The 283691-nt window shown below is 49.9% G+C and overlaps 4 protein-coding genes across 4 annotated transcripts; 3 read left to right on the top strand and 1 right to left on the bottom strand.

Moving 5' to 3' along the window:
• Nucleotides 1-9881: 9881 nt before the first annotated feature.
• LOC311203546 (tetraspanin-36-like) lies at nt 9882-33813 on the bottom strand (the record flags this gene model as incomplete). The annotated part of the gene is made up of 7 exons (XM_084278281.1): nt 9882-9968; nt 11154-11237; nt 12829-12981; nt 13417-13512; nt 14623-14697; nt 16319-16510; nt 33754-33813. The coding sequence occupies 7 exons, from the start codon at nt 33811-33813 to the stop codon at nt 9882-9884; spliced, it is 747 nt and encodes a 248-aa protein (XP_084134407.1).
• A 14994-nt stretch (nt 33814-48807) lies between these two features.
• On the top strand, nt 48808-70412 carry CFAP53 (cilia and flagella associated protein 53; the record flags this gene model as incomplete). The annotated part of the gene is made up of 8 exons (XM_084278218.1): nt 48808-48873; nt 50970-51199; nt 52491-52664; nt 59703-60006; nt 65761-65979; nt 67588-67804; nt 68291-68393; nt 70111-70412. 8 exons carry the CDS (start codon nt 48808-48810, stop codon nt 70349-70351), a joined length of 1554 nt encoding a protein of 517 aa, XP_084134344.1. The 3' UTR covers nt 70352-70412.
• Nucleotides 70413-75005: 4593 nt separating this feature from the next.
• MYO5B (myosin VB) lies at nt 75006-246592 on the top strand (the record flags this gene model as incomplete). The annotated part of the gene is made up of 39 exons (XM_084278155.1): nt 75006-75032; nt 108503-108613; nt 112195-112366; nt 116135-116279; nt 135379-135535; nt 137669-137812; nt 138774-138855; nt 143130-143237; nt 145895-146004; nt 147609-147874; nt 154811-154892; nt 156463-156603; nt 165257-165379; nt 167072-167155; nt 175399-175545; nt 176173-176270; nt 179070-179156; nt 190863-190974; nt 192129-192340; nt 195466-195622; nt 198697-198936; nt 202272-202511; nt 208200-208284; nt 209666-209814; nt 210576-210683; nt 211565-211702; nt 214152-214211; nt 220936-221175; nt 221969-222057; nt 232234-232432; nt 235544-235652; nt 236607-236735; nt 237792-237943; nt 238282-238371; nt 240247-240397; nt 242068-242353; nt 243448-243622; nt 244923-245003; nt 245717-246592. 39 exons carry the CDS (start codon nt 75006-75008, stop codon nt 245867-245869), a joined length of 5439 nt encoding a protein of 1812 aa, XP_084134281.1. The 3' UTR covers nt 245870-246592.
• A 9710-nt stretch (nt 246593-256302) lies between these two features.
• On the top strand, nt 256303-278398 carry ACAA2 (acetyl-CoA acyltransferase 2). The gene is made up of 10 exons (XM_084278679.1): nt 256303-256344; nt 262663-262829; nt 265240-265368; nt 268694-268810; nt 270239-270386; nt 271704-271879; nt 272826-272955; nt 275180-275250; nt 276670-276824; nt 277745-278398. The coding sequence occupies exons 1-10, from the start codon at nt 256329-256331 to the stop codon at nt 277827-277829; spliced, it is 1194 nt and encodes a 397-aa protein (XP_084134805.1). The 5' UTR covers nt 256303-256328; the 3' UTR covers nt 277830-278398.
• The last annotated feature ends 5293 nt before the right edge of the window (nt 278399-283691 follow it).

Raw genomic sequence — 283691 nt, 5'->3', positions numbered from 1 at the left:
CAACAGCAAAGCAATGGCAGCCCAGGCAGTGACAGCATTCAGCAGGCCTTGGAGGAGGGAGCCGGCAGCCGAGGAGCTGCGTGACACCACCAGGCAAACGGGTTACTGCAATGACCAGCTGAACACTCCTACTGAAGGGCGCTGAACACCGAAACTGCCATTTCACATCACCCCCAAGGGAACCTCCCCAGATCAAGGCACAACTTTATTTCTGTTTCATGTCCGTAAGATATTCAGCTAGAAGGTGATAAACTGCCCCTCAGCAGTCACCTTTACAAGTCTATTTGATCATCAGGAAGCAAAAGAAAAGTGATCTTCGCGTCGTGTTAAGCAAACGCCCCTGAGTAAAGAGGCTGATACCCACTGTCTTCTCTTCTGCAGGTAAGCACGCAAATACTCACCATGCCAAAGAACTGGAAGAGAGAGAGAACACACAAGAGGTTTAATTTGCTGTATTTTTTGTTTCAGTCAAATTAATTAGGCTTAAGGACATTCATATTAAAAGCCACTTAGGAAATACATCAGCTGAAAGTGATCTTTTTTCCATATCAACTTCCAATCATAGTTTGAGCTTAATTTTTTCCTCCCATTACTTCATACATTGACATGAATTCCTATTTATCTTACTGTGTAAAAACCAAAATAATCAGCGAAAGCATGAGATTACTTTGGACTGAAAATGAGTTCTGCAAAATATTCCCACGTGGAAACTATACAAATCAAGCTAGTGCAGAATATGTTAAGGCAATCTTTAGAGAGAGTCACAGGAGAAATACAGGTGGGAGGCCTCATCACCAATAGTAACAGGACATGCCATGGGAATGTCGAACTCCTCCCTTTTAAATCTGTCAGCAGCCCCGCTGGTTTAATGCAATTGATCTGAGGGTATAGAATCACGATTATATATATGTAGTGTAGTATAGGAATTGATCCGAGGGTATAGAATCACGATTATATATGTAGTGTGTAGTATAATTATGGAGAGCAACTCTTGCTCAGCTAGATATGTGGAATGGCTTGTGAAGGAGAAGGGGAGTCCTTGTTTTTCCTTTCCATAGCAAAGGGATTACTCCTGAAGGCCTCGTACTATCTCGAGGAGAAGATAAAAGAGCGAGAACTCGAGGATGGAATAATGTCCATCCCGTTACCTCCTTATTAAAGAAAACAGGTGGCTGATAAAGGACAGGAATTGTGTTCCTAGACCTCCTTACTGGAGGAAAACGGATAGTTAACAAGGCCATAAATCAGTTTAGACTGATAAAAACACTGCAAGCTTGCAAGATCAGCACATTCCAGGCGAGAGGTGAAAAGTACATGGTGAGGAGGACTCGGGGCCTTCCTCCCAAGGACCAGCGAAGACCCTTGCCCACAGTTTTTGGAAGAAACTGTGCAATGGCAAAGGACTGATAAGCTAATTAGCATAAGAAGCCAGAGTAGGCGGGGTCGGGTAATGAATATGTATAGATGTTAATTGAATATTCACTGTTTCATTGTATAAATATGGGACGGTTTTGTTACTCCAGGTGTGCAGGTCTGTGGTGGAGCGATGCCCCGTGCAACTGCGCGCAATAAACACACCTACTGTATAACTGTCGAGTTAGAGAGTCTATTTCCCTACGTCACTATAGTCATGATCTGAGTTCATTTTCAGCCCAGGTCTTTAAGCACAGGACTATTCACTGGACTCTATATCTAAAACCAAAATTCAGTAAGCAGGTTTTTTAAATCCCAGTTAAATATATCAAAGCTGGTGATTGTAATAAAGAATTCTAGATCCAGGGCTTTTGGCATGCCCAGCTTTTTCTACTTCCCACCAAATGACCAAGATGGATTATCTATTGGCCTACCATTCCAAATCCCCCACTAGCTTTCTGGATAACTCTCTTTAACATCAGGCAGGTGAAATGGAAAAAGTTGTAAGGAAAGAAGGATCAGAGGACTGATCCCCTACAGCCCCTCCCCCCAACCACCCCGTCCCTACAGTCCCTCCCCAACCCACCCCCCAGTCCCTACAACACCCCCCATCCCCAACCCCCCCGTCCCTACAACGCCCCCCACAACTCCTCCGTCCCCACAACCCCCGTGCCTACAACCTGCCCCCCAGATCCCCCCAACCCTTCAACCCCCCCGTCTGTACAACCCCCCCAGTCCCCACAACCCCCCCACCAATCCCTACAACCCCCCGTCCCTACAACCCACACTCCCAGTCCCTACAAACCCGCCATTCCCTACAACCCCCTTTACCCCCGTCCTTAAAACCCCCCTGTCCCCAACCCCCCGTCCATACAACGCGCCCCCAACAACCCCCCTGTCCCCAACACCCCCCTTCCCTACAACCCATCCCCAGTCCCTACACCCCCCCAGTCCCTACAACACCCCCATCCCTACAAACCCGTCCCCAACCCCCCCCGTGCCTACAAGCCCCCCGCCATCCTCCCCAGTCCCTACAAGCCCCCGTCCCCAACTCCTCCCCGTCCCCAACCCCCCCAATCCCTACAACCCCCACCCAGTCCCTAGAACCTAACCCCCCCTTCCCTACAACGCCCCCCACAACTCCCTCATCCCCACAACCCCCGTGCCTACAACCTGCCCCCCAGATCCCCCCAACCCTACAAGCCCCCCGTCTATACAACCCCCCCAGTCCCCACAACCCCCCCGTCTCCAAATCCTCCCCAGTCCCTACACCCCCGCAGTCCCCTCCCCCCCATCCTCCACAACTCCCCCTGTCCCCACAAACCCCCAGTAACCCACAACCCCCCCGTCCCCAACCCCCCCAGTCCCTACAGCCCCCCAGTCCCCAACCCACCCTATCCCCACAACCCCCCTGTCCCAAACCACCCCATCCCCACAAGCCCCCCAATCCCTACAACCCCCCCAATCCCTACAACCCCCCTGTCCCTACAACCCCTGTCCCCAACACCCCGTCTCCAAACCCTCCCCAGTCCCTACACCCCTCCACAGTGCCCACAAAGCCCCATCCATAACCCCTCGATCCCCACAAACCCCGTCCCCAACCCCCCCAGTCCCTACAAGCCCCCATCCCCAACTCCTCCCCGTCCCCACGCCCCCCCAGTCCCTACAGCCCCCCCAGTCCCTACAACCCCCTGTCCCCAACCCCCAGTCCCTACAACCCCACCATCCCTACAAACACGTCCCCAACCTCCCTGTCCCTACAACCCACCCCCACATTCCCTACAAACCCCCCGTCCCCAACACACACCGTCCCTACAACCCCCCTGTCACAACAACCCCTCCCGTCCCCAACCCCTGCTCCAGTCCATACAAGCCCCCCCAGTCCCTAAAAACCCCCGTCCCCAACTCCTCCCCATCCCCAACACCCCCCAGTCAGTACAACCCTCCCCGTCCCCAAACCCCCGCAATCCCTACACCCCCCCAGTCCCTACAACCCCGTCTCCAACCAACACCCAGTCCCTACAACCCACCCCCCCAGTCCCCACAACCCCCCCGTCCCCACAACCCCCCCCGTCCCCACAACCCCTCAGTCCCAACAACCCCCCCAGTCCCCAACCCCCCCGTCCTTACAACGCCTCTCCAACAACACCCCCTACAACCCCCCCGTCCCTACAACCCCAATCCCCCCACACACACCCCCTCACCAAGGCGAGTCCTTCCGTCCCCTCAGCGCCCCGCTCACCGCCGCCAGGGTCCGGGCTGAGGCGTCTGAACACAACTCCCACGCTCGGGCAGCCGTTAGGCAGTGCAGGCGCATGCGCGGCACCGCCCGGGGAAGGCGGGAAGCGGTAAGGGGAGACGCCTCCCCCTCCCTCACCCCACCCTCGCCCGCCCAGCTGCGCGCCCCAGAGCATGCGCCGTGAAGCGGGAGGCCGCCGCCATTAAGAGAGGGCTCCACCCCCGCCATTGAGAGAGGGGCACACGCCGCTTCTTTGTCGCTTAAACATGTTTATTTCGGCCTTCGACAGAACACAAAGCCCACAGTAAAAATGAAATCACTTTGACATATATATACACACACACAGACTCATGCTGATGTGTCCCCCTCACAACATTATCGCCCTCCACCCCTTTTTCCTCAGCTTGGGGGTGGGGAGTAGTAGTAAGGGAGGTAAATAAACAGCTTCAAACTCCTTTCTACACTGGCTTCAAAATCCTTTCTACACTTAACTTCAAACTCTTTAGCTACAACTACTTGGCTTATTGCTAAGGATAGGATGCTCATCTCTCCAGAGAAAAAAAAATAAAAGCAAATATGCTGTGGCTGTTCCCCAATTCCCTCATGAAGAAGAGCTCACAGTTTGATCCCCAACTCTAAAGCAGCCAAAAAAATTAAAGAAAACCCTAAAGAACTGAGAAATGTTAGCATTCCAACGAATTCAACAGCAAAGCAATGGCAGCCCAGGCAGTGACAGCATTCAGCAGGCCTTGGAGGAGGGAGCTGGCAGCCGAGGAGCTGCGTGACACCACCAGGCAAACGGGTTACTGCAATGACCAGCTGAACATTCCTACTGAAGGGCGCTGAACACCGAAACTGCCATTTCACATCACCCCCAAGGGAACCTCCCCAGATCAAGGCACAACTTTATTTCTGTTTCATGTCCGTAAGATATTCAGCTAGAAGGTGATAAACTGCCCCTCAGCAGTCACCTTTACAAGTCTATTTGATCATCAGGAAGCAAAAGAAAAGTGATCTTCGCGTCGTGTTAAGCAAACGCCCCCGAGTAAAGAGGCTGATACCCACTGTCTTCTCTTCTGCAGGTAAGCACGCAAATACTCACCATGCCAAAGAACTGGAAGAGAGAGAGAACACACAAGAGGTTTAATTTTGCTGTATTTTTTGTTTCTGTCAAATTAATTAGGCTTAAGGACATTCATATTAAAAGCCACTTAGGAAATACATCAGCTGAAAGTGATTTTTTTTCCATGTCAACTTCCAATCATAGTTTGAGCTTAATTTTTTCCTCCCGTTACTTTATACATTGACATGAATTCCTATTTATCTTACTGTGTAAAAACCAAAATAATCAGCGAAAGCATGAGATTACTTTGGACTTAAAATGAGTTCTGCAAAATATTCCCACGTGGAAACTATACAAATCAAGCTAGTGCAGAATATGTTAAGGCAATCTTTAGAGAGTCACAGGAGAAATACAGGTGGGAGGCCTCATCACCAATAGTAACAGGACATGCCATGGGAATGTCGAACTCCTCCCTTTTAAATCTGTCAGCAGCCCCGCTGGTTTAATGCAATTGATCCGAGGGTATAGAATCACGATTATATATGTGTAGTGTAGTATAGGAATTGATCTGAGGGTATAGAATCACGATTATATATGTAGTGTGTAGTATAATTATGGAGAGCAACTCTTGCTCAGCTAGATAATTATGTGCAACGGCTTGTGAAGGAGAAGGGGAGTCTTTGTTTTTCCTTTCCATAGCAAAGGGATTACTCCTGAAGGCCTTGTACTATCTCGAGGAGAAGATAAAAGAGCGAGAACTGGAGGATGGAATAATGTCCATCCCGTTACCTCCTTATTAAAGAAAACAGGTGGCTGATAAAGGACAGGAATTGTGTTCCTAGACCTCCTTACTGGAGGAAAACGGATAGTTAACAAGGCCATAAATCAGTTTAGACTGATAAAAACACTGCAAGCTTGCAAGATCAGCACATTCCAGGCGAGAGGTGAAAAGTACATGGTGAGGAGGACTCGGGGCCTTCCTCCCAAGGAGCACCGAAGACCCTTGCCCACAGTTTTTGGAAGAAACTGTGCAATCGCAAAGGATTGATAAGCTAATTAGCATAAGAAGCCAGAGTAGGCGGGGTCGGGTAATGAATATGTATAGATGTTAATTGAATATTCACTGTTTCATTGTATAAATATGGGACGGTTTTGTTACTCCAGGTGTGCAGGTCTGTGGTGGAGCGATGCCCCGTGCAACTGCGCGCAATAAACACACCTACTGTATAACTGTCGAGTTAGAGAGTCTATTTCCCTACGTCACTATAGTCATGATTTGAGTTCATTTTCAGCCCAGGTCTTTAAGCACAGGACTGTTCACTGGACTCTATATCTAAAACCAAAATTCAGTAAGCAGGTTTTTTAAATCCCAGTTAAATATATCAAAGCTGGTGATTGTAATAAAGAATTCTAGATCCAGGGCTTTTGGCATGCCCAGCTTTTTCTACTTCCCACCAAATGACCAAGATGGATTATCTATTGGCCTACCATTCCAAATCCCCCACTAGCTTTCTGGATAACTCTCTAACATCAGGCAGGTGAAATGGAAAAAGTTGGAAGGAAAGAAGGATCAGAGGACTGATCCCCTACAGCCCCTCCCCCCAACCACCCCGTCCCTACAGTCCCTCCCCAACCCACCCCCCAGTCCCTACAACACCCCCCATCCCCAATCCCCCCCGTCCCTACAACGCCCCCCACAACTCCCCCGTCCCCACAACCCCCGTGCCTACAACCTGCCCCCCAGATCCCCCCAACCCTACAACCCCCCCGTCTGTACAACCCCCCCAGTCCCCACAACCCCCCCACCAATCCCTACAACCCCCCGTCCCTACAACCCACACCCCTAGTCCCTACAAACCCGCCATTCCCTACAACCCCCCCCACCCCCGTCCTTAAAACCCCCCTGTCCCCAACCCCTCGTCCATACAACGCGCCCCCAACAACCCCCCTGTCCCAAACACCCCCCTTCCCTACAACCCCCCATCCCCAGTCCCTACACCCCCCCAGTCCCTACAACACCCTCATCCCTACAAACCCGTCCCCAACCCCCCCGTGCCTACAACCCACCCAATTACCTGCAACCTCCCATGTCCCCAACCCCCCTGTCCCGAAGACGCCATCCCTACAACCCTCCCGTCCACACAACCCCCCGTCCCCAACCCCTCCCGTCCCTACAAGCCCCCCGCCATCCCCCCCAGTCCCTACAAGCCCCCGTCCCCAACTCCTCCCCGTCCCCAACCCCCCCCAATCCCTACAACCCCCACCCAGTCCCTAGAACCTAACCCCCCCGTCCCTACAACGCCCCCCACAACTCCCCCGTCCCCACAACCCCCGTGCCTACAACCTGCCCCCCAGATACCCCCAACCCTACAAGCCCCCCGTCTCTACAACCCCCCCAGTCCCCACAACCCCTCCGTCCCTACACCCCCCCGGCTCCAAACCCTCCCCAGTCCCTACACCCCCGCAGTCCCCTCCCCCCCATCCTCCACAACTCCCCCTGTCCCCACAAACCCCCAGTAACCCACAACCCCCCTGTCCCCAACCCCCCCAGTCCCTACAAGCCCCTGTCCCCAACTCCTCCCGTCCCCAAACCCCCAGTCCCTACAGCCCCCCAGTCCCTACAGCCCCCCCCAGTCCCTACAGCCCCATCCCCACTGCCCCCGTCCCCAACTCCTCCCAGTCCCCACACAACCCCCAGTCCCTACAACCCAACCCCCCCAGTCCCTACACCCCCCGTCCCCATCCCCCAGTCTCTACAACCCCCCTGTCCCCAACCCACCCTATCCCCACAACCCCCCTGTCCCCACAAGCCCCCCAATCCCTACAACCCCCCCAATCCCTACAACACCCCTGTCCCTACAACCCCCCCGTCCATACAACCCCTGTCCCCAACACCCCATCTCCAAACCCTCCCCAGTCCCTACACCCCTCCACAGTGCCCACAAACCCCCGTCCATAACCCCTCCATCCCCACAAACCCCCGTCCCCAACAGCCCCCATCCCCAACAACTTCCCGTCCCCACGCCCCCCCAGTCCCTACAACCCCGTCCCCAACCCCCAGTCCCTACAACCCCACCATCCCTACAAACACGTCCCCAACCTCCCTGTCCCTACAACCCACCCCCCCATTCCCTACAACCCCCCCGTCCCCAACACACCCCATCCCTACAACCCCCCTGTCACAACAACCCCTCCCGTCCCCAACCCCTGCTCCAGTCCCTACAAGCCCGCGTCCCCAAGCCCCCCCAGTCCCTAAAAACCCCCGTCCCCAACTCCTCCCCATCCCCAACACCCCCAGTCAGTACAACCCTCCCCGTCCCCAAACCCCCGCAATCCCTACACCCCCCCAGTCCCTACAACCCCGTCTCCAACCAACACCCAGTCCCTACAACCCACCCTCCCAGTCCCTACAACCCCCCCGTCCCCAACCCCCCGTCCCTACAACCCCCCCAGTCCCGACAACCCCCCCGTCCCCCCCCCAGTCCCGACAACCCCCCCGTCCCCCCCCAGTCCCGACAACCCCCCCTGTCCCGTCCCCCCCCAGTCCCGACAACCCACCCCCCCAGTCCCGACAACCCGCCCGTCCCCACCACCCCCCCAGTCCCGACAACCCCCCCGTCCCTACAACCCCCCCCCAGTCCCTACAACCCCCCCCAGTCCCTACAACCCCCCCCAGTCCCTACAACCCCCCCCCCAGTCCCTACAACCCCCCCCCCAGTCCCTACAACCCCCCCCCCAGTCCCTACAACCCCCCCCCCAGTCCCTACAACCCCCCCCGTCCCCACCCTCCCCAGTCCCGACGACCCCCCCCAGTCGTCCCTACGACCCCCCCCAGTCGTCCCTACGACCCCCCCCCAGTCGTCCCTACGACCCCCCCCGTCGTCCCTACGACCCCCCCCGTCGTCCCTACGACCCCCCCCGTCGTCCCTACGACCCCCCCCGTCCCCACAACCCTCCCCGTCCCCACAACCCCCTGTCCCCAACCCCCCCGTCCTTACAACGCCTCTCCAACAACACCCCCTACAACCCCCCCGTCCCTACAACCCCAATCCCCACACACACTCCCCCGTCCCTACAACCCCAATCCCCACACACACTCCCCCACCGAGGCGAGTCCTTCCGTCCCCTCAGCGCCCCGCTCACCGCCGCCATGGTCCGGGCTGAGGCGGCTGAACACAACTCCCGCGCTCGGGCAGCCGTTAGGCAGTGCAGGCGCATGCGCGGCAACGCCCGGGGAAGGCGGGAAGCGCTGAAGGGAGACGCCTCCCCCTCCCTCACCCCACCCTCGCCCGCCCAGCTGCGCGCCCCAGAGCATGCGCCGTGAAGCGGGAGGCCGCCGCCATTAAGAGAGGGCACCACCCCCGCCATTGAGAGAGGGGCACACGCCGCTTCTTTGTCGCTTAAACATGTTTATTTCGGCCTTCGACAGAACACAAAGCCCACAGTAAAAATGAAATCACTTTGACATATATATACACACACACAGACTCATGCTGATGTGTCCCCCTCACAACATTATCGCCCTCCACCCCCTTTTCCTCAGCTTGGGGGTGGGGAGTAGTAGTAAGGGAGGTAAATAAACAGCTTCAAACTCCTTTCTACACTGGCTTCAAAATCCTTTCTACACTTAACTTCAAACTCTTTAGCTACAACTACTTGGCTTATTGCTAAGGATAGGATGCTCATCTCTCCAGAGAAAAAAAATAAAAGCAAACATGCTGTGGCTGTTCCCCAATTCCCTCATGAAGAAGAGCTCACAGTTTGATCCCCAACTCTAAAGCAGCCAAAAAAATTAAAGAAAACCCTAAAGAACTGAGAAATGTTAGCATTCCAACGAATTCAACAGCAAAGCGATGGCAGCCCAGGCAGTGACGGCATTCAGCAGGCCTTGGAGGAGGGAGCCGGCAGCCGAGGAGCTGCGTGACACCACCAGGCAAACGGGTTACTGCAATGACCAGCTGAACATTCCTACTGAAGGGCGCTGAACACCGAAACTGCCATTTCACATCACCCCCAAGGGAACCTCCCCAGATCAAGGCACAACTTTATTTCTGTTTCATGTCCGTAAGATATTCAGCTAGAAGGTGATAAACTGCCCCTCAGCAGTCACCTTTACAAGTCTATTTGATCATCAGAAAGCAAAAGAAAAGTGATCTTCGCGTTGTATTAAGCAAACGCCCCCGAGTAAAGAGGCTGATACCCACTGTCTTCTCTTCTGCAGGTAAGCACGCAAATACTCACCATGCCAAAGAACTGAAAGAGAGAGAGAACACACAAGAGGTTTAATTTTGCTGTATTTTTTGTTTCAGTCAAATTAATTAGGCTTAAGGACATTCATATTAAAATCCACTTAGGAAATACATCAGCTGAAAGTGATCTTTTTTCCATATCAACTTCCAATCATAGTTTGAGCTTAATTTTTTCCTCCCATTACTTTATACATTGACATGAATTCCCAGTTATCTTACTGTGTAAAAACCAAAATAATCAGCGAAAGCATGAGATTACTTTGGACTGAAAATGAGTTCTGCAAAATATTCCCACGTGGAAACTATACAAATCAAGCTAGTGCAGAATATGTTAAGGCAATCTTTAGAGAGAGTCACAGGAGAAATACAGGTGGGAGGCCTCATCACCAATAGTAACAGGACATGCCATGGGAATGTCGAACTCCTCCCTTTTAAATCTGTCAGCAGCCCCGCTGGTTTAATGCAATTGATCCGAGGGTATAGAATCACGATTATATATATGTAGTGTGTAGTATAGGAATTGATCCGAGGGTATAGAATCACGATTATATATATGTAGTGTGTAGTATAGGAATTGATCCGAGGGTATAGAATCACGATTATATATATGTAGTGTGTAGTATAGGAATTGATCCGAGGGTATAGAATCACGATTATATATGTAGTGTGTAGTATAATTATGGAGAGCAACTGTTGCTCAGCTAGATATGTGGAATGGCTTGTGAAGGAGAAGGGGAGTCTTTGTTTTTCCTTTCCATAGCAAAGGGATTACTCCTGAAGGCCTTGTACTATCTCGAGGAGAAGATAAAAGAGCGAGAACTCGAGGATGGAATAATGTCCATCCCGTTACCTCCTTATTAAAGAAAACAGGTGGCTGATAAAGGACAGGAATTGTGTTCCTAGACCTCCTTACTGGAGGAAAATGGATAGTTAACAAGGCCATAAATTAGTTTAGACTGATAAGAACACTGCAAGCTTGCAAGATCAGCACATTCCAGGCAAGAGGTGAAACTCTTCAACATCAGGCAGGTGAAATGGAAAAAGTTGGAAGGAAAGAAGGATCAGAGGACTGTGTCTACTTCAGCGCCAGGAAAGGGCTGTAGGCCAACAGGACAGGGTAGAAGAAAAAGCCTCAGGATCGAAGTACAAACAATACTACTTTCCATAAGGGAAGAGATAAAATGTTTACCTTGACAATGGCAAAACCCAAGATTACAAGCATAGCATAGCTGAAAACACTCCGCAGCCCAGACTCCAGCTTCTCTGCACAGCCCTGTCACAAAAGAGATGGGTGAAAACAAATCAAAACCTGTAATTAAAGCTGGATCTTTTCAGTTGTGTTTTTATTTCCTGACCCTTCAAAGAGAGCAGGATCTTGCAGGGCCTAGCCAAGCACTGCAGACCATGAAGGCTTCAGTTCTTGTCTTCCAAACCTGGTGTCTTGTTCACAGAATCACAGAACCATAGGGGTTGGAAGGGACCTCCAGAGATCATCAGGTCCAACCCCCTGCCAAAGCAGGGTCCCTAGGACAGGTCACACAGGGAGACATCCAGATGGGGCTGGAATCTCTCCAGAGAAGGAGACTACACAGTGCCTTGAGCAGCCTGTCCCAGGGCTCTGTTCACCTCCTCCTTGGGGAGAAGCACTGACAATCTGCAACTCACCAACATTTGCTGCTTTTCAGAATCCTCTCTGGCTCATGTCACTTAGAGAACTGCCCAAAACTCAGAGCCAGGAAGACCAGCAATGGTACTTATAAAAGTCATCTTATGGGCTGGTGCTGCAGACTGAAGAACCAGAATTCTCCAGATTCACAGTCAATCCTAGAAAACTCCCTTCCCCTATCCCAGATCTGTTTGAACAGCTGTGTGCTTACAGCTAGCACTCCATCCTTGTCACACTGCTTTTGTAGCACCATGAAATGGAGGATTGTCACCAGCAGACAGACGAGAATGGTGCCTGCAGTGACAACTGGATTTCCTCCTTTAGGGCACAGAATCACAGTCACAAGGTTGGAAAAGCCCTTTAGGATCATGGAGTCCAACCATTCCCATCCTGAGCTAAACCAGATCCCTGAGCACCTCATCTCCCCTCTGTTAAACACACCCAGGGGTGGGGACTCAGCCCCCTCCCTGGGCAGCCTGTTCCAGCCCTGACAACTCTGCCAGGAAGAACTTTGCCCTCCCAGCTGGGCTGACCCTGCCCTGGGGCAGCTTGAGCCCATTGCCCCTTGTCCCATCTCCTGTCCCCTGGCTGCAGAGACCATCGCCCACCTCTCTGCACCCTCCTGGCAGGGCAGGGGAGGTGGGGAGAAGGTCTCCCCTCAGCCTCCTCTTCTCCAGGCTCAACACCCCCAGCTCCCTCAGCTGCTCCTCATAGGATTTGCCTTCCAGCCCCTTCCCCAGCCTGGTTGTCCTTCTCTGCACTCACTCCAGGACCTCAATGTCCTTCTGATGCTGAGGAGCCCAGAACTGGACCCAGCACTCCAGCTGCAGCCTCCCCAGTGCCCAGTCCAGGGGCACAATCCCCTCCCCAGCCCTACTGGCCACACTGTGTCTGACACAAGCCAGGATGCCATCGGCCTTCCTGGCCACGCTGCTGGCTCATGGTCAGTGTGGGGTCACCCAACACCCCCAGGTCCTTCTCTGCCTGACAGCCATCAGCTGCTTTTGCATCACCTAGGAGCTTTTATAGAATTACACGAGAAGAAAAACCATGGGGAGGAAAGAATTTGGAGAAAACACTGCTGGAAAATACAGTCTGAAATCATCCCTAAATCCCACCTGGAGTGCTTTCCTCACTGTTTTCTGGCTGGTTAAGAATGATCATGACCCAGCTATGAAACCATGCCCGTTCTTCTCACCCGTGAATTGAGCTCCTCTGGCTGGTCCAGGCGCCCTGTGCAGTTCTTCATGTCTCGCCTGCAGCAGCTCATAGGGACACTGTTGTTACCAGTGGAATTAAACCACTGTGTGGTTGTCCAGTCAGTGTAGTTCTTTACCCCGCAACAACGAAGCTGCCAAACACAGAACAGTTACAGGGATATACTAATATCTGAACACAAATGAGTTACACCTCTTAGGCACACTGGGCAACGGCCACCCTCAGCGTGCAGCAGATTTACAAGGTGTAGATCTAATAGATCACACCTAATTGCCTCCTTACTGGTATATTCTCATTGAAAGCTCTAGTATTAAAGTGACAGGTCGCAGGATAGACTCTTCTGTCATCTTTCTATCTCATGATACAGGATTCTCTGCTGCAGCCTGAATGGCCAGCTCTGCAAAGTAAGGAGCACCATCCTTGGAGAACTGGATGCTAAACGCTGCTGCAGAGCCAGGTTCCAGCATACTACCATACTCTTTCCCTCCTTTCCCAGCCTAAATTCCTGGCTCATGACCAAGTTGCTCTTTCCTAAATAATTCTCAGGACAATGTAAATATTCTCTTACCTTTTCCTGCAAGTAATCCACAAGGGTAGACACTGAGTTTTTCCCATTGTACTTCTGAAAGACTGACCGCATCGAGCGTTGCACATCAGTTTTCACCTATTTGGAGAGGAAAAAAAAAACCAGCTTACATATCCTTTTAAAGATGAGAGCTAAAACTTCTACTTACTGGAAACTGCAAAAGATCCCTACCCCAACTAAGCCAGGAGGAATTAAAAAAAGAAAGAATAAAGCAACCAAAATAAAAATCAGGTGATGTCCTAGATAAAGTGGAGGCAGCACTTGGCCAGCATCATATTCCTGGACAGAAGCTTGCCTCTCCCCTGGTGGAAAAGCCCACTTTTCTGAGCATCAACAACTGTTTGTAATGCACTGTAGAGGTTGTTCTGATGCCTGCTGGGTACTTCAGGTATTCACACCTTCCTGACAAGGACCGACTGACTGTACTGGATGGTTACACCCCCATTCCCACTTGTACTGCAGGCTGGAGGAGAGGGGCTGCAGTGCAAGAGCACTGGGTGTATTGGAATGCTGTAACAATTCAAGATCTACTCTTTACTTTTAGGTTACTACAGAGATGTGTCATGGTTTTGCCCCAGCTGAGAGCCAAGCACCACGAGCTGTTCTTTAAAAGGGAGTGTGGGGGTGGGGAAGTTGAAGGAGGGGGAAGAGGGAAGGGAAAGGGGAAAAAAAAAACCCAAACCAAGGAATTAAAACCTTGTGGGCTGGGAGAAGGATAGTTTAGTGGAATAGCAGAAAGATGGGTATAACAATAACAACAGGACTCTATAGCCAAATAGACAAAACTGGTGATACATGATGCAGTTTCTCACTGAACCACACACAGCTCAGGCTGCACAGCTCAGAGCTGTCCCCAAAACCAGACCACCCCCAAAACTGTGCATCCTGGAGCTGCCTCCTCCTCCCCCCTCAGCCCCCCTTTTGTACTGAGGATGACATAACTGGCACGGAATACCCCCTTTAGCCAGTTTGGGTTACCTGTCCTGGCTGTGTCCCCTCCCTTCTTGTTAGCAGGGAAATATGAACAATTGAAGTAGTCCTTGATTGCTTGGGAACAACTAGTAACATCAGGGTGGTATCAGCACTGCTCCCATCCCAACTCCCAAACGCAGCATTCTATCCACTATTAGAAAAGAAATTCACTCCATCCTAACCAAAACCAGGACAAGATACTAATTCTTTGCTTACCTTTTCCCTATAAACAAATCCCAGGATAAAAGCGATTACTTCTGCAATAAAGATAAGCAGGATAATGCCCAAGAACTGAAATGAAAGGAGAGAGACTGTGAGGAAGAATTCCATAGCATCTGAATTCGTTTGCACATTAATTTGTAACGGTGAGTCACTGTTATTTGTTAATGCCTCTCCAATCAAAACAGTTTCCAGACCACACATCAGAGTAGGTGATGGGAGGAGTGGCTGACAGGCAGGAACACTGCGCTGCCATCCAGAGAGACCTGGCCAGGCTGGAGAGCTGGGCAGGGAGAAACCAGGTGAGGGTCAACAAAAGCAAGTGGAGAGTCTGGCACCTGGGAAGGAATAACTGCTGGGATCAGGACAGGCTGGGGGTGACCTGCTGGAGAGGAGCTCTGAGGAGAAGGACCTGGGGGTGCTGGTGGGTGACAGGGTGGCCATGAGCCAGCAGTGTGCCCTGGGGGCTGAGAGAGACAATGGGATCCTGGGGGCATCAGGAGGAGTGTGGGCAGCAGGTGAGAGGAGGGGATCCTCCCCCTCTGCTCTGCCCTGCTCAGGCCCCACCTGGAGTGTTGTGGCCAGTTCTGGGCTCCCTGGGATCAACCAGCCAGGGATCTCCTGGAGAGAGTCCAGAGGAGGGACAGAGATGCTTGAAGGGCCTGTAGCATCTCCCCTGGGAGGAAAGGCTGAGTGAGCTGGGGCTGTTCAGTCTTGAGAAGACTAAGGGGGGGAATCTAATTAATGTCTATAAGTATCTGAAGCATGGAATGCAGGGGGAATTAGCCAGCCCCTTCTCAGTGTCTGTGGGGACAGGACAAGGGGTGATGGGCTCAAGTTGGAGCACAGGGAGTTCTGCACCAACATGCAGAAGAACTTCTTCCCAGTGAGGGAGCCCTGGGCCAGGCTGCCCAGGGGGTGTGGAGTCTCCTTCTCTGGAGAGATTCCAGCCCCATCTGGATGTCTCCCTGTGTGCCCTGTCCTAGGGACCCTGCTTTGGCAGGGGGGTTGGACCTGATGATCCCTGGAGCTCCCTTCCAACCCCTACAGCTCTGTGATTCTGTGATTAATATGCATGGCTGGGACTGTGACTGCAGTTCCACAGGACCTGTGGCCAATGCAGACAGTCTCCTGAACGCTGCCGTGATGGCAACTGCATGAAGGGCCTATGAAACACTTCTTACAGAGGCCATGCACCAGGAGACTGCAGCAGCTGAGCTCACATCATCTGAGGCACGAGTTGGGTGCCCCAAGTTGCTCAGTGTAAAACCCTTCTGGCTTTTCAAATCGTTCTGGGAGCCTAAGTGTACTTCCAGGATTCAGAGAACCAAATTCAGCAGGAAAAAGAAATAATATTAAAATATCTTGTTTTGCTTGCTTGGGAAATTCACATCTCCTCCTGTTGCCTCAGCATCACCTTGCTTCTCAAAACCTGCTGCTCTCTGCACACAACTCCCAACAAGCCAGGTGGATGAATCTCCCCGCGACTGCAGCCTGTGGAAGGCAGCACAACTCACCCTTCAGCATGCACCTCGCTCAGGATGGGCCAGGGCTTCACAGCAGAACCCGCCCCCCACAAAGGAGGAGTGCTTCCCGCAGTGTTATTTCTGTCCCCCGCATCCCGTGAAGGTCTGGAGCAGCACCTCCCAGGCCGTGCAACAGGGGGAGAAAGAGGACAGGCGAAGAAACTCACCAGCCGCAGGCCGAATCGAGACTCTCGGTAGGTGGAACAGCAGCCGATCAACCCGACGACGAACATTACCACAGCAACAGAAATAATGACGGCAGCTGGCAGGAGAGCGTACTTGTCCTGCACGAAGCTGTCATAGCTCTTGTAGGTCTTAATGATGCAGCCCCCAACGTAGCCGAGACCTGCTGCTGCCGCCTGAAACGCAATTAGCAGTTACTCGTTAAGCATCTGCCCGTGAAAGTAAATGTATGTAACAGTGGAATTGAGTTTTCAAATTCATAAGCAATGACTACAACGTGGAAAGATCCAGAAGAAAAAAAAAAAAGGTGCTGCACCTGAAACTAGCTACCTATTCCAGCTTCAGAGGAGTGAAGAATTCACCTCCCGTGAATCACTGCTCCTCACTGCAGCCTGCCAGTGCCTGAAGGGACCCCAGGAACAGGAGGGGAATCAGCTTGTTAAAGGGCAGAGACTGGCAGGACAAGGGGGCTGGAGTGAAGCTGGAGGAGGGAGGGGGGAGATGAGAGATTGGGGGGGAAGTTCTTTGTAGAGAGAGTGGTGAGGGGCTGGAAGGGGCTGCCCAGAGAGGTGGTGGGTGCCCCATCCCTGGGGGTGTTCAAGGCCAGGTTGGCTGGGGTCCTGGGCAACCTTGTGTAGCTCCAGGCCTGGAGGTTGGTGTCCCTGCCTGTGGCAGGGGGGTTGGAGCTCTGGGACCCTTGGGGTCCCTTCCAACCCAGCCCAGTCTGGGATTCTATGATATGATTCTAATGAAGCATCACTTTTAGCTGAGCTAAAGTAGTGGAACCTGTTGACGTGCATCAGCCAGTGTCTCTGCAGAAGACCCAAGTTCACACTGCCTACCCACGATCACCTACACCCTACCCAGTGCTGCATTTGCAAGGCACAACTTTTAAAGTTGATCACCACAGGGCTGGGTTGCTGGTTTTAGGGTTTTTTGTTTTGAAAACAGCTCATCCTTTCCACCATAGCAACAGCATTAGCCAAGAAGACAGGGACACACATTCCTAATGACAGAAAAACACACCCCTACTTTTCCTGGAGGACACAGATTTCTGCATCCTCTAAAATAAACTCTCCTCCAAAGAAATGTTTTGCCAGTTGAGGCCAGCATACAATGCGCTATGGACAGCTGCCCAACTAGCATCCCTGTAGACCTAAGGCTGCAGAACTGGGTACAGCCCTGGAACCATCACTGAAAGGCTGAACAACGGCAGAAAAAACATGTTCTCTCTCAAGTTACAGTGGCTCATCCACCCTGTGTAATTCCACAGCACAAGATGCTGCCTGTAAAACACAGCACCACCTGTACTCACTCCAGAAACTCGAGGAAAACCAGTCTGTCTGTTTTCAGCAGGCAACAGCTAGGTTTCATCATGCTGTTTCTGAGCAGTTCATTACTTCCCCCAGTGCTGTATGTTTTAATTAAACCAGTCACTCCTCACACTCGAGCTAGGGCTTGCTAATTCATTCACCTTGTTTGCCTCCTTCCCTCCAAGAAAACCTTCCAGGTCTGGTGCCTGCCCTTCAATTACCTCCAAGTGCAGAGGAGGTAATTCATTTCAGACAGCTCTCATCCCTCTGGCATTCCTGGCCTGTTCCTCAAATCTGCCAGGGTCAGATGCATCGAGTGATGAAACGGGGACCAAACTAAGAGACATTCAGCACATGTTGGGCAAGATCCTGCTGTGTTTGTGCTCAGGTATGGCAGGTCCTCTACAAGATGGGACAGAGTCTGGCTGGAGGTCTGTACCTGGTGGAGTCCCTCAGGGGTCGGTACTGGGACCAGTACTGTTCAATATATTCATCACAGACCTGGATGAGAGAACTGAGCACACTGTCAGCAAGTTGCTGAGGACACAACCCTGGGAGGGGTGTCTGACACCCCAGGGGGCTGTGCTGCCATCCAGGAAGATCTGGACAGGCTGGAGAGCTGGGCAGGGAGGAATTTAATGAAATAGAACAGGGGCAGGTGTAGGGTCTGGCATCTGGGGAAGAACAACCCCAGGTACCAGTGTAGGTTGGGGATGGACCTGTTGGAGAGCAGTGTAGGGGAGAGGGACCTGGGGGTCCTGGGGGACAGCAGGGCGACTATGACCAGCACTGTCCTTCTGTGGCTAAGAAAGACAATGGTATCTTGGGGTGTATTAGAAGGGATGGTTAGTAGGTCAAAAGAGGCCCATCTCCCCCTCTACTCTGCCCTGGGCAGACCCCACCTGGAATACTGGGTCCAGTTCTAGGCCCCTCAGCTCAAGAAGGACATAGAATTCCTTGAAAGAGCCCAGCACAGGGACACCAAGGTGATGGAGGGAGTGGAACCCTTTCCTTGTGAGGAGAGGCTGAGGGAGCTGGGCCTCTTTAGCCTGGAGAAGAGACTGAGGGGTGAGCTCATCACTGTCTATAAAGATGTAAAGGGTGAATGCCAGGAGGACAGAGCCAGGCTCTGCTCAGTTAATTCCAGTGATAGGACAAGGGGCAGAGGGTGCAAGCTGGAGCATAGAAGGTTGCCAGAGAGATTGTGCAGTCTCCTCTGGAGACATTTGGAAGACACCTGGACATGTTCCTGCACAAGCTACTCTAGGTGATCCTGCTCTGGCAGGGGGTTGGACTGGTTGATCCTTTGGGGTCCCTTCCAACCCCTAACGTTCAGTGATTCTGTGAAAGTGAGATATCAGGAAAAGAACAGGCTCACCAACTGCAGGGTTTTTTCCTTCTCCACAAGCATTGGACTTTCAGGTGGTACTAATCACAGGATCACAGGGGTTGGAAGGGACCTCCAGAGCCCATCAGGTCCAACCCCCCTGCCAAACAAGGGTCCCTAGGACAGGCCACACAGGGACACATCCAGATGGGGCTGGAATCTCTCCAGAGAAGGAGACTCCACACCCCCTGGGCAGCCTGGCCCAGGGCTCCCTCACCCTCACTGGGAAGAAATTCTTCCCCAGATTGGTGTGGAACTCCCTGTGCTCCAACTCTCAGCCATCACCCCTTGTCCTGTCCCCCCAGCCCACTGACAAGGGGCTGCCCATTTCCCCCTGTGTCCCATACTTAAGATATTTATAAACATTAATAAGGTCCCCCCTTAGTGATTAAAGGTATTCCTAAAACTTCCTTAAACTTTTCCTCTCATTAAGGAAAAGCTCTTATTTCCCTGTCTGTAGGTGTACAGTGACCAGGGCTTCTTCCTCCCACCCCCTTTTTAGGGTGGCAGGGAAAGGATGACACCACTACCTCAGCTCATGGAATGCCACTGCCTTCTCACTTTGCCTGTTCTTCCTGTGACACAGCAGCCTTGCACTGAAAGTGGGACAGGAAATATCCCTGGAGGTGTAACACCACCAGAGGTGGAGCTGGGAACACTGAGCCTTTCCCTCAGCTGCACAAACAGAAGGACTCTAAACATGCATCCCATATTTCTGGGCTGGAGAGCTGGATGTGTGTGGCCTGTACCCCTACCCTCCATTCTGGAACAGCAGCATCTGGGTCAGGGCAGATATGGAGAAGGAAGCAATGCTCCCAGGCTAACTGTTCTTCAAGGAGAAAACAGGATGATGGGATTTGCTCAACAAATCCACTATTTTTAGTATTTTCTAGGATTACTCAGCACTGTGATTGGCCACGTTGGCCCCCAAATGCAGCAAAAACAACACAGATTCAAAACAGGGGGTGCACAAACCACCTAGCCACAGAAATGCTCTGTTCAGCTGAGCCAGGACCCGCTCAGAAAGGTCATTCAGCTCCTCAGAGGACTCTTAGTTTGGCCTCTGCTCCCACGGAAGCTGCAGAAGACACCCAAGTGACTACAGCAGGAACAGCATGATGCTCTGGGCTGACTTAAAAACTCCTCTCTACTTGCACATGACAAAGTGTATCACATGAGTAATGCCACAGGTGCTCTTACAGTCACCCCATCCTGACTGTCGCCCCTGACTGTGTTGTTGCTGGGTTTGGGAACTTCTCTGGTAAACGTGGGTGTGGGATTCTGGTTTCTTATTGATTTGGGGAAATTTCAGCTGGTCACTGGCAACACAAAGCTTCCCCCTCATGCACATTTAAACCAGGTGCTTGAACCTGGCCTGAGAAGGACTTGGGGTACTTGTGGGTGAAAAGCCGGATATGAGACACCAGTGTGCATCTGCCAACCGCATCCTGGGCTGCATCACCAGGAGTGTGGCCAGCAGATCAAGAGAGGGGATTCTGCCCCTTTGCTCTGCTGAGACCTCACCAGGAATACTGTGTCCAGCTTTGGAGGCCTCAGAAGACATGGACCTCCTGGAGCACATCCAGAGGCTACAAAAATGGTCCAAGGGCTCCAGCCCTTGGTTCTTCTCCTATGAAGACACGCTAAGGGAGTTGGGCTTGTTCAGCCTGAAGAGAAGGCTGCAGGGGGACCTCATGGCATCCTTCCAATCCCTGAAAGGTGCCTATAGGAAAGCTGGGAAGAACTGTTCCCAAGGGCATCGAGTGACAAGACAAGGGGTGATGGTTTTAAACTAGAAAAGGGGAGATTTAGCTTGGATATGAGGAAAAGTCTTCATTCTGAGGGTGGTGAGACACTGGCACAGGTTGCCCAGAGACACAATGGAGACATCTCTGGAGACATTCAAGGTCAGGCCTGATGGGGCTCTGAGCAACCTGCTCTAGTGAAGATGTCCCTGATCACTGGAGGGGGTGGGACTGGATCGTCTCTAAAGGTCCTTTCCAACCTAATGCAGCCTGTGAATCTACTGTGCCCAATGAGAACATTTCTCCTGAGGCCAGCCACCTTTGGGATGACTCAGCACTCAGATTGGGATGTCCCACCAGAGTTGCCACCAAGTGCTGAGTCCCCACAGCAAACCAGGACTGCAAACAGGACCCTCAGAAAGGCTGATGGAGGCAGGCAGTCCCTGGGGAAATAGAGCACAGGTGACTTTACCACGGGAAAGGCAGCACAGACTAAACAGCCAGGGTACAAAAAGGCATAAAACATGCTTTTGGCAAGTAAATGAGGCCTCCACATTGAGCTGTGAGGTCAACCTGCACAATGAGAACACCTCGTGACTCAGCTGATGTGTAAAAGTTAACGAGCAAAGTTAATCATTGGTCACAGTCAGAGAGCGTGGAGCCCTGCTCTGCTGCCTGCCTCTAGCCCCAGCCCTTGTAAGCAGTTCTATACTTCTATGGACAGTCTACAGACCAGCTACATCAGGATTTAATCTTCCTATAGGATGTTTTGCACTAAAGAACACCCCTCCCCAATATTTTTATTCTACATCTGCAAGCGATTTAGACAAGAGACACGTGTTTCATCTCCCCTCTACACTTCACACCCAATTTTTTTACCTATTTTCAGCATGCTCAAGACAGTGCAAAGGAAGCACACACAGGAAATGCTAAGAAAAACCTTTGCTGCTGCCACAGAGTCAAAAATACACCATGAAGCCACTTCACAGAAGTCCTTTAAAGGTGGGACTAGCAAAGCTCCACGACAGTAAGCCAACATCTGAGATTCCAGTACTGGGTTCAAGGAGGACCCTGTCCAAACTTTATCAATGCAAATACAGACTGGTAGTACCACAGCAGGTTTTAATGCAACATTTAGGATTGTCTGGCTTGTGATCAGAGTCAAAACATGACCTGCAAAAGGTCCATTTACAGTTTCCAGACTTCTCCTTCCAAGCAGAAAAGGGGAAGCATAACGTGGTTAAAAATGAAGGACTTTGAGTAAAAAAACCTTACTTAAAGGAAGTTCAGATTTCCCCAACGAACTGAAAACCAGCCACAACTTCACCCATAGATTTTAACTCAGAGTGAAAATTCTGAAACCTGAAGAGCAGGGTCACTGAGGAGCAGAAGACATTTCAGGTAACTGCCTGTCCCCCGTTTTATTTTTGCAGGTAAGTCCCAGAGCTGAACTTAAAAGGTGGGAAGTAAAAAAAAAATCTCTCAGAACATAAATCCCCCGAGTTCTCCCCTTACTCCTTCCTAGTACTTCAGGCAAGTTTAGAATCTGGTGGAGACATCCCCCCTCCCCCCCTCCGCCCCCCAACACTGAAAAATCTTCAGCCCACACCTAGATCTGAGACTTCTCTAGAAGAAGAAATGGTCCTTGTACTGGTGAAGACAGACCTGAAGCACAAAGCATGGCTGGTGAAACAGGTTTCTGTTGGGTCTCGTGGGAAAGAGACAAAACACCTTTCACAAAGGCCAATTACTTTGGGGAGAAAGGAAGCAAATACTTCCTTCTTCGTGATTAGTTGAACACCTTCTCTAACACAACTATGCCAGGTTGCCAGGAGGGTTCCAAGAAATTCACACTAGAAATTGCTACTGTTCTCTAAGACTTATTTTACTCCAGGTCCCAGAAGAATTCAGTGAGAACAGGATCACACGATGCACGGAGGAGGACTGGCCCAGCACAGCTGGCACAGACCCTGCTGCAGGCAGCCAAGCCGTGATCCAAGGCTGCCATGGGAGAACCAGTTCACCTGGACCACAGGAAGGCTCTGCTGCAGTCTGCCAGCAACAACATCCCAACCTGACTCCTTTCCCTCCTGCAAACATCCCTGGCTGACTCCCCAGTTCTCCAGGAAACACCACTGGTATCCCTTTACAATGCTGACAAGGCAAACTGAAGAGATGAGGTAAGTGGAAATTTTGCAAGAAAGCCCCTTTTCACAGCTGAGCAACAAAGCTGCAGCCTTCCCTGCTGCCTCACCCACCACAGCTCATGTTGATCAAGGACCTAAGGCCAGAATAAATTGCTTTTTCATGTCATAGAATCACAGAAACACAAACTGGCCTGGGTTGGGAGGGACCCCAAGGGTCACATGGCTCCAACCCCCCTGCCACAGGCAGGGCCACCAACCTCCAGGCCTGGAGCTACACAAGGTTGCCCAGGGCCCCAGCCAACCTGGCCTTGAACACCCCCAGGGATGGGGAGGTGTTCAACTGTGCCTCTGACAGAGAGCAGAGATCTTACACGATTTGAATGTGAACAACAAACTCCTTGTTGGTGTTCAGTGAAAAGCAAGCAAGGCTGTAACAACCAGGTTTCCCTGGGCTGATGTTTTGGCAGGACCTGGGCAGGGTTACTCACCTCTCCCATACTTATCCCAGCTGGTTGAGCTGGTGAGGCAGGTATACAGTAGTGCTGGAGCATATATAATGAGCTGGAACTCTCTCCAGCCACATAATGCATGCACAGCACCATGAACATTCAATCTCACCCATGAAACAGAAGGGGATGGACTAGATCATAGAATCCCAGGATCTCCTGAGCTGGAAGGGACCCATCAGGACCACTGAGCCCAACTCCTGGCTCCACACAGGCCCAGCACTGAGAGCATCATCCAGATGCTTCTTGCCCTCAGCCCAGCTCGGGGCTGTGACCCCTTCCCTGGGGAGCCTGTGCCAGGACCCAACCCCCCTCTCAGCACAGAACCTCTCCCTAACTGTGATGGCTCTGAGGAGCCCAGGCTGCCTGACTGATGCAGGACAGCTGGCAGAAGACAGTAGCTGTATGTATTTCTTTTAAAAATACAGCAAGATTTTAACCATGTGTCCCACCATCAAAAGAGGAATTCTCTTTCTGCTGATGACCATAAGCCCTATGCTTCTGCAGAGGCTTCTGGCCATTCAAATGCTTTACAACACTTCACAGCCACAGAAAGGGCCCCCTCAAACTTCCCTCTACACAAATGCTCTGCAAAAGAAAATGAAAAAAAACCCAAAAAATTTGCATCTGCCAATCAATCAGAATAGACATTTTTGTACCTTCCATTCTTTGTGTTAATAATTTGACCTTACAAGATGGTTGGGAACAGAGGTTTGTGTTTGCATATATCAGCATAGGCTTCTCTTCTCTTCCTGGCAGACCTAGAGAGAATACAGTAAAGGAGCCAAGATACTGGCTAGGAAATTAACTTCTGTTGTTTGAAGGTTTTGTGGTTTTCTTTGGGGTTTGGTTTGGGGTTTTGTTTTTTGGTAGTTTCTCAGCATCTGCCAATTTCACACCGTTGATGTGATAATTTGATCTGTTAATGTGGAACAGAGTGGGATTGTGTGAGAAGTTAATTTACCAGAAGGCTGGTCAGTTAAATGTGGATTAACAAAGCTCTGAGAACAGGTGCTGTGGATTTGCATGTCTGGGGTCTGGGGGAGGAGGGGGCTGCAGGGGTGGCTTCTGCAAGGAGCAGCCAGGAGCTGCCCCCAGGCCCCACAGAGCAAACCCCAGCCGGCTCCAGGACGGAGTCGCTGCTGACCAAGTCTGAGCCCACCAGAGGCCCCAGGCTGGAGCAGGGGGAGACGCACAGGAGATGCTGGGACCCACCTTGGAGCAAGACCCTGTCAGCCTTGTGACCCTGTGTGGGACCAGGCTGGAGCAGTCTGGGGCTGAGGGGCTGCACCCCATGGAAGGACCCACCCTGGGGCAGCTGGGGAAGAGCTGAAGCCCCGTGGGAAAGGCCTCAGGTTGGAGAAGTTGGTGGAGGACTGTCTGCTGTGGGTGGGACCCCACGGTGCAGCAGGGGAAGGGGGTGAGGAATGGCCCCCCCATCCCAGCTAAGAAGGAAACAACTCCTGAGGAACTGACCTCACCCCAGTCCCCATGCAACAGTGGGGGGGAAGAAGGGAGCAGAATCCTGGGTAAAGTTGAGCCTGGGTAGAAGGGAGAGGTGGGGGAAGGGGCTTTAAGCTCTGGCCACACTTCCCATCACCCGACTCTGGTGTCACTGGGGGTGCAGGGCAGGGCCATCAGTCAGAGAGTTTTCTGTCCTTTATTCCATGCTGAGCCTGTTGTGCCCGTGACACTGACTGTGGAATGATCTCTCCCTGTCCTTATCTCCACTCCTGAGCCTCTCAGTATCTATCTGCTGCCCTGTCCAGGGAGACCTGTTTTTAGGAGACCTAAAACCAGACATTTCTCCCACACCAGACAGAGCTCTCCTAAGGCCAGCACTAATGTCTACCACAGCACCAAACTTGATTCAACTTTGTCCCTTGCTTTTAACTTTTTAACAGAAGGAATATATGGTAAATAATGTTTATCTTGCAAGCTTGCTGCAGAAAACAAACACTCTACCATAAATACTACCACTACCCATAGAAGTGTGTTTTGAGGTGTTCCCATCTTGTTCTTCATTAGACAATCAGCTCAACAAGGTGCTCTAGTTAATTTTAAGGCTTGAAAACAACTTTTATTTTCCACTGGTGTCTTGGCACAGCAGCACTGGTCTCAATATTGCTCCATACCCCCTCCTTAACACAGAAGACACTCCTCTTCCCTTTTTTAATTAAAAAGGGGGTTTTATTTACTTTGACTAAATCCATGGCTTAAGAGGTCTTGCACACCATTTCCTCCATCAATAATTTCATTTATTGCCCACCAGCCAGCATGCATAGCAAGGGGAATTACTCTTTCAGACTCTCTCATTGCTTTACTGTACTACCAGTTTTGTTCTTCCCCTTTGCCAGCAGATTCTCAACTCCTCCCCAGCTGCTTCATTACTCTATTTCCATGGAGTCAACAGGTTTCCCAGTGACTCCAGGGGCAAACAGAGGCACTGGACATTTCCACAAAAGCCACCTCCATTTCATGCTCCCTTTAACAACTTCACAATTCCTGTTTAAAGCTCCACACAGACCCTGCAGCTCCCCAGGCCAGCTCCACAGTCTCCCTTGGCCTGAGGAAGAGCTGGCTCTCCCCAGCAATCAGGGCAACCCGAGCCCAGCACTACACATCCTGCTTGCACAGATTCCTCCCCATTCTCCTGCCCAGGTTTAAAACTCATGCCTGGATGGCTTTGCTAAGGATGGATACTCCCCACTCTCTTCTGGGCAGCCTGTGGCAGTGCTCAGTCACCCTCACAAGGATAAAACACTTCCTCATGTTCAGAGAGAACTGCCTGTGTTTCAGTCTGTGCCCACTGCTGTTGGTCCTGTCACTGGGCACCACTGAGAAGAGCCTGGTTCCACCATCTAGTCACCCTCCCTTCATGCACATCAGTATGACTCCCCCAAGCCTTCTCCAGGGTTAATAGTCCCAGCTCTCCCAGCCTTTCCTCACGGGAGAGATGTTCTGGTCCTACCATCATCTTCATCCCTCTCTCTCTCTCCAGTATATTGGTCTTTATCCTACTGGGTAGGCAGTACTGGATCCAGCGCTCCAGACATGGCCTCAGCAGCACTGAGGAAAGGGGAAGGACCAGCTCCCTCCATCTTCTTGTGTCAGGGGCACATTGCTGGCTCATGGTCAGCTTGGTGCCCACCAGGACACCCAGGGCCTTTTCTGCCAGGCTGCTTTCCAGGACACACATGGATCTGCTCTGCTCCTTGGTACCATACAGCTCCTTAAGCCCTCCAGACCTTGGAAGCCCATCACTTCCAGTCTTTCCCTGCTTTACTTGTGGTAGGAAAAAAGCATTTTAAAAAGCTAGCACATACACTCCCTGTGTTCCCTCAGGCTCTCCAGGTCTAAAAGCAATGATTTCATAGAATCATAGGACCACAGACTGGTCTGGGTCGGAAGGGACCCCAAGGGTCACACAGCTCCATCACCCTGCCACAGGCAGGGACACCAACCTCCAGGCCTGGAGCTACACCAGGTTGCCCAGGGCCCCAGACAACCTGGCCTTGAACACCTCCAGGGATGGGGCACCCACCCCCTCTCTGGGCAGCCCCTTCCAGCCCCTCACCACTCTCTCTAAAAAACACTGAACTCAGCACATTGGCTTTGGATTGGAGCAAAACCCACCAAAGCTGTGAGCCCCTCCCAAGCCATCCTTGACTGCCAGCAGCACCCACACCCTCAGGAGAGCCCCACCACTGATCTCCTGCCAGTTGTTGTCAGCCACAGGTTCAAAACCTCCACACCAGCCTCCCCATTTGAGGTACAGAGGTGGGACCCAGCTGACTGAACTGTCCTGAGCCTACTTAAACAATTCCATGGGAGACTCTTACATCTGAATACTCAGCCAGGATGTGCAGCTACAGGCCATGTTTCAGCTTGCCTTCAAAGCACCGTGGGGCTGCTCACTGGCTATGGTGGGAAGAGTTTGCTTCTTCCTTTTCTTCCTCAAAAAGAAAGCAGTAGCCACAAGGCTTTGAAAACATGTGGCTCCCTTTCAGAGAAAAAAAACCCCACACCCAACCAAACCCAAACCAAACCCCATCCACTTCCAGTACATACATGCTGAAAACCCACCTGCTGAAGAGAGCAGCATGGATTTTAATGAGTTTGATGGGTTTGCTTTCAAGTTAAATCAAAATGAGTGCCCTCCTTAGAGGTGTCCGAGCATGCCTCCTGCTCCCCAAGCCTATCTTTGGGGTTCTTTCCCCTGCCACCCTAAAAGCCTGGAATCCATCCTATGAGGATTAATCAGTGGGATGTCCTTGTGGACTCGCCAGGAAAGGCTTTGCAGAGCAGTGAAAGGAATCCTGCCCCAAATCCCCTGCCTCATGAAACAGAAACACCTGCCTCAGGGTCAGCATGCTCCTGCTAATCCCACACCTCTGAGGGCACCGTGAGGACTGCTGTGAGGGGAAAGCAGCAGCACCCTTTCTGCTCTTATTCTCCCCAAACGCAGACACAAGCTGCAGGGCAAGCACTTGCCACGTGTACAGCTTCAGGTGAGCGTGGATGGATTGATCAGCCACTGTGGAGCTATTTCAGGCACAGAAGACTCTCTAGGTCAGTGTTTGCTTTCAGAATGACCCAGGCTGCTGGTCCTGGCTCAGCCAGCAGATCCTGCAACATCCATCTCACAGGTTACCAGCTGAACCAGCAAAGTGCACCTGAACTGCAGTGGAGCTAACCCTAAAACCTGGGGCAGCTTCTCAAAGCTGGTAGCCAGGCAGACGCCTCTATAACCTGTCCTGAAATGCTGCTAGCCACCAGCTGCAAGGGGCAACATGAGCAGTGGGGGCACGTGGCTGCTCTGTGCCTGTTCCTGTGAGGAAAAGCACAGGTTGGGATTCCTCTGCTGCAGAGGGATCCTGCCAGCTCCACAGGGAACCAAACACAGCTTGGCAGCACATTGCCTTTGGGGAGAAAGGAGGAAACACCCAGCTCACACACACAAGAGCTGCTTTCTGTCCCCCCTCCCCCAGGACAGTGTCCTCAAGCTCTGAAGTTCTTGCAGGAGGGTAGGTGGGGGCCCCTGAACAGCTGTTATCACCTGAGGCATCTTGCCATCATCACACCTGTGGTTTCAAACTGTGAGAGCCACCAAAGTGCATTCACATCCAGGCCCACCCTGTGCATCCAGCAGCTGGTGCCTGTTCACAGCCTGAGGGGCTGCCAGGGGATGGTTCTTCCCCAGCAGCAGGAGGGAAGGGGTGACGTTTCTTGCAGTGTGAGCGCTTCCCCTTTCCCGCCCACACAGCACCCAACATCTCAGTGCTAATTGTGTCTGTGCAGCAAAGCACGTGCTCCTGGAAGCCAGCTACCCTTCTGCTCCCTGATGTGGGGGCTGAGTGGGTTAAAATAGGGAAGAGCTCTGCCCTTCCAAGGCGTGCTACAAGTGGATCACAGCCCAAACGCAGCACGAAGCCCTGGCACGGCTCTCTAGAGGGTGACAGCTCTGGCTCACGTGGCTGTTTCCCCCCTCAACACACACACACACACGTTCAGTTAACAAGTTCACAGCGCAACAGCTCTGGGCCACATGGCTGTTTCCTCCCCAACACACACACACACACGCTCAGTTCAGTTCACAGCTCAGTGAGAAACAAACCCACGGCTTCCGCTTCACACCCAGAGCTCCTCACGCGGGGCCAGTGTCCCACCACTGAGACATGAGCAGAAACCACCCCCAGCAACAACCCAAAGCTCCTGCTGAAGCAGCTTGTCCCACCGTGGGACACCGTGAGTCAGGCTGACCCCACAGCCCACCAGCATCACCCCCCTGACCCGGGAAGGAGAGCTTCCACAGCTCTTCCATCCTGCTGTCGAGCATCATGTACAGCGTTAAAACCCAGGGGAGCTGCCTGTCCTCCCCCCATCATGCACAGCAGGCAGCTACAGGCAGAACTAAGGATCTGTTAACCAATGGGGGAGAGGTGAGAAACAGGTCTCAGGGCTCCTGACACTCACCAGATCTGATGACTCTTTGGAGGATGCCTCCATCCTTAAAAGCAGACGTGTTTCTGTCATCAGAAATAACCTCCAGAATAACCTCTGCTATATTTTCTCCCCTGCCCAGCTGAAAAGGGCAGTGATAGACCAACTTTGGTGTCTGGCCTCCAGCCAGGGTCAAACCACCACAGCTTACATCCATGAGTTAAAACTCCCTCTAATTGGGGTTTTTAATTTATTTTAAGCACCTGATTTCTCTTTGAAGACTTCCCAAACCACCCAGCAGCAGCGTGAGAGGCTCCAAACCATTCACAGATGCAGGACTATCCTTTCTTTTTTTCTTTTTCCCCTTTTGTCTTTTTTTTTTCTTTATGGATACATTTATCCCTCCCAAATATTCAAAATTGTTTAAAAGTGATACCACAGCAACACTGTGATTGCTTGAGCTTCCAACACACCCTCACACATCACACTGCTGTTAAGACTAAAACCATGTAGATTTGGTCTTGAATGTACCAAGGGCACTGGCCAAACAGTTACTCCAGTATGCTCTGACCAGCACAAGGATCTCCTTAATAAAGCTCCTATAATCAGTTAAAACTCATCCTGAGCATGTGGGGTCACAGAGGGAGCCAGGGATCGGTTGGGAAAACCTGATCCTGGCTTCATCTCTCACAGGTAGAGCACACCTTGCCAGGGACCGGCACCGGGATCACTCTCCTGGGCTTCCTGGACAGTCACGTTGCTCCCAACAGATTCTGCTCTTTCAAATCCATTGGTCATGCTAAAAACCATCCAGGGAATAATTTATCTTTATTCTGTTGGTGAAGCAAGGTGAGGCAGTGGATGTACCCACCTCTGAGAAAAACAAGTGGGAAACCAAGGCAAAGAGGATTTTCACTGCAGCTTTTCCTGGTGAAGGGACCAGGAGAGCTGGTAGATGCCAAACCCTCTGGAGAAGGGCAGGTCTCTTCAGTGAGAAGCTGAAGGAGAAGGTGAATGGGGGCAAAGGGCTGATGGCTGAATTTAGCAGGACAGCTCTGGGATTAAAGAAGGGGGGTTAGAAGAAAGCCAGCCTGGGAGGGTGTTATACAGAAACACCAGAGCACGGAACTTCCAGCTGGTTTTAAGATTCCCAGTTTCTCCCCTGTGACCAGCAGATGAACCCCAGCACTACTCCTCTGGCCCCTCCAGGAGCATCGTCACATCCCACCCAGCCATGTCCCCTCATAAAGTTAGCACTAGAGTCTCTTCCAATCCTTCCTCTCCCTCTTCTAGGTTACCAACATCCCATCTTCACCTAGAAGAGGCCAACACCCATTTGCCAAGCTAACCACAGCTTGGACCTAATTACTAGGTGCTAAAAAGCTTAATTGGAGGTGGGCAGATGACCCACAGCTTGAAGCACCACCCTTGGTAACCACCTCGTTAAAATGCCTTGTTTTTGGGGCTTACACACAGGTACACCCTCCCCACCCCCAGTCCCACTCCCCCACCCCCAGCTGAGTGACCTGCAGATAAGATGCTGAGCTCGGTGGGTAAGAGCAAAGCTGCTTTTTCACCTTATTTAGGAACCCCCTGTTTGGCACTCTGGAAGAATCTGTCTTTACTCCTGCACAATTATGACCACCAGAGGTCTAAAAAAGGATTTGCTTCCTTTTTAGGACATGTCAAAGCCCTGACCTCTGTCAGAGCACCAGTACTGCCCCAGCTGCTGAACGTGCAGGTGGTGAATTGTTTTCCATTAATCACAGCCAAGCTGGGCAAGACTTGCAGGGTGTGATGCCCCAGCACGATCTGCCCTGCAGATACAGGAATCTAACGCTCCTTGTGAGCCTGATGTCTTGATAATGGTCTGGAGCCTTGTACTTGTGGAGCCCCAACTGTCAGAAGCCTTCTGAAGGAACACAAAGGAGTAAGTTCTTCCTTCCCCCACCCATCTCAAACCTGAATTCCAGGTTCTGCTGCAGGAGTGTGATTACCACTGATGCCTCAAAGCCAGAATCCAGACTCCCTGGCCTTGGTGCCCCTGAAGCAGGGATCCTTTATTGCAGCTCTGGGCACACAGGGGATCCATCTCTCCATATGTGTGTGCCCATTAGAGCCAAACTTCTCCTACTGATACAGATTAACCCTACAGATTCATTATCATTCCCAAGAAAAGGCTGGGCTATGCCAATGATTTCTGAGAAGTCACTGATGTGAATCCCCCACGTGCTCAGTGACACCCAGGGGTCTCTCGGTGACCCCCAGGGATGAAGGCTGAACGCCCTCCTCACGCTCCCCACGGCTCCTCTCCATGCTTATCTGGGCTCCCAACACCTGCACCAACTAGTCAGATTTTGCTGAACACAAGATACACTCTGTGTCTTCATTGGTCCTCAGTCTCATTGTTTATCACTCCCCTGTCTCCTGCCTCCTCCAGCTTCAAGGCTGTTACACTGGTATGGCTGAGTTTGGAGCTGCTTTCATCAAACAGCTCCTGTGATTACAGCCAGACTCTGCTAACATCCCAAACTAATCTGTTCCTAAAAACACACCAATTCTCACTTCTTTATCTTCAAAACTAATTATTCCTAAAAACACACCAATTCTCACTTTACCTTCAAAGCTGTTTCCTTTGCATTGTTATGGTGCAGTTCTGCAGCTGCTCTCACAAGCAGTTTACACAGTTACAGCTCTTTTCTCCTGAACTAATCTGTTCTTAAAACCATGAAAATTCTTATATTAAAGTTACTTTAATTGTCTCTTAAGCTGCACCTACATCAGTCTATGCAGCATGATGACATTTCATTGAATCACCACACCAGAACACAGAGGCAGCATCTAAATGCCACGGGCTTTGGGACAGCACTGCTCTTCCTGGATGGAAAAAAAACCTCAACCAACAAAGGGGTGGGTCTGGATCACCCCAAATTCAGAGGCTACAGACAGCAAGAAGGGTTGCAGTCCCATTGCCCATGGATCTGGATGCTTCAGACACGATTACAGGGCTCCCCTACAGCACAAGCAGAGTTACCAGAGACACTTCTGGGATGGCATAGGGCTGTTACTTGAGTTTTTTTAAAAGCCAAGACATGATGCTATTATGAGGCACAGCTGAGCCAAAGCTCAGGGAGTTTCCCCATGCCAACAGCAGCGTGCTCCAATGTTTCTCTGCATGTATTTAGGAAAAGAAATAATCACAGAAGAAGTGTGCAGGGTGAGGTCAGGTTGCTGGATGTGCAGCAGTGAACACAACCTCCTGTGCTGCTCAGGCTGCTGGCACGAGCAGCAAGAAGTGGTGCTGAGCCCCACACAGGAGGCAGGGGACTGAAGCAGGATGAGCTCCTTGCTACAACCCCCAGCAAGTCACATATGTGCAAAACAGGGTGCAGCACCCCATGAGACCTCAGTGTTTGATTCAAGCAGTATTTCCTGGGGTATTTTTAACATGTTTCCTCCACACAGAGGCTTCAAAGACAACGTGAACACCCCAGCCACGCTACTGACACAAGTGAGGTTTAACTGGGTCCCTTCTCCAGGGGCAGCACTCAAGATCCTAGCCCATGATGATGATGATGGGCGTTACACAAACTTCCCCACACAGGGGAAAACCTCAAGACTGGTTACCAGAACAAGCACAGTCTCTTCCCAGCACCTACTCCCTGCCCCACTGTCACGAGGCAGCCAAGCCCACCAACCCCAGAAGGGGTTAAGGCTAAAAAGTCCACAACCCCACCCTCAATTTCTGATTGCCTGGAAGTAATTATTGAGGAAGTAATTTGGGAAGGTGTGATTGTAGCCAGGCATAATTGAAGCAAAGTTCTCAGCTGTTTTCCTTCCCCAAATACTCCTCACACCAGACTGTGAGGGCAGCACTGGCACCATGTTCCCTCCAACCCCCACCACCCCCACCCCATCCACTGCTGCCAAACAGCTCCATGTGTTTCCAGACACAAAATTAACTTGTAGATGGCTTTAACGACGTTTCTTTAAAAAAACAACATTAAAGCCCCCTACGACATTAAAAACACACTTTTAAAAAACCCAAAACAAACAAAACACCCACCTTTCCCTCCCCCCACCCCCCCAGAAGCTTAACCCCCACCCCACAAATCCCCCTGTCCCTTGAGGCTCCATGTCAGGGTTTCCCACAGAAGCACATGAGCGACTTGCACTGAGGTAAACTAACTTAGCAACGAGCTCATGAAACCCCCATTAACCATGACACGGTCACATACCGCAGCACCACCTCCCTCTGCCAGCGCCTTCCATCCCCCCCAACACCACAACCCCCCTACGTGAGACGCAGGGGGCCCGAAACCACATCCCCCCTTCCATCCCATTCCCTCCCCTGCGTCCCAGTATCCCGTCACAGTACCCAGAAGCCGAGGCTCAGCAGCAGCAGCACGGTTTTGGAGGTGATCACGCCGCAGTCCATGATGCAAGGCTCAGAAGACAGCGACAGGATGGATGAGCAGCGACGGGGTTTAAGTACCAAATGGGGCCGCCCCCGGGCCCGCCCCGTCCCGCCCAATCTGCCTGTCCCATCCCATCCTGGGAGGCAGGCAGCGCTCCCCTGTAGCTCGTAAAATCACAGCATCACCAGGTTGGAAAAGACCTTTAAGCTCATCGAGTCCAACCGTTCCTGTCCTGAGCTAAACCAGATCCCTGAGCACCTCATCTCCCCTCTGTTAAACACACCCAGGGTAGATGTGTTTTCCAAGTAATTTCTGAAACAGGGGAGGAAGGGGGTGAGGAGCACCCCGGGAAAAGTTACAGCAAATAAGTGTTGCATTCCATGTGGGTTTTTGCTTGTTTATTTTTCTACTGCTGGGACTTTTAAGGTGGGACTTGACGAAGAACTGGGGCTGAAAGGCTTCCATCGCGTGTGTCTGCATGCCAGGGTGATAGCTCAGGGCTGAGTGTCTCTGTTCATCCAGTGCTGCCCTGGATTTTGGGTTTGGCACCACGTCCAGGCCATGAATAATGGGAATGCAGCTCCCAGGTGGGTTTGGAGAGGCAGCAGCGTGCCTGAACCCCTGAAATGCGAGGCCCGAGCAGCCGCAGGGAGGGCAAAGTGAATTTGGTGACAGCACAGGCCATGAAAACATGTCTCTGTTCCCATCAGCAGAGCCTTGTGCTTCTGAAAACCAGCTAAAGGTGCAGGGAAGGCAGGCAGGGATTTGTGTGGTGAAGAGAGCCTGGACTGGGCTGAACCCGGCTCTGCACTGGGTTGCAGAATGTGGCGATAACAACTTTCCTGTTGGTTGTCCCATCCTGGCAAAAACAGACCTGATCCAGTTTGCTGTTGGATTTCAGAGGGGCTGTGCTGAGCTCGGTCTCCGGTGGGGTCATGGAAAGGAAGATCACAGGATCACAGAACCACAGAATGATTTGAGTTAGAAGAAACAGGATCACTTCAATTAGGTCACACAGGACAGTGTCCAGGTGGGTTTGAATGTCTCCAGAGAAGGAGACTCCACAATCCCTCTGGGCAGCCTGTACCAGCTTCTCTGTCACCCTGTCGTGGTGGTGTTCTGCTGGAGGAGGGGGCTGCAGGGGCGGCTTCTGCAAGGAGCAGCCAGGAGCTGCCCCCAGGCCCCACAGAGCAAACCCCAGCCGGCTCCAGGCCGCAGTCGCTGCTGACCAAGGCCCAGCCCATCAGCGACGGTCACAGCGCCTCTGGGAGTCACCCTGAGGAGAAACAACCGCAAGCGGCCGCTCTGTGCCCCAGAGAAGGGAGGGAGAAGGGGGGAGAGACTGTGCAGGCCCCAGGGGCAGGGAAGGGGGGAAAGAAAGATGCCCCTGAGCCCCTGGAGAAACCCATGGTGGAGCGGGTGTCCCCCCACAGCCCATGGGAAAGGCCCAGACCCCCCCTGCAGCCCGTGGAGAGGCCCCAGGCTGGAGCAGGGGGAGACATGCAGGAGATGCTGGGACCCACCTTGGAGCAAGACCCTGGCAGGACCTGCAGCCCATGGGGAGAGAGACAGAGATGAGTGAGGGAGAGAGGCCCCACGCTGGAGCACGTTTGCTGGGGGGCTTGTGACCCTGTGTGGGACCAGACTGGAGCAGTCTGGGGCTGAGGGGCTGCACCCCATGGAAGGACCCACCCTGGGGCAGCTGGGGAAGAGCTGAAGCCCCATGGGAAAGGACTCAGGTTGGAGAAGTTGGTGGAGAACTGTCTGCTGTGGGTGGGACCCCATGGTGCAGCAGGGGAAGGGGGTGAGGAATGGCCCCCCTCACCTAAGAAGGAAACCAAGTCATGAGGAACTGGCTGGAAACCCCATCCCTGTCTCCCCCTGTGACACCTGGAGGGGAAGAAGGGAGAGAAACCCTGGGTAAAATGAAGTCTGGGAAGAAGGGAGGGGTGGGGGAAGGTGCTTTAAGATTCAGTTTTACTTCTCACTGTCTGACTCTGGTGTCACTGTGTGTGTGCAGGGTCATAACTTAGATGGGGTTTTTTATTCCAAGCTGAGCCTGTTGTGCCCGTGACACTGACTGTGGAATGATCTCTCCCTGTCCTTATCTCCACTCCTGAGCCTCTCAAGATCTATTTTCTCCCCTGCCCAGCTGAAAAGGGCAGTGACAGAGCAGCTTTGGTGGGCGTCTGGCCTCCAGCCAGGGTCAAATCACCACACACCCTCCTAGTGAAAAAGTTTTTCCATATGGAAAAAGCTCCTTATGGAACTTCTTGTGACAGAGCTTGTACCCACTGCCCCTTGTCCTATCGCTGCCATCCCTGAGCAGAGCCTGGCTCCATCCTCCTGACTCTCACCCTTTACATCTTTATAAACATTAGTAAGGTCACCCCTCAGTCTCCTCCAAGCTAAAGAGGCCCAGCTCCCTCAGCCCCTCCTCACAAGGAAGGGGTTCCACTCCCTCCATCACCTTGGTGTCCCTGTGCTGGGCTCTTCCAGGAGTTCCATGTCCTTCTTGAACTGAGCGGCCCAGAACTGGACCCAATATTCCAGGTGTTGGTCTCACCAGGGCAGAGCAGAGGAGGAGAAGGACCTCTCTTGACCTACTAACCACCCCCCTTCCAACTCATCCCAGGATGCCATTGGCCTTCTTGGCCATGAGGACACACTGCTGGTCATGGTCACCCTGCTGTCCCCCCAGGTCCCTCTCCCCTACGCTGCTCTCCAACAGGCCAGTCCCCAACCCACAGGCCGGTCTTCGGGTGAGTGAGGTGTTACCACCGTGTGTGTATTGTGCCACGGGCTCTGCTGTTGTTCCCCTCTCGCTGTGCTGTGTCAGTGACCCCTCAAAACAAACTGGGGGGCTTTGTTTCTCCTCTCCTGGCTGGGGTGAGCGTGGGGGTCCTGGTGCTCAGGCGCTGCCTGGGGCTGAACCAGCACAGTAACACAGCTGGAGTGTTTAAAGAGGAACTGAAAACCAGCTTTAGCTTTTCAAACCTCACTTTTCCATACTGTTGCCATCTCCATAAAAGATCATTTCAGTCTTTTTAGCTAAAAAAACCCCTCTCTCTGATGGCTATAACCCTTCCTTCCTGTTGGTTTTACATGAGCATTTTCAAGAAATCCAAACCATTCTGAGAAAGGCTGGCACGCTCTGTAGTGTGGAAGGTTCTTCTGCGTCATGCTCACACCCCGGTCACAGGAGAATGACTTTTTTTTGTCCCCACTGCACCCGCTGCACGCCAGAACATCCAGTGCAGCCCACAGCTGGCACAGTGGGAGGAGAGTCAAGGGGGAGAAAGGGCAGATTACACAGAGGTTTTATAAACCAGTGGTTCCCACGTTGGTTTGGTACGATGGACACCGTCCCAGAGGATTTGGGATTCCAGCCACCGCTGTTTGCAGAGGGTTTGGGGAGGGAGGTGAGGTGCTGACAGGCTGAGAAAAGGGGAATAAAGGCTTTATTTCATATATATATATATTTTGTAAGTGGAAGGGCTTGGAAATTACAAGCCAATTAACCTCAGCTCCTACAAAACAACATCAAAGAGACTATGGGATAAGTAATTGGGAAATCATTCATATGCAACCAAGAAGAAAACATGGAGAGGGGCAACAACCAAGCTGGATTTGTCAAGGATGAATGGTTTCCACTTTAATGCAGTTTCATGTTAATGTAATTTCCTTCTGTGGAAGGCCTTGTGGGGAAACAAGCGATAAATAGAATATGATAAGGCTTTTAGTGCCTCCCATGGGGAGCAATCCCTGGCCTGGGGACTGTCACCCACAGTCTGCTGTCAACTGGGCTTCTGCACCCACCTTTTTGTGGGTAATAACCTGAAGGAGAGAAGAGATCATTTAAATCTGGAGACCAAGTTTAAATGTGGAGACCAGACCTCTGGAGGTGGAGAGGGCTGGGGTAGGGGCAGAGCTTCTGAATGGCCTGGAGGATTTGGAGGAAAAAATTAGATGTGACGCAGAAGGGGCGAGGGCAGAGTCACCAAGCCCAGCAGGAATGATCAGATGGGGAACAGCTCGCTCAGAAGTGGTTCCTCTGGCAGAAATAGCTCTGAAGCAACGGTTGGTCACAGGCTGGGGGTGAGTCAGCAATGTCATGGAGCTGCAGAAGAAGCTGGAGGGCTCCAGCACCCTCATCGGCACAGCTGGACCCCTCAGGGGTTGACGAAAAACTGAGAGTCTGTGGGAGAGGATCCAGTCTGGAAAACACCTGAACCAACAGGTTGTTCAGTCTAGTGGGGAGAAAACTCAACAGGGTGTTTTCAGACACTTGCTCTGCTGCAGAGAAGGGAGGTTTTGTCTTTACATCGTTGATGCTCGGCGGAAAGTAAGGAACCTTTTCCTACCAAATGTTGTGACTTCCAGTGGAACCACCGACTCTGCACGTTGCAAAACATGGAATAAGTAAGAGGGTGGGAAACCTGTTGTTTTCCCAGCGTGTTTATTGAAGCCAATTCAGACTTAAATCCAACCAACACAACCAATTCATCCTGGGCAAAAGGTCCTGCAGCAAAGAGCAGCTCTGGAATCCAACCCTCATTTTAGGCTTGCTCTTGTCACGTTAGATACTTTTCATTTCCTTTTCCCTTTCTAAAGTTGACTCTGAAATTTCCAGCTTGCTGCTTTCCTAAAATCCCACGTCCAACAGGAATATCTTGATTCTTAAGGCTAATTTGCTGGGGAACAGTGCAGAGTATCATGCCCAGGGCTGCCTGCAGCGGTTGGTATACGTGTCCACAGGCACATCCTTGTCCTGGCAAGATACATTAATTAAAAAATCAGCCATTGTTGATTTTAATAACATCTTGCTGTGAAAGAAACAACATACCAGTGGTAACATTCTGTTAACAACTCCATTTCACTCTCGTTGTGAAACTTTTATTTTTAAATAGGGAACTGATGAGCAACAGAAACACAATTCTGATAGTTCACTGGCAAGGTGGTTTCTCCAGTGGGGTTTTTTTATCATTATTCCTTTACATTTCACTCCAAATGAAACTTAAGGGTTTCCCCATTCATTCTCCTTCAAAGCTTTTTCCCCAGCTCATCAGTCATCCCTACAAAATCCAGAAGATAAATGGTTTTCAGGGGATCTCCTTTTATTAACACCTTGGCCTGTCACGGTGTAAGGAAAAGTGAAAATGCTGTGGGTTATGTTTTTTTTTTAAAGAAATCACCCAAAATTATGCACTCTGACAGTTTTTATTGCTGTAATAGAAAATATCACAGCAAAGATGGGTTGCTGGCAGGAGAAGCTGTGTCGGCACTGGCGCCAAGGTCTGACTTTGTGCTGGTCTTTACTCTTAAAGGAACTTCATTTTGGAGATCGGCTTCACCCCACTTTCTCCATGGGGTTTCTGTGATGTCAGCAGCCAGCACGGGCCTTTCTGCCATCTTCCTATGCAGCAGCAGCCTTGCCAGGCTGAAAATTTGTGGGCTGTGGGCAGAGATCGTCTGTGATCCTGGCCAAGAAGGTGGTGTTTTAGAAAGGGTGTGGTTAGTAGGTCAAGAGAGGTTCTTCTCCCCCTCTGCTCTGCCCTGGTGAGACCACATCTGGAATATTGGGCCCAGTTCTGGGTCCCTCAGCTCAAGAAGGACATGGAACTCCTTGAAAGAGCCCCATGGGGATGACACTCTGGCCTCCAGCTGGATTTGGTTCAATTCACCACCACCCTTTGGGCCCGTCCATCCATCCAGTTTGTAACCCAGCTGAGGGTCCCCCTGTCCAGGCCAGTGGCAGCCAGATTCTCAGTCAGAATGCCGGGAGAAACCGTGTCAAAGGCTTTCATGAAGTCCAGGGAGACACATCCACAGCCTTTCCCTTGTCCATTCAGTGGGTCACCTTGTCACAGAAGGTGATCAGGTCAGTTTGACTGGATCTACCCTTTTCCAGCCTCTGCTCCATTGCTTCTGATTTGCTGGGAAGTGAATTTTGTCCACACCGTTATTCTTACACCCTTACTGATTCAGTGATGGAGCACAGGGAGGTAGGATGGTTGGAGTAGATAATCTTGCAGGTCTTTTCCAACCTTAATGGCTCTATGATGTTGGCAGTAAAACCCTGAGGGATGCCTGGTAAGCTTTTCTGTCATGTTTTGTTGTGGTTAAAGTATACACCTAAAGCACCTCAGAGATGTACTGGTCTCTGGATCCCAGTGGCAGCAGTGAAAAGTGGACACCTACAACCAGGTGAGGCTCTGAGGCTGTGTCCAGCACAGGATATAAACCAGAAGCTCTAGAGGAACAGGAATGCTGGCAGCACTGAGCACCATCAAGCTGAGGATGGAGGAGAGAGTATTCTCAGTGAAACCTGAAGCTTGACATGAGATGACGTGTGCTTGCTGCCCTTCAGGCCAACCATATCCTGGGCAGCATCAAAAGGAGCGTGGCCAGCAGGTTGAGGGAGGGGATTCTTCACCTCTGCTCCACTCTCCTGAGACTTCACCTGGAGTTCTGGGTCCAGTTCCGGAGTACCCCAACATGAGAAGGACGTGGAACTGTTGGAACGGGTCCAGAGGAGGGACACAAGTGTGACTGGAGGGCTGGAGCACCTCTCCTGTGAGGACAGGCTGAGAGAGTTGGGTGGTTCAGCCTGGAGATGGCTGTGGGGAGAGCTTACAGCAGCCTTCCAGTAACTGGAGGGGCCTACAAGAAATCTGGGGAGGGGCTTTTTAGGAGGGCCTGGCGTGACAGGACGAGGGGGAATGGAAGGGGGGAGAGTTAGATTGGATATTAGGAAGAAATTCTTCATTCTGAGGGTGGTGAGGCCCTGGCACAGGGTGCCCAGGGAGGTTGTGGCTGCCCCATGATCCCTGAAAATGTTCAAGGCTGGGTGGGATGGGGCCTTGAGCAGCCCGGTGCAGCAAGAGGTGTCCCTGCCCAGGGCAGGGCATTGGAACCTGATGATCTTTGAGGTCCCTTCCAGCCCTGACCTGTCCATGATTCTATGATTCAGGAAGAAGTTGGCTGGGGAAAGCACTGGGAGGGCAGCTCTTGGTCTGGGGAAGGACCACAGGCCTAGTTTTAATGGCTTGATACAGTGAATCATATAACTCACTGGTGGGGCAGCCCTAAGATACACTGTCACTGTGATGATCTTCTTAGGCTGGGATTATTTGTCCCTCCTTCACACTGTGTTGCCTTTTCCTGGCTGCTCTTTGCTCTCGCAAGGCTAAGAGAAAGAGTAACATCTCCGCTGGCCTGTGGGTGTGGAGAATGGAGAACAACTGACCTTCTCTTCCACTCCTTTCCCCTGTGTGGGCCAGGGGCAAGACAGAGCATTTGTCTGGTGGTGTCTGTCTCAGACGTGGCTGGGGAAGAGCTCTGGCCTTTGCACTTCTACATTTAACCCACAGCGAACAAGAAATCACTGACCTGTCCCACCAGCTGCCTCCTTTATTCACCCAGAGAGCTTGCAGGTCTCTTCTTGGCTCGCTGTGTTTGAAAACTGACCAGCTAACCCTGGGCTCCAGCTCAAAATTTCTCAGCCCTCACACGAAGCTCAGAGCTGACTTAACAACTCTTCATCTCCAGCTCATGTGCCAGCACTGGAAGGTTGCATCCTGCTGCCTTGCCATTCCTCTGGGAGGCAAACGGGGCTGCAAGAGACGTGTGTTTTATTACAGATAACCCTGAAGAATGCCACTTGTGAATGCTGCTTAACACCTGCACGACAGACCCTCTGCAGTCTGCTAGGCTGTGGAATTTATTAACAGCACCACTTCAAATTAATCATGAAGGTGAGAGATGAGAGCCAAGATGTGAGGCCGTTTTCTCGTGGGAAACCAGGGAGTCCTGCTGCAGCTGGGACTGCACCAAGACACAAGGTGCTGGCTGGCAGGTACTGGCTGTGACACACAGCTGAACTGGTATTGTTAATGTACTGTTAGTGCAAGTTCTGAGCTCGGCTAGGCATGCAGAGCATGTCAGTGGAGGTGTATGGGGTGACACTCCTGCCCCCATTCCTGACTCAGCCAGTCATGCAGATCATAGAATCAGAATCCCAGACTGGTCTGGGTTGGAAGGGACCCCAAGGATCACAGAGCTCCAACCCCCAGCCACAGGCAGGGACACCAACCTCCAGGCCTGGAGCTACACAAGGATGCCCAGGGACCCATCCAACCTGGCCTTGAACACCCCCAGGGATGGGGCACCCACCCCCTCTCTGGGCAGCCCCTTCCAGCCCCTCAGAACTTCCCCCTAAGATCTCATCTCCCCCTTCCCTCCTCCAGCTGCACTCCAGCCCCCTTGTCCTGCCAGTCTCTGCCCTTGAACAAGCTGATTCCCCTCCTGTTCCTGGGGTCCCTTCAGGGACTGGGAGGCTGCAGTGAGGTCCCCCCACAGCCTTCTCTTCTCCAGGCTGAGCCAGCCCAGCTCCCTCAGCCTCTCTTCATAGGGAAGGTGCTCCAGCCCTCTAATCCAACTTTCCCACCTTGATGATTCTGATTCTATGCACAGAAGACCCCCCACACACCAACCTGAGCACACCTGGGTTGTTTTCAGGCCAGCCTTGGGGTGAACAGCCTTTAGCCAGCTCAGAGCAGTACCAGCACAGAAAAGCCCAGCTTCATCAGATCTCAGCATCCTCCTGCTTTTTGAGAGGCAGCCTCATCTCAACACAAGCCACATTCTTCCCACCAGAGTGATTTCCCGACTCCTTTTTAATTCAGTTACTTTAATCCAACTTCCTCAAAACCTTTGGCTTCGTGGCCCCAGCTGGTTTCCCACCTGGACGTGCCCCAAGCCAGCCCTTGCCAGGAGCTGGGCACTCACCGCAGTAGGTGTAGATGTGGTTGGACTCCAGGAACCTGACCTTGAGGTTGTGCAGCACGGCAGGCTCGTGCAGGTAGCTCAGGGCTGTCAGGTCGTTCTCTCCCACCAGGATGTCGGGGTTGCGCAGGAACGGCAGCTCGTTTCCTCGGGGGCCAACAGGGTACTCGCAGAGCTGGAGGGACACACAGGAGGGGTGTGAGAGCACAAGGAGCAACAGCTCCCTTGGTGCCCTGTAACCCAGGGACAACTGCAGGTTGGTACAGCCAGTACCTGCACCTCCTGCTGTAACTGGCACGAAAGCCCTTTACGCTGGATGCTCCAGGGACTTGGGTGGTCCTGCTGTCCCAGGCTGCCAGGAGGCAGGACATGCCCCTGGTAAATGGCTTGGGGCCAGCCAAGAGGTAGACCTGGAGGATGAGGGGACAGGCTGCACCCCTCGTAGCCTTGCAGACTGCACTAAGCTGGGTGGAGGGGTCGATCTGCCTGAGGGTGGGGAGGCTCTGCAGAAGGGCCTGGGCAGGCTGGATCAATGGGGCCAAGCCAACAACATGTGAGTCCAACAAGGCCAAGTGCTGGGTCCTGCACTTCAGCCACAGCAACCCCGGCAGCGATCCAGGGCTGGGGCAGAGCGGCTGGGGAGCTGCCCAGCAGAGAGGGACCTGGGGGTGCTCACTGACACCCAGCTCAGCACGAGCCAGCAGTGTGCCTGGGTGGCCAAGGAGGCCAGTGGCATCCTGGCCTGGATCAAGAACAGGGACCAGCAGGACCAGGGAGGTGATCTGACCCCCAGATTCAGCCCGGGTGAGGATCCACCTCAAGTGTAGTGTTGGGTGTGGGAAGGACATGAGGAGGGTGCAGAGAAGGGCAACTGACCTGATTAGGGGTCTGGAGGACAGGTCATATGAGGAGAGGCTGAGGGAGCTGGGGGTGTCCAGCCTGCAGAAGAGGAGGCTGAAGGGCAAACCTCATCACTCTGCAGCTACCTGAAAGGATCGTGTAGTGAGGTGGGTGTTGGCCTCTTCTCTCTAACAACTAGTGACAGGACAAGAAGGAACAGGTTCAAGTTGCACCAGGGGAGATTCATACTGGGTATTAGGAAAAATTTCTTCACCCAAAGAGTGGTGAAGGATCAGAAGGGGCTGCCCAGGGAGGTGGTGGAGTCTCTGTCTCTGGGGGTGTTCAAAAAGTGTGTAGATGAGGCGCTTTCAGGAGATGGTTTAGTGGTTCAGTGGTGTAGAGTTAACAGTTGGAGCTGATGATCTTCAAGGTCTTTTCATAGAATCATAGAAGGGTCAGGGTTGGAAGGGATCATGGAGTTCCAACCCCCTGCCACAGGCAGGGACATCAACCTTCAGCGCTGGAGCTACACAAGGTTGCCCAGGGCCCCAGCCAACCTGGCCTTGAACACCCCCAGGGATGGGGCACCCACCCCCTCTCTGGGCAGCCCCTTCCAGCCCCTCACCACTCTCTCTGGACAGAACTTCCCTCTAAGATCTCCTCTCCCCCTTCCCTCCTCCAGCTTCACTCCAGCCCCTTGTCCTGCCAGTCTCTGCCCTTGAACAAGCTGATTCCCCTCCTGTTCCTCTGCTCCCTTCAGGGACTGGGAGGCTGCAGAGAGGTCCCCCCACAGCCTTCTCTTCTCCAGGCTGACCCAGCCCAGCTCCCTCAGCCTCTCTCCATGGGGAGCTGCTCCAGCCCTCTGAGCATCCCCGGGGCTCCTCTGACCCCTCTCCACCAGCCCCACATCTTCCTTGTGTTGGGGGCCCCAGCTCTGGGCACAGGACTCCAGCTGGGGCCTGATGATGTTATCTGAGCAAATGCCTTAAAAAAAAGAAAAAAAAAAAAGAAAAAACAAGTAAATAATAGAAGTACACATAAAGACATAAACTCAGTAGCCATGATTTCCCTAAGCAAGTCTCCTGCAAACAGCCTCAGGGCACTGTTAGGATTAGAGGGGAGCAGGACCAGAGGAATCTGAGATGTTCTGCTGTGTGACTGGTGAGGAAATGCTGGGGAAATTCAGAACCAAAGAGGAACTGGCAACTTCTCAGGGCCCTGGCCTGGGAATCCCAGGGTGTCTTCTGTGACACAAAGCCTTTTGATGCCTTTAGAAGGATGGGGCCTCATGCAGCCACCAGGACTCCACACAAAAGGAATAGGCAGCCACTGCAGGAAGGTTTTGGTTTTTATAAGGGGTGTGGATGACGGTGGTTCCCTTAAATTGAGTTTATTTTTCTTCTGGAAGAAGTAAATGTTTTCTTTTGTACAAAGGGAAGGGGGAATTGTTCATTGTTTGATACCAATCAACTTCTTACACTTCCTCAAAGACCAGAGAGTCCCTACTGACCTTGCTGCATTTTCCCACTGCAGGTTTTGTTCTTGAAAGATGTCTCTGTTTTTCCAAGCTGCTTTAACTCATCGTGTGGTCTTGTCCTTCCTCACGCCAGCCTTCGTGTTCTTGCAGCTCAGCCAAGGCAGACGCAGCCTGTGGAGCCAAGTTCATTCCATTATTGGGGTTTAGCTACATGAGCTGTATCTCTGTGCTGATCTGTCTGAGCAGGGAGAGAAGGGAGAGGTGTTCTCTCTTCTTTTTTTGTGGCTGGCTGCACGCTGCTTAAAGTGGTTTGAAACCTCTGTCCACATCTAAAGCGCTGACTTTTGCACAGTTGTTCATGCCTGAGTGTCAGGTGGTGTTTCTTCCTGTTCTCTTCCTTAGAGAGAGAGGTTTTAGGAAGATGAATTCAAGCCAGAAAACCCAGGACAGACCATATTCTGTATATATCCTATACATTCCCCCAGCGAGGCAGCCCTGGAGAACAGCGCTGCGACCAGGGTCCCCTTTGGTATGGAAGTTCCAGAGAATGTGGAGGTTTTTTTATCCAATGTTAATGTAAAATAAAGTCACAACCCATCTGTAATGCCTCTGGACTGAAATGAGCTTTTTCAGGAGTAAATATTGTCAAAGCAGAAGGGGGGGGGGACTTCACACAAAACCCCCCCACATTAATAGGGGACTAGAAGATCCACTCACCCCCTATTTTATTTTCTTTCAGATTTCAAACAGGTGGAAGTGCTGCACATCTCTACACTGCCTCTGTTTATTTATTACACCTAAAACTGATCTATGATTTTTGAAGGAGTCTCAGGTGGGCCGCAAATGTCTGTTACTACTTCAGCTCCAACCGTGTCTCCTCCCCTCCAGCTAAGGAGGTCTTTGAGGAGATCGTGGTGTTGGTGCAGCCTCTGCTGGGCAGCTGTCACATCTGCCTCTTTGCCTACAGACAGACAGACAGACAGCAGCAAGGTGTACACCATGGAGGGGCTGGCCTACACCGACCCCCCACTCTGACCCCCCCTGCTGCCAGCATCATCCTATGAGTCGTGCATCAGGTCTTCAAGGAGCTCCAGAATGGGTGCAAAAAGGTCGGGAATACAATTTTACTGCTACTTTTTCAGGAGATCTGTAACAAATCCCTGTGGGATTTATTGCCCCGTTGAGTGGAATGCAGAGCCAGCCTGGGAGTCTGGCAGGAGAGTTCACTCAGTGATGGCCTTCCCATCCCCAACCTTCACCACATCCCCGTGGCGTGTGAGGAGTGGGTTTTGGGGTTGTTGTGGATGGCAGCTGCCAGCTGTGTGGTGCCCAGGATGGCTCTGAAGGATCATCTGTCCCACCCTCACAGCATCTTCCAGCTCCAGGGTGCCAGCGCCCGGCAGGATCTGTGCTGCACCCCTGTTCTGAGCCTGGAGAACTTGGTGGGCAGTGAACAGCTGGACATGTCCCTGCCCAGGGGATAACCAGCTGCAGGAGACCCACCCTGCCCTGGGTCTTGTCACCATGGTCCTCTCCAACAAGAATGCCCATGTCCCATGTTGCAACAGCAAGCTGCAGAAGGGTTCCCCTAAGATGCTGACACTGATCAAGCACTGCCCATGCCACCCAGAAGTACCTCCTTCCCAAGTCTGGCCTCCTCTACTGCTTTTAGCAAAAGCCAATAAAGATACCCCCGTGGCTGGGGCTGATTAGTTAAAAAAAAAAAAACAAAAACAAAACAACAAAAAAGCCAAAAAAAAAAAAAAAAAACAGAAAAAGGGAAAAAGAAAAATTAAAAGAATAAAATGTCCCTGACCATGGCAGGGGAGTTGGAAGTAGATGAACTTAAAGGTCCCTTCCAGCCCTAACTGATTTATGATTCTGAGTGTAAATATTAGGACTAAGGCAGCATGTCCCATTAAACACTCCATAAAACACTAGTCAAAGCTATACTATGCCAAGAAATTCACCCACCCAACACTTAAATACAAGAGTTTTCATGGGAAGCAGACACAGTTCCCTGCTGGGCAGCTGTTTCCCTCTCTGAAAGATCTCACAGACCAAGTCAGAACAGGGTGACAGTGTAAGTCTCTACTCAGATAAAGATTCGAGTTCAAGCACCACCAAAGTGGTGTAACATATACTCCAGTGAGTAAATGCTGTGTATTTAGACAGCTTGCTTTGATCAAGCAAGAATCCCACCGCTGCTGCCTTAAGTATTGGCAGTTAAGACTTCAGATGGGTAACAGCAAGGTTTACAGTCAGCTCTAAGCATTCAGCTTTCTTCCTCTGGACAATTTTTTCAACTTATCAGCCAAGTTCTTATTATCTGCAGAAAGAAAAATTCTTGGCAGTATGTGTGTTCCTGGGCTTAAAAGCTTCAGGAACGGCTTTTTCCTGTGACTTCCTTGGGGGCAATAAACCTGAAGCAATCACTGACCTGCAGCCAAGGTTTTATTTAAGGGACTGTAGAGCAAACCTTATGAGGAGCAGCTGAGGGAGCTGGGGGTGTTGAGCCTGGAGAAGAGGAGGCTGAGGGGAGACCTTCTCACCCCTCCACTGCCCTGCCAGGAGGGTGCAGAGAGGTGGGCGATGGTCTCTGCAGCCAGGGGACAGGAGATGGGACAAGGGGCAATGGGCTCAAGCTGCCCCAGGGCAGGGTCAGCTCAGCTGGGAGGGCACATTTCTTCCCCTGGAAGAGCTATCAGGGCTTGGAACAGGCTGCTCAGGGAGGGGGCTGAGTCCCCACCCCTGGGTGTATTTAGGAGATGGGGAGATGAGGTGCTCAGGGATCTGGTTTAGCACAGCACAGGGATGGTTGGGCTCGATGATCTTAAAGGACTTTTCCAACCTGCTGATTCTGGGATTGTGTGACTCCCATTTCCCTCCTTTGGCAGGACCCACGCCACTGGAGGCCTTAACAAGGGGCCAGGCCACCCTGAAGCGGGGACCCCACACTATGATGGTTCATACCATCAACCTGCAGCTGCAGAGAACCCACTCTCGCCACCAAACTTGGTTCTTCCTCTCATGTCCTTATTCACTCAAAACCTTCCATTCTTGTCCCTGCCAGTACCAGCCCCTGTTCCCAATAGCCGCCACAGGCACCTCACTGCGTGGTAACGTTACCCCAGCGGGGGCTGCCTGGGCCTGTGGGGCACTCACTGATGTGCACCTGTGTCTGCCCCACACAGCCATGGCCAAGGAGGGAGGGTGATGAAGGGGCTGGAGCACAAGGCCTGTGAGGAGCGGCTGAGGGAGCTGGGGTGTTTATTCTGGAGAAGAGGAGGCTGAGGGGAGAGCTCATCGCTCTCTGCAGCTCCCTGCAAGGCGGGTGCAGAGATGTCAGGTCGGTCTCTTCTCTCAGGTGACAAGTGACAGGACCAGAGGAAATGGCTTAAAATGGCCCCAGGGGAGATTTAGGTCAGAGAGCAGAAGAATTTCTGCACTGAAAGGGCTGTCAGGGGTTGGGACAGGCTGCCCAGGGAGGCGGAGGGGTCACCATCCCTGGAGGAGTCTGATGTGGTGCTTGGGGACGTGGCGTGGAGGGGGCGATGGCGACTCAGGCTGCAGCCGGGCGCGGCCAGCTGGACGCTCCCGCCGAGCCCCGGCGGCCTCTGTCACATCCAACCCAGCCCCCAGCGGCCTCCCGCCTCCCGCCTCCCGCCTCCCGCCTCCCGCCTCCCGCCTCCCGCCTCCCGCCTCCCGCCTCCCGCCTCCCGCCTCCCGCCTCCCGCCTCCCGCCTCCCGCCTCCCGCCTCGGCACTGCGCATGCGCAGCACTCCCCCCCCCCCCATTCCCCCCGCTGCGCTTTGTGCCGCTCTCCCCCCCCGCGCGCGTCTCCGGCGCCGTGAGGTCACTTCCGCCGGTGCGCATTGCCATGGCAACGCTTGCCGGCGGCCCGGCGGTTATGGAGGTTCCCCGGCCGCCGCGGTGCCGGGAGGTGACCGGGCCCTTCCCGGGCTCGGTGGCTTTGGTGAGAGGCGGCTCCCGGGTCATGCGAGCTCCTTGGGGCGGGCACCCTAAGCCGCTGCCCGGGGCAGAGCCCTGTCGGAGACCAGGGAGAGTCGCGGCCCGGGGCTGCCGGGCCCTGGGGGGCACCTGCGGCCCCCGCTGACGGGTCCTTTGGTGTCCGGACCCCGCGCGGGGCGGTTTGTGAGCGCCGCCTGTGAGCGGTGGGGCGCGGCGGCGTGTGAGGCCCCGGGGAGACCCGCGGGGGGCGGCAGGCAGCCGGAGGTTGCCCCTGATGCATGCGGTTGAACGTGAGCCAGCAGTGTGGCCAGGAAGGCCAATGGCATCCTGGCTTGTGTCAGACCCAGTGTGGCCAGTAGGGCTGGGGAGGGGATTGTGCCCCTGGACTGGGCACTGGTGAGGCTGCACCTGGAGTGCTGGGTCCAGTTCTGGGCTCCTCACAATCAGAAGGTCCTGGAGTGAGTCCAGAGAAGGGCAACCAGGCTGGGGAAGGGGCTGGAGGGCAAATCATATGAGGAGCAGCTGAGGGAGCTGGGGGTGTTGAGCCTGGAGAAGAGGAGGCTGAGGGGAGCCCTTCTCCCCACCTCCCCTGCCCTGCCCTGCCAGGAGGGTGCAGAGAGGTGGGCGATGGTCTCTGCAGCCAGGGGCCAGGAGATGGGACAAGGGGCAATGGGCTCAAGCTGCCCCAGGGCAGGGTCAGCTCAGCTGGGAGGGCAAAGTTCTTCCCTGGCAGAGTTGTCAGGGCCTGGCACAGGCTGCCCAGGGAGGGGGCTGAGTCCCCACCCCTGGGTGTGTTTAACAGAGGGGAGATGAGGTGCTCAGGGATCTGATTAGTAGAGGATGGTATGGTTTGAGTTCATGATCCTAAAGGTCTTTTCCAACTTTGTGATTCCTTGTAAATAAGACTGCAGCTGCCCCCAGGGATGCACAGGGTCAGGTTTCAGCTGTGGCCTGGGCGACAGGCAGGTGCTGAGTCTCGAGGCCATTTTGCGCTGCTGTCCTGGTGATGTGCTCCTCAAGGCAAAGCTTGTTGGGGTTTATACCTAATTATCCAGAACTCTGACCAGTCGGTGTTGTTCTTTTTTCACAGAATCACAGAATCACAGGGGTTGGAAGGGACCTCAAGAGATCATTGGGTCCAACCCCCTTGCCAGAGAAGAGTCCCTAGCACATATTGCACAGATAGGAGTCCAGGCAGGTCTTGAATATCTCCAGAGAAGGAGACTCCACACCCCCTGGGCAGCCTGGCCCAGGGCTCCCTCACCCTCACTGGGAAGAGGTTCTTCCACATGTTGGTGCAGAACTCCCTGTGCTCCAACTTGAGCCCATCACCCCTTGTCCTGTCCCCACAGACACTGAGAAGGGGCTGGCTAATTCCCCCTGCATTCCATGCTTAAGATACTTATAGACATTAATTAGATTCCCCCCCCTTAGTCTTCTCTTCTCAAGACTGAACAGCCACAGTTTATTCAGCCTTTCCTCCCAGGGGAGATGCTCCAGGCCCTTCAGCATCTCTGTCCCTCCTCTGGACTCTCTCCAGGAGATCCCTGGCTGGTTGATCCCAGGGAGCCCAGCACTGGCCACAAGACTCCAAGTGGGGCCTGAGCAGGGCAGAGCAGAGGGGGAGGATCCCCTCCTGTCACCTGCTGCCCACACTCCTCCTGATGCCCCCCAGGATCCCATTGTCTCTCTCAGCCCCCAGGGCACACTGCTGGCTCATGGCCACCCTGTCACCCACCAGCACCCCCAGGTCCTTCTCCTCAGAGCTCCTCTCCAGCAGGTCACCCCCAGCCTGTCCTGATCCCAGCAGTTATTCCTCCCCAGGTGCCAGACTCTCCACTTGCTTTTGTTGAACCTCATCTGGTCTCTCCCTGCCCAGCTCTCCAGCCTGTCCAGGTCTCTCTGGATGGCAGCTCAGTGTCCTGTGTGTCACCCACTCCTTCCAGCTCTGGATCATCAGCACTTGCTGAGGGTGGATGCTGTTCCCTCATCAAGGTCGTCAATGACCATGAACTCACCATGAATTCCTCTGTAAAAACCCAAACCAATCCCAGAAGAGCCGATTATATTCTTGCCGCTGACATACACTTTCTCTTACAGAGAGCCAAGCCTCCTGCAGAACAAAGATCCACACAACTGGGCTTGGCCCACAGGCAGAAAGAGAAGGAATTCCTGGAAAACTCCGAGCTCCTAAAGCTTTACAGCCGGTGCCGCAGCGTCTGCGAGTGGCAGCGGCGCAGCGAGCAGAGGCGGCTCCACAGCGCTGTGCAGAGGAAGGTGGATGTGGCCATGCAGGAGTACCTGTCAGGGGTGGATGAGAGGAGAGAGAGGTACCAAACAAGCTGTTCCATGCCATTGTCTGTCCTACTGCCTTCGGCTTAAGTGGAAGCTTAGAGGAGGGATTACAGGGGAGGGGACAATGCCTCGGGCTCCGTGCCTCGCACTGTGCACTGGTGTTATCACAACAGAAAACACTGGCCTGCTTAATTTGTGGTCAAACAGCAACACAGAGTGGACAGCAGCCTTTGTGCTGCCATCACTAGTACTGTCATCGCTAGAGATACGTGTTCAAACACAATGACTAGCACAGTTTAAGTGCTGGTCTCCTAAATGCAAGATATAAGTGTTATTATAGCAATTTTATTGCTTGATTTACTTTTAAGGGCAGTGAAGAGTACTGTGGTAGAAGTGTGAGAAGCTCTCCTTGTTGTGTGCAGCTGAGGGTTTTGTTGCAACCTCGTTAAATTCACGTTTAGGTCCCACAAGTAATACTTTGTAGCCCAGGCAGCTGAAAGAAATGAAAACTTGTCAGAAGTCCTGTCAAAGATAATAAGGGTGAGGGGATGTCACTGTCATGTATTGTGTGCCTTCACAGGACCAGTTGCACAGAGCATGGAGGTTGAAAGGTACCCCCTGCTATCAATTAGTTCAAGTCACAGAATCACAAGGTTGGAAGAGACCTTTGAAGATCATCAGGTCCAACCATTCCCATCCTGTGCTAAACCAGATTCCTGAGCACCTCATCTCCCCTTTTTTTGAACACACCCAGGGAAGGTGACTCAGCCCCCTCCCTGGGCAGCCTGTGCCAGGCCCTGACAACTCTGCCAGGGAAGAACTTTGCCCTCCCAGCTGAGCTGCCCCTGCCCTGGGGCAGCTTGAGCCCATTGCCCCTTGTCCCATCTCCTGTCCCCTGGCTGAAGACCATCGCCCACCTCTCTACAACCTCCCTTCAGGTTGTTGTAGGTGGTTATGAGGTCTCCCCTCAGCCTCCTCTTCTCCAAGCTAAACAGCCTCAGCTCCCTCAGCCGCTCCTCATAGGAGGAGTCCTTTGATCGAGCAGGGTCAGCGGGAGCAGGTTACTCGCCGAATCTCTTTATCTCCACATGTGGAGACTTCACCACTGGGGTGCGCAATGTGCGCAAGGATTTGGCCACTTTCACTGCCCGGGAAGGGGATCTTGCAGCACAACAGGAGTTAAAATTTGCTGTCCTCTTCCTTGGCGTTTACTAGAAGTGTTTAAAGGACCACAAATGCCTGTTCTACACTCACATCAAATAAACTGAAACTTCACCTTTCAAGGGAAGGGCTGTTTTGACTTTTATTTACCTGGTTTCACGACAGGCTTCGTGAGCTGCTGGAGGCAGAGGAAAGCAGCTTCTTAGATGAGATGGAGTCCCGTGAAGAAACAGTGGTGGAGAAACAAGCAAAAATGAGGGAACGAGTAAAATTACTGAGAGAGAAGAGGGAGGAAGAAAGACAACAACTGGTGGCTGAAAAACAAGAGCAGCAGTTCAGGTATTGCCATAAAAATCCCTTGTAAAAGAGAGTTTGCCTGAAGTAAAAAAGGCAATTTAAGAAGGAGGTGACAATAATAAGGGGAGGGAGGAAAGATGAACTGGTTGAAATGATAAACAAATGGGTGGTTTGGGTAGAGGTTTGCTAGAGGTTGAAAGGCCATGTTGCAGAAGGTGGAGCAGAGTAAGGGGTGCAGCCTCTCCAGAGCAGGGATGCAAACTTGTGATGCTGCAGTGCTCAATAAAGTGTGTGAGAAACAATTTCTTTAATAGAGGTGAAGGCAGCAGGTGCAGAGAACTGTCCTGTCTCCAATATTTGATGTGTTGAGATACTGTGCAAATATTCTTGCTACTGCAGTGCTGGAAGCCTTATCCCATGTGAGCATCCCTGTGCTTTCTCCTCTCAAATCAGCCAGTTCTGTGATTCCTTGTTCTGGAGCATAGTTCTATTTGGTTCTCTGTCACTGGATTGAAAAGGGTTCATGGCAGGTTAAGTTGGCCTAAATCATGCTTATTAACTTAACACATGGAAGGCCCTTGAAAAGTTAAGATTGTCCAAAAAGACTTTTTATTTACTGCATGGTTTTCAGGAATACTTGAGGGAGATGAGGTTTTAATGCAGCCTGAAGTTCTGTGCCAAACCCTCCTGAATGTGGGTTAGGTCATTAAGACTTGCAGGTGATTATCAGGCCCTCAGGCCTTGGTGTGAAGCCTGGCTTGTTCAGTTCTTGGAAATCTGGTTTTCTGAGGAAGGGCTGAAAATAATATGAATGCAATTTAATCATAATCACTTGGAAGTGTCTCTTCTGAGGCTCCTGCAGTGCTATGGAAATCCAGACCACCTGCCTTTCAGTGTGCAGAGGCTGGGGGTAGAACACAACACTTGCTTTCACTTGTGCAAAAATGCTAGTTAACTAATTACACAGATAAACATCAGCTTCTTAAATGTGCAATTTAGTGACCAAGCCAGGTTTTAAGGCAGTGTGTGCACTTTCTAAATTCACCTGCTGGCTTCAAAGTCTGTCCCTTGCAATTTACAGTTCCTAGTTTGTTCTCTACCCATCATACAAAGTGGTTGAAATTCATGTTTACAGTTATTTGGAGGAGATGCTGCTGGGGTGCCTTTCATTTTGTACTTGTAGATGGTTTGTCTTTTATGTGTGTGACTTAGACACTTAAATGTAGGTGTCAGAGTGTTGGTGTCTTTATATTCACTGGGAATCTGAAATAGTCCTGTAATCAGCAGGTCTTCAGACACTTAAAGGAACCTTGTGCCATCCTAAAGTAGGCATGTTCTGGGCTGCCATCTGAACTACAACCTGGCCTGCTCTGATTGCATTGATTAGGCTCCCACTGATTAGCATGGGAATGTGGCTCACATGTAGACCTCTGTTTCAGGCACCTAATTTCAGGTGTTTTGATTGTGAAGTGAATCCCACCAGTGAATTTTGCCCTCTGGTGACACAGGCTTGGACTGCTATGCTGCAGTTAATGACTCAGGTGCCAGTACAACCCTATTGATACATGGTTCACTCAGTCTGATGGGATCAATCCCATCATCCTTCTACCTTTCCCAGTCTGCTCTTGCATTCCAGCAATATTCATGCCACATGGTATCCCACTGAAAATTGTTGCTGCTGGTGTGCTAGCTCTGTGGTATTTCAGATGATTCAGAGGTGGTGAAATCCTCTTTCTTAACAGCTTTGCGTACCTTTCCACATGAATCTTCATTCTACAGTGCACAGAGCCCTTCTCTTTGACTGTCCTGATGGGTCAGAGACATATTTCCATAGTCAGTTCCTCTCTATGCTCCCTTTCTCCTTTTAAATTAAGGACTGATCCAAAACAAACTGCAGCTTCAGTAACACCAGCTGACAAGAGCTCAGCTCTCTATTGCTCTCTCCTTCAGAAAGATGCCAGATACCTTTCTTCCTGCATATGCTTTATAATGGGCAGTGGTCTCCAAACCTTTTTGATTACCCACCCTAAAAAATTAATGTAGCAGCCCCAAAATGTTTACCTATTTATAAAATAGAAGCTTGTACTACTGTATTAGTGTTTTTCATGCATTGTAAAACATATGCAAAAATAAGGGTGAGGTAAAGATGAGAAAAATTGCTATTTTTCTTTGTGATGTTATTTATTAATGGTACAACACATCTTCTTCCCACACCCCAGTGGATTGTCTTGCAGAGCCTACTTTGGAGACCACTGTTCCAGGGCACACCCAGAGGTGCCCCAGGAGGTCACTTCAGTGTCAGGTGTATGTTATATACACGTGGTTTTCTGTTTCCCTTTGTGAACTTAACTGTTTTTAACATCCTTCTGAAACCTAATACATACTTCCCAGAGACACCAGAGTGTCTCTGCTGTACAGTGTTCCCAATCATTACTCCAGAGAACTAAAAAGGCAGCTTTTCTGTCAGTCAGGTGGATGGGTTTGGAGCTGTAGCTTGAGGGTACAGATTTAATAGTAGTGATGTTAGCTGAGAAGAGTCCTTTGTGTCTTGTGACAAAGGGCACAGTCCTTGGACCAGCTTTGTCTCACTGGAATTCGTTTTCAGAGTTGTGAAGGGCTGCAGCTTGTGTGGAAAGATACTCAGCCAGTTTTAGCCTGGGGGGTATCTTTAAAGAAGATTGCAATGTCTTAAAATTTACCTAAAACACATATTGCATCCTCTTTTTTCTGATAGCATCAGAAGCATCCATACAGGGGATGCTGTTACCACAGCAAGTTGTGCTGTAGCCATAAAATGAATAAATAACTGGGAGGTAGGGGAAGAAATGCAGTTTCTGCCTGTGGGAAGTGGCTACATACAGGCACAATTTTAATGTTAAGAAGCTTAGGATAGCAAAGTGAGGAAGAAAAACAGCCATCTGGGCGAGCAGATGTTTATAGGTTGCTCTAAAAGCTGCTTTGAAGGAATTATTTTGATGAAATCAAGCAATTACATGGTTATATTCTATTAAAATTCTAACCATGAGGAACTTTTATTTAACTTCTCTTCCCCTCTGAGAATTCAATTACATTCAGATGACTTTTTAATCATGGGAAAGAGTAACTAATTCCTTACTCCTTCACTGCTGAGAGAACTTTGAACCCCTTTGTGTTAAGGTAACAGAGCTGTTTCCAATGGTGTAAGATTTAATGGCAATTTTCATTAACACCAATTAGCCCTGTAGTCTGTAATCACCACCAACTCTGACCCAGGAGTGGGAAGATGGATCCCAGTGTTAAAGAAACCCAGCAGTGACATAGTCTGCTTGACCTGCTCCAAGGCAGGGTCACCTCTTGGGGTGTGCTGTGGCTCACAGTGCTGCTCTGCTGCTCTCTGCTTTCCTTGCAGGAACAGCCAGTGAATGAGCAGTCAGAAGGTTCCAGCCTCACACAAGGTGGTTAAAGAGCTGTTCCTCTTTTCACAGGCCTGCTCTGGCATCTGCTCCTCCCTTCCTCTGTTTCCTCACCCTTCTCTCCTGGAGCTCAGCAAACAATGCTTCCTCACTCCAGGGACAGCTTCTCCTTTTGAGGATACAACCCAAACTCTGGCAAGAAGCCACTGATCTGTGAGATAACTTGATGTGTTCTAGGACTGAGGGAGAAAAATGCTCAGTGTAGGAGGCTTTATGGTACAGAAACCTGCTGTTGATGAAAGGGGACTTGGCCAACCACCGTTCCTTCTCAGTAAGGAACAGTTAAGAGGTCAGAAATACCTTTTAGATACCATGCAGCATGAGGCTTGTTTTCATGGCACTGCTTTGCCTTTCACTGTTTGTGGGTAGTGCTTGGCACCTTTCACCACGGCCTCCCTGGCGTTAGGTGCTTTACAAACAGAGGTTGAAGGGAGATACCCTTCACCTCAGAAGCTGAGACAAGGCAGCAAACAGTGAATGCCAACAGGAGGCATGTGTGGCTCTGCTTCTGCATGAAATCACAGGTTAAGCACTGTGCTCTTTGTGCCTGGCTCCTGCAGCACCAAGGGACAGCCAGCTGCAGCAGCCTTTCTCCTCTGCACTCAGACCTCTGATTTTTGCCCCCCTCCACTGTAAGCCTGACTGGTTGGGCAGCTCTTGCTGTGGCACTGGAGAACAGGGTCAGGCTGGCTTTTGGCACTGTTGCTTTTTCTGTCTGTCAGCAGCCTGTTTGTCTGGTTCTGAACCAGAGGAGGGCTATTCAGGGAAGTGTTCTTTGCAGTCTGTAAGCCAGGAGTAATTCTTGTTAGGCTCAGCTTAGCATGGGGCTTTATTGGTAAAGCTTTGAAAGATCTTGTAAGCCAACACATAATTGTTACATGCTGGTAGTTGCCTCAGCCACATATTAATGATGCCAGGAGCTATGTTCACTCTGTGCTTGTTAGTGGGAGGTGATGAAGGAGCAGTGTCAAATTAAGAAGCCATTGTTTTTGAGCATAATCTCACTAGTTTTGGGGTAGAAATGAGTTATAGACTACCAGTTGCATCCTGTATTGCTAAACTCTCCCTGCTTACTCCATTGCCAGTGGATCCACAGATTGCAATTAGAAGTTTCCTCCTTCAGTAAGGTAGTTAGACACAATCAGATGGCCTTAGATCTGCTACTGGCCAAAGAAGGAGGTGTGTGCATGGCAATAAATCAGAGCTGTTGTGCACACACAAATCAGGAACAAGAAATTGGAAGAGATTTAAATAAGATGTGGAAGCCAACAAAGATTCTTCACCAAGTAGCTCCTGCTGATCCATGGTGGGGATTTAAAGAAGTTTGGAATCAGCTTTATTCCTGGCTCCCAAACTTTGCCTGGCTCAAACAACTTTTCACCTCTCTTATTTTGAGAAGTATTTTACTTGTAATTTCTGGTGTGGGGATTCAGTGTCCTTTGTGGTGTTATAGACAGACCTGTGTAACATACGGGGATGGGAGGAGAAATAAAAGAAGACATCAAGTAGGAACAGGTGAATCCTTGAAGCATTGCAATAGAGTAGTGTGACTTGAAATGACAAAAGAATTTGTGAGGATAATGAAAAGGGGGGAATGATTCAATGAAATCTAGTCATGCTGCATAGACTGATGTAGGTGCAGCTTAAGAGACAATCAATGTCACTTTAATATCAGAATTTTCATGGTTTTAAGAACAGATTAGTTCAGGAGCAAAGAGCTGTAACTGTGTAAGCTGCTTGTGAGAGCAGCTGCAAAACTGCACCATAACAATGCAAAGGAAACAGCTTTGAAGGTAAAGAAGTGAGAATTGGTGTGTTTTCAGGAATAATTAGTTTTGAAGATAAAGTGAGAATTGGTGTGTTTTTAGGAATAATTAGTTTTGAAGATAAAGTGAGAATTGGTGTGTTTTCAGGAGTAGATTAGTTTGGGATGTTAGCAGAGTCTGGCTGTAATCACAGGAGCTGTTTGATGAAAGCAGCTCCAAACTCAGCCATACCAGTGTAACAGCCTTGAAACTGGAGGAGGCAGGAGACAGGGGAGTCATAAACAATGAGACTGAGGACCAATGAAGACACAGAGTGTATCTTGTTTTCAGCAAAAACTGACTAGTTGGTGCAGGTGTTGGGAGCCCAGATAAGCATGGAGAGGAGCCGTGGGGAGCGTGAGGAGGGCGTTCAGCCTTCATCCCTGGGGGTCACCGAGAGACCCCTGGGTGTCACTGAGCATGTGGGGGATTCACATCAGTGACTTCTCAGGAATCATTGGCATAGCCCAGCCTTTTCTTAGGAATGATAATGAATCTGTAGGGTTAATCTGTATCAGTAGGAGAAGTGTGGCTCTAATGGGCACACACATAGGGTGGAGAGATCTATCTCCTGTGTGCCCAGAGCTGCAATAAAGGATCCCTGCTTCAGGGGCACCAAGGCCAGGGAGTCTGGATTCTGGCTCTCTGAGGCATCACTTTAAAGTGAAAAGAAAAAACAACACAACCCCAAAACAAAACCACAAACCCAACAACTTACACAATGGAATTAATGCAGGTTTGGTTTCATTGCTGTAGTGAGGAAAATTAAAAATCTCTCCTCATGTGGAGACTGATGGTGCCAGAAATCAGCTACTTGATGAGGATTTAATATTTTTGCTAAGCAAGACTGCCAGCTGACTGTTGTATGAAGTGAGAGTGTTTTGCATTGTACAGGTAAATGCTGCTGTCTTGCAGCAGTTCAGGATTCAGTCAGTGGTAAGTGCTATGAATCCCAAAGTAGCATTACAGTCACCTGTAGAGGGTGGTTTCATTCAGCATGAAATTGTGAGATATCTTTTTACTTCACAGCGTTCACGTGTGTCTACCACACACATCCTTAAGAGCAGCCTTAACACACACAGATCTTCAGCACTGCCTGCTAGTGTTGGTGTGATGAAAGTCTGCATCTTGGTTATAGAACAGAATTAAAGTGCTTCTATATTGTTTTTTTAAAACTACATGGTGTTAGACCTATCAAATCTATCTCAGTAGTTTGCAAAAATAAAAGCAGAGGCTTAAATAGTTGAGTGTTCTTAGCTGAGGATAAATACCTGTTCACACACAACTCAGCTGCAGTGAGTAAAGGAAAATTGAAAACTGCACTACTTGTTTGACTTCCTGGTTTCTCCAGACTTTTATTGCACAAAACCTGATATTAAAAAAAAAAAATAGTAAATTTCTAGTGGTTTCTGTTTAGCTGTATAAACTAAATTCCTGCTCTCCAAGTGCTTTCTGGATATGAACGAGCTGTCAAGTAATAAACCTATTGTAAGTCTTTGCATGTCTTAAGAGCAGCCTGCATGTTTGAACATAGTGTGCATGTGTTTTATGTGTTAAAGTACAGACACACAATGCATGTTCCACCTACACATGTGTGGATATAGGGGTTTTTTTCACAGAATATGGGACCTGCTCTTCAGCTCATTAATATCAGCATCTCCTTCGGCTCTGTCTGTCTGCGCTTCCTTGGGCATCACAAGGAGTCAGTGTCAGACCAGGGGTAGAATTTCTCAAGGGGTGAGGAGCTGGGAGCCTCCATCCCACGCCTCAGAGTTCTTGATTATACTGAAACTCCATTTTTCACACCCAATTTTGCCTTTCAGGGAACAATGCGAGGAGCTTCGCCTGCAGCAGATGAAGAGGCACCGGAAGGAGTTGTGCGAAGACTGGCTGGCCCAGCTCTCTCTGAAGGAGGAACTGAAACAGCAGCAGAGGAAAGAGGAGCAGATGTTTGCAGAGCTCTGGGAAGAGGATAGGCTGGCGAAGGAGAAGCGAGAGGCGGCGGCCATGCAGAAGGGAGCAGAACGTCACCAGGAGGTCCTGGGTGCTCTCAGCGCCCAGGCAGCGCGGCTCAGCGCTCACAAACAGGAGGCAAAGCGGCTGAAGGAGGAGGAGGCTCAGCTGATGGTAATGTCCTCATGGTTCTCAGTTCAGGCTTGTGTTTAAGGCTTGCTAGACATTGAGATTCATCAGTGCCTTATTTGTATCTTCACTGATTCCATTACTACCTGAGACTGTCATAGAATCACAGAATCCCAGACTGGTCCGTGTTGGAAGGGACCCCAAGGATCATAGAGCTCCAACCCCCTGCCACAGGCAGGGACACCAACCTCCAGGCCTGGAGCTACACAAGGATGCCCAGGGCCCCATCCAACCTGGCCTTGAACACCCCCAGGGATGGGGCACCCACCCCCTCTCTGGGCAGCCTGTTCCAGCCCCTCACCACTCTCTCTGTAAAAAACTTTCCCCTAATATCTAACCTAACCCTTCCCTCCTTTAGTTTTAACCCATTTCCCCTTGTCCTGACATTGTCTATCCTTTTAAAAAGTTGAATCCTCTCCTGCTTATAAGCTCTCTTCAGGGACTGGAAGGTTGCAGTGAGGTCCCCCCACAGCCTTCTCTTCTCCAGGCTGAACAATCACAGAATCACAGAGCTGTAGGGGTTGGAAGGGACCTCGAGAGCTCATCGGGTCCAATTCCCCTGCCAGAGCAGGGTCCCTAGGACATATTGCACAGATAGGAGTCCAGGCAGGTCTTGAATCTCTCCAGAGAAGGAGACTCCACACCCCCTGGGCAGCCTGGCCCAGGGCTCCCTCACCCTCACTGGGAAGAAGTTCTTCTGCATGTTGGTGTGGAACTTCCTGTGCTCCAACTTGAGCCCATCGCCCCTTGTCCTGTCCCCACAGACACTGAGAAGGGGCTGGCTGATTCCCCCTGCATCCCCTGCTTAAGATACTTATAGACATTAATTAGACCCCCCCCCTTAGTCTTGTCTTCTCAAGACTGAACAGCCCCAGGTCCCTCAGCCTTTCCTCCCAGGGGAGATGCTCCAGGCCCTTCAGCATCTCTGTCCCTCCTCTGGACTCTCTCCAGGAGATCCCTGGCTGGTTGATCCCAGGGAGCCCAGAACTGGCCACAACACTCCAGGTGGGGCCTGAGCAGGGCAGAGCAGAGGGGGAGGATCCCCCCCTGTCACCTGCTGCCCACACTCCTCCTGATGCCCCCCAGGATCCCATTGTCTCTCTCAGCCCCCAGGGCACACTGCTGGCTCATGGCCACCCTGCCACCCACCAGGACCCCCAGGTCCTTCTCCACAGAGCTCCTCTCCAGCAGCTCACCCCCAGCCTGTCCTGAAATGAATGGTTATTCCTTCCCAGATGCCAGACTTTACACTTGCTTTTATTGAACCTCATCTGGTTTCTCCCTGCCCAGCTCTCCAGCCTGTCCAGGTCCCTCAGCCTCTCTCCATAGGGGGGCTGCTCCAGCCCTCTGAGCATCCCCGGGGCTCCTCTGACCCCTCTCCACCAGCCCCACATCTTCCTTGTGTTGGGCCCCAGCTCTGGGCACAGGACTCCAGCTGGGGCCTCAGGAGGGCAGAGCAGAGAGGGACAATCCCCTCCCTGTCCCTGCTGCCACCCCTCTGCTGCTGGAGCCCAGGATCCCATTGCCCTTCCCAGCTGCCAGAGCCACTGCTGGCTCAGGGGAGGTTCCTCCTCCCCCATCACCCCCAGGTCCTTCTCAGCAGGGCTGCTCTCCAGGAGCTCTTCTCCCAGCCTGGATCTGGGGCTGGGATTCCTCCAGCCCAAGTGCAACACTTGACACTTGGCAGTGTTGAACCTGATCAGGTTCACCCAGTCCCATCTTTCCAGCCTGTCAAGATCCCTCTGGATGGCTTCCTTTCCTTCTAGAGTGTCGACCACACCTGTTCTGTTATGCAAAGCCTCTTTTCCAGAGCTGTGGCAAATGCATTCCTGTTTGCAGAGGGAAATGCATCTTTTGCAACTTAGCATTGTAAAAGATGCTGGCATTCAAAGCCTCTCAGAGCCTGTGGGAAATGAGAGTGCCTTTCAGCTTTTGCCAGATGCTGCTGCAGTTTTCTGATTTCTGGTTTCATGTGGGATAGCTGTAGAGTCTGGAGTCCCAGCTGTAATGTGTAACCATCTCAGACCTTGTTACATGTGATTAATCATCACTGGGAGGAAGCAACAAGAGCGTGCTGCTCACAGAAGGGAAGGTGAGCCAGGAGCCAGGGGTGACAGCAAGGCAGGTGAGTACACTATCCCCCTGAGAAGATTGCCACAGTGCCCAGAGGAACAGAGCAGAGCAGGTCTGCTGATGGTAGCTGAGGTGATTTATTAGTTCAAACTGCTGTAGTGAAGAGACCAAGGTGAAGCCAGCAGCTCTGGGTCAGGATTGACCTCAGGTGCAGGTGTGCCTGCAGTGTAGCTCATGCAGGGACTGAGGGTGAGAGGCTGAGCCTAACTGCAGCTCCCAAGCGACTGCCCCCTGCCCCTTCTCACACCCCTCTCTCCCTGCTCCCTGATCCCAGGCTCATACCAGGCCTGGCTGGGAGCACAAGCAGCCAGCCCCTGCAGAGAGGTGGCAGAGCCTGTTGGTGTGCTCAGGACCCTGATACATACACAAGGAGACATTTGGATGAAAAACCCCAACTGCTTATGCTCCAGATGGCAGCATTTCAGAATCTACTTTTTATTTACCTACTTATTTAAACAAATTAGCCAGCAGTGCCCAAGGGCTTTCACTTGTTGGTGCTGGCTGCTGTTGTGTGTCACACATTTGGCTACTCTGGCCCAAGTGTTTGGCCACTACCCTCTTTATTTCCCTCCTCTCTCCCCAGTGTAGGCTTGCTGTAGTGGTTCTGCCTTTAATGGGCCTTGATAGCTCAAAGTCTTCTGTGTTGACTCAGAGTTATGGGAAACTGTTTAGTTCAGGCTCAGTCTTTGTTTTGCAGCTCTTCATACCCAGCAGTGGAACCATCACTCAGGGTACTTGGAAAGGCACTGGAAAGATAGTCCACCAACTTGTAAAAAATAAGGACAGTAATTAATCTAAAGCTCTGACAATCCTGACTGTAAGAGAGTCCTTATTCCAAGCTCAACTGTTTCTGATATTTAAAAACATGCAGAATAAACTTATTTTCTTGTAACAACTTTTAAGGCATTGCCAAGCCTTCCAGGCAGAGAACACTTCTCTTCCCTGGCCCTTTCAGCAAAATACTATTAGAATAGAAGGCTTTGTAGCTCCCCCTGAAAACACCTGCCTTGGGCTTCATCAAGGCAGCACATTTCTGGTCAAGTGGTTTAGTCTCTGACAAAAAAAGCTTTCTTCAAAGAGTCCATAGAGGAGAGCTTCTTTATGGAACATAGGGTGTAACCCTTTGTCAGCAGAAGAGGCATGTGGCAGATGGCCTCATTACCAACAAGAGTTGATAGCCTCTGATAATCAGAGGCTGCATCTGGATGAAGGACGTGCTATGGACAGCTAGATGTCTCTGGGCATAATGGTTTTGTCTGGTTTTTTTTTGCAGTGAAATCAGCTATTTAGGAACATGAGACTGCCCTTTGTGTCCACCAAGATATCCCAGCCTCTCTGACAGAACAGAGACAGCAAGTTTTGTGTTAATACATTATCTACATGAGCTGCCTGCCTCCCACTGTCCTTTTCTCCCCATGGAAGAGCTGTGAGGTCTTGAGAAGGTGTTTGAGTCACCTTGATCTGGCTGTAGTCTCACAAGTGGTCAACACGTAGCTTGCAGATGGAGGGCTGGTAACAGTTTCTTTGTACATTTGCAGTGTTGTGTTACCCTCTCATACAAAGTCCCACAGAATAAGCACCCTGGATCCCACCCATTCTCAGCTACTCTCATGCAGCCTCCCTGACAGCAGAATTCAGCCTCAGACATGTGCCAGCTTGCCCAGTACACTGTGCTGTTTGTGCTTCCTTTCCATCTTTGCTGCTTAGGAGTTTTTTGGGCTACTTTGTGTCTCAGATAACATACACTGGGTTTCAGAGCTGTTTTACCAGCTTCAGGAAATAAATTTGCCCATCCAGGAATCATCTGTTTTGTCTCTGGCACAGCACAGGAATCAGGGGGTGCTTTATGTCCAGCATAAAGCTCCATTCCTTAGGGGGTGTAGCTCGTACTTCTCTGTGGGGAAAACTAGATCTGTTGTCCATGGCAAACATGCCAGTGCATGTTTAGACTATTGACTGACATTACAAAAGAGGCATTTAAATCCAAACCAGGTTAACAAATCTCTGTACCTTTAAGACAGCTGAGGCTGTTCCTGAGACCTGCAGGTAAGTTAGTGATGGCCACACGTGGTTTTATGGCTGTGCCTGAGTGCATATGCACTTACTGCAGATGCTGCATGTTCAAGAATTTACTGGTGCTGCTTTGGCTTTATTTCTAAATAATCTTGATTATACATTATACCTGTTTGATCTTGACAGGCTGGAAAGGTGGCCCTGGGTGAAGCTGATGTGAAGTGTCAGGTGTTGCACTTGGGCTGGAGGAATCCCAGCCCCAGCTCCAGGCTGGGAGAAGAGCTCCTGGAGAGCAGCCCTGCTGAGAAGGACCTGGAGGTCATAGGGGAGGAGGAACTTCCCCCTGAGCCAGCAGTGGCTCTGGCAGCTGGGAAGGGCGATGGGATCCTGGGCTCCATCAGCAGAGGGGTGGCAGCAGGGACAGGGACAGGGAGGGGATTGTCCCTCTCTGCTCTGCCCTCCTGAGGCCCCAGCTGGAGTCCTGTGCCCAGAGCTGGGGCCCAGCACAAGGAAGATGTGGGGCTGGTGGAGAGGGGTCAGAGGAGCCCCGGGGATGCTCAGAGGGCTGGAGCAGCTCCCCTATGGAGAGAGGCTGAGGGAGCTGGGCTGGGTCAGCCTGGAGAAGAGAAGCTGTGGGGGGACCTCATTGCAGCCTCCCAGTCCCTGAAGGGAGCAGAGGAACAGGAGGGGAATCAGCTTGTTAAAGGGCAGAGACTGGCAGGACAAGGGGGCTGGAGTGAAGCTGGAGGAGGGAAGGGGGAGAGGAGATCTCAGGGGGAAGTTCTGAGGGGCTGGAAGGGGCTGCCCAGAGAGGGGGTGGGTGCCCCATCCCTGGGGGTGTTCAAGGCCAGGTTGGATGGGTCCCTGGGCATCCTTGTGTAGCTCCAGGCCTGGAGGTTGGTGTCCCTGCCTGTGGCAGGGGGTTGGAGCTTTGTGATCCTTGGGGTCCCTTCCAACCCAGACCAGTCTGGGATTCTGTGATCTTAAATATATTTTTTCATAGTTTCTTTGTTAAGAACTCAATTTTACTCTTTTCTTTCTGGACTTTACTGCCCATTTTTCTAAATGGAATAGTTTGAAGCCATGTAAATTCAGTAACTGCCCCTCAGAATGTATGAATCCAATTCCTTTGTTCAACTTTACAGCCAGTAGAGATGCAGAACATCCAGCACAGACACAGAGTGGTTAACACATGCAGAAACAGGAGGAACACCTGGCTCAGTTGTTGGTTAGTGGCTATGGCTGCTTGTGGAGGCTTGGATGTAGATGATATGTGCTGCAGTGATACCCATTTCTCTGAAGAGGAGGGACTGTGTATCCATTTTAAGTATTTGGAGTATATCAAATGTTCCACTGCTTTTGTCTTGAGGTGCATGTGCTAATTAAAGAGAAAATCCTGAATTCTAATGAAGAAAATGCTAAAATGCTCATTCTTTAACAGGTCTAATGGATGACACTGATTCTCTACTGTCAGCAAGAAAAGCTTTAAATATTTATCTTTCCTCTTCAGTGTTCCACCTAAACTAATTCTAGCCATCACTTAGTTTGAAGTTATGCAATGATTTTACAAGCTGGCTATTTTTACCATCACAGGAGGAAAAGCAGCAACTGCTGAAGCTGGAAAATGAACAAGTTCAGGTGGAGAAGCTACAGAAGCAGAAGCAGTACAGAGACACGTTGCTCCGTGCAGCACAGGACAAGCAGAAGCGTCTTCATGAAGAAAAACAAGGTGAACTTGCCCTAGAGATGAAGATCTTAGAGAAATGTCTTCAGGAACCCAGTGAGGAGAGTGAGGAGAAAGCAAAGAGAAAAGTAAGGGCTGGAGATGTTGGCTGTGGCTTTGTGGGGTGTTACCTCATCCAGACTAGTGTTGTGGCCCTTAGTGAGCTGCACAGTATAAATGAGACCAGACTCAAGCCCTCGCCTCTCAACAGGTTGTTTCTTTCATTGTTGTTGTGGTTTTGACCCACCTCCCCCTTCCTGAGGAGGGGAAGGGAAGGGAAAACCAAGACCCAAGCCTCTCAAGTTGGGATAAGAAGAGTTTACTGGGACAGCAAAGGGAGGGAGAAATAACACTGATGGTACCTTACAGCAAAACACACAAACTGGAGACACATGATGCAGTTTCCCACTGAACTGCTCAACTCAGCCTGTGAAGCACAGAGCTGGCCCAGAGCTGGACCATTCCCAAACCACACATCCTGGAGCCATGCACTCACCCCCTGCCAGCCTCTCTTTATGCTGAGCATGGTGTAATTGACATGGAATACCCTCTTTGTCCAGTTTGAGTCCACCTGCCCTGTCCCTTCCCAGCTTCCTGGGTGCCCCCTGACTTCTTGTGGGCAGCCTGAGAGGCTGAAAAGCTTGTGACTGCTTGGCTGCAACTAACCATCAGTGTGTTATCAGCACCACTCTCATCCCAGCCCCCAAACACCAGCTACTGGCAAGAAAATCAACTTTTATCCCTGCTTGAAACCCAGACAGTTGTGTAGCCTCTGCTTCTTTGAAGAAGCCCATTATCTGTTAAAAACAGTGAGTACTTTAAACAGTGCTTTGAAATCAGCAAGGCTACCAGGTTAGGTAAAAGAAGGGGGTGCTTGGGAAATCCCAAAACCTTGTCCCTCCGTGCTGGTTTCATGGTATATAAATCCCATCCTTTCCTATTCCATCCTTAAACTTCATGGATGCTGTGGAAGTTAGAAAAATACATCTTGTTTCACAGGCCTGATTTATTAAATAAATCAGAAACGGTGGAGGAAAATAAATATTTAACTTAATCTGATCCATTAATGCTAAAAAATTGTTTTACATCTTTAATAGCTGTATATTTATAGATGTGAGATCTTGGGAATGCCTTGAAACCATGGATATGTCTGTCACTTCCCAAATTTAAAACAGTAGATTGTCCAACTTCAGGGTAAGAATGGGTCTCAAGGCAACTCTGAGAGAGAGCAAGGAGCTGCATTGCTACCCTGTCCAGGATGCTTAGCAGCTCATGCAGGTTAGGGAGTTGCACAAACTCACTGTTAAACCTTGACACAAAATCAGAGGAGGTAATACTTACTAACTACTGTATCTATGGATCCCAAGACTTCTGTGGCAGGTGAGGCTGAAGTAACCTTGTCAGCTATGGAAAGTTTGTACAGTGTTGTAGGCAGCTGAGCTGCTTTGGGGGAAGAGAACAGTCTGTTTTTATGCATACATACAGACCAGTCTGTATTTATTCTGCTCCTACCCTGTTGTCCAGGCACCACTGACTGTCCAGGAAGAAGATTCTGCACAGCTTTCCCCTACCAGTGCTGGGGATTGAGCTCCAGGCTCCCCAGTTCCCACACTGGTCACAAACCACCCCTTCACTTTCTTGAAACGCTTCTGTCTCAACTCCTTTGCTCAGCTCTGCACCTGTCTGTGTGTTTGCAGCAAGAGCTGCTCAAGGAGCAACAGACCTACCTGGCACACCTGGCCCAACAGCTGGAGGAGGAGAAACAGCAGGAAGAAGCAGCAGACAAGCTCTTCAGAGAAGAGGAAGCAAAGGTGTTGGCCAAGAAGGCTGAGGATAAGCGATTGGAGAAGGAGGCTAGGAAGCAGCTACTGAAAGAGGTCCTGGATACAAGACGACTGCAGGTGGAGGAGAAATGTAAGTAAGAACAGCTCACTGCCTACACCACACCTACAGCATGAACATGAGCCTTGGCAAAGGCAGAGGGAGGGCAACACACTGATTTGGGGAAGACCACCTGGCCCAGGACCCACAGGCTGTGTGGCTGAGTGGGCAACTATGCTACTGCCCCTGGACCTGCTTCTGAAACGTTGCTCCTGCAGGCATTGCTGAACTCTCATTTCCTATTGCTGTCACCAGAGAGCAAAGCCTAGCAAAGGAAGGGCTGCATGAGCAATCAATCATTGTTATTAATCATGTTATTGTTATGAAGTTCTGAGTGTGAAATCTCTGCTGGCTGGATGGAAAAACAAGCTGAGAATACTTGCCATTGTTTGTGTGCCTTTTGAGAAGCAGCAAAGCACAGGCTTGCTGTTTAGTCTGCTTGGCCTGAGCACAGTCAAAATAGCTTATCAGTGCTGTTATTACAGGAAAGGTTTGGTTTGATATGTACTTCTTTTGTAGTGCAGAGAAAGGCAAAGGACCAGGAAGAACTCGCTCAAGAGAGAAAGTTGTTAGCTGAAGCAATCACAGAACTCGAGCATATGGAAGAAGAGAAGCATGCAAGGTATTTCCCTTCTATGCCACTGGCTCATTTCATTGCAGGTGGGTCTTTCAAACCTGAGCAGGCTAAACTTTCATTTTCAGGTAACTCTAAGAACACTGGGTGGGCTGGCAGCTGTTCAGCCTCTGCTCCCCAGTGCTCTGTAGCAGCCCTGAGCGTGGCAGTTGGTGTGAACTCACTCACAGGGTGTTGTTACATACCCTTGGCTTGCTCTTCTTGAACCACCATGTGACTTAAGGTCTGTCATGTTTGTCACATACCCTGAGCTGTTATTAGGAGTGGCAGGCTGGGGAGGAGGGTTAATGAAAGGCTAGTTCCTTCCTTACCTGGGAGAACTCCTGTGATCAGGCTTATTGCTAAACTCCACCCCCACACATCCATCAAACCATCCCGTGCAAAAGTACCCGGCTAGGGCACGTAACCCAGCTGCACGGGGCTCTCCTTACCTTACAGCTCCTCAGGGCAAGGATAAAGGCACACGCAGTAGCAGAAACGTTCCTCTGGGTGTCACGCAAAGCCCAGAGCAAAGCGCCTTGTCTCACTCGTTCCACTTCCCTTTGCTACTACCTGGCCGGGGGTTGGGGGTGGGGGGTAAATGAGGAGCTCGGTGCAGAGCCAGCATCTGTTGTGTTCTCTGAGGGATTAATTGGTAATGATCTCCCAGATGGGGCAGAAGCCTCACCGTTGTGAAGAAAAGATGCTGGATTGTGTTTATCATAGAACCATGGAATGTGTGAGGTTGGAAGGGACCTTTAAGGGTCATCCAGTCCCACCCCCCTGCAGTGACAGGGACATCTTCACTAGAGCAGGTTGCTCTGAGCCCCATCAGGCCTGACCCTGAATGTCTCCAGGGATGGGGCCTCCACCACCTCTCTGGGCAGCCTGTGCCAGTGTCTCACCACCCTCAGAGTGAAGAACTTCCTCATATCCAACCTAAATCTCCCCTTTTCTAGTTTAACACCATCACCCCTTGTCCTATCATTCCATGCCCTCAGGAACAGTCCTTCCCAGCTTTCCTATAGGCACCTTTCAGGGACTGGAAGGCAGCTATAAGGTCCCCCTTGCAGCCTTCTCTTCTCCAGGATGAACAAACCCAACTGTCTCAGCCTCTCTCCATGGGAGAGCTGCTCCAGCCCTCGGATCATTTTTGTGGCCTCCTCTGGACCCTCTCCAACAGGTCCATGTCCTCCTTGTGCTGAGGGCTCCAGAGCTGGACACAGTATTCCAGGTGAGGCCTCCTCAGAGCAGAGCAGAGGGGCAGAATCCCCTCTCTGGATCTGCTCCCACACTTCTGGGGATGCAGCCCAGGGTGGGGTTGGCCTCCTGAGCTTCAGATGCACGTTGGTGGCTCATGTGCAGTTTCACAAGCCTTGACCAGGCTGTTGCTGAGTTAACTGTGCTGCCCTGAGTGTTGCTCCAGAGGGTAAGGAATACAATACAGGACTCTCAAGGTAGAATGGAACATCTTTTCACTGTTTCTTTTTCAAGCATCAGTTCTGTAGCCCCCTTTCTCAGGTACATCAGAATTAATTATCTGGAGAACTAAGGTCAGCATGTAGCTTCTGGTTCACAGAGTGCTTGTTGCTCTCAACACCTAAAAAGAGTTTTGAATGGCTCTTTGGCCTAAGGCTGCATGCTAACAAATCATAATGAGGTGGTCTGGATCTTTGTTTTTTGCTCACACTTCACAAATCCACTATTATTCCTCTATCATTTCCAGGAAAGTAAAGGAAGGAAAAGAATACCAAGAGCAGCTCAGGGCTCAAATCACCCATCAACAACAGGCCCGTGAGGCTGAGGAGGAGGAGAAGCAGAGGGAATATGAATTGGGTCTAGCAGCAGAGAGAGCTTACCAAGAGAAGCTGCAGGATATTCTGTCACAGCCTTGTGGGAAGCTAGCAAAAATCCACCCTTTTAGAAGAAAACTGGCATCTGGCTCTCAAGAGCATCAGTCACTGTGATATTTGAGCTCCCTCAGTTGCCTTTAAAAACGTTTTCTAAGGGATTTTTGTAATTGTCTTGAGTTAGCAGACCCCTCCCCACTGTGATGCTCAAAATACTTAACTGGAAAATACAAGAAACATAGTATTTTAAAGGTTAGCTTTTTCCCTTATGGATTTTTTTCCTTGGCAAAATGACTGATCCAAATCAAAATGTTTGACATTTTATTACAAAGGTGCTGTATGTCCTCTGCAGTGTAGTGTTTTATGGAGAGCAGTGTGTAGCTGTGCTGTAAAACCTGTGTGCAGAACGTTTGTAGAAGATTTTCAGCAAACTTGTATTAAACTGCCTTTCAAACTGCAGATGTCTGCAAATTTTATGGGTTTTTTTTTGGGGGGGGGGGGTGTATTTAGACCAAAAACCCCTACTTGCTAACTCATCTTCACTTTCCTTGTTAAATGTAAAGCTGTGAAAGTCCTGAAGAGCTGCTGCTGCTGCTTTGCATATATTGAAGTAGCTGCTGAAGGATCTGTGGAGTATCAGAGTCCCAGAGTCCCAGAGCTAGTCTGCTTGGGCAGATTAAACGTGTTGGAGTTACCCCTTCCCTGCAAAAAGGGTTTTTTGTTATTTTTGATGGCAACTCTTCCTCTCCAGTTGCTGCCCCTCTTCCTCTTCTGGCATTGGCACAGCGCAGGGGTCTGGAGCACTAACAACATCAGCATAAAAAATAGCCAGGGGTCAGCTGGAAGGGTTTTGGCAGCAGGGAGAGGGAAAACCTCCTCCAGATGTCCAGACTGCCCTTTGTGATGGAGGAGCAGTGTGTGACACCAGGAGGATGGGTGGGAGCCGTCCTGCTTCTCCCCACGGCTTTGCCCTTCACCAGCTCCCTGCTGTGTATTCACTGGGTTCTCCTCTGCTCCTTGGAGAGGAGGGGAGCAAAGAGTCCATTTACCACCTCAGATCCTGTCTTGCTCATAGACTTCGTGGTGCTCAGAAGTGCTTTATCTGTCCCTTTGAGTTTTGACTGACCTGCAGATGTTTTTCTCTGTCAGCTCTTCAGCTTCTACACTCAGTCCTCCAGCCCTGGCTTTTCCACCCTTCTCTTCTCACACTTCCATCCCTCACTAAGCAATTCCTCTACCACTTTTTTCCTCCCTACCTTCCCTTTCAGTGTAAGACTCCTATGTTTTCCTCTGGAAGCATAAGGAGCTGATAAACATCTGGAATCAGAGCCCAGGAGCCCCAGCTCCCTGACCTCTTGGAACAAACCAGAAATAAACAATCTGCATGGTTGATTCATCATCTTGTTCTAAAGCAGGTCCTGAGCTGATGAACGCTCTTTGCCTGGAGAAAGCCATACAGCTGTTTGCAAAGGGCCAGGTAGAGGAATCTTGATCTGGAACAGCAGCAGTGATGTCAGCAGAGCAGCCCCTCTAATGACAGGTGTAAATGCTGGGAGAACCTTGGCCCTGAGAGGCTGCCCTGCTGAGAGCCACAGCACTGTGTGGTGGGGTTTATCCTTCACTGAGTCATAAAGGTTGGAAAATGCCTCCAAGACCATCTAGTCCAACTGCCCCCCTATATTACTCACTAATCCACGTCCCTAAGTGCTTCATCCAACCTTCCCTTGAACACCCCAAGGGCTGGTGACTCCACCACCTCCCTGGGCAGCCCCTTCCAATGCCCAACTGCTCTTCCTGAGCAGAAATGTCTCCTCATTTCCAACCTGACCCTCCCTTGGTGCAGCCTGCAGCCCTTCCCTCTCATCCTGTCCCTGGTTACCTGGGAGAAGAGGCTGAGCCCCAGCTCACCACAAGACAAGGCCCATCCTGAGCAGCACCTCAGGAGCACAAAGGCCCTTCCCCAAAGTGAGCTCTACCCTCTGCCTGGCCCCACATACACAGAGAAAGCCCTCAGTGGAGAGCTAACAAGGCTCTTTCCATCCTTCCAGTGGCCATGGGATCAAAGCTTTGCAGGAGACAGAAGCCACATCTATGGGGCTTTCTTGGGGGTTTTGTGGGGGTTTTGTGGGTGTATTTTTTCACCCAAGCATCACAATGTGTTCAGGGCTAGATCCTGCTCTCAGGAGCAAGTGCCTCAAGACTTCAGCCAGAGCCAGGTAGATTTTCCCAGCAGAACTGGTGATTTTCCCAGCAGAGCTGAGTTCCCACACTGCCCAAACGTGTGAACATGGTGTTGGGCTGTGATATTCTCCCACTCCTGTTTTTCTTCCTTCTATTGCTCTGGTTGTATCAAGGCCAAGGAACAACTTGAAACACATGACACAAGCACAGAGCCCTTTAGGCCTACACTGGTAAATACTGGGTGCCAACACATGAAACTTCTTGGAGAGCAGATTCCCCAGACAACAGATGGAAGAGCGACACGTGGTAGCATCCAGCCAAGTGACTGGAAGAGCAGCACCAGAGCCTCTTTGTGTCTTGTTCCTCCATCCTACCTGAGCAGGGTCGGTCTCCTGCAGACACTGAGACTGCAAATAAATCACAGACTGACAGAATCACAGGGGTTGGAAGGGACCTCCAGAGCCCATCAGGTCCAACCCCCTGCCCAAGCAGGGTCCCTAGGACAGGGCACACAGGGAGACATCCAGATGGGGCTGGAATCTCTCCAGAGAAGGAGACTCCACACCCCCTGGGCAGCCTGGCCCAGGGCTCCCTCACCCTCACTGGGAAGAAGTTCTTCCCCACATTGTGGGGGAACTCCCTGTGCTCCAACTTGAGCCCATCACCCCTTGTCCTGTCCCCACAGCCACTGAGCAGAGGCTGCCCATGTCCCCCTGTGTCCCACCCTTCAGCTATTGATCCCCATTGATCAGATCCCCTCTTAAAAATTCCACAAAGGTGACATCGCTGCAAACTGGGTGGGAGTTGTGCCATCCCAATCCAGCACAGTGTTCTTCAGCAGCCATCTCCAAAGCCATACAGAGGCCTCCAGAGCCGCTCCTCCTGCTTTGCAGGTGGGAGATAATGGAAATAATCACTCCAAGAGCTCAGGAGGGGTCTCTGCTCTCACCCCTGGGTTAAATTGGCAGGATGATTAAGAGATTAATTTCCTGCTCTGCCACAGACTCCCGGTGCAGCCCTGCACAAGCAATGCAGGGTTTTTTCTGTACTGCTGTGACCCCTCTTTGAAAAACAAGCCTAAGAGCACATTGAGAACTCCAAGATTAATTAAAGTATGTTATTAAAGGCTGTGACACTGTCATTGGGTACGCCCTGTATGTGAGAGACAAAGAGCACCCCGTTGGTGAGCTCAGTGAGTCTGAGCCACACAGAACCACTGCAAAGTTGGGGTTTGGGGCTTTTTTTTTCAAATAATTTAAATAAAACAGTAGCTCAGAAGTATTGGCCATCTCTGTTATGCACTTACAAAGTGTCTGAGATCCTGCTCCTGGAAGCAAAATTCCTCTGCAGTGAACGTGAAGTCTGCAGAAAAATAACAGATCAGAGGGGAAGAGCTTTGCCTTCGGCAGCAAGTCCTGCAGGATAACGGGATAACCAGGCTCCTCTGTGGGAAAACCGCTGGTCAATGGGCATGCTGGTGGGGCTGAGCCCTTTGCTGACCAGTCCTTTGTAGACTTCAGGTTGGTCTAGAAGAAGGAACAAGGCTCCTGTCAGGCTGCTGAGCGGCTCGGTGGGTCAGCAGACTGTTAAAGCATCCTCTTGCTGCCCCTAACCGATGAGCAGAATGACCTTCTGTGCCAAGATTGGAGACTTTCCTTAATCCTACTGATTTCCACCCTCTTCCAGTTCCTTTGATGTCCTTGCAGTGAGGAGGCGAGGAGCAGAGCATGCTTCAAAGAGTGGTCATGCCTCTGGTTCCCTCTGACCAAGGCTCACCTCAGACTGGTGAACTGCAGCAGGATCTGACACCGTGACTCACCAGTCCTGAGAACCTCCGGAGCGTTACCTGCTACTCTTGTGCCCGTTATTTACCCTGAGTATTTGAGGGATCCTGGGACCAAACCATCTATTAAACCATGAGCTGGAGGAGGGAAGGGGGAGATGAGATCTTAGGGGGAAGCTTTTTACAGAGAGAGTGGTGAGGGGCTGGAAGGGGCTGCCCAGAGAGGGGGTGGGTGCCCCATCCCTGGGGGTGTCCAAGGCCAGGTTGGCTGGGGCCCTGGGCAACCTTGTGTAGCTCCAGGCCTGGAGGTTGGTGTCCCTGCCTGTGGCAGGGGGTTGGAACTCTGTGACCCTTGGGGTCCCTTCCAACCCAGCTCAGTCTGGGATTCTATGATTCTGTGATCTTAAATATATTTAAGATCTGAAAGATATTTAAATATAAATATATTTATATATTTATATGTATATATTTATATTTATATATTTATAAATAAATACATTTAAATGATCTTAAATATATTTAAGAACCGAACCGAGCCCAGCCCAGCCCAGCCCATCCCCATACCTGAGCGGGGCGGGGCGCGGCGGGGGCGGAGCGGTGCTGGTCCTGCTGCTGCTGCTGCTGCTTCCTCCTCCTCCTTCTCCACCTCCTCCTCCCGCTCCTCCTCCTCCCGCCCACCCCCTCCCCTCTCCCTTCGATTCCCCGCGCCCCGGCCGGTATAAAAGTCGCCGTGTCCGTCCCTTCGTCCGGCAGCCCGTCGGTCCGGGGGTGGGGGGAGTCCCGCTCAATGCCCTGCTCGCCCCGACGATGTCCGCCGCGGAGCTCTACACCAAGGTGAGTAGGAAGCGCGTGTGTGTGAGGAGGAGGAGGGGGTGGTGGGGTGTGTATGTCCCCCTTGTATTTTTCGGGGGGCTGTTTCCTAGTCGGGGAGGGGACCCGCAACTTTCCCCGCGCCTCCCCGGAGCGGAGGCGCCGGGAGCGGAGGGGACCCCCCCACCCCTCTCCCCCATCCTTGTTAGCGCATCGCCTCTCCGGGGTCCGGGTCGCGTACCCCTCAGCTCCCCATCGCTTTTCCCTCTCCCCCAATTCCCCCCGTGGGCCGTAGCGGCCCCGCTCGGGGTTCCTCCCCGAGAGGCCGGCGGGGCTGGTTCCGTGGCGCGGAGGGGTGGGTTTGGTCCGCGGGTCGGGGTTGTGCCGTGGGGGGGTCTCGTCCTTCCTGGGGTCCCTCACCGCCTGCACACAGCTAAAGCGCGCTCCGCTTCCCAAAAATCCTTAGGGGATTATGTTTTTACACGCCCCCCCCTCACCCTTTCATCCCCCTTCCCCCCCCCCACCCCCCCGCCGCCCCGTATTCCTGAAACACCCGGGACCGCGCAGGGAAGGGCCAACTTGTTCCGCGGGTCTCGTCCCTCCTGGGGTCCCTCACCCCCCACACGCAGCCAAAGCGCGCTCCGCTTCCCCAAAATCCCGCCCCCCACCCTTCCCCCGCCCCGTATTCCTGAAACCCCCGGGACCGTGCGGGGAAGGGGTCGAGGTTGTGCCGGTGGGGGGGGGGGGGTCTCGTCCCTCCTGGGGTCCCTCACCCCAACACCGCGCTCCGCTTCCCAAAAATCCTTAGGGAATTATTTGTTTACTTCCCCCCCCCCCCCCCCCCCCCAGCCCCGTATTCCTGAAACACCCGGGAAGGGGGGGGGAAGAGGAGAAAGAAAGGAGCCCTCGGAACTGGCTCGGAACGCTCCCGAGGTGCCGGCTCCCCGGAGCCCTTTCCGTTCTCACAGCTCCCGGGGGCTCACCAGCCCCTCTCCAGGGGCACGGCCAGGCGCACCCTCTTCCTGATGGCAGCCGGGGCAGGTAACATGGCTGATGGCCTGGCAGGGTGCTGCGCGCTGCCGGGACGGTGCTCAAGGTGGCAGCCGGCGGCTCTGCCCAGCGCTTCCCGGAGAGGAGCCCAGGTTGGCTCGGGAGAAGTGGCCGCGGTGGCAACGGGGGAGCTCGGGTGGTGATTTTTTTAGGCAGCGCCTGGGATTCAGGCGAGGTGCCGCCTTTTTTTTTTGGTTGGTTGTTTCTTCTTTTCTTTTTTCTTTCCTTTTTTTCCCTCCCCAGATTAACTTGTGGCTGCGGGATGCTCGGGCAGGCTGCGGGGGCACTCCTGAAAGGGGCTGGGCGGGGGGGGACTCATTCCCGTATGGTTTGGGGGTTTCCATCCCCTTCCCGGACAGAGGTTTGCATCTGGAAAGATGACTGACCCGGCCCGATGAAAGAAATCGCTCGGTACAGAGCGGTGACTAGTGAGGGGGGAGAGTCCTCTCCCTGCGCTCTGCATCTTCCCAGGGATGCCCGGGCGCGCTGCGGGCGCCCAGGGATCCAGGGAAGATGCTCAGTAAGAGCCATCAGTAACTCCCTGCCGGGGGCTCATCGGGAGAAGTGCTTGGGGATTGTAGTGTGTTAAATTCTTCCTGTGGGGGTGCTGCCAGCTTGGCACCAGCCCTCCCTCCGTGCCTGGGTTTCACGGGTCTCTGTTCCGTGTGACTGGTTTTGCCGGCGGTTTTGTCGCGATGTCGGGGGTTTGCCACTGAGGTTTCCTGCCGGTGGGTACCCCACGCGTGCAGGATGGATTGTGGGTCTGGCAGCTCCATCCTTTGGACTTGTGGGAGTTGTAAGGAGCTCCTCTGGTCTCGGCGGGTCTGCCTGCCAGCGGGCTTGACCCCCTGTCCTTCCTGGGAGCGCTTCTAAAGCAAAGCCTCTGGCTTGGAAACCTCTTTTTGTCTTTTCTTTCTTTTGTGTCTTTTTGTTTGAGTTCTTTTTCCCCTTGGGAAGAGATAGAGACCAGAAGGAAAGGCACGGCTACACTGCCCTGATGGCACCTGGTGGGGCGCGATGGGAAGCACCCACGGGGGGAGGGATGCTGGCTGCGAGCGCTGCGTTATCCCTGCCCGTGCACTGGTTGTAACATCCAGCTTAACTCATTCCTGACTTGATCACCGAGTCGTTAACCTGCGTCGTGTTCCCATCCTCACTGGGTCAGGTTTATGCTGCTGTTTGCCCGTGGGGTGGGTGCAAGATGCATCCTTGGGTGGGTGGGTGGGGTTTGCTTGGGATCCTGCTGCTGTGTAGGGGCTTTTTGGTGAGGCACTGGGGGGGTGAGTGTGTGATGGAGGTTTGGTTTCAATTTGTCCCTCTCATTAATTTTTAATTTATTTTTAATTTAAACAATACAGATTCATGAGAGCTGGTGCTCCTGTGCTGGCCCTCCTGCTGGTGTCTGGCTGCCTTGTGCGGTTGTTTTGGGGACATGGGTAGTGTGTTAAGTAGGTGGTGGGGCCACAGATGATGGGGTGAACCCATTTTGGGTCATCTGGTGTGCTGAGTGCTGGCCTTGTGAAATTTAGGACTGTCCTGCTGGGTCGTCTCCTGCACGGGGCTGACACTGAGCTTTGAAGCAGCAGGCAAAGGTTTCCTGGGAGTGACTTTGAGTGCCTAAGGAAAAGGACAGAGAAGGCTTTAAAAAAAAACACCCACAACAGCCCATCAGCCCTGGGATGCTGATCCCCAGGGTGTGAATTGCTGATGGAGGTCCCCGAGGCCAAGCAGGTGAGCTGCTCTCTGTCCTGCTCTGGGAAGGTGTTAAGGAGGGCCTGGGTGCCTGCTTGCACATCACCCCTGTGTGGATGTCCCAGCCCATGGCCTGGAACCTCGCTGGGTGCCTGTGGCTCATGTGCAGCAGCTTCCCAGAGTGTGATGGGGAGAGGACAGCTACCATGGGCTGTTGGGTGTTGGTGCGTGGTCTGTGTGATCGAAGATGCTCTTGCAGAGCAACCAGGTGTGAGCAGAGGAAGGGAGGGGGGGGAAAAGCAGGAGAGCTTCAGAGGGGTGTTACAGAGCAGGAGGGGACTCCCCAAGCACAGAGGTGGGGCCTCCTGGGTCACCTTGTCGGGGGGATGGGGAGGAGGCTTTTTGAGGCGAGGTGGATGATCTGGCTCTTGGGAATCGATGCAGCTGCCTTGCTAACAGCCTACTGATCTGATGTGTGGTGTTGAGTTAGCATGGCTGCCACGGTGCCTCCCTCACAGGCCTTGCTCCTCATGCTTGAGTCCTGAGGGGAGAAAGTGCTGGAGAGCCTCTTTGGAGCAGCTGAGCGGGGCTGGACAGGTCCTCTCACCTCTCATCCTGCTGGGCTGCAGGGGCAGCTGCTGTGGCTTGTGTAGGGAGCCCTTGGCTTCCACACGATGCCTGCAGAAGATCTCCTGGGACCTGGTGGGACAGGTAGTGTTTTCTTGGTGTTTAAGTTCAGGCTTGTTAAGCCAAGCTGATGGATTCTCTGTGTCTGACTCGGCAGCGTCCTGAGGGGCACTGAGGCTGAAGGGGAACCCATCCTGGAAACATCAGTTGCTGGTGGAGGCCACCTTCATGGGATGCCTCCTCCTCTTTGCTCCTTTAAGAGCAGGGATGACTGGTGTTTAATAGCCCCCATCAAACCAGGTAATTAACAGCAGTGCCTAATTATGAGCACGTGAGCAGTTCCCAAACTGTGTCAGCCTGCGAGCATGCAGGGCTCTACTTGGGGTGGATGGTTATGGGGAGACCAGTACAATGCTGCTCCGCTCCTGATGCTGTACACGAGGACTTCTGCCTCAGAAAGCCAGAATCCAGACTCCCTGGCCTTGGTGCCCCTGAGGCAGGGATCCTTTATTGCAGCTCTGGGCACACAGGGGATCCATCTCTCCCTATGTGTGTGCCCATTAGAGCCAAACTTCTCCTACTGATACAGATTAACCCTACAGATTCATTATCATTCCCAAGAAAAGGCTGGGCTATGCCAATGATTTCTGAGAAGTCACTGATGTGAATCCCCCACGTGCTCAGTGACACCCAGGGGTCTCTCGGTGACCCCCAGGGATGAAGGCTGAACGCCCTCCTCACGCTCCCCACGGCTCCTCTCCATGCTTATCTGGGCTCCCAACACCTGCACCAACTAGTCAGATTTTGCTGAAAGCAAGATACACTCTGTGTCTTCATTGGTCCTCAGTCTCACTGTTTATCACTCCCCTGTCTCCCCCTGTTGCACTGTTGTGGCTCAGTTTTGGGATTACCTGGCTGTGGATTTTACTTTGTCGTGACACCCAAGATGAATTTAGGGCGACTGGCATCCTAGCAGAATGGGAGCTGTATGGTACAGGGTGCAGACCTGGTCCTGGAGCCCCTGGCACCAGCGTGTGCAAGGGGAGGTGCTGGCATTGAGGGCTCCCACTTGCAGAAATGCCCCAGCCCTGTTTGAGATGCAGGAGCACTGGAGCCTCACCTCACCTCTGCACTGCCCAACTACCCCCTGTGAAGGTCTTTCTGAGGCTGCCTGGGCTGGTTTTGCTCTTGCCATGTCCCTGGGGAGCACGGCAGTGGTAGGGTGTGCCGGTCCCAGCTGGGCAGGGGCTGTTTCTCAGACCCTGTGTAGCTGAAGCAGCCGGAGGCCTCCAAAGAAACCTGTTGCTGATGCAGCTAAACTACAGCTGAGGTAACTGCAGTCCAATCCCTGTAAGCCTGCCAGCACCTCTCTGTAATGAGATAACAGGGCTGCTTCGCTCCTCGGGGCTGGGTGCTGGGCAGGGTGGAGGGGAGGACATTCCCCCCAACTCCTTGGAAGATGCCATCTCCAGCAAGGGTTTGATCTGTGGAGATGAGTCTCGTTTGCATGGCTGGCCTTTGTTCCTGTCAGGTGAAGCTTTTCCACGTTGCTACAACACATGTAATTGCTTCAGCTCCTGGATGTTCTGCTCCCCCCCCCTCAAGGTACTCCTTAAAATATGCTAATTGTTAATTTGGAGCGTAGCCTCTGCACCTCATGCGAAATAATGCTTCTGCCAGGCTAGGAAATAAGCTCTGCCTTTCTGCTCCTGGGGTGCTGTGCAGCTGGAGATATGCTCCTCAGAAGGGCTGCAAGCTCTGGATGAGTGTTCCTTTCTTATTTCTATTTTTTTTTAAACATTTTCCTTCTCCCATCCTGCAAAGCGACTGTTATTTGCCAAGTATTTTTCTTTAATAGATGGTAGAACTTGATGCATTAAAAAAACCCTCTTCTGTTGGCTAGTGCTGGGTGCAGAAAACTCTCTGGGTTTCACTTAAACTCGCTGTATTAAATAAAGTAGCTGGAATGAATTGGTGGTTTCTGACCCTGGGGGGAGAAACTTTGCAAAAAGCCCATATTGCCAGTGTGATCGCACGCTGATGGAGTCAATAAACTGGCATAAAACCCTTCTGAAAGTGATTTATCCTTCAAGGCTCAGGGAGGATTCATCCACAGTGGGTGCCTGCGTGTTCGGTTTGGGGTTGAGAAGCTGCTGGGGAAGGAGCAGAGATGATTTTCTGTGTGCCCTGTAGGGGAAAAAAAAATCCAGGAATGAGAGCTGGGGACAGGGAAAGTTTGGGGTTCAGTTGCAGGACATCCTTGGGACCTTTGCTGCAGAGCTTCTGAACTCCTGCCTCTGACATTTGTGGCTGCTGTTAGGAAAAGCAGGTTATTCCCGATGGTTTTTGGGGTTTGTTTGTTTTTTTAATGTATTATGGGAATGTCTGACTCTGAGTGAGGGCAGCTTGGAGGCTATGATGGGGTTTGTGATTAAAGATGGAGCTGCCTTGCTGAAGGAGCTGGATCCCTCAGCATCCCTGCTTTCCTCACGATCCCTCCTCCTTATGAGCTGTGGTCGCAGAGGGAGAATCATTGAAATGTAAAACACAGTATCTCCAGCCAGCTCCCTGCAGCTGGGGACCAGGCCAAGGGCACAGCCACCTCTGCAGCTACTTGGAGACCTCCTCAGCTTTCCTGGGGTGGCACAGAGGAGAGAGAAGCAGGAACAAACCTGGGGCTTCAGATACCACTCAGCCTTCTGGGTACGTGGCCTTGAGTAGGTGCAGGGAAGGTGAGAGATGGGTACTGGTGCCTTTGTGGGCATTTCTCTCCCTTGGTGGGCAAGAGATGGACTGAGTTTGCCCCGTGCTCTGACAGAGCTGGGCAGATGCATGTGCCATCACAGCAGGCTGTGCCAGAATAACTGTGTTTTCTCTGTGCATTAGTTCATCTCAGTGGCTCCTGTAACAGCATCTGTCCTGGGGTTAGATGAGAGCTGCTGGTCTAAGGAGGATGGAACCCGGCATAGCCCCAGGAGTGACTCTGGCAGGGCTTAATTAGCTGGGTTCCAGCTTTGTGCCCTCTCACTGCTTGGGATTAGCCAATTTGACTTTTTTAATATAAATATTTTTAAGAATTCCTGCCCTGGTACTGCTTTAAGGGTGTGAAGTTGCCGTTGGGGATGGGGGTGGTGGGGAACACTGATGCATGCAAGCCCAAGCTGCAGCTTGATGCTGGGTTGACTCCAGGGTGCAGGATGGGAACCTAGGGACAGTGACAGGTCTGGAGTCTGAGGCAGCACAATGGCTTGTGCTGGTTCTGATGGGATGGGGCCAGTCAGTCCTACCACTTTCCTGCCCTGAGGATGGAGTGTAACCGGGGGTATTTGTCACAGGCAGCCTGGCTGCTGCTGAGGAATGTAATTAGGAGGGAGGATTTTTGCTTTGTTACTCTCCTTTGCTGCCAATAACAAGGTAGAGAAAATTATGACCCTGAATGTGGATGTGGGCATCCCTTCTGACGACCCAGAAAGAAAGCAGTGCATGTTTCTATCCATGTTTGTATTTGAAGCTGTGCTCAGTTTGCCAGTGTGCAGTGCACTTCTGGGTGTGCTGGGCTTCTGGTTTACACACCAATTAGTTTGTAGCTCTGGCCAAAAAAAAAAAAAAACAAGTGGTGTTACCCTTACTGTGTAAGTTGTCTGGGGAGGAAACCACAGGAGAAACCTAACTTTAGTGAGAAGGTGGACTTTGGACCTTCCCAGTTAGTCAGTGGTGTAATAAATAGCAGGTAGCATAGGTGAAGTTCTGAGTCGGGGTTTTTTTTGTAGTGTTATTCTCTGCTCTTTGACCCGTTCTGCAAACAGAGGCCTTTTGCACTGGTTAAAGGAGTATCAGTGTGGGCTGCAGTTCAGACCAGGACTGTTTCTTGCAGCAAGACCCAAAGTTTTGGCAGATGCCTGAAATGTTTTCAGAACACTTTAGCAAGGAGTTTAACAGGGAACTGTATTTTTCAGGTTTCAGTTGGTTGTGTAGAGCAGTTGGCCACATATGCCCGTGGCCAGCTGCAAGACACATCTTGTGGGGTTGGTTTGGGTTTTGGCTTAGCTTGTTCGTACAGAAATGAGCAGAAACCTATCCAGAGACGTTGGTGGGGCTGGGGCAGACTGGGGCTTGGGGGTGGTGGGTTTCATGTGGCCTTCTTCATTTGAACAATCTTCATTGTGATGCCCAGATCATGGTAAACTCATCAGTTTTACTGATGAGGCTGTTTAGGATTTGGTTTTCCTGCTCTTTGCCTTTGCCGCAGTATCCAGAGGATATGGGGAGGTGCATCCCTATGGGGAAAACCCTCGGACTGGGAAGGTGCCCTTTTCTCCCACTGTGCTCTCCTCCTGTCCTTGGTTTGTCTGTGCCCTGCCTTCTCCAGCTTACTGAAGCTGCCAGTCCCAGGAGCGGGCTGAAGGCCTGGCTGCAGGCCTGAGAGCGCGACAGGCCGCACGCCTTCGCAAACCCAGCCTATGCGGGATGCGAAACCCTAATTGCAGGGTAGGGCCCCAAACCCGCTGCTTGGTGCAAGGCAGTGGGATGGTGCCACAGCTCCTCCACCATCCTTCACCGCTCTTAACTAAAGCTCATCTGATTAAAGCCAACCAACCCAAAACATTTCTCCTTCACGAGTGGTGTGTTTTAGTTCTGGCTTTTGGTTCCCTGTGCTTGTTGGTATGAAGCAGGTGGTGCTATCTGGACATTCAGACCCTGCTCTGCCAATGAGAGCATGTAACACACGTCTGGCTGACCTCCTCAGCTCCATTTTTGGTGCGGGGTAGGTGTTGGGATGCCCCTGAAGGCAGGGCCATCGCCTCTTTCAGCCCGTATTTCATCTTCCTGTAGCAGCATCGGTGATGGCACTGGGGGTGGTGGTGTACCCAGTATTGTCTGGGCACCTGATGTTCATGAGCTCTTGGTGCTTAGTGCTAACATGACCCAGCTCCTTGACAGGATGTGTGAGCTGTGTTCATCCTGCCTTTCGGATGTTCCCCTTGCTCATCCATCATTCCCCTTGTTCATCCATCCTTCTGCCGACAGGCCCATTTGCCTCTATGTTCTTGAGAACACAGATAAGTCTTCTCCATGCTTGACCAACCCTTTCTGCTCATGACTGGTTTCCATCCTGCTGAACCCCGTGGGGCTGGCTGGCTCTGTGGAGGGGTACATTTCACTTCGTGGCTCCACTGAGGTGCAGTGTGGGTGCTTGAACCCAGCTAATCTGCACGCTCACCCTTCCTTGGAGTCATTGCCCAAACTGCCTCCCGATAGCTCTGCTGAGGTGCAAGGTGCTGGTAGGATGTGCTAACCACCATTTACAGGGCTGTGGAGAGCAGGATGTGTTGTGGGTGAATCATGGGCAGTACTTAGTGAAATGACATGTTACATCTCTGGAGTTGCTCTCACGAGTCACTGCTCTTCAAAGAAAAGAGGGCCCGTAATACACTTAAAGATGGCTTTTAAAAATGGTGGGGGGTGGTGGTGGGGATGTTTGGTTTCTCATGAAAGACCCCTGGGGACAATTTCAGGTGGCTCAGGCAAACCTCCAGCTGCCAAATTCCCCAAGCAAAGCTGGATGTGAGCAGGCAGCTGAGGCTGCTGACTTGTGTCTGAGGAAATGGGTGTCAAATAATGTTTTAAAAAAAGGAAAAATAATTAAAAAATCTTAAAAAAACCTGATGCACATGCCTGCCATGTAGCCAGTCCCTGCTGCTACACCCCAAGCAACCAGAGAGTCATCGTAAGCGTATCTCAAGGCAGCAAGTGGGTGCAGAGATACCAAGATGATGGGAGCTGTAATTTTCAGTGTAATTAAGCTGAGCAACTCCCTTGTGGATTTACACTTCTTAATTACTTTGAGCTCTGATAACGCAGGTGCTGTGGGTATTGCTGTTTTGGGCAGCGAGCATGATGTCCAGCTGGGAGAGGGGAGCAGTGCTCACCAACATAGGGACAGCGTGAGTCTCAGTCAACGACTTCATCTCCTGGCAGGGTGGAGGTGGAGAGCTGGAGGTGACGTTCCTATGGTACTACCAGACTATTCTGCTCTTGACTTGGCCACACATCCCCTGGTAGGGCCCTGTGTGCTGTTCTAGAGACAAGGTGGGGGTGCAGGGAAGCAGGGCCTGCTCTAGACCCAGGCAGGCCTCAACGGGAGGCAGATGTGTGAATACCAGCGTGGCTCTTGCCAGCTATTTCTACAGTCATGAAGTGCCCGTTTCTGCCTATCTTCACCACATTCAGTGGTCAGAAATAAAGTAACAAAGGAAATTGAGGACCAAGTGTCACTGGGCAGTTTCTGGTGTCACTCTGCTGTCCCCTCGCTTTCCTGTCTCCCCCTGGCTTTGTAAAGCAGCTACTTCTCTGCTGGGATAGAGCGTGAACACTTGCACTACAACCCCATGGTACCAACCAGGCTTGTTTTGGCTGAAGCAAGACCTCTAACACTGCTAGAAAGCTCTTCTGGAAGGCACAAGGTGTGAATACCTGGGGACTGGAATAGGCTGCCCAGGGGGTGTGGAGTCTCCTTCTCTGGAGAGATTCCAGCCCCATCTGGATGTCTCCCTGTGTGCCCTGTCCTAGGGACCCTGCTTGGGCAGGGGGTTGGACTTGATGATCTCTGGAGGTCCCTCCCAACCCCTGTGACTGTGTGATTCTGTGACTGGTGGAGAGCTGCCCTCAGAGGTGTCTGCAGGGACTTCCCTGCTCCGAATATTGGGGGTTTCTCCCCCAGATCCCAGTGCTGCAGAGATGCAATGCACTTCTGTCTGGCCATGACGTGCCCAAGTGTGGCTGGGGATGCTTTATAAATGACTGGATGGCTGTCAGGGGACCCAGGTCCCTGGATGAGGGACTCTTTTTGAGGTGGGCCTACTGCAGCACATGCTTTGTGTCCCTGGGAGTTACAGAGACCCTGGCCAGAAAGACAAGAAGGTCGTGGCTTTGTTTTCTGTGGAGCCTAGATATACCAGGCTTGAAATCTCATCTCTGCTTCTCTCTGCTTGTCGAGTTTTTTTCCATTTCCCTTTCTCAGGTCTTCGCTATTGTTTGGACCTTGCCCCAGCGAGGTGAGAACCTGTTCCTCACTGTGCAGGGTGGCGAGACAAATGCTTCTGCTTCATCTGTCATGCAGGATGGAGGCAGAGCTCTTAAATACAACAATTCTTTTTGTTTTAAAAAAAGGAAAAAGGGGGGAGGGGAAAAAATAAGAGGAGCTGGGTGTGTTAAGTGTGTAAATCTGAATTTTGGTAAGTGTGGATGCTGAGGGTTAAGAGGCTGGTGCAGTGGGTGCAGCTGGGGGCTGCTGCTGCCCTGGGGTGGTTTCTGCTGCCCAGCCTCCCGCCCGCTCTCTGGGAGCTGCTTTGAAGCCTCGTGTGCTCTCGTCGTGCCAAAATAAACTCGGAGTCAAGGCTGTCAGAGCTAATCTTCATCCTCTTCATGCTTTCCTCTCCCTGCTGTGGTTTCGGTGAGTGATGGCTGTGCTCGCACCGGCTTATTTAAGGGAAATCCCTGCCTGGGCATGGGAGCGCAGGGACTCACCCTGTGATGCCAGATGGAGACAGGCAGTGTTTCAGGTCTCTCAAAGCTGGGCAACATCCATTTGCTTGGCCATCAGGGTGGGGCTAAACCAACTTTGGGAATGTGTGTTTCTGCCCTCAACACTCGGTGCTGGAGAGGATGGGCTGGATGAGGCCGCTTCAGGAGGTGCAGTTCCTTGCAGCCCCCTGGAGAATGGGATGCAGGTGAGCTCCTCAAGCCTGCATTTGCATCCCAAACTGCATCATTAAGCAGAAAAACTGCTGATCTCACCCCAGTGCAGCTTCCCTAGGGCCTTTCTTTCTGTCTGAGGGACGGTGAGGTGCAGAAATCCACATTTAAAAAGAGAATAAAATTCCATTCTCCTATTCTGCCCTCAGAAATAGAACGTTCCATTTTGCAGTGCCAAACAGCCTATAGAATCTCCAAACTTTCACTGTTTCCTTTTTTCTTTTTCTTTTAAATTATTTAATGTTTGACTGAAAAAGGTGTTGTCTCTGGCCGTCTTTGCTCTGGTACAAAGTTTGAGCACCAGAAGGTCACGTGAAGCAAATCAACAGAACGCAAGCTAGCCCTGCTGTTACTTGCTAAACTTTGCCCAGATCTCATCTAATAGCTGACCTGGAAAGTACTTTGGAGTTCCAGCTCTTTTGCTGCGAGGAGGGAGCTCAGCCCCAGCTCCCATTCCTGGGGCAGCACTTGTCATGGCTGAGCATCCTCCCAGGGTCATGGCATCCCTGTTCCAAAGGATGATATTTGAACCATGTCTGAGCTATTACACCCTGTTATATCCCAACTTTAAATAATGGGGTTTCTTTTGAGTAGTGGGATTACTTACCCCCACCTCCTTTTTAGTCTCAGACTCTGCTTTAATATCAGCTCATTTGCAAGGTATCACTCAAATTTAGGCTGTCACTAATCTCCAGCACAGCGGTTTTTGGTGTCCCTGTGTGAAGAGCTGACTGGGTGCTGTGGCTCATAGAAAATCCCCAGCACTTCAGTGTGCAGAAGTGTCCCTGCAGCCCATAAGTTTAGTGAGGTTTCACCCCTCTTGTCTCCTCAGCGTTCAGTATTAAAGGCTGAATGTGTCTGGAGGAAAAACCTTCCAACAAAACAATTCAGGCTTCCCTGGTAATGTTTTGGGGACAATCTGCTGGTGACTGTTTTATCCCGTGCGCTGTCTCTCGGCTCACAACCCTCTTTGATGTGGCTCATTCAGGGGAAAAATGGCATTACACACTACCTCAATCACTCAGATGTCAGAGAGGATATCGCGTTTGACTAATCAGGGGAAATTTGGGAAGATTTAGTAATGCCAGGAGACATGACCCACTTTCAGATAAAGGCTTTTCAGACAACAGAGGTTGTGCTACGTGGTGGGGAAGGGAGAAGCGCTCACAGGAGAGAGAACTAATTTCTGAATTTCCTTTTACCGAGCTGACCCTGTCCCTGGTTCAGGATGGGTTTGTTTTTGGGGGGATATTTCCTTGGGTACAGGGGGAGGTGTCTGATGGGTGTTGTGATGGAGCGTGTTGGGGAGCCGTGTTCCAGCATGATATGGTCACTCTTGGTGACCAGTGTTGACTGGGGATGGGGAACCTGTTGTGAGTGTCCCAGCAAGGAAGGTGTCCACTCCTCGAGGTGCATCCTAAGCACATAACAGAAGAATATTGGTCTGTAAATCCATATCCAGGTGTTCTCTTTGCACCAGGAATATGATGTGTGGTTCATCCCTCATCTTTGGCTTCTGGCTACAGCAGAAGCATGGAGGTGTGGTGCAGGGATGTCACAAAACTGTGGGAAAGACAAACCTGGTGCTTAAATCTGCAGGGCATAAACTTTTTCTCCAAAGACAACCAAAGCAAGCAGCCTCCATGCAGTAGCCACATCACCTTCTGCGCTGCAGGTTCTGTCAGGCAACTTGTTGAGGCTGTCTCTTTGTGCAGGGCTTTGTCTTTGCAGCCATATGAGCTGAGGGAAACCAGCGCAGTCTGCTTAAAGCTTCTCACAACCCCTTATGAAAAACAGCTTTGTGCTCCTTCCAGACTATCACAGCAATGCTGCTATCTGAACTTCCTACTGGAGCTGAACTCTGGCTGGATCTTGCAATGCACTGTGCTGGTGGGAATGTCCAAGGTGATGGAGCAAAGCTGGAGACCAGGGAGCAGTGGGAAGATGCTCTGCTCTGCTTGGGTAGTGGTTTTTTTGGGGGGAAAAAAGCTCCATTCTAGGGGTGTGCCCAAACGGCTTCTGCTTTCTGGATGGGGATCCAAGTGTTCAACCTTTTACTATTATTTCTGAAACCCACCTTTTGAATGGTCATTCAGCTGTAGGTGTTTTTTAGTGCTCTGTTTTTGTTCTTCTCCCACAGTTAAAAAAACCCAACCCCCCAACACTCATTCTCCCCAAATTCTCTCAAGACCCTTGTTACAGGTTTCAAGCATCCTTGCCAAGCAGCATATTCCCTTTCTCAGGTCAGAGTCTTGCTGCTTCTGCCTTTAAACTCTGAAGCCAGTAGACAGACCATTTTTTGGCAGCACCTCAGTTGGTAAATGCTGCTTTTATGTGCTGTTACCATGATTGCAGGAAGATGTGCAGCCCTGGTGCTTGTCTAGATAGATCCATTTCCTTTGTGCCTACCTCTGAGTGCTTGGTGGGTTGGTCACGGGGGCTTTGAACTCCAGACTGCCATAGTTCTGGGCTTCCTGGTATAAAAAAGAGAGAGTCCAGTGGAGGCTATGGAGATGATGAAGGGCCTGGAGCATCTCCCCTGGGAGGAAAGGCTGAGGGACCTGGGGCTGTTCAGCCTGGAGAGAAGAAGCCTGAGGGGGGGGTCTGGTCAATGGGGATCAATAGCTGAAGGGTGGGACACAGGGGGACATGGGCAGCCCCTTTTCAGTGGTCTGTGGGTACAGGACAAGGGGTGATGGCTGCGAATTATAGAGTAGAGGAAGAACTTCTTCATGGTGAGGGTGAGGGAGCCCTGGGACAGGCTGCCCAGGGGGTGTGGGGTCTCCTTCTCTGGAGAGATTCCAGCCCTGTCTGGACACCGACCTGTGTGCCCTGTCCTAGGGACCCTGCTTTGGCAGGGGGTTGAACCCCATGGGCTCTGGAGGCACCTGCCAAACCCTATGATTCTGTGTTGCTGTGATTGTGCCTCATGGAATGCTCATGGGGAGTTTCTGGAGCATTATTGGGGGATGCTGAAGACCTGTCTGAAGCCGTGCAGGATGCTGAGAGCTCGTCTGATCTCTGGGTGGCTGGGGAGCAGTGGTACCCCGTTGGGTTCCTGCTCACTCTCCTGTCCCCCTAGAAGCAGCTGGGAAGTTGGGAAGAGCTAAAATACATCTGGGGGTCTGGACAAACCTGTCCTGCAGTGAGGCTGGACTTCAGTTCATTTGTCTGGAAGGGAAGAGGCTGTTCTGGAAAGATTTGGCTCTGCTGCTCCTGCTCACACAAAACGTGTGTCACTTACCAAGTCTGGACAGAGTGAAACACAGTGACCAAGGCCCAAAAGAGCCAGCCCTGCAGCTGGACGTGCTGGAGATGAACACAGATCTGAGCCTCAGCCTGTCATTTGAAAGCCAACTAGCTTTGAAACACCTCAAGAGATGGAAAGGGCCCTGGCTCCATCTGCCTTTGCTGCTTTAACCCCATGAACAGCATCAACTCCTGTCTCTTACGGGCTTTATACACAACTTATACCCACTTTCAAAGCTGGCTGCTGTGTTAACACAGCTGTCCAGTGCCTGTGATTCCTCTTGGAGGGGTCTCTTGGGAGTCACAGCACCCATCCAAGACATTTGCTTTCAGTGCTGGGTTGTACTGAGGATGTTTAAGTTGTCCTAGGAAAGCAGGCCAGTTGAGGATGGAGGCTTGGCTTTTCTCATCCTTCATTTCCAGGCTGAGCTGAAGAAAAGCTGGAGCTACCAGAGAAGCAGAGAATCTTGTGCTCCCAGAGTAAACCTGCAGTGAAGGGGGCAAACATGGTCTCCTTCACCCCATCAGCACTTTCTTGGTTGCACTGGATGTGGGTATCTCACACCAGGGCTGACATGACATGTGAAATCTTGTTAGGTCTCTTTAGGATTCAAGTGTCCCTTTAACAGGCAGATACTGGTGGTGATGATCCTGTGGCTGCATGCTGGAGCAGCATCTTTCCCCCCCAGCATGAGCCTTGCTGTGGGTTTCCCCTGTCTCTGAGGATGCTGTTGAACCCCCTGAGCTCCTCTGTAGGGGGTTAGCAGTTGATGATCTCTACTTCTGTTGCACATCCCTTCCACATCCTCACAAAACTCCCCAATTTGGGGGATTTAAAGTTTCTGGGCATTAGGAGCGATAACAAACCTTAGCTGCAGCAGTCTGTCTAGCTACCAGCACAGCTCCTACCCTTTTATTTCATAATAAAGAAAGACTTGCGACTTTTTTTCCCCCCAGTGCTGCTGCAAAACACAACGTGGGTTTTCTCTCTGCATGCAAATCCTGATGGGACTTCAAGAAGTCTCAGAGGAGCAGGGAAATCCCAGCTTGTGAGCTTTCCCACCCAGCATTTCTGTCTGGAAGCAGGTGAAGGGAGATGCTGGGTTTGGGCTGATTTATTTTCAAACAGAGCCCAGTCTTTTCATAGTGCTTTGGTTGTAGCCAAAGGAGGAAAAACCACCTTTGAGAGCAGGCTAAAATACCCTTTAAACAGGTAAGCTGCTTTGCTATGAAAAGAGCTGTTGTGAAAAGCAGTCCCTTGGGGTTTCTCACTGGCAAGACAGTGCTGGCAGCCAAAATGAGCTGAGTGTGTGGCCACGCCGTGCCCATCGGTGACAGCCCTGTTGTCACCTGCCTGTGCATGGCTGTGGCTGTCAGTGCTGTCTCTGCAGACCTTGTAAAGGCTTGGGCAGCGCTGGCTTTCAGGTGGGGTGGCTTTCCCAAAATGCATTAGGCTGGAGCTCAGGTCCACGTTGCCACGGCTGGAAATGCCAGTGATGGAGGGAGCATGGAAATACAGGGACTTCTGTGCTCCTCCACAGGGGAGTGGTTGAAAGCATCAAGGAAAAGCAAGAGGAGGTGGCTGGCATGTCCCCAGGACATCAGTCTGAGCTGGTTGTGCTCTGCAGGGTTACTTGGCATGTGGCTTTCCAGCACGGTGGGGACATCCTTTAGCGTGGCATCTGGAAGTGACCCTGTCTGGCAAACACAGCACAGGGAAGACAGGGGAGAGGAGGGGGAAAGCAAATATTTACCTTCCTGCTGTTGGATCCATCTCGCTGATGCTCTGATAGGACCTGCTCCTCTCTCATCCCAGTCTCTGCTCTTAGCCAAGTACTTCTGTATGGTACATCTTTGTACTGAAAGGGGGGGGGGGAGGTCTCATCTCCACCACAGCTGGGAAGGAGTCTGTGCTTTGGTGTTAGCTTGAAGATGCTGGTGGGCACCTCACCAGCAATGGCTCCACAAGAAGTGCTTGTGAAGGACATAAAATGGGGAGATTTCTGTGAATTTTACATTGCATTTGAGGAGGAGGTGGATGAGCAGCCTCTTCTTGCAGCCTGTTGACTGCAGGAGTTTGGCTGGCAGCAGCTTGTTTTGCTGTTAGCTGCTGGGAGGGAGCTGGTGTGGGTGACCCATGCTGTGAAAGGCAATAGGGTTTCGAAGACTAATTGCTTTAGAAACTGGAGGATGTCTTGTTAAGCAACATGGGGATGCTAAAGGCTTTGGAAATGGCTTCTGGAATAGAAATTTGGACTTGTTGCGTGTCAACCTCTAGGCAGTCAGGTCTCTGTAGGTCTTCACATGAGGTCTGAGAAGGCTGGAGAGGAGGGACCATTCCTTGCACCCCACGACTGCCTGACTTCCCACTGCATGTGGGCAGCCCCAGATGCTCTGTAACTCAGCGTTTCTCAGGACTGACACATCAATTTGCACTTCACAGGTTGGGTGGCTAGAGAAGATGACCAGCATGGTGATCCAAATGGAGATGATTTCTTTTTTTTTCCCCCTAAAAACACTTTTTGAAAGTTCACAGCAGACTGCAGGTTCGTATTAGCATGAAACAGGGGATGTAAGACCTAGCCCCAAGGTGGAGATGGAACAGCAGCTGTGAAGGGACACACACAGCTTCAGTTCTGCATCTCCCTGCCTGTTTGAGGTTCGTACACCATTCCCTTCCAAGCAGGGTCCCAAACCACTGCTGCATGCACGGATGTGCATGGCTGGCAGTTTGGAGGTCCTGCAGGACAGACCCATGGTGTGAGTGATGCTGTGTGTCATCTGGGGCTTCGTGTGACCCCATGGGGGTGTCTGAAGGTAGCAGCATGGGTCCAGGTGTTCCTGTGCAGCCCATGGCCCGTGGGGTTGGCAGGAACTCAGGTGTTGGGACTGAGCCCTTTGTACAGGAAGGGCAGAAGCGTGTGTGTTGTGAGCTGGGAGCTGGCAGCAGTTTGCCAAAGCTTCACTTTCACAGCAAAATGAACTGGGGTAACAGAATGTTTCTTCAATTTCTTCCCCCTGCCCCTTGTTTTATTCATCTGCCTAGTGAAGCATGAAGTCATTCCCTAAAGGAGAGGGAAAGAGTCGCTATTTTCATCCCCCACTTTGGCTGGAAAGAGTATGTTTAAGTAGAAGGGAGCTTATAAGCAGGAGGGGATTCAGCTTTTAAAAAGAGCAGATAATGGCAGGACAAGGGGGAATGGACTAAAGCTAAAGGAGGGAAGGTTTAGATTAGATATTAGGGGGAAGTTTTTTACAGAGAGAGTGGTGAGGTGCTGGAACAGGCTGCCCAGAGAGGTAGTGGATTCCCTGTCCCTGGAGGTGTTTAAGGCCATGTACGATGGGACAACCTTGTGTAGCTCCAGGCCTGGAGGTTGGTGTCCCTGCCTGTGGCAGGGGGTTGGAGCTCTGTGACCCTTGGGGTCCCTTCCAACCCAGACCAGTCTGGGATTCTATGATTATACTTGAGACAGGTTTGTACTCCTTAAGATGTTGTGGTGGCATTAAGGGGCATCGTCTGAATAGTGAGTGTAAGTGCACATCCTTAGTGAAGGGAGATGCATCCTGCAGATGGGAACTGGATTTCCTGGTCTTGGAGCAAGACCCCTTGGTTCTGAGCTGGAGGATGTGTACTGGGGTGGAGAACCCATAGCTGGGATGTCCCTGGAACAACAGGCTACTGCTCTTGATGATGGGAAGAGTGAGAGATGAGTCTTGCCTGCTGAAATCTGTGCCTGCTGTCTCCTCAGCACTGCCTGTGCCCAGGGGTAGTGTGTAACTGTCTGGGTGGAATAAATAAATGCTCCTGTAATGTGGGGGAGATGCTTAGATGAGAATACGTCTTCTCCTAGGGAGGGGATTGTATCCCTGTACTGGGCACTGGTGAGGCTGCACCTCTTGTGCTGGGTCCAGTTCTGGGCTCCTCAGCATCAGAAGGACATTGAGGTCCTGGAGTGAGTGCAGAGAAGGGCAACCAGGCTGGGGAAGGGGCTGGAGGGTGAATCCTCTGAGGAGCAGCTGAGGGAGCTGGGGGTGTTGAGCCTGGAGAAGAGGAGGCTGAGGGGAGCCCTTCTCCCCACCTCCCCTGCCCTGCCAGGAGGGTGCAGAGAGGTGGGCGATGGTGTCTTCATCAGAGGATGAAGGGGCCCCAGGGGCTGGAGAGGAAGATGCCCCTGAGCCCCTGGAGAAACCCATGGTGGAGCGGGTGTCCCCCCGCAGCCCATGGGAAAGGCCCAGACCCCCCCTGCAGCCCGTGGAGAGGCCCCAGGCTGGAGCAGAGGGAGACATGCAGGAGATGCTGGGACCCACCTTGGAGCAAGACCCTGGCAGGACTGTGGTGAGAGAGAGAGAGAGACCCATACCTGAGCAGGTTTGCTTGGTGACCCTGTGTGGGACCAGGCTGGAGCAGTCTGGGGCTGAGGGGCTGCACCCCATGGAAGGACCCACCCTGGGGCAGCTGGGGAAGAGCTGAAGCCCCATGGGAAAGGACTCAGGTTGGAGAAGTTGGTGGAGGACTGTGTGCTGTGGGTGGGACCCCACGGTGCAGCAGGGGAAGGGGGTGAGGAATGACCCCCCATCCCAGCTATGGAGGAAATCAACTGGTGAGGAACTGACTGAAAGCACCACTCCCCAGCCCCTGCCCCTCCCTGTGCCACAATAGGGGGAAGAAGGGAGTGAAATCAGGGGTAAAGTTGAGTCTGGGTAGAAGGGAGGGGTGGGGGAAGGTGCTTTAAGATCTGGTCCCACTTCCCATCACCCGACTCTGGTGTCACTGGGGGTGCAGGGCAGGGCCATCAGTTAGAGAGTTTTCTGTTCTTTATTCCATGCTAAGCCTGTTGTGCCCGTGACACTGACTGTGGAATGATCTCTCCCTGTCCTTATCTCCACTCCTGAGCCTCTCAGTATCTATCTGCTCCCCTGTCCAGCTGAGAAGGGAAGTGACAGAGCAGCTTTGGTGGGTGTCTGGCCTGCAGCCGGGGCCAAACCACTGCAGTTATTGATTACTATTATTTATTACTTATTATTTTTGTCTTAGGTGGGTGCAGTTGCCCTCCACTCATTCAGTCTTCTGCATTTTGACCTCCTTCATTGTGCCCTTCCCACAGGGCTCGACACAACTTTGCTAACAGCATCGCCTCCCAAATCCCTTGCGCTGCAAAATTCAGGGGGTGATAGAGCTGATCTTTTCTTGTCTGTCCTTCCTTATTTAAGGTTTTGTCTCCCTTACATTTTATTGGAGGAAATTGTATATGGGATTTAGGGAGTCGTTTTCCAGGGAGCTGCGGTGTGATATATAAATGAGGCTGCAGGGTAGGGGGGCTGGAAGATCTGGAAAGCCAAAATCTCAGCATTTTAGCTGTACAGCTGAAGTTCTGAGGAAGTAAGGAAGAAATTGCAGCTGGCTGCCTAGCTGTACTGCACATCCCAATTTAATTACGAAGAAGGAAACCCCCTTTTTGCTTGAGTATCCTCTGAGATGTGTTTGGAACCGCTTTCAGCTTTGCTGTCATCGAGTTTTGCTTGTTGTCTTTGCCTCGCTGGGGAGAAGAGGCAGAACATGTACATGAATAGAGAATAATGCATCACAGAAGCGTGCATCACAGGTCTGGCACATGGATGGTCCTGGGAGAAGTGCAGTCAGGCACAAACCACGTTCCCCAAGACCTGGAGATTACTCCAAACATGTGGAAATGCAAGACCAGTCCTTCCCTTGGTGCCCTTTCTCTGCCCGCCCCATTCCTAAGCAAGCAGAGGTGTAGGAAAGTTTGTTCACCCCTTGAGATATTTTAATTAAACTTATTTCTTGCAGCTTTGCATCCTGACCACGGGTGCCATTCTCCAGGAGCCTAACGTCTCCTTGTTAACAAACCCCATTTCTGGAATTTTTTAATTATAACTGGTTAAAATGCTGCTCACTTAAATCCCTGGTAATCGATTTGTTTTCCCTCAGTTGCTTGGCAATGGGAACGATGCAAAATTGGCCCGGGGCCTTTGCAGCACACCCTCTGTTTGGAAAGGGCTGGAGAAAGGCCCCATAAAATACGACTGTAATTCAAAAGCTCTCTGAATCACAGAATCACAAGGTTGGAAAAGACCTTTGAAGATCATCAAGTCCAACCATTCCCATCCTGAGATAAACCATATCCCTGAGTACCTCATCTACCCTTTTTTTGAACACATCCAGGGAAGGTGACTCAACCCCCTCCCTGGGCAGCCTGTTCCAGCCCTGACAACTCTTTTAGTAAAAATTTTTTTTCTAATGTCCAATCTAAACCTGCCCTGGGGCAGCTTGAGCCCATTGCCCCTTGTCCTGTCCCCTGGCTGAAGAGACCATCGCCCACCTCTCTGCACCCTCCTGGCAGGGCAGGGGAGGTGGGGAGAAGGGCTCCCCTCAGCCTCCTCTTCTCCAGGCTCAACACCCCCAGCTCCCTCAGCTGCTCCTCAGAGGATTCACCCTCCAGCCCCTTCCCCAGCCTGGTTGCCCTTCTCTGGACTCGCTCCAGGACCTCCATGTCCTTCTGATGCTGAGGAGCCCAGAACTGGACCCAGCACTCGAGGTGCAGCCTCACCAGTGCCCAGTCCAGGGGCACAATCCCCTCCCCAGCCGTACTGGTCATGCTGGTCTGGCTTGTGTCCTTCTATGCTGGAGTGACAGCATCGGTAGATAAAGGGAAGGAACCGATGTCATCTACCTGGACTTGTGCAAGGCCTTTGACACAGTCCCCCACCACATCCTTATCTCTAAATTGGAGAGAAGTGGATTTGATGGGTGGACCATCCAGCGGATAAGAAACTGGTTAACAGACCGTCAATGGGTCTATGTCCGGGGGAGGCCGGTGACAAGCAGGGTCCCCCAGGGGTCTGTCTTGGGACCCGTGCTCTTTAACATCTTATCAGTGTCATCGATGATGGAATTGAGTGCACCCTCAGCAAGTTTGCGGATGACACCAAGCTGAGTGGTGTGGTCAACACCCCAGAAGGAAAGGAGCCATCCAGAGGGATCTGGACAGGCTGGAAAGATGGGCCCAAGGGAACCTAATGAGGTTCAACACTGCCAAGTGTCAGGGGTTGCACTTGGGACGGAAGAATCCCAGACACAGATACAGACTGGGAGAAGAGCTCCTGGAGAGCAGCCCTGCTGAGAAGGACTTGGGGACTGTGGTGGATGAGAAGCTTGACATGAGCCAGCAGTGGCTCTTGCAGCTCGTAGGGCCATGGTATCCTGGGCTCCATCAGGAGAGGAGTGGCCAGCAGGGACAGGGAGGTGATTGTCCCTCTCTACTCTGCCCTCCTGAGGCCCCAGCTGGAGTCCTGTGTCCAGAGCTGGAGCCCCCAATACAAGAAGGATGTGGAACTGTTGGAGAGGGTTCAGAGGAGCCACAAGGATGATTAGAGGGCTGGAGCACCTGCCCTACAAAGAGAGGCTGAGGGAACTGGGCTGGGTCAGCCTGGAGAAGAGAAGGCTGTGGGGGGACCTCATTGCAGCCTCCCAGTCCCTGAAGGGAGCTGATAGGCAGGAGGGGATTCGACTTTTTAAAAGAGCAGATAATGGCAGGACAAGGGGGAATGGACTAAAGCTAAAGGAGGGAAGGTTTAGATTAGATATTAGGGGGAAGTTTTTTACAGAGAGAGTGGTGAGGTGCTGGAAGGGACTGCCCAGAGAGGGGGTGGGTGCCCCATCCCTGGGGGTGTTCAAGGCCAGGTTGGATGGGGCCCTGGGCAACCTTGTGTAGCTCCAGGCCTGGAGGTTGGTGTCCCTGCCTGTGGCAGGGGGGTTGGAGCTCTGTGATCCTTGGGGTCCCTTCCAAGCCAGACCAGTCTGGGATTCTGTGATTCTATGCCATTGGCCTTCTTGGCCACCTGGGCACGCTGCTGGCTCATGGTCAATCTGGGATCACCCAGCACCCCCAGGTCCTTCTCTGCCTGACAGCTCTCCAGCCAGTCTCCCCCAGCCTGGAGCTGCTGGGGGTTGTTGTGTCCCATGGGCAGCACTCTGCCCTTGGCCTTGTTAAACCTCATCCCCTTGGGCTCAGCCCATGGGTCCAGCCTGGCCAGATCCCTCTGAAGAGCCTCCCCACCCTCAGGCAGATCAACACTTCCTCCCAGCTCAGTGTCATCCCCAAACCCACTGAGGGAACATCCAATCCCTTCATCATGCATGCAGGGATTGATACTCCAAGGTGGGTTTTAATACATGAGTTCTGGAGAGGTGAGGGGCATTAACTCTACAGGTTGACTAATCTAATTACTTTGTTCTAACGAGGATGAAAACCCAGTCCTCTGGAGAGTTTGTTCTGCAGGTAAAGGTTGATTTTGGTGGTGTGGTTGGGGCATGGCAGGGCCCTTTGGAGAGGGCAGCTCAGCACTTGAGCAGCAGGCAAAGATGCTTACAAGGTTCCCTAAAATACCATGAGGCTACTTTATAAGGGGCTGTGGAAACCTGGGCTGAAAGGCCATTTTTAACCACTTAATTAAAACCCAAAGGCCATTTTTAAACGGATTTAGTAAAAACTGAATGTACATGGCATATACTGAGCATGTTGTGGATCCAGCCTGTGCTCACCAAGGTGCTTGTGTGGAGTTCGGGTGGAAAACGGGGACTGCAAAGACAAGATTATGCCACAGCACTGCTCAAGGTTTTGATTAATTGAGAATTAGGTGAGAGAAGGGTAATTAATGCCTATCAGCAGGGATTTGCAGAAGGTAGCCTGGAAGGACTTAACTTCTGTAATATGACAGGCTGTTTGGTGGAAGTCATGCTATGGGCACCCTTGACTGCTGCATGGGGTATTTAATTAAAAAAGCAATATAAAAACAAGCCTGTAAAACCCTGGTAACCCTTACTGGAACAAAACCCCTAAACCTGGCTGGATGGCTGAGTTGGGATCATGGGTCTCATCCTGATTCCCCTTGGATTCTGGGTCAAGGACCTTCTGTTTCTTCTTGATCCTGTGCAACGTGGCAATTTTTAGTCATCTATTTGAGGCAGTAACGAGCATTAGAGGAGCTGGGTTGGGTGGGGGGTGCTGGAGCATGGCTGTGAGCATCCCATGGGTACCAGATCCAGGGGAGATACCTGGGAGAGGGGGTGCTGACACCCCCCCTATTCCAAACTGCTGCCCTGGTTCCTGCAGCTCTTCTAGGAAGACCTGCAAGTCAAGTACACCGTTATCTAGGTTGGATTTAGCACCAGACTCCTCATGCTTCCCTAGGGCCTCTGCAGTGATTCGGGGGTGTGCAGAGCGTCCTTTGACCTGGCAGGCTGCAGGGACTGGCTGGTGAGCATCTTGCAGAGCAAACAGTGAGCATCCTGAAGGGCTGAGCCAGGCCTGATAGAGAAATTCAGTGCTCACTGTGTCTCACTACTGCAGGTGCTCAATGGGACAGGACCTGGGGGGAGGTCTGCCACCCAGCTGAACAGTGGCTGGTGTCTCTTGGTGAATATTGAGTTCTGGAAGGTGTTTGACAGAGTTTCACAGAATCACAAAGCTGGAAAAGACCTTTAAGATCATCAAGTCCAACTGTTCCTGTCCTGTGCTAAACCAGATCCCTGAGCACCTCATCTCCCCTCTGTTAAACACCTCCAGGGGTGGGGACTCAGCCCCCTCCCTGGGCAGCCTGTGCCACAGCCCCACAACTCTGCCAGGGAAGAACTTTGCCCTCCCAGCTGAGCTGACCCTGCCCTGGGGCAGCTTGAGCCCATTGCCCCTTGTCCCATCTCCTGTCCCCTGGCTGCAGAGACCATCGCCCACCTCTCTGCACCCTCCTGGCAGGGCAGGGGAGGTGGGGAGAAGGGCTCCCCTCAGCCTCCTCTTCTCCAGGCTCAACACCCCCAGCTCCCTCAGCTGCTCCTCAGAGGATTTGCCCTCCAGCCCCTTCCCCAGCCTGGTTGCCCTTCTCTGGACTCACTCCAGGACCTCAATGTCCTTCTGATGGTGAGGAGCCCAGAACTGGACACAGTTTGTAGCAAGCCCTCCACTGGAGTAGGTGCTTTAAATCCAGGCTTGGACAGCTGTGCCTTGTATGTACCCTTGTGATTGTGTCAGGCTCCAGCCTGCATCCTGGCCTGCATCCTTGCCTGCCCTGCTCCCAGCTCCCAGCCTTCACTGGTGCTGGTTTGGAGCATCCAAAGGGCTCCTGCCCTCAACTGGAGGTGAGGCTGGAAAGGCAGGGCTGCAGGAGGGGATGGGCAGCGAGGCCCTGGGCACCACCAGCTCCAGTTAAACAGGCCCAACCCTTCTTATAGCATCTCGGGCTGCAGTGAAGTGGTTTGTTAGCAGTGATGCTGGTGGGTGAAGTCTTGATTGCCCTGGCAGAGTTTGGCTTTGCTGTTTGTTAAAGAGTAGAGGAGCAAAGAGGGGAAAGGGGAGAGCTGTTGCGCTGCCCAGAGCGAACCTGGGTCTCGCAGCCATGAGGGAATGGCTCCCCAGCCCAGGAGGGGGGCTGTGGCTCACCCAGGTGAGCACTGAATGGCCAGCTTGTGCCGTCCCAAAGCACCCAGTGAGTTGTTGCAAGAGGGGTGTGACGTTTCAGCCCGTCGCTGCAGTGAGAGTGGGGCTGCACCTTGGCACTGAACCTGCCAGTCTTCATTAGGACTGCAGTAACGAGCATCGCTGGGGCACCGTGGCAGAAATGGCAGGGGAGAGGCTGGGAAAACACCAATTGGCTGTTAGTGATGTGTGAGACTATTGATTAGTCCTGGAAATCATCCTGGAAATCGCGTTTAATTAGGGGCAGTGGCAATACTGGGGGTAGGGCTGGTGTTGGGGCTCGCCTGCAGCCCTGCTCAGCTCCGTGCCAGTTTCACCTCTGCTGCCGGTGAGAGAAGGCTGGTGCAACGATGAATTGAAGCCTTTTAAACACAGAGACCGCCCCCCCACCCCCCTTCCTTCATTAGGAATGCTGCTAACGAGCCAGTGGATAAATGCTGCAGACGCTGCTTGTCCGAGCAGCTGAGTACTGCTCAGCTGCTGTGACACTTCATGCAAATCATCATCTGAATTAATGTGGGCAGGGGAGGAAAACTCAGCGAAGGGAAAGAGAACAGATTTAGAGCTGGTGGTAGGCACAGAGACATCCATCAGCCTGGCAGCTTTGTTTTGAGGGGGGTGGGGGGGAGCAAAATACCTCCACACCTAGAACACACCATCTCTTCTGACTTAAATCCAGCGTGATTTGGTGGTTGACCTCTGGGATGGACAGAGCTGTTCCCCCAGAATTTGAGCTGTGCCTTGGTGAGGGGGTAGGGTCTGGGTGTGCATTTGTCTGCTTCCACCCTGGGTCCATCTCTGCATGGATAGCAGGAGGAAGATGAGGAGTGTGAGGCATGGTGTAGATGATGCAGATCTGCTTTGGCCCCAGCTGCTTGAGTTTCTCTGGTTTTCTATCAGCTGGGGGAAACACACAAATTGCTCAGTTTCACATTGAGGGATGATTCACCCTTGTGCAGAGTGCCACTGTCTTTCCCTTTGTCTTTGACACTCTCAGTAAGGTAATGGTTTTATTCTATAGCTCAAAACGTGGGGTTTTTTTGTGCTTTTAAACAGGTAAAACATCTTTCCTCCTCTCCTTGAGCATGATGCTGAGCCACTATGTGTCTCTTGCTGTGTGTCAAAATGCTGATTTAACAGTCATGATGTCTCCTTTCAGCGTTTTGGGGTTTTCTATGGTGAGGAAGAAGCAGATTGTTTCCTGCTACAGGTCCTTGTTGTGAGCAAATGTCCTCTGGCCTGGCCAGGGATGCTGGGGATGCTGGGCTCTTGCCCACCCTGGTACTGGTGCTGCAGTAATTAGGCAATGGAGGGGTCTGCAGCGTTGGACCACCCCTGCTTGCTCTCTACCAAGCAGTGAAACCCTCTGCCACCCACTCCTCACCCATGTGCAGGTTTCCTGGGTAGTGGTACCCAGCAGCAAAAGGAGAAGCCAGCCTGAGGTGAGATGCTGGGGTCAGCAGGTCCTGGAGTCATGGGACAGCTCAGAGAGCTCTGACCTAAATATGGGCTCTGCTTGTCTGTTGGCAGGGGAGGAATCACTCCTGGGGTGGAAATCTTGCTTGCAGGATGGGGAAGGGAGGATTATGGCTTGCCATCTGCCTGGGTGTTCAATATTGTGAATAATAAGAAGAATGTTAATGATCCATGAGTTCCTCAGCAGAGAACTCTTGTCCTTGCTGCCCAAGTGCCTTGCCTGTGCTTTGCTGCAGAGCATTCCAAGCAGATTCTTCTCCTAAGCCACTGCCAAGTTGGGGCAGAAGGGATTTTTAAGGCCTCAAGGCACATGGGAGAGCACCAGAAGCCTGTGTTGCCCTGCCCTTCTGCTGACAGCACCCATCCAGCAGCCCTTCCCAGCACCAGTGAGCACAAGGGCGTTTAGCACAGAGAAATAACCCTGCAAATAACCACCTGTGAATCACACAGTCCTGCTGTGGGGGGCATGATGCTGGTGGGTGGGCGAAAATGGGTGGTGGTCGCTCAGTTCAGCCCCAAGAACTGCACCCTGAGTGTGAATTAATGGAGAGAAGTTTGTTTCCTCTGGTGCAGAGCTGGAAAGAGATGCTGTTAGCATCCCAGCACTGTGGCTGCGAGGGGAGGTGTCTCTGCTTTTGCTGCAGGAGCCTCTTCAAGTTATCTCTGGAATTATTTTTGATAGTGGTTAAAGGAAAAAAAACCCCAGACTGTGCCCTCTAGTACGACCTCTTAATTTAAGGTAGGGCTTGCACTTCGCTCTTTGTATTTGGGGAAAGGTGAAGTTTGGGAAAACTATACCCTTCAGCTCTCACAACCCATCTATTGCTAAAATTAGGGTGGGTTTTTTTTTAAGGTTTCAAAGTAAGCTGCTTAACCATTCATATGCTGTTTGTTTATACATAAAAGTTCTTGGGAAGCCAGGACTGGAGTTATCTGGGTTTGTTTTGGTTTTTTCACATGTGGTTTTTTTTGTCCTCTTCAAGAACACCCTGCAACGTGGGGCCACGTTATCTCTTGCCTCTTTGAACAACACAGAGCAAAGTTGGCAATAAACCCACTGCAAAGGGGCAAAGGTAGAAGTGTGCTTGCTTCATGAAGAAGAAAACACACGTATTTGTCCCAATCCCCGCCTTCTTATCTGGCATTTCTGTGTTCACCTTTCATTTTTAAAAAGTGCATTTTAAAAAGTGCCTTTGGTCTCTGCTGAACTCCCTCTGTAAGTTTGTTGGATTCTTTTTGCTCTTCCCTTCTTATCCTGCGTGGTAGAACCCTGTTTGTGAGGTGTTGTATCTCAGTCTCTGCTGAATGCCTAATCAGGAGGGAGTGGGTGCTTTTGTGTCAGCTTCTGCCCTGCCCTCCCTCTGGCTGCAGCCCTGTTGGAAGGATGCACCTGGAATGGTGCCCTTGACCCAGGAGCAAGGAAAACTTTCCAGGGACACCTGTGGATATCACCATTCCTGAAATAACTCAGGGGATTAAAAAACAATAATAATAAAGATGGAATTGCTGATTTCCAGCTTGCCATGACTGTTGCAGCCATCAAAAAGCCCAGACTAACCTGACAGTGCTGATTTTTAAGCTTTTTTTCTTCATTTCCTTAATTTAGTGGAAAATTACATTTCTAATTTAATGGAAGATGGTACTTTGTCCACAGAGTTGGTGTAACTCCTCCTGTGCAGACCAGCATTTGTTCTCTCAGTGCTGGAGCATCCTCTGAGCACATCGCCAGGACTTTGCTGGGAGTGCCTTTGGCTGCACTGAGGGCTTTCAAACAGCAAAACAAAACCTGCCTCTTCTAATTCCATGCTGGGTTTATTCTGCATCTGCAGCAGCAGCCAGCTGAGATCTAAACCAAATCAGGAGGTGGGGATGGAGTTTATGAAGCTTCTGCTTGATCCGGGTGGGATAATGCAAAGGGAATCTTGCACTGACCAAAGAAACCAAAACAGATTGGTTTGGTTGTTTTTCTGAGGGGCAGTTTTTGTCAATGCTCACACCTTGTTCAAAGGCATCCTTGGGGACTAGAAACAGTTTTACTGATGCCTTGCTGGATGGTGAGACCGGAGTGTCAGGAGGTTAAGTGATTTGCCAAGGGTTGTGCCTCCTGGGCCTGAAGCCAGGCTACCCCTGCGGTCCCAGGGCACTGAGACAGACCCTCATGTCCTTCCTCTACCTGACAAGCTCCTCCAGAAGATCAGGAGGTAATTAATGCTAAAAAAAGCCCAGATATGGCATATAAAGTGGGATGATTGTGCTAGAGGTGAGATAGTGGAAGCAGAGGTTCAGCGATGCTCTCATCCTGCCCAGGTGGATACCTGCCTTGGGGCATGGTCTTGGTGACCCCCTGGCTCTCCTCTGTGTGAATTTAATTAGCAAATGTACAGTGTGTGAAACCTCTTTGGGGAGGGGAGGGTGGTGGTTGTCAAAGCTGGAGGCAGGGAAGGCAGGCAACCTGAGTGTGGTGCTCCAGTGTGCCCCCACCACGGGTTGGTTGCCTCCCAGCTTGGCAGGGTTTAATTAAAGATCTAAGAATGACAAAGTGCTCCTATTTCAGCAGGGTTTGACATACTTAGGATTTATGGGTGAAGGGGGTGGGGATGGATGTGGGTTTGTGTTGCAGCCTGACCTGCCTGGAGGGCTTGTAGCTCTGCTGGAGCACAGCGAGGAGGGGAGAGGGTGGTGGAAATGCACAACAACAAAAAAGGTGGTCCCTTTCTCTTTCTGGATGTGTGTGTGTGTGCATGCATGCACAAGAGGACAGCGGTACAGAGGCTTGGGGGAATGCATTCATGACAGGCTGCTGCTCTTTAGCAGGGTGGGGAGTGCTTCTGCTGGAGCAGCCATCGCCTTGGGGATCTCCTGGCTGGAGAACACGTTACCCCCAGGGCTCCTGAGGTCTTGCAACCATGTGTGTCCTGCTGCCTTCTGTGCTGCCTGATCCCTTGCCAACGTGTGCTTACTCAGAGTCCTGGAAAATCAGTTTTATCACTAGATTTCTGTAGTTTTGTGGTCAAGGTGGCTGATGGGGCGTGAAGACTTCCATGACCAGGTTGCAGGTCGATCCCAGGGTGGTGGATGCTGAGCGCTGCTAACCTCTGCCACATCTCAGCCAGGCATTGGGTGGCTTCTTTGCTGCTGGAGGGGGACCTAAATTTAATCCAACAAAGTCTGCACATGCACCACCATGGACTTTGGGTTGCTTGGGGGTCAGCGTGCTCCTCTCCCCATCTCTTTGTCCAGGCAGGCCCATGGCTTAGCCCAGCCCCATGCACAGGTGAGGAATTTACCAGACTCCAGCCAAGACCAGCATTGTCTGGTTTTTGAGGCTGCCTTCAGCTGGGTACATCCTGATCCCTGTCTATTTTGGGCATTTTTAGAGTGCGTTTGATCTGTTTTCTGCCAGGAGGGAGCTGGCACTGGATGAAACCATGGCAGTGGGGATGAAAAGGCAGGGAAGGGGCTTTGCAGAAGGGCTGAGAGCTGCAGCAGTGGTCCATAAAAACCTTCCCATAGTGTTGGAGTTGGAGAAACTGGGACAAGGTGAAGGGGGGGTGGGGATGCATCAGCATCTCAACAGCAGCACCTACTCCTCTTTTCATGGTCAGGTGAAAGATGGTATCCTGGCCATACTGGAGGGATGTTTCATCTCATGCAGTGTGGCTTGTTGGAGGGGACATGGGAGACTGGGCTGGGCATCCTGAACCAGCCCCTTACTCATGACAGCCTCATAGAGTCACAGAATAGTTTGGTCTGGAAGGGACCTTTAAAGGTCATCTGGTCTAACTGTTGGACCTCCCCCACCATGGGCAGGGACATCTGCAACCACATCAGGCTGCTCAAAGCATTGCCCAACCTTTGAATGATTTTTGAATGACTGACTTTGAATGTTTCCAGGATGGAGCCTCCACCACCCCTCCTGTGCCAGGGCTTCACCACCCACAGTGTGAAAATGTTGTTCCCTTCTATCTCAACATTCCCTCTATCACTCCTTTAGCTTAACTCCATTCCCCCTTGTCCTGTCACTACCTGATGAAGAGACCCTCTGCACCTTTGCTGTAGGCCCCTTCCTGCAGGCAGTGGAAGGTGCTGTGTGGTGTCCTCACAGCCTTCTGCAGATGGAACCACCCCAACTGCTGGTGGCTGCTGCAGAAGATAAGGGTGATTTGCACGCTGCCTGTTCTCTGAGCATCCTGCCCTGTGCTTGTTCCTTCCCATTCAGGGCCAGGCTGGTAGTTTCAGGCAGAAACTGAGATTTCAGCCTGTAATTTTTTTTCTCTGGCTCCTTCGTAAGACCCACGTGTGTTTGTGTGACCAAACTGGGGGCACCTGCAGCAGCTGAGGGATGACATGCCAGGTTTTGGCATTGCTGAGATCACAGAACCCCAGACTGGTTTGGATGGGAAGAAGGGACCTCAGAGCCCCCCAGTGCCATCCCCTGCCATGGGCAGGGACACACCCCCACCAGGCCAGGGTGCCCCAGGCCCCATCCAGGGATCCCCTGCCAGGGATCCCGGGGCAGCCCCAGCTTCTCTGGGCACCCTGTGCCAGGGCCTCCCCGCTTCCTGGGAAGGATTTTGGCCTCCCAGCCCCTCTCCATCCCCCTCCTGCAGCTGAAGACTGTTCCCCTGGGCCTGGCTCTCCCAACCCTTGGCACCAGCCCCTCTCCAGCTCTCCTGGAGCCCCTGGAGGGATGGGAAGGGGCTGGGAGCTCTCCCCAGCAGCAGCCTTCTCTTCCCCAGGCTGAGCCAGCCCAGCTCTCCCAGCCTGGCTCCAGAGCAGAGGGGCTCCAGCCCTCGGATCGTCTCCGCGGCCTCACCAGGCCTCACTCCCACAGCTCCACGTCCTCCTTGTCCTGGGGACCCCCGAGCTGGAGGCAGCACTGCTGGGGGGTCTGTGTCCCAGAGGGGAGCAGAGGGGCAGGATCCCCCTTTCCCAGCCCTGCCAGTCCCGCTGCTGGGGATGCAGCCCAGGACACGGGGGGCTTCTGGGGCTGCCAGCGTGCAGTGCCAGCTCGTGTCCAGATTTCCAGCCACCCACACCCCTAAGCCCTTCTCCTCATGGCAAGCAAAGCATTGAAGGCCCGTGGGGTGCTACAGGAGCTGTGCTGAGACAAGTCCATTTATTTTATATTTTGATTTTTGTTTCCCTCCTGTGTAAAAGTGCTGCTCCAGCAGTATATCCGTGCGGCTCCATTAACATCTAAAGGTTCCTGCTGCTGTAGCTATTGAGCAGCTCTAAAAATAATTACAGGGGATACATATAAAAATCCATTGTTCTTCAGCTGCAGGGCAGCATGTTAGATGGCTTGCTGCTGCTGCTGCTGCTGCTGCTGTAACTCTTGGGTGTCCCCCAGCCTGATTTGGCCATTGTGTGTCAGGGTCTTGGTTTTAAGGCAGTGGTGCTGGTGTCACTTGGATTTGCTCTGGTTTCCACCAGCACCGTGTGTTTTATGTAGGAGGAAGTTTATCTAGCTCATCTTTCAATCAACAGGTAGAGCTGGGGGGGAGATGTGCCCCCCACCCCAAAAAAAAACAGTAAGGAGGTAAGAGACCATTGAGATCATTGACTCTGTGTTGGCTGCCTGAGTTCAGCATCAGGCTGGCTTTATGGGACTGTGTCCAGCAAAAAATATAAAAGCTTGACTCCAGGAGACCCCCTTCAGGAATGGATCAGTTTTGGCTCTTTTCTAGTTCTTGGGACCATGCAATGCCAGTCCCAAGTAGGGGAGCTGGTACCTGCTCCAGCAAGAGGTAGAGGGTGAGGGGAACCCAGGCACAGAGGTTGCAGTGCCGCTGATGGATCTGCACAGTGCTTGTCCCAACTCCTGGGAGCAGTTACTGGAGGTCAGAGTCACATAATTGTAGGGGTTGGAAGGGGCCTCCAGAGATCATCAGGTCCAACCCCCTGCCAAAGCAGGGTCCCTAGGACAGGGCACACAGGGAGACATCCAGATGGGGCTGGAATCTCTCCAGAGAAGGAGACTCCACACCCCCTGGGCAGCCTGGCCCAGGGCTCCCTCACCCTCACCATGAAGAAGTTCTTCCCCACATTGGGAGGGAACTCCCTGTGCTCCAACTTGAGCCCATCACCCCTTGTCCTGTCCCCACAGACACTGAGCAGAGGCTGCCCATGGCCCCCTGTGTCCCACCCTTCAGCTATTGATCCCCATTGATCAGATCCCCCCTTATTCTTCTTCTTTCCAGGCTGAACAGCCCCAGGTCCCTCAGCCTTTCCTCCCAGGGGAGATGCTCCAGGCCCTTCAGCATCTCTGTCCCTCCTCTGGACTCTCTCCAGGAGATCCCTGGCTGGTTGATCCCAGGGAGCCCAGGTCTTTTGGCACAGCCATGGGTAGTTCCTCAGCATGAGGGAGTGCTTTTACACAGCCTGGACTGAATGTTTATCTCCACATTGTAAAAGGAAATTAAGTCTCATTAGCAGGAGGTGCTGTGGCTGTGAGTAACACCTTAATCTCCTTACCTGTGAGTGGTGTTGCTCGCTCTTGGGTCCTGTCCCTTCCTGGATGCTTTGGGCTGCACAGGTCTGCCTTTGTGATTCCCTCTCGGAGGTATCAGGGTGTCCCACACTTTGGAGATGCTGAAAAGGTTAAATGTTGCATCTCAGTGTTCTTCTGGAGCCTTGAAGCCTGTTTGCAGGCTGAGCTCCAGCCAAAGAAGTCGGTGTCTTCTGTTGTGTGCTGAGCTCCGTGGCGTTGGGTTTTGGCTTGTGGCTTGCTCTGTGGGGAGAAACCCCTTGTTTTGTGCAAAAAAAAAGAATGCTTAAGTTCATAAAAGCTTCTAGAGGGCTGTTGTTTGGGTGGGATTTTGTTTATTTTTATTTCTTTTCCCTGGGGAAATGAGATTCCACATTTACCTTGAGCCTGTACCCCGCTTTGTTAGGCTGGTCACAAGGGCAACCCCTTGTCCAGGAGCAGCCTGATGGAAAGTCTGATTGAAAATAGGACTTTTGGTCTGTCATTTACCACAAACCTAAAGTTAGAATTTATTTATTTATTAAAATTTTTTGACCTGAAATGAATCATTTATCTGTGCCGACTTTACAGTGACCACAGGTGAGTTAATTTACGATTTAATTTCCTGAGGTTCCCTTGTATTTAAGCTATTTCTTCCCTTTCCCCCTCCCCACCTCCTTCTCCAGTACTCTAGAGTTTGGATTCCTGACCCTGATGAAGTTTGGAAATCAGCAGAAATTATCAAGGATTACAAAGGAGGAGATGAAAGCCTTCTTCTGAAACTGGAAGATGAAACTGTAAGCTTTTGAACTTCCTTATTCTTTTCAGTAATTTAAAGCTTCAAATTGATGTGTGAAGCAGACTGAGACCCCCTTTTTTTTTTTTTAGGAAGTATTTTAAAATGTGTTTTATTTGCCTTGGCACTCACAGCTTTTCCCTGCCTGCTCCCTCCCCAGATACTTGTGTTAAAGTAGGTTGTGAGAACAGCCCTTGACCTCTGATCTCTTTTCATCCACTGTCAAAGTTGTAAGTTTCTGATATCAGAATGTGGTGGTCTTTCCCCCCCTTCTTCTTTCCCCCCCTTCTTCTTTCCCCCCCTTCTTCTTTCCCTCCCTTCTTCTTTCCCCCCTTCTTCTTTCCCCCCCCTTCTTCTTTCCCCCCCCTTCTTCTTTCCCCCCCCTTCTTCTTTCCCCCCCCTTCTTCTTTCCCCCCCCTTCTTCTTTCCCCCCCCTTCTTCTTTTTCTTTCCCCCCCCTTTTTCTTTCCCCCCCCTTCTTCTTTCCCCCCCCTTCTTCTTTCCCCCCCCTTCTTCTTTCCCCCCCCTTCTTCTTTCCCCCCCCTTCTTCTTTCCCCCCCCTTCTTCTTTCCCCCCCCATTCTTCTTTCCCCCCCATTCTTCTTCCCCCCCCATTCTTCTTTCCCCCCCCATTCTTCTTTCCCCCCCCATTCTTCTTTCCCCCCCCATTCTTCTTTCCCCCCCATTCTTCTTTCCCCCCCATTCTTCTTTCCCCCCCATTCTTCTTTCCCCCCCCATTCTTCTTTCCCCCCCCATTCTTCTTTCCCCCCCCATTCTTCTTTCCCCCCCCATTCTTCTTTCCCCCCCCATTCTTCTTTCCCCCCCCATTCTTCTTTCCCCCCCCATTCTTCTTTCCCCCCCCATTCTTCTTTCCCCCCCCATTCTTCTTTCCCCCCCATTCTTCTTTCCCCCCCATTCTTCTTTCCCCCCCCATTCTTCTTTCCCCCCCCATTCTTCTTTCCCCCCCCATTCTTCTTTCCCCCCCCATTCTTCTTTCCCCCCCCATTCTTCTTTCCCCCCCCATTCTTCTTTCCCCCCCCATTCTTCTTTCCCCCCCATTCTTCTTTCCCCCCCCATTCTTCTTTCCCCCCCCCCTTCTTCTTTCCCCCCCCCTTCTTCTTTCCCCCCCCCATTCTTCTTTCCCCCCCCCATTCTTCTTTCCCCCCCCATTCTTCTTTCCCCCCCCATTCTTCTTTCCCCCCCATTCTTCTTTCCCCCCCATTCTTCTTTTCCCCCCCATTCTTCTTCCCCCCCCCTTCTTCTTTTCCCCCCTCCCTCCTTTCACACCCCTTCAAGGCAGAGGAGGACACGGAGGAGCAGAGTCCCTGCTGCTTCAGTGTCTGAACAGCCAGGTTATGCCATCGAAACCTACGGCTGCCCATATGCCAACTATTTTTGGCTCATCCCAAAATGAACAGCAGAGCCACCAACTAAAGTGTTGGGTTTTTTTTTTCCTTAACAGTGGTGGTGGTGGGGGAATAGAAATAAAAATAAAACTAGTTGTCTCCTGTGCTGCTTCCCACGGGGTGTCTCAGAAAGGGGATGCTCAGCTCGCAGCAGAGGGGAACCAGCTGGATTGCCAGCACTGCTGCAAAAGCTGACCCCAGCACACAAGGACAGGCTCACACAGCACATCTGACAAACCTCAGGCTTCTTTTACACACCAATCCCACCTTGCCAACGCCAGATTTCAAGAGTTTTTGCACTCAGTCTCACATCTTAATAGCAAATGCAGCAGGGATCCCTTGTGATACTTCGTTCATGAAGCACCACTCTTGGTTTCTTGCAGAAACCACAAAATCCACCAAAAAAAAAAAATCACTTAAGGACAAAAGAGAAGCACCAAACAGTTGGGTAATGCCTGTTGGCTGCCAGGAACAAAAGGCTTTCAACAGCTTCAAAACCCCTTAAGATACATGTGCTGAGTATCTCCATCTGATGCACACGTTTCCCCTTGCTAAAGCTTCCTAGTCCAACATGACTCGGGTGCAGGCAGGGTTTCACGTGGAAGAGCATCAAAGAGGGGTCTCAGGGAGCATCTGCAGTGGATGGTGGTCTCTCACACAACCCCAAAATGAGACAGTCCTGTGTTCCACCGAGATGGCAACATGCTCGTTAAGCTACTGTTCACAAAACCCATTAATCCTTCAGGCTCCTTGTATTTTGAAGGGAGCAGAGGAACAGGAGCAGCTTGTTAAAGGGCAGAGACTGGCAGGACAAGGGGGCTGGAGTGAAGCTGGAGGAGGGAAGGGGGAGAGGAGATCTTAGGGGGAAGTTCTTTGCAGAGAGAGTGGTGAGGGGCTGGAAGGGGCTGCCCAGAGAGGGGGTGGGTGCCCCATCCCTGGGGGTGTTCAAGGCCAGGTTGGCTGGGTCCCTGGGCAACCTTGTGTAGCTCCAGGCCTGGAGGTTGGTGGCCCTGCCTGTGGCAGGGGAGTTGGAACTCCATGATCCCTTCCAACCCTGACCATTGTATGATTCTATGAAAAGACCTTGAAGATCATCAGCTCCAACTCTTAACTCTACACCACTGAACCACTAAACCATCTCCTGAAAGCGCCTCATCTCCCCACTTTTTGAACACCCCCAGAGACAGAGACCCCACCACCTCCCTGGGCAGCCCCTTCCGATGCTTCACCACTCCTTGGGTGAAGAAATTTTTCCTAATACCCAGTATGAACCTCCCCTGGTGCAACTTGAACCTGTTCCTTCTTGTCCTGTCACTAGTTGTTAGAGAGAAGAGGCCAACACCCCCCTCACTACACGATCCTTTCAGGTAGCTGCAGAGTGATGAGGTTTGCCCTTCAGCCTCCTCTTCTGCAGGCTGGACACCCCCAGCTCCCTCAGCCTCTCCTCATATGACCTGTCCTCCAGACCCCTAATCAGGTCAGTTGCCCTTCTCTGCACCCTCCTCATGTCCTTCCCACACCCAACACTACACTTGAGGTGGATCCTCACCCGGGCTGAGTCTGGGGGCCAGGTCACCTCCCTGGTCCTGCTGGTCCCTGTTCTTGATCCAGGCCAGGATGCCACTGGCCTCCTTGGCCCCCCAGGCACACTGCTGGCTCGTGCTGAGCCGGGTGTCAGTGAGCACCCCCAGGTCCCTCTCTGCTGGGCAGCTCTCCAGCCGCTCTGCCCCAGCCCTGGATCGCTGCCGGGGTTGCTGTGGCTGAAGTGCAGGACCCAGCACTTGGCCTTGTTGGACTCACATGCTGTTGGCTTGGCCCCATTGATCCAGCCTGCCCAGGCCCTTCTGCAGAGCCTCCCCACCCTCAGGCAGATCGACCCCTTCACCCAGCTTAGAGTAGTCTGTAAGGCTACGAGGGGTGCAGCCTGTCCCCTCATCCTCCAGGTCTACCTCTTGGCTGGCCCCAAGCCATTTACCAGGGGCATGTCCTGCCTCCTGGCAGCCTGGGACAGCAGGACCACCCAAGCCCCTGGAGCACCCAGCGTAAAGGGCTTTCGTGCCAGTTACAGCAGGAGGTGCAGGTACTGGCTGTACCAACCTGCAGTTGTCCCTGGGTTACAGGGCACCAAGGGAGCTGTTGCTCCTTGTGCTCTCACACCCCTCCTGTGTGTCCCTCCAGCTCTGCGAGTACCCTGTTGGCCCCCGAGGAAACGAGCTGCCGTTCCTGCGCAACCCCGACATCCTGGTGGGAGAGAACGACCTGACAGCCCTGAGCTACCTGCACGAGCCTGCCGTGCTGCACAACCTCAAGGTCAGGTTCCTGGAGTCCAACCACATCTACACCTACTGCGGTGAGTGCCCAGCTCCTGGCAAGGGCTGGCTTGGGGCACGTCCAGGTGGGAAACCAGCTGGGGCCACGAAGCCAAAGGCTGTGGCATGAGGGTGGTCTGGATGCTGTAGATTTGGGGTGGGTAGGGAGCAGGAGTCTGTGTCAACACGCATTAGGCTGCAGAACCAGAGGTGGGTTTTGGGGGGTTGCTGGTCTGTGAACATCCGGAGCTCATGGTGCCTTCATGTAACACTTGGTGGACGCGCTTTGTCAGGTGAGTTTGAGGCTGACTTTGCACGTGCTTGACAGTCTGTGGGGGGGAAAAAAGCAGGACCTAGCAAACCACTGGGGAACAGCACCATGCCAGAAGGCTGGGATCCAACTCAGAAATGTCCATAGTGGGTTTTCCTCCTGCAAGAGTGCAAAAAAACCCCAACTTTTTGCACTGTTACTTCCTTCCTTTACTTGATGGCTTTGGGGTGGCCACTGACAGCACATTCAGAGCAGAAGGAGGGCAGGTGTGAGAATGGGTTTGTCATTCCTGGGGGAGGTGACCTGCCAAAACCACTCCAGACACCAGTTACCTCTGAATGGCAACAAATTACAACCTAGAAAGAAAAGAACAAAAAAGATAATTCAGCCATTTTCATTAAGTTCTGCAGGACAGTACTGACTGCTGAACCCTCTTGCTGTCCCTTGCTTGCCTCGCTAGCCGGGATGCAGAGTAACGATTCCCTAAGCGATGAGTTGCAGGATGCCAGTGAAACCTGTGGGATGATTTGCCTGGCAGGGTTAGGGCTGGGGTGTGCAGTTAGGGTAAGGTGTTGCAATTTAGGGTTGTTGGGGAAAATGCTCAGTGGGAGGAGGCGACTTGGAAGTGGCACCCTGGAAATAGGTGGCTCCAGTGGCTGGTAGTAGCAGTGACTTTCCTTTAGGTGTTTAGTGATGTGTAATGTCAGACTGCCAGCATAACATGCAGCCTTTTGTATTGTGTGCTCCCAGTTGTCCCAGAAACAGTAGGGTGGTTTCCCTGTGTGCAGTACAACGCACACAGTGCAGGGGTGTTTGGTTCACTCCAGCTCTGTGCAGGGTGCTCAGTGGCCACCCCGCAGAGCCAGCCTACCACACACAGCACCCACAACACCTTCACCTTGGCACAGGGTTAGAAAGACCCACCTCAGCTAATGCTGATTAATTAGTAATCACTGCATCATCTGCTATGGGTCACAGAGTCACAGAATGATGGGGGTTGGCAGGGACCTCTGGAGACCATCCAGTCCAACCCCCTGCCAGAGCAGGGTCCCCTCGAGCAGCCTGCACAGGGCAGCACCCAGGATCAGGGGGTTTGAATGTCTCCAGAGATGGAGACTCCCCAACCTCTCTGGGCAGCCTGGCCCAGGGCTCTGCCACTCTCCCAGGAAAGAAGCTCCTCCTCAGGGTTAGCTGGAGCTTTCTATATTCACGTTTATACCCATTTTTGTTGCCTTCAGGTCCCTCTGGCCATGCCCCAGCTCTCGCACCTGCTGGGTTTCCTATTTATCAGTCTTCCAGATCTCCTCCAAGGATACCCTCTACCAAAGGATGCTTTTGATCTGTCCTTTGGCCCTTCCTCAAAGGTGTAGTCATCAGCAAAACCCCAGGTAGTATGTTTAAGCCCAAATTAAACAGCGACTGAGCACCAACCCAAACACACCACTGTCCCTGGCAAGCACACACCTCTGCTTTGTAGGTATCACAGCAAGCTGTGAGCCAACTCTCCTCTGAAACCAGTGAGGTTTTATTAGTGCAGCTTCTTGGGATGGTTTATAATAATCTTGAGCCCAGCATCATGCTGGTGGAGACACACAGATTTAGGCTCAGCTGTTTGCTCTTACCAGCTGCAGGTCCAGCTGCTGAGCTCTGCCTGGGTTCAATGTACCTCGTGCTGTGGTTAGGTGTAGTTTAGGAGGGGACAAAAGGTGCTCACCTGGCACCAAATCCTGAGGCAGCTTCAGCTGCAGGCATGCTTTTGGTGACTCAGGGAAAGCCATGCCTGTCCCTGTCAGATCCAAGATGCAAACAGATAGGATCAGGGTACGGTGAGGTGAAGCTGTTAGGTTGATACCCTGTGGAGGCAGGTAATGTGACTCAACTGACCTTTGCCTTTCGTTGTGGCTTAATGTCAGGTATCCTGATGTTTGCTGCAGGCTGAGAGTTCCTGTGCTTTGCTGTAATTTGAGCGTGCCCCAGCCCTGAATTGGCTGGGCTGGGAGCAAAGCACCTGCTCCCACCAGCCACGTGCTCTCCACAACTCCTTACAATAACTGAAACCTGCAAAACCTGAAGGTATTAATGCAGGTGGAGCCTGGACCAGCTGGAGAGGTGGGTCTGTGCAAACCTCATCAAGTTCAACAAGGCCAAGTGCAAGGTCCTGGGTTGGGACAGTCCTCGCTACCAGCACAGGCTGGGGGATGATGTGATGGAGAGCAGCCCTGCAGAGGAGGACTTGGGGTACTGATGGATGCAAAGCTGGACAGGAGCCACCAACGTGCACTCACAGCCCAGAAGGCCAATGGCATCCTGGGCTGCATCCCCTGCAGTGTGGGCAGCAGGTTAAGAGAGGAGATTCTGCCCCCCTGCTCTGCTCTGCTCTGCTTGCTCTGGGGAGACCCCCCTGCAGTGCTGGGTCCAGCTCTGGAGCCCTCAGCACAAGGACATGGACCTGTTGGAGTGGGTGCAGATGAGGCCATGAGGATGATCAGAGTGTTGGAGCAGCTCTCCTACATAGACAGGCTGGGAGAGTTGGGCTTGTTCAGCCTGGAGAAGAGAAGGTTCCAGGGAAACCTCAGAGCCCCTTCTAGTCCCTGAAGGGACCTACAGGAAAGCTGGGAAGGGCTGTTTGTAAGGGCATGGAGTGATAGGACAAGGGGTGATGGTGTTAAACTAGAGCAGGGCAGGTTTAGATGAGACCTTAGGAAGAAGTTCTTCTCTCTGAGGGTGGTGAGACACTGGCACAGGCTGCCCAGAGAGGTGGTGGAGGCCCCATCCCTGGAGACATTCAAGGTCAGGCCTGATGGGACTCTGAGCAACCTGCTTTAATTAATGGTCTCCCTGCTCACTGCAGGGTGTTGGACTGGATGGTCTTTACAGGTCCCTTCCCACCTAACACAGCCTACGATTCTGTGAACTTGTGAGGGCTTCAGTTTTACAGGCTGCAGAGCAGCTCCCCCAAGCACACAGGTAGCAGCACCCTGTGTGGCTTTGCCTCTCCTCAACTCCTGGGCTCGCTGCCTCCGCCGGGCAGGCACGACGTTCCCGGAGCTGGAGCGGAAAGAAACCTTAAAGCCTCAGTGCAGGCCCTGGCATCCCATTCCTGTGATTTATGCATTTCATTTGGATTTGAGCAGAGTCTTTGTTACGAGGTTTTACTCGGAATTTAAGCCATGGGAAAATCCAGGGTGTTTGTTTGGTAGCAGAGCTTTGCTAGCATAGGAATTGCTGTTCTGAAGTGATGGCTCAGACGCTGTTTAGCTGCTCTTCTCTCTCCTCCAAGTCTGGCTTCACACAATGAAGATAATTACATATTTGCCTTTTTTTTTCACCAGATTTGTATACCTCCTGTGTGTCTGTGCTGGAGCTTACAGCCTTGCTATCAAAGCAGTCAAAGCACAGCACTTGGAAGGAGATGCTGAGATAAGATTTAGGAGACCTTCCCCGTTCTGTTCTCATCTTTCCCCCTCTCCTCCAGGAAAGCTTGATGTATTGTTCTGTGCTTGATTTGTAACCTATCTGCCTACTGATCTGTCCCCAGGCATTGTGCTCGTTGCCATCAATCCATACGAACACCTGCCAATCTATGAGCAAGATGTCATCTACACGTACAGTGGCCAAAACGTGGGGGACATGGATCCTCACATCTTCGCAGTCGCACAGGAAGCCTATCAACAGATGTCCAGGTGAGTGTGGAAGCTCAGTCAACAAGGTCGGCTCCAACTGTTGGGTGGAAAGTGGGAAAATTAAGTATTGGAAATATGTCAGTTGTGGAGAAAGAGTGTGAGACTTTCCAGAGTTTTCTCTGCTTGTGCATTTGTGTCCTGGAGTCAGCGTGGTATCTCCCCATCACGGTGGCCATCGCTACCAACAAGTGCTGTAGCTGTGTCTCTCTCCTGCTAGGCACAAGAGTTGTTCCCCATGTCAGCCTCCTTGCAGGGTGCAACCCCCCCTGAAACATCTCTGAGGGCAGGTATTTCTAGTTCATTCCGCCTACCGACTTGACCCTGTTATCAGCTGGTGAGGCTGGTGGGTGTCTCTGTGGTCCTTGGGACTGCAGCTGTGAGTCAGGTGGGGATCCTTCTCCTGACGCTGCTTGGATGAGTTTCCTGGAAGAAATTCAGACCCTTCTGCAAATGTCATGTGTGATAGCTCGGAGGAGGCAGCATTTCAGATCATTTGGTGAGATAATCAGACTGAGCCCAGGAGCTAATGGTTGTCTTTAGAGACACTGTGATTGTGAGTTAGGAGGTAACTGGAGGAGGAGGTCTCCCAGATATTGGGAGATATTTATGGGTCCTTCCAAGCAGTGTCTTCGCCAGGTGAATATGATTTAAGTTTTACTTCGTTTCTGTGTATTCCCCATTGCTGGGGAGAGATGCAGGACTTTGTTCTTACAGTGTAAGCTGTGATCCAGGAGAGACTTTGAGAGGGAGCTGAGAGTTGTTGCACCGGGCACCCTTTTGCTGTAGCTGCCTGGACTCGCACAGTGTGTTTAGATTTGCTTGTGGGTTTTATACAGCCTCGTGTTTTCATAGCAAGAGTGAGTTGGTGACCTGTTTACCAAGGTTTTCAGCCTGTTTTCTACTGTGTCTTGGCTGTAAGTGGTGAGTGAGGGTGCATGTGTGATTAAAGATGAGCCAGAGTTCAATCCTGAAATGCAACTGGAGGAGCATGGCCATGGGCAGATACCAGATGGATTGTACCCAAACTGAGTGCAGTTGGCACTTCAGACCTCCTGCAAGTGCTTCAGCTTTGGGCAAAAACACTTGGGGAAGACTCTGGAATGTGGGGAGCTGTGTATAGAAAGAGGAAAGCTTAGGACTGTGTCCTTGTTAGATGAATCCAGGCTGGACAGCAACCTGCATGGTCCTTGGTAGGAGATGTCAGGGTTTGCTAACCAACATGGACAGGACTCCTGGATTTTCCAGAGTGTGTGTCTAAAATATAAGTGGAGGACTTGCTTTCTGTTGAAGCCTCTGCTGGGGAAGACTTGGCAGTTTCCCACCAAGTGATTCCCTGTGGTTTTGCAGGCAGTGGGCTAACAGCTAGCTCTGGCCAGAGATGCTCGACTCCACTACCCTCCTTATCACAGCAACCTGCTTTTGACAGCCACCTATAGCTGATAAGGGCTGTCTCTGGGTGGTTAGGAGCACTGTGTTTGCAAGGGGATGTGGAAATAACCACCTTTGAAGCTTTTAAGCAAGGTGAGCACTGTTCAGCACTGCTCTGTCTTGGGCTGGTATGGTGATAATTGCAGGCTTGGGTACAAGAGAGGGATTCAGAGGGGGCTGAGAGAAGATTGAGGGGTGGATTGCAGGAATCTGCCTGGTTATGTGAAACGTCTTAAAACGTCGCATGCTACACTTGGAAACTGAAAGCTTCTAGGGGAGACACTGTGTTTTCTGCAGTTTCAACCAGGTTTTTCCCTCCACAGTGCTGCAGGGAGAGTGGTGCTGCTTTTTCTGGGCTCCCTGGTACAAAAAAGACAGGGATCTCCTGGAGAGAGCAAAGTGGAGGGATACAAAGGTGATTAAAGGCCTGGAGCATCTCCCCTGGGAGGAAAGGCTGAGGGACCTGGGGCTGTTCAGCCTGGAGAGAAGAAGCCTGAGAGGGGATCTGATCAATGGGGAACAAGAGCTGAAGGGTGGGACACAGGGGGCCATGGGCAGCCTCTGCTCAGTGGCTGTGGGGACAGGACAAGGGGTGATGGGCTCAAGTTGGAGCACAGGGAGTTCCCCCCCAATGTGGGGAAGAACTTCTTCCCAGTGAGGGTGAGGGAGCCCTGGGCCAGGCTGCCCAGGGGGTGTGGAGTCTCCTTCTCTGGAGAGATTCCAGCCCCATCTGGATGTCTCCCTGTGTGCCCTGTCCTAGGGACCCTGCTTGGGCAGGGGGTTGGACCCCATGGGCTCTGGAGCTCCCTTCCCACCCCTGTGATTCTGTGATTCTATGATTCTTATGGGTGTGCAGATCACCTCTCACACGTGAGGGGTGGTGGTGTGTTGGGCAGGATGCCTGTTTGCCTTCTGCACACTGAATTACTGACTCTGTGAGATGTTGTGTGTCTGCAGCTCAGCTTTAGGTGGTCGGAGTGTACGCATGAGCGACGTGGGTTGTGGGTCCTTGGGCCACTCTGCTGCCAGGATGGACATCCCTGAGGGTGTTAAACCTAAATTGCTGCAAAACCATCATTCGTTTTGCAGTCTCTGTAGCTTATAAATGGTTACATTAGATCTGATGTGTCCTGTAGACCAAGAATAAAGCCCAGAGCTGCAGGCTCGGAAGGTCAAACTTGCAATGTGACTGAGAGCAGGAAGCCAGTCTGCCTAGGGAGAGGGTTTCACTCTTCATTTATCTATATAACTGTGTGCCTATGTATGTATCTACATATACAGGCTTACATAATTTTTAAAAAAGCTGAATTATTCATTCTTAAAACAAATCAAACCTGGGTTGCATCAAAGTGACACTAATAATGCAGATGTGCATTATTTTTGTTTTAATTTCCCTGATTTTCCTTCAGTGACAGTGTCCTCAGTGTAAGTAAGAAAAATCCACAGTCTTTCCCTGTGGAAGACTGTTTGGAAGCAGCTGATGGTATTTGCAGCATCTCTGAGTAAAAAGGTGCTGAGTAAATGACGTGCTGGAGCCAACCAGAGGTTGTTGCTGCAGGAGCTTGTCTGGTGCTGGGTGATGTGTCACCTCGCAGGTCTTGCAGTGAGTGGCTTCACTTCCATGTGTTTGTCTATGTCCATGGGATAATATCCATGCAGTTTGTGTGGCAGAGCAGAACTTGATTAGCTGACTCTCAATAAATGATCTTGGCATCAGACGCTGCCCTGGGGTGATAAACCCTTCACAAAAAGCATGATGCTTGGGACTTCATTTTGGGCCACAGGTAAAATACTGCATTCATGAGCAGGCTGATGGTGCCAGCTTCTCCCTTGCTATGGGGTTTTCAACTTCCAGTGGTCCTCTGAGGGCAAACTTTTTGTCCTTTCCATGAAGACCTGGGAAGAGAAGGCTGCAAGGTCATTTTTATGGGATAAACAGAGCAAGGATGTAATCAGGAAACATGAAGTCACCTCAAGATAGCTCTTCTCCAATGCAGAAGGCAAGGTCATATATACATACATGCATATAAAAATTAATAATATATGAAATGTATGTATGTAATATACATATTCATTGTATTAGACAGAGAGCTCAATGGGAAGACACAGTGGTGGTGGCTGGGATTGAGTGGATGGTGTGGAAAAAAGGCACAAAAATCTAAAATTCTCTCTTACATGAGAAAAGTTGGATGCAATTAGCTTTTCAGTCCTCTGAGCTTCTGTGTATGCCATTGCTATGCAGAGACAGGCTCTCAGTGCAGACCCTGTGTTTGCTGGCATACAAGCATCAGTGAGGTGGTCCTGTGGTTTCTTGCCCACGTGGACCTGGTGGTATCTGTGAGTTGGAACTGGAGGCATCACATGCTGGACCCTGTGCCTGGTGTTGCCCTGTCATTAATAAATGTCAATTTAAATGAAAAAAATAAACAACAAACCCTCAGTGGGTGGGCTAGGTAGGGGTCTGCAGAGGGTGTATAACAATATCTGATCCCTTTTTGGGGGAGAACAAAGCAGTTCACCAAACATCTGTGCACTTACCATGATGAGGGCATGTGTTTAAAACTCCCCTTTCAATGAAAGCCTTTCCCAAAGAGGATGCTTTGCAGAGAGTTGCTTTGCAGCACTTGCATGTAAAACAGCTTTAAAAAAAAAAAAAACCACAACAAACCCAAGTGATTAAAATTCATGTGTGACAGCCTCTAATTTTTCCAGTGACCAGCTCTTTAGAAACCCCCTCCATGCCCAGCATGAGGCTAAGCACACTCAGTTCATGGGGGACAATGGTGTTTTAGGCAAAATACACAGCATGGAGCTAATTTGCTCTGAGTTCTGCTACCCAGAGGTGGTAGAGTCAAATGCTGGGGTGGTGGGAGGGTCATCTGGTGATTGCTAAGGGCTCAGGGTACAGGGTCTGACATAGTTTGTCCTGTGGGACACATAGTGTCTGCAGGGCAACACAACCTGTTCCTCCTCTGGCTTTGCTCTCCACCCTCCTGGCACTACCTGGTGTTGGATGTTGGTGACTTTTAGGCTTCTGGGTGCTGCATTTGCACTCCTGAAAGTTCAGTAAAAGCTTCAGGGGAAACATGGAGGATCCCTCAGAGCCAGCACGGCTCCCGGTGCCCTGGCTGCTTGCTTCTTGCTTTACTCAGAGGAACAGAAGGTCCCTTGTGTGCCCAAATCCCAGCGGTGGATCTAATTTCCTTTCTGTGTCATCATTTTGGGCAGAAGCTGGAGTCTAGCAAAAACTCCCCTTGGAACTTCATTTCTGCTGAAGCCAGCCCAGCCAGCAGCTTTCCACGTGTGAGCAGGGGTTGCCTCTCACTTCTCATCCTGGCCCATCACCCCCTGGATTAACGTGTCCTGTCAGTTGTTGCCATCTCCACAGAGGTGACTGAAGTTTGCACAGAACCACAGGGTTGGAAAAGACCTTTAAAATCATCGAGTCCAACTGTTCCTGTCCTGTGCTAAACCAGATCCCTGAGCACCTCATCTCCCCTCTGTTAAACACCCCCAGGGGTGGGGACTCAGCCCCCTCCCTGGGCAGCCTGTGACAGGCCCTGACAACTCTGCCAGGGAAGAACTTTGCCCTCCCAGCTGAGCTGCCCCTGCCCTGGGGCAGCTTGAGCCCATTGCCCCTTGTCCCATCTCCTGTCCCCTGGCTGCAGAGACCATCGCCCACCTCTCTGCACCCTCCTGGCAGGGCAGGGGAGGTGGGGAGAAGGGCTCCCCTCAGCCTCCTCTTCTCCAGGCTCAACACCCCCAGCTCCCTCAGCTGCTCCTCAGAGGATTCACCCTCCAGCCCCTTCCCCAGAAGGTTGCCCTTCTCTGCACTCACTCCAGGACCTCAATGTCCTTCTGATGGTGAGGAGCCCAGAACTGGACCCAGCACTCAAGGTGCAGCCTCCCCAGTGCCCAGTCCAGGGACACAATCCCCTCCCCAGCCCTACTGGCCACACTGGGTCTGACACAAGCCAGGATGCCATTGGCCTTCCTGGCCACCTGGACACACTGCTGGCTCGATCACAGTGCAACATGAGCTTCCTGTTCCCAGCCTTTGGAGGTCTTGGTTCAAAATTGGATATCCCTTTGTGTCTGCAGCCCCATTTTTCTTCTCCCCAGCTGTCCTTGGACAGCTCAGCTTGTTGGTGTGGTCGCCACATTGTCTCCAGCTACTAAGCTAAGCCTATTGGGGAAAATCACTGTGGTGTAATGCAGTAGGGAGTATATTTGTGTGGCTTTTCTGTCTTTGGCCCCTATCTCTTCCTTTTGTACCAGTTGGGTTCACTCTGGGCACAAGCCAGGACTGGCTACTTTATATAAAGTTTCTTAATGTCTTTTTTTTTTATTTATTTATTTCCCCCACCCAAAAATAATAATGAATGATACTTAATACAATGCAAAATTGAACAGGACCAGGTGATGGAGGTGTGTGGTGTGAGCAGCATTGCTGTGGGTGTTGGGGCAGGAGAATGGGCTCCCCAAAGGCTTTCAAACATCTCCCAGAGCTGGGGAGCAGCTAGTGAAGGTGGCCTTTTCTCAAGTCACAAATGAAATGGCAAAACCTTGCTATACATTCTGGGTGTCTTCCAGTTAGCACATCTGGACCTTGCCATGACAACAACGTCACATCACAACGTGGGTGCGAAAGCAAGCGCTGTGGTGAGGTGCTGTTCAGACATGAGTTCCTTCCTTCCCAGCATGAGGATTCTCCTCACCACGCTGCTGACAGTGAGTGGAGAAGAAATAAAATAGGAAACCTGGCAGATGAGTTCTGCATAGCTGGGCTGCAGAGGTAGAGGAGCCCGTGCGTGGCCATGGCAGCTCGCTTGTCTGCTGTGGGATGAGGTGCTGGAGCTGGAAAAGAGCAGAAATTGGAGCACTGACCCTGCCCAAAACCTAACAGAGGTGGGGAGGGGTATGGGGACGTGGGGGGATATCCTTTGACAGCACTTGAAATCTCAAGCTTTACAAGAGGATTTAAAACCATACAATGAGAGCGGGCAAGGAGTTAAAAGAGAGATTAACCCCTGACAGAGATGCAGGAGGAATCAGGCTGGCATGGTAAATAAGGCTGAATGCTGTGGGGTATTAAAGGCAGGGAAGGGTTTAGTTCTCCTGGTGAATGAGGCTGGGTTGGGGGTTTGCAGTGAGCTGTGCTGCAGCTCAGAGGGGCTTTGCAGCAGGTACCATCTCAAAACAAAAGCTCTGGTCTGGAAAAAAGGGCCAGAATTGAAAAAAAAAAACCCCAAACCAAACCCACTCTGTAACCTTGAATCTGAGAAGGGGAGAAACCGAGGGGAAATGTCTCACATTTGGAGTTTTCAGTGGGGTAGGGAGGAGGGGAGGAAGTTTTGGAAGAGCTGTGCTGTAAGTTTGCTGGGGTTAGATCTTGGGGTTTGCAGAAGCACCTGGATGCAGCTTCTCCAGGGGTGAAGGGGAAGGTAAGAAAAAAGAAAGAGAGGTAATGTTCCTCAAGGTAACGTTCCTCAAGGACTGGAGGGGAGCCTGTCTGGTCTTACTTGCCTTGCTGTGGGAGAGGACAGAGATGCTCTGAGGATAAGTGTCCAACTAAATGATTTTTAATTATTTTTTTTTTTTTAGTTTATTATTTCTCTTTTTGGCAATCTGGAAGGAGATCAATGCTATTTGCTAGCAGCTCTAAACCACAAATGACACACCCCTTATAGAAAATAATCCTAAATACTGATAATGGCACAGCACAGGCACAGGAGGGCTGGAGATGCAGAAAGGTCAGTGCCTGACTAAGAGTGATGGTTGTGTGGCTGAAATATCCCTGACTCAGAATGAGCCATAATAGGCTGTATCAGGCACGTAATTACTGCCGTGGTGCGGAGCTGCTGGAGCTCTGAGGTGTGAAATCTGTAACACCAAATGTCATTAAACATTCAGACCCTGGTTAATTACACCAGGGCACACAGGCTCGAGGTTGTCCTTTCCCACCTGCCAGCTGCTGCTTGCCATCCTGTGTCCTCACCTCAGGATGGAGAGCGCAGGGGGAAGCACCCAAAAGTCAGTGCCATGGATTCCTGAAAATCTCTTTCTGGGGTTTTCCTAGTCTACATCAACTCCAATTAATTAGATTGCAGTGTAGGAGTTTTACAGGCACCGGTGACTGATGACTGTCGAGGTGATGGAGTCTGTAGGAAGGGCCTTGTTTCTGGGACTGCCATGGGGTGGAAGAACAACTGGCTTATCTCCCTGGTCTCATGCAGATCAGCTGGGAGGGAAAAGTTCTTCCCTGAAAGAGTTGTCAGGGCTGGAATAGGCTGCCTGGGGAGGGGGCTGAGTCCCCACCCCTGGGTGTGTTTAACAGAGGGGAGATGAGGTGCTCAGGGATCTGGTTCAGCACAGGACAGGAACGGTTGGACTTGGTGATCTTAAAGGTCTTTTCCAACCTGGTGATTCTGTGGTGCCCACAGAGCTAAACTGTGGGTAGTGTCACACAAGCTTGGGAAGCAGAAAGCTGGTGCGATTCTTGCCCCTATGCCTGTCTTTTGGGGAGGGTACAGGGTGAAGCCTTCTCTATCTGCAGTGCTCCACAGCCTGGGTGACTTGGGTTGGAGCCAGGGAAGCTCTGTGCTGCCGTCCCAGCACAGAAGAGGAGCATCAGGGTGCCAGAGGAATGATGAAGTTGGCTGGGTGTGTGTTTTGCTCCAGTTAGAAGCGGCGCACAGAAGAATTGCTGACCTCATTTTAGTGTGGCCAAGGAATTCTCTGATGGGGTATGCAGAGCATAAAAACCTGGGAGAAGGTCATCCACCCGTCCTGCCTGCCCTCAGGAACTGGGGGGGGAAGGGTAGAGGCAGCCCAGCGTTGTGCAGAAACCCTGCTACCCAGCAGCTTCTGTGTAGGTAAGGACTCTCCCTGTTCCTGAAGGTTCCTTTCCAGCTGGCTGCACAAAGCAGACTGGGGAGAAGGTACCAGCATGTGCTGGGACCGGTGGGACTCCCACTGCCCCTGCAGCAGAAGTAAAGAGTTTGCTGGGGCACCACACAGAAAAAGCTCTGACCTCTGCAAAGATGTCTTAATTACACCGTGGAACTTGAGCTCAGTGTTGGAAATGTCAGATTGATATGTGTGTTAAACAGTGGTGCACAGAGGGAATGGAGTGCCTTATGCTGTTGGTGGCTGCTGCAGAAGATAAGGGTAATTTGCACGCTGCCTGTTCTCTGAGCATCCTGCCCTGTGCTTGTTCTTTCCCATTCAGGGCCAGGCTGGTAGTTTCAGGCAGAAACTAAGAGATTTCAGCCTGTATTTTTTTTTTTTCTCTGGCGCCTTCGTAAGACCCACGTGTGTTTGTGTGACCAAACTGGGGGCACCTGCAGCAGCTGAGGGATGACATGCCAGGTTTTGGCATTGCTGAGATCACAGAACCCCAGACTGGTTTGGATGGGAAGAAGGGACCTCAGAGCCCCCCAGTGCCACCCCTGCCATGGGCAGGGACACACCCCCAGCAGCCCAGGGTGCCCCAGGCCCCATCCAGGGATCCCCTGCCAGGGATCCCGGGGCAGCCCCAGCTTCTCTGGGCACCCTGTGCCAGGGTCTCCCCCCTCCCCAGGAAGGATTTCTGCCTCCCAGGCCCTCTCATCCCCTCCTGTAGCTGAGGGCCATTCCCCTGGGCCTGGCCCTCCCTGCCCTGGGCACCAGCCCCTCTCCAGCTCTCCTGGAGCCCCTGGAGGGATGGGAAGGGGCTGGGAGCTCTCCCCAGCAGCAGCCTTCTCTTCCCCAGGCTGAGCCAGCCCAGCTCTCCCAGCCTGGCTCCAGAGCAGAGGGGCTCCAGCCCTCGGATCGTCTCCGCGGCCTCACCAGGCCTCACTCCCACAGCTCCACGTCCTCCTTGTCCTGGGGACCCCCGAGCTGGAGGCAGCACTGCTGGGGGGTCTGTGTCCCAGAGGGAAGCAGAGGGGCAGGATCCCCCTTTCCCAGCCCTGCCAGTCCCGCTGCTGGGGGTGCAGCCCAGGACACGGGGAGCCCCCCAGCTTCTGGGGCTGCCAGTGCTGGTTTGTGTTGAGGTTTTTCATCGATCAGCACCCCAAGCCCTTCTCCTCAGGGCTGCTCTCCATCCACCCTCCACCCAGCCTGTCATTCTGCTTGGGATTGCCCCAACCCACATGCTGGACCTGGCACTTGGCCTTGTTGAGCTTCATGCAGTTGGCACAGTCCCACCTCTCCGGCCTGTCCAGGTCCCTCTGGATGACATCCCTTCCCCCCAGCATGATCTTTCGAGATCACTTCCAACCCTGACCATTCTGTGATTCTATGATCTCTTGCTCCCCCCTTACCCACCAGTGCTGTAACCCCACCAGATGTGTCAGGCAGGATTTGCCCTCAGTGAAGTCACACTGGCTGTCACCGATCCCCTCTGTACTTCCCATGTGCCTGAGCAGTTTCCAGGAGGATCTGCTCCATGATCTTCTTGAGCACAGAGGTGAGACTGACCAGCCTGGGAAGATCCCAGATCTTCCTCTTCCCTCCTTTTCCAAGATGGGTATTTTGTTTCCCCTTTTCCAGTCAGAAAATGCTTTTCTTTCCTCTGCTTTTTGACATTAAGATGCATTCTTTTCTTCACAGTTGCATTGCTACCAGGATGGGGCAGGGCTTACAGTCACTCTGGGGTGGTTCTGCCCAAAATGTATCTTGGACCTCTGGTGTCTGGTGTAAATTGTTTTATTTAAAAGGTTATTTTTTCTCCTCCACCAGTGTAAGCTATCATATAAGAACTTCCCTACCTCAAAGAAACAAGGAGGGGGAAAAAAAAGTTGTACAGGGTAACCCGTGCCATTTATGAAGGATGCAGAGTAATAAGGGCCCAGATGAATATATCTGGTAGTTGAAAAGCCATCCTTCTGTTGCTGCTGGCTTCAGCAGCTGCAGCATAAAGCATGCACTTGCAGCAGATGTTGGGTAAAGCATTTCCTTAAACAGCCTTGCTCAGCTGGGCGTGAAATAGTATCTCCTCCAGCTCCTCAGAGGGAGAAGTCCAACTGCCCCAGAGTACCTCCTTCATATGCCTGTTCACCAACGATGCCAGGCATGGTATTATAAAAACAATTATAAAGATTAAAGCTAACAAGTGAAACAAGCTACTGCTGCTCCCTGCAATGTCGCTGCCCCAAATCCCAGTTATCCCACGGAAATGGGAATGATTCTTGGCCTTGGAGGCTGTTTCAGAGGCGGCTGCTCTCATTGTTGCAGTGCTCTGAGGTTTATCCTCACGGGGTACGACTTCTGTTCCTTCCTTTGCAGGCAGAATTAGACTGTGCAATGGCCATTAAGATGCTGCATTTTTTGAGCTCTGAGGAGAAGGACCTGGGGATGCTGATAGATGACGGGGTGGCCATGAGCCAGCAGTGTGCCCTGGGGGCTGAGAGAGACAATGGGATCCTGGGGGGCATCAGGAGGAGTGTGGGCAGCAGATGACAGGAGGGGATCCTCCCCCTCTGCTCTGCCCTGCTCAGGCCCCACCTGGAGTGTTGTGGCCAGTTCTGGGCTCCCTGGGATCAACCAGCCAGGGATCTCCTGGAGAGAGTCCAGAGGAGGGACAGAGATGCTGAAGGGCCTGGAGCATCTCCCCTGGGAGGAAAGGCTGAGGGACCTGGGGCTGTTCAGCCTGGGGAGAAGAAGCCTGAGAGGGGATCTGATCAATGGGTATCAATAGCTGAAGGGTGGGACCCAGGGGGACATGGGCAGCCTCTTCTCAGTGTCTGTGGGGACAGGACAAGGGCCGATGGCCTCAAGTTGGAGCCCAGGGAGTTCCCCCCCAATGTGGGGAAGAACTTCTTCCCAGTGAGGGTGAGGGAGCCCTGGGCCAGGCTGCCCAGGGGGTGTGGAGTCTCCTTCTCTGGAGAGATTCCAGCTTCGTCTGGTCACCGACCTGCGTGACCTGTCCCAGGGACCCTGCTTGGGCAGGGGGTTGGACCCAATGAGCTCTGGAGGTCCCTTCCAACCCCTCTGATTCTATGATATATACATGTATGTGTATATGTGTATGTATATATATTTTGCTAGCAGAGCAGTGTAATAGCTGTGCTCATTGTTAGCCTGCACAGAAGTGTATCGGAGCCTGTTGTGCATTGAGGCTTTACGTGTGGGTGTCGTTCTTGTGGTCAGGCTGGATTCAAACCACGGTACTTAAAGCATTTTTAATATTCAGATTGCTTTATGGACACTAATCCTCCAGGCATCCTGAAAGAAGTAGGTTAAATATGATTTCCAAGATGGAGAGACTCATTGACTCATTCCACAATGCAGAGAATTAGTGTCAGATCCAGGATTAGAGCCAGAGTGACCCCTGATAATTACTCACTGGGTCTGTCTCTGACCTCCTTTGCTTTGGGTATTTTTTCCTCTCAGAGGAGCTGTGGGGTTTTTTTGTGTGAGAGGGTTTGCTGTCACTGGTGAGATTGAGATGCTGTACGGTGGTTTGCTTAAAGCTGCTGGTGCATGCCAGTGATGGTTTGCTGAAAAGAAGTCATCTAAGTTCTGAGTCCCTTTTTGTGGCTTTATATTTACTGCTCTAAAGAAAAATCATGAGTATGGTTTAGTTCTGGAGAAGATTTGGGGTCTATTTGTCTTCAGATATTCCTGCTTTCAAGCAGTGTTAGTGAAGGACAAGGATCTTGGATACATGTGATGTCCCCTGTCTCCTCTGGAGAGATGAGGGGTGCTGGGAACCATCACTCTCCTTGGGTCCAACCCCTTTGCTATTGCCAGAGCTTGACCATCCCTTTCCCTGAAACTGGGAGTTCCCAGGAATATCCAGCCCTGACTTGGCCAGGTAAACTGGTGGGAAGCCATGTGTGGGAAACAATGCCTGATGACATTCCCAGGCTGAGAATGGGAACACTGAGCAGTGCCTCAGTGCTGATTGCTCTGATGGGACCGAAATGGCTCTGGCTCTTGGAGGTCCGTTTCGTGGATGAAGTGGCTGGTAATTAGCAGCTAGTGCTAATCAGCACAGGTACATATTTGAAGTGCCTTTTCTCTTTATATGATTCAATGAAATGTAGTCATGCTGCATAGATTGATATAGGTGCAGCTTAAGAGACAATTAATGTCACTTTAATATCAGAATTTTCATGGTTTTAAGAACAGAATAGTTTAGGAGAAAGGAGCTGTAACTGTGTAAGCTGCTTGTGAGAGCAGCTGCAAAACTTCACCATAACAATGCAAAGGAAACAGCTTTGAAGATAAAGTGAGAATTGGTGTGTTTTTAGGAATAATTAGTTTTGAAGATAAAGTGAGAATTGGTGTGTTTTTAGGAGTAGATTAGTTTGGGATGTTAGCAGAGTCTGGCTGTAATCACAGGAGCTGCTTGATGAAAGCAGCTCCAAACTCAGCCATACCAGTGTAACAGCCTTGAAACTGGAGGAGGCAGGAGACAGGGGAGTGATAAACAATGAGACTGAGGACCAATGAAGACACAGAGTGTATCTTGTGTTCAGCAAAAACTGACTAGTTGGTGCAGGTGTTGGGAGCCCAGATAAGCATGGAGAGGAGCCGTGGGGAGCATGAGAAGGGCGTTCAGCCTTCATCCCTGGGGGTCACCGAGAGACCCCTGGGTGTCACTGAGCACGTGGGGGATTCACATCAGTGACTTCTCAGAAATCATTGGCATAGCCCAGCCTTTTCTTAGGAATGATAATGAATCTGTAGGGTTAATCTGTATCAGTAGGAGAAGTTTGGCTCTAATGGGCACACACATATGGAGAGATGGATCCCCTGTGTGCCCAGAGCTGCAATAAAGGATCCCTGCTTCAGGGGCACCAAGGCCAGGGAGTTTGGATTCTGGCTTTCTGAGGCATCACATAGACAAGGGACTTTTTTTGGCTGGTACTGCCCTGTAATAAAAAACCTGACCTCTAGTCCACCTTCAGTCTAGATAGAAGGAGGAAGAGTTTCACACTGAGGGTAGTGAAGCACTGGCACAGGTCGCCCAGAGAGATGGTAGATGCCCCATCCCTGGAGGCATGTTCAGGTGATACAGACAAATGATGGTTTGTAGGCTGGGTCAGATGCCACCAGCACTTGCAGCCCTCAACTTTGGAGGTGCTGTTACCCTTCACATTGAAGAAATAGCCTTGGATTTTGTTCTGCTTGGACTGAAGTGCCTGAATGGCTCTGTAAGCATCTCTGGTGGGTGGTGGTTGTAGGTCCAACTGTGGTATTAGTTTTCCAGGCTGCTCTATGTGAAGAAATGAAAGTAGTGCAGACCCACGTTGGGGAAGGTTGGAGAGTTATATCCTTAGGTGCTTCATATCGAATTTGGAGGGGTAGCAGTGGCATGTGGTGGGAACAGCCTCTTCAGCCTTTGTTGAAGCATAACCCTCATTGCTGGATGAACATGAGCACGTTGTGTGTTGGCTTGTGAGCACTGTGCGAGCTGTTTGCAGCAGGGAGAGCAATACTGGTGTGTGTAGAGGCATAACAAGCCATGGTGCCAGCTCCAAGCTGTAGAGAAGCCACAGAAACCCCAGGAGGGGCTGAGACAGCACTGCCATGCTGCACCAGGGCCAGTATGCACCCATAATACTTCATTTTATCCAGGCTTTGTTTCCATAATAATTTTCTTTGGTGCTGATACTGCCAAAACTGACTGCATTCCAGGCAGCTGTGTTGCACACCCTACCTGCACAATGGCTAAACATTCCATCATTTTTTATTTCCTGCTGAATGCAAACAAGTCCTGCCAGCTGTTAACCATTTCTGCTCATTGAGCAGCGACGTCTCCAGCCAGCTGCTCCCTGGGGTTCATGTGTCTTCTTTCCCTGCCAGCACCAGCACCTTGCACCAGCACCTTGGCTAACCTACACACTGAAGAAAGGACGTCTCTGTAGCCTTTATTCCTGCAAGCTTTTATTCCACCAACAAAACAACAGAAGAGATGTGTTACCCCAAGCATGGGAGTTTGAGTGACCTTGCTGTCTTGCTTGCAAGCCAGCAGCTCTCACTTTATTTCAGGGTAATTTTTTTTTTAATATAATACAACTCCAGAAATTTTCTTGTGCCATGGAGAGTCCCCCTGGCCCGTGCCATGTAGCAGCACATCAGCTGTAAGGGCAAAGTCTTGGGAAACTCTGGAAAAACACGACCTGTCAGGGTGGCTGCAGTAGCAGTAAATGGGCATTGGTTGTGGTTTTTATCACTTGGTTCAGTTGGGTTTTTTTGGAGAATGATGGTACTTTTTAGGAGGCAAGTTAGAGAGATGAAAGAAACCACTCAGGATATAACATAAAAGGCAGTTTTTGATGGGATCTGAAGCCCATGGAGACTGTGGGCCAGGAGATCTCCTTGGATGGGCTCCCTGGTGGGATGTTCTCTGCCTCCTCCAGCCAGGCACACACCAAGAACTGATATGAGAAGCTATTAAACAGGTCATTGAGGTAATGAGAGGTCTCAAATATGAATCTGAGACAGAAAAGTTGTGAGATATTACCTTGTAGTGGTGCTGATGATGCCAAGTAGAGCATTCCTCTTTTTTTGAGCTTTATTGGCTTCATTCAACTGAAGAGTCACTCCCAAACTGGCTTAGTGAAAAAAAGAGGAAGGATAATGTTTCCTGACACGTGCAGCTTGGGCAGTAGCTGTCTCACTGGAAGGGGTAAGAAGCAGAAGCTCAAGTCACTTGTGCAAGTATGGCTCAAAGCCAAGCCTCCTCTGAGTTGGCAGAGGTCTGTTTCTTCTCCCTCCCTGCTGCTGAAGGATAGTCCATGCATCCACATTTGCAGCCCACACCAGAGCCTCTCTGTCTACTCCTCCCATTGCAGCTGACCTGAGTTTTAAGAGATGTATTCTACTGATGGCCAGTGTGGGATGGTCACTGCTGGAGCTCAGCAAGCAGGTGTCCACATAGACAAAGGTGACATTTCTCACCCAATTTAACTGGAGATAAGGCACAATAAATCACTGACATCACCTGTCTGTGGAGCTGCTGCCCTGGGCTTATCCAGCATCCTTCTGGTTTTGGTGCTTGGTGTTCCTTCCTCACTTTGGAGCTGGCACTGGCTTTCCTCCTTTGGGTTCACGTATCTGATGGCTTGTGCTATGAAAAGAGCTTTACTGCACACCCATGGGGAGTTTAAAGGTGTGAGACCGGCATGTTGGCAGCCCAGTGCCCAGATCCTGCCAGCTGGCTGCCTGCAGGAGAGTCACTGGTGGCTTTGCCAAGAGGTGCGGACGGCACGCTGCCGTGACTTAGCAAGTCCTGGCTGAGATGCACAGGCTGTCCCCAGCTGAGGTGAGTCACCAGGAGCACAGGCTCTGGGCTCCCTGGGTGAGGCTGTGTCTGGTTCTGCACTGACTGCCCTGCGAGCTGGAGTGGCTGCAGGTTACAGATCACAGAATCACAGCATCACAGGGGTTGGAAGGGACCTCCAGAGATCATCAGGTCAAAGCAGGGTCCCTAGGACAGGGCACACAGGGAGACATCCAGATGGGGCTGGAATCTCTCCAGAGAAGGAGACTCCACACCCCCTGGGCAGCCTGGCCCAGGGCTCCCTCACCCTCACCATGAAGAAGTTCTTCCCCACATTGGGGGGGAACTCCCTGGGCTCCAACTTGAGCCCATCGCCCCTTGTCCTGTCCCCACAGCCACTGAGAAGGGGCTGCCCATGTCCCCCTGGGTCCCACCCTTCAGCTCTTGATCCCCATTGATCAGATCCCCTCTCAGGCTTCTTCTCTCCAGGCTGAACAGCCCCAGGTCCCTCAGCCTTTCCTCACAGGGGAGATGCTCCAGGCCCTTCAGCATCTCTGTCCCTCCTCTGGACTCTCTCCAGGAGATCCCTGGCTCTTTTACACCAGGGAGCCCAGAACTGGCCACAATATTCCGTGTGAGGCTCATCTTGCCTTGCTGCTGGCAGATACCCAGTGGAGCTAGCCGGGGAGGGATTAAGGTCTACTCCATGGATTGACCCCTGAAAGATACAGATACTGCTGGAAATTAGCTCACCAGTCTTCTGCTGGAAGTGTCAGCAAGTTGTGGTATGCACCAAAATGTTACATATTTGACTTGACTGAGGTTTTTTTTTTTTTCCAACTGGATTATGTTGAACCTAGAAGGAATTAAAGATGCACAAGCCTAACAGTGGAGGAAAGCATTCACGTGGTGTATTTTTACTGGCAGAGCAAGAGTGGTACATGGCAGTCGTTCAGCCTCTCTTATCTCTTGCTGGTATAAACTGGAACCGAGTATCCTAAATTGAAATGCATTTTTATGGTGTTTCCTGATGTCAAGAGAACTGCAAAGTGTAAGTTCACTGTCGTGTTGTGTGTGGCTGCACCCTGCTGAGAGTTGTGAAAGCCAGGCAGAGTCTGGGAAGGTTGATTTTGTTGTATTTAAGGACACGCTCAGTTACATACTTGGAGTTTGCCCCAATAGCTTGGGTATTTTGGGACGTTATATATCCCAAATTGCAGGGGTGCTGGTTTGCTCGGTGCTGGAGATGCCCTGGGGAGTGGATCCCACTGCAGCAGAGGCACTTGCTCCCAGTGCCAGCAGATCTTTGAATGGAGAGATGTGGTTCTCCTGAAAATGAGCTCCTCTTATTGCCTTGCCCCCTTTCTTCTCTCTGCCTTGCAGCTCAAGCACGTTAAACTGATTAATTTTTGGGATGGATCTAGTGGGTACCACGCTGTGCACCCATGATGGGAAGGACTGGGTGTTTTTAATATAGCTGCAGTGACTTGTGCAGTGTTTTGCCTGTCTATGAATGATGAATTTTGCAGGTAGAAAATGGCATTTCGATGAGTCTTGTGCTCTGCACAGGGCTAAAAAGCCACACACGAGGTGATCCACCCTCAACTTCCCCATGCAAAGCCCCGTGCCCTGTAGGTATCTAGTGGTCTCCACCAGCTCTGATAACATCAGAGCTGCTCCTGCAACTCAGCACTGGCCTGGACACGGGGTATCAGTGGCTGCTCCCATCCTGCCTCAGGAAGGGTTTGCATCAGTCCCTCGGTGCTGGGATAATGCTTCCTATTCCTGCAAAGCATTTTCATAGGTGCAGATAGAAAGGTCCAGTTGGACTGGAAGATGAGCCAGCAGTGTGCCCAGGTGGCCAGGAAGGCCAATGGCATCCTGGCTTGTGTCAGACACAGTGTGGCCAGTAGGGCTGGGGAGGGGATTGTGCCCCTGGACTGGGCACTGGTGAGGCTGCAGCTGGAGTGCTGGGTCCAGTTCTGGGCTCCTCAGCATCAGAAGGACATTGAGGTCCTGGAGTGAGTGCAGAGAAGGGCAACCAGGCTGGGGAAGGGGCTGGAGGGCAAATCCTGTGAGGAGCAGCTGAGGGAGCTGGGGGTGTTGAGGCTGGAGAAGAGGAGGCTGAGGGGAGCCCTTCTCCCCACCTCCCCTGCCCTGCCAGGAGGGTGCAGAGAGGTGGGCGATGGTCTCTTCAGGCAGGGGACAGGAGATGGGACAAGGGGCAATGGGCTCAAGCTGCCCCAGGGCAGGAGCAGCTCAGCTGGGAGGGCAAAGTTCTTCCCTGGCAGAGTTGTGGGGCTGTGGCACAGGCTGCCCAGGGAGGGGGCTGAGTCCCCAGCCCTGGGTGTGTTTAACAGAGGGGAGATGAGGTGCTCAGGGATCTGGTTTAGCACAGGACAGGAACAGTTGGACTTGATGATCTTAGAGGTCTTTTCCAGCCTTGTGATTCTGTGGTTCTGTATTTGCTTGGATTTTGTTATCCTGGTGCTGGAACACCTGTATCCTTTCATAAGCAAATTTGGTGTGTGCTTGGAGAGGGCAAGGCTGCCTGAGCCTTCTGCCAATGAGCAACTCCTCCTTGAAAACTACTTTGCTTTGCACAGCTTCAGGAACTGAGCAAGCCTGCCTTAGTGATGCCCACCAGGAACTGCTTTTAAACTCTTTATCCTCTTTTTCCTTCCCCTTGGTCCCAGAAGCAGCACTGCACAGTGATGGCAGGATTTGGGGATGAATAGCTGGTGTCAGCCTGATGTCAGAGACCTTCCTTGCATTAGTGTTGTCAGAAGTTTTAACCTGATGCTGGGAAATGTGTGAAAACACTGTTGGCCATATAATTGTGTAGGGAATCAAATAACTTCTGCCATTTCCTAGTTTTAGGGGACTTGATTTTACAACTTCAATATTTTTAATGCATTTTGAGTGCAGAGGAACCTTACTGGGTGCCCCTGGTTTAGTAGCTCAGCAACAGGCTGCTCAAGCATGTTCCACAACTAATTCTGTTGATCAAAATCTTGAGTAAAGGTTTTGTAAGGGTGAAGTTGAAGATACAATATTAGAACCTGAGTTTCAGCCATTGCCTGTTCATAGTTCTCCAGGTAAACGTCAAGCAGCAGAGGTTTGTGACTGCAACGTTAGAGGGGATGGGCTTCCCAGTGCTTGGCTACATCTTCCAGAGGTGAAGAAAGCAGTAATGCTTCATGCCTGCTGCCCCTTGCAGATACGTTCTGGAGATGTTCTGAGTCTCCTCTGTGTTTTAACTGAGATGCATCAGAACTGTGTGTTATTATTCATGGCTGCTGTGGTAGAATCCAACATGTGTGTGTGTGTGGGGGATAACAAAGCAAGGGAGACAGCGGCATGCGGGGGTGGAAGGCCATTGCATGGTGTGAATGAGCTGTTAACCAGAGAGTGGGTTGACTTACACAAAGCTTTCCTCCTTTCCTGCAACAGGCAGGAGAAGAACCAGTCCATCATCGTCAGCGGGGAGTCGGGGGCTGGGAAGACGGTCTCTGCCAAGTACGCCATGCGCTTCTTCGCAGCCGTCAGCAGCTCCGACAGCGAGACCAACATTGAAACCAAAGTCCTGGCCTCAAACCCCATTATGGAGGTAAAACCTGCACCATTTCCCTTGTCCTGCTTGCTGTGTGTCACTCCAGAAGTCACAAAACCAGGGAGAGCCACAGGGGCTTGTGAGCCAGACCTGATTTGCAGCCTCACAGCAGCCCCGGAGCTGGTCTGAAAGTACAGAAATCTGCTGATAATCTCTGCTTGATGGTCCCAGCATGGGACAGCACCCCCAGCATGGCTCCAGGAACTGGGCTTTGACAGGGCTCTGGAGTGGAGAACTTGGGGATGCTGCTGGCACTTTTAGTATTTTACCATCTTCATCTTCCTCCCCTTGGCACCACGTAGTAACTCTTGTTCTTTAATTGCCCAAGACTGAAATAGAAGAGAAGGGGGTTACTTAATCTCTTTGAGGTATTTCAGTGCAGTTCAAGTCCCATTGTAGGGAAATCCCTGCTCTAACAGAAAACAAGTATTTCCTTTTACAAAAACAGAAGAAAGGGACAGCTGCTTTGTTTCATTGCACCACGACCAGATGCTGAAAGTAAATGCCTGGGTGCCTAAATCCCATTTTCCTGAGCAGATTTTGGAGCCCAAGCAGGTTCATTTGCAAACTATCCAAGTCAGTTCTCTGAAGACAAGAGCAGTAGAAAAGCTGGCAGATGATGTGTGACCTGCCACAGTGTGGGGCCCTGCTCTGGTTTACTCCTTTCCTCACCCATCTCCTGTACCTCTGTGAAATGTAGCTGCAATACCTGGAGACACTTAAAAGCATCCAGGGAAAAATTCATTGCACATGCTGTCCTTCTGTATGACCCCATAATTTTGTTGCTCTAATTTCCTTGTATCTCTTCAGTTCTGGATGTAATTTCTACGTGCTGCAGCCAGGGGACTGGGCTGTCTTCATTGGAAAGAGCTGAGAACTTTGCTCCCACTCAACCCTCCCTCCCCAAAACATAAGAGAGAGCTCCCTGGCTTGCAAAAAACCCCAAAATTAAAGAGTGGAGTTGGAGTAGCACCATGTGTGTGCCCTGAAATAGCCCTTAGCAATGAGGCACGCTGTGCTTGATGCACAGGACATACGGCCCTGAGGCTGTTGTCTCTACTTCATAGATGAGGAATGGAAGATACAGGTATGGTGGTAGATCTGGGTGGTAAAATGTCTAGCTGTAGTGTTTGCTGCAGTGGTTTCTGAACCTTTTGTTCAGGGATGGGTGATGGGATGGAGAGTTTGTGCCTTGCCCTGCTGCGTTTCCTTGTGGTCTGGGGTGTGTTCTGGAGGGTTGGAGGTGGGAAGTGGGGGTTCTGGGCCTGGGAGATCCATTGGGTTGCAGAGGAGTTGGGGAGGTGGTAGATGGATGGGGCAGAGAGCAGGCAGGGCTTGCTGGAGTGGTCTGCAAAGGAAAGGCAGCCAGCCTTTGAGAGGTGCACAGGAACTCTTTGCTGGATGTGCCTATTCCTCCCATCAGTTCTTCTGTGCTTCTTGACTCCCTGAGAAGTAGAGACACCAGCCTCAAGGACAGGGAAGGGCAGTAGAAAATAAGGCTGGGGTAGCTGTGAAGGGGTCTTTCTTTGGCCCTCTTGCATCACCACAAGTTGCTCCTTTGGCTGCTCGGTGGGTCCCCACATTCGCAGTGCTACACCTCTGATGTTTGTTGGCTCTCCTCTCCCTTCTGCCACAGTATGTGGCAGCATTGCCCACCTGGGAGGTGGCAGGTAGGCACCAGAGAGGCATGGAGGGGCTCTGGGGCATGTCAGCAAACCCATAGACCTAAACCTGAACTTCTGGAGATGGATTGCAGCTGGTTCTGTCCCTCTCACAGGGCTTTGTCCCCTCCAGAAGAGCTGATGTTGGCTGTTGGTGAATGAAGGTCAGGGCATCCTGTAAGAGAAAGTAGGAGTACTATGGCTGTTGGGACGTGGGTGATCTGATGACTGAAAGTGTGATGTTTTCAGCTTTTTTATGGAAGAAAGCCACACAGAAATGTTAATGCTTGTGCAGTAACAGAGTCCTCCCCAAAGCCACCAGTTCCTGGCGGTCTGGGAAGAGCTTTTCTTCAAATCCCCCCATTACTGCTCATGTAACACTGATGGCAAATTAAAATGTTTAAAGAAATTTAAACATTAAATGTAAAAAAAAAAAAAAAATTACATGTCTGATTTCTTTTTAACCCAGGCAATTGGAAATGCCAAAACAACAAGGAATGACAACAGCAGCCGCTTCGGCAAGTACATCCAGATCGGCTACGACAAAAAATGCCACATCATTGGTGCCAACATGAGGACATACCTCTTGGAAAAGTCACGAGTTGTATTCCAGGTGAGGAGCTGTGCTGGTTTTTTTCCTTCTTTTCTGTCTTTTTGGGTGATGTACTCCAGGAATTTAATAGTTTGGGTCTTTTCTTGGATTAAAAAAAAAAGAAAAAAGATCACTTTAAAAGTAACTTTCCTAGTGGTCATGGCTTCCAGATGTGTCTTTCAGGCTCAGTCTTTTGTAGTTGTTTTTGGGGATCCCAACCTGGTGACCTCATTCTGGAGGAATATGTAGCTGAGAGACTCAGTCGTTGGCCCCTGGTTGTTCCCTCCAACCCCCTGAGGCTGGAGCCCCATGGAGGGATCGCCGCTCTTGGCCTGGCTGCTGGGCAGGGGTAGGAAGCCTTTCTCTGGGCAGCTGCTGGGAGGTTTACTGAACCTCATAAAAAGCCAGGAAAAATATATTGCAGGCAAGAACCTTAAATTTTGAAGAAAGAAGGGAGGCTGGAGAAGGGCTGAAGGGGCTGAGGTTTCTGCCTTGGTGCATCCCATGGGTTTCTAGTGCAGGGCTCAGGACAAGCTTTCTTGGTACCTAACTCAGAAGCTCCAGAAGAACTTTAATCCTCACACACAAAGAAAAAAACCCAAACTACAAAAATCCTAAAGCCAGGAACATGAGGAAACCATGAGCATAGGCCACCTCTTCTAATGCTGCTGTGGGTTTGCAAGGTGGTGATTGTCAGCTAACTTAGCTGAGGGATGAGGTGTGGATAAACATAAAAGGTATTTATTTCCTTTGCAAGATGGGCAGAGTACCTTGGTCAGGGCAGAGTACCTTGGTCAGGGCAGGGCTTGCTACCTCCTTTTTCCCAGGTGGCACAAGGTCTCTGTCATCTCAGTGTCGCTGAGGAGGTCTTGGTGGTGGGTGTGATCAGGGTGGTCCCAGGCTCAGCAGGCACTGGGCTGTGGGTAGGAGCACTGCTGTAACCTCTTCTTCCCTCTGTTAATTCAGCATTTTCCTTCTGTAGGCAGAGGAAGAGCGCAACTACCACATCTTCTATCAGCTCTGTGCCTCAGCGAATCTTCCAGAATTCAAGGAGCTTGGGCTAAGTACGTACCTCTACCTCCCTGCTTGCCCGTGGGGGCTGCCTGGGTCTGATGCCAAGGGGAAATCCCATCATTATGGGATGAAAAATACAGGTCATCACTGGGGTTGGGTGTGCTTGTTCAGTGGGAGGTAGTGGTGAGCTGGGGAGGGCTGCCTCTCCCCAGAGGTGCACAGGTTTGTTCATGTCACCTCTGGGAGATGTGGAGGTTGCAGGAAACTTGTGTAAAGATCTCTAGTTTAAACAGAGCGTGGGCTGATCTGGCCACTGTCCTGTAGCTTTGTCCCTTGAATCCATTATCTTTTTAGATTGACTGCTAGTTGCATCCCAAGTTGGGTTTTTCCCAGAACTTACAAGGAAAGCTTCTGCAGGACACCTGAGTCAGAGGGTTTTTCACTTGCAGCAGGGGGTGCGGGGACGTGTTGCGATTAATTTTTAATCTTGAATATTTGCTGTTTCTTAAAAAGAGAAGTGAGGCTTAAAGCATGCCTTTAAGTATTTAAAATGGTGAGGAAGGCAGGTTGTGATCCCAACACGGAGCACCTGGCTGCTGCTGAGTCTCGCAGATGTTGTGGCTCCAGAGGAGGGGTAGGTCAAGAGGGAGCTTTCCCATTTCTGGGTAATTCTGGGCTTGTGGTAATGACTTTTTTGGTCACCTCCAGCACGCTGGCCACACGTACTGAGTGCTGGTGCTGAAACAGAGGTGCTCCTGTTCTTGCCCTGATGTTATGTTCCTTATGTCCTAAGGACCCTGCTTTGGCAGGGGGTTGGACCCGATGATCTCTTGAGGTCCCTTCCAACCCCTATGGCTCGTTACACGAAAGCCTCAGTGCATTATCCAGCTGAGTTCCATACTCTACCCAGTGACACCAACACAGGCACAGGATAACTTCTGAGCCTGTCCAGGTGTAGCCTTAATGCCTGTCCCAAGACACCCAGATAGGAGGTAAAGGTTTTGCATGATTCACTGTGCACCAGCCAGTGAAACTTAGCTTCATATTTCAGGACCTGTGGTGGACATGGGGCTCCTTCTGGTCTCTCTGAGTTCCAAAATGATGTTCCTCTGAAGGTGGCTTCACCAGATAGCACCAAAGAGCCTGTGTTTGCTCCCATAGCATGCTCATACAACCCTGGAGCATGTATCTTTGAGCATTTTCAAGAGTTTCTGCCATGGGGTCATGCTCTTCATTTTTGCACAGGTACCCTGTGTGGTGCAGTTCTCCTCTGGCATCTTAAAATTCAGAAATAAATTATTTCAGTGCAGCTTGGGAGATGAGTTGATGTGGTAGAGCTCCAGCTGTGAAACCCCCTTTTTCTGCTTGGGAACATGTGAATCAGAGGAAACCTCAGACTTTTTCAATGAGGCTTTTTGTGATGAAGCCTGAGAGTGTTCTGCTGTCCTGGTACATCATCCAGGGCATCTTTTATATGGTTGAGACTGTGGCTCTGGACTTGAGTGTCTCATTTCTTATCACAACTTCATGTTGTCAGTGTGTGTCAGTCCCCAGCTGTGCTTTTCTGGGGTGCTTGTGCATTGTCAGTATCACAGGACACACAGGCACCCGTGCAGCCTGCTGCTCGTGCATTTTGAGTAAGATGCAACCAGGGAAAAAGAAGCAATACTCTCAGAAATTAAAGGTGTGTGTCTTTGGGGCTCCCTGCACCATCTCCTTGGGGTTGCAAGGGCTGCTCATGTCCTCCTTGGGGATGGCTTCAGGGGGATGGGGACGTCTCTGCTGTGAGCTGTGCTCATCGGGGTCGGCACGGCTGTTTCCTGTTGGTGCAGATGTGCACCATCCACTTACTTTCCTTTCTTGGGAGGGATTTTTCCATTACCAACTTTGCCTCAGAATTATTAGCCTGTATCTCAAGCTGACTAGTCAAAACTCAAACTTATTTCCTCGTGGTGAGCTCTACCTTACCTTACTTGTCAACATTTTCTTCCCAAGGCTCGTACAGAACAAGTGGTATCACTGTCCTGGTTTTGTTCAGGATGGAGTGAACTCCATGTGTAGCAGCGGCTGGAATGCTGTGTTTGGGAGTTACAACGGGAGTAGTGCTGATAACACCCTGATGTTGTTAGTTGCTGTCAGACAGTCAAGGACTTTCTCAGCTCTTCATGAGACAGGAGGGGCGAAGCCAGGACAGGTGCCCCAGCTGCCCAAAGAGAGGATTCCAGCCAGTTACGTCCTGCCCAGGGTATCGGGGGCTGACGGGAGGAAGGCCGAGGGCGGCTCCGGGACGCGCGGTTCTAGGGGGACGGTCGGGTCCCGGGACGGCTCTGGGTGGCACGGCCTGAGCTGTGGGTTGGGTCAGACACTGCATTGGGGATCAACAGCTGCAGAGATTTTTGCTCTAAAGTCCTGTCAGCATTGTTAGATTGGATCTTTCTGTTATCTTAGTAAACTGTCCTTATCCCACCCCACGGGCCTCTTATTCCTTGGTTTTGGGGTTATTTGCCCCTTCTTTTTCCCTTCCCTTACCTCTCACCCCCCCTTCCCCCTTCCCATTTCCCTGCTCTTTTCCTTTAAGGAGCAGGCAGCTGCGTGGATCTCGGCTCTCAGCCGGGGTGAAACCACGATAGTCATGATGGGAAAATCCACCTTTTATTTAATCCTTGTTTTTTTTTTTTTTAAGATAGCCTCTTTTCTGTGGTCTGTGGGGACAGGACAAGGGGCCATGGGCTCAAGTTGGAGCACAGAGTTCCACACCAATCTGGGGAAGAACTTCTTCCCAGTGAGGGTGAGGGAGCCCTGGGCCAGGCTGCCCAGGGGGTGTGGAGTCTCCTTCTCTGGAGAGATTCCAGCCCTGTCTGGATGTTACAACCATTGCATACATACTGAAATATAATTATTGGGGTGGTTATAGCAGAGACAGCCTGAGGCAGGAGCAGATCCCGACGTGGATGGTTGGAATCAGGGCCAAACATCCTGGTCCCATCAACCTCCTCCAGCCCTGGATGCATCTTGCAGGGTGACACCACGTGCTGCATCATGGGCTGGGTGACCTCCCGTTGTGCTGGGGGGGGCCCAGGATGGTCATCTCCTCCCTGACCCTAATCAGCATTCCCTGCCCCTTGTTCCTCATGCTCCAGCAGCGAGCAGGGTTACTCCGACCTCCAGATCCCAGGGCTTTGTATGCCAAGAGAGAATTAAATGTTTTTCTTACAGCCTGAAAGTACAGCTAATGCAAAAGCCTGTGGGAGGGCTGGGGAGGGCTGGGGACCTTCTGGTGGCAATGTGAGTCAAAAAAAGCGCAGATCGCAGTGATTTTAAAGGTTACCAGCAGGCTGACATGGAACACACAGTAGGCAGTTTTTCCTCATTATTTTCATGATACTGGGGAAATACGTTTGTGTTAACGATCTTCCTTAAATTTTCTTTGTGAGTCCTCTGTGCCCGTTTCAGAAGGAGCTGGAGCTGGTGCTGAGAACCGATTCTGGGTGGGGTGGAGAGGCTGTCCACCTCCTGGGCGCCAGGGCCAAGCCTGCTCCTGCACTGCCAGGTCTCAGTGCACAACCTCAATGGTTTTGGCCCTGAAATAAGCCCTCTTGTTTTTCAGAAGGGTGATTGCATGTGCAGCTGTTTCAAGTGGGATATAATCCCTGCGATCTCTCCTTCTGCCTGCATTTGAAATGCCCCTTGGTCTCCACTGGATTTAGCGTGGCATCGTCCTGGAAGAACTTTGCTGCAGGGTGGAAACTGGTGTAATGCTGGCACTGCAAGTGGTTGTCCACTCCCTTTGCTCCCTGGGTTTAAGGTGTTGTGAGGGAAAGGTGTTAATCACAGAACTGTAGGAGTTGGGAGGGACCTCCAGAGATCACTGGGTCCAACCCCCTGCCAAAGCAGGGTCCCTAGGACAGGGCACACAGGGAGACATCCAGATGGGTCTGGAATCTTTCCAGAGAAGGAGACCCCACACCCCCTGGGCAGCCTGTCCCAGGGCTCCATCACCCTCACTGTTAAAATGTCTGAATGTATGTAAAACAGGATAAAACCCCTGAAAATAGCACCATCAGTATTTGAAGTAACATCCACCTACGCAACAGAGCGGTTATTTGGATCCCAGATACACCACAGCTCTGCCCTGGCTGAACTTGCTTTGCATGGGGAAGGGGTTTTATCACTGCAAGTGATATTACAGTGACTTACCAAGGTTATACTTCATCTCTTTGTGGTCTGAAGGAGATGTGTGCCTTTCAAGGGTGAGCGGGGTAGGGGACAGGGAGCATCCTGGGGTGAATGCTGCTTGCTGATCTAATTCTTTGTTCTCTCCTAGCCTGTGCTGAAGACTTCTTCTACACTTCTCAGGGCCATAACACTTCCATCGACAGCATGAATGACGCTGATCAATTTGAGAAAACCAGACATGCCTTCACCCTGCTTGGTAAGGGGTTGCTCTGCCTGCAGGCTTCCCAGCAGAAGTCTCCTGCAAATGTTTTTCAGTGTTGTGCTGGAATGATAGAGCTCTCCTGTAGTGCAGAGAGGTATAAACCCACGTTCCTGTTGACCTAGTTGGCTTTACCTTGCTCTTCAACACGAGCTGCAGCAGTTCTTCTTGCAGCTACCTGCGAGTCGGCAGTGAAATGGAGGGCACTGAATTTAAGAGAAACCTCAAGAAACCATTCAGGAGTTGTAAGTTGTGCTGCTGGTTTTTTGACCCTGTTTGCAAGCAGGATCAGGGCTGTTACTCTGCAGTTCAATCTGTGTTTGGGCTGAGGGTGACATGTCCCTCCTCGGACCACCGCGGTGTCGTACCCAGTAGCTGATTCCTCAGAACAGCTGTGCAGAGCCCACATCTGCATGGCCAGCTGTGGAGCCTGCTGTGGCAGCAGCTGCCCCTGCCTGCTGCGGTGCAGTGCTTGAAAGACAGAACAACTTTTGGAGGCAAGAACTTTCCCAGGCTATTAGTATTTATCTGAAGCCAAGTATTTCAATCCTGCTAAGTCTTGGTACCTCTCCGCTGCGCTTGGTGTGTGGGGAGAGGAGCTGGTGATGTTCACAGCCAGCTGTGAAAGCCTCTGGAGCAGCTGTATTGCAGTCACAGTGGGCACTGGAACTCACTAGCAGAGTTTTAGCTGCAGGTGTTTCCCCCAGATTTGTCACCTCTGTGTTTTAGATGGACTTGGTATTTATTACCTGCCCTCCTGAGGCCCCAACTGGAGTCCTGTGCCCAGAGCTGGGGCCCAACACAAGGAAGATGTGGGGCTGGTGGAGAGGGGTCAGAGGAGCCCCGGGGATGCTCAGAGGGCTGGAGCAGCTCCCCTATGGAGAGAGGCTGAGGGAGCTGGGCTGGGTCAGCCTGGAGAAGAGAAGGCTGTGGGGGGACCTCACTGCAGCCTCCCAGTCCCTGAAGGGACCCCAGGAACAGGAGGGGAATCAGCTTGTTAAAGGGCAGAGACTGGCAGGACAAGGGGGCTGGAGTGAAGCTGGAGGAGGGAAGGGGGAGATGAGATCTTAGGGGGAAGTTCTGAGGGGCTGGAAGGGGCTGCCCAGAGAGGGGGTGGGTGCCCTATCCCTGGGGTTGTTCAAGGCCAGGTTGGATGGGGCCCTGGGCAGCCTTGTGTAGCTCCAGGCCTGGAGGTTGGTGTCCCTGCCTGTGGCAGGGGGGTTGGAGCTCTGTGATCCTTGGGGTCCCTTCCAACCCATGGCATTCTATGATTCTATGATTATTCTATTGAGGGAGGCGAGTGAAAGTGGGACCTTGCCCTTACCTTCCTCTTGTCCAGATTCTGTGACTTTTATCTATTAACTGATCAAAAAAATGTGACTGTGCTGGTTGCTCCAAACTTTCTGCAGGACTGCGATCCACAGGGAACTCTCTCTCCATCTCCTTGCTACATGTATTTTCTTCATGGTCCCCTTCTATGTCTCCCTGATGGTCCCTGTGGAGCACTGTGCAAGAACTGCCAATTTGATGAAATTTTCTTGCTTTTCTTGTGCTGCCTCTGGCTCTGCTGTTCCTCACTTTCCTTCAGCGTTTCCCAGCTCTGTCTGCTGCTCCTCAGGGCCTGGTGAAATTGCTACTACATCTTCAAGTCTTGCCTTTTTATACATAACAAGGAGAAGTCAGATTTTTCTGCAGATCTCCATCCTAGCCAGGCTTAGCTCCAATTAAGAGTGCCAAGTAACAGCAGAGCATTACTCCTTTAGTAACCTTGAAATGTTTCTTGCTGTGCTGACAACAGAAAAGTCCCAAGAGAGGGAAAGGGAAGCTCTTGATAATTCAAAAACCAGCAGGTGATGTCTCAGACCTTGGGTGGATAATTAGGACACCAGCACTGAACACAAAAGGGGCACAGAAACCCAGTTGAGATGTGAAAAAATGCACGATAAGGCAAGGAATCCGTGTGTAGGCTGCAGCTGAGCAAAGCTCCTGCTTGGAATGCCTGCAGAAGCATGCCAGGATTAAAAAAAAAAAAACAAAAGCAAAAAGGAAAGAAACAATAGTATGTGGAGCAGTGAAGCTCCACAACACGTAGCTTTGGTTGAGACACTGGGGACTGAAGGCACCACATCACCTCCCTGGTGACTCGCTGTATCCAGCTGTAGCATCAGCCGGGAGGTGTGGGGCGTCGTGTGCACAGCTCTGGTTTTCTCCTCTGTTTGTGGGGCACTGGCAAGAAGTTGTAATTTCTGGTGCTTGTCAGAGAGATCTCACTGCTGGACGACAAGCCCAGAGAAGCAGCTCCTTGCTCTGCAGAAGCCACGGAGCCCCTACAAGCTTCCGTCCCCTCTGATCGCTGCGGAGTAGCGTCCTCGCTCTTGGTGCATGTTCACAACAGCACTAAACCCACCTGGGATAAAATTGCTTTGGTGCAGCGATTAGGGGTAGAGAAAATGACACGAGGAGCTCCTCTGGCAGTCTCTGCTGTCGCCTGTGAGTGATGACTTGGCTGAGAGTTTATGAGGAGTTTACTGGGAGAGGTCTGAAAAGCCAACATCCCGGGAAGGGAATCAAACACACTGCAGGCATTCTCAAATACACTGGAAATGGCAGCTTCTTGTCTGTTGTGACAATCCATCTGTGAATTGTTCCCCTAGGAATTAAGGACTCTCATCAGACGACCATTTTTAGGATAATTGCTGCCATACTGCACCTAGGGAACTTGGAATTCGAGGAGAGACAAGACGGCGATTCCTGCAGCATATTGGTAGGTTGCTAGCAAGAGTGGGGTGTGTGGGGAGCTTTGCATGCTCAAAAATTGGGCTGCATTACATGTGTTGAGCTCTGCAGCACTGTGCTTTGGTAGAAAGCCCTTTTCCCCCTGGTTTGCTTTGCTTTGTTTGTTTGTTTGAAAACACATCATCATTTCCTGGTTGCTTTGTTTCTCCTGGAAGATAATACCATTTTTTTCTTTGTAAGCAAGATGACTCAAAGCTTGCTTACCACCTTACACACACCAACACATCTTCAACTCTTCCTGCTTTCTTAAAAGGCTGGGCACACAGGATTTGGGGGGAACAGTGACTCCCACCAGCAGAAGGTGTGATGCTCTACAACTGCTTTGCTACAGGCAAACCCACGAGGCTGCTGCTTCTAATGTGGCCATCCAGTATTCAGAGGAGCACTGCACAGCTAATTAGCAAGGATAAATAAGGCTAAAGATGCCTCAGTGGTGGCCTTTTCTGCTTCTGTGTTTGTTTGGGGGGGAGGACAGGAAAGTGATTGGATGGAAAACACTGTCCTGTCAATTATCATTGCATCCCAGACTGGGTGGTTTGTTCCTAATTAAAGTATTAAAACGGGATCTGTGCAACACTTTCAGTGGTACCCTAGAGCCTGGGAGTAGTTTGCTTGAGATTTGACAACATGGCAGCATAAAAGGGATCTGCTCTGACAAAGCTGATGCAGTTGATGGTGTTTAATTACCTTCAGATATAATTGCATGGTATTAAATCAATCCTGTTATGACTCTGAATTCATGGTCAAAAGGGTACCAGAGGTAAACAGCGTGCTAGAAGTCTTTTTAAAATACATTTTTCTCTCAGGTCTTGTAAAATGCATTTTTCTCTCCATCCCCAGGCCCATGCAGCTTCTCTAGAAGCATGTATCTAACTGGAAGCAATTTACTTCCTTTAGATATGTATTATCACACTGAGGAAAGGGAAACTGATTTCTCGTTGTCCAAAAGGCAGTACCCACTATCTGAGCATAATAGAGACTCAGAACTGCCTTGTCTTAGTTTAGGGCAGGGGGGGGGGGGTGAAATGCAATGTGGTAAAGAAATTGAAGCTGACATTTCACTTTATTGATTATGCAAAACACAACCCCCTTCTGGTAATGCACACTTTGCAACTTCATTATTCAAAGGGGAGTTAGTGTGTGAGAGGCATGGAGTAATGGCAAGCCCTAAGCTTTAACTTCAGGCTCCATCAAGGGTGCTCTGAAGGACCTGCGTGTAGCTGCAGCTCAAGGAGGAGTAAAGTGTGAGCATGCTCTCTTCTGTCGCCTCTCACCATAGAAATATGCTCTTTAGGAAACCAGGATCTTAAGGGTAGCCACAGCAGAGGGGAGCCATAGGGTGTTACCCCATGCAGAGCACCCTGTGAGCCCTTTCATCCCTGTCTATGGGGACTGGTGCAACTGGAGGAGTCTTCATCACTTCTCTGTTTCTTACCAAGCACAGAGAAACGTGTTATTTCCATAAATAGTTATGAAAAGCTGATTTCTTGCCCAGATCTGGGAGTGCGGTGGTAGAAACCCCCAGATTTGTAGTGCCACCAACCTGCTGACTTGACTTCTCATTCCCTCCAGGGCAAGGATGGGCACTTGAAAACCTTCTGCACCTTGCTGGGAGTGGAGTACAGTCAGATGAAGCACTGGCTTTGCCATCAGCAGCTCATCACCACGACTGAGACCTTCGTAAAGACCATGTCCGTGCAGAAAGTGGTGAATGCCAGGAACGCCCTGGCCAAGCACATCTATGCCCAGCTCTTCAACTGGATCGTGCAGAACATCAACAAGAACCTGCACACCACTGTCAAGCAGCACTCCTTCATTGGTGTGCTCGATATCTACGGGTAGGCACGCTTTTCAGGCTGTTTAATTAGTCCTTTGGCATTTGTCTTGCCCTGCTGGCAATGGGGGCTTGACCTTGGCTTGTGGCAGGCGATGGGAATAGCAGGGATGCAGCAAGGGGCAGCTGTGTGTGGTTTTCTGTTCTGTTCCTCCTTTAGGCTGTGCAGCCTTGACTTGGAAAGGGTCCATGCAGATCTGTTTGAGCTCTGGCTTTTGGGGTTTTCCTCCTGTGCCGTTCCCACTTGAGATTTCTGTCCCCAGTGCTGACTAAAGCATCAAGCTTGGTGATGAGCTGGGGGTGAAGGCGCTGCCGTGGAGACCAAAAACTGCACTTGGCTCTACCTGGAGTTGCTGTGGGATTTGAGGAAACTACTTTGGTTCTTCAGGAGTGAAACAGCTGCTGCAGGGCCCTTGTGCAGCAAGAGGGCTAATCTTTAACATCTCCTATGAGGACAGGCTGAGACAGTTGGGCAGATTCAGCCTGGAGAAGGGAAGGGGGACTGTGTAGCAGCCTTCCAATCCCTGAAGGGGCCTGATGAAAGCTGGGGAAGAACTGTTCCCAAGGGCATGGAGCAACAGGATGAGGGGTGATGGTTTTAAACTAGAAAAGGGGAGATTTAAGTTAGATATTTGGAAAAAAATATATGAGAGTGGTAGATCATTGGCAAAGGTTGCCCAGAGAGGTGGTGGAGGCCCCATCCCTGGGGGTGTTCAAGGCCAGGTTGGATGGGGCCCTGGGCAGCCTTGTGTAGATCCAGGCCTGGAAGTTGGTGTCCCTGCCTGTGGCAGGGGGGTTGGAGCTCTGTGACCCTTGGGGTCCCTTCCAACCCAGACCAGTCTGTGATTCTATGATCTAGCTGAACCTGGAGCTCACAATAAAATCCTGCTGAGGTGGTTCTGGGTCAGCTGCAGAAAGCCTGTGTGGGTCTATAATACCTACACCACAACTGGGATTGGTTCTTGTGTATAAAACCTTCTGTGGGCTTTCTACAGCTGCTGTTGTTTGGGATGTTGGTTTTAGCATCCACTGTGCAGCCACACCATCAGAAAGGGTGAGAGAAATCAGTTCCAGAGCATCTGCTTAGCCCACTGCCATACATCAAAGTTTACAGGAATGCTCAAGTATGGTAAGAGTACAGTCCTCTCTGGTTTGGGTCAGAATTGCAGTGTCACAGAACCATAGGGGTTGGAAGGGACCTCCAGAGATCATCAGGTCCAACCCCCTGCCCAAGCAGGGTCCCTAGGACAGGTCACACAGGGAGACATCCAGATGGGGCTGGAATCTCTCCAGAGAAGGAGACTCCACACCCCCTGGGCAGCCTGGCCCAGGGCTCCCTCACCCTCACTGGGAAGAAGTTCTTCCCCACATTGGGGGGGAAATCCCTGTGCTCCAACTTGAGCCCATCACCCCTTGTCCTGTCCCCACAGCCACTGAGCAGAGGCTGCCCATGGCCCCCTGTGTCCCACCCTTCAGCTATTGATCCCCATTGATCAGATCCTCTCTCAGGCTTCTTCTCTCCAGGCTGAACAGCCCCAGCTCACTCAGCCTTTCCTCCCAGGGGAGATGCTCCAGGCCCTTCATCATCTCTGTCCCTCCTCTGGACTCTCTCCAGGAGATCCCTGGCTGGTTGATCCCAGGGAGCCCAGAACTGGCCACAACACTCCAGGTGGGGCCTGAGCAGGGCAGAGCAGAGGGGGAGGATCCCCTCCTTTGACCCACTGGCCATACTCCTCCGGATGCCCCCCAGGATCCCATTGTCTCTCTCAGCCCCCAGGGCACACTGCTGGCTCATGGCCAACCTGTCATCAACCACGACCCCCACGTCCTTCTCCACAGAGCTCCTCTCCAGCAGGTCACCCCCAACCTGCACTGATCCAAGTGGTTATTTCTTCCCAGATGCAAGACTCTACACTTTCTTTTATTAAACCACATTTGGTTTCTTACTGCCCAGCTCTCCAGCCTTCAGTGGGAAGACTTGAGATGTTGAGGTGCTGTCAGAGTTTTGCAAGTGCCCTCCCTAGGTGGATACCACAGGACCTGTAAGACCTTAAATCGTCAGCTGTTGTCTGCACAGTCTGGTTTGAATACTGTATGAGATGGGGAGGCCGTTTCCCACCAGTGTCCCTACAAATAGAGGTTTCTGCAGGCTGGGATACGATAAATAAAGCTTTGAGATGGAGCTGTGTGGGCGACAGTGGGTCAATGCAGAAAATTGCATGTCTGAGCTAGAAAATCAGACTCAGTCTTTCAGAAATCTGAATAAAAGGAGACTTGAGGATGACGCTCATGAAAGATTAAGGTAGGCTTGAAAACCTGTTAGTGTGGAAGGAAAAAACCTCCCTTAGCTGCAGGTCTCCTGTGCGTCATGTCCAGCGCACGGGCCAGCTGATGCTTTTACAGCACTGGTGTTGCTGCAGAGCACCACGGGGTTTTTCCAGGGGCACCTTCAGGTCCCACCAAAAGAGGCAGGTTTGCAGGGGAAGGGTATCCATGCTCTGGGCCCTTGTGTCCAGTTTCCTAAAGAGAATCCTAAATCCCTTTCTGAGGGGGGTATCTAAATGCTGAGTAATTAGCAATGCAGGGACCCTGGGTGCTGGCAGACCTTGGAAGTGCTTTGGTTCCCCAAACTCAGGTTGTTTGGGAGCTTTAGTGCATTTTGCCAAATATTGGATATTCTGTGTTTTTCTCCCCTAAAATGTCTGTTGTTCTTCTTTTTCCTCTTGCAGAAGAGTTAATTTAGAAAGGCAGGGAGCCTGCACGCTGCCTCCATCACACCTCCCTGACATCCCAAGAGCATCTCGGTCCTGACGCTCTTGGACAATGACTGTCCCCAAGGGTGGGATTTATAGGGACAGGGTGTAAACCAAGGGTGCAGAGGCTTTGGGGGTTTGTCTCCTGATTCTGTAATGTTTGACTCACATCCTAATTCTCTGAATGGGGGTGAGAGGGTATGGTGTTAAAAACCTTTGTGTACTTACTGTGTCATTTGCTGCAGTGGCAATACCGTGGTCCCTCTGAAGAAGAGATTCACGTGGCATTTTTGGGCTTGGTGGGGACAGCTTGTGTTTCTTCTGTTTGCCATGTGAGGGGAAGTGTGAACACCCAGAGAGCCAGCTGTATGCTGGACTTATTTATGAACTTTAAATATTTTAGTATAAACGCTGGTGCTGCAGCAGATTCAGGTGATACCAGTGGTGCAGCAGGATGGGGAATGGGGGAAAAGGCAAAATGCAGCGTTTGCTCCCCTGTGTCCACTCACAAGGTGTCCCCAGGCTGGGATGTGCCTTCCCAGGAGCCTTGATGATGGGTCAGAGTGATGAGTGTGTTTATTTTCCACATCAGGATACAGGCACGGAAACTGATGAAAACACACCAGCTGTTGGGTTGCTTTTCCCATTAGGATGTCATTTCCCACCGTCGCTCTGTGTGGGCAGGACCTCTTGGCAAGGGCACGTGTGGAGCCAGTGACCAAGCAGCTCTGTCAATTAGTAAATTGCACTGGCAGAGTCCCTTAATTAGTGACTTTGCAAAATCTCCCTTGGAGTAGATGTTTTATAGCTGCTCTGTCCCTGGCTGGCATTTGCTGAGAGGGTTCATAAATCACATCTGGTGACTCTGAAGTAAAGGAAGAGAGTTTCCCCTCCAATGTCTCTTCCCCTTGCACCCCTGCTCTCGTTGTGTTTTTCCATCTAGCTCACCGTGCCTCTCCATCTCCATTTTAATGAAATCTTTTCTTGCCCTGTTACTCTGATCAGGAACCTGCAGGAGCTGGTATTTCCAAGGAGGAGACCCATTAGTTGCAAGAGCTGAAGTTGCTGGTCTGCTGGGCAACCAAGATCAAGCACAGTAGGAGCTCTTGAAGGATACGTTCATCACTGAGGCTCCAGCCCCATGTTTAATATAAATATTTGTTGGTCCCAGATACCAGATGTTGTTGCATTAAAGATTGTAAAGCTCAATTACTAGGATCTGGAGGATTTCAGCAACCTCTGCTTGGCACAGGCTGCCTCAGCTCCAGGAGCGATGCTGGCTCTGGGGCAGGCAGAGAGACAGCAGCAGGTCCTGGATTGGCTTGAGAGCTGCAGGGAAGATAAAAGCTTCTCCAAAGCGGTTCCTTTCCCTTTTCCTTTTCTTTTTCTACTGCTTTCCCCTAGGGGCTCAGGTATTTTGTATGGTGAGGGTATCACCCCCTGGAAGTACCTGAGGAGTAACTGCATCATATGGGTAACAGCCAGGTAGTCCTGGGAAAGTATCCAAAACACTGATTTTTGGAGCAGCTCCCCTATGGAGAGAGGCTGAGGGAGCTGGGCTGGGGCAGCCTGGAGAAGAGAAGGCTGTGGGGGAACCTCACTGCAGCCTCCCAGTCCCTGAAGGGACCCCAGGAACAGGAGGGGAATCAGCTTGTTAAAGGGCAGAGACTGGCAGGACAAGGGGGCTGGAGTGAAGCTGGAGGAGGGAAGGGGGAGATGAGAGACTGGGGGGAAGTTCTGTGCAGAGAGAGTGGTGAGGGGCTGGAAGGGGCTGCCCAGAGAGGGGGTGGGTGCCCCATCCCTGGGGGTGTTCAAGGCCAGGTTGGCTGGGTCCCTGGGCAACCTTGTGTAGCTCCAGGCCTGGAGGTTGGTGTCCCTGCCTGTGGCAGGGGGGTTGGAGCTCTGTGATCCTTGTGGTCCCTTCCAACCCAGACCTGTCTGGGATTCTATGATCTTGGGGGGAGGGAGGGAGGGAAAGGGAGGCTTCCTTTGTTTAGTGCTTTATGGCTGTTCTGCCAGCAGCGACAGTACTATTACCTGAGCAATTATTTTGCTGCACATTTACATTACAGCAGTTTATTAAGCTCAGGGAGCTTTGACACTTCTTCCCTTAGTTTTAATCCTTAGAGTTGTGTGTCAAAGATGCATTTTCCCCCTCCTCCAACTGTGCCTTAAAAATAGAAATATAAATAACGTAATTCCTTGTGATAGCTGAAAAATGGTCTTTTTTAAGAGCAAGCAAGCCCAGCTCTCTCTGCCTGTCCCAGGGTGTTACATGCTGCAGCCCTGACCGCCCCGGGGGCTCTGCTGTCTTTTCTGCAGCTTCCCTGGAGTTTGTGTTATCAAGACTTTGTATATTTTTCTTTCCTAATTGCGACTAGGAATTTGGTGTCGAACTCAGTTTGGGGTTGTCCACTGGCTTGTGGAGGGGTGGGACAAAGCAAGGGCAGCTTTTGAATGCCTGTTGTGGAAAGGGGCACCACCACTAAGACCAACATATCTCACTCCTGCTGAGCAATGAGTTGGAATTCGAGCTGAAGGCGCCTTGTGCCTTCCAGCAGTCACTTGCTCATGTGTATCTCATTTTTGTGCTGTCAGCGATGCCACACAGAGGCTGTAATTATGAATGTAATACCCTCTTTTTCTGCTCTATCGAATTGCATTTCAAACATTTGTTGTAGTTTTGTGTGGCAGGGTTCTGGGGGAGGAGGGGGCTGCAGGGGCGGCTTCTGCAAGGAGCAGCCAGGAGCTGCCCCCAGGCCCCACAGAGCAAACCCCAGCCGGCTCCAGGCCGCAGTCGCTGCTGACCAAGGCCCAGCCCATCAGCGACGGTCACAGCGCCTCTGGGAGTCACCCTGAGGAGAAACAACCGCAAGCGGCCGCTCTGTGCCCCAGAGAAGGGAGGGAGAAGGGGGGAGAGACTGTGCAGGCCCCAGGGGCAGGGAAGGGGGGAGAGAAAGATGCCCCTGAGCCCCTGGAGAAACCCATGGTGGAGCGGGTGTCCCCCCACAGCCCATGGGAAAGGCCCAGACCCCCCCTGCAGCCCGTGGAGAGGCCCCAGGCTGGAGCAGCGGGAGACATGCAGGAGATGCTGGGACCCACCTTGGAGCAAGACCCTGGCAGGACCTGCAGCCCATGGGGAGAGAGAGGCCCCATGATGGAGCAGGTTTGCTGGGGAGCTTGTGACCATGTGTGGGACCAGGCTGGAGCAGTCTGGGGCTGAGGGGCTGCACCCCATGGAAGGACCCACCCTGGGGCAGCTGGGGAAGAGCTGAAGCCCTGTGGGAAAGGACTCAGGTTGGAGAAGTTGGTGGAGGACTGTCTGCTGTGGGTGGGACCCCACAGTGCAGCAGGGGAAGGGGGTGAGGAATGACCTTCCACCCCCCAGCTAAGAAGGAAAACAACTGGTGAGACACTGACCTCACCCCACTCTCTCAGTCCCTGCCCCTCCCCGTGCCACAATGGGGGGAAGAAGGGAGCGAAATCCTGGGTAAAGTTGAGTCTGTGAAGAAGGGAGAGGTGGGGGAAGGTGCTTTAAGCTCTGGCCACACTCTCATCACCCGACTCTGGTGTCACTGGGGGTGCAGGGCAGGGCCATCAGTTAGAGAGTTTTCTGTCCTTTATTCCATGTTGAGCCTGTTGTGCCTGTGACACTGACTGTGGAATGATCTCTCCCTGTCCTTATCTCCATTCCTGAGCCTCTCAATATCTATTTTCTCCCCTGCCCAGCTGAAAAGGGCAGTGACAGAGCAGCTTTGGTGGGCGTCTGACCCAAGCCAGGGCCAAACCACCACAACATTGTGTTGGATCTTTTAAGGCAGCAGCTACAGTTTCTCCATCGCCTTTGCTGTGAATTTATTTGGACTTAATATTTCATAATATTTTTCCCCTAGAGAGGCTGTTACATTTCTCATCTCAGCGCTGCTGCCGTATGGGCAGGAAGCTACAGTGGTACCATATCTCTCATTCGTGCGTAGCAGAACAGGCCTCTGGAATCCCTTGAGTTGTGGGAAGGGAGGACAGACATTTTGGGGAATGAGGGATAAAAGGTGGATCTGGGGTAGGAGGAATGCGAGGAGACAGGTGAATAACTGGTGTTGCCTGTCACGCAGATGACACCGTTGCAGGGAACAGTAGATTTTTGAGGTGAAGCAACGCTTAATGCTGATTTATTCATTGCTTTGCAGGTTTGAAACTTTTGATGTGAATAGCTTTGAACAGTTTTGTATCAACTATGCCAACGAAAAGCTCCAGCAGCAGTTCAACTGGGTAAGGTCAGCTTGGAAGCATTCCACAGAAGTTAGCAGAAGATGTGTCAGGGTGGGATTATTGTATGTCTGGCTTCTGCTTGATGGCATTTACCTGCAGCATGGCCAGCACTGGATGTAGTCCCTGGGATGCCATCTCTCCCAGGCGATGGTTGTGCATTGCAGTTGTGTAAATATTCATACTAAGTTGAAAATGTCGCTTGCTTGATTGATAAACTTGATCAGGAAGCAGGTTGGCAAATCGTTGATGCAAGGGTTCACTGATGGTTTTGAGTAAGTAGATATTTTGCCACATTTCCAACCCATGCCATCCTATGATTCTATGATTTCTTTTTTTCCCCCAGTGTAGTTTCAGTCCTGAACTGAGGTAAAGCTGGATGGGCTCGTGACGAGGACTGATATTCAGGGTGCGGCAAAGCACGGGTAGAAACCTTCCCATTAAGTGTGACTTAAACCTCTGCAGCTAAAACCATGTGTTAAATAGCAGGATTGGGCACACTCCCCATTTTTCACTTGGACACCCCTCACAAAAAAACTGGTATTCTTCATTTTATTAGATACAAGCTCTTACCTGCACTGGAAACAAGACAACTACGAGGTCACCTTCTGGTTTTGTTATAAGCAGGGAAAAAAAAAGTTTACTGTTAGTTTCAGGATATGAGGGGAAAAAATACTTGGGAAGTTTGAGCAACTGAGTGCTGTGGAGCAGTTTGGCACTTTGAAACCGTGTCATATGCATGGACATGAACATCTGTTGTATATCTAATGCATCAGATCGCTGCTGCCAAAAATGAAAACTAAATTCTGGATTGTATTTCCTCTATTCATATCTTTCTTAGTATGTCCAAGCTATCACTTCTGAAGCTTATAAATTCAAACTCTGAGATGACATGTTTGAAGAGATTTTAAAAAGCTATCTTTGAAGAAAAAAGTGCATTTGAAAAATCATTTTTTAATATGCTTAAAGTACTGCAAAAATAGGCAGAGACAATTTATCTTCTTGGGCAGAGGTCTGAGATATATAAGCCATGCATACAAAGACTTTTAAAACATATTTTTAAAATTATATTTTAATAAGAATCTACAATAGAAATTCCTGGCTCACTTAGATGCTGTTGCTGCTGTATCTTCTAGGGTGATGGGTGCTCTTTGTGAAATACTGGTCACAGATGAAAGCACATGTGCTCAGCACCAGCCTGGCTCCCAGCTTGTGAACCTGCTGCAGGTCACTGGTTTAATCAGCAGAGCACTAAATGAGAGGGATCTTTTCTCAGCCCAAGAGATATGTGTGTCATTGCCACTTCAATATACAGTTCCCACCTAAATGTAGTGACATCTTCAGTGATTTCCTAGTGGAAGTCATTTAAAGCCCCATGATTTCCTCATGGAATGCTTTTATCTTTCTTGCCAGGAGCTAAATTGTTTAAAAGGCAGAACCTTCACAAAGCTGTATGTGAGGGCACCTAAATTGTCTATGGGTACAATGGTGGGGTGCTCTACCACAGTGGTGACGAGCGGGTCAATGGGGAATGGGTTGCCAGTCAGTAACTCTGGTGTTTTTCCACTCTCAGCATGTATTTAAGCTGGAGCAAGAAGAATGCATCAAGGAGGGAATCTCGTGGACACGGATAAAATTCAACGATAACCAGACCTGCATAGATCTTATCGAGGCAAAGCTTGGTATCTTGGACCTACTGAATGAGGAGTGCAAGGTAAAGACAAAAGACCCACCTTTTCTTGAGCATTTTTATTTCCATGAAAGGTTTAAAGAATGGGCTTTAACCTGTGGCAGCTGGGAAGGGGGTAACTGTCTCCTTTCACATGCGTCGCCAGGGTGCTGGTGGCTGGGGTAGGCTGTCGGCATTCATTTGGCTTTTGGGTCATCCAGCACCTCCTGGGCACATGTTTGCTACCAGCCCAGATGTCTGGCCTCACTGTGTGTTGCCAGAGCTGATGTTTCTGGCCAGGCTGCACACAGAGACAGTCATTGCTCACAGCTTTTGGTTTCTTCAGCGTTACCCAGGAGCTGGAGCTCCTCCCTGTCTCCAGCCTTATTTTGTCCTAAGGGAAACCAGAGTCCTCTTGCAATAGCTATTTGAGGTAAAATCAGCTGTGTTTAGTGTACAGAAGTCAGATCCTGGAATTTGAGCTACAGTGGCACACGGGCATATTGGAAACAATGTGTCTGGGAGGGTCTGCTGTTTGGTTAGCCTTGCAGTCAGGAGACATCAGGCACACAACTGGGATTTGCTGAAGTCCATGCCAAGCGCTGGCTGACTTCAGGCAGGCCTGTACTTCACACAAGTTTTGCAGATGACTGAAATTGCCTGTCCCTTCTGCTCCTTGAGATAGAAAAGCAGGAGCTGGGGTGGCCTCTGGAAGTGTCTTCAGTTGTATAGGCTTCTTGTTCAGCCATTCCTTCATCGTTCCCTTGGCATTTGGAATTGTGCTTTTCTGAGTTCTGGGTTTGTGGTTTTTTGGTTGTTTTGTTTGTTTGCTTTTTTTTTTTTTTTTAAACCAGGCTTGTGATGTTGAGAGAATAGTTTGCTATTGTTTTTCATCTGTATTTCATAACAGCCTAAATTAAATCTGGCTTAAAAGTTGACTAGAAGTGCCAGAAGGGCAACCCATCATGAGAATCCATAAGAAAGGCTGGACTCCTTACTCAGTCCTTGTTCAGCCATGAGTGTGCAGGAACAAGAAATGTAAGATGTGAGGTTTTCTTGGGAACCTGGGGTGCCTATTTTGAAGGACTTTGGCATAAAGTGTAGGTTGAAAATATAGAGTCTTCAGGACATCTCCCAGGGAAAGCTCAGAGTGATGGTGTGATGAAGAGGGCTCCTACACTGGGCAGAGCAGATCATATCCTTTCCAGTTCTGGTCTCTGTGCAGCAATGATGGTGAGACAATACTGGAGAGAGTGTGGTCACATCGGGACTATAAAACATTGTGATGCTGAGGATGGAGAAACTTCAGTGCTGCACATAAGTGGCAAACCCCTTAGTATGCCATAGGTAGAAGTTGGACAGATTCAACCAAGAAACCAAACTTTTTAGTGCTGAGAACAACTTTTTGGAGGGGGACGATGGCTGCCTTCGGGCTGATGAGGTCTTGTGGAGCCTCAGACTGGTTCTGCTATGGTGTAGTCAAGTTGTCTTTGGGAAGAGTTTTAATCAAGACCTGGCAATCCTGTGCCAGGAAGTGTCTGGAAGGGCATTGAGGGCTTTGAATGAGGGTAGGGAAGGGTGAAGCAGTGGGAGGTGGGAGAGGTGACGCTTGGAAAGGGCCCCTCACCAGCATAGCCAAGGTGATGAAAAGGACACAAGGAAACTTTGCTGGCTCTGTGGGATTTCTGGATATAGGAGAGATCCAGTGGAGCAGGGGCAGGAGTGTCCTGTTGCAACAGAGGGGAAGGTTTTGATCCATTATTTAGTCTGGCATCCCTGGGTGGATATAAGGACATGTATGACTTGACCTCTCAGGTGCCTGCCCTCCTCCATGAGACAGGGCTGCCTGTCCCACCTTGCCCATTCCACGAGCTCACACGCATCTGGGGTACAGATCCCCTGCTATCGCCTTGCGATGAGCCAGAGTTGGGGCTTTGCCCTTTTCAACTCCAGTCTTAGGAAGACTCCTTAAAAATGAGGACAAACTGGTCTTAATTTGTTGCCATGAAAATAGCACCTCAGCCAGGGCTGGCTTGGGAGGAGATCAGGTGATTTGCTTGACATTCAGCACCGTTCCATTTGTTCTGTGCTCCGCCTGTTGAATTCTTCAGTCTAGAACCAACTCCTGAGTGTTGTGAAGAGCACAGATCAAGTTCCCCTTGTGCCATATTGGCTGGTGACAACTTTTGCTCCTCTCTGAATCACCTGGAACTGGTTGCTGCTGGTGACATTGAGCAGCTCCTGTGCAGTAACAGGAATACGGCCAGCGTTGCCATAGATCTGCCTTTTTCTATATGTTCTTTTTTTGGGTTTTGGGGGGTTTTTTTGACTAAAAAAACTGAAACACAAGATCCATTTCCCCCCCCTCTGATGTCAAATGCCAGTTACCTGGGTATTTACCTGCCAGTGGGGAATGCTGTCGTTAGTCACAGGCCCTTATTATGGGCCCTGTAATCAGCTCCTTTATAATAACCTGCAAGCGTTCCGCAGCGTTATGAATATTTCAGCAAAACCTGTCAACCAAAAAGACTGGTTTATGGATGAAAAACCTTCACCCCCACATCACCAGCCTCACCCCTCAGGGAGAGCTGACCACGGCGGGCGCAGGGCCACAATAGGCTAATTGCCAGTCACCTCGTTAGCGCGTACGGCGGCGGATAAATATACTCTGGGACTTGAAATGTCGTTGTGGGGGGGCTGTCCTGGCAACATAATGAAGCATGATCACAAAGGCAGAGGGTTTGTCACTCATGTTCTCACTTCACAGTATGGACTTGTTTTGGGGTGGGGTGTTTTTTTTTAATGTGAGGTTGGGGAGGGGGGTGGTTGGGTACGTGCTGGGAGCAGTTCAGCTAACGAAGGTCGTGCAGGAGTCTTGTCAGTGTTTAGAGAAGGGGAGCAGACAGGGTTGAAAGGGAAATCGGGGATGAAAGAGAGGGCTTTGGAAGTTGGGGGTTTTAGGGATTACGCCTGTCACACCACGGTGGATGTTGAAAGCCCAAGCTGTGAAAAAAGAGGGCTGCAGGGTATGTTCGGGTTTTGGGGGGTTATTTGAACATCTTTGAGGTCATAGGAGTGGGATGCTCATAGCTGATGTAGAATTATGAAGGTTGGAGGGGGCTTCTTGGAGGTCATTTTGTCCAATATCCAGTTACATCCCTGCTCTGCCCAGGAAGCCTTATAATCTCTGTGAGGCTCTGATCTTATGTCCTCTGCTAAGTGACCTTGGGATCCCCTAAGTGCATTCTACCCCTTTTCCTGCACAGAAGTGCAGGTTGCCTGCCCAGATCTGGAACTTCTAAGACCTCTTGATTTGGCTTTGGCCTAAGAAGATGCCAGAGGAACAGCAAGAGTTCATGTCCCATGCCTTGGCCACAAAGCTAGGCCACCACAACAGGCACAATATTGAAGCTCTCTAGCACAAGCTAATGAGCCTAAAGAGAAAAAGGGCATCCAGGAGAACCTCCCTGAAATGTGGATGGAGTCACCATGGGGTCAGTGATGGTGGTGGGCAGTAATTTGGGATAAGAGCAGAGCCCTTGAGGAAGGCAAGGAGACCAATGCAGAGCATATCAGAAGAGCAGGGCCCTAAGGAGGGAGGCTGTCATCCAAAAACCCAGTTGTGGGAAGCTGGGATGGCACGTGGAAGATTGCTTGGATTCTGGGGTGGCTTTGGGGTACATTTGGCCTTGTGGAGGGGACAGCAGACTTCCTAGGAAGACTTGGAAGGGTTTGAGGGATCATGTGAAGAGTGGCTTCCATACTCAGAAGAGGAGGAGCCAGTCAGGGTTGATTTTTCAAGAGACTTTAATTATCCTCAGAGGAAATGGAAACCTCTCTGAAAAATGCAGTCAGGTATCTGTGTCAAAGCTGGATGAGGCATTTCAGGCTGTAACTACGTGTTCTGTGGGAGTGCTGCAAGTCTTCCATACACTTCCCAAGTGTCATTCCTGAGTAGAGGCTGAAGTTGCTGTAGATATCCAGGTTCCCCTGTAAGGTGTCCTGATGCCTAACTGCTTTCTTGCTTCTGCTTCTGCTGTTGGGATAAGGGGAGGAATGGAAAAACTAGTGAAAAAGAATTTCCATTAGCACAAACTGATTTGAAAAGGGCTTGATCAAGAATGGGCTGGTTGGAAGGGTTGATGTGTAAATCACACCTTTGTTGTCCATGATTTGTTATGGATCTTAGTGAAATACTTTCTACTGAGGAGCAGCATAGCCCCGAGGCTGCCAGAGGAGGATGTATCTAACCAAGCCATGAGCTCCCTCGTGTTCTCAAATGCTCTTGTGGCTCCTTTTTGTGGTTTATGGCACTTTGCCATTGTGTTCTACCATTAATCTGCCAAACACATTGTCTAACACTGTTCAGAAGGTGCTCTTTAACCTTTCCTCTGTCCCTTCTGTCAAGTGCCAGAAACGCTGCAGTCTGCTGCTAGCAGGTGGGTTCTCAATCCTGCCTCTCTCTGTGCATCTCTGTGCACTCAGGTATCTAAGCAGATGTGCTTTTCTGGTCTGGATTTGCTAATTCTTTGAACTTCAGAAGTCAGCACCTCGCATTCCTGCGCCGCATGGTCCTGCCTGGGGCAATTTCTGCTCCACCAGCAGATACACAGAGGTTGGACCTCTGGGCTTTCCTTCTGGGTGGGCTGCCTACCCCAACGGCACATCACCTCCCCTAGGTTGTGCTGTCAGCTTCCATGACTGTGAAGTCAGGCACATCACTGTTGGTGGAACGTGTCTCTGGAGCACAGCTCTGTAAGCCCAGGCTCTTTTCAGGCTTTCATGTGTATTGGGTGATGTGGAGAAAATAAATGAAAATTTAAATAGCTCCTATTGTGTTTCCATAGAATCCCAGACTGGGCTGGGTTGTAAGGGACCCCAAGGGTCACAGAGCTCCAACCCCCCTGCCACAGGCAGGGACACCAACCTCCAGGCCTGGAGCTCCACAAGGTTACCCAGGGCCCCAGCCAACCTGGCCTTGAACACCCCCAGGGATGGGGCACCCACCCCCTCTCTGGGCAGCCCCTTCCAGCCCCTCACCACTCTCTCTGGACAGAGAACTTCCCCCTAAGATCTCATCTCCCCCTTCCCTCCTCCAGCTTCACTCCAGCCCCCTTGTCCTGCCAGTCTCTGCCCTTTAACAAGCTGATTCCCCTCCTGTTCCTCTGCTCCCTTCAGGGACTGGGAGGCTGCAGTGAGGTCCCCCCACAGCCTTCTCTTCTCCAGGCTGACCCAGCCCAGCTCCCTCAGCCTCTCTTTGTAGGGGAGCTGCTCCAGCCCTCTGAGCATCTTCATAGCTCCTCTGACCCCTCTTCAACACTCTCACATCTTTGGAGCCCCCAGATCTGGACACAGGACTGGACAGTTTTCAGGGGGGTAACTTTTAGATCATTGGATTTGAATGGACCTTCATTGCTTATCCAGTTAACTGTCCTTCTCTTGGAGGGGATGGTTTGAAGGGACCTCACCCTTTAGTCCAAACGTCTCCAAACCTCTTTTCACCTGCTGGGTGGTCACGATGGGTTCTTGACCCAGGGATGCCTCTGGGCTTGTGCCTATGGGCTGATGCTGGGCTGCCCTGGGTAGGTTTGGTTTCAATTCCAGTCACTCCTGGCAGCTCAAAGATCGGTGTGTGGAGGCATGAGGTGATGCTGGGTGGGATTGCATTGCCTGACTGATTCTGTGCAGAGTGATGGGTGGAGGGATGGTGAGGACAGGTGAGCAGAAACAGGGACCTTGTGAAATTACCGATCTAAAGGGGATAAAACCTCAGAGATTTCCATACAGTATTTGCAAAACAGTTGGCTTTCCTCTTCCCCACCCCCTAAAAAAGTCTTGTACTGATGAGATAGTCTCTAAATAACTTTCTCCCTGGCTTTAAGGTTTTAAACTCCTGATCCAGTACCAAAAGCTGATATAATAGTACAGATAATGTCCCTGTTAATTTTTATCTGCAGGGCTTGGTCCCTACCAGGTGCTTCTCAGGCAACTAAAAATACCCAGGCTGCACAACGGTGAGCAGGATGTGGTGTGGGAGCTGCAGAACCCTCTTTCTGAGAGGCAGGGGCGATAACTTTGAAGCTCAGCTCTGAGATAAGCAGGGATTTCAGCAAAGTGGATGGCCTGAAAGAGAGCTGGTGCAGGATAAACCTGCTGTCTGCAGCATCAAGCGGCTCAGGGGGCTGCTGTGCTCCTGCCCTGCACCCACATCCTGGTCCTGAGTAGGGAAGACCTAATGATCACTCCAGACAGCGTGTTTTCATCAGCTATAGTTCATATTTGTATGCAGAAAAAAAAACCCATCTGCATTTATATACCTCCACAGCTTAACTATGCATGTCTGTCCTGCATGTATAATTGCATAAACAAGTGCCTTTCAATATTTATATCTAATCTGTATTATTTCTGGGTGTACCCATAGCTTGCCACGCTTACAACTGTAAAACATAAAATACTCTTGGGATAGCAGGGCTTGCATGAGCGACTTGCTGTGTTAATTCAGCCACTTCTTCCAGTTAATGGGGACAGGCAGGAGCTGCTCCACCCCATGTCCAGAGTGCTTCGGGCTTGTCATGAAATCAAAGGTTCCTTCAGAAGCAGCCTAAAGAGAGGCTTCATCCTCTCTCTCAAGTTTTCCTTCCAGCCCTTTGCTGCCCCTATTTCCCCTGTCACTTTTAAAAATAAAGGTCTGGGTAAGGACCTGGTGGATGATCCAGAGCTTTCCCTGAAGCTGCACAAGTGTTCTGTGGCTTCTAGGCTTTGCCCCATCTAATTTTCTGTGTCACCTAACGCTTTTCTTCTGGCTCTTCTGTTTTTCTAACGTAAATAATCCAGGCAGGAGGGATGAGGATGGACCCCCCCCCCCATTGGCTGTGGTCCCCAGCCCTTCACATATAACAACTTCACTCCTCATTTCCTTTGGATTTTAGGAATTTTGCTTTGTGTCAAGCTTGGTTGCACTGGAAAAATACAAACCAACAGATATTTGCAGCCACAGTGCTTTCCTTGTACACCCTTGAGTCTTTTAGAAAGCTTTGGGGAGAGTTTGGGACCCAAGCATATCCTAAAATAGGAGTCTTTATATGAACTATACTCATGAGAGTATTAGAAGTTGCAATATATTGTTATATGCTGCTGTACAGCTAGGTATCTGCTTATGAAATAACGAATATATATTTTTTTTCCCTAATCTTGGTAATATATTGCATTAAGTTAAGTTGACAGTGATGTAGTGGGTAAAAATTGCAGGCACTGGGTAGGAAAGTAAGGTCAAACCCTCCCTGGGTTGTGAAAAGTAGCCCATTCCCTTCCTGCACAGAGGTTTGGGGCTTTTTTGACTTTTGGGGTTTTTTTTTTAATTTGTTTGAGTCTCTTTCTTTTAGTCATTGCAGCTGTTTGGGATTTCTGTTCTCTGCCCCAGCCTCCCAAAGCCACCTCTTGGGCAGCACCTGATACTGTGGTCAAATCCTTTCAAGTGTGGGTCCATGTAGGACTTCACACCTCATTTTGGCATGAGCAGGACGCAGGAGGAAGATTTGGCATCCAGGAGGTTTATGGTGTGGGTGTTTGGCTGTGTGGGAGGAGGACATTGGGAATCATTGGGATGCAGTAGGACAGGCATGTGGGTCTGAGGTCCCAACCATGTCTGCAGCTGGGGTTAAGGCATCCTGTGTTTGGGACCCCAAGCCTGCTGAGAGGCAGAGGTTTCACATCAATCATCACTTTATTACTCTCTTAATTTTTATATTTACATTATATAAAATACAATTATCATTATTAAATTAAACTATCGTTATTATTTAGGATGAAACAGAACAGGACCTCCTGCATGTTGTCTCAGTTGGCAGTTCGGGGAACTATTTGGTCTCCACAAATTGCATTTAGAAAGTAATATTGGTGCCTGAGCAATTAGAACAACTTAAGTGTGGAAATGCTTCTTTAATTATTTTTTTTTTCCCCTGCAAGAGCTATTCTGACTGTTGGAGCACAACCAGCATTTGGGTGTTTTTCACAGGAAATGAAATTTTAGTGTGCTTGTGAAGAATATACGTGAAAATAAGGTAGCACATGCTGCTAGGACTGGGGGGTGGAATGTACTGAATCACAGGATCACAAGGTTGGAATTGACCTTTAAGATCACTGAGTCCAACTGTACCTGTCCTGTGCTGAACCAGATCCCTGAGCACCTCATCTCCCCTCTGTTAAACACACCCAGGGGTGGGGACTCAGCCCCCTCCCTGGGCAGCCTGTGCCACAGCCCCACAACTCTGCCAGGGAAGAACTTTGCCCTCCCAGCTGAGCTGCCCCTGCCCTGGGGCAGCTTGAGCCCATTGCCCCTTGTCCCATCTCCTGTCCCCTGGCTGGAGAGACCATCGCCCACCTCTCTGCACCCTCCTGGCAGGGCAGGGGAGGTGGGGAGAAGGTCTCCCCTCAGCCTCCTCTTCTCCAGGCTCAACACCCCCAGCTCCCTCAGCTGCTCCTCAGAGGATTCACCCTCCAGCCCCTTCCTCAGCCTGGTTGCCCTTCTCTGGACTCACTCCAGGTCCTCGATGTCCTTCTTGTAGTGTTTGTTTCTCAGATATTCCTGCATCCTGTGTGGATTACAGGAAGCCTAGAAAGAGAGTTCCTCCAAAACTTCCCTGCACCTCTTTAGTAGGCCTGACCATGATTTTTCAAGTCTGCTTTTCTCCCCACCCAGCTTCCCAAAGGCACCGACCAGAACTGGCTGCAGAAGCTGTGCGACCACCATGCCAACAACTCACATTTCCAGAAGCCCCGGCTGTCCAACACCTCCTTCATCATCCGGCACTTCGCCGACACGGTAACCGGGACCCCATCGCTGGGGCCTGAACGCAGAGGGTGGGAAACACATGGAGGGAAGGAAAAGCAACATAAAGAGCAATCAGCTCATAGCACCGACGGGCTGGTTTTTGGTGATAGGCAGGCTTGGGTGGGCCTCATCTCAGTTGAGGGCTGGGATCTGGATCAGCCTGGAGGACCTCATCCCCAGAGCTGTTGACCTAAGCTTTAAGTAGTGCTTTGAGTAAAGAAAAATCCTCTTTCTGAAAGCCAAGGCAAAATGACTGCATGGAAGGGCAGCTTGACTGAAAATACGTTGGAAAGGGAAATGATTCGTGAAGAGTGGGAGCTGCAGGCATGTGCTGGATTGACCCAGGCTGGGGGGCTGCTCCATCACTGCCCTCCTCAGATGGTCAGGAGGAGATAGAACAAAAGACTCCTGGGTCAGGATAAGGACAGGAGAGAGCACTCAGCAGTGACTGTCATGGGTGGAACTGACTCAGCATAAAAAAGGAAGCATCTCATGTATTACACAATGAAATCAGAGTCGAATAATAAGAAATAATCCTAAATCTTAGACCCTACCCCTCCCTTCTTCCTGGGCTCATCTTCACCCCCCCATATCTCTCCATCCCCCCCAGTGACACAGGGGGATGGGGAGGGGAGTTGGGGTCAGTCCATTGCATGCTGTCTCTGCTGCTCCTTCCTCCTCAGGGGAGGACTCCTCACCCCCTTCCCCTGCTGCACCGTGGGGTCCCACCCACAGCAGACAGTCCCCTGTCCCTTGCTACCAAAACCTTGTGATGCAAACCCAAACCAGGGCATTGCTAAGGCACAAGGAGAAGGGAGAAGCATGTGAGAGGTGACCCTGGGCTGATTCTGGGGGAGAAGATGCCCACTGTGGGACTCTGGAGTCCCAGTGTCTAGTGCTGCAGGGTCTTGTCCACAGGCTTTAGCTTCACTGAAACTCTGATGTGACAGGTACCACTCACACCAAGTAAAGATCATAAAAGTTTGCAGTTCTCCAAAACTCATATGTGTTAGAAAGACCAACCTAGGGATGTTTCTGAGGGGACAGATGACACAGGGGTGCTGCAAACTTGTGTGTGCAATTCTCCTAACTAGGTTTGCTCTGGATGTGAGCAGCACTTTCCTTGGCAAAGGCTGCTGCTTGCCTTCCCTTAGGCATGTATGTGATTTTACATGTGTCCCTCACAAATGTTGTCCCATTGACAGCTTTGCCTTACTGCTTTGTGGTCAGTCATTGCAGTCAACGCCAAACAGGAACCATAAAATTTTCATCTGTGCTCTCAAAATCCTTCCTGTACTCCCCAACCTCCACAGTCTCAAAAGCAACAGCTCTACAAGAGACACAGCCAGGAGATCCTTTGAGTTTTATTGATTAGCTTACGAGGAGCTCAAGAGCAAACAAAAGAGCATGTAGATGGACTGATGATCTTAGCATTTTTACCTCTGGTTTCCATGGAAGTGCAGTTGGGTCCCATACAGAGCAGTTTGATGACTAAGAATCAATTAGTGTTTTTGTTTAGGATTTTGCTTTCAGTCAGATTCACATTCTTTGACAAAAAGTGACCTTTACATGCCAGTTGCTCCCTCTACCCTTTCCCCCCCTCTCAGGTTTTTCAGGGAGACAGCTCTTGTCCCTGTGTGATTGGACTTTATCTTCTAGGCTGCTTCTTTTGCTTCCTGCTAGGTGCAATATGAGAGCAATGGATTTCTGGAGAAGAACAGGGACACCGTGCACGAGGAGCAGATCAACATCCTGAAAGCCAGCAAGGTAAAAGCAACGTCTGGTCCTCCTGGTCAGAGGTAAATCAGTGCTGCTGCTTTCCAAAGCATCATATGAGCCTTCTGCTTGCTGTGTGTGGCAACACGTAGGTGCCTCCAGCCACCAACAGCAGCAAAAGAGGCAATAACATGGGATGCAGAGGAGGGAGTAAGGGAGGAGAGGAGAGTTCCGTGTGTTGTGGCTGCACCCAGGTGTGGGGATGTGGGTGGTCCTCTGCTGCCCTCTATCCTGGTGTTGGTATCCCATCAAGATGCCTCACAGAAATCCTGTCCAACCTTGCTGATCCTCTTTGTTGTGGTCACAGAGAGCAAAAATAAGGAACAGCCAGTTGTGGGGCAGTGTAAATGGCACTTGGCTCTTGCCCAGAGGTCGGTTTCCCACCTGGCACTGAAGGTGCATGTGGAGCCACAGGAGATCCTGGGATTGAAAGCCATGGAGTTGCCACCCTTCTGTATGGAAGTGGCTGCTGCCTGTAGCTTTAGCCCATCAAGCTTGGCTCTGCGACTTTTAAATTACTTTAATAATTTTTAATAAAAAGTATGCAAAAAATAGGGTTAATGCACAATGCTGGAAATCTAACATGAACTCTGAGATATTCCATTGCCATAGAAATATTTCACACTGCCAATAAGTATTATTAACAGATCAACATGTATTGATGCTGTCACTCATACATTGCTGTGAAAATTTCCCCTCCCAAATATTGTAAAAAAACACTTGTTGCTGCTTGCTTCAGTGCCAACAGAGATGTATTGACTGACCTCAAATACCAAGTTTCCTGGTAAAGAGCTTTTTAGTGCCTGGGGTTTAAAGTCTCTGTTAGTCCCCAGAGCTGTTGGAAGCAGGAAAGAGGTAGCTGTGGGGTGTACTGGCTCTTCTCCACGAACAGGCATCCGTACTGGGGTGGGTTGGCTTAAAAGTGTCAGTGAAGCAGACTTTTAGGGTGTTTCAAGTTCATATTGTTTAAAACATCAGCACCTCTCCTGTGAAGCCAGGCTGGGAAAATTGGGCTGGTTGAGCCTGGAGAAGAGAAGGCTGTGGGGACACCTAATTGCAGCCTGGCAACACTTACAGGGGTCCTACAGGAAAGTGGGAGAGGGGCTGCTCACCAGGGGGTGCAGGGACAGGACACGGGGTGATGGGTTCAAGCTGACAGAGGGCAGGGTTAGGTCAGAGGTTAAGAAGAAATTCTTCACTCTGAGGGTGGTGAGGCCCTGGCACAGGGTGCCCAGAGAGGCTGCGGAAGCCCCTGGATCCCTGGCAGGGTTCCAGGTTGGATGGGGCTTGGGGCACCCTGGTCTAGTGAGGGTGTCCCTGCCCATGGCAGGGAGGTGGAACTAGATGGTCTTTGCAGTCCCTTCTATACCAAAAGTGTTCTGTGATTCTATAAAACCAGACCAAAAATGCCTCCTGCAGTCTTGAGTCTTTCATTGTCAATTAAAGTATGAAGACTTTAAATGACCTTAATCCTTCAGGGGCAGCTCTCTTCATAAGAAGTCAGTAGGAACATCTGCACCACCCAGCAGACAAAGTCAAGACTGCACAACTCTGGGGCACTGTTGTTTCTGCCAGAGCTTATGTGTAGTGTAGGGAAGAAGTATATCTGCTTTTCCCCAAATCATTTCAAAGCCTCCTCCAGCACAGACCAGCTTGTTAGACTGCATTATTATTATTATTGTTTGCATTACAAATTTTGATTCCCCACTGCATGTTGCAGGCAGATGTGTTGCATGTCCAGATTCCCCCTCTCTGTGCTACCCTCCCTTTGGTTTATGCCTGGGTGTGACCTTCCCAATGGAAATATTACTCTTTTTTAGGAGCATTTTAAGCAGGAGTTTGTTCCTGGCAAAGTAAGGGAAATGAGAATGGGAAATTAATTCAGCAGTGTCAGTGACTTGCCCTATGCTTTGATGCCTCAAAGCCAGAGTCCAAACTCCCTGGCCTTGGTGCCCCTGAAGCAGGGATCCTTTATTGCAGCTCTGGGCACACAGGGGATCCATCTCTCCATATGTGTGTGCCCATTAGAGCCAAACTTCTACTGATACAGATTAACCCTACAGATTCATTATCATTCCCAAGAAAAGGCTGGGCTATGCCAATGATTCCTGAGAAGTCACTGATGTGAATCCCCCACGTGCTCAGTGACACCCAGGGGTCTCTCGGTGACCCCCAGGGATGAAGGCTGAACGCCCTCCTCATGCTCCCCAGGGCTCCTCTCCATGCTTATCTGGGCTCCCAACACCTGCACCAACTAGTCAGTTTTTGCTGAAAACAAGACACACTCTGTGTCTTCATTGGTCCTCAGTCTCATTGTTTATCACTCCCCTGTCTCCTGCCTCCTCCAGTTTCAAGGCTGTTACACTGGTATGGCTGAGTTTGGAGCTGCTTTCATCAAACAGCTCCTGTGATTACAGCCAGACTCTGCTAACATCCCAAACTAATCTACTCCTAAAAACACACCAATTCTCACTTCTTTACCTTCAAAGCTGTTTCCTTTGCATTGTTATGGTGCAGTTTTGCAGTTGCTCTCACAAGCAGCTTACACAGTTACAGCTCTTTTCTCCTGAACTAATCTGTTCTTAAAACCATGAACATTCTTATATTAAAGTGACATTAATTGTCTCTTATTCTGCACCTACATCAGTCTATGCAGCATGACTACATTTCATTGAATCATTCCCCCCTTTTCATTATCCTCACAAATTCTTTTGTCATTTCAAGTCACACTACTCTATTGCAATGCTTCAAGAAGGATTCACCTGTTCCTACTTGATGCCTTCTTTTATTTCTCCCCCATCCCCGTATGTTACACAGGTCTGTCTATAACACCACAAAGGACACTGAATCCCCACACCAGAAATTAGAAGTAAAATACTTCTCAACATAAGAAAGGTGAAAAGTTGTTTGAGCCAGGCAAAGTTTGGGAGCCAGGAATAAAGCTTATTCCAAACTTCTTTAAATCCCCACCATGGATCAGTTGGAGCTACTTGGTGAAGAATCTTTGTTGGCTTCCACATCTTATTTAAATCTCTTTCAATTTCTTGTTCCTGATTTGTATGTGCACAACAGCTCTGATTTATTGCCATGCACACACCTCCTTCTTTGGCCAGGAGCAGATCTAAGGCCATCTGATGGTGTCTAACTACCTTACTGAAGGAGGAAACTTCTAATTGCAATCTGTGGATAGCATCACTTGTGTCCCTTTGGAATAACTCCATGCTAGCAGATATATTAACTATAGCTTTTTTTCACTGAATCAGCCTTAGCAATTAATCCACACAAGGATGGCAAGATGCTCACTTCTCTCATCCATGGGGGCACTTGTGAGTTTAATAACTCTGAAGCTGAGCTTTATTAATGCCTAAGTCACGATCCCCGTGTGTTTGGGAAGCTCACACCTTCCCCAGGGTCAAAGCTGGGCATGATTAGAGCTTACTAGAAACACCGGGTAACCTGCAAGAATAATTTAAGCTGTGTGATGAATTATTTAGCCAGTGCTAAATTTGATATTGGAGGCAGTGCTGCAGAGCTGGCAGTGTCTGGTAGGGATTTCTGTTTGACTTCTCCCCGTAGCCGCTGTGGAGTAGGTGCAGAGTAACTTACTGGGTTAGTGTGTTGTAGGGTGGGGAGGATGGTGCCACCTGCAACTTGTTCCTTAAAAAGAGATATTTAAAAAAAAAATATGCTGAAAGGAGCTTGTTAACAGAATCACCTCATCTCCTTTGTGTGTTTAAGGAACATAATGTAACATCAGAGCAGGTTAGGCTTTGGTTTAATAGCAAAAAATGCCTCACCAAACCCTGCTCGTTGCACCTGGTTTCCTTGTCCTTAAAGCATAGGGTTTCTGTGCCTTGAGGCCAAAGATTTGGGCTTGCTTGGCCTGGAAACTAAGATAATGCTTCTGGGGGCTGGACATTAGGAAATGGAGAATTCATGGAGGTGGCTCTGTAGGTGACACCAAAACCTGCATTAAAAACCCACTTGGCTCTAAGTGGTAGTTTGGTGAGCTGCTGCCTTTGAGACATTTCTTTACCAGCATGGCAGCAGTGGCTGCCATCAGCCCATGCTGATGCCATACTGTCCTGGGAGGAAGAGCAGTGCTTCCTTTGGTGGGAACATCCTCACTGCAAAGTCCCCACACCCTGATGCCCTCCTGCTTTCACTCACCCCATCGGCTGGCAGATTCAGTTTTCACAATTTTTTAAAGGATTTGTTTTCTTCTTTCTCTCTCTCACCTGCTATGTGCCCTCCATGGGTATGAACAAACCCTTTTCCCTTTTGCTGTTAGAAGCCACAGAGTTTCTCTGAACCACCAGCAGCAGCAGTGCTGGATCTGCCACTCAGACGTGCTGATTTGACTAAAACTCACAGTTGTGCTGCAAAAAGGCTGCACAGTGAGGACTTTCTCCTGTACTCAGGCCTGCTTACAGTATTCCCTGCATTCTTCTCTGTGTCCCCCCTCTGATACACAGTGAGAACACTCTGACAGGGCAAGGATTTAAACACCCCTCTGTCAGCAAGTGCCACGGTGATGAAGCACTCCCATCAAGGTGGAATTGCATTCCACTAATTAGAATGCGCTTAGTGCTGTCAACAAGATGGTGAAAGACACTTTGTAAAGCAGCTAATTAGTTTTGTTTTGTGCTGGTCAGCTAAAACAGCCGAGAGTTGATGTTCTTTGAATTAAGGAAACCCATTTGAATACTGATCAAAACCATACAGGCATGCTGTTAAGACATTATATTCCAGTTTTCTTTAGTCACACAATCTTCATTACCCAGGATGTGGGGAAGGCTGAGGTACCCAGCACTTTTGTTGCCTCAGTCTTCACCAGCAAGGGCTCCAGCCACACTGCCCAGGTCACAGAGGGCAGAGGCAGGGACTGGAAGGTGAGGAACCATCACTGTAGGAGATCAGGTTTGAGACCATCGAAGGCACCTGAAGGTGCACAGGGCTGTGGGACCTGACAGGAGGCATCCACAGGTTATAGAATCATACAGTGTGTAAGGTTGGAAGGGACCCTTAGAGATCATCTAGTCCAACCCCCCTGCAGTGAGCAGGGACATCTTCACTCGATCAGGTTGCTCAGAGCCCCATCAAGCCTGACCTGGAATAAGTCCTGAGGCTCAGCCACTCTCTGTCCTAGCTGGGAAGTCATGGCAGTCTGGTGAAGTTGCCACTGCCTTGAAAAGGGGGAAAGGAAGAGACAGAGAACTGTAGGCCAGTCAGTCTCACCTCTGTGCCATGCAGGATCATGGAGAAGATCCTCCTGGAAACTACTCAGGCACATGGGAAATACAGAGGGGATTGGTGACAGCCAGTGTGACTTCACTGAGGGCAAATCCTGCCTGACACATCTGGTGGGGTTACAGCGCTGGTGGGTAAGGGGAGAGCAAGAGATCATAGAATCACAGAATGGTCAGGGTTGGAAGTGATCTCAAAAGATCACGCTGGGGGGAAGGGATGTCATCCAGAGGTCCCAAACCAGTCTGTGATTCTTCAGTTCTGTGAATGTAGCAAAATTTTGACTCTGCCAGTTGGGAAGGAAGAGTCTCTCCTTCTTGCTTACCCCCATCATCAGTGCAATGGATTCTGGGCTGCTAAAGATGATCCAGTTACACCATTTTTGCTTTACACCAGCAGAAAGCTCACCTCTGAGATTCTTGTCTAAGGTTTTCAGTGGAGCAAGCACTTCTGTTAATAACAGCAAGCGGATGGAGGGGTTGATGGCAGCCCCAGCTCTGTGTTGAGAAGATATTTCAGAACCTGAAATTACTGCCCATGTTTTTGCCACGTTGTCAAGCACAAGACGGTGAAGCAGAGCCTGTGTTGGATGTCTCCCAGCATCATGCACGTGTCACCCAAACACCCCCTGTTTGCAGGAGGCAAAGCACCCGAGCTGCTGACATCTCATCAGAGCACGACAGCTGTCACCTTGCCTTTTTTTTGGGGGGTAGAGGGTTAGGCAAAGAAGGTGCAAGCCTTTATTCTGGTAGGAGCTGAGTGGGCTGGAGATGTAAAAACAAAAGCTGTGAGTGTGAAACAGATCTGTACTAGGGGCTGTCTTGGAGCCTGCAAGCAATTTGCTAATGTAATGCAAACAGTTTCCTTTCCACAGTGGCATTTTAGGCTGCTGTCCTGGGAAAGCTGTGGAAACAGCCTTCAGAACAGGGGCTGGAAGTGTCCCCACCTCATCCCAGGGGTGTGTCAGAGAGCCAGGGAGCCCTGTGCAGCGTGGGGCCATCCGGTAACGTCTGAAAAGCAGTGGGGGATCTAATTAATGTCTATAAGTATCTTAAGCATGGAATGCAGGGGGAATTAGTCAGCCCCTTTTCAGTGTCTGTGGGGACAGGACAAGGGGTGATGGCTGCACAGGGAGTTCCCCCCCAATGCGGGGAAGAACTTCTTCCCAGTGAGGGAGCCCTGGGCCAGGCTGCCCAGGGGGTGTGGAGTCTCCTTCTCTGGAGAGATTCCAGCCCCATCTGGATGTCTCCCTGTGTGATCTGTCCTAGGGACCCTGCTTTGGCAGGGGGTTGGACCTGATGATCTCTCGAGGTCCCTTCCAACCCCTACGATTCTGTGATTCTGTGAACCCCTGCACTGTCCTTGGGACCCTAATGGGGATACAGCCAAGCTTGGTCTCTGGAGGAGCCTGGGATGGAGGGAAGAGCTCTGTGTAGTGCTCCTCTGCCTTGTGTTGATGTTTCCACATGGATGTGTTGGGGCAAGGGGAGCGTGATGCTGGTGTCGTGTCCCAGTGATGCTCTGGACCGGGCATTGCCAGGGTGGCATCACAGGGTGCTTCAGCAGTGTCACTGTGTGAGCCCAGCTCAGCTTGGTGATAAAGTGGAATCCACCTCCTGACAGTGATTTTCCTTCTGTTTAAGGATTTACTGTCTGGATGTATGCACAGCTGTAGCGGAAACCAGTGTGGGTGCATAGCTGGGTTAGGGATCTGAATATTTATCAGCTCTGCCAAAGAGACCAGATTTATTGTGACTTACTCAGTATTCAAGTTTCCACAGACTAATGCAAATTTGAAGATCCTGTCCTTTAAAAAAAAATAAATAAAAGAAAAGCATTAAAAGCATTTACCAGCTCACCTGTTCTCCTGTTTATGAAGCGTAAATGTTGCTGCTGGCATGCCAGAAACCCCAGATGCTGCGGTTATGAGGAGCTAAATGTGGTGCTGTCAGGGCTGCTGTTGCCTTGCTGGGTGATGCTGAAATGCAGGTGATTAGTGAGGAAGTACCAGTGTCTCCTAATTGTTCAGAAAAGCAAAGGTGCCTCTGGGGTGGTGGTGGGAGTGGGCTGCTGTTTGTCCTCATGTGGAGTCTCCGTTCCTGGGACGTGCGCTGTGTAGGCAGCATCTGTGCTGCCATCAGGAGTGGATGAGTAGCTCCAAAGGAAGCCTGGGTGGCTCAGTTCATGGATGAGAAACTTCACATGAAGTTTCAGAGGGTTCAGAGGAGGCAATGAAGATGATTAGAGGGCTGGAACACTTCCCTTGCAAAGAGAGGCTGAGGGAGCTGGGCTGGGTCAGCCTGGAGAAGAGAAGGCTGTGGGGGGACCTCACTGCAGCCTCCCAGGCCCTGAAGGGAGCAGAGGAACAGGAGGGGAATCAGCTTGTTAAAGGGCAGAGACTGGCAGGACAAGGGGGCTGGAGTGAAGCTGGAGGAGGGAAGGGGGAGATGAGATCTTAGGGGGAAGTTCTCTGTCCAGAGAGAGTGGTGAGGGGCTGGAAGGGGCTGCCCAGAGAGGGGGTGGGTGCCCCATCCCTGGGGGTGTTCAAGGCCAGGTTGGCTGGGGCCCTGGTCAACCTTGTGTAGCTCCAGGCCTGGAGGTTGGTGTCCCTGCCTGTGGCAGGGGGGTTGGAGCTCTGTGATCCTTGGGGTCCCTTCCAACCCAGACCAGTCTGTGATTCTATGATTCTGTGTGTTCAGGAGGTTTTGTGCCTTGGACAACACGGCCAAGATGATACAGCCCTTCAGCTAGCCATCCTTTTATTTTTTTCTTTTTGCTTGTCTGATTCAATGTGCATGTTACAGGGTTTGATGAACTGCAAAGCAGAATGGCCAATGGTCCTCCTGATGTGGTTTGTTGTGGGCAGCGCTTCTCGGTTTCCTTCTATTGCCCTTCCTTTTCTAAGATGAGAGGAAACTAACCATAGTGGTGTGACTGGGGTGGGTTCATTCGGCCAAGAGTTGCTCAGACATTCTCTTTCATTTTAGTATCAAATGGTAGCAGACTTGTTCCAAGAGAAGGATCCTGCACCCACCACTTCCATGCTAAAGGGAACTTCCAAAATCAACGTTCGTTCTGCCAGACCCCCGATCAAAGGTGCCAATAAGGAGCACAAGAAAACGGTGGGGCACCAGGTAACGTATGATTTGAGTGACTCAGTCAACAGCAGGGGAACAGGGCAGGTGAATCCAGGTAAATTTTTACAGTTGAGATCTTATTTCTTTGGTTGGAAGCAGGGATAGATCAAAACCCTTTGACTTTCTCATGGTGTAGGATGGGAACAGTTTGTTTGTTGCCTTTTGGAGACCACCTAGCAGTGCCTCTGGAAGAGCAGGCTTGAGTAGTCTTGACTGGAAGCAGTTTAGACGTGGTCTAAGGAGGGTGAAGGCCACTCTGGCATTCAATGGGCTGTATCCCAAAATACTATCATGCTCATAAACTGAAACAACTTGAGAAAAAGAGCATTTTTTTCTTTTCTGTGGACAAACAGTGTAACAGGAGCCTGGAGAGGTTGTACTGTCTCCACCCTTGGAGATTTTTCAAGACCCAGATGCATAGAATCCCAACCAAACCTTTGATGCTCTTGCACCTCATGGAGCTGGAAACCCTCATCCCACCAGCTCTTTTTCTGATTTGCCCCTACATGTCCTGGGAGGACATGGGGAGGGTCACGCTGTGTCTCACCTAGAGGCTGACATGGCAGGTGGCTTTCAGCTCCTTCACCCCTCCTCACAAAAGCTTTTGGGCTTTTGTCTCTGCAGTTCCAGAACTCGCTGTGCTTGCTCATGGACACCCTGAATGCCACCACCCCTCACTACGTGCGCTGCATCAAGCCGAACGATGGGAAGCTCCCCTTCACGTAAGTGGACTTTCAGATGAGCAAATCTCTGCAGCATTGTAGCAACAGAGTGAGCTTTGGACTCTTCTTCCTGTGTAAAGAGGTTTCCCCCTCTGTAATGCTGTTCCTGTAACTGGAAGGTCCCTGTGGTTCACTGGAGTTGCTTCTCTTGAGTTTCATTATATGGTTTTTGTGACCCTGAAATGAAGACTAATGCTGGTCCTGGTTCTCTGCTAATGCTGAGCATCCTTGCTACGAAGTAGTAGGGTCTTTGTGCAATTTTGTCTTAGAATTGCTTTGATTTAAATTGATACAGGGCTAAACAGTGAAAAGCAGCAGTGAAAGAAGTGAAAAGAGGGGAGAGAAGTGGCACGCTTGCAAAATGGTCTTGGTGCCTCCAGAATCAATGTGGAAAAAAGTAAAGATGTGAGATGTGACTCGTATTAACTTCAGGCAGGTTTCCAGGGGACTGAACAGCTGAGTCAAAAAGCCAGCCTTGATCTTCCTCCGTGGTTCAGAGATGTATCCCAAGCTGTGAGCGTTGTGAGCAAATAGCTGTTAGCCTTGTTTGACCTCTTAGATAATGTATTTCTGCCCAGTTTTGTTCCCTGTCACTCCAGCAAAGCTTGTCCATTAGTATGCAGGGACCTAACAGATCTTGTGATGCCTTCTAAAGGCCCTGGCATAAGCTGCAGGTGGTGACATTTAGGGAAGGGCTACAACTGCGACCTGTAAGCAGGGAGGCATTTCCCCCCCTCTGATCCGCTGCAGTCAGAGTGCAATCTGAGTGCAGGCGGAGGCGGCTCCCACAGCGTCCTGCAGAGGAGGATGAAGCATCCTTGTAAACAGGCTCAGCCTCTGCCATGCTTTCCTGGTGGAAGGAAACATCCCCAGCCTTTCACTGCCTGCTCTGCCCCCATACCTGCCCCAGCTTTTGGGCACGGGAGTTTGGAATAGAGACCTCCTGAGGTCCTTTCCAACCTGCACTGCTCCCACTCCTGCTTTACCTCTTGGTGCAGAGGTGAGGTTTGTTTCTTAGGGGTGTCAGGCTCAAAGCTTGGAGGAAGGATTGGCAGCACCCAGAGATGTTGGCTGTGCCTGGCTGCAGGCTGTGTCTCAGAGTGATCCACTGTGAGGAAGACTCCAGAGAGAGAGAGATGTGGGGGAATCCCTGACTCCTGCTTGTACCTTTGACAGTTTTCCTTCCAAATTCTGTTTCAGGCAGGGTTTGTGATCCTTACGCGAGTCCAGGCAAAGGCAACCTTCTGGGTGCTCCTGCTTTGCCTCACCAAAGGAGGAGTTCGTAATAACCTGTATTTTCCCACTTTTAAGCTCTTTATTTCAGCCTCATCCTGCAGCTGCCCTTGTCACTAGAGCGAGTCCTGGCTTTCCACGCCGATAAATCGCTGCAGGCGCTCTGGTTTTCACATTTCACTCCCACCAACCAGACTTTCTGCTGCAGAAAGTCCCCCTCCTGTACAATGTAGATTTTCCTGGGATCTTCCAGGACTGAAGCTTCCCTGTCCATCTCCCAGTCCTGTTCATTATTTATTGTTATGGAAATTGTACCCTTGCACGCTCCCTTGAAGCGAGTGACAGCCAAGACTGATTTTTTTCCACCCTGCATCGTGTTTGTGGTGTTGTAGTGAATAACTTGCTGTAGATTTGACAGGTCCAGGGAACCTGGAAAGGCACTGAGCAGTGGGGGGACTACTTGTTATGCTGCTTTTGCACAGTGGGGGCCGAGCAGAATTATTCATGCAGCCTTGACCTGTGGGTGTAAATACTTTGGGCTTCAGGAAGGGGCAAGCGGGTACCTGAAAAGCTTTTGTTCCTCACCATTGTTCTAGAAGCCTAACACATCAATGGACATCCACATCTTATGGGTCAAAACTTGATCCAACGACCTCTTCCAGGTTGTAATGTGTTGACTTGGAGAGCTGGGACCTCTTTGTGCATTGGGTCCAAGGGGTGGAAGGAGGGAGAAGTGATGGGGAAAGCTGGTACCTGCACTGAAAGTGGGTTTGTGGCAGGAGCCAGAGAGTGCCCTGCCCAAGTATTCAACTGGAAGTTGGCATGAAGTTTTTTGGCACAAATTGCTGATGCAGATGACATGCCAGTGGTAAGGGGTAATGCCAGCTAAAAAGAGGAGGGCAGGCAGCTGAGAGCAAAAGTTCCTTGAATTTCTGGATGATGCCTGCCAAAGCTCTTGGCCTGGAATAAGAGCGCTGCTGTTCCTGGTTAACTTAATGGTCTGCAAACCCCTGGGACCTGTTAATTATTTAGTTTTGGTGTGGAATTTAATAGATCAGAATTATTTTGCTGTTGAGTTTTATTTCTTTTTGAAAATACATTGTTGCCCTTAGAGTTGCAAAAGTAATGCTCTCTGGTTCATCGGGGAGTTTATGGTGGGGTAGCCTGTTCCCTTCTTTGCTGTAATTGTGATGCTTTACACAGCTGAGTAGATTGTGGGTGTAGGGACTAATTGTGACAGATTGCCATCCTGTCCCAAGGGCACTGATAGCAGGGCAGGAGCAAGGTCTGTTGTGCTTGAAAAGCACAGCGCCTTGTGACATGGAGAGAAGAGGTATGAGATCTATGCAGCAAAGCAGGGTGTGGGATCTGTGGTTCCACTGAGGTTTGGCTATGGAGAGAAGCTGCCCAGGGCTGTGTGGTTTTCCTCAGCCCCTAGACTAATGATGAGTTGGGTTTAACCCAACTCAGAAGCGAATTCCTGTCCCCAGAAGAGCCACTATCAGGTGGGTTGATGATGTGGGCTCCTTCTCGCTGTGTTAACCCCTATCCTAAATGTCATTGCAGTTTTGATCCAAAGAGGGCGGTGCAGCAGCTGAGAGCTTGTGGAGTGCTGGAGACCATCCGCATCAGTGCATCTGGCTTCCCATCCAGGTACCATCCAGGGAATTTGGCATGGGGTCGTGCTCCTGGTCTGCTCTTAGCCAGTTCGTTATCTGGGGGAGGGAGGGAAAGGGAAACACTGGTGTTTTCAGGTCAAACAGGATTTATGTAGCTTGGTTTATATCCAGGATAGATTTCCCCCCCTTTTTTACATACATTTTTTTTTTAATTTTGCAAAATCCTCATTAGATCCTGAGTTACTCAAATCTGAGAGGTTTGTTAGCAAGCAATGGGCTGCAAAGTGGGTCTGCCAGAGGGCAGTTGTGTTCAGTGTTCCAGCTGGTGCTTTCAGCTGGGGCCTGAGAAGTAATTCACTGCAGTGAAACCTCTGAAAATGCTCATTCATGGCAGATAAAGGCAGCCAGCTCTGATTCCCATACAGAGCTGGACAGCAAATAGCAAAATCATGGCTATATATCCTCTGTCTTGCCTGGAAGCAGGCATTGCCCTGGAGGACTTCTTCCCTGCTTGCCTGAAGCTCCCCATACAAAAGCTCCTTGCACTGTATGTTTTCCTTTTCCCTTTCCCTTTCCCTTTCCCTTTCCCTTTCCCTTTCCCTTTCCCTTTCCCTTTCCCTTTCCCTTTCCCTTTCCCTTTCCCTTTCCCTTTCCCTTTCCCTTTCCCTTTCCCTTTCCCTTTTCCCCTTCCCTTTCCCTTCTTTCCCCTTCCCTTTCCCTTCTTTCCCTTTCCCTTTCCCTTCTTTCCCTTTCCCTTTCCCTTTCCCTTTCCCTTTCCCTTTCCCTTTCCCTTTCCCTTTCCCTTTCCCTTTCCCTTTCCCTTTCCCTTTCCCTTTCCCTTTCCCTTTTCCCCTTCCCTTTCCCTTCTTTCCCCTTCCCTTTCCCTTCTTTCCCCTTCCCTTTCCCTTTCCCTTCTTTCCCTTTCCCTTTCCCTTTCCCTTTCCCTTTCCCTTTCCCTTTCCCTTTTCATTCTCCTTTTCCTTTTCCTTTTCCTCTCCTCTCTCTCCTCTATTTTTTCTTCTTTCCCTTCCCTTTTCCCCTCTCCCCATCCCCTTCTCCCCATCCCCCTCTCCCCATTCTCCTCTCCCCATTCCCCTCTCCCCATTCCCCTCTCCCCATTCCCCTCTCCCCATCCCCCTCTTCCCATTCCCCTCTCCCCATTCCCGTCTCCCCTTCTCCCCTCTCCCCTCCCCCTTCTCCCCTCTCCCCTTTCCTTTCCCTGGCTTTGGGCACCTGCTACAATCATCATTTCAGCCAAAAATATTTGATTACACTCACAGAGAAAGAAAACAAGGGTCATAAATTATTACTGCAGACTTCCACGCCGCGCATCCGGAGCATGCTCAGGCTTCAAACTCCTGCATCTTAAAAAGGAAGGGTTACGGGTGGAGTGACTCTTGCTGATTGTGATGCAGAATTCAACAGAGGGGTTTTTTTAGGGCCTAATAAATCAGAAAACATAAACTATAAATAAGCCCTGAGTATGACAAGGGCAAATAATTCTAAAAAAAAAAAAAGCATCAGTTGCCTTCTAGTGCCAGGCAGCTTTGTGTTAATGTCAGCACAGCCTTTTGATATGGGACAAAGGAGTTATAAATACGCTCAGTGAAGAGTCGGCTGAGCGTGATGCTCAACGCCATGAGAAACTCCCTGTTCCTATTTTTGGGGAGGAGTGTGCTGCCTAGCAAGCTACAGAATGCCCCTGGCCGTTGATGGTAGCTTCTGTACATCGACATGAGACGGTTCTGCTGTGCCTGTGTGAAACCTCTGTTGGCTGGTGACCTCCACAGACAGGCAAAGAATGGTGATGGGACAGGAAAAAGAGAGAAAAAAGGGATTGCAGAAATCAATTTCTCTCTCCTTTGCCAATGTGGGAGGGTGGCAGAGAGGTGAATGGAGATTTGGGGCCTCCTCTGGAAGTTCTGGCCCCGTTGGAAGGTTCAGCATCACCTTTGGCTCTGTTATATGATGTCTGTGAGGCATTTGTAGAAGTGATAGAGAAGAACGTGATAGAGCACAGCCCTGCAGAGAAGGACTTGGGGTGCTGGTGGACAAGAAGCTGAGTAATATGTGCTCACAGCCCAGAAGGCCATCTGTATCCTGGGCTGCATCAAAGGGAGCAGGGCCAGCAGGTCAAGGGAGGGGATTCTGCCCCTCTGCTCCACTCTCGTGAGACCCCACCTGAAGTGCTGAGTCCAGCTCTGGAGTCCCCAACATAAGACGGACATGGAGCTGTTGGAACAGGTCCAGAAGTGGGCCACCTCTCCTATGAAGACAGGCTGAGACACTTGGGGTTGTTCAGCCTGGACAAGAGAAGGGTCCGGGGAGAAGTATCCAGTATCAGAAGGTACCTATAGAAAAGCTGGGAAGGGACTTTCTAGAAGGGCCTGGAGTGACAGGATGAGGGGGAATGGTTTTAAATTGGAAGGGGGTAGATTTAGATTGGATATTAGGAAGAAATTCTTCCCTCTCAGGGTGGTGAGACCCTGGCACAGGGTGCCCAGGGAGGTGGTGGCTGCCCCCTTCCTGGAGGTGCTCAAGGCCGGGTTGGATGGGGTCTTAAGAAGCCTGGTCTGGTGAGAGGTGTCCCTGCCCATGGCAGGGGGTTGGAGCTTGATGATCTATAAAGTCCCTTCCAATCCAAACTATTCTATGATTCTGTAAAGTAACTAATCAAAGTTGCTCCTAAATTACATGATCTCAAAGCCATGATGAGGATTTAAAAACCAACCCAGGGGTCAGGTCTTTTATTATCTTTGTAGCTGCAGGGTCAAGTCCATCTGTCCTCTTGCACTGAAACAGTGCACTAGTGCAGTGAAACAGCAGTGGCTTCATTTGGAAGAGGCTGCAGAGGTGCTGTTTAATGCTTGCTCAGCACGTGGTTGTGCTCTGCAGTGTAGTAGGTGCTCCTGGCTTTACAGATGTGGATGCCAGGGGAGGTTTGGGGTGCTCTGACGGTTGTACATGGGATTGGCTACCGGTCTCAGCATAGCAGCAGGGATACCCTGTTCCTACCCATTCATAATTCTCCTAAAAACTTGTAGTGCTTTTCCATCTCTGCTCACTGAACTGTGGGCGCTTCAGACCCCACGGCTCTAAAATCGATGTATAATTAGTCAGTGGGGAGGGGGAGCAGAGGGGAGAAACCACTGCAGCACCTGAAGACCAGCCAAGGTCTATTTAGGGCAAATAACTGACTGGGTGTGAAGACCACTCCGTCCTGAAAAGCTCACCAGCCATGCTTTTGACTCTGCTTGCATGCATTTGATGATGAGGGCTTTTTCCCAGGACAATAAGAATACATAACTCTTCCATCACCACGACTTGTCATCTTTTGTTCTTCCTCTGGGGGAAGAAGACTAAATAACAGAGTGACCTTTTCTGGTTCAGTATTTGGGATGCTAAAAGGACACAGGTTTGTTTATTTCAATGTTTCTAGAAGATAGCCATATATATATACAGTGACAACTCTGCATGAGAGAAGACACTTTGTGTTTCTAGACATCCTTATCCTCCTTGGTCATAAAACTCCACTCTTCAAAAGCCAGACCCAGGCATTTTGTGTCCAGTTCTGGGCTCCCTGGTATAAAAAAGACAGAGTCCAAAGGAGGGCTGCAAAGATGATTGAGGGCCTGGAGCATCTCCCCTGTGAGGAAAGGCTGAGGGACCTGGGGCTGTTCAGCCTGGAAAGAAGAAGACTAAGGGGGGACCTTATTAATGTTTATAAATATCTTAAGTATGGGATGCAGGGGGAATGGGCAGCCCCTTCTCAGTGTCTGTGGGGACAGGACAAGGGGTGATGGCCTCAAGTTGGAGCACAGGAAGTTCCACACCAATCTGGGGAAGAACTTTTACCCAGTGAGGGTGAGGGAGCCCTGGGACAGGCTGCCCAGGGGGTGTGGAGTCTCCTTCTCTGGAGAGATTCCAGCCCCATCTGGATGTCTCCCTGTGTGCCCTGTCCTAGGGACCCTGCTTGGGCAGGGGGTTGGACCCGATGATCTCTGGAGGGCCCTTCCAACCCCTATGATTCTATGATCAGGCAGCATCAGTGAAAGATTATGAATTATCTGTGTGTTTGAATTGGATTTATGAAACAGCTTGTCAAAAAGCTGCTTCCACAGGATCTTACCTGGTGGGAAATGTCATAGAAGTTTCAGTTCTTCCTGGGTTTTTATGTGTGTGAGATCAGTCTCAGTTTTCATCATAAAGAGCATCAATTATTCCTTTGTAATTCCTTACATTTTGAGACATGTGGGATTATAGTGGTTGATTGAGGATTTAAATAAGAAAAAAAACGAAAAAGGAGAATAATTGCTTCAAATTTGAACCCCGTGTGAAGGTTATAAATTTAAACCACTTAAAATAATAACGGAAAACTTGGTCCTTGTGAGTTGTGCTTCACTTGGGTGTAAGCAATTGACCTCTAGAGGAACAGGGAGTTTTCAAAACGTGTTATCTCCAGAAAGGTTTTATTACAGAACCGGGAGAAAAATGATGATTTTCATCCTCCAGTGTTTGCATCTGAATGTTTCTCAGCGTGCAGTCACAGGAGTGACTTCTGAGAGTGATGTGGCTCTGGGTCAGAGATCTCTGGGTAACAGCAGAAGGTGGCTGTATTTCCTGTGACTCTGCTGTGGTTACTTTATGGGTTGAAGAATTAAATGTTTTGGGGCTTTGGTAATGTAGGGGTTTTTTTAACCTGGTTCCTCTAAGAAAAACAACAACAAAAAAAAGGGTTTTCATGCAGTTTTTTGTGTCCTCCAACCCACGTAAAGGCATGATACAGTCCCCATGAAGCCTCCCTGCTTTGGGTATGCCTGGCTTTGTTTTATCATTTCCACGGTGTGCTGCACTCTACCACTATCTCCAGTAAATTGAAAACGTATCATTTACTGTGAAATGTTATGCAGCAGTTAAGAAACGTGTTTGTTAGCGTGTGCATAAATGGCTGTGATGAATGGACTGTCTTGGGTGTGTGGGTAGTAAATCTGTCATCAGCTTTCCTGGGTAGGGCATGGAAGATGTCTCTCTGCTATAAAGCCATTCGTCTTCTTTATAGAAACTGGCTACACGAAGATTAGTCTGCAGAGAATTAATTGGTGCAGGTCGCCGTTAATAACAAAATACTCTCTAAAACAAGTTTTTTGACTTGGGTTTTGTCAGAACTCCAGGTTTTTCTTCTTGCTGGTCCTCAGGGTTTCCAGTCGGTGGTGCAATGGCAGTGGTCTCCCACCATGCTGTCGCTATGAATATGTAACCTTGTCATTGCAGTCTATCAAAGAAGCTCTTACTGTAGCTGCTAATCTATGAAATTTATTGGTTTTAAGTATTTTTGGCATTGGGCTGCCTTCCCTGGAGCTGACTGTCAGGCGCAGCATCTTTGTATCAGTTCAGTATGAAATCACAGCTGCTAAACTCTGTAAACATTAAACATTCGTAATTGAAATGTATCGTGGGCATCTTTGGATAGAAAATAGGGGGTTTTTTTTTTGGTAGTGTGCTTGTAGCTGTCTTGCTGTCATTTCAGGGAAACTAAACCTGCAAAAGATTGGCTGCAGCAGATCTGTTTGCCCACTGCCAGCAGAGGTGTAGTGCATAAATAGAGGGTGTCTCCCCCCATCTCCAGCCCCCTACCCCATTTGGCTTTATAAATTTATTCAATTTCAAGCCATGCCAGCCTGTGTGTTTTAGAGCTAATTGAAAGGCAGATCTGTTCTGCTGCAGTAACCAAAGCAGGAGAGTTTTTCTTCCTGAACAGCAGTTTCTGAAATATTTTCATGCCAGATCTTGGCTCAGATATACAACCTGCCTGCCCCCCCCCCAACAACAGCCTCCAGCTCCCATAGAAAGATCGATACGGTCCAGCTCCTCACTGCTCACAGCATCGATCCCTTCGGGGATGGTACCATGTGGTGCTGGCAGGATTCCTTACACATGTGCTCAGCAGGTGCTCACTGGGGTGGCCCTGGGTGATGGTGGGGGGTGTGTATGATGTGTGATGAATTTATTTACCCTTAATAGAAAGATTTTTTGCATTCAGTAGTTTTATGCCCCCGAAATAAACTGTTTTATGGTAAAGTCATAAAAGCTTCAAGCGCTTATTATACCCCTGTCAGCTCTTCATTCAGTGCTGCTGAAATAGCATTGCTGTGATCATACTAAAACAATAGGTTGGAGATATTTTGGGCAGTTGCTGACTGCTTGGAGAGATGCTTTTCAGAGGCTTCCTTCAGAGTCAGAATTTCAGCCCCAGTTTCTTACCCGAGCCCTCCCCTTAATTGCAAGGTTGTAATTAATCCAGCTGACTCTGCAGCACGAGGGCTGCTCTGGGGTTCGTAGCCCTGTGATTTTGGGCAGGAGCAGTTCTTTTGCTTCCCACTCAGCCGTAGCTTTGTGTAGAGCATTCCAATCTTGTTTTTTTCAACCACAGACACAAGGCTCAATTTATGGTGTGCTTTATGTTACGGCTTATTCCCTCCATCTGATTCCTGTAGGTGACAAATCGCTGGGTTAACCAAGTCTCCTGCTCCTGGTCAAGCCCTTGAACCTCCTCAAGCTCAAGGAAGGTTTTTTTCACAGGCATGAGTTCTTCTCCTGTGTCCTTCCTCTTCTTTTATTACCTCTTCACTTTAGTGACGTGTGCTGATTTTGAAGCAAAATTTTGATGTTCAAGCTGGGTTGTGCTTGATCATAGGCCCAAATTTATTATTACATTTTTACCTTGGGAAAGTTGGAGCAGGGTCTGTCCAGTCCTTTGAGCCACCTTTTCCCCCCTTCTCAGTTGTACAGCTACAGAAATTCCTTCTGGTTACAGGTCTCCACCTACACCACCTGGCTGGACCTTGTAACTTCATAATTATGAAGAATTGTATTTATTTTAGTGACCCTCAGTGGTTTCCAGCTCCAACCAGTGAGGCATGCATATGCTGTGTGGCAGCATCCTGGAAACCTGAGTGCTGATTTTGATTTAATACAGGCCAACAAGTTAAACTGAGGTAAAATCTTCCCTCAGTCTGTCCTGACCTGCGGAACTGCGGGTGTAACGTGGCAGATGTTGTCTGGTGCTGGGAATCACTTTGTGCTGTATCAGGAGGGAAGTAAGTTTTCTCTTTCTTGTATGACTGCTGACTGACCATGAGCCAGCAGTGTGCCCAGGCAGCCAAGAGGGCCAATGGCATCCTGGCTTGTGTCAGATACAGTGTGGCCAGTAGGGCTGGCGAGGGGATTGTGCCCCTGGACTGGGCACTGGGGAGGCTGCAGCTGGAGTGCTGGGTCCAGTTCTGGGCTCCTCAGCATCAGAAGGACATTGAGGTCCTGGAGTGAGTGCAGAGAAGGGCAACCAGGCTGGGGAAGGGGCTGGAGGGTGAATCCTGTGAGGAGCAGCTGAGGGAGCTGGGGGTGTTGAGCCTGGAGAAGAGGAGGCTGAGGGGAGCCCTTCTCCCCACCTCCCCTGCCCTGCCAGGAGGGTGCAGAGAGGTGGGCGATGGTCTCTGCAGCCAGGGGACAGGAGATGGGACAAGGGGCAATGGGCTCAAGCTGCCCCAGGGCAGGGGCAGCTCAGCTGGGAGGGCGAAGTTCTTCCCTGGCAGAGTTGTGGGGCTGTGGCACAGGCTGCCCAGGGAGGGGGCTGAGTCCCCAGCCCTGGGTGTGTTTAACAGAGGGGAGATGAGGTGCTCAGGGATCTGGTTTAGCACAGGACAGGAATGGTTGGACTCGATGATCTTAAAGGTCTTTTCCAACCTGCTGATTCTGTGATTCTTTCCCTTTCTCTGCTGAAAATGCAGATGTTGAACTTCTTTAAAAAAAAAAAAGCGTGCAGAAGAATAAAAATATATAAGAAGCATATATAAATACATACAGATATTTTAAAATGTATATATAAATATACAGATGTATTGCAGAAAAATCTCCCCTGTAGGTTTTGAGGCTGATGTTTGTTTCTCTCAAAGCTTGTAGTAGTAAGGTAATTTTATGCTGATTTGCCCCTGAAGTGGTTTAAACAGGTATGTTACATTAAACCCACGTGCTTTAGTTGCTTTCACTGGGCGGGGGCGGGGGGGGGGGATCCTGTAACAGCATCAGTGAACCCCCAGCTTGCTTTCCCTTGTTAACTGGGACTGCAGATATTCCAGTGAAAGTCCTGGTGGACCACAGCATGGCAGGGCTTTTGTCTTGATGCTCTGTGGACAGTAATACAAGTGCTGTGATCTCAGGACTGTCATCTCCTGCTAAATCACGCTGGGGATGGCGACAGTGGCTTTGCTGCAGCAAGGGTGAAGCAATGTTGTGCTGTGGAGGTGCAGCTGGGAACCACTGGGAGATGCAGACAGACAGCAACGGGTGTCACCAGCCCTGGAAAACACCAACAGCCATCAGTGAGCCTTTTCCTTGCCAGTTCAGATGTCTCATGTGAGAATTAATCCTAAAAAGTGAGTCGTGTCACTTGTGTTCAAGGCAGAGTCAGATGGAAACAAGTGCAAAGTCAGCTTTTGCCACCTTGTGAAAAGAGAACTGTTTGGGGTTTGCGTGGCAGGGTTTTGGTAGTAGAGGAGGGGGGCTGCAGGGGTGGCTTCTGCAAGAAGCTGCTAGAAGCTTCTCCAAGAACAACAGAGCAAACACCAGCTGGCTCCATGAAGGGACAAGGTTGAGCCCATCAGCGATGGTGGCAGCACCTCTGGGGTAACAGAGTTAAGAAAAAAACAGCAAAACTGTATGCAGCAGCTGCAGCCAGAGAGAGGAGTGAGAAGATGTGAGAAGCTCTGCAGACACCAAGGTCAGTGAAGAAGGGGGAGAGGAGACACTCCAGGTGCCAGGGAAAGAGATTCCCCTGCAGCTTGTGGAGAAGGTCATGGTGAAGTGGGTGTTGCCCTGTAGCATATGGAAGAGGATGGGGAGCAGAGAGACCTGCAGCCCATGGAGAGAAGGGAAGCCCCGTGGGAAAGGCCTCAGGTTGGAGAAGTTGGTGGAGGACTGTCTGCTGTGGGTGGGACCCCACGGTGCAGCAGGGGAAGAGGGTGAGGAGTCCTCCCCTGGGGAGGAAGGAGCAGCAGAGACAGCGTGTGATGGACTGACCCCAACCCCCCTCCCCATCCCCCTGTGCCACTGGGGGGTGTGGAGAGATATGGGGGGTGAAGTTGAGCCTGGGAGGAAGGGAGAGGTGGGGGGAAGGTTTAAGATTTGGGTTTATTTCTCATCATCCTTCTCTGTTTTGTCTGGGCAATACATTAGATTAATTTTATTCCTAGTTGAGCCAGTTCTGCCCATGATGGATACTGCTCAGCGATCTCTCCTGCCCATATCTGGACCCAGGAGCCTTTTGTTTGATCTCCTCCCCCCTGCCCAGCTGAGGAGGGCAGCGATCAAGTGGCTTTGAGGAGGGAACCTGTCCTCCAGCCTGGGTCAACCCCTCACAAGAATGACAGGCTCAGAAGAAAGACCCTGCACCTGGTGACTTGTCTGTTTTTAAGGAATTTCTGCAGGTGTCTGGCCCTTTGAAAGCAGCTGTGGGATCCCCATCTCTCTGTCAGTGCAGGAAGATGATGGATTTTGCCACTTTCTGCCCAGCTGGGACCTGTGCCCCCAGTTACACGTGCTGCCTCTTCGGCATCTGCTCTTCGATGGAGGAGCCCGGGTAGCACCTGCGGGATGGTTCCTTCCTCCAAATAGCTTCAGTTAATAATATCTGCCCCTGAACTGCTTCTGGCAGGATAATGGGAATACTCCCTCCTCCTTTTTTCTCCCTGCCAAGCATTCCCTGGTTTGAGTAATACCTGAGCCAGGCAGGAGGTCTCCAGCATCCCGTGCTTGGCCGTGTGCCTCGGGCACTTGTGTGCTCTGCTTCTCCTATCGCCTGTGGTCTGGAGCTGAGTAAAGCTTCAGACGTGCTGAAAATGTAAATGGGTGTTTGCACAAAGGGAAAGGATTACAAAACAGGAAAGTGTCATTGTAAAACAAAAGGAAAGAGGAGGGAAGTTTAAGCTTAAACCCTACATGACACAAGCACATAGCTTTACATAATATTTGTGGTTTGTTTTGCTGTACCTCACCCCGGACAGAGCTCCTCATAGCAGTTACCTTATTTTTTTAAGTGATAATCCCATACTTTTGGTCATTTGAGGGTGGATACTCTTGGCTGACCAGCCCTAGGGGTAGCCCAAGGAGGATCCTGTCATAGGGATGAAATGTTCACTAGGTCTGGCTACTCGAGAGCCACTGAGAGCAGTCTGAGCGTGGGAAATACTCTCATTGCTCTCATCACTCTCATCACATCCTCCTTCCTCCTGCCTTCAGCAGCTCTCCCATCTTACCTTTTGCTTCAGGTGCAATGCTGAGGACTCTTGTGGCCATGAAGAGATTATGTGGCAATTCCCAGTCCTTAGAAGTCATTTTTTGTTTTATTTTTTGTCTTTTTCTCCCTCCAGTCTCCTGTAAACATTTTCTTCTACTGCTCTCTTTTAATTAGAGTATTGCTTTTAATCAAACTGGCTTTCCTCCCCTGCTGCCTTTTCTGAACAGATGTGAAACTCTGTTGGTCTTGTATTTTGAAAGAAGTGTTATATTTCTGGTATGCCTATTGTACCAAACATCCCAGCTCCCAGCCTTCCTTGGAGATTCTTGTTTTCTGGAGGAGGCAGCCTTGAGCATTGGAGGTGCCCAGGTGGTGTGATGTCTCACCCAGCCCCACGGCTGCAAACCCGACCCATCACAAGCATCACTCTGTCCCTTTGCGATCTGTTTGCCTTTCTATCCCTCCACCCAATCTCTGGAAGTGGGAAAATGGGAAGAATTGGGTATAACAACACCCCAGCAAAAGGAAAGGGCGTGCATTGGGCTGCTGGGTGGAGGAGGAAAGGCTGCTGGGTGGCTGCTCTTTGTTCCAGGTATTCTTGGCTGCTGGAACGTCCATGTGGTGAGGATCAGGCTAACAGTGCTGGAAATTGCCTGGTGTTTTAATTAAGAACTCAGGTTCTGAGGGGTTCATAACTCACTGTGTTAATTTGGAGGAGGCTGAAATTTGGCAGATGCTGAGCCAATTTCAGGATTCCGGTCTGCAGGCTCTACATCTAACAGTGGTGGCAGGAGGTGGTATTTCCCAGCAGTAAGATACAGTGCCCTGGTTCCTTCAATTAGTGAAGTTTGGAAACTTCACTGCTGGTGACAGTGAAGCATCTTCCAAGTGGCTGCTTTGTTTTTCCAGGGCCCAGAGATTTCCTGTTTGCTTTAAGGGTCTCAGCCACCAACCAGTGTGATTAGTAAATTAATTGGTTCAAATATGTATTCAACAAAACTTGAAAAGCAAAATAAAGATTAACAGACCAAATTGATTTGGCCTAGATAAGCTCTGTCATCTTACTGAGATTGCTTTCTCAATGTTTTGGCTAAATCAGGAGATGTATGGTCTCTTCAGAATTAGATATCATTTCTGAAGGGAACCACCTTGTTGCATTTGACTGGTAAAATGCAGCAGCTTGGGAAGTCCATCAGGAGGAGTGAAAGCAAGGTCATCCATGGCTCTTCTGTTCCAGGCTAGAAATGTTCTGGTGAGGGGATTCAGTGGCAGGGGAGGGCTGAGACCAGGGGTCCAGCTTGAGTGACCTAGCTCTGTTCAGGTAGCTTCAGGGTGAGACATCCCTTGGTATATGAGTTTCCAATTTTGACCCATCTATGACTCAAAAACCACTTTATTTTAAGGAATTACTGCCCAGCATGCAGACTTACACTGCATATGCTTTGCTTTCAGATGGACCTACCACGACTTCTTCAATAGGTATTGTGTGCTCATGAAGAAGAGAGACCTCTCTAAGATGGACAAGAAGCAAATCTGCAAAACCCTGTTGGAAGAGCTCATTAAGGTGAGCTGAACCCTGTGGCTTTGATACAATCTGAATTGTTTCTTTGCTTGTACTTCACCTGTTGCTTGAGCAGGTGCTCAGTCTGGGGCTGTTTCCAAAATGGGATTGTCTCACAAAGAGACAGCAAGAGCAAGTGTGACATTGGATCTCTTGATTTGCACTCAAGCTCATCATGCTGGTCAAGTCCAGAGTTTTCTGTTCATGAACACCTGGCCACCTCCAGAAACCTCATCCCTCCAACCCCTCCTGTATTTTGGCTAGCTGTAGCTGGAGCACGTGTTGGAGGTCCAACATCATGCACCTTAGTCAAACTGTTCTGTCACCCCACCACTAAATGTCCCTGCACAAACAAGAGAAAATGCAGCAATTGCCCTACCTTGATGTGCAGGAGACTTTCAGTGACCACTGATATGTAGAAGAAACATCCTATGGGTGGGGATTTCCCCCCCATAATGGGTCTAAGGAAAGAAGAATTCTTTTCCACATCCCTTTACCAAAACCTTACTGCTCACATGCTTAATTTTTAAATCAGAGACATGCACACAAAGGTTTATTCCTGTTGTCTAGCTGATGAGGAGCCCAGAGGGTGCACAGAACCTTAGCCAGGTTTTAAGTCTTGATCCTTGTTTTCTTTGTGGGATTTTGAGGAATTGACTCAGCAGGGTTGCCCCCTGCAAAAGCCATCCTCTTCATGCTCCAAGTGTTTGTCTTGGCTGCAGAGTCATTGGTGGTGCCTGTCTGACTTTGCAGATGGAAGCGTTAATCTTTTTGAGAAGGAGGTCTTTTCTTGAAGCCCTGTTGTGTTGCATTGCTCTACTTGACTTTAAAATCAAAACTAACAAAAACAAAGCAAAACAAAAGAAAAAAAACCCCTACCAAACAAAAAACACCACCAAAAATAAAATTTCAACATTTGTATAAATATCTAGGAATTAAGACTGGATCTTAGTGCTCCGTTCCTCAGTGCTTATGTAGAAGTTCAAGTAGTTTGGACTCTAAGTATCTTCAGCAATTAAGATATGTGAGTTGAGCTGAAAAATTTGATTCAGAGTGTTTGTTGTTGTTTGTAAACCTGTTTACTGAGCAACACAGACTGGAAAAGTATAAACTGTTTGCCCTAATTAAATTTCACTTCCTTTGTGCTTTCGAAAAAGGACCCAGACAAGTTCCAGTTTGGCCATACGAAGATCTTTTTCCGTGCAGGCCAGGTGGCATACCTGGAGAAGCTGCGGGCAGACAAATTCAGAGCTGCCACAATCATGATCCAGAAGACAGTGCGGGGCTGGCTGCAGAGGGTCAAGTACGAAAGGCAGAGACAAGCTGCTCTCACCGTCCAGCGTTACACTCGTGGGTTTCTGGCACGGAGGTGGGTCCCGGGAAGCCTTCTGGGGAAGGGCTAGATGGGAGGTCAAGTGGAAACCCGCTTTTGGACACTTTTATTTTCAGTCTGTGGCATCCTGTGGACCTTAAACCCTGGGGGAGGTTCGTAGGAGAAACGTTGCAAGTGCTCTGCTTGAGGTGTTGACTTACAGCCCGGCGTAAACGCCCCATCCCTGGGGGTGTTCAAGGCCAGGTTGGATGGGGCCCTGGGTAACCTTGTGTAGCTCCAGGCCTGGAGGTTGGTGTCCCTGCCTGTGACAGGGGGGTTGGAGCTCTGTGATCCTTGGGGTCCCTTCCAACCCATGCCATTCTATGATTCTAAACAAGACCCATGTTGTGGTACCACTATGGCAAAAGGTCCTGTGCTAAAGTCAAGACCTACACCTAGCCCCTCTCCCCAGCTGTACTGGGGGGCAAGAGATCAAAATTCTTTGTCTCAAAGCAGTTTTGTGCCTCTGTTGATTTAATTTCTAGGTTCTGGGCCAGGGCTGTAGCATAGGCAGCCAAGCTGGAATCAGGTGACTCCTCTGCAGGGACCAGGTTTGTGCCCTCTTGGTGCTCTCAGAGCTGATTTGCTGCATCCTTCGTGATGAGAAAAATCACTCCAAAACACTGGCAACGGGACTATTTACAGCACAGAATAACAGAGCTCAGTGTTTAACTCTCTGTGCCCAGGAACCTCGGGCTTCCTCAGTGTCAGTGGCTTGCTGAGACTTCTGTGGGTAACACCGCACTGAAGAGTAGCCTGCTGCTGGCAAACATGGGGTGGGTGTGAGGGCATGGTAAATCAATGATAGAGCATCCCAAAACACAGGTGACTGGGCACCTGACACCCATTCCTTCCCTGGGAAGGAATAACCACTTGGATCAGTGCAGGTTAGGGGTGACCTGCTGGAGAGGAGCTCTGTGGAGAAGGACGTGGGGGTCCTGGTAGATGACAGGTTGGCCATGAGCCAGCAGTGTGCCCTGGGGGCTGAGAGAGACAATGGGATCCTGGGGGGCATCAGGAGGAGTGTGGGCAGCAGGTGACAGGAGGGGATCCTCCCTCTCTGCTCTGCCCTGCTCAGGCCCCACCTGGAGTGTTGTGGCCAGTTCTGGGCTCCCTGGGATCAGCCAGCCAGGGATCTCCTGGACAGAGTCCAGAGAAGGGCCACGAAGATGATTAGGGGCCTGGAACATCTCCCCTATGAGGAAAGGCTGAGTAAGTTGGGACTGTTCAGGCTTGAGAAGAGAAGACTAAGGGGGAACCTAATTAAAGTTTAAAATTATCTTAAGCAGGGGATGCAGGGGGAATCAGCCAGCCCCTTTGCAGTGTCTGTGGGGACAGGACAAGGGGCGATGGGCTCAAGTTGGAGCACAGGAAGTTCTGCACCAACATTTGGAAGAACTATTTCACAGTGGGGGTGAGGGAGCCCTGGGACAGGCTGCCCAGGGGGTGTGGAGTCTCCTTCTCTGGAGAGATTCCAGCCCCATCTGGATGTCTCCCTGTGTGCCCTGTCCTAGGGACCCTGCTTTGGCAGGGGGTTGGACCTGATGATCTCTGGAGGTCCCTTCCAACCCCTATGATTCTGTGATTCTATGATTTTGGAAGAACATCCAAGATGCTAGCTGAGTCTGTGGTATTATTTGCTCCTATTAAATTTCTTGACCTCTTGGAAAATCCAGGGATTGGGAGATCTCAAATGAGCAGAGCTGGGAAGTGTGGTGATTTTATTTAAAACATGACCCAGACTTTTCTTGTCCTCAGAGGTCCACGTACTTTCCTAGGCCTGTGGCTGCAGGTCCCTCTCAGCAGTGTTGCAGCTCACTTGAAGTCAAGGGAAAGGAGACCTAAGCAGTAAGAGAAAGGTTAAGAAAAAGGGGGAGTCAGTGATGGACTTCAGTTTTTCTGGTGGGCTCTTCATGCACACTTACAGCCTTGGAATCTGTGTTTGCCTTTGCATCAGCCAATTGTACCTCTAGGCAGGGGAAGAGAAATCCTTGGTGATGTGGGAGTGAGAGGATACGAGCTTAGGAAAAGAGAGACTGGAAGCAGATGTGTGGAAACCATCAGAAACTCTGAACACCCAAGGGCTGGAGAAGGACTCTTGCTGCCTGGTGTTCAGCCTCAGTAGCATTTCCACATGTTTGTTTTTTTTCTGGTGCAGCATTTCTTCAACGTGGTTTTTCAGTTCACCTGTTTGTGCTGGTTTCATAGGGTCGGATGCCCTGTGAATAACTGCTTCCTCTTTTTGGAAACAGAGCATCCCTCATTCTTATTAGCAGGTTCTGGTTTGGTGGGTCGTAAATGAGAAGCTGTTGGCTTTGAAGCAGGGAATGTATAAGCCAATTCAGTATGGCAGTTTTAGTTTCAATAGGCTTTTTTTTTTTTTCTTTACAAAATCATAGAAAAAAATAAAGTGGATCAAATATCTACAGCAATTCTTCATGCTGAAAGCAATAAATGAATCATAAATTCAGCAAAACAAGCTAATTACCAAATTAAATGGAGGTTTTATGGGCATTTATTAACCTGTGTAGCAGCAAATTGAACATTAATTCAGTAGGAGAAGGGGAGCAACATGTCAGGGGTCGACCACATCCCTCATTATTTACTCTCTGTGGACCGCTTGGGGCTCTGCTCCCGAACGTTGCCAAACCAGTGCACACCGGTTCAAATGTCAAATCAATTTGCAGCCATTCTCACCGAGCTGGTAGGTACCCCGTGCCACGATTGCTGTTTATAGTTAGGGAAACGATGGGGCCAGCCTGGGCCCTTGATTGGCTGGAGCACATCAGGTAGAGAGGTCAAACCCAGGGGAAAAAGGCTGGGGAACATTTGCTTTTCAAGCTGTTTAGGGATAATGAGGTGTGCTGGTTCCTGGTTGCGGTGCTCCAGGGTGCTGAGGACGCTGTCTGGTTGCATACGTGTTCCCATTACTCCCAAGCAGCCATGCCAGCAGCTGCCCTTCTCTCAGCCTTACTGCTGGGATGGTCTTTCTTGAACACCATCAAGCTCCTTCTGGTCACAAGGTTTTTATCTCTCGTGTCGGGTTTAAAACTTCCCGTGACCAAAAGAAGGTTAGAAGGGGAGTTCAGCTTGACCTCTAACCTTTTCCCTGTGCTTTGCAGACTTGCTGAGCACCTGAGGAGGAGAAGAGCTGCCATCATCTTCCAGAAGCAGTACCGGATGCTGCAGAGCTTCCGAGCTTTCCAGAGGCTCCGCAGCTCAACCATCACCATTCAGGCTTTTGCTCGGGGCATGTTTGCCAGGAGGATTTATCGCAAGGTACGACTCCATGGAGTGTCTTTGCATCAGAGACAAGTAGGGAGAACCTTTCCATCAGGAGGAGTGTGGGCAGCAGGTGACAGGAGGGGATCCTCCCCCTCTGCTCTGCCCTGGTCATGCCCCACATGTAGTGTTGTGGCCAGTTCTGGGCTCCCTGGGATCAACCAGCCAGGGATCTCCTGGAGAGAGTCCAGAGGAGGCTAAAGAGATGATTAAGGGCCTGGAGCATCTCCCCTGGGAGGAAAGGCTGAGGGACCTGGGGCTGTTCAGCCTGGAGAGAAGAAGACTAAGGGGGGGACCTTATTAATGTTTATAAATATCTTAAGTATGAGATGCAGGGGGAAATGGGCAGCCCCTTTTCAGTGTCTGTGGGGACAGGACAAGGGGCAATGGCCTCAAGTTAGAGTATAGGAAGTTCCACTCCAACATGGGGAAGAACTTTTTCAGAGTAAGAGTGAGGGAACCCTGGGACAGGCTGCCCAGGGGGTGTGGAGTCTCCTTCTCTGGAGATACTCCAGCCCCATCTGGATGTCTCCCTGTGTGCCCTGTCCTAGGGACCCTGCTTTGGCAAGGGGTTGGACCCAATGATCTCTGGCAGTCCCTTCCAACCTCTGTGATTCTGTGATTCGCCTCTGCTGGCATAGCATGAGGATGTGTTTATTGAGGCTACTTTGGTGCTTTAAGAAGCTCACTGCCTCTGGTGTTTCTGGAGAGCACGCGGTGATGTCGAGTGCTGCCATTTAAAGCTGTGCAAGCAGAAATGGCTTTGGCAGCAGCACCTCAGAGGAGCAGCTAAATTACGTTAGTCATTTGGATGCTGGAAGGCACTGTGGAAATCTGGAAATGTCATTTCATCTAAGCCATACTCTGCAAAAACCCTCCCTGGCAAACTGAGTTTGTGTCTGAGCTGCGCTGCAGGTGCCATTTCCAGTATGGTGGCAAGAGTGGTAAGGGCTGTCGTTGAAGTCATCAAGTCTTTATTAACAGAAATCCACATTTAATTAGCTGTCTCCATTAGCTTTCTGTGTTAAACCAGGAGCTGGCAGCAAGGGAGTAAAGGCTTGATGACAGTAGGCAGGATGGTGCGGAAACCAAGAATAGCTTTGGGGAATCTTCAGCCCCCTCCTGAGATCCACCCTTACCTTGATAGTCACCTAAATTTACACCTGATGGGTGGTCATGGGGACACTTGAAGAAGTCAGAGGGCGATGAGGATGGGGAAGGGTCTGGAAGGGATAACTTATGAGGAGAAGATGAAGGCCCTGGGGTTGTTCAGCCTGGAGAAGAGGAGGCTGAGGGGAGACATCATAGGGGTCTGGGGCTTCCTGACAAGGGGGAGCAAAGGGGCAAGTACTGATCTCTCTCCTCTTCCTTGGGGACCAGGGGCAGAACCCAAGGGGACAACATGAAGCTGCACCAGGGAAGGTTTAGGCTGGATGTTAGGAAGAGGATATTAGGAGAGGGGGGGTCGGGCACTGGCACAGGCTCCCCAGGGAAGGGGTCACAGCCCCGAGCTGGGCTGCGGTCAAGAAGCGTCTGGATGATGCTCTAAGTGCCATCTCTTAACTAGGCTGGGCCTGTGTGGAGCCAGGAATGGGGCTCAATGGTCCTTATGGGTCCCTTCCAACTCAGGTGATCCTATGATTCTCTAATGAGCCCATCTTGGAGAGGACAGATGTTACCTATCTGGTGATCCACCAGAGAGATCAGGGATGTCCTCTGAAACAGAGCAGCAGGGTGGTGGTGATCAGGCATTCATGCTGCTGCTGCATTTTCATCACCTGTTCTATAAACTGGAAGCAGGGGAGGCAGCTGGCCCAGTATTAAAACTCTCTGAGATTCCAGGCAACCCAAAATCTTAGCAAGGTGTAGAAGCTGGCTGAAGGCCAGGCTTCTCCAATCTGAACATCCTTCATCCCTGGAGCACATGGATATATGTGTTGGATATAGGTGCCGATTCAAGTGCATGTTTGGCAACAGATGCAAGGCTGCAGGTGATGCTCCATGGGGTCAGGGCATGCCCAGTGCCCACCAAGACTGTGCTGTAAGGCTGGAATAGGTCCCCAATTAGCAGAGTAGGGGTTTTCTAGCTTTTTGGACGTCCCTGGCATTCTCTGTAAGAGTTCCAAGGCTGGAGACATACAGAGCTTAATCAGAATAACTCCTGCTGCATCCCAGGTTCACACAGTCCCTTTATTCTGAATTAAAAATTGCAAATGCAAAGAAAGCCATAGGGTGAAGGAAAAGATTTGTAAGAGAAGCTGTTACGGTGCCTTTTCTCATACAACTTATCCCAAACTAATAACAGCAAAGTGTCTGGTAATCTTTAAATTCTATTGGTATTTCTTTCCTCCTAATACTGCAGCAGAGATCAGCATAAGAAGTTACTTAACATCATTCTGGTTGTATCCCTAATACATCAGTCTTCAGTTGTAGAGGAGGGAATCTAACTGCCACCTACTTAAATTCTAGGGAGAAAAATGACAGAATCACAGCATCACAGGGTTGGAAAAGACCTTTAAGCTCATGGAGTCCAACTGTTCCTGTCCTGTGCTGAACCAGATCCCTGAGCACCTCATCTCCCCTCTGTTAAACACACCCAGGGGTGGGGACTCAGCCCCCTCCCTGGGCAGCCTGTGCCACATCCCCACAACTCTTTCATTGAGGAGTATTTTCCTCACATCTGATCTGAGCCTGAAATACAGTGCAAAACTGCCAAAAGTTTCACAGAAACAGACACAGGTTTCTAGAAGTTGGCTCATGCAGAAGAACCGGCTGCAGACTGTAGTGAAAAGGACTCTGGGGTTTTATTTGAAGGTTATCCATATGATAACAAATCCCACCTGGATATTATTTATCTGCTATATAAATTATCATAACATGGTGGGGGGGGGACTCAAAAACTCTGCTCAGTAGTGAGTTATATCTGGTGCTTGGAGGACAAGCCCTTTTGAAGGCAGGTTGGGAAACAGTGGGCGGACGTTTGCTGCACGTGGCAGCAAACCCATGGCTGCTGCTACCTTTGTGGGTGACTCCTGTCCCTCAGTTGTCCTGTTTCTGCCCATGTTTTATAGATGCTCATCGAGCACAAGGTCGTCATTCTCCAGAAGTGTGTTCGTGGGTGGCTGGCACGCATTCGCTTCGGTCGCATCAGGGCTGCCACCGTTGTCCTGCAGTGCTACTACCGGCGCATGAAGGCAAGGCAAGAGCTGAAAACCCTGAAGATTGAGGCCCATTCAGTGCAGCACCTGAAGAATCTCAACATTGGTATGGAGAACAAGGTGGTCCAGCTGCAAAGGAAGATTGATGAGCAGGTACGTCCTGAGCCGTGCTGGGGAAAGCGTGGTCCTGCTTGGATTCTCTTGTGCTGTGATTCCTGGGCAGGATTTACCTTCCCATGATGTCTGGGAGGTAGCCAGCCTCCTGCTGCTGGCCAGACACTTGTAAGGTTGGGACACCACCAAGGAAGTGCAGATGAACTTGGATCTTGGGTCTCCAACTTGCCACTAAGCTGCAAAAGCTGCGTTGTGGTTATTGCAAGAACTGCCCAGAAGTTCTGGGAGGAGGAAGAGAAAATGGCACTTTTGAAAGCTGTTGCTTGAAAACCCAAGCCTAGCTCCACATGGGGTTGTCAGTCCAAAGAGGCTTTGGCCATTGCACTTCTGAGGATGCAGAGCCTCTGCTGCAGTCTGCTGTGCTGAGCTGTGTGTCCTGAGAGTCACGTTACCGGGAGGGTAAAGGGTAAATTGGGTAAACACTCACTTGGCAAAGTGGTGTGAGCATGTTTGTGTCACCTGACCTCACGACTGCTCAGAAGGAAGAGCCACAGTGAGAGCTGAGATGGTGCAGTGCAAGTGCCTGTGGGGATGGCTTGATGGTCTGACTGTGACAGTGTGACCACAGGGAGGTCCTCACCCCGTGTGCCACTTGTCATTAATGAGCTACAGAATACTAGTTCCATGACACACTTGGGAAGAGGGGTTTTTTTACCTGCTAACATGTGTGTGCAAGTTAACTCCCATAAATACCCTCTGCGGCTTTCGATGCTGTACAGGGACTTCAAGGGTATAAGAAGCGCTGAGTAGGGCCCAGCTGTGCCCACTAACATTAATGGACACATTAATATCCATCTGAAACCTTAAAAATGTCCTTTTACAGGCAGGAGAAAGTGTCTGTGAGTCAGGACACCTACTCGTTTGTAGTACCTCTTAGTAGTAATTGCCGTGTGCCGTTGTGCTCCGGGTGTTGTCAGAAACCCTTCTACATGACACACACACTTTCCTTGCTGCCTTAGATCTCAGCACTCCCTGCATGGCAGGAGAGGTCCCACGCCTGGCAGTGGAGCAGCAGTATTCATTTAAATTTATCCCCCCACACCCCAATTCCTTGCCATTTAGGAGAAGTGAGAGGGTACAACAATAAAGAAATAAACCACAATCTTTGGTTAACTTTGACTTCCCCCTTGTGGACGAGGAAAGCAGCAAAAAGGTCTGCTTTGGGGAAGGAGTCGTGGAGAGGTGTGGAAGAGGGATAAATAGCAGGCTGGAGCTCATCTTGGTCTCCTGCATGGGCCGTTCTGAAGGAATTCCTTCACTTTCTGTGTACCTTCTGCAGGAAAGAATTGCAGCTCCACATTACTTATGGCAGTCAGTCCAGTGAGCTAATTTTAGCCGTTGTTTCAGGACTGGCAGGTTTCCCTGGGATGCTTTGGAAGTGCTGATGAGCATCATCCCACCGGACTGTCTTTTCAGCCCAATAGCTTTTTATTTGTTCCTAGCAGCAGCAAGTTGGTTGCACTGTAGTTGCCTTGAAGAATCTTGATTTCAGCCCTTTCTAATCTATAAACATGACCTTTCAGAATGCCAATTAATTTAAAAAACCAAATGAACAAACAAAAAAAGATTAAAAATTGCAGGAAACCTGGAGAGCTGCAGTTGTATCACTTTCTGACTAAGCCATGGAAGAAAAATGTTTCTAGTTCAGCTACTTTAGCTCTCACATCAGTAGAGCAATCCAATACTCCATGTGCCCCTGAGGAAGAGAAGATCTTTCTTTGAAAACATTAAAACCCATTATTGTATGTCAGCCTCATCTCACAGGCTCTGGCATCCATAACTGCTCCTATTTAATTCACTTTCTAAATGAGGTGAGGGTTCCCCCAGCTCACCATGTGTTGGAACCGGTCTGGTCTGACAGAACCTGTGTAGACCCAGAAGATTAAATTCTCTGCTTTCATGGCTGGGTTTTGTTTTGTTCTTTTTTCTTTTCCAGGCTATAAAATTATTTGAAAACTTAATTATTGTACAGGAGCTAATAGAGCCTTTGACCCCGTTACAGAGATAGACCATGCTTTTTGCACTGAAATGATTTTCTTGCTTCCTGACTCTGCTAAACATCTTAGAGGAAGAATTTGCATCTCAGGATCCATGACTTTGCCCCTTTACTGCTTATCCTGGCCAGTCAAAAACTGTGCATCAGGACTTCCCCCTGTCCCATGGCTTTTAAAAATTATGCATTTCTGTCTTTTAAGACTTTTGTCTTCTGACTTCTGCACCTCAAGCTTTTCTTACCCTCCAGATTGAGTAAAAGCTGCTGAATGGAAGGAACAGTTTTCCAGGAGCTGGTGTAACACCACTGGTGACTAAAGCTCCAAGAAACAGCACGAGGATAAGATGCAGATTACCAGGATGCTCAACTGGTCTGGACAACCACCTCTTGCCAAATATTTTTCCAGAAAGACCAGGAAAGATGAAAATTGGTGTTTCTGATGTTCTTATGCTCAAATTAAGTGCCCACAAAAGTCATGTTTAGGAAAGGAAAGTCTTTCAGATCTTTTGTGCAGCGAGGGATACGAACCCAGATCTTTAAAGCTCTATTGAAAGCTTTCAAAGAGGAGGTTTTAAAACTGGACTACCCTTCAAATGTCAAACTGGTTCTGTGGCTCTCATGGTTATTCACCTAATGTTGGCAAAGCTATGTGGTACACTCTAAACCTAAGCTCTTGGTCTGTTGTGAGTTTGTCATTGTTCCTAAAACTGGCTAATAATGGTGATGTTTTATTAGTCACAATGTAGTTCCCGTTGGCTTTGATTTGGACCACAAAAATCAAAGCTTCTGAATTCTCAGGGCTCACAACTTGGGAGCAAATCACTGCTCAGTGCTTTAAAGGAGAAAATCTGAGCAAATAAGTCAAGGCTGCAATTACGCTACAAGTGCATTGTCACCCCGGGCTCCTGCTGGCAGAGGAGTCAGGAATAAAAGGATAAACTGCAAACCCAATATTACAGACCCCCCCCTAAAGAAAATCACAAACCAGTTGCATTAAGCAACATTATTTGGGAGCTGTAATAGAAGTGTGGGGTTGTTTTGTTTGGTTGTGAGCGCTGTCAAGCGTTGCTCGCCCTTGCTTCAAGTGTAACATCCCTTTAACAAATGCTTGTGTCACAGTTACCAAAATATTACTGAGCTTTTGTCATAATTTTGAGCTTTTTTTTTTTAGCTTTATGAGCTTTATTGACATGTGCATTGTAAATCTCTTGCCCTCCATGCTCAAGGATTTTTGATGGTTGCTTTTGTAGCGCATCCAGTGCGTGTGTTGATCTTGTTTATGTTTGTCTTTTCCTCTTTTTGGGGGTGGTGTTGGCTGCAGAGCAAAGAATACAAACTCCTCACCGAGCATGTCTCCAGCCTAACGACTGCCCACTCCTCCGAGGTGGAAAAGCTGAGGAAGGAACTGGTGCAGTATCAGCAGATCCGCAAGGTTGACGGCGACCAGCTTGCCAGCGTGCAGGCAGAGGTGGAGCAGCTCCAGCTGGAGCTTGAGAAAGCCCACAGTGAGAGGAAGGTCGTGGAAGACAGCTACATTAAGGAGAGAGACCTGCTGAAAAGGGTATGTCTCCGCTGTGTAGGTGGTCATGCTGGTGAAAGCTCATCCTTCACCAGTCTGAAGGGGGAAGACTCAGTCTCTGTCTTTTAGTGATACTTTCTTTTCCTTTTGTCATGGAATGCCCCTAGGATTTGCCTTGTAAACCAGGTTGGGGGTGTGTGTGGGGTGAGCAGCAAGGGCAGGTGGACATCCCAGCAGGAGCAGCGACTGCCTCGTGTCAGGAGGACACCCCATCTCAACCCCTTTTGCGCTGCCAGCCATGAAGACACTCCCCAAACCCAGACCCACCTGAAATAAGGGCACTTAATAACCACAGAGATGCCAGAACTTGCTGCATACACAGCAATTCTTCATGGTGTGTAATGCAGAACACTGGAGGAGCCTGTCCCAGAAGCTGTCAGTGTTCAGAAGACGTTCTTCCTCATCCCAGTTGGGGGTGGGACATGAGGGTTTGGTTTCTGCTGTGCAGCCTGTGGCTGTCACAGCAGGTCATAGTGGCTGGTGTTACAGCGACATGCAGAATATGACCTGTGTGGGCACCCACTTGTTCCTCTCAAGCAGAGGCTCTGCTCCAACACCAGCTTAGGCTGGTTGTTACAAACCTGTTTGGAGCTGTGATGTGGACAAAACTCCTTTTCCCCCTCGTTTTCATTGGTAGTCCTAAGCTTTCTGGATCACTTGAGGTGAAGGTGGCCCAATGCTGCCACTGTTGAACAAGAAAGCTTTCTGCTGGGAGAAGGAGACTTGGGAGCATAGAAGTTTTTTTGCAAATCCTAAAAATGGACCTTTTAGTCTGAATTCCTTCGCTGGTCAGGTTGATCCTGAAACACCTTCACACCCATTCTTGTAACCTTAGGCACACGGGTACCTGCTGTGAGTGCTCAAGTTAAGTCCATGATCTTTCTTCTTCTGCATCAACAGTTGAAGTGTTTGGGGTTTTTCTTATTCTACTGTTGGAAAAACTTTGGGGTTTTCTACTCAATACACAGCACAGAAAAAGCTGTTTTTCAGCTGTTTCTCTGCCATAGAGGCTTTTGTGTGAAAGGATGAAAAAGAGATTTAAAGAAAAAGGTCTGGGGTTAGCTGTGTTCTTATTATCACAGAATCACAGAACCAGCAGGTTGGAAAAGACCTTTAAGATCATCGAGTCCAACTGTTCCTGTCCTGTGCTAAACCAGATCCCTGAGCACCTCATCTCCCCTCTGGTAAACACACCCAGGGCTGGGGACTCAGCCCCCTCCCTGGGCAGCCTGTGCCACAGCCCCACAACTCTGCCAGGGAAGAACTTCGCCCTCCCAGCTGAGCTGCCCCTGCCCTGGGGCAGCTTGAGCCCATTGCCCCTTGTCCCATCTCCTGTCCCCTGGCTGCAGAGACCATCGCCCACCTCTCTGCACCCTCCTGGCAGGGCAGGGGAGGTGGGGAGAAGGGCTCCCCTCAGCCTCCTCTTCTCCAGGCTCAACACCCCCAGCTCCCTCAGCTGCTCCTCACAGGATTCACCCTCCAGCCCCTTCTCCAGCCTGGTTGCCCTTCTCTGCACTCACTCCAGGACCTCAATGTCCTTCTGATGCTGAGGAGCCCAGAACTGGACCCAGCACTCCAGATGCAGCCTCACCAATGCTGAGTACTGTGATGGACATAATACATAATACTGAGTATTATGGTTTAACTGTGTCCAGGTGGGACTCTGCTGGGGCCACCTCCGTCAGCAGCACCTACCCTGGCCAACCTCCCGCAGATGGTGGGCCAAATTAGGTTGTCCTTTTCATCACAGGGCTCAGTTCCTTAACTGGCTGCAGGAGAGGCTTTTAGTCCCTGATAGGATGCTTTATTTTGACGGTGATGCAGCTGGGGAAAAACTGCTTCTCTTTGTTCTTGATTGCAAATCCCCTTCGAGCACTCAGAAGAAAGGTTGATTTAAGGAACAAAGAAGTGCTTTCAAAAAGCCTGAAAACAAAGGAAAACTTTCCCTTGCTGTAGATCTGCCTACAGCAGAGCAAATACCGTGCGCTTTACCATGACAATAAATGGTTTAATTACCAAACATTTCTACTGTGGGGTGCAGGCTCCCATTGCTGATGTTATTTCCTTTGGCTCCTTGTGGGTAGGAAGATGGAGAAGACTAGTTTCCTTCTTGGGAACATGTGCTTAGCCAAAAGCTTACTTTCCAAGAAAAAATTCTGATATGGGGTTTTGAGTAATTCTAATAACTGCCAAAATACAGGGAGTGCTCTGAAATCAAATTCAGATGAGAGAAGCATTTTCCACCTTCAGTAGCAAGACCACAGCCTGGTTGTGGTGGGATGCACTGACTCAGGAGGTGATACCCAAAAGTCACCAGACATTTCTGAGCGAGACTGAGGTGACAGTCTTAATTTTATCAACTTGAGCTGGGGCTGCAGCTTCTGCAAATCCATTTTAGTTATGATTTGTTACTGGAAAAATATCTAATCCCTTCCTTATAGCTGTTCTTTCTGATTTCCTTAATTTTAGAATGGCCCTTCTTGTTCCATTTTGGCATAAAGTTTAAAACATCAGGTCTGTGGGAGAACCAACAGCTATTCCTAGGGCTCATCTTCTCAATGGATCAGCTAGGATGATTTATTCCTTAGAAATCCTTCAAAGCAGGTGCTGTTTTCTTTGAAGCAGCTTCAAAGATGTTTTCTACAGAAGGATGAGCAAGGGATAGGAAAGGTACCACAGATGGCTGCTTGGCCACTGTGTAACCTGATCTGCTTGCCTCTACTGTGTTTAATGGGTTGTTGTTGTCCTCACTGGGTTCCTATAAACACAGATGTTGAATTCCAGCTTGTTTCTGTGTTATGAAGTAGCAGGAATGTGATAAGCAACTTTGGTCACTTAAAATATGTGTATTTTAAAGACTACTCCCAGAGCTGAGGGGCAGAATCCCCTCTCTCCCTCTGCTGCCCACACTTGTGGTGACACAGCCCAGGATGCCATTGGCCTTCTGGGCTGTTGAGTGCACATTGGTGGCTCCTGTCCAGCTCTGTGCCTATCTGTATCCCAACTCCTTTTCCACAGGGCTGCTCTCTAACTCATCATCCCCTGGTTTGTAACAATAATGAAGACTGTCCTGACCCAAGTGCAGGACCTTGCACTTGGCCTTGTTGAACTTGCAGTTCACACGATCCCACCTCTCCAGCTGGTCCAGGTCCCTCTGGATGACATCCTCATCCATCTACCATGTCGACCTCACCACTCAGCTTGGTGTCATCTGCAAACTTGCTGAGGATGCCCTCGATCCCACTGTCTATGTCATTGATATTCCTTTGGTTATAAAGAATTCCCCCCCCCCCCCACCCAGCACAGCTGAAAAATACTCCAATATTTTGCCTAGTTTTGTTTTCTAACCATCCTAACTTTGTTCTCTGGGCAGAGGAGTTTGTTGTCAACACCCATGAAAGAGCACTAGCAAAATAACCCCATCAAACCCCTAATCTTTTCTCTGACAGGATAAACGAGTCAGGATCCTTGCTGTCTCACTGCAGCACAGGTTTTCCTACCCTTCCCTCTCTCTTGTAACTCTTCTCCCATGTTTTAAAGAATTCTTCCTAACTTGAAGACACATGTGCCACTGCATTTATCTGAAGCGATGTAGGAGTGAAGGGATGGAGTTGGTTTTGAAGATGTGGCTCAGTTCAGAGCATTGAGAGTGCCAGTAGCCCTGCCTACCTTAAATTGTATTTTCTTTCTAGTTGTACCTCCAGTCTCCAGTGTTCCCACTGGAGATGCAGGAGATTGTGGTCTCATGCAGACAGCTGGAGTGAATGAACAGATCAGAGAGCAAGGGATGGTGGGATCCTCCAGTTTCAGTCATGCCCTACAGCGAAATATTTGCTGTGCTTTTCCCCTCACCATTAGTATGTGTCTGGCACCTGCAGCATCTGATAGAACACTTTGATTTGAGGGTGCTTGTGTGGAAGGCTGAAGGCTGTGCTACGAAGGCATGCCAGCTGGGCTGCCTATAAATTTTATCTATCTGTGACAGCAAAATTATTACTCTTGGGCACTGAAAACTTTTATTATGGTGGGCACAGTGCTGTTTATCTTTGGCATCTTGAGATCCTTCTGCCATGTGTAGCTGTTTGTAAGCTGTGGCTGCAGGATGCGATGGAGCAGGCAGAGGGAATGGTACTTGCTGGGATGATGTCAGTTCGTTCTCCTACCTGACAGCAGCAGAATAATCCTGCTTAGCCATAGCAGCATATTTCACTTGATAATGTGTTGGTGTTTGGAGGTAACACTATTGAAGGCATCAGAATTCCTGAGGATGAACAAAATTGCAGGATAGGTTGCTGTCAGCATCAGTCCAGCCTTATTATTGTGACAAGTGGCCTTGTTTTCATAGAATCATAGAAGGGACCTTCAAAGCCCACCCAGTCCCACCCCCTGCAGTGAGCAGGGACATCTTCACTAGAGCAGGTTGCTCAGAGCCCCATCAGGCCTGACCTTGAATGTCTCCAGGGATGGGGCCTCCACCACCTCTCTGGGCAGCCTGTGCCAGTGTCTCACCACCCTCAGAGAGAAGAACTTCTTCCTAACACCCAACCTAAATCTCCCCTTTTCTAGTTTAAAGCCATCACCCCTCATACTGTTGCTCCATGCCCTTGGGAACAGTACTTCCCAGCTTTCTTACAGGCACCTTTCAGGGAATGGAAAGGTGTCCCTGGAGTCTTCTCTTCTTCAGGCTGGACAAACCCCGCTCTCTCAGCCTACTGCATCAGCCAGTTCCTTCAGGACTCTGGGATGTGGTCCCATGGACTTGTGTATCTTCAGGTTCCTCAGATGGTCACAAACCTTATCTTCAGTTACAGGGGAGGGACTCTTGTCTCCCCGGTTCCCATCTTGCAGGAACCTCAACTCGAGAGCAGTGAGGAGAGAGGGAGCCAGTGAAGCCTGAAGCAAAACAGTTGTTGAGAACCTCAACCTTTTTCTCATCTGTTGTCCCCAGTTCACCATTGTCAGTCATGGGTAGGGGGGTGGGTACACTTTCATTTTTAATAAAAACCATAGTTTTAAACAAAACCCCCAAAACCCACCCTATTTTGCAGGATTTAATTTGTTTTCATTAATTTTTGCTAGGTAATCATTGGTGCTAATTGCTACATATGCTCCTGTTGAATTACACTCTGCACCACTGTACTACAGGTTCTACAGTACTATCATCTTACTGCATGAAGTAACACACATGAAATTAAAAAAGCCCAAACTATTTACTATCAGTGCTCACATCCTCTATGTCCATCTTAACTACTGCTTGGAACAGTCAGCAGACCTCTTCTTTCCCAACAGCAGTCAGTGCTATGACTTGAGGACCAGTGATGAAGCCCATTGAGATGTGGAAATGAACCTCTGCATTGATGACCTGATCCCTTGTAGGAGTTTTGCTCCTGCAGATCGTGGTTGCCAGGCCCAGCTGCTCAATATTCAGCTGAAAACATTAATTTAAGGGAAAAATGCGCTCAGGAAAACAGAAGTTAGTCTCTGCTGTCGCAGGGCATTTCTACATTTCTTCCTCCAGTGTACAAAGGGATAACGGGCAAAGCAGGAGGGGATAGATCTCTCTAACAGCCAAGAAAGCCTGAACAAAGCTCTCTGTCTCCAGCCAGGTGAAATGCAATCCCTCTGCAGAGGCTCTGACCTGCAGCAGTAATTCTTTCCCTTGTTTCATAGCGTGTATGTGTCTTGGAGAACGAAAACGCTCTCCTGACGGAGAAGAACGAGGAGCTTAACAGAAGGATCATCTGGCAATCTAAAGGTAAGGAAGAACGCTGGTAGAATTGTAATGCCTCTGCTAGGTGAGGAGATTGTAACTCTTCTTCCCTCAAACTCATTTCTTCCCCATGCTTTTCCTACTTTGAAAAGTGCTGATCGTTCAGCACCCCCTTCCCCATGGTTTTCATTGTGGTTTTTTCTTCTGGGGACAGTTCTTTTCACACTGTCTTGCTGGTGGGTGTACAGACAGAGGCTGGTTTAACTGGTGAAATATGGAATTAAGTACTTAAAAGGGGCTTTTTAGTTGGGTTTAGCCTGTAGCTCAGATGATGTGGGAGGCAGCAGGGCTGCTAGGGGTGGAGAGTAGAGAGTAACAGCGTCCCAAGATTGATTAATGTAGGATCCAAGGAGCAAAGCAGTTAACACTATTCAGCTGTGCCAGAGGATTTCTCTAATGTGACAGGAGCCTGTGAGTCATTTTGAAGGCAGAGATTTAGATGTTGAGGTGAACATAGAGGAAAGCGATCGGGTGAAGTGCCAAACCAGAGAAGAAACTCTCATGCATGAATTGAGCTTTTTAATTTATATTTTTTTTTAATCACTGTTTTCAGCTCTAATTTTGTGGCAGCTTTTACAAAAAGCACCCTGCATCATTCTGTGGATGTGTTTATCACTGCTCCCTGGTACTTGTGAAGTACCCTCTTGCTCTCAGCCCAGTGCAAAGTGAAGGAATGAAAATAATGTGTTGAAAAGAAACTTGCTGCAAATATTTCTCCATTTCTTAGGGGGTGCTTTCAGAGCACTGAAGCTTGGGGAAAGCAAGCAAAGAGGTTTTGTTTGAAGGTTTAACCTGTTTAAAGGGATACATAGACTGTATTTGCCTGGTTTCTTAGAAAGGGGAGGGACCAGATTTGCTTTGAAAAGGCAGTTTTTTCCAAAACAAAGCAAAGAAAGAAGAGAATTTATTTGGATATAAAATACTTTCAGCTCCTATGCCAAATCGTGTGGTGGGAAGCAGGCATAGAGAAGTCTTTAAATGCAGCTGAAGCAGGAATGTTGTTTCCATACTGTGCTGATCTGTCCTTGGGTGGGTTTATGGCTGGCTCATGAGTGGTGGAGCTGGCACGGCTGGGTTACGTGTAAGAGATCTGATGGTTTGTGTGTGCTGGAGGTTTTTCTTTAAGTCCAGTGGCAGAGGACTCTTGATTCCTGAGCAGAAGAGCTCAAGCTGTTCCAAATGGCAGGAAGACAGACCTGGGTTGTACTAGTCCCTACGTACTGGAGAATGCTTATATGCATTTCAAAAGGTCTTGGCAGCAAGCATTTGGTTAATTCATTCTTGTTAATTGCACATATTTACAAGAAGTTTGTTTAAGAGATGAAGATCCTAATGCCTTTTTAAAAAAAAAATTCCATTTTTAAAGATTCATGTGCAACACTCACATTTGAGGAAGATTCCCAGATGAAGAAAGAGCTGGAAGAAGAGAGGTCTCAGTATCAGAGCCTGGTGAAAGAGTATTCGATGCTGGAGCAGAGATACACCAAGTTATGGGATGAAATTACCATTATGAGGGTAATGAGGATGAAATTACCCCTATCCCCTTGTGTCCTGCACCTGGTGTTGGTGGGTGGATAATGTGGCTCACTCATCCCCAGAACACTTATTAGATGTGATGTTATTGTGTAATTTGTGCTCGATATTCCGAACACTGAGGCTGAACCATGTGTGTGCCTTGGAAAAGGAGCGTGGTCTGTCACACCTCTCTGATAACTGATGCCTGTGAATCCCAGATAAAGCTGGTCCATGCTTCTTGTTTTGCTTTTCATTTCAGCAATGCTCATGGGTTGGATTAAAAAACAAAGCTGAAACCCAACAACAGGGCTCCAGAATTCCAAAAAAAGCCAAGTTTTTAGGTTCATCTTTGCTAAAGTGTTAGAAGAACTGTTGAGAATTAGATCGTAATTGAAGGGATGCTGGTTTAGGTGGACGGCTGAACGTTTAAAAGGAGACCCAGAGGGTGCTATGAACAGCGTCACCTCGAGCTCAATTTTGCATATTTGTAGTTAACAAGCATCTGGTGTCGTGAAAAAGCCTTTAATTCATGCAGAATCTTTCAACTGAGTTTCTCTTCACGTTTCAAAGTGTTCCCCTGTGTCAGTATGAATACGATGGTAGGGCGTAAGAACTAGAAATAGGAATTCACTCTAAGGTGACAGTAAAGCCTTTTGTAAAGTAACCTTGATATATAGACACTTATTTGTTCTGACAATGCTGTGTGAGGAATCTGTCCTTAAACACTGAATGCATTATGTATCTGCACCTCTCCCTGGCAGCAAACACCGGGGGGCAACAGAAGGCTCTCCAACGAGAGCAGTTTGTACTCCGATTCCTCATCAGCCTCCGACACGGGAGACAACGAGGATGTAACACAAGAAGTGGAGGTACAGTAGAACGGGCAGGACTAGGGGGAGGAGGAGAGCCAGGATGCTTGGAGGGTGTGGGAGGAATGTGGGTTGGACTGTATGGTGCCAGGGGTTTAACTGATTTCGTGCTACGGAAATATGTTGTTAATTGTGTGAGAGGGATCTCAGGGTTCTGGTGCTGTGGCAAATAATTACTCATTTGAGGGGCCAGACTTGAGTGAATCCCAGGCTGCTTTGAGTGGGAAGGGACCTCAAGCCTCACCCCTCCCCAGTTGCCACCCCTGCCATGGACAGGGACACCCCCCCACCAGCCCAGGGTGCCCAAAGTCCCATCCAACCTGGCCTTGAGCCCTGCCAGGGATCCAGGGGCAGCCCCAGCTTCTCTGGGCACCCTGTGCCAGGGCCTCCCCCTCCCTGGGAAGGATTTCTTGACCCAGGGAGCCCAGAACTGGACGCACAACTCCAGATTTGGCATCACCAGTGCAGAGTAGAGGGGGATGATAGCCTCTCTCGACCTGCTGGCCACACTGTTATTAATGCACCCCAGGACACCATTGGCTTTCTTGGCCACATGGACACACCGCTGGCTCATGGCTAACCATAGCACCTCTCCTCTTTGAAATAGGGCTTTAATTATAGTTAAGTGTTGTCTTTTGGACATACCAGCTTAAAAACAGATGTAAATTTATCAAAGCAGTCAGTGTTGGTACAGGTAGTTTGTTCCTAGCACCAATGGCCATGACTGCAGGGGGGTTTGGTCTTTGACAGTACATGCCTTTCTTGGGATGCTGCTGCTACCAGCTCTGGTTGGGTTAGTGCTGATCTGGCACTGTGCATGCTTACAAAGCTTGAGTGAGGTCTTATCTTTTTCTTTTTCCTACTTCCCTGTTCTTTTCCAGGAGGTTGAGATGGAGCAGGGAGCCATGGACTTGCCTCTCTTCCTAAAGCTACGGAAGCGAGTGAGGGACCTCGAGCAAGAGAGGAAGAAGCTGCAAGCCCATCTGGAGTATAAGGAGCAAGAGAGCAGGGAGTCACAGGTAAGAGGTGTCTTTTTATTAATACCAATATTCCATGTTGGTAACCGGCTTTCCTTGGTTGCCTGAGGGGACACAGCGTAGGAATTGAGGTTTAAGAGTGACAAGTTCAGTTTAAGAGGTAACAGGTCTGTGGAGGAAATTGAGAGGAAACCTTTCTGGCAGCTGAGGACAATTGCTCAGGAGAAATGATTTTTTTTTTTTTACTACTGCTTTTTTATAAACTGGTTTTAAAAGATTTAGGACAGTATCTTAAGTATCCTAAAAGCAGTAAATGTAGAATTATTTTTGGTATATTTTATTCTCCCTGCAGTGGTCCTGTTGCCTTCTCTTTGGAGAAATTCAAAGTGTGTACTGAGTTTTGTTACTGAAGGTCCAGAGGAAGGGAGAATTTTTGGGTAGGGAGGCTCTACGAAGGATCTCAGCAGGCTGGATTGATGGGCTGAAGCTCAGCAAGGCTCAGGGCCGGGTCCCTCCCTTGGGTTACAGCAACACCCAGAAGTGCTACAGGCTTGGAGCAGGGGGGCTGGAAAGCTGCCTGGTAGAAAAGAACCTGAGGATGTTGGTCAGTAGCTGGCTGAACATGAGCCAGCAGTGTGCCCAGGTGGCAGATGGCATCCTGGCTGGTGTCAGCAATGGTGTGGCCAGCAGGACCAGGACAGGGATCATCCCCTGTACTGGGCTCTGGTGAGGCCACCCCTCGAGTGCTGGGTTCAGGTTTGGGCCCCTCACTGCCAGAAGGACACTGAGGGGCTGGAGTGTGTCCAGAGAAGGGCAGCAGAGCTGGGAAGGGTCTGGAGCACAACTCTGATGAGGAGCAGCTGAGGGACCTGGGGGTGTCCAGCCTGGAGAAGAGGAGGCTGAGGGGAGACCTGATCACCCTGCAACTCCCTGGAAGGAGGGTGTGGTGAGGGGGGGTCAGTCTCCTCTCCCAAGTACCAAGTGATGGGACAAGAGGAAACAGCCTCAAGTTGTGGCAAGGGAAGTTTAGGTTGGAGATGAGGAAAAACATCTTCAGCCAAAGGGCTGTCAGGTGCTGGGACAGGCTGCCCAGGGAGGTGGTGGGGTCACCACCCCTGGGGGGATTTAAAGGATGTGTAGATGTGGTGCTTGGGGACATGGTTTAGTGGTGGGCTTGGCAGTGTGGGGTTAACGGTTGGACTTCATGATCTTAAAGGTCCTTTCCAACCCAAATGGGCATGTGATGGTATTTGGAGGATTGCAGATGGACTATACACTGCAGTCTTGAGGACACAGACACCACCTTTTGCCTGGATCAAACCAGGAGGTGTGTCAGTGCTCGGGAGCCATGAAGAGAAAGGCCCCAGTACCTCACATCTCCATGTGTCTTTAGGTTCATTTGGCAGCCCTGACCTCCCCTCATCCAGCAGTGTGGGGTGTGAGCTGATAAGCCCTTCATGGCTGTGTCAGGCTTGTGTCCTCAGTTTGGTATTGTTACAGTCTCTGTGGTTTGGTGGTTTTTTTTCCCCTAGTAGTGATCATGTAAGGATGTGGCTTAAACAGTGATCAGAAATGGCAAGATAGCTGTTAGAAGAATGGGTTTCTCTGTATTGCAGGGCAGTGATATTCCTTAAATACATTCTTTATTTCTTGTGAAGAAATACCTCCCTACAGTTTGGGTGGGTTTCTGGTAAGTCAGGTCACTGACAGCCCAGCAGAGCTGCTGCTGACTGGCAGCTGGAATCTGAAAACACAGCTCCCTGCTGCTGCCACTGAGCTCATGTTTGTCACCAGGGCACTTCTCACAGCAAATCCTGATCCTCTGTGGATGCTTCACCTGGAACTGAGGCTTTCCAGTATGCTTAGAGGCTGGAGTGTGGGAGACAATGCGTGCCATGAAACAGCAGTGTGGTGTCCTGAAGCAGCAGTGATGCTTTTGTATAAAAGGCTGAGCAAATGCCACCACTCTCAGTTTCATAATTGATATTTCTGGGGCTGTTGGTGCTTTGTTTGGGAGTGATTTTGTTTATTTGTCTCCAGTGTGAGATCTGAGTCTGTTGGCAAACACAGTGAGGGCCTAGACAAGGGTCATCAAGAGTAATTATGTACTTGTCTCATTAGATATTTCTACTGGTCACCTCTAGAAATCCTCAAGAAATAGGTAAAACAGGAAACTTCCCCATCCTCTCACCCTTGCTGGGGATGCAGATTAAAAACCTGTTAACCACTTTGTTGAAGACCATTCCCCTGGTGACTGTCACTGTTGGAATGCTGCAGAGAGCCACAGTAAAGACAGATTAAGCCCTTCCCTCCTGCAGCAGCCCCTACTCCACTGTGTGTTGCTGGGACTCTGTCTAATGGCAATTAATAAGGTTGTTGTTATGGTTGAGCTGGCTGGCAGCAGAGCAGCAGGGCTGGCTGTGGGTAGACACGTGTCATGTGCTGTGTGCCTGGCTGCTTTTGTACACCAGTTTGTCTCTAGTCCACACAGGTAGCTGAAACGAACACTGAGGCTTCAGAAGATGAAGATGCTGTGTACAACAGTCTGAAGGTGAGTGAGAAGCTCCAGCTTTGTGCTGTTAACTTCCTGCATGGCTCCAACAGCCCAAACGACCTGGCTGGAAGGGTGTGGTGGGTTGACCCAGGCTGGAGGCCAGATGCCCTTCTGAAGCTGCTGGATCACTGCCCTCCTCAGCTGGGCAGGGGGGAGGAGATCAAACAAAAGGCTCCTGGGTCCAGATGAGGGCAGGAGAGATCACTCAGCAGTGACCATCATGGGCAGAACTGGCTCAGCTATGAATGAAATTAATGTATTGCCCAGACAAAACAGAGAAGGATGGTGAGAAGTAAACCCAAATCTTAAACCCCTCCCCTCACCCCTCCCTTCTTCCCAGGCTCAACTTCACCCCCCATTTCTCTCCATCCCCCTCAGCAGCACAGGGGGATGGGGAGGGGGGGTTGGGGTCAGTCCATCACACACTGTCTCTGCTGCTCCTTCCTCCTCAGGGGAGGACTCCTCACCCCCTTCCCCTGCTGCACCGTGGGGTCCCACCCACAGCAGACAGTCCTCCACCAACTTCTCCAACCTGAGGCCTTTCCCACGGGGCTTCAGCTCTTCCCCAGCTGCCCCAGGGTGGGTCCTTCCATGGGGTGCAGCCCCTCAGGCCCAGACTGCTCCAGCCTGGTCCCCCAGGGGTCACAAGCCCCCCCAGCAAACCTGCTCTGGTGTAGGTCAATCTCTCTCCCCATGGGCTGCAGGTCCTGCCAGGGTCTTGCTCCAACGTGGGTCACAGCATCTTCCATGTCTCCACCTGCTCCAGCCTGGGGCCTCTCCAGAGGCTGCAGGGGGGGTCTCTGGTCCCCATCATCTTCCATGGGCTGTGGGGGACAGCTGCTCCACCATGGTCTTTTCCAGGGAATCTCTTCTCTGGCTCATGGAGCGCCTTCTCCTGCTCCTTCTTCCCTGCCCTTGGTGCCTCCACAGTTTCTCACACCTTCTCACTCCCTTCTCTGGCTGCAAAATACCTGCCATTTCAATGTTTTTTTTTTCCTTCTTGACTCTGTTACCCTAGAGGTGCCACCACTGCCACTGAGGAGCTCAGCAGCAGGTCCATCTGGGAGTTGGCTAGTGTTTGCTCTATTGGACCTGGGGGTAGATTCTAGAAGCTTCTTTCAGAAGCCACCCTGCTACTTAGAGAAGCCACCTACTTCCCCCCCACAAAACCTTGCCACACAAACCCAATCCAACATGGTAACAACCTAAAACCCCTCTGTAATCAGTACTGATGATTCGAGCCAGCAGTCTGAAAGCTGTAGCCCTCCATCAGCTCCTGGGCCTGGTGTGGGCTCACAGATGTGTCTCTGTGGGACAACATCTCATCTCCCTGGCAATAAGCCCACGTAGATTGAGGGGTGTGTTTTCCACTGTGTACTTTCCCCTTGACACCACACCTCAGCTCCTAGCAGCTGGCACACAGAGGGTGTGCCAGTTCTTGTGGATGACACCCAAACTGTTTCTTCTTCCAGAAGCTCAGCTCTGCTTCTTGTCTGCTTTCCTTGCATTCCCAAGGTGTCACTCAGGTCAAAGCCAAATAAATCTGCTTCATGGGTTGCAGCAACAGCCTCTATCTCCCAGCAGCAGTGCTGGTTCACCATAGTTATCTTGTGCCTTCCCAGCTATTACCCTACCTTGCAATTCACATTGTCCTTAAGCAATAAATTCTCTCAGTTCTGCCTCTGTCATTTTCTCCCCATGACATACAGAGCAACTGAAGCCTGCTAGGCTCCTATTGCAGCTTCTGTGGGTCCCATCTTCCTTCTCTAACTGTACTCAAATATTTCTGGTCAAGCCAATTCTTATGTCCCACTCCTCCTCAAGAAATATGCTTGTTCTTAGGACAGGTTTTGTAAGGGAATTCTTTTTTTTTCCTATTTTTTCCTTGCAGACATATTTCAGATGCTCCTTCTCTCCCTGTCCCCTTAATACATACTGCAATACAACTGGGAAATCCAGAGGAGCACAGGGTACCCAGGATAGCATCGTGCTAAACCATCTGGTGGTAGTACCACCACCTTTTGCTGTCTGCATCATGTCAGAAGGATGCAATAAATCAGAACTTAGAGACAAAAAGTATCTAAGTTCAGCTGTCACAAAGAGCACACCTCCACCACACCAGCAGCTTTTTCTGGCACTCGGTCCGTGCAGTTTTTAGTCTCTAAACATGATATTTGTGTTGCACTTGCTAGATATAAATATACTGTTTGCTAAATATACTGTTTGCAGTTGGGAGAAACCTTGTTGAGTTCCATTAACACCCCTGCACAGCCCAGTGGAGTAAAAGCACAACAGGAGCTTTAAAATCCCAGAATCACCAGGTTGGAAAAGACCTTTAAGCTCATGGAGTCCAACCGTTCCTGTCCTGTGCTAAACCAGATCCCTGAGCACCTCATCTCCCCTCTGTTAAACACACCCAGGGGTGAGAACTTAACCTTTGGCAAAGTGTCTTCCAGTTGGTTGAACGTGGCTGTGGAGGTCTTTCAACCTTGCAAAGCAGAGTGAAGCTGCAGTTTGGAAAGGGAGAACCCAGGAGATAAGGACCTCCAGCTTTTTCTGGAGTTCTGATTTCTGAGTTCTCAAACGTGTTTTTAAGTTTTAACCTGGGAAGTTGGAGAGGGGTCAGAGGAGCCACGAGGATGCTCAGAGGGCTGGAGCACCTGCCCTACAAAGAGAGGCTGAGGGAACTGGGCTTGTTCAGCCTGGAGAAGAGAAGGCTGTGGGGGCACCTCACTGCAGCCTCCCAGTCCCTGAAGGGAGCTTATAGGCAGGAGGGGATTCGACTTTTTAAAAGAGCAGATAATGGCAGGACAAGGGGGAATGGACTAAAGCTAAAGGAGGGAAGGTTTAGATTAGATCTTAGGGGGAAGTTTTTTACAGAAAGAGTGTTGAGGGGCTGGAACAGGCTGCCCAGAGAGGTTGTGGATTCCCCATCCCTGGGGGTGTTCAGGTCCAGGTTGTCTGGGGCCCTGGGCATCCTTGTGTAGCTCCAGGCCTGGAGGTTGGTGTCCCTGCCTGTGGCAGGGGGGTTGGAGCTCTTTGATCCTTGGGGTCCCTTCCAACCCAGACCATTCTATGATTCTATGATTCTAAGTTCCAAGTGGCAATATTAATTTCGGACTTCCCTACCTTCCACATTCCCAACATGCTGCCATTCATAGACTGACATATCTAACGAACCTTAATAACACTTTTAATTGCCTTTTTTGTAGGAGTAGGTAGCATTTGTCACAAGAAAAACAGGATTCTTTAACCATTAGCCTAAAACAATTGGAAGATGTATTTGCAAGGAAGCACGTCTCACAGTGGTGCTGCACTGCAAGAGGATCCCTTTAAGGATCTCCAGAACAAGGTTCTTGCTGGAGTGACAGGAGAATGAGCTGAGGCTTGCAGGAAGGACCAGCCAGGTCCAAGATCTTGCTCTAAGGCAGTGCAGACCTGCACAGACCAGCTGTAGCACGTGATAGTTTGGGTGCTGATATATTGGGTGAACATCAGTCTAGGAAGAGCTGAGTGAGGCCACTCTGAAAAGCAAGGAGCAACTGCTTCAGGTGCCATAGTGAGAGGCAGCAGACCCTAGTCCTGGAGGAATCACAGAATCACAGAGCTGTAGGGGTGGGAAGGGACCTCCAGAGCCCATGGGGTCCCACCCCCTGCCAAAGCAGGGTCCCTAGGACAGGGCACACAGGGAAACGTCCAGATGGGGCTGGAATCTCTCCAGAGAAGGAGACTCCACACCCCCTGGGCAGCCTGGCCCAGGGCTCCCTCACCCTCACTGGGAAGAAGTTCTTCCCCACATTGGGGGGGAACTCCCTGTGCTCCAACTTGAGCCCATCACCCCTTGTCCTGTCCCCACAGCCACTGAGCAGAGGCTGCCCATGGCCCCCTGTGTCCCACCCTTCAGCTCTTGATCCCCATTGATCAGATCCCCTCTCAGGCTTCTTCTCTCCAGGCTGAACAGCCCCAGGTCCCTCAGCCTTTCCTCCCAGGGGAGATGCTCCAGCCCCTTCATCATTTTCATAGCCTCTGCTGGACTCTCTCCAGGAGAAAGAAACATCTTGGTGGAAATGTTTCACTGAAGTACACCAAAAAAGTCATGACTGAAACATGTATTTTCAGATTTCTTTTTGTGGCTGGGAAACGGGGAGTGGAAGCACCAAGAAGTCCTCTCCCTGACTGTTCTCCTAGCAGCAGCACAATGCATAACTTGATTTCTCACCCTTCATGTTGGTGGGATGTTTGTTTCATCCCTTAGACAAGGAAACTCATGAAATCAGCTTCTAAAGGATTTTATTTTCTTATTGAGCATCAGAAATAGAAGAGATGGCAAGTTCCTGTCAGAGCAACGCGAACCTCTGATCTAGACAGGCTCACACCTCACCCAGCCCAGCTCCTCCCTAAAGACTCAGGCTGTTTCCAAGGCCATTAGGACTTGGGTACCCCTTTTGGGTACCCCTTTCACACCTTCATAGTGCTGTACAGGGTAGGGCACGTGTTCAGGGTGTAACTGAAAGAGCATTTCTCACACTAGTGCAGGGAAAAACAATCTCCCTGTCAACATTCAAAGCATTTTTATTTCATCTTCTGTTGCACCATCACTGATGCTGGTGCAGACTGGGTGTGCTGGCAGAGGACAGCAGGCATCCTGCCCCTGTCTGTAGATATTTTAACGCTGCTCTGCGAAATCCAGTGAGAAAGGAGCAGGGAATGAATTTAAATGTGAACTCTGAAGGGAGTCCAGGGCATGAGCCAGGGTTGCTTGCTATCATTTTATTTCTTCATCTTCTTGGCTTCATTTCCAACCAGAGCACAGCTTGGTATGACCACTCCCCGGAGCTGGCAGTGTGGCTGACCCACTTAAAAAACAAAAAGGAAAGGACAAAAAAGGAGACAAAACAGAAAAAGCAGAGACCTTATCCAGACAGTAAAAAAAATCATAAAAATGCTGTTTGTGTAGGAAAGCGCTTAATCAACTTTCTTCTTACCCTTCTCTGAGTGTGAACAGGAAAGAGCAGAAGGCAAGTCAGTGCTTTAGCTGTGCAGCAAGAAGAGTTAAACCCAGCTTTGTGTTATTTATATTTATATAACTCTCTAAGAGTCGTTCCCCACCCTGCACAACCCGTGTCTCCTACGCTCCCTCTGCTGAGCTGCAGTTAATGGGGATGTGGAGGAATTCCTGCATCCTGTGGAGGATCCAGGGCATTTCTTATCCTTTTTTCTTTTTTAAAATAAATGACAGATGGTATGAAGTACCTGTATATGCTGGATTACTGATGATGTGTTTGTTCAGCTCGGAGTATGCTGGCTGTCCAGATGCCAGATCAGCTATTCTGTTCACACCTCTGCTGTGATAAGGCATGCTATTTATAATTTGTAAGGATTTTGTAATTATAACACCCATTTCCTATGGAAAGGAGGTTTACACAGCTGTGCTAGCTCTACACTCTGTGTAAATTGTATAAATTGCCCCCACCTCCCACTGCCATTTTTGGATTCGTTAGCTCACCTCATCCAAAGCTTATAATGAAGCAGACATCCCACAGGTAAGAGGGGTTGTGCAAGAGAGCTGTGGAAAGGGTCAAAAGGCAGCAGGGAAAGCAGGTGGGTCTTGGTGGGGAAAGAGCTTGTGCTACTGTAGAGAGTGGAGAATCCACATGGATGGGGGTCGGTCCCTAGGGAAGAGGTGACTCCATGTCATTCAGACACCATCTCTCTTGCAAATGTCTTGGTCCTTGCCATGTAGTAGTTGGATATGAATCCTGTTGGGGTTTGGCATTTTCCAAGAGGTCTGGGTGCCACTGTGCAGGTGGTGATGGAGGATCTGGAGTGAAGAGAAGGTGGGCTGTAGAGATCTGGGCTGTAGAGATCTGGACCATGAGTAGGACCCCAGCAGTCTGGCTCTGCTCCCCATCTGCAGGAGCAAAGCTGCTCTTGACCCAACTGGGTGCTCCTGGTGGGTTTTGGGTGCTGGCAAAGAACTGCCAAGGTGGTGTTACTGTTTCATGGTGAAACACTGAAATAAAAGCTGTCTCAGCTGCCAGTGTTTTGTTGTTCTGTCTTCTACTGTCATGCAAAAGCAAATAAGCCCTTCAGTTGTCTGGCAGACAAATACCTTGCATTGTTATTCAGGAGAAGCAGTTGGCATCAAGCTTGTCAGATGCCAGTAGCTGACAAGACATCAGGGTGAGAAAATCCTCCAACTGTGAACACTGCACAGGGAGGGGGGGGTTACAAAATGTGTGAGAACAGAAGCTGCAGTGGGGATCCACACTGCCCTAGCTCACCCTAGCAGGATGTCTGCCACGATGCAGTCATGTAAATCGGTGTCTTCCACCTTATTTAATGAATACCAAGAATGAGGTAAGTGGTTGTTTGGGGTTTGTGAGGATTTCTAGATGAAGAAAAAGAAAAAGTGGTGGAGAAGAAACAAATCCACTTGGCTCCTTTAACGGGTTGGTTTTGTGTTTGAAACAGATAAACCCCCAAAATCTCCCATGTGCCACCCTGTAGTGTTGTCATTAAATGGCAACAGGCTACTGATGACAGCAAAAGTCTTTTCTGAGCCACGAGTGGCTGGACAGGCAGCAAAATCCAGATCCTGGCATGAATTGATCACTTGGCTGAGATCATTGGTCACTGAGTTACTTAGAGGCATCTCAGGAAAGGATGAAGCACTGCAAGGCAGTTTGGATAAACTGGTTAATGTCTTTGTGTTTTCCAGAGGCAAGAGCTGGAGTCGGAGAACAAGAAGCTGAAAAATGAGCTTAATGAGCTGAGGAAGGCTATTGCAGACCAGGCAACCCAGAACAGCTCGCCTGAGGATACTCAGGAGAGTTACAACCTGTTGCTGAACCAGCTGAAATCAGCCAACGAGGAGCTGGAAGTGAGGAAAGAAGAGGTGCTCAACCTGAGGACAGAGATTATGATGGCAGCCCAGCAGAAAGAGATGGGGGAAAACATGGTAATTGGGAGGATAATAGATCTTTTTTTTTCCTGTTCCTGTTCTGTCACTGAAAATTCACTGCCAGCCTGAGCAAGGTCATTTCAGTTTTGGGAGGCTCTGTGTGGCAGCGTGGTGTGGGGAGGTTGTTGGAGGTTGTAGGAGGGTCTGCTTATGGATAAGATACAGTCCATGGTGTCATTTCAGACAGTCCAGGGTCATATGTCTCATGGTCATCTGTACCACTGTGAGGGGCTTGACCCCATACCAGGCCACATCAAGGAACAGCTTCTCCAGCCTTGCACCAAGGTGTGGTGGTCTGAGATGCTCCCACTGGGTTTTGGTGACAACTGGCACATTTTACAAGGAAATGGGATGGGAAAAGATTGCTTCTGGACCAGACTCTGTTCAACAATGCTGCTGCAACTGCAGTGTGTAGGCAAGAAGAGAGCCTGTCCCATCACAGCCCTCAGGGCTTTTTTGGTTAAGATCCTCTTCTGACTGAGGGGTGCATTTTCTGAAAACTCTCACTTGGGCTTTTTAATTCACTGCCTTATCACTCCTTGAGGTTTTGGTATGTTTTGTATTTTACACACACACTTATCTCCCTCCCAGGTTCACTGCATCCTCCTTCCATCTCCTCATCTCTGCTGCTGTCTATTTGCATGTGTGTGGATCTGTAGGAGCTTCCTAGTCCGATGGATGCTCCGGGGAAGCTCTGTTGAGGATGCTTGGGAGTTGTTTGGTATCAGGAACTTTGAAAGACAGGACAGTCCAAGATGTCATGCTGCTGTGTTTTGTGTGTTGAATTTAGGAAGGCAGCACCAGCCGTGCCAGCAGGCCAGCAAGCACAGACCAGGAGGACATGACTGAAGCCTACCAGGGATCCTACGAGACCAGTCGGTAAGTGTGGCTCAGATTTTTCCAGCAGCAGGACCCAAGTGTGACAGATGAGGTCCAGACCACACTTAGCAACATGTTTTAGGGAGCTACCAGCTTCTGCATTGTGTTCTGCACCTTGGGTCAAGGCTGGGCCATAAAGATGGGACCAAAGGTATAAGTCTTGTACTGAGTGAGGAGCTCGTTATCCTTGGGGCAACTGTGTCCCCAAGGGAGGGCAGGTACCAGGCAGGTAGAAAAGCCAACGTGGTAGTGAGGAAAACTGGATTTTGACTTTGCTTCCAGTACATAAATAGTAGCAAGACTAGAGATGTGTTTTAAGAGCTACTTATTTCAAGCCTGACCTCATGCTATGCTGGGAAGAAAGCATCGTTCTTCTCTATCCTTATAGTAACAGTGGGCTTAAATTATGAGGCATGAAATCAATCCTTGCAGCCATCCTGGAGAACATCAGGTAAAAAAGTAGTATCTGGCAAGAAGACAAAATTACACAGATTAAACAGCAAGATTGTATGTTTTACTGCTAGGAAACAGAATGTCCATCTCCTTTTCTCTTGGCAAATACAGATGTTTGAGGGTTTTTTCCTAATTAACTTGCATTCAGCAAGGTAGTCAGAAGCCCTCACCAATGTGGATTGATGGCTTTTGGCAACACAGGGAACTTTGGCGCTTTGTCAGCTGGTTGTAGGAGGTTGTTAGCAGTCCAGGCTGGGAAAGACCATGACTTAATTAGGAATTTATTCATACCTGTATGAGTATGAGCAAAGACACAGCATCTTTGAATGGGATAGGAAAATCTGGGGCGTTGCCTAGTGCTTTCAGAACTGGATGGCCAAAAATGTGCAGTGGGAAGTCCTTGTGCCTGTACTGATGTGCAGGAATTCAGTGTGTAGACAGCTGCACAGTCAACTTTGGTCATCATGTCTGTGCTGTATGTCTTCCAAATCCCTGTATTTTCTGACTATGCATCTGCTTTTCTTGTTGGGAAAACCCTAGGAGAACCTGTGGAGATTTCTCCAGTTACCCTGTGTGAGTACAGAGATGGGCTTGCTGGGAGGGCTGGGCTCCTCCTGCATTGTGTTTAGACGTAGCTTCAAACCCTGATGGGTGGACTGAGGCTTTGCCCACACCAGCACTACCAGCTTTCACTTCACCCTGGGCACCTGGAGGAGTGGGGAGTGTTGGGGTCCAGGACACTGGTCACACTGGTTTCTCAGCTGGGCTTCAGGCTTGCCTGGAGCAAGACAAGTGTTTGGGTTTTTTCCCCAGTTGATTACTATTGAATATTTGCTTTCCTGAAGTGAACTTGCTGATGAAATTTCCACCCCTCCTGCAGTGTAGAGGTGATGAGATTGATTCAAACATCATTTTTTTGTCAAAAAATCAATGGGGCATGGTGGGTTTCCTTCTGCAAAGTGTGGGGTTTTGGTCGCTTAATGAATTCTGTGGATTTTTCTCTTGTTTTCCTTCCAAATCTCTCCTGGAATTGTGGGTACTAGTATGGGAGGCAAAATCCCACTGTCAGGCAGAGACTTAATTGCTCTCTAAACTGCATTTGCCAGCCTGCACATGTAGGAATGGTTAGTTTGTGTCCAGCTGTTGGTGAAGGAGTTGGGCTCAAAACAAGAGCTGCTGCTTTCACAGAATGTGTGTCCATCCTGTGTGTATGGGTTGTACTTCTTCAGCTGGTCTGGTTTCCAGACCAGCTTCTGCAGAGAGGGGATCACACATGGAAATTACCAAAAAATGCTTTCCAACGTATATAAATCCCCTTTTTTGCAGTTGCACAGGGGTGAGCTGCAATTTAAGAACTCTGCGTGGTCAGGCCTTGGTGGTTTTGGCCTCTTGAGATCTGGGAGTGAAACTCTTCAGTCTCCAGGCTCACTTACCTGTTACTTCTCTCATCTACCTCCTATATAAAGGAGCTTGGCTCTTGCAGTGCAGTCCCAGTAGCTCTGTGCACTGTCACCCTGACTTTCTGCAGTGATTTACCCGATGGCTCATTAATCATCAACAGCTCCCCCGCTACGTGGTTCCCCCTGCATTGGTGTAATGGGCTCATTTATAAGCCATAGGCTGGAGTTGATGGCAGTAAAACAGATGGAAACAAATGCTCAGGCAGCAGGGATTATTGTATTTGTCAGTATTAATTAACATTCCATCTCCCCAGCACAAATCTGCATTCGTACTTAGGTAGCTCTGTATGTATTTCTCATGCCAACATGAGAAATGGAACTGCTTTCTCTTTCTAATCTTGATCAATAAATATTTTAGGGGAAAGCTTTGCTGGTGGGATTGCAATTCTAAAGTGGGACTAATAAGCAAGAGTCACTTCTCCTGAACATGGACCTGTTGGAGCACGTCCAGAGGAGGCCACAAAAATGATCCAAGGGCTGGGGCACCTCTCTTATGGAGACAGGCTGAGAGAGTTGGGGTGGTTCAGCCCAGAGAAGAAAAGGCTGCAAGGGGGACCTTATAGCAGCCTTCCCCTCCCTGTAAGGTGCCTATAAGAAAGCTGGGGAAGGACTGTTCCTGAGGGCATGGAGTGATAGGATGAGGCATGATGGTTTTAAACTAGAAAAGGGGAGATATTAGGTTGGATATGAGGAAGTTCTTCATTCTGAGGGTGGTGAGACACTGGCACAGGCTGCCCAGAGAGGTGGTGGAGGCCCCATCCTTGGAGATACTCAAGATCAGGCTTGATGGGGCTCTGAGTGAGCTGCTCTAGTGGAGATGTTGCTCCTCGCTGCAGGTGGTTGGACTAGATGGGCTTTGAAGATCCCTTCCACCCAACGCACCCTATGATTCTATAATTCCTCCTGTGCTGCAGGGAGCACTCCCATTTCTCTTTACCCTGATACCTTTCATCCTGTTGGCAGTCTCTAACCAAGGTGGGTGCTCTTCCACTGGTCCAGTCTGCCCAATGTGGTAAAGCTGTGGTCTGCCCCTAGCCAGTCATCGTATCTGAGGTGGTTAAGCTGGGAGTGGAGCCTGGCTGTATTGTGGTGAGGGATAAACCTTTTACTCACTGTGTCTATACAATCCATGACTTTTAAATGCAGCAGGAGGAAAACTGCTGCTAACCCTGCCCGGGTAGTGATTCTCTTTCCCCACACCACTCTCAGGGGGAAAGCCCTTTGATGCCAGGTCAAGGGGAAGTTTGAATTCAAAGCAGCCCCTTGTAAACGCAGTGAACTCAGCTTTTTTCCCTTTTTTTTCTCCCCACTGACTTTCAGCTGGTAAAGGGAAATACATCAAGTTAGTTTCCAGCTCATTTTCTGCCTCAATAACTGAACTTAAAGCTAAGCAGGCTTTTTGTTCTCTGTTTCAGTTCTTGGGATATTTCTTTCAAGCCCGTTTGATCTTGGTGGAAATGTAGAGCAAACAAAAGAGCAGGTGATGATGTTAGAGATAATGACCTGGCAGCTCAAAGCAGATCAGGTTTAGTCTTTGAAATTAATTTCTGTGATAACTTACAAGTGATTTCTGTAGTGTGCATGGCCTTTCCCCCCCCTCCATCTCCCTCCTCCTGTGTAAGTCTGCAGTTGCAGTGCCAAGTGAAGGGCTGACACTGGCTTGATGTGGAGGATGCTTTTGCATCTGGAAGAGGCCATCACCTGGAAAGGGTTCATATCTCTGCTCACCACACTCCAGTGTGTTTTATCACTGCTTCCAAGTCTGTTTTAATTTTCATCTCTGATGTGAATTAGTTTTCCATGTAATTAAAACAAACAAAACAAAAGCATATCTGTGCTTCAGAAATGAAATGCCCCTTCTTCTTTATTGAGAGATGATAGTTATCTGAAGATGCTAAAATAAACACCTCTGTTATCTGGTGTACGTCCACCTCCTCTAAGATACTGGGATGGAGGGGAGGGAGGCATTTGGGCAGGAATTTCTCTTCTGTTCAGGAAGGCAGGTTGCCAAAGGCAGGTCGCCAGGCGCTCCCCCAGACCTGTACCTCCAAGGTAGGGAGAAAGGAGGAATGGGGCTGTGAATCATGTCCTTTCAACTCTTTCCAGCCTTATTTTGGAGAAGGATTTACCCAGCATTTTAGGAAATTACTTTGGTACATACTAATTAATCTAATTAGTTAGAAAGGAGCCCCGTTGACTTTTAACGTCCCGATCAATGTGATCTTCTGGGGAAGGAGGATCTCAACGATTTCTGACTCCTTGATGAGTGTGGACTGGATGGTTATTTCACAGGGCAGCTTTGTCTCAGGGTAATGGCACCCCTTCGAGCTGCTTTCCCCCTTTACCAGAGTGCATATGATCAGAAAACGGAAGGCAGGCTGTTCTTCAAAGGTTATAAAGGTGTGAGATTAAAAATGCTGTGGAATTTCCCTGGTTACTGATATGTCCCTCTCTGCTCTGCCCTCCTGAGGCCCATCTGGAGTCCTGTGCCCAGAGCTGGGGCCCAACACAAGGAGGATGTGGGGCTGGTGGAGAGGGGTCAGAGGAGCCCCGGGGATGCTCAGAGGGCTGGAGCAGCTCCCCTATGGAGAGAGGCTGAGGGAGCTGGGCTGGGGCAGCCTGGAGAAGAGAAGGCTGTGGGGGGACCTCACTGCAGCCTCCCAGTCCCTGAAGGGACCCCAGGAACAGGAGGGGAATCAGCTTGTTAAAGGGCAGAGACTGGCAGGACAAGGGGGCTGGAGTGAAGCTGGAGGAGGGAAGGGGGAGATGAGATCTTAGGGGGAAGTTCTTTGCAGAGAGAGTGGTGAGGGGCTGGAAGGGGCTGCCCAGAGAGGGGGTGGGTGCCCCATCCCTGGGGGTGTTCAAGGCCAGGTTGGCTGGGGCCCTGGGCAACCTTGTGTAGCTCCAGGCCTGGAGGTTGGTGTCCCTGCCTGTGGCAGGGGGTTGGAGCTCTGTGACCCTTGGGGTCCCTTCCAACACACCACCAGTCTGGGATTCTATGTAATAAATACTGAGGATCCTTCTGGGTTTGTTTTTGGGTGGAGATTGTGGTGTTTTCTTTTTTCCCTTGGTTTTCAGCACCTAAATACAAGTTCTGTTAAGATTAACTGAGCAAAAAGAAACCCCCACCACCTCATTAGCCAACAGACCCAAATCAGACCAAGAAAACATCCCTGTACCTATCAGCCTACAGACCCTTCTGGAAACCTGTGTGGGTAAAAATAAGTTTTTAATCTAAATTCATACATATGGCTTTAACAGATGGATTTTCCAAGTGCTAATGCCTAAACCCTTTGCTACTTTCAAGAAATGCCATGCTAACAGACCAGGAGGTCCAAGCTGTCTGCTGTGGTGAGGACACTTCTTGAGTCCTTTCACAGTACTCCTGCCCCACCACAATTCTCACTGCTTTCCTCGTGTGAAAATGTGCTGTAGAAAGCTTACATATTGTGCTTTTCCATTTAAATATGTGGATCTTTCCTTGCCAGGGAATGGCATCTGCTCTGCTTCTCTTCAAAACAGATGTATATTAGCCTGGGTTTTGGCTGTCAGGAAGTTGATTGGTACACTGAGTGGGGTTTAATGTTTTCTTTTGTTTATTTTCCATTGTTCTTTCCCAAAAGAAAAACTGTTTTAAAACTCACACTGAGGCCAAGTAAAAAATCTCCCTGTAGCAAATGTTTCTGGTCAGGCTGACCAGTTCCCATCACTCATTTATAATGCATTCAACACAGCATTGAAGGCTATAATTTACCCCTCCTGCCTTTTATAACTTTAAGAGGTGGGTTGTTGGGATTATTTTAAAGGAAACTTTTAGTATTAAAGTGAGGTCAGGCTTTTCTGGATATTTTTCTGCCTGGGTGGGTGTAGAGGATGTTGGATCTCATATGGGTATGAGGAAACAAGCATCCAAGTGGTGCTTGGACTGAGGGTTGCTCTGAGGAGCAGCTGTTGCGTTTGACTTGAGGAGAGAATCTATTTTTGACCAGTAGAAGTTGCTGCAGATAGAAGGGAAATGAGAAACTTGTCTTAAAAATGTCCTGTGAGTGAGATGTGCCAGAGCACAGAAGGCCTGGAAGAGCAGTGAGCCCTTCAAGCTGTCAGTAAGCAGTGAATGCTGGGGTCGGGCTGTGTTTGTGCCCTGGGTTGGAAGTGGATGGGGGCTTTTACACTGGTATGAGGTTCAACACTGCCCCCAATACAAGAAGGATGTGGAACTGTTGGAGAGGGTTCAGAGGAGCCACAAAGATGCTCAGAGGGCTGGAGCAGCTCCCCTACAAAGAGAGGCTGAGGGAGCTGGGCTTGTTCAGCCTGGAGAAGAGAAGGCTGTGGGGGGACCTCACTGCAGCCTCCCAGTCCCTGAAGGGAGCAGAGGAACAGGAGGGGATTCGACTTTTTAAAAGAGCAGATAATGGCAGGACAAGGGGGAATGGACTAAAGCTAAAGGAGGGAAGGTTTTTTACAGAGAGAGTGGTGAGGGGCTGGAACAGGCTGCCCAGAGAGGGGGTGGGTGCCCCATCCCTGGGGGTGTCCAAGGCCAGGTTGGATGGGCCCCTGGGCAACCTTGTGTAGCTCCAGGCCTGGAGGTTGGTGTCCCTGCCTGTGGCAGGGGGTTAGAGCTCTGTGACCCTTGGGGTCCCTTCCAACCCAGACCATTCTATGATTCTATGATTTTATGATTCTACAGCTCAAAAATAGGTGGGGAAGGAGGGAAGCAAGAAAGCCTGTTGGGAGCTGCTAAGGATCACTCTGCTTTTCATGTTACCCTGTCTGTTTAGAGACATCTTCCTTACCCCTTGCACTGACTGCTGCTCTCTTTTATCCCCCTTGGTCCTTGTTTCTCTTCTCTGGTTTTTAAGCTTTGAGCTAGTGTCTGTGGTTTGGGCTGCAAGCTTTTCCTTGCAATCAAATGGGAAAGAGTTTATCCAAACAGAAACAAAAAGCTCAGGCTCTGTCCAGGAATTTGGTCTTGTGGTAAAAACTGTAACAGCTCAGGAATGATGATAACCTGTCAGAAGGTTGGACTAGCTGATTTCTGATGGTCCCTTCTGACCTAAATGACTGTGGATTCCTGTGTTGGCTGAGGTGGCTCACAGAGGAAAGGGCTGCATGATGACATGATTCATATCTGGAGAGGAAGGAGAAGCTGCTCTAGCCAGGAGTGTCATATGGGACACAACCAGGGCATGGTTCTCATTTACCATAGTGGAAAAGGAAATAAAATGTAATGAAAATGTACTTTTTTTTTTAAAAAAGGGTTCTTCACCTTTTCCCTTTCTATTGCAATTGACCTTTTGTCTTTCTCTGTCCTCCTGTTTCCTTTTTCTGTCCTTTATTTCTAGCAAGACTGAGGACTGGGGGTATCTCAATGAAGATGGAGAGCTCGGCTTGGCTTATCAAGGCTTAAAGCAAGTTGCCAGGTCAAACACTTTCTTTTTTCCCCCTATTGTTTCCTCTCCCCCTTTTGCTTGCCCTTTCCTTCATCCTCTTCCTCTGCTGTTGTTCTCTGTAGGATCAGTTGTCCTACAGCCAGAGGTTGGATATCCAAACTGGAGGAACTGAGATCCTCCTGTCATTTTCAGAGGAGTCTCTGTGATTTTAATTGCTGGTTGATGATTGTGGCTGTTGTCACCAATACTTGGGCTGTGATTCAGTAAGAAATGTCACATTAATGAGAAATTGTGTAATAAAGGTGCTGGGGAGCTGTAATCTCCAGGTAGCCCAAAGAAACCCCATTTTGGATGGGTTTTTTTTTTCCAAAAATGCACTAAAATACAGCACCTCCCTAAAGCATTTACTCCCAATCTGTGACATGTCTGAAGTGGAATCCCTGTCTTGGTGGTGTGACACTGCTTTGCACACTCACAGCGTTTGTGTGCTCCCATCCAGGCACTGCCTGTAGGTATAGGGAGGAAGGTGCACGGAGGAGACATGGTGATGTCCCCACAGCCTGGTCATACCCCAGCAGGACACACTGGGGGCAACACCAGGAACCTCTATATCTCCTGGGGGTGCTGATGACTCTGTCATGATCTCCCACCTCCAAGATAACGAACATTTAGAAAGACAAATGAAGATTAAAGCTCCTGGATTCTTCTCCCAGTTCAGCTTGCTGCTCGGAAAAGCTGATAATTAAATGCTAATCAGCTTGTGCTCTCCTGTAGGGTGGCTGTGAGGCTCTGATAGATAAGATTTTTAGAAAAGATATGCAATAATTAAGGACAACACAGTTGAGGGAAGGTTTAAAACCAAAAATCCTTTGTATAAAGTAGTCTCAAGCAGTCACATCTAGAGGTACCAGAGTCAAATCAGAGGGCAACAGGAAGAATACCAGGGATGCTTCATTTGGTTTTGAAAGCAACGTGGGCATCCAAGTTCCTAGGAGGAGTGTGTTTTTCTAAGAGCACCTAGCAGTTAATCCAAACCACATGAAGAAATAAAATTAAGTACTTAATACTTATTTCATGGTGAGCCCTGTATTTTCCAAGCCTATTAAGAGTATAACTCCTGACAACATGATTACGAGCCTTGAGTGCCCTGTTGCCTGTTTTTCTGTAGTCAGGAAACAGGCTTTTCTGTCTTTCTCTGGAGAATGGGAGTAGTGATCATGGTGTTCAGGTCTTGTTTTTTTTAAAAGCAGTAACAACAAAAAACTGAACTGGAGAATGATTAATGCTTTTCATCCAGAAATCTTCCATAGAAAGCGTGTGTTCTTTTATACAGTCCTTTAAAAAAAAATAAAAGCCAAATAAATAATGAGAAGAAACCCCCCAAACCCAGGCTTAATTGCTCCTGCAGGGAAACAGCCCACAGCCATGAATCTCCATGAGTTTCCCCATGGACCCAAAAGCTTCCTCCCCACTGTCACAGCTCCGTGTCCATGCGTGTCCTGGGTAAAAGCTCCCCTGTCGACACCGGAGTCTCCATCGCCTTCGAGTTTTGCTGTTTGCATCCCATGCCAGAGGAGATGAAGCTGTGTGGCTCTCCATAGCTCTGCCCAGGAGAGCACATCCCTGAGCTACAGCAAGGACACAGGCTCACTCTCCTCTCTTGTGTCATTCCTCCTTTGTGTCACCACTGTGCTCTGTCATCTGGGACCAAAACTTGGCACTTTTGGGCTTGATGCTCCTTTCTCAGACTCCTCATCCTTCCTGGAGTCACTTCTTTTGGTGTTCTTGAGAGAGCTGGTGGACTAATGAGGTTTCCATTTAGGAGAGGGTAGGGGGCACCCTTAAAAAAAATCAATTATCATGCTGCTTGCCAGGTTTTTCAGCACCCTCATCAGCCTGGGTGCAGGTAACATCTCAGTGATGAATTTTTCTTCTGCTAGATTAACAAAGGCATTCTGATTTAGCAAATGGCTGGGTAATGCAAGAACTAAATGCCCTACAAACCCTTTATCTCAGCAGTTTTTCCCCTGGGCTTGTCCTTGCACACAGGAAGGGGACCTAGTGAAGCAGAAAAGGGGGTAGGTGAGGTTGGGTAGGATAAAAAGTAAGAGGGAGGAGGACTGGTTTTGGTGACTTCTGTCAGCTGTGTGTCATGGCATTAGCATTTGTACACCATGGAGTACAAGAGAACATGTCATTTTTTCCCCTGCTGACGAAGCCAGCAGCAGTGATGAAAGTGGGAACCCATTGAGATGACAGAAGATTGTGTTGTGCATAGCTTTCTGTGGGTGATTTGTGAATTAAAATTGAGATATAAGCAAATATACCTCCCTTTAAGCTAAGGTAAGTCAGCATCTGCCTTCTTTGATGCTCACAGCAGTAGCAAACGAAGCCTGTGACAGTCCAGCTGAACAGAGCCCCTTGAAAGACACTGTTTGGTTTCCAAGAGTGAGAACTGGTGTTTGAAAGTGGCTGAGCACAAGAACAGATGCTGAACTTTTGGGGAAAAAAATACCCCACAAGCGTTGACCTGCGCTGCTTTCTTGCCATGCATTTGGGTTCTGCTAATGGGAAAGAGTAAAGAAACCCAGATTTGTGGCCCACCTTCCTTTTGTTTTAAACAAAAACCCCACAACCTTTTGATCTTGTGTCTCTAATCTCAAGCATATTTAATCCAAAGGATAGGAAATACCAGCTTAATGTGGCAAACAATAGCTTGTGTCACCCCTGTGTGTGTGTCAGTTATACAGGCAGGTTGACCAGGGAACATCTACCAAATTGGATGACTTTGAAGGATCTAAGCTAAAAGACAAGTTACTGCTGCAATGCTGAAACCACAGGTTGATCAGTGTGGGTTGTTTTTTATCTCTCAGGTTACTGGAAGCACAGCTCCAGGATCAGAGAAGAGAGCATGAGAAGGAGGTGGAAGATCTGAAAAAACAGATAGATGCAATGAAAGAAGAGATGGATGCACAGCATCAGGTTTACCTGCAGACCATGCAGCTGTCTCCAGAGGTCCAGGTGGAGTTTGGGCTTCAGCAAGAGATTACTCGCCTCACCAATGAAAATCTGGTAAGGGGCTGCACTGGGAACACAGCCTAAGGAAGAGGGGAGAACCCAAAAAGCAGGTTGAGAGAGACGACACAGGTAATAAGGGGGTAGGAGAAGGTGATGCGGTCTCTCCCATCTCTCCTAAACTGTCTGCAGGATCCCTCAGCATCTCCCACTGGTGCATTTGGGAGTACTGGAACTTGGCCTTGAGCTGTTCTTCAGTGGCTGTGACTCTTGTGACTCCTTTATTTTTTACTTTTTTATCTTTTTTAAGCCTGTCTACTTTGTAGAACTGCCTACCAAATGAAGTCACCGGGGAGCCCTATACTCTGTAATCATGCACAGATCTAACACAGTCCTTTATTTTTACCTGCATTTATTGGGAGTCAGGGGAGAAAGGTGGCACTCTGAAAAGCTGGCCTGCCTGATCACAGTTCTCCCCCCTTTTACCTCCTCTATCTGTGTTGCAAGGTCTGGAGTGAACAGTCACCCCTTCTCAGTTTGGGTGAGGGGCTTCTTGCCTTTCTCAACAAATCTAATATCTAAACAGTGTTGTAGCTGTTTAAATATCACAGCATCACAGAGTGGTCGGGGTTGGATGGGACCTTGAAAGATCATCTCGTCCAACTTCCCCTGCCAGAGCAGGATCACACAGACTAAATCCCACAGGAACACATCCAGGTGGGTTTGCTGTCTCCAGAGAAGGAGACTCCCCAGCCTCTCTGGGCAGCCTGGCCCAGGGCTCTGCCACCCTCACAGGGAAAAAGTTCCTCCTGACATTCCCATGGAACTTCCCCTGCTCCAGCTGCACCCGCTGCCCCTTGTCCTGTTGCTGCCATCCCTGAGCAGAGCCTGGCTCCAGCCTCCTGACTCTCACCCTTTACATCTTTATGAACATCAATAAGGTCACCCCTCAGTCTCTTCTCCAGGCTAAAGAGGCCCAGCTCCCTAAGCCTCTGCTCACAAGGAAGGGGTTCCACTCCCTTCATCACCTTGGTGTCCCTGTGCTGGGCTCTTTCAGGAGTTCCATGTCCTTCTTGAGCTGAGGGGCCCAGAACCAGACCCAGTATCCCAGGTGGGGTCTCACCATGGCAGAGTAGAGGGGGAGGAGAACCTCTCTCAACCTACTAACCACATGCTGCAGTTTTGTCAGGCTGTGCTGCTGAGACGGTTTTTGTAAGCAGCAGTTACAGTTTTCTGCCAGCCTCAAAGTGTAAACTTCAGGCAATTCAAGGCTCAGGGAGAGTCACAGCACCTCTGAGAATCACATGTGGGAGAAAACCACCCAGAAGCAGCTGCATTTTGCCACCTGAGAAGGGAGTGAGAAGATGGAACAAGCTGTGCAGACACCAAGGCTGGAGGTGGGGGGGAAGGTGCCCCAGGTGCTGGAGAGAAAGATGCCCCTTGCAGCCCCTGGAGAAACCCATGGAAAAGGCCCAGACCCCACCTGCAGCCCGTGGAGGGGCTCCAGGCTGGATGGGGCAGGAGGAGACATAGAGGAAATGCTGTGACCCTATGTTGGGATAAGCCCCTGCCAGCACTTGCAGCCATGAGGAGAATCAGAGACACAGAGATGAGAGAGAAATATTTGTGTCAGAACAGGTTTGCTGGGGGGAGGCTTGGAATCCTGTGCAGGACTGGGACTGAGAGACACTGTGATAGAGAGATGGAGCCCTGTGGGAAAGGACAGTCTGAACAGAGCTGAACAGACCCTAACACACCCCAGGATGCCATTGACCTTCTTGGCCACGAGGGCACATTGCTGGTCATGGTCACCCTGCTGTCCCCCAGGATCCCCATGTCCCTCTCCCCTACACTGCTCTCCAACAGGTCCATCCCCAACCTATACTGGTACCTGGGGTTGTTCTTCCCCAGATGCCAGACCCTACACCTGCCCTTGTTCTATTTCATTAAATTCCTCCCTGCCCAGCTCTCCAGCCTGTCCAGATCTTCCTGGATGGCAGCACAGCCTCCTGGGGTGTCAGACACCCCTCCCAGGGTTGTGTCCTCAGCAACTTGCTGACAGTGTGCTCAGTTCTCTCATCCAGGTCTGTGATGAATATATTGAACAGTACTGGTCCCAGTACCAACCCCTGAGGGACTCCACCAGATACAGACCTCCAGGCAGACTCTGTCCCACTGACCACAACTCTCTGACTTCTTCCCTTCACCCAGCTCACAACCCACCTCAGTCCCTGATCCTCCAGACCACACTTCCTCAGTTTAGCTGTCAGGATGCTGTGGGAGACGGTGTCAAATGCTTTACTTAAATCAAGGTAAATCACATCCACTGCCTGCCACCATCTATCCACCTGGTTTAAATCCTCATAAAAGGCTATCAGATCGGTCAAACATGACTTTCCCTTGGCAAAGCCATGCTGACTGATCCTAATGACCCTCTTATTCTCATTATGCCTAATGACTGCACTGAGAATAAGTTATTCCATCTCCTTTGCAGAGATGGTGGTGAGGCTGACTGGTCTGTAGTTACCCAGGTTCTTCTTCCCTTTTTTGAAGACTGGAGTAACATTTGTTTTCCTCCAGTCCTCAGGCACCTCTCCTGCTTCCCAGGACTTAGCAAATGTGATGGATAGTGGCCTAGCAATGACTTCCACCAGCATCCTCAGCACCCTTGGGTGCATCCCATGCAGACCCATGGATTTATGGATGTGCAGATTCCTTAAATGATCCCTGACCCACTCCTCATCAACCAAGGCAGACTTATTTATCCTGACTTCCTCCAGGGCTTCAGCCATCTGGGGCTGCTGCAAAGAGTCTCTGGCAGTGTAGACAGAGGCCACAATCAAGATATGATTAGCAGCCAGGATGAAAAATGCTGTGGGTGGTGTGGTGTGAGTATTGCCTGCTGTAGGCTGCTTCTAGAGAAAGCAGGCACACATCATCCACAGTCTTTGGGGTGTAGGTAAGGGTTTCCCTGAGCAATCTTGAAATAGCACATCTCTTCTTCTACCAAGATACTCACACCATGAAGCAGTGGTGCATAAACCTGTTTTGGCAGGGGGGTTGGACCCGATGATCTCTTGAGGTCCTTTCCAACCCCTATGGCTCTGTGATTCTGTGAAACCGGACTCTGTGCTCCTGCATTTTAACACCCTGCATCTTGTTTTTCAGGATCTTAAAGAATTGCTGGAGAAGTTGGAAAAGAATGAAAAGAAGCTGAAGAAGCTGCTGAAGATTTACATGAAGAAGGCCCAAGAGTATGAAGGTGATTTGACTGTTCGTAGTCATTGGGGGTGGGGAACAGCACTCTGGTTTCACTTCTTTGGCCAGCCCTGGAGAACTGTGGGGTTTTCTCTCTTTATTTCTGTTAAAAGTAAGACTTAACTCATTCTGGCACACTGAACTAGCACTGAGCTCATCATTGGAGAGGTGGCAGGGAACCTAAAGGCCAGACAAAGCTCCTGCAGGGTCATGCTTAGGCTGCTTTTCAGCATGTATGGCTGTGCTGATGAAAGAGTGGTGGAATGTGGTAATTTGGAAGCAGGTACCTGAAGTGAGGATGGAGGATGAAGACCTGCTGGAGGTGTTGGGCTGATGCTCAGTGTACTGAGGTTTGGATGGTACATAAGGAACCTTGTTGCTTTCCTTGCTCCAGTGCTTTGACCCAAGCAGTGATACAGAGAGACCAGTATCTAACATGCAACTGCTCTGTCCTGGAAATTTTAAGGGGATACTAAAACCACTTAGGATTAAAATATATATGTACATTCTGCTTGATCAGAAAACACCTCAGATACCACATCTGTGTTGTGCAGATGGAGCTTCCCATTCCGTGGAGATGCTGTGGTTAATCACATAACTTCCTTCTCATCAGCTCACCTCTGAAAACTAGGCATTGAGTGAAGTTAAACTGAATAACTGGAGGTTTCCACAGCTGGTCTCTGCCAGCATCACGGGCGTGCAGCAGGCTACTGTTGACTGCAGTACTTCCACTCCATTCTCTCCTGTTTTATTAAACTTCATTGGCAGCATGACTGCATCCACCAGTGGCCTGCCACCACAGTTCTCCAGCTTTACAGACTGCCAAAAGATGTGCTGCTGAGCTGTCCTGTTTTTTTCATTGCCTGGCTCTTTGGTTTTCTCCTCTTTGTGAAAACACTACAAAAGAGCTACAACGAAACACTTCCTGCAGTGTCACTGCCTTCTAGCCTGTAGTTTCATGCTCTTTTCCCAGAATCCCCAGCCATACAGTCAGTGGAGACGAGGTGGCAAGCTGCTGTCCAGAGGAAGGAGAAAGTTTTTCAGGGCATGTTGGAATTTTCCAAAGAAGATGAGCCACACCTCATACGAAACATCATTACAGGTGAGGAACTTGCTCTGCTCCTGTGCCTGACTCCTTCTCTTTCCTGGGAGATTTCAAGACAGGAAAATAGATCTTATCACATTAGTCCCTCCTGGGGCTGTATGGTTATGGCAGTTTTGGTAGATAAAGCAGTGCAGCACTGAGAAGATAGACCTGCATGGATATAACCCTTAGGGATAGCAAAAAATGGTTAATTCAGAAAGGTGACTGCAGTTTTTAGAGCAAGCAGTGATTTGCTGAGCTTGATGCGATGTGGCAAAAGATGGGGAGAGGATAGCAAGTGATAGACCCCAGGGATTTCACTCAGCAATGGACCAAATGTAGTTGATTTATGAGGTAATAACAGGCAACAGATAATAAATTTGTGAGCTCTTTTGTGCTGGAAGATCTGATCTAAATTGCTGCCAGCATCCCCTTACTCAATGCTGTTAGAGATGTCATGCTTCCCTGGCTAAGAGCTTGTATTTACATCATGCTCTAACCCTGGAAGACTCTAGTGAGGATCTAAAAAGAGCAGTGCTATCCCTTTGCTCTGGTCTTTGAAGTTCCCTTAATCAGACAGGTTCTTTTTCTGGAGGCTGAAAATTCCCGCAGCTGCCATTAGGATTCTGTATCTTGAAGAAAAGGGTAATTTACTAAGCTGTGAATTCAGAGGGGGGCATTTATTACCCATGGGAAGTATTCCTGAAAGCTTCAGGGAGTTTTTATAAGGGTATATGCTGCTTGGATAGGCTTTTATGTGGTAAAGATCTAGTGCATCTGTGAGGTGTAATGGGATCGTGTCGCCAACTGCAGCACAGAGTGATGCTCTGCTGAGCCCCAGTGCTGTCACTCTTCTGCTTTGGTCCATCTGTCGTGCAGTCAGACCTCTGGCTTTGTGTCCACTCTGCAGCAAGGGATGGAAGTTGCAGAGCTGAAATCTCACCTTCCCCGGGGCTGGGTGGGGAGAGAGGGGTTTGTTTGGGATCTCCAGCTCTGGTATTTTCTGCTTCACCTGCCACTTGGCAAATTTGAAGAGGATTTTTGTTTAAAAAAAATCCCCAACAAACCTTCTAGATCTCAAGCCTGAGGCAGTGTCTTCTACTGTGCCCTGCCTGCCGGCCTACATCATCTTCATGTGCATCAGGCACGCGGATTATATCAATGATGACTGCAAACTCCACTCCTTGATCAGCTCCACCATCACTGGCATTAAGCAAGTGCTGAAGGTAGGTGTCCTTTTCCTCTTGTCTGGGGGCTGAGGTGGTGTGAGATGGTAATAACCATGTCAAAGCGTGTGGTGTTCAGCTCTCACAGGATTTTCAAACCAAATCACTCTTTTAGCTTCCCTTTTTGGAAGAAGAAGAAGGAGAATTATGATCTTTGCAATGAAGTAGTTTCATTTACAGATTAAAAATGTTTTCAGGGATCAAATGGCTACTACTGCCCATTTGCGGAGGGAAAGTGTCCTGATTCTAGGTGGGGAAACTTAAAATCACTTGGTCTTGCTCTGCCAGCATCCCTCACTGAAGGGGTAACTCACCTGTTTTTAATTCTGCTCCTCCAGAAAAACAGTGGTGATTTTATGATGACATCGTTTTGGCTGGCAAATACGTGTCGCCTCCTGCACTGTATGAAGCAGTACAGTGGAGATGCGGTAAGAAACTCATCACTGACCTCAAGTGCTCTGGCATTCCTCCAGGAAAGGGTTTCCAGGTCTCCTGGGTCTGGTGGCTTCGCTCTGGCGTAGACGTGGGGTTGCCTCTGACCTTCCTCCTTTGTTCACACGGATATGTAGCATCCCTTCGGACAAAACCAGATCATCACAGTGCTCTTGGTGCATTACATGCTGCCATCCTTACAGCCATATGTTCTGGGTATCAACATTTTCAGCAGAGCCATATGTATGTAGTTCCTCATTTAGTCTTGATTCGTGTTATTTATATATATAAATACATATATATATATAAAAATACATATATATGTATCTCCACCGTATATTTGCATTATATATATATATAAATACACATATATATGGATATATATATAAAAATATATCCACCTGGATTTGTGTTATATACATATATACATGTATTTATATGTATATAATGCAAATCAAGACTAAATGAGGAACAATATAAATATATGTCCAGGTGGATATATATATATTTATATTATTTATATATAAATATATATGTTTAAGAATAAAAAAATCTTTTATCTATATTTAAGAATAAACAATTCCTATATAATATATATAACATTCTAAATATATAAAAATATATAAAGAATTATATATATACATATATATACATATATATATAATTCTTACATATTTATATATTTAAGAAAAAAACAGTTTCCATGGATCCAAATTAACAATGCAGAACGTTCCCAAGATGGCAACTGGTATGTAAAATCTCAAGGCTGGACTTCTAAGTTTTAAACTAAAAATAATCATAATTTAGGTAATAACTTACTAATAGTCGCGTTCCTCTTTGACCTCTTCTGCTTGTGTAAGTGCCTTACATTTTAAAGGCAATGCTCCCCAGAAAACTAGGAGGGTGAAAAAAAACCCAACAAAAGTTTAATTTCACCTTCTTTGCCATGATGTACTGTGTTAAATGAACCAGATATTTGCAAATTCAGTTGATAATCTGGTGGGGGAAAAAAAAACAACCCAGAGGGAGGAAAAGCTATTGTCTGAAATCCAACCATTTTTTAAGAAAACAGGTTTAAAATAAAACCCCAATCTGAGTGCAGTCTTGCAGTGCAGAGAGCACAACGCTTTTCCATGAGTCAGGAAAAAGGAGAAGTTCTGAACTCTAATTGTACACGTTATATTTTTGCATTCTGCTAGTCAGCAAGCGACACCAACATGATAAGACCATATGAACAGGCAATTAAAGCATCTGTGTTAATTGCAAACATGAGATCACGTTTGCTTCTGCCAGCAAAAATGGCTTTAATGTCCAAGACCAGCACTCAGGGCTATACAGCATCCCTTTGCAGGATCAGAGCTTTGCTGCCTCAGCAAAATGCAGGGAATGAATCCAGTTGCTCGGAGAGATCTCCAAACTTCAGGTTAAAGTGTTGTCAGAGCGTGCAGCCTTGGGGTTACCATAAATTTTCCCCCTCACTTTCTGAGATTTTACCCTCAAGGTATTTGGTTTTTCCACAAATAATTGGAACTCAGAAGGACTGAAACACGGTTTTCCGTTCCTGCACGCTGCAATTAATACAAATGTTGCTCCTTGCTGAAATTAAAATGAAAAACTTACTGCTTAATGATGCTTTGCTGCAAAAAAAGCAGCCCTCTAGTAATAATTTATGAACAAATGGCTGAGTAAATGAAAGATGATTTATGAGTTTTGATCGTTTCTGTAATGGAGTAAAGATGTACTTTGCTAATGTATCTGGATGTGTTGTACTCTGAGGGCAGGGTTGTGGGTTTTTCTAGCACAGTGATTTTACTGGTCTGTAAGGAGGTGGAACAATGAAACACAAGGTGTTTTGATCTCCTCCTGCTCAGGGTTTCGAGGCACACAACACACTTGAGCAGAATGAGCACTGTCTGAAGAACTTTGACCTGACTGATTACCGCCAGGTGCTGAGCCACCTCTCCATCCAGATCTACCAGCAGCTCCTTATGACAGCAGAGGCCATACTCCAGCCCATGATTGGTAAGTTCACAGCACGTCAGCTCTTAGGAGAGCTTTTGTTATGGGGTGGGGTTTTTTTTCTGTCCTTACCTACTCTGAGGTTTTTTTTTTCCTCCAGACCTTTGTACAGCTCTAGCATGACTCCTTCCCAAAGAACAATCCCCAAGTTGGTAGAGAAGCACATGTTGCAAAAAAAATGTCTTGGTTTGGAGTAGGTCCTTGTGTTAGCAGTGACCTGGACTTAGGGAGACAGACCTGGATGATTTTACTGTTCCCCCATGATAGAAACTAGTATGTATGAGGGGTTTTTTCTTCCACGATAGAAGGTATCTCCTTCCTTCCATAGTGCTTATGATTCCCTCCAGACCAGATTCATGGTTAATCTTTTTATGGGTGGAAATGTGCATTACGAGGGAGGAGATAATTGGAAAGAGTTAAAAAAGAGACTAATAAAGATCTAAGACAAGGGTGAATCAGGATGAGAAGAGTTACCCCCTCACCTAAATCTGTCCTCCTTGCTAAGCTGATTGAGGGGCTGTTCTCAGTGCTTTTTATTTTTCTAGTGTTGTCCTTGAGGTCCCAGGCTGGTCTCATCCATATCTGAGACTCCTTTCCATTACCCTCCAAATGTCATTGCACAAATTCTGGCTGTGTCTGCTGGCACCACCCTGCCATTGCTGCACGTACCTCCTGCTCCTTGTAGAAAGTTGCCCCCTTCCTCTGATAGTCGGGCTGTAAGAATTTTATTACTTTTAATCTGTCTTCATTTCTCCCAATCCTCTGAGCCAATTAATCACTTTAACTGCAGAACGTAGGGCTCTGTGGTGGGCAGAGGGAGAATTGATTACAGCTCAAAGGAGAGGTGTTCCCAGTTTCTGCAGCACGGTAAGTGATTTCTGCATAGTAAGACCAAGGAAAAAAGAAGTGTGATCTTACAGATACTTTGTGTGCTTCAACTATGTCATATTATCACACTAAGCTAGCAACTCATGGATCCATCCTGCTTTCAAACCTCCCATCACTCATCATGTTTCCCCCTTTGCTCTGCCCTGGTTAGGCCCCAACTGGAGTGTTGTGGCCAGTTCTGGGCTCCCTGGGATCAACCAGCCAGGGATCTCCTGGAGAGAGTCCAGAGGAGGGACAGAGATGCTGAAGGGCCTGGAGCATCTCCCCTGGGAGGAAAGGCTGAGGGACCTGGGGCTGTTCAGCCTGGAGAGAAGAAGCCTGAGAGGGGATCTGATCAATGGGGATCAAGAGCTGAAGGGTGGGACACAGGGGGCCATGGGCAGCCTCTGCTCAGTGGCTGTGGGGACAGGACAAGGGGTGATGGGCTCAAGTTGGAGCACAGGGAGTTCCCCCTCAATGTGGGGAAGAACTTCTTCCCAGTGAGGGTGAGGGAGCCCTGGGCCAGGCTGCCCAGGGGGTGTGGAGTCTCCCTCTCTGGAGAGATTCCAGCCCCATCTGGATGTCTCCCTGTGTGACCTGTCCTAGGGACCCTGCTTTGGCAGAGGGTTGGACCCCATGGGCTCTGGAGGTCCCTTCCCACCCCTGTGATCCTGTGAGTCTGTGATTCTGTGATCACTGAGAGTGCTACATGTTTATGACTGCCCTCTGAGTGATCAGTTCTTACCTCCAGTGACTAATTACGTGGTTGCACATTTCTAGCTCATTTTCCACCCTTTTTTTTCCAGTGTCTGGGGTGCTGGAAAACGAGAGCATCCAAGGACTTTCCGTTGTCAAACCAATGGGCCACAGGAATCGCTTTTCCAGCATGGCAGGTGGTGAAGCCTCCTACAGCTTAGAGGAAATAATTTACAATCTCAACATATTCCACAACGTCATGTGTGACCATGGCATGGACCCAGTGATCATTGAGCAGTTCTTCAAGCAGATCTTCTACACGATCAACGCAGTCGCCCTCAACAACCTTCTGCTGAGGAAGGACGTGTGCTCATGGAGCACGGGCATGCAGCTGAGGTGGGATGGGGGCTGGGGGCTGGGGGGTGTGTCTGCTTGGATGGGTTTTGTTAATTTTGGAAGGGGGTGGAAAACAAAATGCAATGGTGTAAGGAAGGGCAGAAGCTGTTTGGATTCAGCAGGAGACCAATGCAGCAGCAGTTAAAGCTAACCCCTGTTGAGTAATGCCCCTGCAATGCAGCTGGCTGTGCTGCTTTTCAGTTAAATGCAGTAATTACCTCTGGGGTGGACTTTCCCTACCCTTGCCTCACCCAGCTTGAGCAGGAAGGCTGCACATCCCATAGGCTACACCAGGTGATGTGGGATGGGCTGTCCATTGGAATGGAGAAGTCTCCCTGGTTCCTTCCACTCCAGCTGCAGTGCCTGCTGGTTGTAATGTTGCCAAGTATTGTAACTCTAACTCTGTAGGTGGATCTTAAAGCCCAATCCCTGTTGCTGTGTGAAGTGCCCCTCCTGAGCTACAAGCAAGTGGCAGCACAGATGTCTGTGGGGCTGGGATCAGGGGCTGGCATGTCCCATCACTGTTTTAGCATGGTGCTGTAATATGGGTTGGAATTTGAAAGGACAGCTAGTGCAAACCTGCCAGAAAGGGGTCATGAATATTTATCAGCCCTGGCATAAATCTGTCAACTTACTTCTCCCTGTAAATGATTTAAACCTTTGCTTGGCTGCCCTCTCCCCTTCCCTGGGTGGATCCTTTGCATGTTCCCCATGAGCCTGGGAGTAAGCACAGGCAGAGGCATTTTTTTTGTGTAAATATTTTCAAAGGTACGACTCTTGTTGCATTTAAAAACTTGTTAAAAAGCTTAATTTTAAGTGACTTTTGAAACTTGAATGAACCTGAATCTGCAGAAGAGCACATCCCTTGTGCTGCTCAGCTGTTAAGGCGGTTCATCTGTTTTCAGGTACATGGAGCAAAAATTGTGCTTTGAGTTTTTGAGGATTAAGCTTTGCCCTGGCTGTCTCTTGCCACGTGTATCACAAACATCCTCAAAAAATACCAGTGCTGCAACACAGCTTGAGTCTCACAGAGGATTTCTGAGATGCTACGTCTTATCCCTTGGCTCACATCTTATCTTGGTTGCTTTACCCAGATTTAACATAAACCACCTGGAGGAATGGCTGCGTGAGAGGAACATGCAGCTGAGTGGAGCAGCAGAAACTTTGGAGCCCCTGATTCAGGCAGCACAGATTCTGCAGCTGAAAAAGAAAACGCCAGAAGACGCCGAAGCCATCTGCTTCTTGTGCACATCGCTCACCATGCCTCAGGTCAGGAGCAGGGCAGGGATTTACACCAGAGCTCTGGATAATTAAGTGGGGAAGGGTGGTCTCTCCCTTCTAGGACTTCACTGTCCATTTTGCCATACCCATGGTGGGGACAACTCGTCCTTTTCGAGACTGACATTCAGTGTTGACCCTTCTCAGAGGTGGCCATCGTGGAGGCTTCTCTCTTAGGGTGCTGTTGGTGGAGTTGGAGCTCCAGCAGAAGTGTTCAAAGGAAACCCAGCCCTGAGGGGTTCGTGGTATCAGTTGAACGCTTGGAATTTTAAACTCACCATTTGTCTTTTGCCAGGGTCTTCTAACAGTTGGACTCGATGATCTTAAAGGTCTTTTCCAACCTTGTGATTCTGTGATTATGATTCTGTCTAACCTCTTGCCAGGTCTGCAGGATGCCCACCAAGGATTCGTATTTGGGGCAGGAGGTTGAGAACTGCCCACCTAGGCAGGCTGAAACCAACCTTAAGCTTTAAGAACCCATTCCAGGAGGATACAGACTCGTGTGTTTGCTGCTGGGTTGTCTGGCTTTAATTTGCTAATGTTGAAGGAAGGAAGAAGTGAGAGGTGTGAGCTAATCTTCAGAGGTTCTTGAAGATCCTTTCTCCTGTATTTCCATCTCCTTATGTTGAGTGTGTGTTCTGGAGAGAGGCTGAGGGAAGGCAGGGGAGGAGCAGTAGTGAGGGAGCATCAGAAGACGTGTTGTAGAGGTGGCATCAGAAGAACTGAGAAGTGGTCACCGGTGTCACCATGTGCCAGCTGAGTGTGGTCCTGGTATAAATCTGTTGCTCAAATCTGTTCCCAATTTACAAACGTTTCTTTAACAAGTGATTTTAGAGATCCACAACGGCTTGCCATAGCTTAGAGAAGGCAAAGGAACACCAGGGTGACAGCTGTGATAGAATCACAGAATCCCAGACTGGTGTGGGTTGGAAGGGACCCCAAGGGTCACAGAGCTCCAACCCCCCTGCCACAGGCTGGGACACCAACCTCCAGGCCTGGAGCTACACAAGGTTGACCAGGGCCCCAGCCAACCTGGCCTTGAACACCCCCAGGGATGGGGCACCCACCCCCTCTCTGGGCAGCCTGTTCCAGCCCCTCACCACTCTCTCTGGCAAGAACTTCCCCCTAAGATCTCATCTAACCCTTCCCTCCTTTAGCTTTACTTCTGCTTCTCAGTAATGCCACAGGGGACTTACTACAGCCCTATCAAGACAAACTGTTAGTTGTGCTTTGTGTTCTGGAGATGTTTGGCTTCTCATGGCCATCTGTAATCCTGTTTTGTTTTCAACAGATTGTAAAAATACTTACTCTCTACACTCCTGTGAATGAGTTCGAAGAACGCGTGTCCGTGTCTTTTATACGAGACATACAGGTAAGTGAAAGGGCTGTAAGTGAATGAAATAGTCCTGATGACATCAGTATTAAATCATTACCAGTGCAGGCACTCTGTGATAGGCATGCTGCTGCGTGCTGCCCTGAATTTACTGCTCTGCACTTGCAACATACAGCTGGAGGGATAGCTAGGCTGCTAATCGCAAAGAACAGCAAGCAAACAGGTTCCCAGCTCAGCTAACCCAGTGCTCTTCAGTAGCAGTGTGACTCAGCAGGCTGTCTGCAGGAGTCAGCAAAGCATCAGTGAAACGGAGGTACTTCTGAGCTAGAAGGCAGAAGTTAAAACCAAACATCTTTTACTGCTCACAAGGAGGAGGCAGGAAATGGCAACAGAACTGTGTTCAGCTTCTCCTAGAATATCTCCCCATCACCGAGCAGCTGAACCAAAAGTGGTCTGCTGGTACCATGCAGCGCTGCTTTTGCTGTGCCAGGGGGTTGCCTTGTTCCAAGTCCTGTGTCTTGCTTTGCAGGAGCCAGGTTCTCCTGAAGAAGTGTCTCCTGCTGTGTGGAAGCCCCTGTAGGGGTGTTTTTTTTTCCCCTCAGGGGAATGCCACTCCCATAGCGAATTCTCACTGTGTTTTTTGCAGCACCTCTAGAATTCTGTACGCTGTCAAACCTCTGATGATAAGTGAACATGGCAGAGAAAAAGCAGCAACTGACACTAGGTTTGTTTCCTTCTCCCACACCCCACAGGCCCGCTTGTGTCAGCGAAATGACCCTCCCCAGCTGCTGTTAGACTCCAAGCGCATGCTGCCGGTTTTCTTCCCGTTCAACCCATCCCCTGTAAACATTGCGTCCATCCAACTCCCTGCTTCTCTCAACCTGGAATTTCTCAATAGAGTCTGAAGAGAGGTATAATCCAGCCCACCTCCCCTACACAGAGACCTCCAGCAGAAAAAAAAAGAAAGAAAGAAAAATCACAGAAGAAGGAATTTAAGGAGCGTCTCAAACACGAACCAAACAGGTTTATGGAAGAACCAATGCAGAGTAATAAGTAGATGGCCAACTGCACAGCATAAAGGGAGTGATTTGTATGGGGGGTAGGTTGGGTTTGGGTTTTTTTTTTTTGGTAATTTGCAGCTGAGAAATAAGGATTGATGTTTCATGGCTTGATGTTATTTTTTGTCATTGCTCAAAGCCCATAAGCATCTCCAAAAGCCACTAACAAAACCAGAAGGGTAAGTGGGAGGCATTTACTGTGATCTTCATAGGTGTCTATGAAGAAATCATAGTTAAATCAACAACGAAATCTGAGACACTTATGCTGCCTTGAAGAACATGTATTTATCTAATAGCTGGGTGGTTTTGTTGGTTTTAATAACAGCACAGGCAGTCCTGCCTCTTGCTTTTTGCTAGTGACTCTATCACCACAGCAAGCTGAGAAAATGAATTGTGGAAGGTGTGAGTAGGTATTTATCAATACTTACTGGCTCAGAGTAATGAGATTGGATGCTGCAAGTTTATACTAGTGTGGAATCTGTCACAAATTCTGGCTTTGACAAATGCTGTTGCTCCTCCTCAAATCTTCCAGTGCACATGAAATTCTTTAAAAAAAATTCAAATAAATTGGCTGTTGCCCTTCTTGTGGCAGTTTTGTTCCTCGAAATAATCTCGAGACAAGGAACTGTCTTGGCCCTGCCACTCTTCTAGTACAGACAAGCACTATCCTGATCCATGCTGTTGGCTTTCCTTGTGCTTTTAAAAGGCAAAACCTTTGGTGCAGTGGCTATTGAGGTTCTTAGACCTCTTACATGCCCTGTGTCAGAATCTCATACATAGGTGAGACGTGTTTTACCACTGGGTCCCCAGTTTAATTACTAGGTCCCCAGCCCTACCTATGTCCAGTGGGTTAGTTTTGGCCATAGCAGTCCATGGAAGAATTCTGTTCAGTTCAATAGCCATCTGAAATTTCACCAGTTTTGCAAATACAAGGTTTAAATGAATGAAGAAGAGTTAAGAAACAAACAAGAAGTTTGAAAACAAAAGGGAATGAACAAGCAATGAAATTATTTAAAACAACAACAAAAAAAGTAAGATAGTCAAAACCAGCACGACTAGTAGGTCAAGGGAGGTTGATTCTGCCCCTCTGCTCTGGTGAGTCCCAGCTGGGGTGCTGTATCCAGCTTGGGGGTCCCCAGGAGACAAGGAAGATGTTGAGCTGTTGGAGAGAGTCCAGAGGAGGCCATGAAGATGCCATGGAGTTCATAGAGTTCTGTGTTCTAAAGCAAGCCATTCCTTTAAGAATCCTGTGCTAAGCCATATCCCTAAGTACCTCATCAACCCTTTTTTTGAACACATCCAGGGAAGGTGACTCAACCCCCTCCCTGGGCAGCCTGTGCCAGGCCCTGACAACTCTTTCAGTAATTTTTTTTTTTTCTAATATCTATTCTAAACCTGCCCTGGAGCAGCTTCATGTCATTTCCCCTTGTCCTGTCCCCTGGCTGAAGAGACCATCGCCCACCTCTCTGCACCCTCCTGGCAGGGCAGGCGAGGTGGGGAGAAGGGCTCCCCTCAGCCTCCTCTTCTCCAGGCTCAACACCCCCAGCTCCCTCAGCTGCTCCTCAGAGGATTTGCCCTCCAGCCCCTTCCCCAGCCTGGCTGCCCTTCTCTGGACTCACTCAACGATCGGTCTGCAGGCAGCTCGTTAGTGATGCTTCTGCCATAGCTCAGTGTGCCAAAACTCAGCAAGAATGTCTGGGAGCAGCAAAGCCCCCACTCTTCCTAGCACTGCGAGCATCTTGTCCTTTCCTCTTCCATCACTGTCTTGGCCAAATATATCTTAACTTCCTTGCTTTTGCTGTTGTGGTTCCTGAAGTCTCAGCAATTCCTCAGTGACTAAAGGCTTAGAAAAACCCCAAACAAAACCCTCTCTGCATCTGACTGGTTTTAGTTGGTGTAAATCATATCCAAACAGCAAATTTCTGGTCTGCTCTGAGGATTAAAATAGGGTGTAAAGTCTCTTAACAACACACTAAATCCTGCCATGCTGCAGTCACCATTTTAGACAAGGAGCATGTTTTGATTTAAACATCATGGATATAACCTAAATGTGTAGAAACTGTACTAGTCCCATATATATATAGATACCCAAAAGCAGATCTTTTTTAAGGAAAAAGTGCTGTGAAAAATGATATTGGTCTGAGCTGGTGGGCAAATACCTTGTTTCACACGGACTGTGGTGTTGTATGAAGGACACACTTAAGGCCATTCCCTAGGGACAAGTTACTGTTTCCCACTAATGATCACCCAGCTAATTACAGAACAAAATTAATTGCTTGTGTAGTAGCAGCACTACCTCCAGGCCACAGTCCTTGAGTATTTGCTTCATAGAATCATAGAATGGCATGGGTTGGAAGGGACCCCAAGCATCACTGAGCTCTAACATCCTGCCATAGTCAGGGACACCAACCTCCAGGCCTGGAGCTACACAAGGTTGCCCAGGGCCCCATCCAACCTGGCCCTGAACACCCCCAGGGATGGGGCACCCACCCCCTCTCTGGGCAGCCCCTTCCAGCCCCTCACCACTCTCTCTGCAAAGAACTTCCCCCTAAGATCTCATCTCCCCCTTCCCTCCTCCAGCTTCACTCCAGCCCCCTTGTCCTGCCAGTCTCTGCCCTTTAACAAGCTGATTCCCCTCCTGTTCCTCTGCTCCCTTCAGGGACTGGGAGGCTGCAGTGAGGTCCCCCCACAGCCTTCTCTTCTCCAGGCTGAGCCAGCCCAGCTCCCTCAGCCTCTCTCCATAGGGGAGCTGCTCCAGCCCTCTGAGCATCCCCGGGGCTCCTCTGACCCCTCTCCACCAGCCCCACATCTTCCTTGTGTTGGGCCCCAGCTCTGGCCACAGGACTCCAGCTGGGGCCTCAGGAGGGCAGAGCAGAGAGGGACAATCCCCTCCCTGTCCCTGCTGCCACCCCTCTGCTGATGGAGCCCAGGATACCATCGCCCTTCCCAGCTGCCAGAGCCACTGCTGGCTCAGGGGAAGTTCCTCCTCCCCCATCACCCCCAGGTCCTTCTCCTCAGGGCTGCTCTCCAGGAGCTCTTCTCCCAGCCTGGATCTGGGGCTGGGATTCCTCCAGCCCAAGTGCAACACCTGACACTTGGCAGTGTTGAACCTCATCAGGTTTACCCAGTCCCACCTTTCCAGCCTGTCAAGATCCCTCTGGATGGCTCCTTTCCTTCTCTTGTGTCAACCACCCCACTCAGCTTGGTGTCATCCGCAAACTTGCTGAGGGTGCACTCAATTCCATCATCGATGTCACTGATAAAGATGTTAAAGAGCACCAGTCCCAAGACAGACCCCTGGGGGACCCCGCTTGTCACCGGCCTCCCCCTGGACACAGACCCATTGACCACCAACCTTTCTCAACCAGTTTCTTATCCACTGGATGGTCCACCCATCAAATCCACTTCTCTCCAATTTAGAAACAAGGATGTGGTGGGGGACTGTGTCAAAGGCCTTGCACAAGTCCAAGTAGATGACATCAGTTCCTTCCCTTTGTCACCCGATGCTGTCACTCCATCAGAGAAGGTCACCAGACTGGTGAGGCACGACCTTCCCTTGGTGAAGCCGTGCTGGCTACTCCAGATCACATGCTCTTCCCTCATGTGCTCCAACATGTCACCCAGGAGGATCTATCTGTTCCATCATCTTCCCAGGCACAGAGGTGAGGCTCACTGGGTCTCCCTGGGTCTTCCTTGCTCCCTTTCTTATAAATGGGAGTGATGTGACCCTTTCTCCAGTCCCCAGGGACCTCTCCTGACAGCCACGACTTTTCAAATATGATGGAGAGCGGCTCGGCAACCTCATCATCAGCTCCTTCAGGCCCCTGGGATACATGTCACCCGGCCCCAGAGACTTGTAGACATTCAGTCTCATGAAGCAGTCATGGAGTTGCTCTGCCCTTAGAATGGGGGGGTGGGTTTACTCCCCAGTTCCCACCTAGAGGTCCAGGGATGCAAGGTTCTGGGACTTGAGAACTATGAGAATCCTGGCTGCCAGAGAAGACCGAGGTAAAGAACTCATTCAGTACCTCAGCCTTCTCCACATCAGTTGCAGCCAGTTCTCTATTCTCATTTCCCAAGGGGGGTGCGCTCTTTGGCCTGTCTCTTCTGGCCAATGGACCTGTAAAATCCATCTACTACATATATTCAGCAGTGCCTTCATCTCTGCTCCATGCACAGTCAGGGTCACATCACCGTTCCGCTGCCTGTGCCCCACAAGCCCCGTTGCTCCACTCACTTGGTCACCTACAATGTTTGTATTTATTTTACCTACCTCTTCTCACGTTTTTTTCTTTTGCAAATGAATATTTTTGCAGTGCTCTGAGTTTAAATTTTTAGCTCTCACCCCCTTTTTCCCCCACTTCAGTAGTCATCACAGTCTAAAACTGAATTAAAAAGAAAAAAAAACAAACCTATTCAAAGCAGAATTCACTGTTTCTGTAAAATGGCTTTAACATAGAGCTGTTCCTCAGAACTCACCCTAGGCCAGCAGCTCCTGCTCAGGCTCTTCAGGTCTCTACCTCTCTCTGATGTAAATTATCCAGAGTACAATTCCCAACAGGCTTATTAAAAACAACACCTGTTGTTCAGACTAAATGGCAGGCTGATGCAGAATCCTCTTCCACAGCGATTTCCTTGTTAATCATGATTATAAAAACGTGGTTGACAATCTTTATGGGGATAATGGCTTTTCAGGATCACAATTTCATACCTGCAACAAAGAGACTTTCTTAAAAACGCTCGGTGTGTATAGACCAGAGCAGGGATTTAATGTTCCATCTGTGATAACATGCTTTATTCATCAACATCCATCTGGATGGAATACCTTTAATATATGTTATCTTTTCTGTTGGAGATGTTTTTTTTAGATTTAACTGTTAATTTTGTTAAATTGCTATGCTCAAGCATGCCTTTCTTTCTCCTCTGATTGCCACTCCTTTCCTTAAAGAGAAAATTTTAACACAAATCCAGGCTTTTAGAAAGCTGGCTGTTTTTCAGCTCTGTCTTGATCTTAATGTTTTAAGCTGAGCATTTTCCCACTGTGTGCCTTTAGCTGTTACTAAAGCAACTGACTTCTCAAACGCTGTTTCTCTGAAACGAGCGTTAAAACGTGGGGATATTTTTATTGTTCTCTCATTAAGAAGTTGTCTATCAGTTTTGAAGTCTCCTTAGGAAAAAAAAAATCTCACTCTGAGGAGGTCTGCAGAAAGACTTTGAAGTTCCTAAGAAAAAGAAACCCAGTGCTGACCCATACTGATTTTTGGGTGTGTAATGTAACCTTCAGAAAAGCACTACTGGGGAAGTAAAAAAATGAAACAAATCCCAAAAATGACAGCACCACCCCCCCAAAAAAAAACCCAACCCCCATGCAAATCACACAAACCACCCTCACCATGAAACCCACACTTCCAACGTGAGTTCAGGCTTGTGCTGTCTCTGACCTGTGAGAAGCATCCAGGACAACGTGAAGGTTTTGTTTTCACCAAAAAAACCCTCGTTTGATGGATTTTATTTGTTTCAATTTCCTTCTTTTCTTTAATTGGCAGTTTGTAGCCAGGACAGCTTACCATTCAGCCAGGAAAGCTGTCGTAGTAGCTGACCACAGAAAAGACCATCAGACTTCAAGAGTGAACTTATGCATCATAAACACGGGGGTTTATTTTGCTCATATGGCTTACCTCAGTGTATCTGAAAGGAGTTCTGTGTATGAGTGAGACGGTATCACAGCGTGCTGCCCTTCCTGATACCGCAGATGGAATGCTGGCATCACAGCTCCGCCTGAACCTCTGCAGCCTGTGACCTCTGCAGCTGTGTGATTTGCAAAAGATAGCAAGGGGAAAAGGTGGGCTTGAAACAACAGGTCATTTTCCCTCCTTTTTCAAATACTAAATTAGTAAAACTCTGCAAACTTGTTCTTTTAGTCCATGTTTAACTGGAAAATCAGCACTTTGCTATCGCGTAGGAATATAACCTAGTTAAAGTTAATTGCATGAACTTCCACAAAACTTCTTCCTACAACTTTGTTGATTCACGTATATACATCAAACAGTCGTGAATCGATTTTTTTTCACCCCTGAAAGAGGTTCTAGCAATACAGATCTTGAGTAAAACAATCTAGAGGGACCGGTTCCCCAATGAATATACCATTTATTTCAAACCATAAAGGCAAGACGTCCAAATTAAGTTGAAATTAGAAGAGAACAAACCTAAAAACAAACATCCAATGTCCATTTCCTTGTTTGGGGGGATTTTGGGAGGGAGGAGGTGTATGTGTGTGTGAAGTCTCATTACCACAAATTCATAGAATCACAGGATGCTTTGGGTTGGAAGGAACCTTCAAAGCCCACCCAGTCCCACCCCCTGCAGTGAGCAGGGACATCTTCACTAGAGCAGGTTGCTCAGAGTCCCATCAAGCCTGACCTTGAGTGTCTCCAGGGATGGGGCCTCCACCACCTCTCTGGGCAGCCTGTGCCAGTGTCTCACCACCCTCAGAGAGAAGACCTTCTTCCTAATGTTTCATCTAAATGTCTGATTACCTTAACAAGCTATAGCTGCTCTCAAAGAAGTTGAATGATACACAGGAATGAATGGTGTAGAGGAAATAGTACTGCTAATAAAATATTTTTTCCATTATGAACAAATCTGTAAACTACATCTTTGTTTATAGCAAAATGCTTGTAATAGTCACTGTAACATTCAGCTGGGGATAAAAAAACCAATGTGAAATAAACACTTTTGAAAAAAATTGTGACTTTTGTTCAAAAATGGGAATGCTGAAAATACATCTTTCAGTATTTCTATATACTGGGAACGTTTCTATTTAAACTGCAAACAGTGGGCAATTCAAGGCTCAGGGAGAGTCACAGCACCTCTGAGAATCACATGTGGGAGAAAACAACCCAGAAGCAGCTGCATTTTGCCACCTGAGAAGGGAGTGAGAAGATGGAACGAGCTGTGCAGACACCAAGGCTGGGGAGTGGGGAGGAGGCGCCCCAGGTGCTGGAGGGAAAGATGCCCCTTGCAGCCCCTGGAGAAACCCATGGAAAAGGCTGAGACCCCACCTGCAGCCCGTGGAGGGGCTCCAGGCTGGATGGAGCAGGTGGAGACATAGAGGAGATGCTGTGACCCTATGTTGGGATAAGCCCCTGCCAGCACTTGCAACCTACAGAGAGAGAGAGATTTGTGTCAGAACAGGTTTGCTGGGGGGAGGCTTGGAATCCTGTGAAGGACAGGGGCAGCTGAATGAAGAGACAAAGCCCTGAGGAAAGGATTCATGTTGGAGAAGTTCATGGAGGACTGTGTCCTGTGGGTGAGACCCCACGGTGCTGCAGGGGGAGGGTGTGGAATGAATGTGTGTGTGTGTCCCCCTCCTGTCTGAGAAGAAAATCGACCTGCAAGGGACTGACTGAAGCCCCCATCTCCCAGCCCCTGCCCCCCTGTGCTGCCATCAGGGAAAGAAGGGAGTGAAATCCTGACTAAAGTCTGCTAAGAAGGGAACGGTGGGGGGAAAGTGTTTTAAGACCTGGTTGTGTTTGGTTTAAGATCTGGTCACGCTCCCAACTCTGGTTTGTCACTGTTCTTTGTAGTGTAGTGCAATAAATTAGGTAGTTTTCCTTCTTTCACTGTGTTGAGTCTGTTTTTGCCCATCTCATTGCTGACAGAGTGATCTCTCCTTGTCCTCATCGTGACTCCTAAGCCTCTCGATATACAGTTTCTCCCCATCCAACTAAGAAGGGGAGTAACAGACTGACTGTGGTGGGTGTCTGGCCTCCAGCCAGGGCTAAACCACCACAGTAACTTAATTTCAAAGGTGCTTGAGACATAGAAACATAAAACGCATTGGGTTGTAAGGGACCTTCGAAGCCCACCCAGTCCCACCCCCTGCAGTGATCAGGGACATCTTCACTAGAGCAGGTTGCTCAGAGCCCCATCAGGCCTGACCCTGAATGTCTCCAGGGATGGGGCCTCCACCACCTCTCTGGGCAGCCTGTGCCAGTGTCTCACCCTCCTCAGAGAATGTTTTCCTAACACCCAACCTAAAATCTCCCCTTTTCTAGTTTAAACCATCACCCCTCATCCTGTTGCTCCATGCCCTTGGGAACAGTTCTTCCCCAGCTTTCTTATAGACCCCTTCAGGTACTAGAAGGCTGCTGTAAGGTACCCCCAGAGCCTCCTCTTTTCAAGGCTGAACAATCCCAACTCCCTCAGCCTGTCTTCGTAGAAGAGCTGTTCCAGCCCTTGGATCATTTTTGTGGCCTCCTCTGGATGTGCTCCATCAGGTCCATGTCCTCCTTGTGCTGAGGGCTCCAGAGCTGGACCCAGCACTGCAGGGGGGTCTCCCCAGAGCAGAGCAGAGGGGCAGAATCCCCTGTATTGATCTGCTGGCCACGCTTCTGGGGATGCAGCCCAGGGTGGGGTTGGCCTTCAGGGCTGCAGATGCACATTGGCTTCTCATCCATGAGTCCCTCCAAGTGCTTTTGCTCAGGGCTGCTTTCCAGCACATCATCTCCTGACCTGGATGGATAACAGGGACTGTCCCAACCCAGGTGCAGGACCCTGCCCTTGGCTTTGTTGAACCTCATGAGGTTCACCTGGGCCCAGTTCTGCAGCCTGTCCAGGTCCCTCTGGATGGCATCCCGTCCCTCTGGCACATTCCCCTCACCACCCAGCTTGGTGCCATCAGCAAACTTGCTGAGGGTGCCCTTGATCCCACTGTCAGTGTCATTAATAAAGACACAGAACAGCACCAGTCCCAGCACAGACCCCTGAGGAGCTCCACTTGTCACCATCCTCCATCTGGCCTTGGAGCCATTGACCACCAGCCTCTGGATGTGACCAGGCAGCCACCTCCTTACCCACTGCACACTCCACCCATCAAATCCCTCTCTCTCCAACTCAGAGAGAAGGATGTGGTGGGGAACCGTGTCAGAGGCCTTGCAGAGCCCCAGAGGGATGACATCTGTAGCTCCTCCCTTGTCCCCTGCTGCAGTCACTGTGGTGTAGAAAGCCACTGGGTTGCTCAGGCAGGACTTGCCCCTAGTAAAGCCATGTTGGCTGTCTTAAATCACCTCCTTGCCCTCTATGTGCCTCAGCAGAGCTTCTATGAGGATCCATTCCATGATCTTCCCAGGTACAGAGGTGATGCTGACAGGTCAATAGCTCCCAGGGTCCTTCCTACCTTTTTTAAAATGAGTCAGTGTGGACTTCACCAGATGGCTGTGAGTTTCCTGGTATCATGGGGAGTGGCTTGGCAGCTACATCAGCCCATTCCTTCAGGACTCTGGGAGCTAATGAGAAACTAATTGCACATGGAACCTTATGGCCACGAAGGCCACTGCAAATGCACGGAGAGGAGGGGGTGCAGTGCCAATCCCTGTGCACGTGTTAAAGGCAAAAAGGTCAGTCAAGGACAGAAAGAAGAAATATAGTAAAACCCTCTGCTTTTCTTAAAAACAGCATTGCTGTACATTCACTCACCTCTGAGTTCAGGAAAAGGTTGCAATGCTGTAAGGAAAACAGATTAAAGATTTTACTGTACCCATCTTCTGCTTGGCAGCCTGAATGGCTTCACTACAGGTTTTAGGTGCATAAATCATACATTAAAACCCATTTTCAACCACCAGATCTCTGAAGGGCTGCTCACCAGGGAGTGCAGGGACAGGACACGGGGTGATGGCTTCAAGGTGGAAGAGGGCAGGGTCGGGTTAGACGTTGGGAAGAAATTCTTCCCTCTGAGGGTGGTGAGGCCCTGGCACAGGGTGCCCAGAGGGGCTGTGAAAGCCCCTGGATCCCTGGCAGAGTCCCGGGTTGGATGGGGCTTTGGGAATCCTGGCGTAGTGAGAGCTGTCCCTGCCCATGGCAGGGAGGTGGACACTGATGGGCTGTGAGGTCCCTTCTGACCCAAAGCACTCTCTGGTTCTGTGATGTTTGCGGATCGCCACTCCGGGCCCCCATCCCCCCGCCGCTCCGGGCCTCCCGCCTCCCCGGGCCCCCGGGCCCGCCGCCGTTGCTAGGGCAACGCCTCAGGGCCCGCGGCCGCCCGCTCCGCCGTGTCCCTTCGCCGCCGATTCGCCAAGGCTCGCGCCGCCCTTTCCCCGCCGCGGGGTCGGGGCCCGAAGCGGGGAGGGAGAAACCGAGCCAAGCAGGAGCGGGGCTAAGAAAAGAAATAGGTAAATTAAAATAAATTAAAGCCAGGAAGCGCCGCCCGCCTGGGCCCGTCCCTCCGCCCCCGGCGTGGCGAATGTGCGGCGCAGGCGGGGGGCGGAGCGGGACGGGACGGGACGGGACGGGACGGGACCGGACGGCCATGGCGCTCCTGCGCGGTGAGGCTCCGGTCGGCCCGTGTCGGGCGGCTCCCTGTCCCCGGTGTGGGGCACAGCGGGGGCCGCGGCGCTTCGGCGGGGACGGCCACGGCCTCCCGCCCGCGCAGGGAGCGAGGCCCGGGGCGGGCGGGCGCCGCCAGGGTGGGTCGGGCCGGGGCCGCGGTTGTCCCGGGGCGGCGGGAACGGGCCGGGACGGGACGGGCCTGGCCGGGCTCTGCCGCGGCGGCGGGGCCCGTGAGCCCGCTAGAAACGCCTCACGGAGCCTCCGAGACCGCTCTGCCTCTCCGGGAGGGTGTCTCACCCCAGCCCCGGCCCCTCCGGGGTGCGCCCGCAGCCGTGCGGGGGGCGGCTGGGAATAGAGGCGGCCTGCGGAGTAGCGCTGCCCGCCGGCCGTGCCCGGGGTCGGTCGCCAGACGCAGCGGCCCGGGGGTGGGGTGGGTGTGCGCCAGCCCGGCTGTGGTGCGGGGGGTGTGTGTCTGTGTATCTGTGTGTGTGTCTGTCCGTGTGTGTGTGTCTGTCTTCCCGTGGTGTGTCTGTCTTCCCGTGGTGTGTCTGTGTGTGTCTGTGTCTGTGTCTCTGTGTCTGTGTGTGTCTCTGTGTGTCAGTGTCTTCCCGTGTCTCCTTGTCACCTCCAGCCCCTCTTCTCGGTGGCTGTGCAGGACACGGGCTGAGCACCAGCAGTTCCCGAGGGTGTGTGTGTGTGTCTGTCTGTGTGTCTGTGTGTGTGTGTCTGTGTCTTCCCGTGTGTGTCTGTGTGTGTGTGTCTCTGTGTGTCTGTGTGTGTGTGTCTTCGTGTGTGTGTGTGTGTCTGTGTGTGTCTGTGTCTTCCCGTGTCTGTGAGTGTCTGTGTGTCTGTGTCTTTGTCTGTGTGTGTTTGTGTGTGTCTGTGTGTGTCTGTGTCTTTGTCTGTGTGTGTCTTTGTGTCTGTGTGTCTGTGTGTGTCTGTGTCTTCCCGTGTCTGTGTGTGTCTGTGTGTCTGTGTCTTTGTCTGTGTGTGTCTGTGTGTGTCTGTGTGTGTCTGTGTCTTTGTCTGTGTGTGTCTTTGTGTCTGTGTGTCTGTGTGTGTGTGTCTGTGTGTCTGTGTCTTCGTCTGTGTGTGTCTGTGTGTCTGTGTCTTCCTGTGTCTCCTTGTCACCTCCAGCCCCTCTTCGCCGTGGCCGTGCAGGACACGGGCTGAGCACCAGCAGTTCCCGAGGGGGTGTGTGTGTGTCTGTGTGTCTGTGTGTGTCTGCGTGTGTCTGTGTGTCTGTGTCTTCCTGTGTCTTCTTGTCACCTCCAGCCCCTCTTTGCCGTGGCCGTGCGGGACACGGGCTGAGCACCAGCACTTCCTGAGAGGCTTGGGCACAGGGAAGTGCTTTGTGCTCTCTGTGGCTTTAACTTCGTGTCTTTTACAGTGGGGTTCGCAGATTGCACAGAATTTTGGGGGTTGGAAGGGACCTCCAGAGATCACCGAGCACAACCTCCCCCGCCAGAGCAGGTTGCCTAGGACAGACTAAGATAAATCTACCCTGTAATGCCTGGTCTTGCTCAGAAGTGAAGCAGGGCGTTGTGGCTGGTTGGCAGTGCTTTGCTGCTGGGCACGCTGAACCTAAACAATAACATGAGTAACTCCTGGTTTGAGGTTTCAGTGCTGAAAGTCCATCTAGTCCCTGTTGCAGTAGTTCCATGTTGCTCTGCTGAACTAGATAGTGCAGGGAGCAACTTTGCCTGTGCTTGCTTGGTGTTTATTCTCTGCACCTCTCTCACGATCTTACCTCATGTTCTATACACTGATCTTGCTCCTTAAGTTGTTTTCTTGAGGTTATGATTGGCTTTTAGGTCTTCAAAATAGGATCTGCTAAAGGAAGTTCTTCATACCAGGAGAAATGTTGGAGGCTGAGAGAATATTTCAGGTCTACAGTAGCAGATCCCTCTTCAACAGCAGGTGGTTAAGAAAAAACAGGTTAAAAAATGTCTTTAATCGGGTGTTTGATAAGGATTGGGAGTGACCTTTGCTTTCTAACCCCAAAAGTTATCAGATCCCCGTGCATTCAGTACTGTTCTGCTCTCATCAGATGTTTATCACCTTGGTAAATCATGGAGACTCTTGTCATGGTAGTGTAGGACGGTACAACTTTGTGGGGGCTCAGGAAGAGCTGTCAAAGGCTCAGGACTTCAGCCACCCCTTCTTACCCCTCTTGAAGTGCTGTGGAAGGAGTAGCATTTGTAGACATCTCCAACCAGCCTAAATTAGCTGGGCTCTGCAGTAACACACCCTCATGGGAATGGCTCTGTGGCCAGTTGAATTCAGCGCAGCATCACTGCTAGGGTGTGCTGGATTGGGCTGCTGCTTCTTCCCCCCCTTTCTGCCTCAGTCCAGCCGTCTCTCTTAGCATGGACCTGTGTTCTGTTGAGCCACCAGAAGGTGAATTCGTCACAGAACTGATCCAAATGAAAGTCACCCCTCATTTTTGGCCGACTCTGGGTTAGTCTTCGGCTAATGCAGTCGTGTGATCTGCTTTGATTTGCGCTTTGGCCCCACAGTGCTGCTGTGAAGTGGGCAGGAGTGAGCAGCCTTGGTGACAGAGATGTTGTTATTGTGAAAGGAGGGTTTGAGGCCAAAGTTCCGTCCTTGCCCCTGGACTGTTTGTTTATAAAGGCAACTCGGTGCCTGTGATTCAGCAAATACTGTGGATAACCAGCGACCTGGCCCAAAGGGAGGAGAGCCAAGTTCGTTTTGTGCTTGATCAAATCCCTCAGTGGGTCAGCAGCAAAGCCTTGTCATCAGGTGTTGCTGGCACAGTTTCACAGAATCACAAGGTTGGAAAAGACCTCCGAAGATCATCAGGTCCAACCATTCCCATTCTAAGCTGAACCATATCCCTAAGTACCTCATCTACCCTTTTTTTGAACACATCCAGGGATAGTGACTCAACCCCCTCCCTGGGCAGCCTGTGCCAGGCCCCAACAACTCTTTCAGTATTTTTTTTTTTTTTCTGATGTCCAATCTAAACCTGCCCTGGAGCAGCTTCAGGCCGTTTCCCCTTGTCCTGTCCCCTGGCTGCAGAGACCATCGCCCACCTCTCTGCACCCTCCTGGCAGGGCAGGGGAGGTGGGGAGAAGGGCTCCCCTCAGCCTCCTCTTCTCCAGGCTCAACCCCCCCAGCTCCCTCAGCTGCTCCTCACAGGATTTGCCCTCCAGCCCCTTCCCCAGCCTGGTTGCCCTTCTCTGGACTTGCTTCAGGACCTCCATGTCCTTCTGATGGTGAGGAGCCCAGAACTGGACCCAGCATTCGAGGTGCAGCCTCACCAGTGCCCAGTCCAGGGGCACAATCCCCTCCCCAGCCTTACTGGCCACACTGTGTCTGACACAAGCCAGGATGCCCTTGGCCTTCCTGGCCACCTGGGCACACTGCTGGCTCATGTCCAGTGTGGAGTCACCCAACACCCCCAGGTCCTTCTCTGCCTGACAGCTCTCCAGCCAGTCTCCCCCAGCCTGTAGTGCTGCTCAAGATTGTTCTGTCCCATGTGCAGCACTCTGCACTTGGCCTTGTTAAACCTTGTATGGCTTCACATTGTGTCTGTTAGTAGTTTTCAGCTTTAAAAAAACAAATAAATGTACAACCAAAGGAGAAAAAACCTCCTCAGTCAGTGGGTTGGGAATTGTTTTGGACTAAGTTGAATGGCTTGCTGGTATCAGTTACACAATGATTAAATGAAGATTGAACAGTGCTGATGGGTGCTGCATCTGCTGTGTCTGTAACAAGGGGTTGGTGCCCAGCATTTGTTCGCAGCCTGGGTAGAGGACCTTCCCCTCAGCACTGGCTTTGGTACTTCTCAGACCTCTGGATACACAGAGACCTCCTGAGGCAGGTGTTTTTGGTGACTGTGGGGTTCTGCCTGCAGCTGGGCTATTTGGATGTGTGATAGCAGCCCTTTATTCCTCTGAGGAAACGAATGGTGCTTCTCTGCTGCTTTGAATCACCATGGTCAGCACCATGTTTTGAGGGAAGCAGAGACTTCTTTTTAAGGTCTTCTGGGTGCCCCAGGAAGAAGCCCATGGGCAGCACCAGGGCCTGAGGGTGTTAATCTGTGTTGCTGTCTTCATGGCTTTGAAAACCACGTTGTTTTCTGTGTTTGTCCCTGTGCTGGAACAACAATTCTTGCTTAGTTTTACTCCAGGGTGTTTCCCAGGTGTGTTCACTGCAGGTTTCAGGTCCCAGCAGTGTGCTCAGGTCCTTGTCAGCAGAGCAAGCTTGACCTTCACCGTCTTTGGAAAGACCTGTCCTGTAAACCATGCAGCCTGGGATCCAAGGACAGGCAGGACAGAGGAGCACCCTCTCCCTGACAAGCCAGCCAAAGAACGCGGGGATCACACGGCCGCCGAGGGCAGGCTTGGAAACCTTGCTCACCAGCAGCTTCATCAACAGGCCTTTTCCTTTCCCTTCATTCTTAGATCTGCATTTATCCTGGCTGTTGCTTAAAATAGCTGTGGGTGCTTCAGGGCAGCTGTATAAGAAAAAAAGGAGGGGGGTGTGTGAGCTCTGTGGTTAAACTGGGGGAAAGTTCACAGCCTGCCTCCCACACACCCCTGCCTACAGTCACTGAGTGCTGCTGCCACAGGCAGCCAGCAGATGTTCGGTTCGGTTCAGAGGCAGCTACTTCTGAGCTGGAATTCATGTTCCCTGCTCCTGGTGGATGCAACAGGTGCTCCCACAGGCTCCCCTGACTCTTGAAAACTGAATTTTCTTCTCTGAAACTGGAAGACTGATGCTAAAGGGGTTTAGGTGGCCTGTGAAGTTTTGGAAATAGCGTGGAGTTCTTGGTTAGGGAATGTTCTTCCTCTTCAGTTAGAGGACTCAAAATGCATGTAAAAAGTTGGGGCTTGGGGTTGTTTTGGGTTTTTTTTTTTCTTTATTATTTGCTTTTTCCTTTGTGAAAACTGCTTCAGAGTGTAAGCCAAGAATCTGCTGTTTCTTCTAGGATGAGGGAATGGCCTCTTTGTGTCTTAAAAAGAACAGTTCTTCGTTGGAGCATGTCACAATGTCTGCTGGGGGGGTTTCATGAGTGTTCCTTCCCTGCTCTTACTACACTAGCACTGTTGTGGATCTGGCAGCCCCCTTTGTCCAGTACCCAAACTACCTGGGTTGTTTTTTTTTCAAACCTCTATTAAAAAAAGAGTCTTTCTGCAATCTTCCCAGCGTTTCTTAGTGGCCATCAATCCTGCATACCATCCCAGTTTAAATTGCTATATCCTATGATGGAATTGAGTGCACCCTCAGCAAGTTTGCGGATGACACCAAGCTGAGTGGTGTGGTCGACACCCCAGAAGGAAAGGAAGCCATCCAGAGGGATCTTGACAGGCTGGAAAGATGGGCCCAAGGGAACCTAATGAGGTTCAACACTGCCAAGTGTCAGGTGTTGCAGTTGGGCTGGAGGAATCCCAGACACAGATACAGACTGGGAGAAGAGCTCCTGGAGAGTAGCCCTGCTGAGAAGGACTTGGGGATTGTGGTGGATGAGAAGCTTGACATGAGCCAGCAGTGGCTCTTGCAGCTCGTAGGGCCAATGGTGTCCTGGGCTCCATCAGCAGAGGAGTGGCCAGCAGGGACAGGGAGGGGATTGTCCCTCTCTGCTCTGCCCTCCTGAGGCCCCAGCTGGAGTCCTGTGGCCAGGGCTGGGGCCCAACACAAGGAAGATGTGGGGCTGCTGGAGAGGGGTCAGAGGAGCCACAAGGATGATTAGAGGGCTGGAGCACCTGCCCTACAAAGAGAGGCTGAGAGAACTGGGCTTGTTCAGCCTGGAGAAGAGAAGGCTGTGGGGGGACCTCATTGCAGCCTCCCAGTCCCTGAAGGGAGCTTATAGGCAGGAGGGGATTCAACTTTTTAAAAGAGCAGATAATGGCAGGACAAGGGGGAATGGACTAAAGCTAAAGGAGGGAAGGTTTAGATTAGATCTTAGGGGGAAGTTTTTTACAGAGAGAGTGGTGAGGGGCTGGAACAGGCTCCCCAGAGAGGTAGTGGATTCCCTGTCCCTGAGGGTGTTCAAGGTCAGGTTGGATGGGGCCCTGGGCAGCCTTGTGTAGCTCCAGGCCTGTGGGTTGGTGTCCCTGCCTGTGACAGGGGGGTTGGAGCTCTGTGATCATTGGGGTCCCTTCCAACCCAGACCATTCTATGATTCTATGATTCTATACCTCACTTATCTTGACTGCATGGCTTCATACAGTCCATATTTATTTACAAAGCCTCTTGTGAGCTTAGGATGTTACCCAGTTGAGGCTGGCACGCCGGTTTTTTTATTTTGCTTGCTAAACTCTGGGTGACTCCTGCTTGTGTTGCAGGTGTGTTCATAGTGGCAGCGAAGCGAACGCCTTTCGGCACCTATGGGGGTTTGTTGAAGGACTTCACAGCCACCGACCTGACCGAACACGCTGCGCGGGCGGCGCTGGCGGCTGGCAAGGTGCCCCCGGAGATCATTGACAGCGTCGTCGTCGGCAGCGTCATGCAGGTTGGTAGCACGGGGTGTGTACAGGTTATTTTGGGTCATCCCCTGTGGTGTGGAGCTGTGGACAGTTACTTCTCTCCTTTGCAGACAAGAATAAACCAAGGGGGGTGGAAGCGGAATGGGTGAGTAGCCTTTAGAGTGCAGTGTTTCCTCTTCGTGTCTAAGGGACGTACCCCACATGAGCTGTGGGGTTACTGGGAGTGAGCCTTAGCTTGCTTTTTTTAGTACCAAAGGTACTAAACTAGGACAAGCTGATCTTCTGAAAAACGTGGAGTCATTAGATGGGCTGCAGGGGGACCTCATTGCAGCCTCCCAGTCCCTGAAGGGAGCTTATAGGCAGGAGGGGATTCGGCTTTTTAAAAGAGCAGATAATGGCAGGACAAGGGGGAGTGGACTAAAGCTAAAGGAGGGAAGGTTTAGATTAGATCTTAGGGGAAGTTTTTTACAGAAAGAGTGGTGAGGGGCTGGAAGGGGCTGCCCAGAGAGGGGGTGGGTGCCCATTCCCTGGGGGTGTTCAAGGCCAGGTTGGCTGGGGCCCTGGGCAACCTTGTGTAGGTCCAGGCCTGGAGGTTGGTGGCCCTGCCTGTGGCAGGGGGGTTGGAGCTCTGTGACCCTTGGGGTCCCTTCCAACCCAGACCAGTCTATGATTCTATGATTCTATGATTCTATGGTGAGTTGCTAATCCTGGTACGTTTTTCCTATTTTAATAACTCATGTTGTGTAGCTCAATGATCACTGAGTCTTCAATGAGTGTCCCTTTTCTTTCTAGAGACTGTAACTGATCTGAATCCATTTGCCTTGAATTTTTTTTTGAGTGAGTATGAGTTTGAGCTGGAAGGATACATGCCTTGATTGGCATTCACATTTGGACAGTCCTTTTTCCAAGGAGTTTGCAATGTAGGTGCTATTGTATGCAGAGCAGAACTGTGCTTGCCTGCCCATCTGGATGCCAGTCTTTGCTTTAGACAAGAAGGCAAAAGGCATTTCTGGTTTGGTTTGGTTTGGTTTGGGTATTCCAGCTTCACTGTTAATGTGGGCAGGCACCCTGACTTTGCACTATGTGCTTCAAGGATGCAGAAGAAAAAAGTATATGAGAACATTGATGATGGGTGGAGGAATGTGCAGTGTTCCTTCTGAAGCATTTTCAGCTGCTTTTTAAAGTTTTGCAAGAGCTGTGACCTAGAAAAAACCCCCCAAAATTGCTGCATCCAAATCTCTTGTAATATTTTCACTCAGAAAAAATAGCTTTCTCCCAATAAAATGTATTTTCAAGTTGAAATTGTGTTTCAGTAGATCCCAATAGATTTTCTTTTTTTTTTTTTTAGTCCTGTATTCCTTTAAAGTATTATTTGATTATGTTTAAGTAACTGTGAATGTGTGACCATTTTAAATTCCCCTTCTTCCACAGAGGTGGCTTGATTAGATTATTTTTTTTCCCTTGAACTTGCTTCAGAAAGTAGCGTTGTGCACAGAACTCTACTTTTATAATACCTGCTAGCTTAAGGCATGATCCCCAAGAGCCTCTCTGTTCTCTCTGTTTGGAAAAGATCACAGATTCACAGAACTCTAGGGGTTGGAAGGGACCTTTAGAGATCATCAGGTCCAACACCCCTGCCAAAAGCAGGTTCCCTAGGAGAGGTCACACAGGTCCATTACAAACCAGCAGCAGAGCTGTTGCAATTTTACTCAATACCCATAATCACCATCATCTGCCCACTCAGTAGTTGAAATGTGGAAGCCTGGTTTTCTTTCTCCATGTTGGAGCCTGGCTTGTTAAAGGAGTGAGTTCTGCAGCGAACTGCTCTGTGTGGGGTACTTGGCTTTTCAAACAGCAGAAACATCTTTGGAAAGCTTTGGAGAAAAGAGATTTCATTGTTGGAGGAGACCAGGGTCCAATTAGAAAGTCACAGTTAGGGAATTTCACAAAGTTGGGTATGAAGCAGTAGTGGCATCTCTGCCTTTTCCACACTGCCTTCTCTTGGGGCCCTTCCCCTGCTTGTCTGAACAGTTTTCATTTACCTTGAAAGAACTGCTGCTGGCCAGTCAGGATCTGCTCTTAGCCAGGCTGTTGTGTGTATGCGGTTTTGAAAAGAAATGATGTGGGAAAATGTAACAGAATTAAGCTGCTGACTTCTGTCTTAACATCTGTAGTGCCTGTTTGGGCCTCTTGCCTACCTCTGAAGATGCACAGTCTCTTTAAAATGCACGTGGAGCATACCCTTGGCCCCTTCTTGATGGTACAGGTGGCGTCTCTCTGCAGCAAAGTGCTTCTCATGACTAGTGGGGTTTCTGTTGAACATGCACCATCTTCCATCAAGTGTTGCAATTACACCTTCCTGACTGTTCAGCCAGGCTTTTAACGTTGCAGATAAATCAAGAATGTAACAAAGCCTCCTCTTTGTCCTGCCTGCAGAGCTCAGCAGATGCGATTTACATCGCCAGGCACGTTGGGTTACGTGTGGGAGTTCCCGTCCCCGTTCCAGCCCTCACGGTCAACAGGCTGTGTGGCTCTGGTTTCCAGTCCATTGCCAGTGGATGTCAGGTACAAAGCTCTTTTTTTTTTTTTTCTTTTTCTGTATTAGTTACAGCTTTATCAGGCTGTTAACCTGAGAGAAGAGATGGGTGTACTTCATGTTCATCGTGAGTCGTAACGTGGTAGAGATCTCCCATTGCCTTGGATGGCTTTGTGCAGGAGCCCAGCCTCCACAGCACTGTATTTTGGTGGTTGGTTTTAAAAATCTTCATCACAGCTATTTTAAGTTTAACACAAGGAATGCAGCACGTATTAGCCAGTGAAACATTGTCCTGCCATTTAAAAGGGTATAAACAGGACAAGGGGGATGGATTAAAGCTAAAGGAGGGAAGGTTTAGATTAGATATTAAGGGGAAGTTCTTTCCAGAGAGAGTGGTGAGGGGCTGGAAGAGGCTGCCCAGAGAGGTGGTGGGTGCCCATCCCTGGGGGTGTTCAAGGCCAGGTTGGATGGGGCCCTGGGCAATCTTGTGTAGCTCCAGGCCTGGAGGTTGGTGTCCCTGCCTGTGGCAGGGGGTTGGAGCTCTGTGACCCTTGGGGTCCCTTCCAACCCAGACCAGTCTGGGATTCTATGAAACAGAGCACAGCTGTGCAGCAGTTGCTCTGTGTGATCCTGTCTGTATGAAGGGGAATCAGGGGCCAGCAAAGCCACAGCAGACTTTGATCTTTTGGTTGTTGTTTATCTTCTCACCTAGCTGGCAGTGCAAGCCTCAACCCGTGCATTTAATTGTCTTTCTGTTCAAAGATCCAAACCCTCTTGTGGATAAGATGATTTATAGCATTGCTCCTTCTAAAATAGAAGAAAAATCAACATCTCTTTGAGTGGCCAAAACCACTCAGTAAAATGGCACAGTGGTATAGTGATTTTTATTTCATTTGCTCATACAGACCAGCTGTCCACAACTAGCAGCAGTCTAGACTTTACAAAATGAAAGGGTACTTTATGAATATTTGAGCAACCACATAGTGGTGGGTTTGGGGTTGGTTTTTTTTTTAGAAAAAAGTTCCCATTGACTGGGGAAATATTTTAGAGCTGATCCTCTAAAAGAGAAAGTGTACAAGACAATGTACAGTTAAGTTTACATGTTCATAATAATACCCACCTGACTGGTTTTGCTCATGCTTTCTGCAGAGGTTATGCATCTTAGCCTACACTGAAAACAAATCTGTTAGAGAATTTGACCACTCAGGTGTGAGATCTTCTTCAAAGATGGCATTTTGTCAGTGCAGCTAATCGTTCTGTGTGATTTCTGCAGAATCAGTTCTGAGCTGCTTACTTGTGCACAGAGTTTCTGGTAACTATGGGAAGTGTCTCAACACATATTACTAAAAATCAGTCATTATTAACTAGACATCTCAAATGCCTATCAAGAGAATTTTGTCTGCCTCCATTCCAGTCCACAAATAACTTAAACTGTCCCAGCTTGAAGGAAGTGGAATTACTGAGTAGTCTGCTAGTGTGTTTAGGAATTAGGGCTTTTAGGGTCTGTGCACTTTGCCAATGATGAATTAGTATGTTTTGGGGAATTCTGTTGGCTGCTTACCTGAGTAATGTTAAATGATGTGTCTTCCTTCCCCTTCCCCTTCCCCTTCCCCTTCCCCTTCCCCTTCCCCTTCCCCTTCCCCTTCCCCTTCCCCTTCCCCTTCCCCTTCCCCTTCCCCTTCCCCTTCCCCTTCCCCTTCCCCTTCCCCTTCCCCTTCCCCTTCCCCTTCCCCTTCCCCTTCCTTCCTGAATCATAACCTCTTATTTCAGGCTTGGAAGTTTAATATGTGTGCCTTTTGAGAAGAGTCTGTGGTGGTTTGATCCTGGCTGGGGGCCAGACACCCACCAAAGCCGCTCTGTCACTGTCCTTCTCAGCTTGAGAGGGAGAAAATAGATATTGAGAGGCTCAGGAGTGGAGATAAGGGCAGGGAGAGATCATTCCACAGTCAGTGTCACGGGCACAACAGATTCAACATGGAATAAAGGAAGGAAAACTCTGAAGTTGTGACACTACACTACACAGTGAGACCAGAGTCAGACAACGAGAAGTAAAACGACACCTTAAACCACCTCCCCCAACCCCTCTCTTCTTCCCAGACTCAACTTTACCTATGATTTTGCTCCCTTCTTCAGTCCAAGTGTCACGGGGGAGATGGGGATGTGGGTTTTGGTCAGTTCCTCACCAGTTGTTTCCTCCTTAGCTGGGATGGGGGGGTCATTCCTCACCCCCTTCCCCTGCTGCACCGTGGGGTCCCACCCACAGCAGACAGTCCTCCACCAACTTCTCCAACGTGAGTCCTTTCCCACGGGGCTCCAGCTCTTCCCCAGCTGCCCCAGGGTGGGTCCTTCCATGGTGTGCAGCCCCTCAGCCCCAGACTGCTCCAGCCTGGTCCCCCAGGGGTCACAAGGCTGCCAGGGTCTTGCTCCAAGGTGGGTCCCAGCATCTCCTGCATGTCTCCCCCTGCTCCAGCCTGGGGCCTCTCCACGGGCTGCAGGTGGGGTCTGGGCCTTTCCCATAGGCTGTGGGGGGACACCCGCTCCACCATGGGTTTCTCCAGGGGCTCAGGGGCATCTTTCTCTCCCCCCTTCCCTGCCCTTGGGGCCTGCACAGTCTCTCCCCCCTTCTCCCTCCCTTCTCTGGGGCACAGAGCGGCCGCTTGCGGTTGTTTCTCCTCAGGGTGACTCCCAGAGGCGCTGTGACCGTCGCTTATGGGCTGGGCCTTGGCTGCCCCTGCAGACCCTCCTCCTCCACCAAAACTTTGCTGTGCAAAACCACAACATCTCACCCCTAGTGCCTGTGAATCACATATTTAAGAACTATCATTAAAATTCACGTCCCATCAGAAATTCCCCACACTGCACTCCCCAGCTATGTTCAGTCTGTTTTGCCCATTCCCTCTTCCAATTCGTGTTCCTATCTCAGATTTCCTGAGCCTCATGGTAGGTGCCAGTAAGGACTGTGGTGGTTTGACCCTGGGTGGGGGCCAGACGCCCACCAAAGTCTCTCTATCACTCCCATTTTCAGCTGGATGGGAGAAAATACGCTCAACCATCTCTGAACCTAACCACAGAAGCATGTAGATGCTTAGTGGCTTTATTGCTCAGCCCTGTCATAGTGTGCACCCTTGTTCTCTTTCTCCCTCATTGATACCATCATTCCTTGCTGAGAGGAGGAAGAAGGAACACATGATGAAAGAGACAGGCCCCAGTCTTAATAGAAAGGTTAACCCTTCACTAATGTACAGGTGGCTAAGCTTGAATTCATTCTCTCTGTGTGGTTTTGTAGGTGACAAGGTCTTTTTCTAAAACACCACCAGTAAACTAATCCATGCTGTCTTGTTTTTCTTTTGACAGGAAATTTGCCTCAATGACTCAGAAGTTGTTCTGTGTGGTGGAGCTGAAAATATGAGCCAGGCTCCTTACGCAGTTCGAAACATTCGGTTTGGAACCAGATTAGGAGCAGAACTCAAGGTCTAGTACTTGTTTCACCTGTTTTTTTTCTCTTTTCTCTGAACCAAGTCGTGCTTACAGGGCAGTATAAACTATCAGGCCTGTAGCCATTATATCTTTGCAAATTAAATTACTGGGGATTAGCTCCACATTTAGTTGCTCAAAGCATTTATCCAGTATTCAGACATTATCAAGGCATTGGGCTCAGGCAGTCTCATTAGGCATGACAGTTTTCTGGCTTTTCCATAACTGCCTTTGAATTCCTGTTCCATGTTAAACACCTAAATAATCTCTTAGGCACAAAGCTTAGTTTCCTTGTTAAAAAACCCACCAAAGCACTGTGTATAATATAGAACCTTTTCTGATGTCAGAGGCTGTGAGACATGTGCAGTTTAGTGAAGGTGTGAGGCTAGCAATGGGTAGATGGAGTGGTTAAGAACATGCATACCTCCAAGTTGTAAGCACCTCTCAATTTAAAAAATGAAAACTTGACAGTAAATCCATTGAGAGATAAGTTACTTTTACATTTTCTTCTGAAGATACACCCTTAGTGAATGCTGTGGGCAAATCTTCACCAGGATCTAGATCTGCTCTGATAATTACCATTCACTCAGTGGGTCATAACCAACATCTGAATGATAAATTCAGGTATTTCAGGGTTTCAGCACTTTGAGGGTTTTTTCTGTGCTGTTTTTCCTTTATAACAGTGGTGAATCTGAAGTTTACTCAACTCTGTGCTGTGAATCTTGTGTGGCACTGAGACTAAGCCTCAGTTCCTGCAGAGAACACAAGGATTTGCTGATAATACTCAGTCTCCATAGATGTGCTGGGTTCTTACCATGGAGATAATTGAATCATACAGTTGCAGGTGAATGAGTGATTTATCTTGAGGAGCTTTACTGGGGACAGAGAGATGACAAAGCCCATCTGGACTGGCTGGGCTTGCCTTTATCAGGTTAAGTGAAGTTAGATTTGGGTAGTTTCTCATCTGAGATGTTTTACCCACAGCAGGTAAGGTGATTTTACCTGACAGGAGAGAAAGAGACAAAGAATCAGTAGGCTGCTGTGCCTCTTCACTGTTCCTCACCTTTCCTTCTCAGTAGCCAGCAAGACAGACGTGTTTTCTCTTAGGTGTCTAACAAATAATGTATATGCAGCAGTGGAATGCTAAGAATTACAGGCTTTGTCCAAACTTCTTGGGGCCACAAATGAGTGGAAAGAACTGGAACACAATATAGATCAGCTAAAATAACACACAAGAACTTGCATGCTGCTCTGCAGTGTGTTTGTTCTAATGTAAATAAAGTATCTGTAAGTAATCTGAGTAAGTTTTACAGACACATACAAGCTTGCAGGAGGCTGCTGGGTAATTAGAAGCTGCCAGTAACGAATGTTCATGTTGCTTTATTGCCGTGCTTTATGCTTTTCTGCTTGCAATGCTCCATGCAGTTGGAAGACACGTTGTGGGAAGGCCTGACAGATTCACACGTTAAAATACCCATGGCAGTTACAGCTGAAAATCTGGCAGCCAAATACAGCATCACACGAGAGGACTGTGACCGGTACGCCCTCAAAACACAGCAGAGGTGCAAGGCTGGTGAGTGAATTCAGGACTGGAGCTCTTCACATGACAGCAGTTCCAAAGCTAGGCCACTTTTAGCATCCATTCTGAGTAACTCTTGAGTTTTGTGTAGCTCATGCACCTCGGGGTGGTTTGTCTTTTTCATGCTTTTCGTTGCCCTGTGGTGCAGTTAGCCTGCTCCTAGTGGGGTTTGACTTTGAATGTACTGAGTCAGGTCTTGTGCCTATCAGCAGGTTAAGTAGTGAGCCACTCTCCAAGGGCTGTAATAGCTGTAGCAGTGCTTTTTGGAACTCAATCTCCTGTTACCTTCCTGCTGATCTTGTTAGCTAACTCCTGCTGTTCCCAGAATCTGCACTGGAAACTCCCTCTGAAGAGGCTTTTGCTTCTTTTCTTGTTTTCTAGGATTATTTTTATTTTTAAATTTCTGCTTGCTGTGACTGGCTCATCTTATTCCACACTAAAATGTGTCCTGTGGCTAACCAGGAAAGACAAAAGGCAATTTACCAAGAAAGCTCAGAGATAGATAAACAGCACCATATCTGGCAATTCCAGCATCTTAGATTTAAACCCCTTGAAATCACATCTGTGGAATGATCTGAAGTGGTTTCAGAGTCTTTGTTCAGTTTGGGGAGACAGAAGATTTGATTTTAAATCTGCTCACATCAGCGTTGTGGGCACAAAAGGTAGTGTTTAGTTGCCTGAATATTGGCATCTAATGTCATCCTAGATGACCATAGGTGCATTACATATGATACCTACAATGCCTTAAAGTGTCTTAGTTTGTTTAGGCACCTCAATCCCATTCTAAGATCATGACTGTGAGACTGTGGAGGAGCAGCTTGGATGGGTTCTTAGTTGATATAACAGTAGCTTGTTCTGGTTATCAGCAGAAAAAAAGGTGGCTCAGCTTTTCTTTCCTGCTTACTTCTCTGAGTTGAGATGTGAAGCTTCTTGTCCCTCTGATAAGCTGCAGAGTAGAACAACAATGCAGGGGGATGGTTACCAAAAATAAATGTAGTGGTTAAAAAAAAAAAGAGAGTACAGTTAATTTAAAGCTGAAATAACACTTTAAGATTTGAGACTTTCTTTGGAGAAGTTTGAGAATGTGTGTGTAGTGTTTTTGCACAGTTTCTGAAAAAAAACCACCAAACAGTAAACCACCAACCAGCCTACTTAAGCAAAGTAAAGCATAAATAATACTGTCTCTGAACTCTTGGCTGAAACAGGGCAAAAGTTGTGTGCACATGAACACAGATTGTTTGGCTGTGCTGTGCAATCCTCTTGGTGTTTTTTTTCATCAGAGTCCTTTTATTTTCCCTGTTGTGGTTGCAGCTCAAGAAGCTGGTTACTTCAATGCTGAGATGGCACCGATTGAAGTGAAAACGAAAAAGGGAAAGGAAAGCATGCAAAAGGACGAGCACCCAAAACCCCAAACCACTCTGGAACAGCTGGCAAAACTCCCCTCTATCTTTAAAAAGGATGGAACAGTGACTGCTGGGAATGCTTCAGTGAGTATGTCAGAGCCTTGGATTGTGTAAGTGCAATCCCTGAGGTTCTCCAAATTTATTGTCACTGTATTTATATCTCACCGAGCCACCTTTGGCTGTCAGTGGTGCCTCCTCATTTCTAATTCTGTTGTTGAATGCCTCTGGTTAACTCTTCCAGCCCCAAGAAGGCAGGGGATCCTTCAGTCCTAAGATTTGATTCTGGGGGTTGTCACTGTTCTTCCAGTGTGGCACTGACACTTCCTCCTCAGCCTTGAATTATGCAGTGGCTGTGTGTAATTAGCCATACTGCATTCTTTTGGGGGCAACAACTACAGAATATTTGCTTTAAAAATTGTATTTGTAAATATATAATGCATTGTATTAGTGGGCATGCTGCTCATCTTTGTACCACAATCAGTATTCTCTGTAAACCAAACCACATTTTGCTCTTGCCCAGAGCAGACTGAGTGCTTAGCAGCCTGTCATTACAGACTGTTCCTCTTATGGTCATTATCTTGGTAATTGGTTAATGTTCTTTGGGACATAAGGACCACTATGATCCTATAATCTGAATTCATGCCTAAAATAGATCACAGCCACAGTGAGCATGGGTTTTTGTAAAGTATCTTTCATAATTAATAGTGCATATGTTATCCACTATTAATAGTGTCCTTACAAGATATTTCCAGTGTTAGGGAGATTTTAAGTGGAAGAAATGTATTTTACTTTTATAAAACATTGGAATTTATTAAGCTTCTGTATTTGACTGTCTTTCACAGTCCACACAATATTGAAGGACTCTGGTTTGTTGTGAATATCTGCTAATGCAATTGTTAAACATTAATAATGGTGTCTCAGGTACAAGCTTTTTTTTTTTTTTGAGGGGCACATCTAGTTTAAAGTGTGGGGTTGGGGTTTTTTTGTTTGTATTTTCTCTCCTAAGAATGCTTTTGTATCTTCTTGCAAGGGAGTGTGTGATGGAGCTGGTGCTGTCATCATCGCCAGTGAGTCAGCGCTGAAAAAGCACAGCCTCACTCCTCTGGCAAGGGTGGTTGCCTATCACTCAGCTGGCTGTGACCCTTCCATAATGGGCATTGGTAAGTTGCAATAAAGCACATCATTTTGCAGCATCAAGCAGCATTAAAATGTTCTTGGATCTAGGCATCCTGAGGGAAGGAGAGGAAGGCTGCAGCGTGCTGTGTCTGGCAGCTGTGCCCACGTTCGTGTGCCTTTCTGCTTCAGTCCATCCATCTCATGCAGAGGGACTGAACCACGTCTCAGTTTAGATGAGATGTGGTACCTGATGCGTAGCATTAGCACTGGATTGTAGTCCTCTGGGCACCTTTTTTTTTAACTCTCTCTTTTCATAAGGCCAAAAAATAGACACTGACAGTCTTTTTAAAACCAGATCTCTCCTGAAATTTAATTTAGCTTATTTGTAAGCCTGAAATCCCATAATTAACTGTGTAACTACAAGTTGTTTTTCTCACCTCACCTCTTACTGAAGGAGTATTAGTTGCTTGAGCTAAGACTGGATTCCAGGATACACATCAGTTCAGCTATTATTTTGGCAAAACAACTAATTCCCTTTTTTTTTTTTAGTGAGTCCCATACTTTATGCTTCCTCATCAGGAGGCTGTTAATGCCAGCAAACCTCTGAGCCAACCCAGACACCCCAGGATTTGTCCCTTCTGTTTAGTTTGTAGACAGCATTGTATGCCAGCATCACTGTTCCTTTCTGTCCCTCTGTTCAGAGAGGTCATTGTTAACTGGTTCCATGTGTCAGTAGAAATGCAAATGAGGTATTGTCAGATTTGTTTTCTTGATCAGACTATCTGACTAACACAATCTTCAAAGCAAATGTAGAGGGAAGGTTTCTTTCACTGGACTTCATGCTGTCATTGTGCTTTCTAAACTAGCCCATTCTTTCTAGGTCAGGCAACTCTTTTAGCTTGTTTAAAAACTTCATAAATCATATGGGGGGGAACAGTTAGTATCCTAACTCCTTAACACCACAGCTTGTCCCTAGCAACTGAAAAGGACCAGATGAAATTCATTGACATGACAGGAACAGATCTGAGAACAGGAGCTTGGACTGAGCAACTGCCCTTTCACATACTGGCAGTGATAGGGAGCCCTGCCTCACATTGTCTGCTGAGAGAATTCATTAGTAAATAAAAAAAAAGGGGGGCAGAAAAAGTACTTGGCTGTCATTGATGGTCTTTGTGTTGTCCACATGAGACCTTCCCGTTGCTCTCACACATAACAGGCATTCCAGAGTCTCTCTGCAGTGAGATGTGTTTAAAGTCTAGCATTAAGCTGCCTGAACATTTCTAATAATCCACTGAGCTTTGATCTGAGTGCCTCCTTCTTTTAATTTTTCTGTCTTTTTGGTCATTTAATTATTTTTTTAAAATTTTTTTATTCTTTGAGCTATGAGTTTTCAAGACCCTTTTTTTTTTGGTAGTGAGATAGCATTTAAGATTGTTAACATTTTAGGATTGTTGGGGTTTTTTGTCTAGTGATCAGCTTCCATCTAACATCTCAATATCTTTGTCCTACAAGCACATATCTAATTGGCCCTTTCAGATGCTGTCTGAGTGTTTCCTTCCTAAGGTAGCTGTGCTTTGAGATTACTCTCCTCTAGTGGATTATACTTGGTCACAGATGTCAGCTTTCCTCCAGAGAAAAATTTATTGCCAAATTCTGTAATATTCTCCAAAAAAAAAAAACCCCAAAGAATTTTACTGTCCTCAGCTGACTGGACTTGGGTGCAAGGAAATATTCTAAAAGCTTTTTTGATGTGAAAAAAATAAATTGTATTCAGATAAATTGTATTAAGTTCACCAAAACAATACCTGTAACTAAACACAGCACAGCAAACTCCACCACAGCCTGCCATTTTCTTCTTTGCATACCTGGAGGCTGCCAGTTATGAGGGAGGAATAAGCCAAACCAGTGTTACTGGGGAGGAGAAGGCCTCAAAACTGTTGTGCAGTTGCTCTCTTTGGCTGGGGACTGTCAGTTCTCTTGACTTGAAAGCTGTGCATGTGTTTACCAACATAGCTGTGCAGCACTAATGACTCTCCTCACTTTCCCTGGCAGTGTGTTGAGAAGGCTGCCAAATAGTTTGGAGATTGAGGAGCTCTCTTGCTACCCAGTAAAGCAGGTGAGGGGCATATCCAGAATTCATTTGCTGCACAGAGCCTCATGGGATGGGATCTGGTGAAGCTTCCTGAAGCTGTCCTATGCAGAACATGTTTATAAGTTGTTACTAATTTATTGGTTAATTAACTGACCGTGCATACCATTTCCACACAGGCCCTGTACCTGCAATTACTGAGGTTCTGAAGAAAGCAGGACTGACCCTGAAGGACATGGATTTGGTAGAGGTAGGGGATATGAACAGTATCATTACCCCTGGTCTTTTTAGCAGAAAAATTAGAGGGCTGGAGCAGCTCTTCTAGAGAGAGAGGCTGAGGGATCTGGGCTGGGTCAGCCTGGGGAAGAGAAGGCTGTGGGGGGACCTCACTGCAGCCTCCCAGTCCCTGAAGGGAGCAGAGGAACAGGAGGGGAATCAGCTTGTTCAAAGGGCAGAGACTGGCAGGACAAGGGTGCTGGAGTGAAGCTGGAGGAGGGAAGGGGGAGATGAGATCTTAGGGGGAAGTTCTGAGAGGCTGGAAGGTGCTGCCCAGAGAGAGGGTGGGTGCCCCATCCCTGGGGGTGTTCAAGGCCAAGGTTCCCTGGGCATCCTTGTGTAGCTCCAGGCCTGGAGGTTGGTCACCCTGCCTGTGGCAGGGGGGTTGGAGCTCTGTGATCCTTGGGGTCCCTTCCAACCCAGACCAGCCTGTGATCCTATGAAAGATTCCACTCAGACCTGTAGCCCATCATCACTACGTGTAGGTGTTTCTGCATGTCTGGAGTCCACCTGTCATACCTCATCCACCTGACCTCTTCTCCATCTAGCTTCTACCACATGGTTGCAGAGTCGTTACTAAAATGCCAGGTACCTGGAAGTTGAAAATGGTGTGTTAGCATTCTGCAGGGAAAATACCCTCACTGCAACGTGAGGTTTTACTCTGTTGGCTGGACTGTTACTGTTCTAATTAGCCACACTTCTCTGTTTGTGACCGAGGATGGTTTTTATCAGAGCAGTAGGGTTTTTGTGAATACACTGCAATCAGAATACACCACGCCTTCTTTAAATAAAATATACCATGTACTTCCTTGCCAGAAGTATTTGAATTTGTGTTGGGGTGCCCTGTCCAAGTACCCTTGGACACAGTGTTTAATATTTTTCTCAGGTAAAGTGACCTGCAGAATCACAGAATCAGAATCACAGAATCAGATAGTTGTAAAAGACCGTTAAGATCATCAAGTCCAACTGTTCCCATCCTAAGCTGAACCAGATCCCTGAGCACCTCATCTCCCCTCTATTAAACACCCCCAGGGGTGGGGACTCAGCCCCCTCCCTGGGCAGCCTGTGCCAGGCCCTGACAACTCTGCCAGGGAAGAACTCTGCCCTCCCAGCTGAGCTGACCCTGCCCTGGGGCAGCTTGAGCCCATTGCCCCTTGTCCCATCTCCTGTCCCCTGGCTGCAGAGACCATCGCCCACCTCTCTGCACCCTCCTGGCAGGGCAGGGGAGGTGGGGAGAAGGGCTCCCCTCAGCCTCCTCTTCTCCAGGCTCAACACCCCCAGCTCCCTCAGCTGCTCCTCAGAGGATTTGCCCCCCAGAAGAAGCATCCTGCTTGAAAGCTTATGTGGGGTGTCAGACATACATGAACAGTTGTGCTGCTTCTCTGATGTTCAGGTGAATGAGGCGTTCGCACCGCAGTACCTGGCAGTGGAGAAGGCTTTGGGTCTTGACCCTGAGAAGACCAATGTCAACGGAGGCGCCATCGCTATCGGTCATCCTCTGGGAGCTTCAGGGTCACGGATTACAGCTCATCTGGTTCATGAATTAAGGTATGTACATGACATGATGCTACTGGTGCTGAATGACAAGGCTGATGTATTTACACCAGGGTGACTAAAATCTGGCAGCGTGCATCCTTTAAGCTCTCCCGTTCTCCTCAGTAAAAGGCAGTGGCTTTCCATGGGGATCTGTTACCTTTGTATGGTAGTGCAGCTCCTCCAGCTCACCTCCTCCTATTCCAGTCTGTTGTCACTACAGGATTCTTTGCTTCCTCTAGATCTGGTCCAAGCCCATGGTAGTCCATGGGAAGGCTTCCTTTATTGAAGCAGCCTTAGAGCAAGTTCTGTTCTTTTCTCAACAGGGTGCATTTAAAAGGGTTTTTTTGTCATGACCTTTCTCCTCTAGGCTGTTTTCAGAATTTTTTACTATTTTGGCTTGCTGGATACACTTACAGCTGTTTTTATCTGACTCTTTTCCCCTCAGGGCAGAGATCACTGTATCTTTTTGTTCATACTTGCAGCACTATCTTAGTGTTCAACCATAAAGCCTGAGTTAATTTGCACCTTGCAGAAAACTGGTTCTTGGAGCATGCTGCACAAAACCTAGCCTTTTCAAAGCTACTTTGGCAGTAAAACTCTATTTTACTTATGCCATTTTTATTATGTGCTGAAACCACAAGCATCCCATAATGCCATTCCTTGCCATTTTACATTTCTAAGAACAATGCCACGTGCCACCTTCTAGTTGGTAAAAGGCTCAAGACTTGCAACTTCCTGTTTTTCTACGGAAATATTTCAGCACCAGCTGAGTTTTGATGGTACTTTTCTAGAAAAAGAAGAACATACACAGTCTTAAAACGTCATCTTTAGCAGGGCCCAGTGGATGGCTAATTTCCTTTCAGAAAAACAGGACAACAGCTACTCTGGTTTCACGGATTTACTTAATTTTCCCTGTCACCTCTCCTGTGCAGGCGTCGCGGTGGGAAGTACGCGGTTGGGTCAGCTTGCATTGGTGGTGGACAAGGCATTGCTCTTCTCATTGAGAACACGGCCTGATTGATCCTGGAGTCTGCAGCTGTTGCCTGAATTCCTAATTCCCTGAGAAACCTCTGCCTTTTGTGACAGTGAAGCATCACTACCTGCCTTCTTTTTTGTGCCATTCCTGCAAGATAAAGGAGTAGCCAAGAAGTCTGAAATATGAACAAAAACATTCATTAATACCTTTCTCACTAAAGGAAGAGTAAAACCAATGTAATTTCACACTGATGAAGTATTTCCTAAAAGCCTCTTCTCAATCAAAGTTAATGTATTTCTGTAGGCAAAATTCTTTCCATTTCCTGAGGAAACTGCCTGTCCAACTTTCACCAAACTGCCTTAATATAGCAGTCAGCGCAGCTTTTTAAGCAAGTACTGCTTAAACTATTCTTTTTTTCAGCTGCTGCTGCTGCTGTCTGGCATATGTGCCTCGTTTATAATCAGGAAATGTGAAAATTTAATTGGAGACCTTCTGAAGTATATACTGACTGTAGGTTGATGGATGTGACCTGTACCCACAGGAAAAGAGAATGAGTGAAAGCTAAAACTTAACATTGTGTCTCCCAAAAGAACAATAAATATAGTAGAAAAAAGGCCCTGGAATTTGTTTATTCATTTGCTTTTGGAGTAAATCACTGTGAGAATTGTTAAGTGTTCATTTTCGGAGAGAATGATTTCCCTGGCTGAGGAATAACTGGTGTTTACCAGCAACCGTCCAGTCTTCCAAGAAGGGAGGTAGTGGCATCTGTGTTGCTGCATGGTAACTAACTACATGCACACAGCAACTCATGTCTTAACTTCCTCCTCTGACAGTATCTCTTGGGCCAGTTCATGTGGGTCTGTTCTCAGCCAGGTTGAGCAGTGCACATCCGACCGAGTTCTTGCGTCTCGCAGTGGAGTTACAAATCATTTGACATCATGCAGATGCCATACAGATGTCATGTGGATGGCATGAGATCTCCACTGACATCGAAAGCAGCCTACAGCTTGCTCTGCTGTAGGCATCTGTGTTAGATGCTCACAGTTAGTCTGACAGATCCTGTGTCAGAGGCAGCATGTGCTTCTCCAGAGCCTGGACCCTGTTACATAGACTCATGCCAAGAACTTCAGCTTTTATTCTTTGTCATCCTCTGTCAAAATACTGCTTATCTACAGCTTTTTCTTGCCACTCTGCTGGCATGAGCTGTGATGATTGTGAAAGGTGAGAGGCTCTTCAAAACCTGACTGACTGGGCTAGCAAGAAATTCCGGTCAAGGCAAGTACTGGTGGGTAACAGTTGAACTATGCCATTCCTGGGTTTTTTATGGAGGTAGTGTTTTTAATGGATGGAGAAATATTTAATGTTTTTTACAGGATTTGAAAAAAAACCCCCAGCTGCCATAAGGCAGCAAACCAGATGTTCATCTAACGCAGTGCATGTTTTCCCCATCCTACTGTATCTTAATTAGGGTTACTGGGGTTTCAGTGTTTAAGATGCAGTTGTCACGTGGATTTTATAAAGCAAGATGTTTTATACTCCCTAGTTCCTTCCATAATAACCGTTAACTACTTCAGTCTTCCTTCTCCTCTGTGGATAATCCTTGAACTCTTTCTTTTCAGAGAACTGGATGCATTTTTCCACAATCTCGTCCCCGTGTAGTAACAGTTCTTTCAGAGCTCATCACTGCCAAGTCATCAAGTGAGTCCTCAGTGGCTTTGCATCCAGGGAGAAGTCCTTCTGAAAGGTGCATGGGTGCTCTGGGCTTTGGGGAATCATGCTGTATCACCCTCTGCAGGTCCTGAGTTCCCTTTTAAACCCGGAACATGCTATTCCCACAAGTGCAAAACCAGGTCCTGTGCCAGCCAGTGCACAAAGAGTTTGCTGTGCTTTAGAACACTGGCTTTTGCACCAAGTTATTACTAAAGATGAGCATAGGCATTGACATCGGATGTCTGAGCCTGTCTCCCACAATTTGTGGAGATGCCTTGCCTTGAGGATTTGGTCTGAGCCTGTCTTTACTATCGAGTCCAATCATTTATTACAGCACAACAGCAGTACTATCTGATCTTTGCACATTGTTCCAAAGTGAGTTCTCCAGTTTCCCAAATATAATAATGGCAGGACTGTGCTTCTGCCTTTGGGAAATGAGGGCATCTCTGCTGAGACCAAATGGCATTAGGGCAGTTTAATAGTGTCCTGGTAGGAGCAAAAGATACAGAACTCTGTTAGGCTTTAGAGAGATGATTACACACATTCATTGTACCAAATGCAGACAAAAAAGTCTTTTTAGGCTCAGGTCTGTTCTTAATTTTTGTATGAGTAGACTCTGCTAGTCAGTGTAATGAAAATTTTAATCTCTCTTTCTTGAGATGTGTGAGAAAAGAAAGCCCTTTTGGAAATCATTCATTGCCCGCATTAAACCTGCACGGTTTTTCTCTCATAAGTGTAGATACAGCTTTCTGCCACGTGGTGGGGTGTTTTAAACACCATGCTCACCTCTCTGCTTCAGAGAGGACTGTCCTCTGTGCCAGGGACACAGCTTTTCTGCGCAGCGCCAGCTAGCTTAACCCTGAAACCAAATCACCCGGAATTCCAGGTCCCACTTCTCCTTCTGTGGGCTTCAGACAGGTCGAAGGCGCCTTTGCTGCTCTACCTCCCATAGTCTTTGATGTCTCTTGTTTTAACGTGCCTCAGAAAGCATCCAAGGGCTCAGGGAGTGGTTTGAGAGGGTTTTGTTCAACAGGATGATGACTGAGGTGAAGGAGAGAGTAGGTTATGGTTCCTTTGTCCAGAAAAGAAAGCTATTAAACCCCAACCTTAAGCCAGTGTGTGTGAGAAAGGGAGAAGGCAGAGAGACCTGATGGGTGTTGACTTAACCTGTTGCACTCCTTTTTGCAGCATATATAAGCAGTTCTGCTGGAGATCTGATAGTTAAGATGGGATGCTGTGTAGCATTCTATGAAAAAAATGTGAATTTGAATCTCAAAGCTGCTGAAGGACACAATTCCAGGGAAGTCTCAACTCATGTGAGGTAGATGGGAGCATGAGTTTAGCCTGAATTACATGTGTGATGGCTTCAGCTCTAAGGTGGCTAAGTATTTCTTAGGGAAGGTAAGCTAAGGTAACAAGTTCATACTCTTAAACCTATTGAAGTCTGCCATTTATACAAACAGGAGGGGAATCAACTTTTCAAAAGGGTAGACAATGGGGCAGGGCCATAGACAATAGGCAATAGACAATGCCCAGAGCCCCATCCAACCTGGCCTTGAACACCCTCAGGGAACTCTCTGAGCAGCCTGTTCCAGCCCCTCACTGCTCTCTCTGTAAAAAACTTGCCCCTAAGATCTCTGGAGGCTGGTGTCCCTGCCTGTGGCAGGGGGGTTGGAGCTCTGTGATCCTTGGGGTCCCTTCCAACCCAGACCAGCCCATGAGTCTGTGATTTGATAAGAAAGGCAGCTGTAGGGATGGTAACACCACATTGAAATGCTCCAGTCATTGGAATTGTGAGCAGCCCAGGTGTAAATTCACAGACCTAATCCACAGCTATTTGGAATTGTCAGCATGATTAATTCACCCCAGCAGGTATTAAGGCAGAGCAGGTATTGTTTTTCCTCTGGTGGTCATGCTGTTACTGTGAACCTGCAGAAGGGTTGCATGTTCACACCCTGCCTGGGCTGAATCTGTTTTCTGAGGGATGAGGAATTGCCCAAATGTGGCATTAACGATTGTGAAACCCCAGCTTTAATCTCTTAGAAAATCAGCGATGCACTGAAATGTTTATCCTTCCTGTTGCCAAATAATTGATTAATGGAGCTTGGAAACACCATCTGACTACATCTCAAAGGAAAGCTCACCTGAGTTTTACTCTGACAGTTCTGAACTTTGGCAGCAAGCTGGAGCCCAGAACTTCTATGGTGATTTTCTGTATTTGCAAATTTTAGAAAGAGTGCAAAGCAGAAGAACACCTAATGTACAGAGGGTAGAACTTTAGAGATGGTGGAGTATTTACTGCATGGTATTTACTGGACCTCTGATCATCCAGTTGACCATTAAACAAATCATATTTTCAAGTAGGTATTTTCCCTCACACTGGCAAGTCCAAAGTTTCTCACCTACACGAAGCTGAAGTGATGCTCTTTTTAAGGAAAGGTATGCTCACCTGACACCAGAACCTTCTAAATCATGTTTTAGGAGTAATAATAAAACTGATATTCAGCAAACCTGCAGCTTATAGAATAATAAATATTTGATCATTGGCGTTAGACCCGATGATCTCTCGAGGTCCCTTCCAACCCCTATGATTCTGTGACTAATTTGGAGAACTGTTCAGTCTTGAGAAAAGAAACCTGAGAGGGGATCTGATCAATGGGGATCAAGAGCTGAAGGGTGGGACACAGGGGGACATGGGCAGCCTCTTTTCAGTGGCTGTGGGGACAGGACAAGGGGCGATGGGCTCAAGTTGGAGCACAGGGAGTTCCCCCCCAATGTGGGGAAGAACTTCTTCCCAGTGAGGGTGAGGGAGCCCTGGGACAGGCTGCCCAGGGGGTGTGGAGTCTCCTTCTCTGGAGAGATTCCAGCCCCATCTGGATGTCTCCCTGTGTGCCCTGTCCTAGGGACCCTGCTTTGGCAGGGGGTTGGACCCGATGGCCTTCCAACCCCTACAGCTCTGTGATCCTATGAAAAGAGTGTAAGGTGATGGTAAGCAGAAGGTGTAACTCAGCATTTATGACTACTGCTCCAACAGTGTCAAGCTTCAGTCTTCAGGCACCTCAGATTCAGGGGAAGGTGGTAAGGAAGTGGAACACTAAAACTATCAGGAGTCAGGTTCTCAAGAACTTCTTGTTGCTCAAGGCTTTCTGATGCATGAGCTGATGCTTAAACGGCTTTCAGATATCTCAGCCATGGACCTATGACTCTTGCACTTCAAAGCAAATCTGCTTCTTGCTCATGTCTGTTGGTTTCCTGGGCTGGAGGATTGGTCTCTGCCCTTAGCCAACAGTGGCTGCCTTTTCTTGCTGCGCCCAGCACTGTGGTGAGAGGCAGGGTGATTGAGTGCCGTGGAAAAATGCAATCACAGGCCTAAAAATAGATGCCCCGAGAGTCATTTTAGAGCCAATCAAACCCAAAGAATCTGTGGTATGTTGCTACCACCTGTGTCATTCCAGTCTAAATCACCAGCTTCTGAGATGGGAAGGATTTCAGTGTGACTCTTGGGAAGGAGAGGGGAGCAACATGAGATGGAGAAGTAGCTTGGGGCTCCTTCCATAAAGGGATGTTCTCTTCTTTCCTTTCTTTCCTCCTTTAATTCCCTGTTCTCCCCTTGTCCACTGTACCTGTTGCTTAGATATTTGTGCAGTTAGGTGGTGCAACTTGTGGAGAGAGGTAGGTAGCTGGAGCGGTGGCTAGATCTGCCCTTGTCAGTGTGGGCCTCTCCATGAGGTTGCTGCAGATGTGCTGAACTTCTCTGGTACCTCAGCCTCCCCTTCATGTGTCAGGAGATCCCTGTTTCAGTTTGATGTTGCAGGTGGGCTCCTGTCGGTCTTCCCATCTTCCACCCGTGGACCTGAAGAACATCCTGCATGAAGAAGATAAGCACAAGGAACATCTAGAGACAAGCTGTGGAACTGCAGAGCACAGCACAGGCAGTCAGGGGCTAGATTCCTGTCCTGGTTTTGTTCAGGATGGAGTGAACTCCATTTGTAGCAGCGGCTGGAATGCTGTGTTTGGGAGTTCCAACGGGAGCAGTGCTGATAACACCCTGATGTTGTTAGTTGCTGTCAGACAGTCCAGGACTTTCTCAGCTCTTCATGAGAAAGGAGGGGCGAAGCCAGGACAGGTGCCCCAGCTGCCCAAAGAGAGGATTCCAGCCAGTTACGTCCTGCCCAGGGTATCGGGGGCTGACG

The sequence above is a fragment of the Gallinula chloropus genome (genome assembly GCF_964237585.1).
Source record: "Gallinula chloropus genome assembly, chromosome: Z".
In the NCBI taxonomy this organism is placed as follows: domain Eukaryota; kingdom Metazoa; phylum Chordata; class Aves; order Gruiformes; family Rallidae; genus Gallinula; species Gallinula chloropus.
The sequence above is the reverse complement of the archived record's forward strand: the minus strand, read 5'-3'. Positions and strand labels throughout refer to the sequence as shown.

What these genes read in the sequence shown, in the direction of transcription:
- ACAA2 (XM_084278679.1), top strand. An exon ending in CCATTGCCAGTGGATGTCAG is followed by an intron (nt 265,369 to 268,693) that starts GTACAAAGCTCT and finishes TTCTTTTGACAG; the next exon opens with GAAATTTGCCTCAATGACTC. An exon ending in ACAGCAGAGGTGCAAGGCTG is followed by an intron (nt 270,387 to 271,703) that starts GTGAGTGAATTC and finishes TTGTGGTTGCAG; the next exon opens with CTCAAGAAGCTGGTTACTTC.